The sequence below is a fragment of the Chlorocebus sabaeus genome, chromosome 22 (genome assembly GCF_047675955.1).
Source record: "Chlorocebus sabaeus isolate Y175 chromosome 22, mChlSab1.0.hap1, whole genome shotgun sequence".
In the NCBI taxonomy this organism is placed as follows: Eukaryota; Metazoa; Chordata; class Mammalia; order Primates; family Cercopithecidae; genus Chlorocebus; species Chlorocebus sabaeus.
Genome location: NC_132925.1, coordinates 53,466,892 through 53,755,249, shown reverse-complemented (window position 1 = coordinate 53,755,249; position 288,358 = coordinate 53,466,892). Strand labels below are relative to the sequence as shown.

At 47.1% G+C, this 288,358-nt stretch overlaps 2 protein-coding genes across 2 annotated transcripts; both read left to right on the top strand.

Moving 5' to 3' along the window:
- Nucleotides 1–57,497: 57,497 nt before the first annotated feature.
- On the top strand, nucleotides 57,498–180,485 carry SLC6A11 (solute carrier family 6 member 11). The gene is made up of 14 exons (XM_007985233.3): nucleotides 57,498–57,950; nucleotides 60,930–61,064; nucleotides 61,177–61,317; nucleotides 64,750–64,840; nucleotides 86,099–86,231; nucleotides 116,177–116,311; nucleotides 151,558–151,661; nucleotides 157,753–157,877; nucleotides 165,429–165,541; nucleotides 168,632–168,769; nucleotides 172,568–172,670; nucleotides 173,938–174,038; nucleotides 174,896–175,066; nucleotides 178,033–180,485. Exons 1-14 carry the CDS (start codon nucleotides 57,695–57,697, stop codon nucleotides 178,183–178,185), a joined length of 1,899 nt encoding a protein of 632 aa, XP_007983424.2. The 5' UTR covers nucleotides 57,498–57,694; the 3' UTR covers nucleotides 178,186–180,485.
- A 53,074-nt stretch (nucleotides 180,486–233,559) lies between these two features.
- SLC6A1 (solute carrier family 6 member 1) lies at nucleotides 233,560–278,834 on the top strand. The gene is made up of 16 exons (XM_007985234.3): nucleotides 233,560–233,781; nucleotides 256,507–256,568; nucleotides 257,642–257,971; nucleotides 258,366–258,497; nucleotides 259,121–259,221; nucleotides 260,736–260,845; nucleotides 262,808–262,940; nucleotides 265,909–266,043; nucleotides 266,233–266,336; nucleotides 266,688–266,812; nucleotides 268,129–268,241; nucleotides 268,614–268,745; nucleotides 270,789–270,891; nucleotides 273,277–273,377; nucleotides 274,164–274,331; nucleotides 276,450–278,834. The coding sequence occupies exons 3-16, from the start codon at nucleotides 257,734–257,736 to the stop codon at nucleotides 276,552–276,554; spliced, it is 1,800 nt and encodes a 599-aa protein (XP_007983425.1). The 5' UTR covers nucleotides 233,560–233,781; nucleotides 256,507–256,568; nucleotides 257,642–257,733; the 3' UTR covers nucleotides 276,555–278,834.
- Nucleotides 278,835–288,358: the final 9,524 nt, after the last annotated feature.

Here is a 288,358-nt window from a genome sequence, read left to right as displayed (position 1 = left end):
AGAGGTTTCAGACAAGCCATCCTTTTGGGTGAGAAAGTCCTGGGAATACTAGAAACAAAAGCTCTATAGAGGCAGAACTCATTCTGACCTTTGCCCATCATGAAGATTGTATTGTTGATCAAAAGATGCACTCTCCATATGCTGACCACTGGCTTGGCTATGTGACTTGCTCTGACTAATGAAATACAATAATAATGACGTTTATCCCTTCTGGGTTGAAGCTTTAAAAGCTGTTGCCTGACACCATTGAGTTCTCTGGTTTCCTTTCATCATGAGACCTCAACATCCCTGAAAGGGGCTACTCCCTTAACCCAGGTCCTGGGGTAAAGGAGACACAGAACAGAGTACAGCTAATCCCCCATGGACAAGTAACTTCAGCAAGAAAGAAATCTTTGTAGTTGCAAGCCACTGATATTTGGGGGCTCACTTGTTACCACAGCATAGCATAGCTTACACTGACCGATGCACTCATGGAAATGGTTCTGGTAACATGCTTGTTCTTGCCATAAAGCACTGCACATTTAGGCTGAGCATTCAGACCATCTCTATCATCTGAATCTTTCCTCTTGAGCACGTATTCCATTAAAGAAGGAAAATGTGTTTCAAGTTTCACCCTCATGATGACCCTTGTAGATGAAATCTCTCTTCTGCTTAGGCTGGCAGGGTCAATTGGAAGCTCTAAGTGCATTCTTTGCTCAAATAAGACAACAAAATGCCTTTCCTGGAGGAGATGCCTAACCTTTAAAAAGTATTATTTCAGAACTTAGATGTGCAGAAGGGAACGCTTTGGGGGACATGACTTTAAAACCAGTGAATGTTATTTTTGGTCTCTGCCCAATACACACAGGCTCTGGGTCACCCACCTGGAGGGGAAATGGCTCAGTCAAAATGTCAAGGCAATAACTTCCACAAGACCTTTTGGTTTGCTGCTCTGGGGACAATTAGGCAACAGAGAGTAATGTATATCCAGCCCCAAAAGAGATGTCCAGGAACAGCATGGAGTTCGGCCTCCCGCTGGTTCACCGAAGCCAGCTGGATTCCCTAAATCTGACCCCTGCTGAAAAACATCTCCCTCACTCAGCCTATCTACCATGGTGCCTGTGGTCTCGCATTGCTGCCTTATCCCTTGAAGTTTCCCGTAAAGCTCTGTGATGGTGCTTCGCCCAATGGAGGCCAAAAGTGAGCTGCTGACTTGTGAATACGAATGTGTGATTGGCGTAAGTTTTGAGGATCAAAAGTGTGATGTTATGGGATGCAGGTGAGCCAGAGGAAGCAGCACATGCTGTTCCTTCTGGGCCCAGGCAGGGATGAGGCTAAGAGGAAAATCGGCCCAACGCCACAGACCTGGTCAGGGCTCAGCAACAGGCAAACTGGGATTCAGCTGGTACACACTGGGGCACCTGAACCTGCAGTTGAATACGGAAATAGTTCCCCCATGTTGTAAATAGCTGCTGTCATTGAGGATTAAAGCTTTAGTTGGGGAGTCCCAGGTGCAGTGACAGGCAGTAGGAGGGTGCCAGCTACTCCCTGAGGTCCCATTCCCACCCTCCTTACACTCCCATCCATGCAGAAACCAAAAGACATGGAGCTACCTGGTCACCATACACCTTAAAAGTGATTTTTTTTTTTTTTTTTTTTTTTTGCCAGCTGAGAGAAAGGCCCATGGAAACAGAACCTAGCTGGTAGGTTACCAAAGTGAAAAAGAGGCACAGAGGGAGGTAGAGGCAAGAGGAACCCAGAGACAAAATTCTCCAGCTTCTTTATGTGCAGTGGAGCCACAGTGCACTCTGAAGAAGGCAGCATCAAGCTGCTATTGAGAGGTAGGGAGGAGTCTCTCGAATGATTGTATTCAGTGGGTTTCCATTGAGGACCAGAAATGAAGTCCTCAGGATGAAAAGTCTGAGTAAGAGGTAGGGAGGCTTCATAAAGGTCCTAAATACCTCAAGAGTGTCCATCATAAATAAAAAGCTCCTGAAAATCAATAAAAAGTCAGATATTCCAATAGACATCCAGGTAAAAGATTAGAACAGGCACTTTACAAAATGGCCAATAAGTATATGTAAGGAGGTTTGACCTCATTAACAATCAGGGAAAGGCAAATTAAAACCACTAACATAACATCAAGGTAAAGAAGCCAGATAGCAAACAAACACTACATACTGTAGGACTTATTCACACACAGTTAAAGAGCAGACTAGTAGAACTCAGGATAGTGGTTATGCTTGCTGTGGGCGGGGGGCTCATGACTGGGAGGGGACTTTGGGTCAACAGAAACTCTAAGATGCTGGTGCTAGAAGCTTTTTGACCTGGGTGCAAGTTTCATGGATGTCTCATGATTAGTTTGTGAAACCCATTGAGCTATCATTTAGGATCGTGCATTTTCCTATATGTCTGTTAAATTTCAGTAAGGATCAGTGGGGAGAATCTCTCAAGAAGATAATTCTATATTCATTCTCTCAATTTTCACACGTCTGGGGGCAGAAAAAGTACTGAGAGAAAGATCTTTCCTGAAAAATATTTACCTGACTACATTTCCACCCCTTTCCTCAACAGTGAAAGAACAGCCATGTCTGCTAGCTAACACATGCTGTTTATAAGATGTGTTTGATGTGCAGAATCTCCAAGTGAACAAGCCAGAGGCCTACCTCTGAGAATTGTTTGTGTGTCCCCTTCTAGGGGACAATTGTCTATCCAGCACCTGTGCATGCTGGGAACTTCCGCCTGTGTCATCCCAAATCAGGCTCCCAGGAAGCTGTGAGGGAGATTCGGTGAAGGAGAGTTGGCGGCCTGCACTTTATAGCCAAGGAAGCTGAGACTCAGAGAGGGATGGCAGCACTCACAAGACACCCAGCCATGTGCCAGGCTGGGAGGTGAGCCCCTGGGCATCTGGCTCCATGTCTGGCCTTCCTCTGTCGGGTCACAGCTGTCCGTTCTCATGGGAGCAATATTCTGAAAGTTGAAAGCAATGGAAATTCCAAACCAAGCACCATCATTTATTAATTGTACGCAGTTTTCCTTCCATCCATCTATTTCCTTTTAATTCAGGCAAACACACATCCACATGCTGCCTAAGCAGCCTGCGCCCAGGCCTGGGGACTGGGTGCCCCAGGGGCCCCAGGGTTCTGGGGGTGGGTCATGGGGAAAAGCTGACTCGGTCCATGTTTGGGCAGTTCGAGGATGGCTGTGGCTTTTTCCTGGACAGCAGGGACCTGATACCTGTCCAGGGGCCTGACGCAGCCTTCAAGACAAACTTACAGATGCCAAGCCCTGATAGTAACTAGAGGGAGGAACTTCTGTCCCACTGCAGAAAGTAGGGTGTGGGGGGTTTCTGACCCTGAGTGATGGAGGGACAGATGCCTGGGACTGGGCGTTGACTCCAGCCTCCCAGAGGTAGGGATGTTCAAGCCCATCTGCCTTTGGGTTGATGAAGCTCTTCCTTTCTCCCTCTCACCTCCTCCAGGTTCCTGGAGAGCCCACACCTCTCTCCTCTCCTGTCCTCAAGGAAAGGCCCAACCACCCTGATGTGTGACTTTGGCCAAGACCCCTTGTCCCTCCCAGCTTCAGTCTTCTCATCCAGAAAACAGGAAATCTGGACTCTGTAATGTCACAGTCCCTTTCGCCTTTCATATTCAGGAGTTTTCAGGCTTTGTTAAAAGCAAAATGCCCAGGCCCATCCCCTACAGATTCAGGATGTGATGCAGGCTCAGGTCAGGGCTGGGACTTCTGCAGGTTTCAACATCATCCCTGAGGAGCTGTCTGATACCAATTAAAGTGAACCCTCTACGACAATGTGTCCCAAACATGGCTGAGTCAGTCTCTTGAGAGCTCTTGCTGGAAATCAGCATTTTTGAACACCTCCCAGGAGATTCCAATGAGTACAGGTATGAAAAATGCTGGTCTCCAGAGAAGGCAATTTCTGCTGGCCCAAGCTCCCCCAGTTGGTACCCCAGTCTAGCTGCCTAACTGTGCCTCAGTTTCCTTATATATAATGTGGAAATCATGGGTTCCTTTAGCCTCTAATGGGCAGGCAGTAGACACAGCAGGTTCCTGGAGCTGTGTGGCAGAGTGCCTGATCCTGGGGCCCCACTGGGGAGAATTCCAGCCTCTGCATCTCCTGGACTGGGCAGGGTCAGGCCGTGGAGGGAGGCAAGCCCAGCCCCATCTCATAAATCACAGGCCAGGAAATGCAGGGCAGGCACCCCTGCCTCCATATATCCCACACATTAGATGCTTCACTGGTGTCCCACAAGCGAGCTTTGTGAAGCCAGGCTCAAGGAAGAGGGGTGGGCAGTTACCAGAAATGAAACCTCAGCCAGCTCCCTCCGGGGTCGTCCGGCCCCACAAGTCTCCTAGTGCAGGGGCTGGAAGCACGGCTGTTATTATTTTTTTTTCTTTTGGATGGGGAGCATTTGGCCCCAGGTTTGACGGCACATAAAAGGCCCTCAAAAAGGAGACAGAAATCTATTACCCGCCTGGCCAGAAATAGCCCCAGGGGAGGCTGGGCTGAAGCCAAGGCCAGAAGCTGTCCAGGGGACCTCACAGAGGCCTCTGCCAGGGGAGCAGGGGACAGCTTGTTGGCTCCCCCGTGGGGCTGTCGACTGCAGGGAAGGGCTGTGAGGGATGTTTTAGCCTCAGGAAATCTTGGGTTTCATTTCAGGCTCCCCAATAGCAGGGGTTCCTGTTGAGGAGTGACTCAGGGCATCTGGAAGCCGTGACTGGTCAGGGTTCAGGTAGGCAGGCTGCGTCCTGAACTGAGGGCACTCAGGTGAGGCTGGAACCCCAGGGCTGCACCCATCAGAGAGGGCGCCCTTGTGTCATTCATCTGCCCAGAGTGGGAGCCTCAGCCCCACTTAGACAAAGACTCCAACAGGCATCAGGAGACCCTGGACAGATTTCCCCCACTTTACCTGGCTCAGGAGAACGTCGAGGAAAGGGATACACCTGTGCACGATGGCTGAGCAGGGGACAGCAGACCAGTAAGGGCACTGGATAGAGGTGGAGGGGAGTTGATGTTAGTCACCAGCAGATGGGGCAGTGGAACATCAGGCAACAGGATAAGCTGCAAGTACACCCACATCAGTGCCTAGAGGAGGAGATGCTCCTGGGGTGTGCATTTGCTCAGCCTAATTAACAGTGACTGTGCCCATTTGTGAAACACTCACTCTGTGCCGGGCACTGTATTAAATGCTATCCATGCGTTGGGGAACAGTTCAACTTAATGGTTAAGAACACAGATTTATTGTCAGATCTAGTACTTCCTAGCTGTGTGACCTTGGGTATATAATTTCACCTCTCTGTGCTTGAGTTTCCCCAGCTATAAAATGTGGATAATGTCGCTGCTTTGAGGATTAAGTGAGACAGACAATTCATGTTAAGAACAGCACCTGGCACACAGTAAATGCTCATTACACGTAACTGCTATTTGTATGCTCCCTTTAGCTCTTCACAACATGGAGATATGATTAGGTATTGGCTAGGGTAATGCCAGCTGCTATAACAAATAAACCTCCACAATTCAGTAGCTTAATGAATATTTTTTGCTCAAATAATACAATGCTGGTACTTCTGGTTAACAGGCAGCTCTCCTCCATATGGTGAGTCAGGGACCCAGGCTTAGAACTCTGGAGTCCCCTGCATCTGGGGGGATGCTGGGAGAGATGGTGAAGAAGGTAAGTTGGTACCTCAACCACACTGGCCTGGAAGTGACAGGCCTCCCTTCCACTCATTTTGTTGGTGACAACTAAATGATAAATAGCAGTCAGTTCAGTGTAAGGAATGCTCAGAAATGTAGTCCCTGCCCACGCAGCCCCAATCTCACTTTGTGCTACAGAAGAGGGGGGACAAAGCATGGGGGATGGTTAGCCATCTCTGCCACATATCATTTACGTGTTAAGATGCTGAATCTCAGAGAAATTAACTCACCCAAGGCAGAGCAGCTTGCAAATGGCAGTGCTGAGGTACGAGCACATAGCTGTTTGCCTCCTACTCTTGATATCTTTCCACCAAACATGACTGCCTCAGTCCAGGGCATTTCATCTCTTTCTGCCTGTCTGAGGTCAGGTTCTTCAACTGATGGGAGGGGAAGAGTGAGGACCTGACTCTCAGGTTACAGCTGTACCAGTCTCATGGCCCGACAGATTCAAGGGCCTTAGTTGATGCTGGGAATGGCTGCTGCCACTGGGACAGATGGAGAGAAGGGTGGGACCCAGATGATGGGCCGTATTTAAGACCTCAGTGGGCAAGACCCCAGCTGGGAGTCAGGCCTCAGTCCTGAAGGTGGCCTGAGACACAAGTTGGAAAGGAAGTGTAGGGAGAGAGGGAGGCCCAGCTGCTGGGCTGAACCATGTGGCTGATCAGCAAGGGAGAGTCCTTGGGGGCGCTTGTCCCTGAGCTGGGGGCAGCCGGGAGATTCTGAGAATGATGTGTGTGGCTGTCCTGGTTTGGTGCTCTCTGAAATACACTTGCGACAAGCAGTCAAGCATGAACAGTTTATGTGGCAGGTGATCCTAGGAAATACCAGTTGACTGGGGCTGGGGAGGAGGAGGCAGGGGCAGGAAGGCTGTTATGGAGCACATGACCCTGTGGGTAGATGGAGCTTAGTCTTGCTGTGGACCTCTGAAAGACACTGTAGAACATCCCTCAAGGCCATCCCAGCAGGGGCTTTTACCCACCAGTTCTCTATAGGAAACCCACCAGCATGCAGAGGGAAAGTGGGGCGTCAGCAGCACCTGCCCACTGGGTGTTATTTTCCTGGGGCTCAGAATTGTCAGGCGTGACTGGATGTTGATGCCAATGCTGCTGGCATATTTCCTGGGTTGACTTAGAGATTGGGGTGCATGTTCAGGCAGCGAATGGCCAGGTATGAACCAGGTATGGGAAAGAAGGGGAGTAAGTGTATTCTCCTGAGGCAGGAACAAAGGCAGGGGGAGGGTGGCCCAGGAGCCGCAGCCATGCTTCCAGGGATTCCCCACCAGCAGAACGCGTCCATTCTCTCTGCTTCCCCTCTCTGTACTTGCTAAGTCCACATCCAGGCTGCCTCACTCGAGAGCACACAGCAGTTCTCCATTCTGCACATCAGGGCGGTCAAGCAGGTACCCATGTGAGCAGGGAAGCCGGGTGGCTGGGGGCTCCTTCTGAAGTAAGAAGGGCCCCGCATGTGGCCAGACCAGCTCCAGAGAGAAGGCCCTTTAAATCATACCTTTGAGGTATTTTCTCTCCTGTTTCAAAAGTTTCCGTGGAAAATTCAGGAATGAATGCCCCATTAAATACATTTAATGGTAATGAAGTATAATTTCCCTGCCAGAAATACAAAGGTGGCAGGTGGCTGGTGGGAACAGCAGCACCTTTCAGCCAATTCTTGAGCTCCCAGATTTGTGTCCAGAGAGGAATGGAGAGTTTGGAGGGGTGAGGAAGGATGCTGGGCACGGGTCGGTGACTTTGTCCTACAAGAACAGCACAAGGACACTCAGAAGCTCCTGGTGAGTGTAGGGTAACTGTTCCGCGGACAGGAAGTGCGGGCTGACACTAGCAGTCAGTACTGAAGCTCCTCGGCCTGGCTGTAGAGGGCTGAGTGGGGAAGAATGCCCCAACTGGGGCTGAAGGTTCAATGTTCAAGTTGGAGAGAGCCTGAGCTTTGCACCAGACAAGATTGGGGTTGAATCCCTGGTTCATTACTCACAAGTTCCTTGACCTTGACCAAGGAACCTCACTTCTTGAGCAGCAACTTCCTTATCTGTAAAATAGGAACTATGACTGTTGAATCTACCTTCTAGGGTGGAGCGGAATTAAATGGGAGAAGCCATAGAAAGCACCTGACACATAGCAGGCACTCGAGTGTCATTGATTAAGGAAGACAGACGGTTGTAATAAAATGGATAGAAACTCATGAGGTGCCTACTATGTGCAGACACTCCCAACTGTGCTACAGGCATTTGCTCATTTACTTAAGCAAGAAGCTGGGATCAGACAGAAGTGGAGACTGCACAGACTAAGCCGGCAATAGGGAGGGTCCCACGGATGGTCAGCCAGGGACAGTGGGAACACCGCTCCTGGAGTTGGCTGTGGCAGGCATCCATAGAGAGGGCACCTGATGTTCTGGGTGTGGCAGGAGAATGCAGGTTGCAACGACACTTGAAGTCTAGCAAGCAGTGGATGTGACCTAATTGGGATGCCATGTCTGTGACCTGCCTGCCACCACTCTGCAGCCTATGTCTCTGGCTGACATGACAAACCCATTGCAGAATATTCCCCCTGGGAATCTCTATGTCCTTCTCAATGAGAGTTGCCAAGTGAAGTTACATCAACTCGCCACCTTTGTTTTTAACAGATGAATCCACAGAGAAGGGGGTGCGTGTGAGAAACAGAGCCTTTCACCTGATATTGGGGTGCTGCTCTTGGACCCCAGCCTTAAAACAACTTCCCCTTCCCCCATAACATACACAACCCTGTGGGACAGGATGGACCCAGGAAAGGATTGGAAGCTGAGTCTCCAAGTTCAAGAGCTCCAGGACTGCAGCTGAGCAAAGGCTGGGGCTGGCAGAGGCCACTGACAGATGGAAGATGCGGGGCATGTGCAGGCTCTCCAATGGCCTCCACTTTCCTAAAATCCAGCCAGCCAACCCTGCTGCAAGAATGTCTCCAGAGAAGATATTTGTGGCAAGGAGCCCACATTTGGGTCTGGCCCCCAGGAACTCCCCCTGGGAAAAGTTGAGGGTGCAGAACCAAGATCGGAAACCACAAGTCTGACAGAAACCAGCTCCATCAGGCATATTGTGGCATTTCTCAGAGTCTCTCCTGTTCTCCAGCCTCCTCCAAGTGTGAATTGTTCATTTTATGTTTTCCCTGATTTCACCACTCAATTAACCCCACAGCAGGTGCCACCTCCTCCATGCCACCTTTAGCACAGTACAGGAATTACTAGAAACTTCTGCCCTGTGAGGACTGGCATTCCTTCTGTTTCATGTTCTGCTCCATCCGGGACACTACCCTCCCCTGCCAGTTTCTCCTGCTCACCCTCATTTCCATGTGTGTCACTTGTATTTCTTTGCTGTCACTCATCTGAGTTTTCTCAGCTCAGGGTTGTAAATTGTGACTTAAAATTCTTCTTCACCCTGTTTTATATGCATTTTGACTGATGACATGTGTGTTGATGCCTTCTTAGAGACTGATCATGAGTCAGACTGAGCATGTGCATGGATTTTAGGAAAGGATAAAGGAATTGTGTAGATCACAATGCTGAAGCCATTATTGAGATTGTTTTCAGTGTCTGAAACCCTTTTCAATGCCTCTGGCTTTCTGTTCCCCACAGGTACTCCTTTCCCCTTATTCCTGTTCATTACCTGCTCAGAATGATTTCCGCCTCTTCCTCCCACCTGGAATCAGATCCAGGCACTGGTGAGTGAGCTCGGGCATAGTGGGAGTCCCCAAAGCCACAAAGGGTGTGAAAGGCAGGTTGCAGCCAGGACAGATGCGGAGATTACAGGCCAAGGTCAAAGAACCGGGAATGTTAGCTGAGGTTGCAGGGTGACAGCGATAGGTAATCAGTTGCTAAGGCAAAACTGGGCTTGGCATTGAGAACCAAGAAAACTACATCTTGGGGTAAGGTCTGAAAGCAAAGTCTCCAGGGCCAAAGTCCTCACTGTGCATCTCTCTATACAGCCCAGTGCCACCAGGCAACTTTTCCGGGTGTTTTTGAGAGCACACCTCATTCCCAATAGCACCATTCACATGGCAAGTAGGTGTATCACCCTGCATTGCTCATTACTGTTGCATTTGTAGACACCTCATCTCGTAAGTGAGACTATAAGACTTGATGAGGGGATACAGGGTCTCTGTCTTCTTTTTAAGACCCCAGGCGCTCAGCACAGATGATTGTGGAAGTAGCAGTGATGTAACTCTGGCTGGCCTGGGTTTGGATAACAGGTCTGCTGCTTATGGTTGTGTCTAGAGGCAAGTCACCAAACCTCTCTGCATTATTCAGCTCAGGAATGAATAAGGTACAATGGAAAGGGCTGTTGTGAGGATTGAATGAGATTATATAGAAATCACAGGGTCCCTGGATGCACACAGTAACCATCCATTGTCTGTTCTCCTTTATCAATTAGTATATGTCTACTGATTGCTTTTCTTGAATGAACGACTTATTTATTTGCAAATGTTAGGGCACTAAAGCATAGGAAATGTTCTCATCCTTCAAGTCGCTTCTGCTATTTTGGGGTGAAAAGGAGATTCAGGAAGCAGGAGTTGAACGGCTGCAGCAAGTGTGGTGAATGAGAAATGCCATGACTTCCTAATTCCCATGATCATCTTGCCTTCTGTGTTAGTTTGCTGGGGCTGCCGTAACAAAACACCGTCAATCAGGGGTGGGCTTAAGCAATAGACATCAATAGACATTCATTTTGTCAGCGTTCTGGAGGCTGGATGTCTAAGGTCAAGGTGCTGGCAGGGCTGGTTTCCTCTGAGGCTTCTGTCCTGGGCTGTTTCTCTACATGGCCATACCCCAGTGTGGGCACCCCTGGTATCTCCTTCTGTTCCAGAGGGACACCAGTCAGATTGGATTAGGACCCACTCTAATGGCCTCCTTTTAACATAATCACCTATTTGAAGACCCTCTCGCCAAATCCAGTCCTATTCTGAGGTACGGGGGGTTAGGGCTTCAACATGGAATTTGCAGGGGATGCAATTCAGCCCATAGCACCTTCCCCTCTTGCTAACTATGCCACTGCACAGGGCTTCGTGCCCTCCTATGAGCTCAGTTCCTCGAGAGTCCCAGCACCCCTGAGCTCCAGCCACAGGGATCACCTTTTCCAGGCCCTGCTGAACTGGGCTGGCAGCAGGCCTACCTCATGAACAGCTCACTTATGCAGGCTCTGCTCTCTCTCCTGGGGGTCTCACCTGGGCCACTCACTCCCCATCCCACAGGGCCTCCCAGGAACTGCAGCCACCTTCTGAGCAACATGGCAGGCAGGCATCAGGAAATTGCCTGGCGTGGAGCTCTCCTCTGCTCTCGGCCCCTGCATTCCCCAGTCCAAGGTCCTGCTCCCGGGAGTGGAAGGAGGCAAATCTCAGCCCCTCCCTCCCACTCCCCATGGCTAGTGTGGGGTATGGCTCATGGATCCCAAACTCCTCCTGCAGGGGCACCTGAACTGGACTCCAAGTTCAACCTCTGGTGCCTTGTGCCGGGAAGGTTCTCCATATAAGAGAGTCTTTCTAAAGCACAAAGAAGATGGTGACACTCCCCCATGCAGCCCTCAGTGACTGTGGCCCGAGGACTCACCGGAGGTGACATGTGAGGCTCTACACCCTGGGGTCTACCTTCTTGCAGGCACATCTGCTGCCACACCCCAGCAAGCAAGCTGTCCGCGTGTCCCTCTCTGCTGTTTGCTCAAGCAGTCACCTCTCCCTGGATGCCCGTGGCCCTTCTTCCACCTGGCCAGCCCCTGCCAGCCCTGCCCTGTTCTCTGCTCCCCTAGTATGGGGGTCGGAGCTTTGGGAACTGACCTCCGTTTCCACCTCAGTACCATCACGCTGCAGCTAGGTGGTCTCAGCCACACCAGCAAACATACCAGGCATGCTATTAAAAAAAAAAAATCCCATTTTCAGAATACTGGGGTTAATTCAGACTCACATTAAATGTTTACCCTGTTTCTTATCCATCTTCACAGCCAGCAGAATGAAGTGCCTGGGATACCTGGCAAACCTTATCATCAAAGACAGATTCAGTGATATCCCCTGGACACATGGGTGGCCTAAGGCCCTGACTGCCACCTTGTGGCTGGAAAAAGGGGACACCCTGGGTGTGGGGAGCCTGAGGCCCTTGAGTCATTGGTGAATGCTCTGTATGACCCAGCAAGTGAGGTCGCCCTCTCTCCCCCATCTTCCTTTCTCTCTCACTTGAAAGCACTCTTCGGTGCTCACTCAACACAGTCCCTGTTGGTCATCTCACCCACCTCCTCGACCTCACACCTACCCAGGCCCCAATGACACCCAGATATATTTCTCTCTCTGGCCTCTCCCACACACTCCAACCCACACAGCCAACAGCTGCCTGGACACATCCACCTGGATGCCCCCTGGGCAATACCACTTCATATGTTCAACATCAAAGTCATCGTTTCCTCTGATGGCCAGTCAGCTCTTTCTCCTGGGCTCCACAGCTCAGGAATGCAGCCTGTATCCAGTCAACTAGGCCAGGGCTTGAGCACCTCATGAAGCTTTTCCTTCACTCACTGTGTCTGGCCAAACCTACCTGGCTTGCCGAGTGGTTCTGTCATCCAGCCCTCCTCGTCCTCCGAGGTCCATCCCTGATGTAGGCCACCCGCATCTGTCTTGAGGATGAAAGCACATCCTCATCACATCACAGTCTTCCACTTCACTGTCATCCAGTGATTCTTCCAGAACATACATATCTGCTCCGGGCATTCTCTTGCTTATGCGATTGCAAGCTGCACTTCATGAGAGCTGGGATCTCGATTATCATTTTTGTGAGTAATGGTCCTGGGGAGAGACAATGGCACACACACCAAGCTGAGGAACTGAGGAAAGTTTGGTAAAGGGACTACTTAAAAGGATGTGGGCAGAGTTTAAAGAGAGCAGCAAAGGTAGTGCAACACCCAGGATGAGTAACGGTGGGGATCCATTGCCAACCTAGCCTGGAGGGTCCTGAGAGGCAGCAGTTTCCTTGACCCCAAGAGAGTTGTTTGGAGAGGGCAGCCTGCCAGCAGCAGTGGTCAGGGGATTCATCTCCGCGGGCCCACAGGGGAGGGGCCTGGGGTGATAAATAGCCCATCACTCTCTCCCTTCGCCCTCTGGTCTCTTGCTGGTGCGACTAACTTGCCACCTCTAACAAGCAGCCAGAGGGCAGGGGGCCTGCTGATGTGGTCAGCCTCCCAGGTCAGAGGAGGGTTCCCAGAGGCTCTGAGGAACCAGTCGAAGATCCCAGTTCATCACTGTCTCTCTGGCACCCAGGGACCAACCAAGCAATGAATCAATAAAGGTTTCCAAATGCACGTGAGGATGATGCCAGACTTCTTGGCCTGGCATTTAAAGTCCTTCGTGAATCTTACCCTTTCACATGTCCTACACACAACTTTCTGCTAGGTGGGTACTTCTCCTTCTCTAAGGCACAGCTCAAGTGGCATCTCTTCTGGGAAGCCCTCCTTCACTCCCCTGAAAAATCAGCCATTCTGCTCCTACAGACCTCACTCACCCCTCACCTTTCCAATAATATGTATTGCTTTCTGTTCAGATCTCTTCACAGGTCTCTTTCCCAGCCACGATGAGCACCATCATATTTACCTCTCTGTCCCCAGCATCTGGCACATAGTAGGTACTTAATAAAACATTAGTAAGTTAATTGAAAATGTCAGGATATAATTGAGATACGATCATTCCTAATGCCTACAATGGAGGCAGTGAGTTTTCTGTGCATTGTCAAAGATGCTTAGTGGCTTTTTTTAACTTATGATTTTTAAAAAAATGATTGTGATATCTTACAGATTTGACATGGAAAGTTGATTTAATTTTTTTTAATGTATAATAAAAGGACCAAAGTAAAGGATCAAAGGTGCTTCCATTCAGACCCAAGCAAAGCCAAAACCAATGAAGCTGGCACAGAGGGAGAGCTCCCCCATTGACCCTGAGGTGTGCCAGCTTGCAATTCCTGCTTAGCCTCTCAAGCATCATAAACTAATGGAATTGAAAGCCACTACTTGGAAGCAGAGTTTACAGTCCACTTACCGATGAAGAGGCATTTTGCGGACACAGGCTATGAAGCCTGTTTTCATTTTGATGTTTTTAAAATCTAATTTCCATGCAAATAGGAAAGGATGTGTTTAAGAGTGTCGACTTTGGGATTTGTTTGAGTGTCAAACGGCATGACTAATATTTGGGAATTGAAAAGTGTCCAAGGACACTTAAGGAATTCCAGTACTACAAATGAAGCCAAATATGCTGTGATTAGAGCATTCACTGTCCCAAGAAAATAAATGAGCTGGCTCAGAAGACAAGCTACTTTGCACTGCCCATTGGCTTCTGAGTAATTCTGTTCCCAAGAATCTGCGATCATGGAAGAAGATCCATTGTTGCAACACTGGTTAAAAACTCATTTATTCAAGTGTTTTTAAAATGAAATTTTAAATATCCAGAGGGAAAAAAAATTGCCAACGTTTAGGCCCGAGGGGAAGGGCTGTACTAGTAGAGTTTTAACAGGTAGTTTGTTTTTGCATTGTTTGCAGTGAATAACACTGACAGTCTGAAATTTAAAAGCAGTAGTAAGAAGGGAAGTAATAATTTAGTTGTCTGGGATCATTCTTCTGCTTAAAAAGGAGAATAGTCATGCAAAACTGGTATGAGGAAATTGGATATGTTTTAAGGACATTTTAAGAAATCTTTTAAGGAACCAGGCATGGTGGCTCACGCCTGTGAGCTCAACACTTTGGGAGGCCAAGGTGGGGGAATCTCTTGAGCCCAGAAGTTCAAGACCAGCCTGGTCAACATGGGGAGACCGTATCTCTGTAATAAACTAAAACACAAAAAATTTAGCCAGGCATGGTGGTTCATACCTGTGGCAAGAGGATCACTTAAGCTCAGGAGTAGGAGGCTATAGTGAGCTATGATTACACCAGCTATGATCACGCCACTGTACTCCAGCCTGAGTGACAGAGTGAGACCCTGTCTCAAAGAAAAGTCTTGGAGTATGGCATACAAGAATGGAGCTTTGCCCTTCAGGTAGAAGATAATTCTTATATTTGAATAGTGTGGGGTGGAGGCGGGGGGCAGGGCGGTGGGCAGAAATGAGACAAGAGAGGTAGTTAGCACAGAAAATTCTCAAGTTGAAATAGTTTGAAAAGGGTAATTACCTCCTTCTATCTGAAAAGAGCAAATGAATAGTTAAAGGCTTTTAAGATAAATAACTTGAAATCCTCACAGAGAGAAATAAGAAGTTGAGCGGGGGACCCAGGAGGCCCAGAAAGCCACTGTTTCTTCCTAATGTCACACTAAGGACCAACTCTACATATGCAACATTAGAAACCAGTTGAAGTTTAATACAAGAGGATATCCAAATTGGATTTGTAATTTCCCTATTTTATTCTAAATTTGATATCAAGACTTTATAGTTTTAGAGTAGTTGAATAATATTTGCCATTATTCTGATAAAGAGTTGGACCTTTCTAAGAAAAAACAGACACACACACATGCACACACATACTATTTGATCTTAGTTACACACACTGGTTCTATTGCCCCAAATCTTCACGAATCACTGCCTCCCCTAGTGGTCATTTACATAATTGCAGGCTTGTGTCGTTTGCCCATTGGCAAAGGCCCCCAGGGAAATTTACTCTCAGTGAATTTCATTTTACAAAGATTCCTGGTGTCTTCTTTGTTCCAGGGCACCACTGACATGGAGGCATGAATACCAGGGGCTCTGAAGGTTCAAACTGTGACTTTCTTATCACATGCCTGGAAACTTCCATTTTGAAGTGGAGCCTCTGGTTCTGGAAAGTACATTTGCCTCTTTCCTTCCTTCCTTCCTTCCTTCCTTCCTTCCTTCCTTCCTTCCTTCCTTCCTTCCTTCCTTCCTTCCCTCCTTCCTTCCTTCCTTCCTTCTTTCTTTCTTTCTCTAGATTTAAATTTAATTTGCAATTTCTTTCTTCTTTCTTGATTTCTTGGTGCATACCACAAGAAGTACAGCTATGTAGCCCTTCTCTGTCCCCTTAAAGGGCCAAAGAACTATTGGTCCTTCCTTCCAGACAGGAAAAGCTGGTTGAACCCAAAAGGTCTGTGACTTGACATCTATTGATATGCATATCGGTTTAATTCTTACTCCTGCTCACAAATCTCCCAGAGTGCATTTCTGTCCCCGCTTCAGTCTGGTGTCCTGGCAACCGCCTCCAGGTGGCAACCACCTCCAGGGTTCTACTCTCTGACAGGAAATGCAGTAGGGATGGAGGGTGGCAGAAATGTTTCTTAATCACTTCCTCCAATGTTGGGGAACTCAGTTTTCTGACTCATGCACTATTTTAACAGCTTCCAGGAAATCCTCAGCCTGAATATTTGGAGTGATTGCAGGAAGTGATTTCTAGAAACATCGGAGGAAACATTGAGGAAAGAAGAGTGGACATGAGGAAGGGGAACGTGGAGAGAATAGGGAGAAGGAGGAAAGGAGAGAGGAAGGGAGAGAAGGAAGGGATGATGGGGAGGGAAAGAAAACATGGAGAGAGAAAGGAAGACAAGGTGAAACCACAGCAGGGAAAGAGAGTATTGTGGCCACCAGGTAAGAAGTCACCTATAGGCCCTAATACCTCAGTAGTGACCCAGGACCAATGAGTGGGTAAAATTACTACCCTGACATTTGCCCTGTTCCAGTCAAAGATGGCTCACTCAGTGACTCTGGGAACTTAGGATGGTCCCTGCTTCCTAAATGAGAGGATTGGGCAGGCTGCTGGGTAGAGTGCCCTCTGTTAGGAGGTGAGTTTAGCTGAGGGACTCATGGCTTGGCCTGTACTTGTTTCTGAACTGGACCTTGCTAGCATCACCCTCAGATCCTAGAGAATTATTTTCTGACTCATGCACTATTTTAACAGCATCCAGGAAATTCTTGGCTTATTTGGGGTGATTGGAGGAAGTGATTTCTAGATTGGTTCTTTACCGACCAAAAGAAGGTCAACTCTCCTGATACTCCTGATAGTGTAAACACATACAGCAGTTTTCCTTGGAAGTTAAGAGACTCCTGAGACTCCTAGCAACCTACATTTTCCATTTTATCTTAGCACAGAAGATAGGCTTAGCAAAAGAATGCCTCAGGCACTCTAAAATATACCCCCACCCTGCAGGAAACCAACAACCTTTAAGCATACACTTAACAACAAGAGAAATGTGGTCACACACTCCTGTAATATTTTCCCCCAAAATGTTGAGATGACTTTTCTGGATTTGCCCATTGGCCACATTCGTGTGTTGATAAGCTAGAGCAAGCTCTCTGGTTCAGGAAACTTAACGAGGAGCTGACATTCATACTATCATGCTGAAAGGGGAATGTTATGCCATTATCCCTTGAAAAACACAACTTGCTGAAACAGAAACAGAAAAAAATAGTGAATCTGAGCAGTCCTATATTCTTTTTTAAAAAAAGACAAATAACTCTTCCAATACTTTAAAAAATGCCAATCTTACATTGTCTTTTCCAGAAAACAAAGAGGGAACATTTCCTGCCTTTTTATTTTGAGACAAGCATACACCTGATAACCAAAACTGACAAAGATATTACCAGCAAAGACCATTATAGGACAATATTTATCTTGAATACAGATGCAAAATCAGAAACAAAATATTAGCAAATTTATATACAATGATACATATAAAAGGATAACATAGCATAACTGAGTGAGGTTTAATTTAAAAATGCAAGAGCCATTTAACATTCACATATCAATATATTTTACCATATTAACAGAAATAAACTCAAGAGATTTAGAAAAAAAAGCCTTTGAGAAAATTAACACCTATTCATGATAAAAATCTCTCAGCATTAGGAATAGAAAGGAACTTCTTTAAACAGATAATGCATATGTACAAGATATCCACGCCTAGTATGATGAAATGTTGCATTTAATGATGAAATATTGCTCTCTTTCCCCTGTGGTTGGGAATAATGTAAGGATGTTCATAACCTTGCTCCCAACCTCAGGGCCAAAGCAAATAATTAGAATAAATACATGAAATTGTCAAGGTCACTAGATGCAAAATCAATACAAAAAATTAATAAATGTAAAATAATTTAAATTATGTAAATCAGATTCTTAAATCACAGTGTAATTAAATTAGAAATCAATAGTGGAAAGAATATGGAAAATTCCAAAATATTAAAATACTAAGCAACAAAGTTCTAATTAAACTATGGGTCAAAGGAGAAATTACAAGGAAAATTAGAAAATATTTTGAATTGAATGAAAATAAAAACAACATATCAAAATATGTGAGTTTACAGTGCTTAAGTAAAATTTGATACTAACAAATTTATACTAATGTACTAATTTTATAATAAGTATAACATTTATACTTTAAAAAGAAGACAGGTTCTATGACCTGGCTTCTTAATAATCTAGAATAAGAACATAAATGTAAATTAAAAAAAAACAGAAAAAAAGTTGAAGCTAAAAAAAATCAATGAAACAGAAAACAGAAAAATAATAAATAATAAAGGCAATCAAAATCCCTTTTTAAGATCAACAAAAGTGATGAACCTCAAGCCAGATTAATCAAAACAATTAAAGAAAAGAAGAGATAAATTAATACAGAAATGAAAGAGGGGACATCACTATAGATCCTATTGATGGTAAAGTTATTAGAGGAATATTATATACAATCATATACCAATAAATTCAACAACTTAGATCAAGTGGAAAGTTTCTTGAAAGACACAAACTACCAAAGCTTATGGAAGAATAAATTTATATCCTAAACAGCCCTATGCCCATTAAATAACTTGAATTTGTAGTTAAAATCCTTCCCACAAAGAAAACTCCAGACCCAGGTGGCTTTACTGATATTTTCTATGAGGCATTTAAGAAAGATAATATCAGTTCTATACAAACTCTTCCAGAAAATTGAGAAGAAAGCATCACTTCCCAAAAAATTACATGAGGTCAGCATTAACTCAATAGCAAAACTGAAGACATTACAAAAAGGAAAAGAAGGAAGAGGAAGATGAGAAAAACTACAGATTAATATATTCATAAACATCATTATAAAAGTATAAAATTTGAATAAATCATAACTATCATATACAAAAAGATTATGACCAAGTAAAGTTTATTCCAAGAATGTAAGGTTGGTTTTACAACTAAAAATAAATTAATTCACTGTACTTAAAGACTAAAGGAGAACAAAAAAGAGTGCAAGCATCTAATCATCTCAGTAGATACAAAAAATAAGAAATAAAAAATTGACATAATTCAACAACCATTTATGGCAGAAACTATGAATAGAAACAAACTTGATAAAGATGTTCTATAAAAACCTAGCTAATATCATCATACTTAGTGGTGAAAGACTAATTTCCCCACTAAGATCAGAAGAGGGGCAAGGATGTGCAGTCCCTCTATTTCTATTCCACAATATCTGGAAGTTCTAGTCAGTACAAAAAGGCAATAAAAAGAAACATACAGTTTGAAAAGGAAGAAGTACAACTCTACTTATTTGCATGCCAACATTCTATCTTTGTAGAAAATCCTTAGGATTATACAAAAAAAGTACTGGAAATAACAAGTGAGTTTAAAAAGATTACAGGATACAAAGTTAACATACAAAATTAATTATACTTTTATATACCAGCAAGAAACAATTTGGAATTGAAAATTTTTTTAAAACTTAATAATAGCATCAAAAATCTGAAATACTTTGTGATAGATTTGAAAAAACTGATACACAAGTCTTGCACATCAAAAACTACAAAACACTGCTGAGACAAATTAAAGAACACCTAAGTAGATGGAGAAATACATAATATTCATGAATTGGAAAACTAAATATTGCTAAGATGCTAATTCTTCCCAAATTGTTCTAAAGATGTAATCAATCCCAGTCAAAATCCAAGAAGGATTTTTTGGAGAAATTTGACAAATTTATTATAAAAGTCATATGGAAATCAAAGGACCTAGAATACCCAAAGTAATTTTGAAAAAGAATAAAGTTGGATGACTTAGCCTATCTAATTTCAAGACTTATTATGACTCACACTGTAATCAAGGCAGTGTAGTATTGGCAAAAGGTACAACTTCAATGGAACAGAAGAAAAAAATCCAAATATAGACCCTCAGATATATGGTCAATTGATTTTCAATGAAGGTGCTAAGGAAGTTCAATGGGGGAAAGGATATCTTTTCAACACATGGTCCTTGAACAACTGAATATTCAAAAGTAAAAATTGAATTCAGGTTCTTACCATATCATTCTATGTATAGGCATTGACTAAAAATGGATAATAGACTTATATGTAAAGACTAAAACTATAAAACACTAGAAGAAACCATGAAAGAAAACCGTAGTGACCTTGGATTTGGCAAAGATTTCTTTAAAAGGACATAAAAGGCACACAGTACAAAGGGGAAAAAATAGGCTAATTGGGCTCTTTCAAAATTTAAAACCATTGCTCCTCAATGGATACTGTTAGAAAAATGAAAAGGCATGCCACCGACTGAGAAAAATGAAAAGGCATGCCACCGACTGAGAGAAAACTGCAAAATATACATCCAACAAAGGACTTGTATCTACAACCCAATTAGAGATGGCCAAGAGGTTTGAACTGACACTTCACCAAAGATATTCTGGTGGCAAATAAGTGTATGAAAAGGTGCTCGACATCATTAGTCATTGGGGAAATGCAATTTCACATCACCATGAGACAGATATCACTATGCAGCCAATAGAAGGACTAAAATTAAGACTGACCACTCCAAATGTTAGCAAGGATATGAGGCAACTGGAAATTTCACTCTGCTAGTGAGAGAGCAAAATAACATAGTCACTCTGGAAAACAGATTGCAGTTTCTCAAACTGTTAAACATACCTTTATGACCTAGTCATCTCATTCCTAGGTATTTTTCCCCAAGACAAGAGAAATGGAAGTAAATATCCACCAGAAGTCTTGTGCATGAATGTTCACAGCTGCTTTATTTTTAACAGCCCCAGTGTGGAAATAGTTAAAATATTCATCAGCACATGAATGGATAAGTGAACTGTGTTGTATCTGAACACTCAGCAACAACTTGATACATGAAGCAACATAAGGGATAGGAGTGTGGATAGCAAAGTGGCACAAGGAAACCTCTGGGGGTGACGCACGTCTACATTATCTTGATTGTGTGATGTTTCACAGTGTGTATGTTCCTCGAAATTCCCCAGCTGTATACTTCAGTCATGTGCAGTTTTTTTGTACCTCAGTTATACCTTAATCAAGCTGTAAAAATTAATTGTATTCAACTATATTTTTATATATTAAGCAACAAGCACTGGGAAAACGAAATTTTAAAAATATCATTTATAAGAGCACCAAAAATGTCAAATATGTGAAAATGAATCTAATAAAAGATGTGCAGTCCTTCTGCATTGAAAGTTAGATGACATGACTGAGAGAAATTAAAAAGAACATACTAAAATGGAAAGATATTCCATGTTAATGATAGGAAAACCCAATATTTTCAAGATATCAATTATCCTGTGAGTGATCCATAGATTCAACACAACTGCAGTCAAAACCCCCAATGGGTTGGAGGGGTGGAAATTGAGAAATTATTTTAAAAATGTATATGGAAATGCAAAAGATCTAGGATAGTTAGGATAATGTTAAAGAACAAGACAAAGTTTGGTGGACTTATGTTACTAGATTTCAAGACCTAGTAAAAAAACTACAGTAGTTAAGACAGTGTGGTATTGGCACAAGAATGAACAAATAGACTGATGGAACAGAAGGTCTTGAAGAGATCCACATGTATATGGTTACACAAGTTTCACTGCAATTAAGTCAAGAAAGGATGTTTTTTCAATACAGGCTGCTAGAGTAATTAGATATCCACATAGAAAAAAAATAATCTTGCCTCCTAGCTCATAACATACACAAAAGTAAATTCCAGATGGTTCATAATCTAAATATGAAAGGCAAAACAATGTAACTTTTAGAAGAAAACATAAGAGAAAATATATACACCCCTGAGTATGCAAAGATTTCTTAAACTGATAAAAAGCACAAAACTTGAAGAAAAAAATGATGAATCGTATTTCATTATAAGTAATTAAAATGTTGGAAAGGAAAGCCACATAGTGGGAGAAATATTTGTGTTACATATATCCAATGAGACTCATATTCACAATTTAATAAGAATTCCTACAAAAAGTAAATTTAAAAGGCAAACAGCCCAATGGAAAAAATGGACAGACAACCTGAACAAGCATTCCACAAAGGGTAATATCTAAATGGTCAATAGACATATGAAATTTGCAAAGTGTCATTACCCTCAGATACATATAAAAAAGGTAAATTAAAAACCCAAAACAATACTGTTACACACCCAGGAGAATGGCTAAAATGGAAAAGGCAGACAATACCAAGTGTTGACAAGAACAAGGAGCAAATGGAACTGTCCAACATTACTGTTAGGTGTTCACTATATAACCATAGTGAAAACTCTAGCAGAATTGACTAAAACTGAGCACATATATACCCCCCATGATTTAACATTTCTACTTCTTGGGTATACACCTAACAGGAATGTGTGCAAGTGTTCACTGAAAGACACATAGAAATATTCACAGTAGCACTTGCACTATCAGCCAAAACCAGAAACAATTCAAATGGCCATCAAACCATAGAATAAATAAATGGCAGTATCTGCACATTGTGGAAACAAACAAAACCATAACTACGTGGAGGAAGCTCAACCATGTGGTTATAATGTTGAAAAAAAGAGCCAGATACCAAAGAGAACATATGGTAGGATTCCATTTACATAAAGCTCATACCCAGGGAAGAGTAGTCTACAATGTTGAACTCAAGGTAGTAGCCACTCTCAGGAGCGGTAGTGACTGAGAGGGGATGTGAAGGGGGCTCCGTGTGCTGGCCCGGCTCCATGACTTAATCTGGGTTCTGGTTATGAAGGTGTGTTCACCCTGTGAAAATTCACCCAGCTGTACCATTGTGATTGCTACCCTTTTCTTATATATGTATGTCACACTTAAAAAAAAAAAAAAAAAAAAAAAGATTTGTTTGGCTTACTGTGGAAAGTGCTGTGATGGAAAGCAACTGGGTGCTGGAGAGAGAATCTGGCTGGGGTGGTCAGTCAGGGAGGGCTCTTTGGAGGAAGGGATGTTTGGCTGAGAGCTGGAGGGTGAGGTGGAGCCTGCTATGAGAAAAGCAGCGGGGAAGAGCTTCCAAGGCAGGGGGAACTGATGGACAAAGGCAGGAAGGTTAGGACATGAGTGAAGCTGTGATGTGCAGGAAGCTGGCTTGTGCCATCAATGAGAGCCAGTTCTGAGCATCTGGCCCCAACTCCATGTTCAGTGAGGTCACCATGGTGACTTGGAATATGCAAATGATGTGGGAAATCAACAAATTGTATCAATTTGGATTTTTTTTCCTCAGAAAATCGCCAGCTGTACAGCAACGACCATAGCTTGGCAGACCTGTCGTGATTGGTCATTTAACCATCTAAAATTCACTCTATTACATCCTTAGCTTTCTTCTCTATCCTGCTAGGAAAAAAAACAAAAAGAGTTTCGTTGGATGCAACCAAAGAGAACCTCTGGCTTCAGCTTGTCTGTTACTTACCCTTAGCTGCTAACTATTTTTCTTTTGTGTAAAACAAGAGTCGGCAAACTGCGGCCCTTGTGTCAAATTTGATCTGCAGCCTGCTTTTGTAAAGAGTTTTATTTGTTTTTCATATTTGTCTATGGTTGCTTTTGCATTACAACAGTGGAGCTGAGTTGCTGCCACAGAAATCTTACGTATGGCAAAGCCTAAAATATTTGCTATTGGCCCTTTAAGGAAATCATTTGCCGACCCCTGTAGCTTGGCAATAGTCATCCAATCCCATGCACCCTTGTGGCCAGTATTTCCTGCACCCGCGTCAAATACCCAGTGCAGTATGCTGCTAGTGCATTCCCTTCCACAGGTACACCCTACCAATCCCTGCTGGTTAAATGCTTAGCTTTTGGGCTATCTCTGCTCAACAGCCACCAGTGATGGGGACCTTCCCCCCAGCCAGAGGTGAGGGATCTATTTCCCAGAGGCCATCTCCTCACCTGCTCTCTCAGACCAGTCCCGGTGCCAACTGTTGAAGGTTGGGTTCCCCAAAAGTAGAGGCTGAGAAAGAGTTTGAGTGCAAGATGCTTATTAGGGGGTCAATACCTGTGGAAGGAAGAGGGAAAAGTCTTGAGGTTGTGATTTTTTTGGGGGAAAGAGGAGCTCTGGTCCAGTCCTGACTACCAGGGTAGCCTGCACCAGCCAAAATGGCTGGAGATCTATATACCCAGCTGGGAAGGGCATGACCTCAGTGAGGGGTTCTCCACAGCTGAAGCTGACCCCGAAGGAGCCAGTGCTAGAGGCTGCTTGCAGATAGCACTCTGCCATTGGCAGCAATGTGTCCCTAAAGGAGGGTCTGGACAGCATGCACCAAGGTCTGCCATAATCCCCACCATGCGTCCCTGATGTCCCCACTTTCTCCCCACTGTGGCACCCTTTTATCATTTCTTCACACCTTCCAAAGCACTACATCTGAAAAACTAACCACACTGATGAAAAGGGAGAGAACTTCTGTCTGTCGGCAGGCCAGTTGCCCTACAGAGGTGACCTCATGAGGGAAACCCGTTGACACTCCACTCTGCAGACAGGGAGACTGAGGCTCCCCAAGGGGAACTGAACTGCCCAGGGTCACACAGCTGGGGAGTGCAGGGCTGGTATTCAGATATAGTTTGCCTGGCATTGCAATTAACCTGCTGTTTTATGTTTTGTTTTGTTTTGTTTTTCCGCTCTAGGACACCACCTCTTATAAAGCAATTATTATGTATCATAACACTTTATCAATCAAAGACAAATAACGGGCCATCAGATCTTCTGGCCTGTGTGAGCTGGTCAGAGTCACTCTTGCACAGACATAGGGACTTGCTGAATTGCACGCTCACCAGGGGTCAGGTGCCGCACTGAGCAGTGTGGATAATCCCCACGGCAGCGCTTGAGGTAGGTGCTGCTATTATCTCATTTTACAGATGAGAAATTGAGGCTTAGGAGAGGTTGAGTAATCTGTTGAAAGCAAGACATAGGTCTATTTAATGACTGGACACAACTTCCTTCTTTCCTGGGTGGAAGAAAGTCTACCTCCAACAAAAGCAATTACTGTGTTTTTTCCCTTGTGTCCTCCTAAAGTGGGGATCTGCATAATCTTAAACTCTTGGAAATATGTAATGTAGCCCAAGCAGTCTCCATTGCCTTCACAGACCTGCAGGACCCTGGGCACACAGGATGAGACCTACTTGCCTATGGCAATGACAGGGCCTGGGAACAGAGTGCTGGAGCGGTGTCCAGGTATAAGGAGAGGTGTAGGGAAGAAAGCCAAGTGATCTGGGATTCTTTTCTCTCCACTGTTTTTGTTGTTTCATTTCTCCCTTGAAGATCCAGAATTACACAAGGAAGCATTTACTTCACTTAGTTTTGTTTTGTAACATGATGTTGTTAAACAGCATGGGCTCTGGAATCAGGCAGACCAGCATTCAAATCTGGATTCTGCTTCTTACTACCTGTGTGGCATCCACCAAATGGCTTCAACTCTCTGAGCCTCACTTTCCTCATCTGTCAGGTCTGACTTAGAACATCCCTATCTCCTGAGCTGTTGTGAGGGAATGTTGATAAATCTAAACACACAGCACAGCCTGCAGAAACCTCAACAAATGGCAGTTGAGCTCTGGTCTCTATGGGACCCCAGCTCTTTGGCCACTCAGGTTGATGCCTCTTGTTTTCAGCCCAAGATCATCCTCTCAGCACAGAAGCATCAGTTCATATGTGGCATCTCTTCTTCCCTCTTCAATTGCCAGAGAGTACTATCTCCCTGACCAAGGATGGATTCTTCCCATCACTTCTGAAGAACCACATAGTGAAGAAGTGAGGAGTTGGCCCTGGGAGTCAGGCTGGTTTCAGTTTCATTTGATCATTTCTTAGCTGGGTCACCCTGGACAAGTTTCTTAACCTCTCTGAGCTTCCAATGTCTCATCTGCACAATAGGTAAAATTGTACTCATGACATGGTACCATGGTGAAGGATCAATGGGCATGGCATGCAGAGGCTTCTTACATACTGACTGGTACACAGAAGGTGCTCAATAGATGCCTGTTCTGATCTCCTTCTGCTATTTTCACTTATTCTAAGCCAACACTTTCACAAGAGACTCCTAAGAGGTTGTATCCTAGCCCAGGCCTTTCTACAATCTCGGTATAGCTATTTAAAGAGACAAAAATCAGTCATAACTTTGTTCTTAATAACGACCACAATAATAAAATGGCTACAATTTTGCATATAAAATCAGTCCCAGTTCATGCCCACATGATGCATGTTGGGGAGAGTGGACATTCATCCACAATCACAATCTCTGGGAATGAGAGGTACATGTGACAGTGCACTTACTTCTCAGAAGGACCCTATAAGTTGGAGACTATTATTATACTCACATTTCAAATAAAGAAACTGAGACTTGGAGAAGTTATGCTTTTTTTCTCTGGGCCACCCAATTGGTAAGAGGCAGAACTAGGATTTGAGCCCATGTTCTTCTCATATTCTAGCTGTGAAACAAATGTGGGAGCAATAGATAGACTTCTCTTGTTAGGCAGAGGCTAGCCATTCAAAATTTTCCAGCAGGAGTCAGCTTCAGTTATTAAAATTGTTATTTGAAGTGTATCTGAGAAGGAGAGAGGGAGGACAGACCCCCAAAGAAGCCAGTGCTGTGATGTCTTGATTTATTCACAGTCACAGAGAAATCACTAGAAACAGATCACTCTTTGTGGCTATATAGCAAACCCAGAAAAGACTTTGATTGGTTCTTCTGGATCACTTGTTCATTCTTGCACCAATCATTGTGGCCAGAGGGCAGCCATAGCAATGAAAAGGAGGGCAGAGAAGACACCCCAAGTGACAGTTCCATCAAAACCAACCATTCCTCCTTGAGATGCCACAGTACTGGATGCTGTTCAGGGCATGGGCATGAAAGTTACTTCCTCAGGAGGCTGCTCCCAATCACTTTACCAAAAGTAGACCCCACCCCTGACCCTGTTTGCCTGTTTAATGTTCTCGATAAAACTCACTGCTCTGCTATTATCTTCTTTATTTCTCTTTCCTTGCTAGAATATAAATAAACTCCTTGAAAAGAGGGGCTTTGTCTGATTTCTTGATTACTCTGTTCCTGGTGTCTAGAACATTTATAAAGTTGCTCAATAAATATTTTTGAATAAAGAAATGAGTAGGTGCCAAGAAGACACCACAGGGAAAGGATAGTCTCTTCCACAAATGGTGCTGGGAAAATTGAACATCCATGTGCAGAAGAATGAAATTGGATTCTTACCCCATACACAAAAATTAAAATGAATTAAAGACTTAAACATAAGACTCGAAACACTGAATTCTGAAAAGAGAACATAGAGAAAAACCATGTTGACATTGGACTTGGCAATGATTTCTTGGATAGGCCACCAAAATCACAGAAAACAAAAGTAAAAATAGCAAGTAGGACTACATCAAACTAAAAATCTTCTGCACAGAAAAGGAAACTATCAACTAAATAAAAAGGCAGCTTATGGAATGGGAGAGAATATTTACAAGTCATATATCTGATACAGGATTACTATCCAAAATATATAGGGAACTACTATAATGTAACTGTAAAAACCTCTCAAATTTTACAATGATTTTACAATGGGCAATGGAACTGAATAGACATTTCTCAAGAGAAGACATACAAGTTGCCTATATATATATATGAAAAGGTGCTCAATATCACTAATCATCAAGGAAATGCAAATCAAGATCATGAGATATCACCTCACATCTGTTAGGATGGCTATTATTTTTTAAATAGCAGAAGATAACAAATGTTGTCAAAGATATGGAGAAAAGAGAACCTTTGTACACTGTTGGTGAGAAAGTAAATTGGTGCAGCCTCTATGGAAAAGGTGTAGGGGTTCCTAAAAAATTAAAAATAGTACTACTGTATGATCCAGCAATCCCACTCTTGGGTATATACCCAAAGAAACTGAAATCAGGACCTAGAGAGATATCTGGATTACATGTTGATTGCAGCATTATTCATGATAGCCAAGAAATGGAAGCAACCATTTTCATGATATTGATTCTTCCTATCTATGAACATGGTATGTTCTTCCATTTGTTTGTGTCCTCTTTTATTTCACTGAGCAGTGGTTTGTAGTTCTCCTTGAAGAGGTCCTTCAAATTCCTTGTAAGTTGGATTGCTAGGTATTTTATTCTCTTTGAAGCAATTGTGAATGGGAGTTCATTCATGATTTGGCTCTCTGTTTGTCTGTTATTGGTGTATAAGAATGCTTGTGAATTTTGCACATTGATTTTGTATCCTGAGACTTTGCTGAAGTTGCTTATCAGCTTAAGGAGATTTTGGGCTGAGACGATGGGGTTTTCTAAATATACAATCATGTCATCTGCAAACAGGGACAATTTGACTTCTTCTTTTCCTAATCGAATACCTTTTCTTTCTTTCTCTTGCCGGATTGCCCTCGCCAGAATTTTCAACACTATGTTGAATAGGAGTGGTGAGAGAAGGCATCCCTGTCTTGTGCCAGTTTTCAAAGGGAACGCTTCCAGTTTTTGCCCATTCAGTATAATATTGGCTGTGGGTTTGTCATAAATAGCTCTTATTATTTTGAGATACGTTCCATCAATACCGAATTTATTGAGAGTTTTAGCATGAAGGGCTGTTGAATTTTGTCAAAGGCCTTTTCTGCATCTATTGAGATAATCATGTGGTTTTTGTCTTTGATTCTGTTTATATGCTGGATTATGTTTATTGATTTGCATATGTTGAACCAGCCTTGCATTCCAGGGATGAAGCCCACTTGATCATGGTGGATAAGCTTTTTGATGTGCTGCTGGATTCGGTTTGCCAGTATTTTATTGAGGATTTTTGCATCAATGTCCATTAGGGATATTGGTCTAAAAGTCTCTTTTTTTATTGTGTCTCTGCCAGGCTGTGGTATCAGGATGATGTTGGCCTCATAAAATGAGTCAGGGAGGATTTCCTCTTTTTCTATTGATTGGAATAGTTTCAGAAGGAATGGTACCAGCTCCTCCTTGTACCTCTGGTAGAATTTGGCTGTGAATCCGTCTGGTCCTGGACTTTTTTTGGTTGGTAGGCTATTAATTATTGCCTCAATTTCAGAGCCTGCTATTGGTCTATTCAGGGATTCAACTTCTTCCTGGTTTAGTCTTGGGAAGGTGTATGTGTCCAGGAATTTATCCATTTCTTCTAGGTTTTCTAGTTTATTTGCATAGAGGTGTTTATAGTATTCTCTGATGGTAGTTTGTATTTCTGTGGGGTCGGTGGTGATATCCCCTTTATCATTTTTTATTGCATCTATTTGATTCTTCTCTCTTTTCTTCTTTATTAGTCTTGCTAGCAGTCTATCAATTTTGTTGATCTTTTCCAAAAACCAGCTCCTGGATTCATTGATTTTTTGAAGGGTTTTTTGTGTCTCTATCTCCTTCAGTTCTGTTCTGAATCAATATCATGAAAATGGCCATACTGCCCAAGGTAATTTATAGATTCAATGCCATCCCCATTAAGCTGCCAATGACTTTCTTCACAGAATTGAAAAAAAAACTGCTTTAAAGTTCATATGGAACCAAAAAAGAGCCTGCATTGCCAAGACAATCTTAAGCCAAAAGAACGAAACTGGAGGCATCACGCTACCTGACTTCAAACTATACTACAAGGCTATAGTAACCAAAACAGCATGGTACTGGTACCAAAACAGACATATGGACCAATGGAACAGAACAGAGCCCTCAGACATAATACCACACATCTACGGCCATCTGATCTTTGACAAACCTGACAAAAACAAGAAATGGGGAAAGGATTCCCTATTTAATAAATGGTGCTGGGAAAATTGGCTAGTCATAAGTAGAAAGCTGAAACTGGATCCTTTCCTTACTCCTAATATGAAAATTAATTCAAGATGGATTAGAGACTTAAATGTTAGACCTAATACCATAAAACCCTAGAAGAAAACCTAGGTAGTACCATTCAGGACAGGCATGGGCAAGGACTTCATGTCTAAAACACCAAAAGCAACGGCAACAAAAGCCAAAATTAACAAATGGGACCTAATTAAACTAAAGAGCTTCTGCACAGCAAAATAAACTACCATCAGAGTGAACAGGCAACCTACAGAATGGGAGAAAAATTTTTGCAATCTACTCATCTGACAAAGGGCTAATATTCAGAATCTTCAAAGAACTCAAACAAATTTACAAGAAAAAACCAAACAACCCCATCAAAAAGTGGGCAAAGGATATGAACAGACACTTCTCAAAAGAAAACATTTACACAGCCGACAGCCACATGAAAAAAATGCTCATCATCACTCACCATCAGAGAAATGCAAATCAAAACCACAATGAGATACCATCTCACACCAGTTAGAATGGCAATCATTAAAAAGTCAGGAAACAACAGGTGCTGGAGAGGATGTGGAGAAATAGAAACACTTTTACACTGTTGGTTGGACTGTAAACTAGTTCAACCATTGTGGAAAACAGTGTGGCGATTCCCTAAGGATCTAGAACTAGAAATACCATTTGACCCAGCCATCCCATTACTGGGTATATACCCAAAGGATTATAAATCATGCTGCTATAAAGACACATGCACACGTATGTTTATTGTGGCACTATTAACAATAACAAAGACTTGGAATCAACCCAAATGTCCATCAGTGACAGACTGGATTAAGAAAATGTGGCACATATACACCATGGAATACTATGCAGCCATAAAAAAGGACGAGTTCATGTCCTTTGTAGGGACATGGATGCAGCTGGAAACCATCATTCTCAGCCAACTATCACAAGAACAGAAAACCAAACACTGCATGTTCTCACTCATAGGTGGGAATTGAACAATGAGATCACTTGGACAGAGGAAGGGGAACATCACACACTGGGGCCTATTGTGGGGAGTGGGGAGGGGGGAGAGATAGCATTAGGAGATATACCTAATGTAAATGACGAGTTAATGGATGTAGCACACCAACATGGCACATGTATACATATGTAACAAACCTGCACATTGTGCACATGTACCCTAGAACTTAAAGTATATATATAAAAAAAGAAATGGAAGCAACCTCAGTGTTCATTGACAGATGAATGGATAAAGAAATGTGATATATACATACAACAGAATGTTTTTCAACTTTTGTTAGAGAAGAAAATCCTGTCATTCAAGAAAACGTTGATGAGCCTGGAGGACATTATGCTAAGTGGAATAAGCCAGATACTAAGCACAAATATTACACAATACCACGTATAGGAGGAATCTAAAACAGTCTCATAGAAACCCAGAGTAGAATGGTGGTTCCCTGAGGCTTGGGGGAAGGGGAAACAGGGAGATATCAGTCAAAGGGTACAATGTTTTGATTATACAATATGAATAAGTCCTAGAGATTTGTTGCGCATAGCACCTACAGTTAACAATACTGTAATCTATGCTTGGAATTTGCTAAAAGAGTAGATATTATGCTAAGTGTTCTTATAATCATCATCACAATAACAACAACAATCATAAAGAGGGCCCCAGGTAAAAAAAAATCCAGGAAATACCATTTGGGACATAGGCCCTGGCAAAGATTTTGTGATGAAGACTCCAAAAGCAATTGCAACAAAAATAAATTGGCAAGTAGGACCTACTTAAAGAGCTTCTGCACAGCAAAAGAAACTATCAACATAGTGAACAGCCAACCTACAGAATGTAAGAAAACATTTGCAAATTATGTACCTGACAAAGGTCTAATATCCATAATCTATAAGGAACTTAATTAAGCAAATTAACAAGCAAAAAACAAAGAACCCCCTTAAAAATAGGCAAAGGACATGAACGGACACTTCTCAAAAGAAGAAATATACATGGCCAAAAAGCATATGAAAAAATGCTCAACATCACTAATCTTTAGAGAAATGCAAATAAAAACTAATATGAGATACCATCTCACATCAGTCAGAATGGCTGTTATTAAAAAGTCAAAAAACAACAGATGCTGGTGAGGTTGTGGAGAAAAGAACACTTATACACTGCAGACGGGAATGTAAATTACTTCAGCCCCCGTGGAAAGCAATGTGAAGATTCTGCAAGTAACTTAAAGCCGAAGTACCATTCAACCCAGCTATCCCATTACTGGGTATACAGCTAAAGTAACATAAATTGTTCTATCAAAAAGACACATGCACTCATTTATCCACCATAGCACTATTCATACTAGCAAAGACATAGAATCAACCTAGATGCCCATTAATAGTGGACTGGATGAGGAAAATGCAGTACAAACATCCCATGGAATACTGCACAGCTATAAAAAAGAACAAAATAATGTCCTTTGCAGCATGAAGGATGCAGCTAGAGGTCATTATCCTAAGTGAATTAATGCAGGAACAGAAAACCACAAACCACATATTCTCACTTATAAGGAGGAGCTAAACACTGAGCAAACATGGACACAAAGAAAGGAACAATAGACACTGGGGCCCACCTGAGGGTGGGGGTTGGAAGGAGGGACAAGATAAAAAAACTAATGAGTGCTATGCTCATTACCTGGGTGATTAAATTATTTGTACACCAAACCCCAGTGACATGCAATTTACCCATGTAACAAAACTGCACATGTACCCCCTGAACCTAAAATAAAAGTTGGAAGAAAAAGAAAGGCAGGAGGAAACTTTAGGAGGTGGTGGGTGGGCTTATGGCACAGATTGTGGTGATGGTTTCACAAGTATATACTTCTCTCCAAACTCATTGAGGTGTATACATTAAATATGTACAGCTTTTTGTATGTCAGTCATACCTCAATAACATAGTTTAAAAAGAATGAGTGGGGCAAAATTTTCCAGAGGATCTGGAGGAAGATAAAAGGGAAAAGAAACATAGCTTCTGAGCAGACATATACCACTGCCCACAGCAGCTTGCTATGGAGTTCTTGGCAATCATTTTTTTAGAAAAAGCGATAAAACAATTATTTTTTTCAATCACAGAAAAAAGGATGTCGGTAGGAGGTCTGGGATCTTTGGCTTCTCACCTATCTCCTGGACTAGATAGGCACCTTCTTGACGGCAGAAACGGGGAACTTATTCTTCTATGTATGCTTAGCACTTATCAGAGCCTGGCACATAGTAAGTGCTGAAATCAGGGTTCTGGATGAATAAGCCCAGCTGTAATAGCTTAGTCTGGGTTTCTGAAATGTTAATGTGTATTTGAATCACCTGAACATCTTGTTAAAATGCAGACTCTGACTCATTAGGTCTGAAGGGAGACCAGAAATCCTGCATTTCTGACAAGCTCCCAGGTGATGCCAATGCTGCTGGTATGGACCACCCTTTGAGCAGCACATCTCAGTCTTCTGACAAGGAATCTCTGGGCGTCTCATTATGCAAAGAGAACGGGCTCTAGGAAAAAAAAGTGATAGGAGGGTCAAGAGACCTGGATTCTAGCTCCAGATCTCCCGCCTAGGAGCTGGGGAACTTGGGCAAATTTCCACACTCCTCTGAACAACAATTCCAGCTGCCAGGTTAGGATTCCCTGCCCTGCGCTGTCCTGCCCTGTCCTGCCCTGTCCTGCCCTGCCCTCTCACACAGTGTCTGAGCTGCTGCAGTGAAGACTGGGACTAAAAGGACAGCATTTAAGGCTGAACCAGACTCATCATCGCCCTGGATAAGCTTTGAGATCACATACATTAATATGCTTTGCAAGGATGTGAGGAAAAGTTAAGATCAACCAACATACCCTGCAGAAAAGAATGCCTGAACTCTCGCAGCTGCCACCCAGCAGGCTGATCTCAGATTTTATATTTAGCCCTACCTCATAAATTCTCTGCCATCCATATTCTGGTAGTCGTCATTTTTTCTAAGCCGGCTCTTTCTAACCAGATGGACCCCCTGTTTACTAAGGACCTTCTGATCTCTGACTCCCACCCCATCCTCTTCTTGAAGAAAACAAAATCAAAGCCCCTTTTATACCTTTGTCAATGCCTCACGAACAATAATAAAATAATAGCTCAACATTTATTAAGTACTAACTCTATACCAGTTCTACGATAAGATCCTTACCTAGACTGTATTAGGGTTTCCCAAATGGTAAACATTGATTATAGCATGTGATACAGACACATGTTGTTTTGATCATTATGTTATTTATAAGTCACCTTGTATTTATGGTAACTAGTACTGTCTTTCCACTTAGAGTAGCACTGTAAAGTCTAGTTTAAAATAAATATAGATAAAGTGAGTCAACACAAGAGGAAAGCAAATCAAAACCATAATGAGATACCACTTCATGCCAACTAGAATGGCTGCAAGAAAACATACCAACAAACAAAGAAAAACCCAGATACTAACAAATGTTGGCAAGGATGTGGAGAGGTTGGAATTCTCATCCACAGCTGGTGGGAATATAAAATGGTTCAGCTACTTTGGAAAAGAGACTGGCAGTTTCTCAAAAGGTTAAACAGAAAATTACTATGCAATCCAGCAATCCCACTTCTAACTATATACCCACAAAGAAAACGTATGCCCATGTCAAAATTTATACAGGGATCTTCCTAGAATTATTCATAATAGCCCCAAACTGAAAACAACCCAAATGTCCATTAACTAATGAATGGATTAATAAAACACTATGGAACATTATTCAGCATTGAAAGGAATGCAGTACTCATGAATGCTGCAACATGAATGAATCTTGAAAATATTTTGCTAAGTAAAAGAAGCCAGCCACAAAAGGTCACATATTTTATAATTCTATTCATATGAAGTGTCCTGAATAGGCAAATCCATGGAGACAGAAAGTAGATTAGTGGTTGTCTAGGGCTGACAGGAGGAGTTTTAGGTGGGGAGAATAAGGAGTGACTACTGAAGGGTGCAGGGTTTCTTTTGTGGGGGTTAACAAAAATTGGGATGCCTGTGTTGATGGTTTGCACAACTCTGTGAATATACTAAAACCACTGAGTTGTATGCTTTCAACGGGTAAATTGTATGATATGTGAAGTATGTATTAATAAAACCATTATAAAACATGTAAAGAACGTATTAGATAATACTATAGTTGGAAAGCTGATCACAATCTCAAAAGGCACAGTCTCCAGTGCCATAATCCCAAATGTTGAAATCCAGAAAGATCACAACCCAAAAATATAATTCTGGAAAAAGAATTTTACAAATTACTTTAAAGGTATTTATTTACATTTTTAAAAGGAGATTTGGGGCTGGGCACGATGGCTTATGCCTGTAATCCCAGCACTTTGGGAGTCCGAGGCGGGCGGATCAGGAGGTCAGGAGATTGAGACCATCCTGGCTAACACGGTGAAACCCCATCTCTACTAAAAAATACAAAAAATTAGCCAGGCATGGTGGCGGGCATCTATAATCCCAGCTACTCGGGAGGCTGAGGCAGGAGAGTCACTTGAACCCGGAGGTGGAAGTTGCAGTGAGCCGGGATCGCGCCACTGCACTCCAGCCTGGGAAACAGAGGGAGACTCCGTCCTAAAAAAAAAAAAAAAAAAAAAAAAAAAAAAAAAAAAGAGAGAAGGTTTATTTAAAAAAAAAAAAAAAGAGAGAGATTTATTTAAAAAAAAAAGAGGTTTATTAAAAAAAAAAAAACACATAAATCCACAGCAGAACTCCTCATAGGGCACTTTATATAATAAAAGAGGCAATCATAGATATATATTTTTGTGAAAACAGGGGCATAACTGTTATGAACAGGTGACCCTTATTCATAAAGGAATAGTATAAGTGTACATCACTATGGTTGGTAATTGCGTGCACCCAACTCTATAACTGCAGTCACCTGAAATACCATGATGGACAGTCTAAGCCTATTGGCGAGACTGGCCAAAAACATGGACTGGTCCGCACTGCTTTATCATAGCACCAACCGCCCAATAGTCAAGATCTTGACAAATTTTAACTTTCACAAATGTAGATGCACAAAAAGGACATGCTTTCACTTCCTGAGGGAGTTTTAATGTTTTTATGGATTTGCACAATGCTTACACACTAAATCAATGTTGTGACAATGAACTTTCAAGGAGTCACATTTGCAGAAAGAATGCATGCAGAGAATTACAACTCTCTAAAAGTCTTTACGTAATTTACACTTTCAGGATTGGAGATGATGTGAAGAAATACATAGCATAGTGATTGTAAAAAAACAATGCTGACAATTTAAAACAGTAAAAAAAAAAAACTAAAGAAAAAACAAAAAAGAAAAAGAAAATTTGACATATGAAAATGTGTATTACAGGGTTGGGTAGATTATGAGCAATCGTGCAGTTAGTCCATAAGAGCTGGCCAGCTTTCACGATCATTAACTCTATTTTGAAGTCATGTATCACAATGAATAGCTGTTTTTCTTTTTCTTTTAGGACATCTCTTTCCTTGGAGAATATATTCATATTCAATTTCTACCTGGCACTTCTCTTTTTAAAATGCTTCTATGATTCGATATACATGAACATGAGTATTCCCTATTCAGTTTTCCCCTCTTCTGTGCCATGATTCTAATCCTGTTTTGGGTACCCAGAAGTCCATTTCATGAGTACTTACACAGAACACAAATTTGGTGGAAAAAATATTGGTGATCAAATAGCAGCACCATTGCATAAGAGTCTTCTTATCCTACCATTTACATAATTATTTTTGAACCAGTCAGTAACTTTGCTTAGTTTCTTCAGACAAATGTAGCTTTAATTCATTAAAAGCTCCTGGAATGTCATCAGCTGGAAAGGAATGCCAATGCAGGAAAATAACACATTTTTAACCCAAAGTTTCCCTTGTATGGCATGGTCAGCCAAGCTACTCATCTGAATTTTCTGCCAAATGCATTGGGCTGAATGGAAAAAACAAACTTTATTGGTAACACCTTGAAACTCACTTTTAGAAACCTTAATCACACCTAATTCCAAATCTGTTACTATGGTTTGGAGATTGAAATTGGTTTTCTTCTCCATAAAGGAAATATCAAGGTAATAATTCTTCTTGACATAATGCAACTATTCTGTGATTGAGATTTTCAGAATTTTAGATGACAGGGATTTTAGACTTCAGGAAGTTCGATATTTAGGGATTTCAACGTACGGGATTATAGCTTCTGAGACTGTGTTTTCAGGATTATGATCCAAATCCCTACGGATGACACATGAATATTAAAAAAAATTGAAGAGGCTGGGCTCAGTGCTCACACCTGTAATCCCAGCACTTTGGGAGACTGAGGTGGGCGGATCACAAAGTCAGGAGATCGAGACCATCCTGGCTAACATGGTGAAGCCACGTCTCTACTAAAAAAACAAACAAACAAACAAAAAAAACCATAGCTGGACTTGGTGGTGAGCACCTATAGTCCCAGCAGTTTGGGAGGCTGAGGCAGGAGAATCGCTTGAACCCAGGAGGTGGAGGTTGCAGTGAGCTGAGATCATGCCACTGCACTCCAGCCTGGGCAACAGAGTGAGACTCCATCTCAAAAAAAAAAAAAAAATTGAAGAGATAGTTATGGTAAAGTTTAGGAAACACTAGATATAGATCAGTAGTCCTTCCAATAACCCTTTGAGATAAATGCTACTTTCTTTTCCTGTTATATAGGAAACTGGCTCCCAAGAGTTAAATTACTCATCCAAGGATATAGACTTCAAGGGAGTTTTGAACCCAGACAACTGACTCCAGAACCAGTGCTCCTACCTGACATGCTATACTGCTTCCAGTGTCCCCAACCCCCAAGTTCAGCCCTAGTCAAACTTTGTAGAATGATGCCCCTTGCCAGTCTCTCTGACTTGGATCTGACCTGTACCAGTGAGCATCACCTACTGCTTGACAGAGGCTGTAAGACGACACAGAAAATACTAGTGATAATTCCAGGCAGTGGGAAAGAACAAACTCATTGTACAGAGGGGGAAACTGAGGACGAGGTCATATAGATAGTCAGAGACACCACCAGGACTCCTTGGGAGAGCTCTATGGCCAAGATGGCCAGTTATTCACCAAATATCATCCCTTCCAAAAGAAGGGCTATCGCTGGGAAATACCTGCTCAGCCAGGGACGTCATTTTCCAGATGCCCTTACAACTACATGTGACCTCCGTGGTAGCCAGTCTTCAAGATGGTCCTCAATGACCCCTGCCCCCTGTGTGGCCTCCTCCCACAGTGAATATGACTGGCCTGTGTAACTAATAGCTATTACTACAGAAATGATGGTGTAGAATTTCCGAGGGTAGATCATAAAAGATATTGTAGCTTCTACCTTGCTCTCCTGGATCACTTACTTTGGGGAAAACCAGCTGCCACGTTCTGAGGATACTCATGCAGCTCTATGGAGTAGTCTATATGACAAAGAATTGAGGCCTTTTGCCAACAGTCATGTGAGTGAACCATCTGGGAAGCAGGTCATCTGGCTCCAGTCAATCCTTCTGAGTACTGCAACCTCATGAGAAGCCTTGAGCCAAAACTACCCAGCTAAGCTTCTCCTTAACTCTTGACCCACAGAAACCATAAAGGTAATAATACTTATGGCTTTGGGCGGAGCAAGATGGCCGAATAGGAACAGCTCCAGTCTCCAACTCCCAGCGCGAGCCACACAGAAGACCGGTGATTTCTGCATTTTCAACTGAGGTACTGGGTTCATCTCACTGGGGAGTGCCAGACGATCGGTGCTGGTCAGCTGCTGCAGCCCGACCAGCGAGAGCTGACGCAGGGCGAGGCATTGCCTCACCTGGAAAGCGCAAGGGGGAAGGGAATCCCTTTTCCTAGCCAGGGGAACTGAGACACACAACACCTGGAAAATCGGGTAACTCCCACCCCAAAACTGCGCTTTAAGCAAACAGGCACACCAGGAGATCATATCCCACACCTGGCCGGGAGTGTCCCACACCCACGGAGCCTCCCTCATTGCTAGCACAGCAGTCTGTGATCTACCGGCAAGGCAGCAGCGAGGCTGGGGGAGGGGCGCCCGCCATTGCTGAGGCTTAAGTAGGTAAACAAAGCTGCTGGGAAGCTCGAACTGGGTGGAGCTCACAGCAGCTCAAGGAAACCTGCCTGTCTCTGTAGACTCCACCTCTGGGGACAGGGCACAGTAAACAATAACAAATGCAGCAGCTCTGCAGACGCAAACGACTCTGTCTGACAGCTTTGAAGAGAGCAGTGGATCTCCCAACACAGAGGTTGAGATCTGAGAAGGGACAGACTCCCTGCTCAAGTGGGTCCCTGACCCCTGAGTAGCCTAACTGGGAGACATCCCCCACTAGGGGCAGTCTGACACCCCACACCTCACAGGGTGGAGTACACCCCTGAGAGGAAGCTTTCAAAGCAAGAATCAGACAGGTACACTCGCTGTTCAGAAATATTCTATCTTCTGCAGCCTCTGCTGCTGATACCCAGGCAAACAGGGTCTGGAGTGGACCTCAAGCAATCTCCTACAGCTACAACCTACAGCTGAGGATCCTGACTGTTAGAAGGAAAGCTATCAAACAGGAAGGACACCTACACCAAAACCCCATCAGTACATCACCATCATCAAAGACCAGAGGCAGATAAAACCACAAAGATGGGGAAAAAGCAGGGCAGAAAAGCTGGAAATTCAAAAAATAAGAGCGCATCTCCCCCGGCAAAGGAGCGCAGCTCATCGCCAGCAACGGATCAAAGCTGGACGGAGAATGACTTTGACGACATGAGAGAAGAAGGCTTCAGTCCATCAAATTTCTCAGAGCTAAAGGAGGAATTACGTACCCAGCACAAAGAAACTAAAAATCTTGAAAAAAAAGTGGAAGAATTAATGGCTAGAGTAATTAATGCAGAGAAGCTCACAAACGAAATGAAAGAGACGAAAACCATGGCACGAGAAATACGTGACAAATGCACAAGCTTCAGTAACTGACTCGATCAACTGGAAGAAAGAATGTCAGCGATGGAGGATCAAATGAATGAAATGAAGCGAGAAGAGAAACCAAAAGAAAAAAGAAGAAAAAGAAATGAACAAAGCCTACAAGAAGTATGGGATTATGTAAAAAGACCAAATCTACGTCTGATTGGGGTGCCTGAAAGTGAGGGGGAAAATGGAACCAAGTTGGAAAACACTCTTCAGGATATCATCCAGGAGAACTTCCCCAACCTAGTAGGGCAGGCCAACATTCAAATCCAGGAAATACAGAGAACGCCACAAAGATACTTCTCAAGAAGAGCAACTCCAAGACACATAATTGCCAGATTCACCAAAGTTGAAATGAAGGAAAAAATCTTAAGGGCAGCCAGAGAGAAAGGTCGGGTTACCCACAAAGGGAAGCCCATCAGACTAACAGCAGATCTCTCGGCAGAAACTCTTCAAGCCAGAAGAGAGTGGGGGCCAATATTCAACATTCTTAAAGAAAAGAATTTTAAACCCAGAATTTTATATCCAGCCAAACTAAGTTTCATAAGTGAAGGAGAAATAAAATCCTTTACAGATAAGCAAATGCTTAGAGATTTTGTCACCACTAGGCCTGCCTTACAAGAGACCCTGAAGGAAGCACTAAACATGGAAAGGAACAACCGGTACCAGCCATTGCAAAAACATGCCAAAATGTAAAGACCATCAAGGCTAGGAAGAAACTGCATCAACTAACGAGCAAAATAACCAGTTAATATCATAATGGCAGGATCAAGTTCACACATAACAATCTTAACCTTAAATGTAAATGGACTAAATGCTCCAATTAAAAGACACAGACTGGCAAACTGGATAAAGAGTCAAGATCCATCAGTCTGCTGTATTCAGGAGACCCATCTCACACGCAGAGACATACATAGGCTCAAAATAAAGGGATGGAGGAAGATTTACCAAGCAAATGGAGAACACAAAAAAGCGGGGGTTGCAATACTAGTCTCTGATAAAACAGACTTTAAACCATCAAAGATCAAAAGAGACAAAGAAGGCCATTACATAATGGTAAAGAGATCAATTCAACAGGAAGAGCTAACTATCCTAAATATATATGCACCCAATACAGGAGCACCCAGATTCATAAAGCAAGTCCTTAGAGACTTACAAAGAGACTTAGACTCCCATACAATAATAATGGGAGACTTCAACACTCCACTGTCAACATTAGACAGATCAACGAGACAGAAAGTTAACAAGGATATCCAGGAATTGAACTCATCTCTGCAGCAAGCAGACCTAATAGACATCTATAGAACTCTCCACCCCAAATCAACAGAATATACATTCTTCTCAGCACCACATCGTACTTACTCCAAAATTGACCACGTAATTGGAAGTAAAGCACTCCTCAGCAAATGTACAAGAACAGAAATTATAACAAACTGTCTCTCAGACCACAGTGCAATCAAATTAGAACTCAGGACTAAGAAACTCAATCAAAACCGCTCAACTACATGGAAACTGAACAACCTGCTCCTGAATGACTACTGGGTACATAACGAAATGAAGGCAGAAATAAAGATGTTCTTTGAAACCAATGAGAACAAAGATACAACATACCAGAATCTCTGGGACACATTTAAAGCAGTGTGTAGAGGGAAATTTATAATACTAAATGCTCACAAGAGAAATCTGGAAAGATCTAAAATTGACACCCTAACATCACAATTAAAAGAACTAGAGAAGCAAGAACAAACACATTCGAAAGCTAGCAGAAGGCAAGAAATAACTAAGATCAGAGCAGAACTGAAGGAGATAGAGACACAAAAAACCCTCCAAAAAATCAATGAATCCAGGAGTTGGTTTTTTGAAAAGATCAACAAAATTGACAGACCGCTAGCAAGACTAATAAAGAAGAAAAGAGAGAAGAATCAAATCGACGCAATTAAAAATGATAAAGGGGATATCACCACCGACCCCACAGAAATACAAACTACCATCAGAGAATACTATAAACACCTCTACGCAAATAAACTGGAAAATCTAGAAGAAATGGATAATTTCCTGGACACTTACACTCTTCCAAGACTAAACCAGGAAGAAGTTGAATCCCTGAATAGACCAATAGTAGGCTCTGAAATTGAGGCAATAATTAATAGCCTACCAACCAAAAAAAGTCCAGGACCAGATGGATTCACAGCTGAATTCTACCAGAGGTACAAGGAGGAGCTGGTACCATTCCTTCTGAAACTATTCCAATCAATAGAAAAAGAGGGAATCCTCCCTAACTCATTTTATGAGGCCAACATCATCCTGATACCAAAGCCTGGCAGAGACACAACAAAAAAAGAGAATTTTAGACCAATATCCCTGATGAACATCGATGCAAAAATCCTCAATAAAATACTGGCAAACCGGATCCAGCAGCACATCAAAAAGCTTATCCACCATGATCAAGTGGGCTTCATCCCTGGGATGCAAGGCTGGTTCAACATTTGCAAATCAATAAACATAATCCAGCATATAAACAGAACCAAAGACAAGAACCACATCATTATCTCAATAGATGCAGAAAAGGCTTTTGACAAAATTCAACAGCCCTTCATGCTAAAAACGCTCAATAAATTCGGTATTGATGGAACGTACCTCAAAATAATAAGAGCTATTTATGACAAACCCACAGCCAATATCATACTGAATGGGCAAAAACTGGAAAAATTCCCTTTGAAAACTGGCACAAGACAGGGATGCCCTCTCTCACCACTCCTATTCAACATAGTGTTGGAAGTTCTGGCTAGGGCAATCAGGCAAGAGAAAGAAATCAAGGGGATTCAGTTAGGAAAAGAAGAAGTCAAATTGTCCCTGTTTGCAGATGACGTGATTGTATATTTAGAAAACCCCATTGTCTCAGCCCAAAATCTCCTTAAGCTGATAAGCAACTTCAGCAAAGTCTCAGGATACAAAATTAATGTGCAAAAATCACAAGCATTCTTATACACCAGTGATAGTCAAACAGAGAGCCAAATCAGGAATGAACTTCCATTCACAATTGCTTCAAAGAGAATAAAATACCTAGGAATCCAACTTACAAGGGATGTAAAGGACCTCTTCAAGGAGAACTACAAACCACTGCTCAGTGAAATCAAAGAGGACACAAACAAATGGAAGAACATACCATGCTCATGGATAGGAAGAATCAATATCGTGAAAATGGCCATACTGCCCAAGGTAATTTATAGATTCAATGCCATCCCCATCAAGCTACCAATGAGTTTCTTCACAGAATTGGAAAAAACTGCTTTAAAGTTCATATGGAACCAAAAAAGAGCCCGCATCTCCAAGACAATCCTAAGTCAAAAGAACAAAGCTGGAGGCATCACGCTACCTGACTTCAAACTATACTACAAGGCTACAGTAACCAAAACAGCATGGTACTGGTACCAAAACAGAGATATAGACCAATGGAACAGAACAGAGTCCTCAGAAATAATACCACACATCTACAGCCATCTGATCTTTGACAAACCTGAGAGAAACAAGAAATGGGGAAAGGATTCCCTATTTAACAAATGGTGCTGGGAAAATTGGCTAGCCATAAGTAGAAAGCGGAAACTGGATCCTTTCCTTACTCCTTATACGAAAATTAATTCAAGATGGATTAGAGACTTAAATGTTAGACCTAATACCATAAAAATCCTAGAGGAAAACCTAGGTAGTACCATTCAGGACATAGGCATGGGCAAAGACTTCATGTCTAAAACACCAAAAGCAACGGCAGCAAAAGCCAAAATTGACAAATGGGATCTCATTAAACTAAAGAGCTTCTGCACAGCAAAAGAAACTACCATCAGAGTGAACAGGCAACCTACAGAATGGGAGAAAATTTTTGCAATCTACTCATCTGACAAAGGGCTAATATCCAGAACCTACAAAGAACTCAAACAAATTTACAAGAAAAAAACAAACAACCCCATCAAAAAGTGGGCAAAGGATATGAACAGATATTTCTCAAAAGAAGACATTCATACGGCCAACAGACACATGAAAAAATGCTCATCATCACTGGCCATCAGAGAAATGCAAATCAAAACCACAATGAGATACCATCTCACACCAGTTAGAATGGCGATCATTCAAAAGTCAGGAAACAACAGGTGCTGGAGAGGATGTGGAGAAATAGGAACACTTTTACACTGTTGGTGGGATTGTAAACTAGTTCAACCATTATGGAAAACAGTATGGCGATTCCTCAAGGATCTAGAACTAGATGTACCATATGACCCAGCCATCCCATTACTAGGTATATACCCAAAGGATTATAAATTATGCTGCTATAAAGACACATGCACACATATGTTTATTGCAGCACTATTCACAATAGCAAAGACTTGGAATCAACCCAAATGTCCATCAGTGACAGATTGGATTAAGAAAATGTGGCACATATACACTATGGAATACTATGCAGCCATAAAAAAGGATGAGTTTGTGTCCTTTGTAGGGACATGGATGCAGCTGGAAACCATCATTCTCAGCAAACTATCACAAGAACAGAAAACCAAACACCGCATGTTCTCACTCATAGGCGGGAACTGAACAATGAGATCACTTGGACTCAGGAAGGGGAACATCACACACCGGGGCCTATCATGGGGAGGGGGGAGTGGGGAGGGATTGCATTGGGAGTTATACCTGATGTAAATGACGAGTTGATGGGTGCAGCACACCATCATGGCACAAGTATACATATGTAGCAAACCTGCACGTTGTGCACATGTACCCTACAACTTGAAGTTTAATAATAATAAATAAATTAAAAAAAAAAAAAAGAGAGAGAAAAAGAAAAAAATAAAATAAAATAAAATAAAATAAAATAAAATAAAAAAGGAATTATTGACTTACAAACTTTTGTTCAACTAAGTGATTTTCTAGAGAAGGAACCTCCAGGATCAGGGTGGAAAGTTAAATGAGGACAAGGTTGCGCTAAGTGAGGGAAAGGAAAGAGCTTTCTGAGCTAAGCCAGTTCCGACGTGTAACTGGCAAACTCACTCGTGAGTATGAGGAGGATCATTCTTCATATCTACCGGTATATACCATGGGTCCATTCAAGAAAACCAGGGCAGAATTGACCACTGAGTATGTCTAGCCTAATTATAATCTATTGTTCATGCATTCACTAGGGATTGAAGGCCTTGAAAATTCTAGTGTGGTATTTAGGTACACTGTAAATATCTCTTGAATGAATAGATGAACCATAAGAAAATCTGTTTACTGGGAGACACAGAGTGGTATTTTCTATTTATTTTCTTCATTCATCATTTCACACTTTTTTTTTAATCATTTCTGTACCAGGGCTGTACTGGGCACAGATACAATAGTAAGGTACCATGAAAACTGCCTCCCACCCTGCCCCATCTCTTCCTAACATTAGGAAAGAACAATATTGGAAAACAAAACCCACTAGAGAATATATCATTACGAGTCGAAGTTAGTTTATCTTAAAGATTTGGGTGCTCAAAGTTACCATGAAGACATTAGAATGAGTGTACATGAATATTTGTATGTCTCTATAGGAGGGTATAACTGCATATATTTTCGGAAGAGATTTGACAGACCATAGTAGTGGAGAACAGATATAGAGGAGAGAAGAGTAGAGGTGGAGATCACTAGGTAGTCGTAGTGCAGGTGAGACATGATCTACTTTAAATGAGGACGGTGGCAGGGCAAAGTGAGATACTTTTCAGTTCAGAAACAGATTTAGGATGGAAATATCAATAGAACTAGATGACGTTTGGATTGGTAGGGGAATTTTGAGAAGGACTCCTAGATTTTTGCCTCACATGATGTTTACATTATGCCCTGAGGAAAAAAAAATAATATTGGAAGATGACAGTCTTCCCCCAAACAGAATTATGTTGCAAAAACAATAATGGGCTAATCATCCCTCTTCAAGGTTCTCAGTGAACACCAGCATTTTAGAAGTTCTGAGAAACTCAGTAGCATTTAATTTGTTCCCTTTTGGTTCACCAATCATTACCAAAACTTATTTCATCTTGCATCCCTTGCCCCCAGCACCAACCCTAGAACAAACATTAAAACACAGTTGATTTGGAGAACTAGACATGATTCATATTATGCCTTTAGTTAGAGGGAGAGTTTTATGTAGTAGGATGGAAGAGAAATTGTTAGGGACAATTAAATGATTCCTTCTACTTGATTCCACAAAATGAGTAAGACTTATTGATTATGCCTTAAATGTGTAGTATCCACATTGTACTTATGTTTACTTTATGACTAATTAAATGTAAAATAAAATTCACTGAATGAAAATTAAAAAAAAAATACTTATGGCTTTAACCACTAAGTTTGGGGATAATTTGTCATGTTGCAAGACATAACTAGTATACCCTATGACTAATTCTTGCCAATGGAATGTGACCTGACAGGTTATGTGCCACTGCCAAGCACATATAGTTAAGATCCAGTTTCTTCCCCCTCCCACAGAGATTTTTTTTTTTAACAGATATCTATACACTCAGGTCCATAGCAGCATTATTCATACTAGCCAAGAGGTGGAAGCAACGCAAGTGTCCATCAATGGATGAATGCAAAAACAAAGTGTGGTCTACACATACAACGGAATATTATTCAGCCTTAAGAAGGAGAGAAGTTCTGACACATGCTATGTACAGCATGGAAGAACATTGAAGACATTACACCAAGTGAAATAACCCAGTTGCAAAAGGACAAATACTATATGATTCCACTTATGTGAAGTACTTAGAATAGCCAAATTCATAGACATAAAGTAGGATGGTGGTTGCCAGGGGCTCAGCGGGAGGGAATGCAGAGTTAGTGTTTGATTGCTATGAGGTTTCAGCTTGGGATGATGAAAACATTCTGATGATGAATAGTGGTGATGGTTGCATGACAATGTGAATATACTTAATGCTACTGAACCGTACACTCGAACATAGTTAAAATGCCAAATTCTATGTTATGTATATTTTACCACAATAAAAAATGCATTGTATGCCGAAAAGGAGTTATTTCTTCTGCTGTCCCCTACACACTCAACTAAATTTCTGCAAGAGCTGGGGCTTGTGGGTTGAGTAACATCTTTTTCTAGCCAATATTTGCTGGGCAGTGTCCTGCTGTGAGCAAAAAGAGCAGGATCCCTGTATTTAGGATCTAGGTTCAGCAGCATGTGACAGGTATCCAAAGCAATAGTGGCTTAAGCCAGACAGAAATTCATTTCTCCTGCATACAGTCTGGAGATGGCAGTGTCAGGCTGGCTGCTGACTCCGTTCCATGCGGTTATTCAGGGAACCAGGCTCCTCTCTTGTACTCTGCCATCCCTAGGATGTTTCTCTCACCTATGTGGCTCAAGATAGTTTACTACCACATCCACTTTAAGCAGCAAAGAGAAGAAAGAAGGGAAGAAGAGGCATGTTTTCTGCCTTCAAGAAACAGTCATTTTGGTTCTCTGTACTAGAAGTGGAATGCAACTACCACTTGTCGTACTGTCTGTCCCTCACATCCTCCAATGGGAAGCCCCCACAGAGATCTTGGGAGTCCCATGTTGACTATGATAGAGCCCCAGCATGGGTAGAATCTGGATCCCTGCATCACTTCATGGAAGGCTGTCTGCCAAACATCTGCATAGGACTTTGCATAAGTAAGAATAAACCTCAAAGGTGTTAAAGTACTGAGATTTCAGAGTTTATCTGGTATAGCCACCAGCATTATTTTAACTAACACAGTCTTATGATTGAAGCTTGGGAAGCCAGATGACACTATAAGACTGAGACCAGGTTGGGCAATGAAAAGGTGGTTCTAGAGTCGGGAGACCCATGTGCAAGTCCCTTTGATCCCACTTACAAACTATGTGGGCTATTCAAACTCTTCTGGTCTTGGTTTGCTCAAATGTAAATTGGAGATAATGAGAATACAAACCACACTATTTGTTGTGCGGACTGAATGAGGGAATCTGCAAAAGAGACAGCTGAGAAAGATCTGCTTGGGGCAGTGACAGACACCTGTACCCTTGCCATTCTCCAAAGAGGAGAACAGATGGGCAGTTAGACTTGGGCACAGCACATCATAACTCACAGCTTGATGTGAAGCAAATGGCCACTGGGGGTGCCTAATCTCTAAGTTACGGCTGAATACCCAGACTCAGGCAGGAAGCCATCTGACTTGGATTTGGCAGTATCTCCAATTTGAGACCTAAAATAGCCCAGCCAAGAACTTACTTAGTTGGCTTTTGGGTACTTAAATTGGGTTTGCCACATGGGCCGATTTTTTTTCCCAGGTAGCCCAGGAATGAGAGTCAAGTCCTCCTGTCTTTAAATCTCAACTGGACAGTGCTGGCTTAGAAAAGCAGGCATGCTCACTGCTCGGGCTGCCACTCCAGGGAGTATGACAACCACACAGGTGTCAGGGTCAAAGCCACAGATACTTCAGAGGCTGCACAGAGAATGTAAGAGTGTGAAGATACCGGGGCTCACATAGCAGCAGGTGGTGGGTATTGTGAATCTTATGGCACATCAGGCAGGTCCACAGGCTCATTTCATCCCATAGCTGAACGAAAGGCTCAAATCTGAGTTTATTGCCTTCTGGTGCCCCAACTTTTCCAGATTAATCCCCATTAATTGAAATATAACATGAGTCACATAAGTAGTCTTCTTAGTTTGCTAGTGTTACTATAACGAAAATGCTACAGACTAGATGACTTAAACAACAGAAGTTTATTTTCCCACAGTTCTGGAGGCTGGATGTCCAAGATCAAAGTGTCAGCAGGGTTGGCTTCTTCAGATGCCTCTCTCCTTGGCTTGTGGGTGGCCATCTTCCCCTGTGTCTCCATGTGGCCTTCTCCTTGGACACGCACATCACTGTCTCTTCCCCTTCTCATGAGGACACTAGTCCTATTGGATGGAGTCCTCTATGAACCTTAATCACCTCTTTAAAAGTCTTATCTCCAAATACAGTCGCACTCTCAGGTACTAGGAGTTAGGGCTTCAACATAGGAATTTTAGGGGAATGCAATTCAGTCCATAATAGTAATTTAAAGTATTCTAGGAGCCACACTTTTAAAAATATGAAGAAAACAATGAGATTAATTTACTTATTTAACCCAATATATCCAAAATATCACCATTTCAATATGTAATCCTTAATAAATATTAATGAGACATTTTACATTCCTTTTAAAAATACTAAGTCTTCAAAATCTAGACTGTGTTTTATACAGCTCCATTAGGACCAGCCACATTTAAAAAACCTAGTAACCACATGTTCTAGGTACTTGATGCACTCAAGCCCACCAGGAACTGTCCCATATCTGGGCCTTTGCCTACACTGTTCCCTCTGCCTGGAATAGCCTTCTCTCCTTTCCCCACTCATACTTCAAGGGCTTAGCATTACATGTTACCTTGTCCCCAAAGTCTTATGCAATCCCCCAGAAGGAGGGTTTCCCTTTTTCCCTGTGTCCTCACAGGACCCCATACCCATCTCTGTTTGAGTGCCTGCCATACCAGCTTATTATCTTTTCAATGTTACTGAAAGGCCAAAACCATTTCTGAGCCACCAGCACATAGCACATTGCTTGGCACATGGTAGACACGCAATAGTCATTGCTGGTTTTAGGGGCAATTGGGGGCTTGCTCTGAGATGAAGGTATTAGATTACCAGGAAAATTTGTTTTAAAGTTCCCCCATTATTTTGTGTGTGTGTGTGTGTGTGTGTGTGTGTGAGAGAGAGAGAGAGAGAGAGAGAGAGAGAGAGAGAGAGAGATGGGTCATAGTAAAGAAAGTGGTAGAAAATATTGCTTAGGGTATTATTGTTTCCAGAGAGACTCTGAACCAAGGAGTTCGGATTTGAGGCTGTATGTAGCTTTAATAGTTGTTCCGTTCTTAGTTTATGATCTTCTCTAAGAAATGTTTGGGCCTTGATATACAGCTACAAGGCACTGTACATCTGAAGCTGATGGGCTTATAATCATCAAGAAATACATGATTAATTTCACAAGGGTGGCAGGGCAGTTTACCAGCTGAGTGACCTAAGGGCAGTTTTGACCTATAATATGGGTCTCAGGGTCCCCCTGTTGCACAACTCCAGGGCACTGCAGAGTGACCTTATGAATGGTGTCCCTGGAGCTGAGCATGCGCAGCCTGTGTGGCTGGATGCATTCATCCTGAAAGTCTACCTGTAGGTGAACATCTATGACAGACCACTGACTTTAGACATCTGAGCCAGGATCTCAGGAGATTAAACACAGGGAAACTCAGAACATAAGAAACTGTGTGCATTCACACACACAGATGCTGCCCACATCCAGAAGAACTGTAGCACAAAGGCCTAGTATAAACTCAGTGTTTTGGAAATTGGAAAGCATTCTCTCATAGAAACAGGGCCCACATAGGGGCTTTTCTCCCCAGGTTAGCATTCGGGACACAATGATTATCTTTAAAAACAAAATAGCTGGCTGGGCGCGGTGGCTCAAGCCTGTAATCCCAGCACTTTGGGAGGCCGAGACGGGTGGATCATGAGGGCAGGAGATCGAGACCATCCTGGCTAACACGGTGAAACCCTGTCTCTACTAAAAATACAAAAAACTAGCCGGGCGAGGTGGCGGGCACCTGTAGTCCCAGCTACTCGGGAGGCTGAGGCAGGAGAATGGCGTAAACCCAGGAGGCGGAGCTTGCAGTGAGCTGAGATCCAGCCACTGCACTCCAGCCTGGGCGACAGAGCGAGACTCCGTCTCAAAAAAAAAAAAAAAAGAATTAAAAACAAAATAAAAATGAGTCTCACAATATTGTCCAGGCTTGTCTCTAACTCCTGGGCTCAAGCAGTCCTCCCACCTTAGCCTCCCAAAGTGCTGGAATTACAGGCATGAGCCACTGCCATGCCCAGCCCAATGATTAAGTTTTAAGCTAACATTCTTGGGCTTTTCCCTTCAGATGAAAAAAAGGACACGAACTTCCTCCTTTGTCCCATCTATTTTCTACTTAAATCAATTATAGAAGACAAACTTCATGTGGGTGAACCTCTTCTGGCTAGAAGAGGTCTGAAGTGGGACCCACTAGGATGTAGAGTGTAAGTCAGAGAACTGGGTTTGAATTCTGGCTCCACTGTGTGATTTTGGACAAGTTGCTCAATCTGAGCTTCAGTTTCTTTATCTGTAAAGATATTCCCATCCCTATCCCATAATGCTGTGTAGCATAATAGAGACAGGGTACATGAGGGCCTAAGCACAGGCTGTGTGAAGTGTATCAGTCAGTTGTACTGTGTAACAATCTCGAAATGTCAGTGGCATATAACAATGAGCATTTATCTCTCATTCCTGTGATTGTAGGGTTGGCTGGGACAGCTCTGCTTTAGGCTATGGATCTGAAGTTTTGGCTAAGGTGTCTCTGCTCCATTATCTCCTTTTGGGGCCCAGTCTGGAGAGGCAGCAGCTAAGTGAAGTGTGTTCTTTCCACAGTAATGTAGGCAGATGAGGGGGCAAGCCCAACTATGCAAGTACATTTCAAACCTCTGCTTGGCCAAAGTGAATCATATGACTGAGCCCAAAGTCAAGGTCTGGAGAAGCAAAGTCTGTCAACCATGGGCCACAGCAGGAGTGAGGATGTAGCATATGATTATGAGGGAGTGAGAAGTTAGGACCAGTAATTCGTTACTACAAATAGAAATAGTATACACATAGAATTATCATCTGTTCATGTTCACTCATCCAAATATTTCAGTGGAACAAAATGGGTAGTTCTTATAGTATCTTCTTCTTTCAAAGAAATGTCTTAGGCATTGTGGCAGAAGATGAGTATATGGTATAAAAACGTAGGAGATTGCCGATGGGTAAGGGGAAGGACATGTTACCAGAAGAGGTCGCCCCATCCTTCCATCTTGATTCTGGCCCTAACAGTAAAAAGATCATGCCTCGAACCAGCACTGAGGCCATCAAAGGAAGAAATGTTTCTACAGTTACCTGGCCAGGGTAGCTCCTAAATCAGGTATATAAAGGTTGCAAAATGATGCTTCATCTTGGGCATTAATGTCATCAAGGAGCCCTGAGAGTTGAGAGGGTAGAGAAATCATTTTAGAATTCACCCAGAAGGTAAGCATTAACCCGGGCTTAAGAGGATGGGTTATATCTGATAAGCAGAGGGGAGCTTATCCCCTTTCAGAAAGGGGAAGGGCATGAGCAGAAGCCAATACTCGGTGGCGGAAAGCAGCAGACATTTATTATTGTAGCTTGTAAGTCATGAGGCTGGAGGTTGGCTGATGTGGGTTGGGTTTGCTCATACGTCTTTGAGTCTGGTGAGGCCTCTGCATTAGTCTGGGATTTCCTGGGGGCACCTCAGCTGGGGCCATTCTACTCTGTGTGTATCTAGTTTTCCTCTTGGACCCACAGACTGACCTGGGGACATCCTTCTTGTGGTCACGGCAGAAGTTGAAGAAGGCAAGGTTTGGGATTGACACATATCAGTGTGTCAATTCTGTCTCATTCTAGTGGCCAAAGCAAGTCATATGGCTGAACTTGTGTACTGCAGGGGATGCTACAAAGTTACATGGCAGATGGCATGCATACAGGGAAGGGTAAAGAATTGGGATCATACGTGCAAACTTACTAGAAAAAGTCTGGTTGTAGTAACAAGGTAAGGGTTTTACAGAACGTTGCAATTGAAGACTCATGATTCAGAAATCCCATCTCAGACTCCAGTGACTGGGAAGTCCCCTCATGGTATCCCTGCCTTAGGCTATGATAGTCCAGCTTCTATGTCTACCTCTCCTGTGCGGCTTACCACGCCTGGGGAAGATTATTCTGTCACTGAATGACTTGTAGGAAGTTCTTCCTGGCATCTAATTCCTTCCTGCTTCCTCCCCAATTCTAGTTCGCCATGTAGGCTTTTGGCTTGGCAGCCATCCACGCATCTGAAAACAATCCACTGACCCAGTGGTTCTGGTTTATCACACCCTAAGTGAGACAACCATGGGTGCATTGGCACAAAGCGGAGGGGGACTTTTACCCTCTCGATGGGCTGCTGTAGCTCTACTAACCCAGGAGATGTACTTGACATCTTCCCTTCCCTCACGCTCATATCCAGACCTAGTCAAGTCCTCTGAGTTTAGCCTTCAATGTCACTCTCCTCTCTCCAGTCTAAGCTGCCATCACCTCTTGCTTGGACCAGTGTGGTAGCTTCTTCACTGCCCCCCACCACCACCCCGCCCTATAATCTACTTTTCACGCTGTGTCAGAAGTCATCTTTTTACAATGTGAATGTGTTCTCATGGCACCCACTGCTAAAAATGCTTCACCTTCAAGCACATCTTGTTCCACACCATGCTCTCCAGCCTTGACCCTGGCAAACATCCTCCGGAACCCCAGACTCTCCTTGTTCAGTTCACTGTTTTTCTCCCTTCAGGCTCCCGCTCATCTGTCACCTTGCTCAGGGAGCTCTGCCTTATCTCCTTGCCAAGGCCAGATTGCTGGGTTACAAGCTCTCTAGCAACACAGCCTTTTCCCTTGCACATCGCTGAGCACCTCTAACTTTCATTTCTGTGATGGCTTGGTTAACATTTGCCTCCGCCACCATCCTGTAATGGGGCATGCACACTGGCTGGTGAGGATAGGGCTGATCTGTGGCACTTGCAAATTCCCACGGTGTAAATGCAACCACCTTGGAAGATTTCAAGATACCAACAATGGCGCCTTGCAAAATCCCTGAAAATGCAATAATCGGCTGTCATGAGCTAGTGTGAGCCAGCTCGAGCATACCATTGAGGTGAGGCTTATATCTGGTGTTGCTCCCTAGTGACCGATATTGCATCCGGAAAATAATTAAAGAGCCAAAGCAAGGCCGGGCATGGTGGATTACACCTGTAATTCTACCACTTTGGGAAGCTGAGGCGGGCAGATCACTTGAGGTCAGGAGTTTGAGACCAGCCTGGCCAACATGGTAAAATCCCACCTCTAATAAAAATACAAAAAAAAAAAAAAAAAAAAAAAAGAACCAAAGCATTTGGTGAATGAATGAATGAATGAGCAATGGTGAAGTTTCAATGAGCCTCAGGACAGCAACTGTTGTTTCCAGAAGATGGAAGACATTGAGTGCTTGCCCCAAGAAAGGAATAAGGGAGCCATGACATTTCTGTCCTCTGAAGACTGCTTATAACAAACATGTCTATCAGGCACAAATCCAAATGTTTTACAAATACTAACCCACTCAATCCTCATGACAACTAAAAGGTAGATACTATTACTACCCTGGTTTTACAGATAAGGAAACGGAAACTCAGAGACATGAAGTCATTTTCCAAGGTCATTTGGAGTTGGCTTTGAAACCACGCAGTGTCACTGCAGAACCAACATTCTTACCCACTGTGCTGTGTTGCATTAGGGCCAGCCCTGGGGATAAGATGTGTGTTCCATTTGTGTCCCAATCCCTGTATATCGACCCCACAATCAGTGTGTGCTTTTCAGCCCACTGTCCCTCAACAAAGAAATGAAGTGGCAAAGGTCTAGAGATGAGGTCCTGCAATGATGAAGCAGATGTGGACTCTTCTGGAGAAGGACAGAGTAAAAAGATCAAGGCTTTTCAAGGGCCATATAATAACCAAGGAGATGGACTTTAAATATTTACTTACTAAATTCAAATAGGAAATTGACCTGGCTAACTTTTACAAAGGGAACCATTCAAACCTGAGAGGTGAGTTTGCAACATTAGTATTTGTACAATGTTCTTCCCTGCGTGTGATCTCATTTTGCCTTGATGACCACCCTGGGACATGGGAATAATTGTGCTCATTTGAATAAAATGAGGACACCAGAGCTCAGAGAGATTGGGTGATGTACCCAACGCCACAAAACCATCCATCAGCAGAACTGGGCCTGGGTCCCAGACCAGATGATGGCCAGCCCCAGCCCTCTGTTGCTGGTTCAGTGTTACTTCCCAAGCAGGTCTGGTAGAATCACAGCTGCTCAGAGGAAGTCAATTCCTGGAGCTAATTATGCTGAGCGCCAGCACAAAGCGAAAATGTAATTAGTTTCAAAGGAGCTTTGTACAGATTCTGGAGTGACAGCCTAATATTGCAATAGTAAGATTCAGGAATATGTCTAACTTTTGATGTACTTGTTCATTTAACAAATTGACTCCTAGCTACTATGTGCCTACTCTGCATAAGGATCATTGGGGTTGAAGGTAAATTCCTTCCTTTATTCTATATATGGCATTGAGGATCATCCAAAAGAAAACAAAAATAATGATGTCTTAGTGTGGGATAAAAATGGCATTCAAAAATGGTAGAAGGAAAGGTGGGGACCATTTGATTGAGGGGGAATTTTGAATATTGGGGCCAGGAATTTGGTTTTGTCCTGTAGGAAAAGGAAGTCCAATGAAGGTTTTTTTGTTTGTTTTTGCAGTCAGGATCTTGTGCTGCACTCCAGATTGGAATGCAGTGACATGATCATGGCTCACTGCAGCTTCGAGCTCCTGGGGGAGTTCAAGCTTATGCCATCCTCCTGCCTCAGCCTCCTGAGTAATTGGGACTATAGGTGTGCACTACCACATCTGGCTACGTATTTTATTTTATTTTAATTTTAAAGATAGGGTCTTGCTATGTTGGCCCCCCATTAGGGCTTTTAAGCAAGGGAATGAACTAACCATCCTCCTCCTCCTCACAATACAAACAATAGCTACTGGCCAAGAGTGGTGGCTCACGCCTGTGATCCCAGCGCTTTGGGAGGCTGAGGCGGGCAGATCACCTGAGGTCAGGAGTTCAAGACCAGCCTGGCCAACATGGTGAAACCCTGTCTCTACTAAAAATACAAAAATTAGCTGGGTGTGGTGGTGGGCACCTGTAATCCCAGCTACTCGGGAGGCTGAGGCAGGAGAATTGCTTGAACCTGGGAGGTGGAGGTTGCAGTGAGCCAAGATTGTGCTATTGTACTCCAGCCTGGGTGACAGAGTGAGACTCCATCTTTTAAAAAATAGAGATAATAAATAACAATAATAGCTACTGTTCACAGAGCTCCTGCTGAAGCTTTTAACCCTCACACCCACCCTATGAGGTCAGAACGCATGTGAAGCCCACTTAACAAGTGAGAAGCGTGAGGCAAAGAGGTAACAGAGCACCTAAGGGGCAGAGCTTGGATGCGAAGCCACATCGATCTGAATTCAGTATACTCTCACCCTGAACACTGCAGCATCTTTGCTTTTAAACGTAACCTGGGCAGCACATGGGGACAGAGGTTTGGGAGGCACCCACATTTAGTTCAGTGGTTCAAGATATGAGAAAGGCTGAATTTAAGGAGGGAGAAAGGAGAACCAGAGAAGCAGGGAGAGAAACGGTAGCTGTGTCAGGCAATGCCAAGAAAACCACACCAGTGGGAATTTTAAGAAGCAAAGGAGGGAGCAACGGTGCAGAAAGTTACCTAGAGGCCAGGCAGGATGGGGATGGAAAAGGAACCGCAGAATTTGCCAAACTGAGAGGGCGTCCAGGACTTCACAGCATTTTCAGAGGAGTGGTGGGGGTGGGTGCCAGATTGCTGTGGGCTGAGGAATGCGTGGGAGGTGAAGACAGGGCTGGCAGCCTGTCAACTTACTCTTTCAAGAAATATGATAGTGGGGGGGAGGGGAAAGGGGAAGATGGTGGAAGGAAAGGCTTTCTGGGGAGATGGAGGTTGGGAGAGACCTGAGCAGTTGTGAGCCAGAACGAAAGGAGAAGCTGAAGGCAAGAGTTTGAAGCCTACAAGGCAGGGAGCCTTTCCCTAAGAGAGGTCCAGAGGGAGGTCCAAGGAACAGATGGAGAGCAGAGCTGGTGGGGACTCATGTGGCTGGACTTCTCCAGGCCTGTGCAATGGAAGAGGTGGAAGTATTCATCTCTATGGCCCCCAGCAGCTTTAATAGTCTTTCCTTCTTCCCCTTTTCCTCTTCCTTCCTTCCTCCCTTCCTCTCTAGCCACAAATATTTATTGAGCACATACTATGCACCAAGTCTTGTGCTAGGTTCTGTGGCTATTATAATGAACAAGACAGTGTATATCATCCTTACAACTGAGGAGACAAATATTATACAAGAAGATGGACAAATGTGTGTATGTCTACACATTGTATAATACTAACAATGGGCAATGTTCATTGGGCACTTCCAAGGTATCAAGACCTTTATAAGCATTTAATAACCTTTTACCTAAAAATCCATCCCCTACATTAAAACCTACAAGACCCTACTGGTATTACCTTTTGCAGATCAGGAAACTGAGGCACAGAGGGATCAGATGACTGACCAAAATCACACAACTTAGATTTACCTGTTTCTAGACACAAGCACTTAACTGCCACCCGGTCCTGATTATGTTGAGAGCTGCGGAAACCAGTATGAACAAGACCTGCAGGGTGTCTAGGGCTGGGAAGAAGCCACGAGTTCATTTACACCCTTTTCCTCAAGGTGTGGTCCCTGGACCAGACATAATGGCATCACTGGGGAGCTCGTCAGACACGCAGGCTCTTCAGCCTACTGTGATCTACTAGACCGTGATGTGTAGTTTAAACATGACCCGCAGGTGTCTGGTGTGTAAGTTCAAGTTGGAGAAGTCTGGTCTAGAGCCCATTCCTCTTATTAGAGACGGGAAACCGAGGCCCAAGCATTTGAAGGTTATGGACGGTGGTAGAACTTTGGGGTTTGGTGAATGGAGCCAGCCTAGGCCTAAATGGGCGCTTCCACTCTTGTCCCAGCAGGTCAGTGGGTAGGGCTGCGGGAAGGATGGGCGCTGCAGGGGCTCGGCGCGCGCGCGGTGCTCCCGGGCTCTCTGGCCCAGCCGGGCTAGGGTGGCGTGGGCGCCCTGCGGGCCGGGCCTCCGCGCCGCGCCGTGTCCCAGTCCCCGTCTCCGCGCTGGCCTGGCCTGGTCCCTCAGCTCCACCCCCTGCCTCCCCCTCCCGCCTGCTCGCGCCTCCTGAAAAGCCAGCCCGCCCGGGGCGGCGGCGCAGAGCCGGGCCGGCGCACGAGGCAGCCAGCGCGGCCATGACGGCGGAGAAGGCGCTGCCCCTGGGCAATGGGAAGGCTGCAGAGGAGGCGCGGGAGTCCGAGGCGCCGGGTAGCAGCGGCAGCAGCGGGGGCGCGGCGCCCGCGCGCGACCCGCGCGACAAGCGCGACAAGGCGGTCCACGAGCGCGGCCACTGGAACAACAAGGTGGAGTTCGTGCTGAGCGTGGCCGGGGAGATCATCGGGCTGGGCAACGTGTGGCGCTTCCCCTACCTGTGCTACAAGAATGGAGGAGGTGAGGTGATAGGGAGAAGGGGAGGTGGCGCCACCCGCCCGGTGGGGGCGGGGAACCAGGGGCTAGCGCGAGACCCCCTCCCGCGCCTGCGTGGAGCGGAACCCGAGCGGAGAACCTAGACTCCAGGCACCTGGCGCGTGAGCTCGCCCCGGAGCGCGGCCCACCTGTGCCAGTGCGCACGCGCACGTGTCAATTCGCACCTGAGGGTTCCACCGGCCAGCGCGGGGACTTGCCCGCGTTCTGTCCCCAGCGTGAGATGCAGACCGAGGCCAGGGAGCACTTGCTTTGGGTACGCGCCCTGATGTTTCAGGGACTTGGCCCCTTTGAGCCTCAGCTTTCCTAACTGGGAAAAAGGCCTGTGGAGAACGGACTCCTGATGATCAAAGTGGTCTCAGTTTTTGCGCGCTTACTGAAGTGCCGAGCACCTTTGATCTATATAATCTCATCTCATCCTCTCGGTCACTTTCGTAGGCAGGGGTCTACCCATTTTGCAGATGAGGACACTGAGGGTCAGAGAAGTCTCACTTGACCAAAAATAAAGATGGGATTCTGATGTCAAAGGCCTTGTTTTAAACTGGAACTGGACTCATCACAGGGAGAACTTTTAGGCGAGGCATTGCTCGATGGTTTCCTGCCTAGTCTTTCGTCTACTCTTAAGCCCATTTTTAGGGCCACTATTTGGGGCCCCTCTGGTGGAAGAATTGGCAACAAACAGTTTATTTTACGGGTTTGAGAGTCGCCCACGACAAACAGCAACACTGGTTTAATGCTGATGCTCTGCCGTAGAGATGTAGAAGGGCAGAGGGAAAGGATGGTGACGAGAGAGTCCTTTCTAGTGAGAGCCTCTCAAAGTCAGTTTGACATAAGATGCAGCAGCGAATCTGTAACTCTCCCAGCTCAGGGAAGGGGCTCCAGCCTTCAGGACCCCCTCCTGTCATATCAGCAGGACAGCTGGGCGGGTCCATGGCAAGGGATCTTATAAAACCTCCTTCGGTGGCACAGAATCTCCAAGGAAGAGCCTGTATCTGTATATTCCCTCTTCTCTTTCCTGTGCCCCTGCCCCTCCAGCAAATTCCCAAACCCCAGCGAAGGTGGCTCAGAAGTTGGCTGGCAGGGACCGCGTTGTCTGAGCAGAGCAGGACTTCCTGTGCGAGCAGCTGCCGGGAGAACGAGAAGGGTACTGCTTGGCCCAGGCCCTTTCTTTGGGGACATTCATCCTGAAGGCACAGGCTGCTCCAAGCCTGCTCTGCACTGGTAATGAAGTGGCCGCCGGTGTTGATGGCTTTGGCAAGGGAGAGAGAGGGAGTGGACTTGGAGACCCCCAACGTGCCCTGTGCTCTCGGCTCTGAATCCCGCCTCTCTTTGCACATTCAGCGTTTGTAAACTGCGTCCACTTGGAAACCTGTGGAAATCTAGGGTAGTCCCCAGGCACAAATTGTTTTAACATCTTTTTTTCATACAGGAAATGTTGTGCCCAAACAAAAAGCATTCCTAAAAGCAGAAAACAGGGTAAATTGGGTTAATTACAAATTCTGTCACAGATTTTTTTTTTTTCCTAAAAAAAAAAAGGGTTGTAGTGAGTAAAGTTTTTAAAAAGAGTCATTGTTGGTTTTTTTTTCTTTTTTTTTTTTTTTTCTTCTGACTTGCCAAGAGTTTCCATGAGATGCATAGATCTCCTGGTTTGATTGAGTTTATTATCCTAAGGATTTAGTAGCTTTGTGAATACACAGGTCAAAAGGCTTTCCGAAAGTGTCATACGTCATACGTTATACGTTAGATTCTAGAGGTTTCACAGGTAAATAACAGCATGTTAGGGGACCTGCTGCAGCTGATTTTAATCACTTAGATTTAGAGTCAGTAAACAGATCCTCTTATCTCCTTTTCCACACTTTTTGCTTTCTAATGTAGTTGGGATATCTGCTTCTCAACTGTTTACCTTTTAAAAAACATCCATTCTGCCCTCCTTATAGATCCCAACAATAGTTTAAAGTATTTATTTCCCAATATGAAACTTTAAATTAGCTGCTTGCCCAGAAAAGCTAAGACACTTTCAAACGCTGATAGATATGGTCCTGCTATCAGGATTGATCAAAATTGTTGCTATTAATCCTTGCAGTTAAGGAGACTTCATTTAGCAAAAAGCACTTTCAGTTAAAGCCTTCATTTGTGAGATCAGATGGTAGCAAATAGCATGTGTTTCCATGCTTTGTTATTAGACAGGAGGGACAGAATGAGGGATTTGGAAAAATCCCCATTCTGGGTGTAATAGTTCATGCTCACCTCAGTTATTTAATTTGCTTCACAGAAAGACCCAGGCAATGGGTATTGTGTTTCAAATAGGAACACTAATACTTAGGGTAGTCTCTTCCTGGACCAATTCAAAGCCAGCCTTTGCTAGATAGATTCTTTTTGCAGACTCCTTGCAAGTTGACACCACACCTGGGCCTCATGTGTAGGGGTACTTAATTCTTTGAGGCCTGATATTGTTCATTGTATAATTCCCTGAGAATGCTCTTTATGACAAAGATTGTTTGCAGGTCACTTCCAAAGTAAGAGGAAGGTGTGCCCCTCACTTGGTCTGTTGAGGTCACTTTAAAATGAAAAAGGGTGCAACATTCAGGGAAGGAATGAATTTGCCCCATGCTGGAGGATGAAATGTAATTTTTTTTTTTTAATGAGCCAGTGAAACAATTTCTTTTACATTATCATCTTAGCTGCATTACAATTCTATGAGGGAAGCAGTGCAGATGTTAAAAACTGAAGCTTCATTTTACAGATGGAGAAGTTGAGGCTTGGAGATGTGAGGTGGACTCACATAAACCTAGCCCTGTTTTCTGACTCTGGTCCTCATAATGGGAACTTGAACTCAAGTTCAAAGAACATCATGTCTGGCCTGTAGTAGGTGTTTATTAAAGAGTTCTTGCGCCAAGTATGAAACGGCAAGGACAGTTTTCATCTTATTCCTTTGCATCCTTACAGGGGCATTCCTGATTCCCTACGTGGTGTTTTTTATTTGCTGTGGAATTCCTGTTTTTTTCCTGGAGACAGCTCTGGGGCAGTTCACAAGTGAAGGTGGCATTACGTGTTGGAGGAAAGTTTGCCCTTTATTTGAAGGTATGTGTTGAGTTAATGAGAAAATAAAATTTTGCACAGGGAATGTAAACTGCAAAGGCAGATTGTTTTGAAAAGATAGACTCAAGTTGCTTCCTTTCTTTTGTCCCTTCAGGCATTGGCTATGCAACGCAGGTGATTGAGGCCCATCTGAATGTGTACTACATCATCATCCTGGCATGGGCCATTTTTTACCTGAGCAACTGCTTCACTACTGAGCTACCCTGGGCTACCTGTGGGCATGAGTGGAACACAGGTATGGCCCCACGGAGGTCTCTCTGCTGGTCCTGCTGGGTGACCTGGGATTGGGGTTTGTTCGTGCCCTCCAGGCCAGTCCTGGTCCCTGGCCTCTCATCAAGAGTCTAGTTTTCTAGGGTAGTCTTGCTGAAACAGGGGTCAGCTCTGCACCTGTTCTGGTATGTTCTGTGAGTTGCAGCCCTAAAGGCTGAGCTGAGCATTGGCCCAGAGACTGGCATGGTTAGGAGAATGGAGATGTTCTGTCTTCTGTCAAATGCAGAGACTGAACCCTTTGGAGGTAGCATGGGGGTGTGAGGAAGAGCACTAGACTTAGACTTAGGGGACTAGGGCTCCAATACCAGTCTTGCCTCTAATGTCAAGTTTTCCCCTGTAAAACTGGGGTTAGACCAGATCAAAGGCTGCAGACAGAGGACCTACAGGCCAACCAGGCTTTAGATCAGTGAATGGCAAACTTAAAAAATGGATTTGGTTGCCAAAATTTAAAAAGTTGGAAGACTTCACCTGAAAAATTCAGGTTTCCAGCCTATCTTAAAAACTTAAACAATCTGGTGACACCAGACCCACTTTCCTGCTTGATGGCAGTGGCTACGCCAAAAGGTGGCTATTGCCTTCAATGACAAATCTGTCATTGAGTTATCACAAACCCCACCCAGCTCACTTTATTCGTTTACTTTATCAATCCAACCCAGCTGACATTTGAATTTAACCTCCAACCCCACTCCTGCTGGAATGGATAATCTTTTAGATTATTTTTGATTCTGATATATTCTTTGTTTTTCCATATATCCTCCTATTAGCATTGAGTTTGATAATCCAAGGAAGGCAGTTCCCTGCCCAATCCCTGTCTAAGCTGGCCATACTCACAGAAGACATCGCTAATCAATTGTAGCACTCTTTCCTTCTCAGTCTAGTCTTGGCCTTAGAACCCTTCTCCAATAGTGCTCCAGACAGCTGCTGCCTTTTGACTGGAATTGGCACACACACTTTGACCTGTTCACCATCCATATGATAACCTGTGTTAGATTGTGTCTGGAAGTGGCCTGCCGTCCTGACGGCTGAGATCCAGTAAGATTGGGTAGGATGTTGGTGACCAGTAGAAGGAACCGCAGGTGGTAGACCTAGAGATGCTGCAGTGTGGCTTCTAGCCCTATGCGATGCCTGACTCTGCCCTACTCCCCCACTCGCCCAACCCCTGGCTGTTGCATTTTGTGGAGCTTTTGCTGTTTCTCTCTTTAGGGCCCTAGTTTTTAACCTTCCTTTGGCCAGGGAACTCATAGAAATGTTTATCAAACTAAAATTCAAGGACATTTTCTTGGAGGCCTGTGAGTCCTCTAGGATAATTTAATTGTGTGTACTTATTTTGAGGATACTCTAAAAATATGCACATGTTCTGGATGGTCTGAGCAAACACCTTATAACTGAGGACAGTCAGGATGTTCCAGTGGCTGACTATGCGTGTTTATAATTTAAGATGCATTCGTGGCGAATAGAATGATGGTGGCCAAGGGAAAAAGACCAGAAAGATTTAATTCATAAATAGAGCATTATTACTAAGCAAAGTCCAGTTGAGAATGCAACACGCCATAGGAATGAAGGTTTTGCAGAAGTGTAACCAGAGGAAAATGGTGTCATCAAATCTCAAATAGTGCACGGAGGAATAAACCACCTGAACTCAACAGATTCTGCTTCTTACGTGTCAGTTTCATTTTTCTGTTGGGAAAGCAATATAATTTTACCAAATGGCATTATCCTATGCATCTATTTTCTGTTATCACTTTAAATTGTGTTGGTTCTGTAGTTTGGTTGGTATTTAATTTATACTTTAATTTGGCTTTTATAATTGTATAAATACTATAATCACAAAGACTTTATAACTCATTGTTTATTTGTACGTGGTTAAATATTTTAATAAAAATAACTGGTCAACTTGGGTGTCCAAGAAATTTTTTTTTAATCCAGGAAGAAAAAAAGAATTGAGAAATCCTATTTTAGGCAATCCGATAAAAATCAAGGTCTCCTGTCTCCAGAAAAAGGCACAGGACACATTCAGAAATCTTGCTTATAATTTCAGGTTTCCAGGCTCCTCTCAAGCCTGACTGAGGACCCACAGACCACCTCCTTTCAGAACATAGTTAGCGCTTGCCAAGAGGATCAACAAGCAGGCAGACAATCTGGATTTTCCCCAGTGGACTGCAAACCTCTTTCTTCAAATGGTTTGCAATCCCCTTTCTCTAAAGGTGTGTGAACACTTGCAATGTGTGAAACATCACATATAGGAGGTGATTCCTGCCTGCAGAGATTACAGATGTGATTTGGAGCATTCATATGTATTTGAGATGGAAGACATGCAAGAGTGAAGCCAACCAGGCACCTGCTCTGTGCTGGCCATAGTGCGGGGTGCAGGGGCCTCTGAGGTGAATGGATACAGGAGGCCTTGCCCTTGGGGAGCTCACAGTCTGGTGCCCCAGGTGTCTCTAAACAGAGGGACATGGGTCCCATGGTGGTGGACTTTTCTGAGCAATACCCATGGCAAAGTAGATGGAGCCCTGGCTGGAGTTTATTTCAGTTCTATCCACAACTGGTCAGTGACTTTATATAGGAGGAAAAGGGTATAGGTGGGGGTCCCTTGACTATTTATGAACCTTAGATTCTTCTTCCTCAAAATAATGGGAGTTGGAGCAGGTGATTCCTTGGAGGGCCTTTGAATTCTTGCTTTCTTAGATTTCAGGGGAGGGAGGTTGGGGAAGCCCTCCTGGAGGGAGGGGTTAAGGCCCAGGGGCACTGGGCCTTGAAGGATGAATACTAGGTTGCTTTTACTTGAGATTAAATCTCCCTGGGACATCAAATTTCATGAAATGAGAAGAGGCATTCAGTAAATCCTTTCTGATTGACTGGATCGAGTGAGGGAATGATGAAGAAACCAGGGATTCTTGACATATGTTGGCTCATACCATTTCCTCCAGTCATCACATTTTGATGAGACAGCTGTGGCATTAGCCCCTTTTCACATAAAGTAAAACAGTCTCAGCTGCATTACTGCCCCAAGGTCACCATGGATGATCCATTCCTTTAGTCCTTCTATTCCACTAGAGCCCTTCAGCCAGACAACTAAATGCTACTGATGGGCCTCAGACAGGGAAGTGGAAAAAAGAAAAGATTTGGGAACAAGGGTAGAGGAGACAGTTTGATAGGGAGTGTTGGTTGGGAATGGGAGAGAGAAGGTCTCCTTCCCCATAAACTTTTCCTCCTGTTCTAATTAGTCCAAACCTCTTAACTGTTTGTAAAATATTGATTTTCTCCAATGCCCTTTGACGCATGTTTACTTGGAGCGGCTACATGAAAATGCCTAGTTGCACATCCTGAATGTTTTTCAGGATTCAGCTTTCATGGAGGTTAATTTTCTTCTATTTCTTGTCTGTTTCCACTGTAGAGAATTGTGTGGAGTTCCAGAAACTGAATGTGAGCAACTACAGCCATGTGTCTCTGCAGAATGCCACCTCCCCCGTCATGGAGTTTTGGGAGTAAGTGGAGAAGAACTTGTCTCCCTTGGCCTGTGGGGGCTCTGTCCTGGTTCTGCTCACTTGGTCTTGCCCGTATTCCTGGAAAAAGCCTGATCCTTCATTCCAGCCTGGCACTTCCTGGCTTCTGTGAGCATTCGACGGCTTCGGAAGCAAGAGTGCACATCTTCAGAGGTTTCCCAAAGGGGCAGCTGAGAGAAATGTTCTCTTGTTCTTTGATAACATGTCAGCGTGCATAGTTGCTTATTAGGGCAGGAAGTGCTTAGTGAAAGGATAGACAGTTTAAAAATTCATTTTGAGCAAAAGAAGAGATGCAGCCTGTTTGCAATAAGCTAAGTCAAGAGTGTATTTAGCCTGGAAAGCGTAAATCTCTAGGGGGGATGGATTAGCTTTCTTTCAGTAGCCGAATTGTCATATGGAAAGAAAGGAGATCAACTTTAATGGATAGAGATTATAAAGAAGCAGGTTTTAAATGTGCATAGGGAAGAGCTTGGTCTCACAGCATTGCATTGTCTGGAAGTACTTCAGAAGGTTGTGAGCACCCGTCCCTGGAAATTGACCAGTATAGGGTTGCCAATCATTGTTGAGGGTGTGTCTGAATCCACTGAAATTGTAAGTAGTACTTGTGTGGATGGGCATTTTCCCAGAAATTGGCCGAGTTTTATCAGAGTTCCAAAGGATCTGTGACCCTCACAGGTCTGCCGAGTGTGGCTGTGTACACTGCACACTGAATAACCCAAGGGGTCATAATTTGCAGTATGAAATATACATTCCAGAATTGTGTGGTGCCCGACCTGTATAACCATACGCAGTGGCCCTGACTTGCAAGTTTGTTATAAAGGTAGAAGGATCCCTTGCCCCAGGTATTGGAGAGAAGTTTCCTGTATGGGTCAAAGGCTGGACTAAATGCTTTCTGAAGCCTTGCAATCTAAAAAGTCCTGGCTTCATTGAAGAAACCTCCATTACTCTGATGATGATTAATAGTAGTGTATGTGTGTGTGGTGGGGCAGTGATTTATGAGTGATTTTTATTCTTTTCCCAGATACCATTCATCTCCTGCCCTCTCTAGAGGTCATTATGCTGAATTTAGATTTACCACTCTCATGTACATCTTTATAATGGCGTATATATATCCCAAATAGCACCTAGGTATTTCTTGCATATTTTTCAAATTTTATGTTACTAGTATCTATTACTTACATTTTCTATAACTTTATTTCTTTTCTCAATATTGGTTCTTAGATTTATCCATATTGGCACATGTAGCTTTGGTTCTTTCATTTTTCTACCAGAGTATTTCATTGTATGAATGGCCTATATTGTATTTATCCAGGTCCTCTGATGGGCATTTAGACTATTGCCCATTTCTCACTATTATTAAGTACACTGAGTAAAAATGTCTAGTCTGTTCTTCCTTGAGTGGAATTGCTGGGTTGTGGCATGCATGCGTTGTCAGTTTTATCATATTATGTAAAATTGCTTTCAAAAGAAATTAATCTAGGCCAGGCATGGAGGCTCACATCTGTAATCCCAGCACTTTGGGAGGCCTAGGTGGGCGGATTACCTGAGGTCAGGAGTTTGAGGCCAGCCTGGTCAACATGGTGAAACCCTGTCTTTGTTAAAAATACAAAAATTAGCTGGGTGTGGTGGTTCATGCCTGTAATCCCATCTACTCAGGAGGCTGAGGCAGGAGAATCGCTTGAATATGGAAGGTGAAGGTTGCAGTGAGCTGAGATCACGCCACTGCACTCTAGCCTGGGCGACAGAGCGAGACTCTGTCTCAAAAAAAAGAAAAAAAAAAAAAAAATTAATCTAATACACTCCAAACAAGGGTTTGTGAGAATTTCTATAGCTTCACATTTTGGACAGCACTTGGTCTGTTCAGTTTTTGTTTTGCCAGTGTAATGGGCATTAAATGATATCTTAATTCACATTTCTGTGATTACTTGTGAGGTTAAGCACCCTTTTATGTTTTGTTTTGTTGTCTGTTTTTTGCTATTTGATTTCTGTACCTGTGAACTTCAGGTTTATATTATTTTCTATTTGGATTGTTTGTCTTTTCTTACAGATAGAAATTGTTGATACATTCTAGATATTATCTTTTCCCAGTGTGTGGCTTTTCTTTGTTATTTACGGTATACCGAAGTTTCCATTTTACTGAAGTCGAATTTGTCAATTTTTCTTCTGGGTTTGCGCAGTTGGTGTCTTATTTAAGATATATTTCCCTACCCCAAAGTTGAAAAAATTTTCCATAGTTTCTTCTAAGAGTTTTACAGTTTGTTTTTTTTTTTCACATTTAGGAGTATAATCCATCTGGAATTTTATGTTTTTAATGTTGTTTTAGGTAGAAATCCAGGTTTTAATGTATAAATAACCTATTTTCCCAGCAGGAGTTACTGATCATTCATTCTTTTCTGATTTGTAGTGCCATCTTCTACACATAATTTCCTTTAATCACAAGTCTGTGTTTGGGCTCTCTGTTCTGTTTCATTGGTCTCTTTGTCTCTGTGCCCATACCACACCTATAGTTTTTTTGTAAGCCTTGAGCCTGTAAGGCAAGTCTCTCACTTGTTCTTTTCCAAAATTGTTTTAGTCTTCTAAATGAATGTCAGAATCAGTTTGTTGAATTAAACAAGAACAGCAATTTAAAAAAAAACTCTGTGAGAGTTTTGATTAAAAGTCTATTGAACTCATGGGTTAATTTGAGAAAATTTGACATCTTTATGATCCAACCTCTCTGTCTATGGACATGGTATAGCTAGTTCTCCATTTGTTTATATCTTTTAAAGTGCTTTATAGAGTAGTGCTACTTAAATGTGGTCTACAGAGTAGCAGTATTTTAATCACCTGGTTACCTACCCCAGGCCTACTGAATCATAGTCTCAAATCCATTAGATTTGTACTTGAAAGGAGACTTCTGTGCTGGGTGGGCCTTTGTGGTCTTTCCCAGTCTCATTGGGCTGAGGTTTCCTGGAAGAATGTCAGAGACTTGTATTGGACCTGCACATTTGGGGGTCTGCAGAACAGTTTCTGTGCTCCTTTAGAGAATTCACCCTGAAACTCCAGACTGGACAAGGTCTCTGTGTTAGTTACTGTTGTTTTTGCACCATTCATTTCCTTTGTAACATATATGGAAAACCTTAATTAAATCATTATTTGTATAACGTATTTGTTCGTTGTCTGTATTCCCCAATAGGCAGTCATGAAGCGGCACCTTGTCTGGTTATACTCATCATTGCCAGGCTATGGAAGGTCCTCTGTGAATATTTATAGACTAGATGGACGGATGAGGAAGGCAGACAGGCAGGCAATATGTCCTAGAAAATACTATATGAGAAGAGTCAAAGTGGGCTCTGGCAAGAACACATGCTGTCATTAAGCCTCTCACCCAACAGCATTGATTAATTCCAGGACCCCTTTGCAATATCCATATTATCCATTTATTTGGACACCAAGGGCAGGCAAGGGCAGTTTGTCTGCATCCTCATCAGTATGGACCATCCTGCCAGCTACTTGGTTACTCAAGATGAAAGTTCATTAGAAAATGAACCCATGGTTCTAGTTTTCTATTCAGATTGCATCTCTGTCTGTATCATCCATGCAGTGTTGAATCCTGTATCCTAAAAGTACTCAAATACTAGTGGGACACACACCTCTTCATACAATTATGCTTTTGTCAGACACCTCTAATTCTTCTTTACTCCTGAGCTGAGATTGGAATATAGAGATTGTGTGAGATGTTCATATCATCCTATGAAAAGCTTTTGAGCCACCTGAGTTTGAGAAGGGATGAAAGCTGTGTCATTCAGTGAGAATATCCAATTACCTTTGCTGAACCCAAATTCCCAAACTTATTTTCCTATGGACTAAATTAGAATCCCTTCTCTCTCTCTGACCCTGCCCCAGTGTACTCCACCCCCTGAATGCTCGCATTCCGCTAAATGCAGTCTGGGAAACATTTTGCTAGGAATAAATTCTTCCTTAAATTCAGCCAAAAGTTGATTTCTGGGGCTTTGACATAGCATACCTAATTCCTTTTATGTGTGACAGCACTCTTCAAGTATTGGATCAAGCTTCCTCAAAAACATTTCTTCATCTCTCTTTGTTGTTTCCTTGTGTGTCTGGTTTCATGGGATCCTGTTGTCCTTTTCATACTGCCTCCAACTCTAGGGACTTCAGTGAGGGCCACATTGTTCAAAGTAGACTGCCTAGGCTGTCTGTTATTATAGTTCATTCATTTGACAAACATCTGAGCTCCTGGTACACATAAGACACGGTGTCTTATTTAAGGGAAGCAAAGATGGAAGATGAGGTTCTAGTATCTGGAAGCAGAGGTGAGACAAGCCCACAGATTGCCTTAAAATCATTTACAGGGCACTACTTCTCTGCCTGCATCTGGCCATGGCTTTGCCTTGGCCATGGGCACCTGGCCTGCCCACCCCGCATCTTGAAGTGTCAATTCCCTTTTCAGATGTAATTAAATTTGCTGGCTTAGTCCACAAGAGAAGCTCAGGCCCTAGATCGGTCCTGGATTCTGACTCTTATGGGGGGTCCTACAGGGCCAGGGCTGCTTGTCTTCCTAATGTCAGGCTTCAAAATTAGGCCACCCTCGTTTCCCTTAGTAACCCATTATGCATCTGGCATCCGTGCATTTATCTAAATGTGTCTGCAGTTCTAAATTTTGAGCCTGTACCCTCTGGTGGGATTGAATGCAATTTAGTGCGTAACCAATATTGTGGCATCAGATGGACATTGATTCATCTTCACTTCCCTTTCTCAAGCCTCCAAGTCCTGTTAGTCCAGGGTTGGGGGAGCAACTCCATTCTTGCTATGTATACAACCAAAATTGTTTTTGCGCGGCGTCCATTCAGCAAGCACATGTTGAGCACATATTGTGTGCTGGGCCCAAATTAAGCTCTAAGGGTATTCAGTTCTATTTATTCAGAAGGATAAGGCCTTATTTTTCTGGTTTATCTTCACTGGAGGAGTTTTGTTTTTAGTGTTTATTTTTGAGTCACGTGGATGTTTTAACTGATTTTCTTTGGACATGAGATTTGGGATCAGAGGAACTAGAGTGACGGTTGGTTCTTTCTGTGGGACTGGGGTGACTCCCTGCCTCTTTCCCAGGCCTGTCTTCCCCTCTGCACATTACTCTCCTCCACACTGGCCTTCTTTCTGTCCTCCTTTCTGTATATTCAGATATATGGGCCTTGTCCCAGGGTCAGTCTCTTGGCTTTTGCTTTTCCTTTTGCTAGAAGATTTCTCATCAGATCCTGTATGTCTGGCTCCTTCTTACCATTGAGTCTTAATTCAAATGTCAATGTCGTATGGGGAGCCTTCCTTGACCATGCCCATGGAATCTGCACCCCAGTCCCTCTCAACCCCATCACGCTTTCTTAATGCCCTATCACTCTTTCTTAATAGTTCTTATATTATCTGAAATCCTTGTATATTTATTTGATTATTCTCTTTCTCCATCAGAATTTAAGTTCCATGCTGGCAAGGACGATATCTGTTTTGTTCATTATTGTCTTGCCAGCACATTCTAGGTGCTCAATAAATATTTGTTGAAATGAATGAATGGAAGAGTGAATAAATGAATGTTTCTTACCCCCTTGGATCTCAGTGTCCACATCTGTAAATTGGAAATGATGATAACACCTACCTGAACACCCACCTGCAAGGCTGAGATGAAGATTGAATGAATGAGACTTCTCCTGTAGGAAGCCCAGCCCATCTTAAGCTCTTTGGAAAGGTTTTAATATGTAAATAGATTTTTGCAATTGGTTCTCCCATATGTGAAATGGGGTTAACTCTGTTCCTTGCCTTACCAACCTCTCCAGGCTGCTGTGAGGATTAAATGAGAAAACACATTCTGAGAACTTTGATGGGTCATAAGTGGGGTGCCTGTGTTAGTTCTGGCTACTGGAGGCACAGGGTCCCTTCCAGCCCCATCTCTACAGGTACAGAGTCATGGTTGGGCCCAAGCTGCCAAGGCCTGTGCACAGTTGGTCTGTTTGCCTACAGTAGCCTTCCTGCCTCCTGATTCAGCATCAGAAGTGCCCTTCGGACCCTTTCCTAGGTCAGCACTGCATGCTGTGTGGCAACATCCTGTTCTGCTAGTTTGGATTACCTGGCCCCACCATACCCCCAACACATCACCCCATAGCTAAAGTGCAGATTTTAGTGGCAAGTTCTAGAGCCCAGTTTAAGCAGCTGCCCCTTCCACCTGTCAGGTATGTGACCCTGATTAACCTGTAGAGCCTCTGTCTGCTCCTCTGAAAACGGGATGACATATGGTAAACGTACCCACCCCGCTGTCAAGAGCATGGAATGAGATGATGCTTACAAAACTCCTAGCATGTGGTAAGTGCTAATAAATAGTAGCTGTTTTTACACAGGAGACTTTATCCAGATCTCTACAAGTCTGTGTGGATTCTTTTTAAGATTCTTTAGAGAAGGCTCATCAAGCAAGGCCTTGTTTTCCCCTCACAGTAGGCATGGTGAGCTTTCTCAGTGCATTTTTTCTTCACTTAATTGTTCTTTTGACATTTTTCTAATTGTTCTTTTGACATTTTTCTAAGTAAATACTGAGTGCTGGACATCTTATAAGTAGCCAGAAAGATGAGGAGGACACTGGCTCTCCCTGAAGAAGCACATAGCCTGGCAGGGGGAGCTGGGAAGTAGGGAAAAAAAAAAAAGAGTTTTTTAATTACGAGGTAACAGATATATCTGTAGGAGGCTTGCAGAGTGAGGCTGGGGAAACCTGGATACCTGGACTTTGGGGAAGGCTACATGGAGTTGGTGATACTTTAGCTGGGTTTTGCAGGATGAATAGAAGTTCATGTGGTTGGCTATGGAGTGAGTAAGTGACATAGCAGGTGGAGAAAATAAAAAAAGCAAGAGTGCAGAGATCTGAAGTTGTGTGTTGCAGCTTATGGATTTTACCCACAATGCTACTGCATTTAGATCCTAGGGGCTAAGGGTAGACTTTACTGAAGAGCAGGCAGGGGCCAGAGCATCTATGCACTTACAGGTCTTTATTGAGCACCTACTATATGTCAGGTCTCATTGCAGGTTCTGGAATGCAACATGAACAAAGCAAAAACTCATCCTTACGGATCTGAGAGCACCAACAACCAAATAAGCAGAAAATATTGGATTAAGCTGAGATCAGTTTCCTGAAGAAAAAGTCAGCAGGGTTAGAGGGCAGGAAGTGTCCGAGGGTCAGCGAGGGCTTCTCTGAGGAGGTGGCATGTCAGTCAGGGAACTGAGAGAAGTGAGGGAGCAAGCTGTGTGGAGGTCCCAGGAGCTACAGGACCGAGGGAGCAGCGGGGTGGTGACCCCATAGTGGGAGGCTGTTTGGGGAATGGCAAGGCAGTCAAAGAGCCTGGAGAAGAGCATGAAGGGCCTCTGTACACTTCTAAAGGGTTTGCAGTGATTCTGTGGGATGCCTGCAAATGTTCTATTCCTAGAGTTGTGTAATCAGGCCTGAGGATAAGGCAGCCTCCCCAGGCTGCAGGTGGAGGCCATGGATGTGGTCCAGGTGCAGGAACCTAAGGCTCCTTCCTGCGGAGGTGGAAGCTGGGTGGTGGTGCCCTGCACTGTTGGAAAAGACAGGGTAGAAGCAGTCTTACCATGCTTGTCCATAGAATACACTGAAGGGAGTAAGAGAATGGTCTCTCTGATATATTAATTCCTCCATAGCCTCCCACTTGCTGTGAGGTCTTCTGACCTCATGCGTCCTCAGTGAACTTGTTCTGATGCAGGCAGATGGGCAGCTCTTAATCTGCCTGAACTCTCAAGGCCCCATTTTTTTTTTTTTTCTAAACAACAGCAACAGAAGCCAATTTAGCAATAACCTGCAGCACTGGGGCTGCACATAAGTTTTGTCCCCAAATCCTACTTCTAAAGTTTATTCGTGATATGACCTCACTAGTTACATAGAACCTGAGCATGTCCTTAGCAGCACTGTATATGATAGTTAAAAAGGACATGTAAAATGTTCTTAAATATGATACCAATTAGATAAAATTATACAACTGCTAAAAAAGAATTAGGCAGAAAATGTGTTGACACAGAGAAGCTAACAGTAAGTGAAAAAGGTGAGTTGTAGAATGTTGTGTATGATATCGTATGTAATACATGTGTTGTATACGCCTTTATAACCATAAACCATGTCTGGAAGTATACATAAGAAACTATTAACAGATTACCCAGGAGTGGGACTTGGGGGCAAGTGAGGTTATAGAGAGAGACTTACTTTTTGCTTTGTACTTTTTTAACTAGAAACAAAATTAGGAACATGATTTCATAATTTAAAAAATAGGAGCCACAGGGTTAGTGAATAAGCTGTTATTTATCATAATGAACCCTCCTGTTTGTGTAACAAATCCCATTTACAGTAGTTTGTAGGCAGACATTGTGAAGAAACCAGTAGTTCGTTCTTTCTCCTATATGTGCCTACAGGCCCACAGAGATATCTAGCCCTGAAAAGTAAAATGAAGCTTGCTTTCTGAATGCTTCATCATTTACTGTTTCCTTCCAGTGAATGGAAGATTTTAACACAAAGGGAGTTTGTAGGCAGACGTTGAGAAGAAGCTAGTAGAAGCTTCCACCTTGTTAATCTTTATGTATTTATTTGTTTAGTTACCATTTGTCTTGATATTAGTTCATTTAATTTTTTAAATGAACTAATGCCTATAATGCAGGTAGAAGAAAAAAAATTCAATTTTACCATTAACTAAACATAATTTCGGAAACGCTGAGGGATTTCCCAGAACCCAAAACCAGCTTCTTGGCTCCTAGTGGCCCCAAGCAGCCCTGGTGCCCCAAACCCACCAACCAGCTGCCCCACAGAGGATCTCTTCTCTCAAGGAGAGGGCCGTTGTTACTCCTCCCCACACCAGGGAGGCGCTGGGGATCCTTGGTTAGGGTTCGGGGGAACAGGAAGAGGTCCCATTGAGGACACATACCAGACTTGTGCTGAGTGGGGGCTTGCACCACATGCAGTACTCTCAGGAGATTCACCAATTCACCAAAGCAAAGCCAGATCAACACTTTGTTGCCCTAACAGGGTGTTGTGACCTTCTTATTCTAATTGTTGAATATTTAACTGATGGTAAAAATGGTGATTATTGGCCGGGCGCAGTGGCTGATGCCTGTAATCCCAGCACTTTGGGAGGCCGAGGCAGGCAGATCACGAGGTCAGGAGATCGAGACCATCCTGGCTAACATGATGAAACCCCGTCTCTACTAAAAATACAAAATATTAGCCAGGTGTGGTGGTAGTGGGCGCCTGTAGTCCCAGCTACTCAGGAGGCTGAGGCAGGAGAATGGCGTGAACCTGGGAGGTGGAGCTTGCAGTGGGCTGAGATCGTGCCACTGCACTCCAGCCTGGGCAACAGAGCAAGACTCCATCTCACAAAAAAAAAAGGTGATTATTGTTGTAAGCAGTGAAAACACAATAGACATATAAATGGTATACGTTTGCATGTCAGATTAAATATAACCTATAAATGTGTCTCCCCTAGCCCTTTTCCCTAAGAGAGAACTCTGTTCACGATTGAGTCTCCTCCTGCCCATATTTCCCTGTACTCTTGGTACCACTCCTCTTACTCTCCTTTTTGCCCTGTCTGTCAAAGCATACAAGTTCCCAGGTTCAGAAATTTAATTCTCCTCTTCCGTCGGTTCCCTTTCATAGAAACAGGTTTTCCAGTGGACATTTGATTTCTTTAGTGCAAAAGTGATCTGTGTCCTTTTTTGTAGAAAATGTAGGAAGTAGGTTTAAGTAAAGGAAGAAAATACAGCATACAACAGGATTTGGGTTTCCAAGCTGCTGAAGTAGGGAGGGGCATGCCAAGTCTGCAATTCCACTCCCTTGTCCCAGCCAGACCCACCCTGGTGGCCATCCCTGAAGCAAGAGCCAGGACCCATATCTGCCAGGCACCAAGAAGCACTTCTCCACTGCCAATTAAGTTGTTGTTTTTTTGTTTTTTGTTTTTTTGTTTTCTTGAAACAGAGTTTCGCTCTTGTCGCCCAGCCTGGAGTGCAATGGTACGATCTCAGCTCACTGCAACCTCCACCTCCTGGGTTCAACCAATTCTCCCACCTCAACCTCCCACGTAGCTGGGGTTACAGGCACTCGCCACCACACCTAGCTATGTTTGTATTTTTAGTAGAGTTGGGGTTTCACCATGTTGGCCAGGCTGGTCTCAAACTCCTGACGTCAGATAATCCACCCACTTTGGCCTCCCAAAGTGCTGGGATTACAGGCATGAGGCACCAAGCCTGGCCCACTGCCAATTAAGTGTAAGGGGTGGAGGCCTGAGGGAGAACCCAAGGTCTATTTGCCTTAAACCATCAATGCCAGGGATGGCCTTTTGCCCAGAACACCTCCCCAGAAGGACCAATTAATGCTTCTAGTGATGACACCATCCGAATACTATACTGAAAGCCCTTCAGCCGAGGATCAAGGATCTGCTTGTATGCACAGTTGTTGAAACGCTATTTAAAAGTGCTGTGCTGTGGTGTGGTGTGGGGACCTAGAGACTTGGGCTTTGGTGCCAGAAAGCAAGAATTTGAATCCTGCTGCTTCCACTTGTTGCTTAAATCTCTCTGCAATTCACTGTCTTTGTCTGCAAAATGGGAATAATTGTTGTTATAGCACTACTAGTAGTAATTGGGCTTAATAAATACTGAATAGCTGTGGTCGCCTGTTATTATTAGTTCTTGATCATTACAGTAAACATATTTGTGTATAAAATTAGCCAGATGGGTATTTGTATTTTTCACACTAGATGTCTTACAGTATAGAACAGGAAGCAGCAACTTACTGAACTGCAAGAGTTTTTTTTGAGGTTCTTTCTACATCCTGATGGGTGCAGTAGAGAAAAGGAAGTCACATTTGGTTACTAAGCACCTACTGTATACCCTGGCCCTGCACAGGGCCCTCTAAGCACATGACCTCATTTAACCCATCCACCCAGGTTATAAATGATGTGGTATCAGTATCTGAGTTCTCATCTCACACGGGGGATTCTGAGGACGTGAGATACTAAGGGACCTGACCAAAATGCCTCTCATGGTGGGCCAGAGCCCGAGCTGGTCTGAAACCCAGCCACCTGCATCTCTCCGCCGTTCCAGGCTTCTTCCTGTGTGTGAAATATGGTCAGCTGCCTGCGTTATCCCAGGTGCAGAGTTGGACTGCTGTATGCTGCCTCTCTGCAGCCCCATGGACTCAGGCTCTGGAAAGAAGTTTTTTTTTTGTTTTGTTTTTTTGTTTTTTGTTTTTCAGCAGATGGGGAATATATTTGATAGGAAAAGGGAGGAAGGGATGAAGGAAGAAACTCATGAGGAATGGCTTAACAGAAGCCTTCAGCATCCAGCAGCAACAATGTAAGCCCCGTGGGTTGGGTACTTCCTGGGTGTCAGAGGGTTTCTTTAGGAAGTGGCTTTAGAGTCAGGACCCGTCCTGACTCTAATTTGCTGTGGTGATGAGTTGTCAACTGATGCTGGCCTCTAGTGTGTGACATGTGGCCCTCCAGCCAGTGGCACAAGGCACTGATGAGTGAATGATTTAATTCAGGGTCAGGAGCAGAATAACTTGACTAGGTTGTTTTTAATAAAACGATGAGGAAGTATATAAAACTCTCCACGGTCACACATGCACTCCCAAACACACACATCCCTTGCTTGTGCTTTGCACTCTTCTCACTAAGGGGCAGATGGAAGACATGCAGGATCGGGGAGAAGCACCAGAGCTGGGGCAACGTGACCTTTTCATTTAGGAATTGGGACCCTGAGCAGGTAATGCCGAAGCTCAAGTTTCCTCCTCTGTAGAATGGGTGTAAATAGACAGCACTTAAAAGTGCAGTTGGCATGAAGTGAGCTGTAGACAGTGTGACATTGCTGGTCAGCGGTAACTCCTCACAATCCAGTCCCCTTCCACAGACCTCCCATCCTCACTTTCATTTTAGAGCTGAGGTGGATGAAGTGACATTCCAAAAACAGGTGACCACCTGTGGTCTCCCAGTGGGATGCACCCAGACTGGGACCAGACATCCACTCCCCGCTCTGACCTCCTTGTGCAGGGCTGCTCCTGATGCTCTCATGCCTATCCTGGCCACCACCCATCCAGTGCACACAGTGGCTTCTTGCAATCCTTAATGCAGACCACTTCGGAGGGGCCAGGGCACAGGTGGGCCAGCTTTGAGCTTCTGGCTGCTCCTGAATGCAGATTTGCTTCCCCTTGGGCACGTGTGGGGAACCTGTGGGGCAGCCGTGACCTGGGTGGCATTTTTGAGCTCCTTGAGTCCTGGGAGGAGGAATAAGGGGCAGGAATCTGAGGACCCGGACCCCAGCCGTGGGGTGGGGGAGGCCCTTCCTGCCACGTAGGATCCACGTTCTGCAAGTGAGAATGGCTGCGTTATAACCCGTGGTGGATTCCTCACAGCTGCAGCAGCTCCTCCATCTCTCACCTTCCCCTTATGCACTCTGCCTCCTGACCTTCAGGACCTCTGCTCACTTCTCCCTGTAAGGCCTAAGTTTTGAGGCATTTCCCTGGGTTCCTGCTCCTCTGGAAAGTCCCCACTTCTAGATTCACTCTCCTCCCTGCACTCCCTCCTGCTGCCCTCAGTCTCGCCCTCCAGCCACAGAGGGGCAGCACAGGCATTAAACTTGGGATCAAGGAACAGGTTCAAGACCAGGCTCTGCTACCTACCGGTTTTGTGATCTTGGACAAGGTAGCTATTTCTGTGGAGCCTGAGTTTCCTCTGAACAATGGGTGTGCAAGATAACACACAAAAGTGCCTGACACGCCTTCCCAAGTGTGTGTTCTCCAGGATGTTAGGAAGTATTGCTTTGGAAAAGCAGAAACAGGGATGGGAGAGGGCAGCCCTTCCTTCTTAACTTTTTAGAAAGTTTATTGTAGTTTACATGCCATAAAATGCACTCCTCTTAAGTGTACAGTTTTGAGTAAATTTACCAAGTGTGAAGCCCTCACCACGATACAAGTTTAGAGTGTTTCTATCCCCCGAATAAGAGCTCTCTGCCCATTCACCATTAATCTCCATTCCCACTTCCAAGCAACACTCAGCTATTTTTTTTTTAATCTCTGTGAATTTGCCTTGTTCAGACATTGCATACAAATGGAACCATACAACTTGTGGTCTTTTGTGATTGGTTTCTTTCGTGTAGCATAACACTTTCAAGGTTTATCTATGTTGTAGCATGAATCAGTACTTCATTCCTTTTTGTAGCTATATAAAATACTGTTGCATGGAGAGACCATATTTTGTGTATCCATTTATCAGTTGATGAACATTTGGATTGTTTCTACCTTGGGCTATTACGAAAAATGCTGCCATGAACATTTGTGTACAAATTTTTGTTTGAACATATGTTTATTCTCTTGGGCTTATATCAGGAGTGAAATTGCTGGGTTTTGTGTTCAACTTTTTAAGAAAACGCCAAACTGCTTTCCAAAGTGGCTGAACTATTTTGCATTCCCACCAGTAATATATCAGGGTTCCATTTCTTCACATCTTCACCAACATTTGTTGTTGTCTGACTTTTTGATTATAGCTCTCCTAGTAGGTGTGAAGTGGTATATCTTGTGGTTTTAATTTTCATTTCAATGAGGAACACTTCTCAATAAATTTGAGAAACATTGAGTTAGATAAAGCTATGCAAATGTTGTTTCAGGACTTCTCAGAGCCTTTAATATTCTGCTAAGCAATGAACATCTCTAAGAAACTCTAGCGTGCAGTAGTTTCTCAAATGAGAGCCCAGCCTGACCTGGGAACTCAGGACATTGGAGGATTAGTGTTCTTTGGGAAGCATTAGCCTAGGACAGGGGTCAGCAAACTACTGGCCAAATCTCAGCTGCTGCCTGTTTTTGTAAATAAAGTTTTATTGGAAGAAAGCCACACCCATTCATTTACAAATGACCTGTGGTTGCTTTCACCCTGCAGGAATAGAGAATAGTTCGGACAGAGACTGTATGCCTTGCCCTTTACAGAAAAAGCTTGCTGAGCTCTGGCCTAGAAGTCCCTGGTACACAGTGAGGTGCTCATTTGCTTAGTGTGAATGGCAGAAGGGGCTGGTCCTGGGGTTGGGGTGGGGACCAAGGAAGCACTTGTGAGGCTTAGTGTTATTTGAGCTGGTGCTTGAAGGATGGTTAGAATATAGATAGCTGGGGAGAATTGGGAAGGATGTTCCCAGCTGAGGGAATCACGGGAGTGAATGCTGCAATGTGAGGAAGTGCAGGATGTTTGGGGACTGATGGAGTCTGGTGTGTGGACAAAGAGTAGGATTTTGCAGGGACAGAGGGAATTGGAGAGGTAGCTCCAGACCCCTTAGGCCTATGTCGGTCCCTGATTGCACTCCCTGGCTCCCCAGGGTCCTGGCTCCACTGACACCCATAATCACACACTTCCCCACCTTTCCCAAGACAGGGCAGTGATTCTGAGCTCTGCCTCTGACATTGAACCGATATGGCTTCAAGATCTGTCCCCACTTTCTGGGCATGTCACCTGCCTGAGCCACACTTTCCTTATCTGTAGAGTGGGAATAATAGCTGTCCTCACCTGAGAAGATGCAGAGAAGGTCAGATCAGATTTTACACATGGCATGACGAGCAGGTGCGAATTGCAAGCTGTAACTATCCTTGTTGATACCTTTATACCCCTAGACAGTAAGTTCCCTAAGGTGGAACAGCCTGCTTATTCATCACTGTAGCGTGGACTGAATGAGTGTGTGATGCAGAGGCCTGAAATTCCTGCAGAGGAGGCCTGGCTGAGTCCCTGGCTTGGTTTAGGGGCCCCTGCTGTGGACTCTGTCGGAGTCCCCCGTGAATGTGGAGAGTGCAGGGGACTGTACTTCTTTCTTCCTGGAGAAGTGAGAGCAGACTCCCCAAGGCAGCAGCCAGCTCCCCTGCGGGGGCCAGGAAAGCACATTTGTTTTGGTGATGGGCCTTTTTTGGTTTGTGTGTTTGTTGCTTTGGGAGACCAGCAGGGCTATTTATAGCTCAGCCCCTCAGCGCCAGCTTTTAGGGCGGTCTCCAGGGCCCTGGCAGCACTTTCCTCGGTGGCAGGTTAAAGAAAGGTGATCTGTTTGCCGGCTCCGTGCACAACATAAAGATGAGGCCACCCCAGGCTGGGCTGGGAGCTGTTCCCACGTGGCCCTCCTGGGTGCCAGGCTGGAGGGAGTTCTGCTCCAGCTCTGCTCTCTGGGCAAAGCAGCCCTTGTGCTGGGAGCCGGAAGCTTCAGGTGGGAGGCTGTTTCCTTCTCTCCAGACTCAGCAGCTGTGTGTATGTGAGCTGCCCAGAGGGAACAGACATGGGATTCCAGCCACTGTCCTTTGACCATCAGGCACAGGAGAAGCCCTGAGTGAGAGACACCCTCTCAACCTTGGGCTCACTTTCTGGTGTAGCCAGAAATTCTTGGCATCAGAAAAACTTGGTTTCAACTCTCAGTCTGGGGCAGGGCATGGTTGGCTCACACTTGTCATCCCAGTACTTTGGGAAGTCAGGATAGGAGGATCACTTGAGGTCAGGAGTTCAAGACAAGCCTGGCCAATATGGTGAAATCCTGTCTTTATTAAAAATACAAAAATTAGCCAGGCATGGTGGCAGGCATCTGTAGTCCTAGCTACTCAGGAGGCTGAGGCAGGAGAATCACTTGAACCCGGGTGGTGGACGTTGCAGTGAGCCAAGATTGTACCACTGCACTCCAGCCTGGGCTATAGAGTGAGACTCTGTCTCAAAAAAAAAAAAAAAAAAAAAAGACTCAATTTGGGCAAGTTGCTTCACCTCCCTGAGCTTCCTCATCCATGAAATGGATATAATCATGCCCCAGCAGTGGTGTTGCCATGAAGACTGAATGAAGCGAGATGGGGGAGGGTGTCAGGTGGTGCTGAGCACAGTACTCACCACTGCCATCTCCTCCCAGTTCCGCTCCTTCCTCCAAGTCTCTTAACAAGGAAGGATGTAGTTTGCTTTTGAGCCACCCTCTTAGCTTCCCCCACTCCTTCCCTCTTGTTGAGTAGAAAGGACATCTCCATGCCTGGCTGGCCTAACACCTCCACCTATGGATTTTCTGCCTTCCACCATCATAAGGGCCTTCACTTCTTCTCCTCCTCTCTTATCCCCTGTTCCCTCCTGTTTCTGAAATTTCTCCCTCCTTCCATATCTTTCTGGTGAACTAGCCCAGTTATACCAACCTGAAAGCAAAACAAATGTGGATCAAACAACCCTTGTACCCTGTGGCCCCTTTAGCTGCTGCCACCTCTTCCTAACTCATCGGAGCTAAACTTCCTGAAGGAGCCACGTGGCTCAGGGTCTCACCTCTCATCTGCCCCCGACCCAGTCTACTCTAAGATCAAACAGTGGCTCTCCGGGCCTCCCCACTCCTGGTCCCAAGTCCTGCAGGCATTGCCCTCTCACCAGGCTGGCCTGCAGCCTTTGCAGGTCAGCTACTTGCCTACTGGAGATGCCCCTTCCTCTGCCTTGAGGATACCCCCTCCTTGGGTTGCTCCCCTGACTTTCTGCCCACTCCTTCCCTGCTTCTCCAAGGGCTACTCCCTTCCTTTTGCTGCCTTAAGATGTTGGGGTTCTGGGGGCTTGGTTGTAGGCCCCATCTTCCCCCTTCTCCAGGTCTCCCGGGATACTCTGAAGGCTGAGGGCTCAGGTATGAATTCCCTGTCTGCATGTCGTTTCTGGGTGGCATTCAGAGACCCAGTAGCCTCTGGGCATTGCAGCAACCTGAGTGTCTTGCCAACAGCTCCACATCATCTTATCTAAAAGAATAATTGGCCATCATCTCTTCCTCTGTTCCAAGCACCACTTCACTCCTGCTCAGCCTAAAGACCCACCCTACCCATCCAAGGATCCGTGGCATGAACCTGGTGTCCGCCTAGCCCTGGCTCTTTCCTGCCGCTGGCTGCCCCAGGCAGTCACCTTGTTCCTCTGCTGCTCTCCAGCCACCCATTCCTCTCTAGGACTATTTCCTTCCCTATTGCTTGCTCAAACGGAGGCAGACTCCTCTGCCCCACCCTGACCGTTCATTCTTCCCATGGCAGCCACAGTGTTCTAAAACGCACATCTGATGGGGTCTCACCCTGTTGAACACTTCCCTAGGCTTCTGTCACCCACAGGAAGAAGCCCTGGCCCCTCAGCAAGGCTCACAGTCTAGCCCCTGCTCCCCCCGTGGCCGCCTCCTCACCCTACTTCTCACCCAGCCCAAGCTGCACTCACCTAGCCCACCGTACCCTTCTTTGGCCTTGTGTTCTTCCCAGCCTCCTGGATTTTGCCCTTGGGGGCCTTTCTCCTGCATATGCCCCCTCTTCTTTGCTAACTTTCCTCCTACCCTTCAGGACCGCCAAACCTCCACTCTGATACTGATCCCCACAAGGGTCTCCTGCTGTGCCTGGGAGCTTCCCCCACCTTTCTCTGTGCCCATCCTCTCCATGTGCTGCTGTTTCCTTATCTGCTTTTTCCACTAGACCACGGGCTCTTTAAAGACCCCCAGGCTTAGCTCCGTGTCTGGCACACCGATGATGCTTTCGTAAGTATTGTTTAAATAAATTACTGAATGCGTGAATGCCATGTTCCGTACACTCCTCTCTCGTAGTACACAAAGACATGTAAGACAGCCTTGGGGTGTGCATTTACTGTAGCTTTAATTTGTTAAGAAAGGAAAGTGGTGGGTGATGCTAGGGTTATGGAGGAATCAAAGCTGAAAGTGTGGGCTCTGGAGCCAAGATCCCGGGGCTCAAATCCAAGCTCTGTTTCTTGCTGAGGATGTGAGTTTGGGCAAGTTACTTCGCCTCTCTACACCTCAGGTTCGCTGTCTTTGAAATGGTGATGATAACTGTGCTCATCTCAAGGACTGTGGGGGAGGGTTAGATGCATTCATGCTTGAAAAGCCATTGAAGGTAGGTATCATTATTCCCATTTTACAGATGAGGAAGCTGAGACTCAGAGAGGTGATGCCGCTTCCCCGAGGTGGAGCAGCTGGTAAGGAGAGGGCTGGGATTTGAGCAGCTTCTGGGTGGAAAGCTCCAGATATACTACTCTACTATGGCCTGAAAAGGGTGCTTCGTGAAGAATCTGCTGTAGGGCCTGGCGCATAGTAGGTACACACTAAATATTACTCATGTAAACGGATCCCTCTGCAGAGACCCATCTAGGCTTTAGCATTTCCCGCTCCCTTAACAGTGTCGGGGGAGGTCTGTCTCTGGGTCCTTTTTGGCCAGGGTGTTGGCAGCAAACTCTTCCTTATTCAGACCTTTCTTCTGTCCCAGCGTTTCATGGGGGAGGGTCATTAAGAAAGCTTTTTCCCAGGAAGAGCTGTGCCTTCTCCAAGTCTCCGGAGTTGAGTGCCCCAGCCCCCATCCTCTCAAAGGCTGCCCTTGTGGGTTTCAAAACAACCCCACTGCCCTACAGGCTGAGAACCTGGCCCCTGAGCTCCCTCTCCTTTAGAAACCAAAGGTCCATTCCTAGTTGAAGTCAGCGTTGGTAAAACCTGAGGAAAATAGTTTGAGGATGTTTTCAAACAGTGTCTGGTAAAACAAAAGAGCAATTCATCCTCTGTAGCTTTTAGTAATCTGCTTCCCATTCTGGGAATTAGATTGTTCAATTAAGCGAGAGGGTGCCGGAGCAGGCTGCATGACTCAAAAGTTTGCAGCATCCACATTGTGGAAGAGAGGGGATCTGAGCCAGCTTGTGCCTGGCGGGCCTGCCCCGCTTTCTCCCTCTGTCCCCATGCGGGTTCCAGTTTTCAGGTCCCAGGTTCCGAAAACAACTACTTCAACAAGTAGGCATGTGTGTGTGTGCGTGTATATGTGTGTGTGTGTGTACATGCATGTGTGCGTGTGCATACGCGTGCATACACCCCGGTTCAGTAGGGACCTCGTGTGTTCCTCCAGTGACAAGCTCAGCATCTCGAGTGGGCTGGTGCAGAGTACACCTGGGCTGTTTCTGTCAGCAGCAGCCCCGATTCCTTCCAGCTCTGGGTTGTCCCTTGTAGTTCACCAGCTGATGGGGATTGGGGATGCTTTGGGTGGCCGTGTGTAAGGCAGGGTAAGCCCACACAGCTCTTAATCTGGGCAAAGGAGAGCCAGTAGGTACCTGAAATTCCTGCAGCATTTTGGGAGCCAGTGTGTTTCTCTGGGGAGAAAGTCCATCCCTTCGGTAACTTCTCAAGGGATCCATGACTTCCTCCCTCAAACCCCTCTCCTCCTCCCTCCAAAATAAATAAGTTTAAAAATGATTCGGGTGGCATTTGGAGATCACTTCTTCATTACCAAGAAACTCTACTTCTGTGGTGCTCAAGCCTTACTGTGTATGAGAACTCCTAGGGGAAATCACAAAGTGCAGCTCCCTGGGAGCCACTTTGCAAAGGTTGGGACCCAGTGGGTCTGGTGGGGGTGCAGAAAGGTTTGTATTTCTGGCAAACCTTTGGAATCACGGATCATGCCTAGGGATCATGCTCGGGGACATGCTACTCTGTTATACTCATAGATTCTCTTAAAGGCCTCATTTAATAAGGCCTGTAGTTTTAAAATGAATTAAAGCCAGAGACTGCTAAGACATAAGAAGCAAATAAAGTAACAATTGTTATTATAATTAAATGGCTGCCAACTGGGACCTTTTTTTGGTCCACCTTATTCTAGTAGAGAGCAAGGGCCGTATGATGCTTATCTTTTTTATCCTAGGGTCTGACATAGTGCCTGGCACCTAGTAGGTGCTCAGTAAATGTGTATTGTATTTCAGTGGATGTTCCCACTTCTCCTGGCTAAGGATATGAAAGCTGATTTCCTTTTGAGTAAATCTATGACTGCACACAGTCTGATTTTGTTTGGGGGCCTGCCTGATTTCTCTGGCGGGGCTGGGGCTGGAGGGAGCCTGTAGACCAGTGCTAATTGGTGTCATTGAGTAATTAATGCAGAATCAGGCCCTGAGCGGATTCCCAGGGAGACAGACACTGAGGGTGGCTTTCATGCTTGGTGGGATGGGAGCTCCTTTCTCAAAGGACGTTCCCAGAGTGCCGAGGCGACTGGCATGGTCTGGTGGGGGTTGGTTTGGCAGCCGGAATGGGATTCGTGGAGCAAGCTTGGAGAGGGGGTTTGTGTTGGTGCCATAGTTCTGCACAATATGGAGCGTGGCGAGTTTGACTTTAAAGGAACACAAACCCCAGGCATGGGCTCTGAGAGCCAGGCCTGCGTCAGCTCTGAAGAATTGATGGGTTCTGAGGGAAGTGAGCCTGGTGGCATTAGCTTAGCTCACCCAGAGTCCTCCCTGTCCTGTGGCCTGGGCCCTCTGGGAAGCCTCTACCCTTTGGCATGATAGTCAAGGCTCCCCCTGGTACCACCTCTGCTTACCTTTCCTGCTGTTTCCTTCTGATCCCTGCACCCCAGCTTGCTGTTCCCAAAGCACACCATCCTCTACTTCTGGTCATGCCATTCCTTCCACCTAAAACCATCTCCACTTCCTTCTTCTTCTGACCAAATTCCACTTACCTTTCACAATTTGGGTCACATATCACTTCTTTCAGGAAGCTCTCCCTGACCCGCTCTAGCAGTCAGGATATGTTGGGTTATGCTGCAGTAACAAATGTCCCCAAAGAGCTCAGCAGCTTCAAGCAACAAAGTTATTTCCTGCTCAGACTATGTCTCTGACACAGTAGCAGGTGGTCACTCAGGAACTCAGGTTTTTCAAGGCTCTGTCTTGACACATGCTTCTGTAATGACAGCAGAGTTAGGGAGAAGAGATGATGGAGAACCATACCCCCAGTCTCTGGAAGCTTCTATCTGCAATGGCACGTGTTTTATTGTTGGTCAAACAATGGTCAAAGCAAGTCCTATGGCCCCCCTCAAGTTTGTCAGGGCAGGATGTAGGGGCTCCCTTCAGGGAGGAATATAGGATGTTTATGGCTGGTAATATGATCTCCTGGGAACCCCAAGGTAGGCTGGATGCATCCTCCATCGGAGCCCTTTCCATGCTGTTCTTGTACTACATTTGCAGACTTGCCTATCTTTTCCCCCAGAGAGTGAATCCATGATCCAAGGTCCAGAGGGCTGCGTCTTGTTCCTCTCGGAGGCCCCATGTCCTCCCCAGAGGAGACATTTGGCCCATGGTGGACATGGGTGAATGAGCACATGGGCCAATCCCTGCTCCTCTGCAGCACTAGCTTTGCTGAAGATGGGCCAGCCCCAGCCCCAGCCCCAGCCCCAGTGACTCTCCACCCTACCTTCTGCAGGCGCCGGGTCTTGGCCATCTCCGATGGGATCGAGCACATCGGGAACCTTCGCTGGGAGCTGGCCTTGTGTCTCCTGGCAGCCTGGACCATCTGTTACTTCTGTATCTGGAAGGGGACCAAGTCTACAGGAAAGGTAAGAGGTCAATCTTCAAGCAGCTAATTGTGGCAGGGGAAAGCACGAGCTCACAGATGAGCCAGAGAATAATGGGGAGTTCATGTTGCAGAGGCTAGCACTTAAGTTGGGAGGTGGGAGGAACACTGGACCAGAGTGAGCTCTACCCACCCTCAGCACTTATTGGCCGCCCACCTTAGGACAGTTCAATTTTACCTTCTGAGCCTCAGTTTGCGCGTCTATGAAATAATAAAGCCTTGCCCTGTCTGTCTTATTGAGTTGAGAGTTATACAAGGTAAGGGGGTTAAAGTGCTTTGAAAATTGGGAAATGCTGAACTACTACAAGGATTCTTTGGTAATGAAGACAGGGGTTCTAGGTGTGCATGAGGGCAGGTGATGCTGGCTGCCTCCACTGACAGACCCCAAGATCTCAGGGGTGTATTCCTCCCTCACCTGGAGTCTGGAGGAAAGAGAAACTGCTTCATCTTGCAGCCTTGCTGTGTCACCTGCACCATGCAGTCTCCCGGGTTGCTGCCTCACCAGGGAAGAGAAACTGGAGGAGGCTAGCTTTTAACTGCCATGGTCTGGGAGTTACACGTGGCTCTTCCACTCACAGGCTGTTGGCCAGAACCTGAGACACGGTGTCACCTACCTGAGACACGGTGTCACCTACTGCACAGGGGCTGGGAAGCAGAGGGGACCACGGGGACATTTGGGGAGTGAAAATGCTGTGCACTGCAAGGATCAGTACAGAGGTTAGAAACTTGCAGCCAAATCCAACTCACTTCTGTGTTTACTTTAAAAAGGCGGGGAGGGGAAGAATTCGTTGACAACATTTAAAAATCAGGATATTTCATGTGGAAAAAAGAAATCTGATTCTGGCATCCCTTGGAAAGTAAGATTTGGCAACCCTGGACTTGCCTGCCCACACAGCGGCATCTGTTTGAATTGAGCAGCTGCCACCTCCTTCCAGGGAGCTCTGGTTGGCCACAGTCCCCACCATTCCCTATCGCCCCCAATCCTGTGGCTGAGTGTTGATGCCAATGGTTTCCTCATTTTGCTATTCATTTTTTTCTTACAAAAAAGGGGGAAATGAAGCATCTCTTATGCCTGGGTTGCACTGACCACATTCCTCCTTGCCTGCCTCCTTCCCATAGGCCATTGCTCATAAACTCTAAGTTCTTGGCTGGGGCTGCTGCTGGAGATAAAACCTCCAGGGAAACAGGAACTTAACAATTCTGGGCCCTTTTCCAAAAGATGTTCCCCTCAGCTCCCACAGTGGTGGGTAGGATGAAGAAGAAACTGCTAGAATGTTTGAGGTGGGTGGATCTGCAGGAAGGAAGCCAAGGTGCTCCGTGCTACGGGCTATCTGGAAGCTGAGGGTGCACTTAAAACAGTCACACAGATGCAGAGGGACCGCTGAAAGTAGAGCAGAGATTCTCATGTCCCTGCAGCCAAAGTGATTTTGCTTATATTTGCTTTTTGTAGTTTGTATCATGAAGAAAATAGGATTTTTCTTTTTCCAACTATAAAACTGTGTCATTATTGATCTACTTCTTCAGACTCCTCACACAGTCTCTCATCATCTTCCTTGCTGCCTCTTCCAGGAAAAAAGCTGGAGGGTATAAGAGCAAGGATTCAAACCCCAGGTCTGTCACTCTCTAGTCGTGACCTTGGGCATGTCGCTCAACTTCTCTGAGCCTCAGTTTCCTCTTCTGTAAGATGTGATTGATAAGTGAGCTTACCACCACATGGGGTGGTTGTGAGGATGAAATGCAAGGAGAGTTGAGTATGGCCCATGCTCAACAGAGAGAGTAACTAATAGTAAATGCTGACTAAGTGGCAATCTTTAAAAATCTCATTATAAAGATAATTCAAGTCGTTGTTTCTGAGTATTTACTATATACTTAGCATTATTCAGCAGGTTTCTAAAGATGAATAAAACACAGCCTCTACCCTACCCAGACAATATATGAAAGTGCTTCATGAACCGTGAAGAGAAGGGAGGAGGTATCATGGTTGGTATTATTACTAATTCTGCTATGGTTACCACCTCTTGGGAATTGACACAGAGACCTGTGGGGCTTGGCGGGGTGGCGGCTGTGCGTGGGTACAGGAAAGGTTGCCTGCACGAGGCTTGTGTATGGACATGGTTGGGCTGTTCCAGGACCTCGTATGGCCTTGAGCTGCAGGCCCCAGACTGTGGGCTACAGCAGTGCAGTTTCGCTTAGCCAGCAGGAGAAGACTCAGTCCCATAGTGGGGCCCTTCGCTGCTGACTGGGCAATTCAGTCTGAGCGCTGGAGAATTCTAATGCAAAGAACTGAGTTCGAGGAAGGGCCGACAGCTATGATCTCAGAGATTTCACAAGAGGTTTATGGGGAAGGCAAGGGAGTGAACACTTATCCACTGCTTTCCGCTCCCTGGCATCTTGCAAGAGCTACAGATCCTCACAGCCTGGTGAGCTGCTGCCTCTACCTTACCAGTGGAGAACCTGGGGCTAAGGGGGGGTGGGCAGCCTGGCCATCGTTGCATGGTGACCCTGCCTCAACACTGACCCCAGGCTACTCCCTCCTTGCCTCCCCCTGGACTCTCAATTAAGATGTAGAACATTGTGTTGTTTTGAGTGGTGTCCTTTCACACATCTTCCCTGAACCTCGTTTTTGTCATCTCTGGTAGGAGTGGTAGTGATGGCAGTATGATAATTATCAGTAGTAATGGTTAATATTTATGAGTGCTTCCTTTGTGCTTCTCATGCCTGCTCCATTTAGGCTTTGAACAGCCCCATGAGATGGGGGCTGTCGTTATCCCCATTTTACAGATGAGGAAACTGAGGCATGGAGGGATCAATAATTTGCTCAAGGACCCTCTGGTAGGAAGCAGAAGACTCGGATTAACTTCCAGCGTTGGGGACCATGCAGTGCGTGTCCTGGATATACTGTCATACCTGTCATCTGTGATGTGGGGACTATGGTGATTTTCTTATGGACTGGTTATGAAGAGGTATTTAATGAGATAGCACATAGTAGGTGCTCAATGATTATTGGCTGCAGCTCTTTCTAAATGGTGCTCTTAAGAGAAATGCTGAAACCAGATGAACCAAGTAAGTATTTTCCTGAAGACTGGGTTTCTCCTCCAGGTGTCCTGTGCCCAAGGCCAGCATTAGTATCCTGGATGAGATGCAGTTTGCTGGAGCTGTAAGAATCCTTAGAAATGGTTTGGTTCACCTCTGCCCTTATTTTATGGATGAAGAAACTGAGGCTCAGAGAGTGGAAGGGCTTGCCTGAGGTCACATAGTGAATAAGTGTCAGGCCAGGAGTGAGAGCCTGGTCCCCAGTTTCTCAGCTTGTTATGAATGATGAGGTTCCGTGGGGGCACATCTGGCAGTTTAGAGAAACCCCGAGTCCGTGAATTGATAGGTAGGCTTTTCGGGGGAGAATCTGGCACTTTTGTTCCTGTTTACGACTTGCTTCACTTTGGAGACGAGCCCAGCACCCAAAGGTTTTTTTGTGTTCTGTACAAAAACAGCTAAAAATAAAACATGGGGTCATTTGAAACTTCCCAAGTGGGCAGAGGTCACCCCTGCCCCTGGCCTGTGGGACCCTAGCCAGATCCTTTTTCACGAGGCTGTTCAAATAGGAAGAAACCCATCTCCCAGCTATTGTCCAGCTGCGACTAGCTTTGTGTTCCCTCTTCATCTCTTCCCTGAAGTTCCAGCTTGCTGCCCGTAGTCAAGCCTCAGCACAAATTTCCATTTATAATAAATGTTGGTTAATTCAAGAAAAAGTCCCCAGACCCCTCCTATCTCCAAGGGATATTAAAACAATATCCCCAACTTTAAGTCAATTCAGTGAGCATTTCACCTGCTCAGGGAGGCAGACAGTGTAGACCTGGCCTTTCAGCAGGTGGTTCTATAAGTGAGGATTTGGGATCAGGTCATGAATAAGTTGATCCCAAATGGGGCTATAACAACACCAGAGGTGAAGTCCTAGAAGCACTGGCATTAGTGTCTCCCTGCCAGGACAACATCCACACATGTTCTTCTCCACGAACCCCCTTGGGCACCTCCCAGTATGCCTCACAATCTTTTGACGTTAGGCATATGGGATTTCCCCCAACCTCGGGGTCCGATGAGCAATCTGTTCGCTCAGAAGCAGTTTTTTTAGTTCTTGCTCTAGACACTACTGGAAATTTCAGAAATCTCCTATTAAAAAAAAGCCTTTCTCAATTGTGTATTAAGTCCTGCGTAAACATAGGATTCTAAAGTGCTTGCTTTCTTCAGGAGAAAACTTCCAGACTGTATCTTCTGGATGATGCAAAGTTTCACTTTGGATAATTGGAGTGGGGATAATTGAAATTAAGTGACCAGAAAGTGGAGACGTCTTTGTGATTTTCCTATGTCTTTGTTTTTTTTATCAACTGAATCCATCTTGCCCATCCCTGTCACCAGCTCCTTTTCCTGGACTCCTGGGTCTGAAACCACTCAGGCATGTTGGATACCTCTCATCCAATTATTGACCAAGTCTATTTTTGTTTAAAAAGAAAAACACCAAAAACATCCTGTCCTCTCCATTTTTGTTTCCCACCCACATATTCAAGAAACATTGAACCTTCAGTAGTTCCCTAGTACCTCCAGAATGAAAATTGCCCTTCGAATTTCCCATTTGCACAAACATTGCAGACATGCAGAATGATAACAACTGAAATGCTTTATATTCTATGAAACTACAATTTCACATAAATTCAGAATTGTAAATTCTATCTTAGGCCAAAGCATGCACAGCAATATTAATGTTTTGTGGTATTTTTCTAGTATCTCTGTGCATATTTGTTGAAGCCAAAAAAAAAAAAAAAAAAGAAAAGAAAAGAAAAGAAAAAAAACCCTTTTCATTACTGTGTGTCCTTCTCTTGTGGTTTTGGTAAGCTTTAATCTAATCCAGGGATTGGCCAACTATGGTTTTAGGGCCAAATCCAGTCTGCTGCCTGCTTTTGTAAATAAAGTTTTAATGGAACACAGCCACATCCATTCACCCACATATTATCCCTGGATGTTTTTGTGTTTCTACGGAGGCAGCGTGGAGTAATTGCCGTAGTGTGGCCCATAAAACCTAATATATCTGTGACCCGGCCCTTTATAGAAAAAATTTATGGACTGATGGTCTAATTTATTAAAATAATTTATGCAAACAAATTCTCACTTAACAAGAAGCTAATATGTAAATTGCTATCACCCAAAGTGTGAGCTATTTCAAATATTAAAAAGCAACATGATGGTTTTCAGTGGAGAGCTTTTCTAAAGGATCCTTAAAAATTTCACTCCAGCCTTCCAGCCCCAAATGGGATATTTCCCATGTCCACATGTTCACTTGCTAGAGAGGTTGCTCATTCACTCGCTTATTCATTCACTCACCCAGCAAGTGTTTACTGTGTACCTGCTACACCAGGCACCAGGCTGGGGATTCTTTTCAATGGCCAGTGAACCAGACCATGGGGCTTACCATGGGGTAGAGAGATGAAGATAACCCAGCAACATAAGTACAGTGAGAGGGAGCATGGGGCTGGGAGAGGGAAGCATGAGGGCAGGTGTCCTCCTCAGAGAGGTCAGGGATGGCCTCTGTCTGTGATGAGAAGGATGGGACGGGGCCAGTGAGTGGCACATGTGAAGTCTCAAGTGGGAAGGACTTGGTGAACTTGTGAGGCAAAGCAAAGTCAGTGATTGAGAAAGATGGTGGCATGAGATCAGAAGGGAAGCGGTGGGGGTCAGGCATTGTTGAATTTTTTCTAAGTGCATTGGAGAACCACTGCAGGTTTTCCAGCAGGGATAACACAGTCTCTTTTCATCCCTGCAAGCTGGCTCTGGCTGCTTGTCGTGAATGGACTGGTGGGGAGTGGTGGGGCTGTGGCAGGGTGTGGCCCTGTTAGCATAGGACCAGGGAGGAGGTGGCAGGAGAATGGAGAGAGGTGGTCAGATCAGAGACACCTCTCGGGGTTTCACCCTTGTTCTTCAGGGCCTGGTTCCATATAAGATTTTGAGACCTTTCTGTCCTTTGCCTTTTGAACAGGCACGGCTGACCCGACCTTTGGCCCGGACACTGCCCTCTGCAGACAGCCACCTCCACCTAGCAGACAGTCGAGTGTCCCTCAACTCTGCCCCTATACCCTCCCCAGCTGGCTTCTGTTCCTTGCTCTCCCTACTGCCTGGTTCCTTCTTCTGTCCTTCTCTTGGTGGATGATTTATGGATTTTTCCCCCTCATTTCCTGGTCTCCAAGAGCAGTGGCTGGGAGGGGAGGGTACTGCAGAAACAATTCTGGTCCCTTCCCCGCCTCCTCCTATTGCCACTTTAAAGGAAGCTGCAGGATTAACTGGGATTTTAAGAAGAATCATGCCTTTTCACTGCTTTGGGGCTCTGTTTTTATTCTTTTCAAAGCTCTAGGACACCAAGGCAAGGAAAACACACACACACACACACACACACACACACAGACACACTCACACAGAAACAGCTGCAAAGAGCCTTGAATTGATTTTTTTCTTTCCCTTCCTTCATTCACCCACAAGTAGAGGAACTGGAGGTGGCACAGGACTCTTAAGCAGATCGTGTCGTCTGGAGGATGGTCATTGCAAGGCCGAGCCCTGAGTGGCGCCTTCTTCCCTCCAGGCCCTGCTCCAAAGCCTTAACTCATTCAGTGCTCACAACAACCCTATGCAGAAGGTGTGAGGATCGTCCCCATTTCACAGACGAGAAAACAAAGGTGCATGGTGTGTAAGCCTTAAGATCACAATGGGGGGATGCTGTCAGAGCCCATCATGGCTTACCATGGGGTGAGCCAGCAGGTCTTGAATCTGCAGATGGAGGCATTTCTCAGAGGGGCTGCAGGAGGCTCCTCCCCTCCCCCACTGCCACCAAGGTGGGCTGGAGCACCAGCGGGGAGAGCCATCAGGAGCTCCACATAGAAAATTTATTCTACAGGAGCACCCTATTAAGTGTCTAATGGCTCAATGAGGCATAAAGCATGAGTAGAGGGGGGCTGGGGAAATAAAAGGAAGGGATGTGTGAAAGAGCAGAGGACAGGCCCAGGAAAGGAACTGGGCAGCGCTGTCTTTGGGCCCTCAAGTGGCCTTTGTTGCAGTCTCAAGCGAGAGGAGAGCTGCCTTGGTGGCAGGACTCTCCCAGGGGCCGGGACTGATGTCTGCATTCAGAGAGGAAACTAGAGCGTTCATGAGATGCATGCAGAACGCCTGGGCGGCCAAACAGGAGAGCCCCTGCGACGGGGCCCTGAACCCAAGGACACCGAAGCTGCCATACCGTTGGGAGCACTTCTCACACCACTGTGGTTTAGGGAGAGCGGTAGATTGTGACATTAAGTCAAAAGAGTTCAGCATCTTGATTCAGCCCTTTCTCTGGCCTTGAATGACAGGGCTTCACCTTTAGCAGGAACCCTGGCAGCAAGGAAGCTTGGAAAGGAGGGAAGTTTTGCGACTTGGTAATACTGTCTTTATTAAAGCACAAAGGCCCCCCAAAGTCCCAGTGATTGCTGGGTGGGAGGGGGTCCTGTGGCTGGCGGCCTGGAGAAGGCCAGAAGTCCCAGTGGCAGGGGCAGGCAGTGGTGCTGCAGTTAACCCTTACCGAGCCCCTCCTGGTACCTGGTGCCTGTGCAGTCCTGTCCCTGTGCACATGGGTCTCCCTGGGAAACAGGAAGCCACCCTCCTGTTTGGCAGGCACCAAATATTCAAAGTGGCTTTGCTCTCAGTGCAGGATGAGGCACAGAGCTTTGGAAAACTAAGCCAGAAACGAGTGGGGAATTTGTTTTGTGTTTACTGAATATTAGCTCTGTGCTAGGTGCTATGGAGAATGGTAAAAGAATGATTAGCTCTCAAGAATTGGGGAAATAAGAGAAGATGAGGCACAGATGGTAGGGGGAGTGGAACGAGCAGGAGCTGGGAGTCGGGAGCCCTGCCCCACCACTTGCCAACTGTGTGAGTTAGTGTGGGCCAACCAGGGCTGTTTCACCTCTCTGGGCCTCAGTTTCCCCTTCTGTCAGGGTTAAAGCATGACGCATGCAGTGACAGTGGAGTGTTGTTACTTGTGAAAGAATGAGCCCAGGCTGGGATGATTGAGTCAGGTGAGCCTGGCAGCCAAGGTAGGCTGCAGTGAAGAAAGATACCCTGGGGCCAGCATGTCTGGGCAGCTCCAGGCAGGGGGACCTGTGAGCCGCCTTGGACAGATGTGGCAGGAACAGTGATGAGCTAAAGCTCAAAGGGGCATTTGAGGTAGCAGGGAGAGAGAACACGAGCCTGAGACTGGATGGCTAAGCCGCAGCTGGCATATTGCAAGGGCACCCCCACTTGCTGTTGCCTGCGGGCAATGACCCACTCGCCCCAGTGCAGTCAGGATTGATGTGGAGCTGGGTCCCCCTCCAGAGCACCTGCCAAGGCCACCCCTCCCCTCCATCCCTCTTACCACCCGTGTCAGTTGGCATCCAACCAGAGAAGCAGAACCAGTAGGAGATATAGAGGAAGAGCTCGAGTGGAGGAATTAGTAACTGTGGGGGCAGGCCATCGGGGGGGGTGTAGGCTGGGACTCTCCACGCAACTGAAGCTGCTGTTCACAGGCAGAACTTCTTCCTCATTGGGGAAGTCTCCGCTCTGCTCTGTAGGCCTTTCCTCTGAGTGACTGAGCCTACCCCGGTTATCCCACATAACCTCCTGGATGTAAAGTTACCTGACCGTGGATGTGAATCACATCTATGAAATATCTTCACGGCAACACCTTGATTCATGTTGGATGGATGACTGGGAACCATAGCCTTAGCCACCTTGCACATGGCAGAGCCAGCACAGTGCCTTCATGCAGGCATGCCCTGCCTCACACCTGGATGGTAGCACCAGTGGGCCACCCTACTGTGTACCCTGCTGGGGTCCTGGTTTTCTTGTGTACCATGGCCAGACGCAGCTTCCTTCCATATGGTTTTCATTGTGTAGCTCTCCCCTCAGAACCCGGCAGTAACTCCCTGTCACCTATGGCACTGACACTGATTTTCAAAAATTGTCCAAACAATACTTTTAACAAGCTATTTCTAAGCAAAATAATAGTCTCACTCATGTCTCTATTCCCAACACTTTGGGAGGCTGAGGCAGGCAGATCACCTGAGGTTAGGAGTTCAAGACCAGCCTGGCCAACATGGCGAAACCCCGTCTCTACTAAAAATACAAAAAATTAGCCAGGCGTGATGCTGCATGCCTGTAATCCCAGCTACTCGGGAGGCTGAGGCAGGAGAACTACTTGAACCTGTGAGGCGGAGGTTGCGGTGAGCCGAGATCGCGCCACAGCACTCCAGCCTAGGCAACAAGAGCGAAACTCCATCTCAAAAAAAAAAAAAAAGAAATAAAAAGAAAGAATAGTTCCCTCCAATCCCACCACTGTACATTCTCTCGTTGTTCATGTGTTGCCCTCTAATCCTTAGCATGTGTAATCAGAGCTAACACTGCGGGAGGCTTGGCCACAGGCAGGCGTTGTGCCAAGCAGCTTGCAGCATCCTCTCCGTTAATTTTCCCAGCAGCCTCCCAGGGTCTCATGCTGTTATCCCCCTCCTGCCTTTTATAAGGCAGAGAGAGGCTGAGGAAGCCACTCGAGGTCTCAGAGACAGTAAGTAATAGAGCCAAGATGCGGATGCACATCTGTCTGATTTGAGTCCTTGCCGTAATATCACTCCTGAGCCCAGCATTCAAGGTCCTTCTCTGTTTCAGTCCAGTCTCCCTACCTCCTGTAGTGTAGACTTAGTATATTTATAACTTTTCTGTATGTTTACACACACGTTTGACCCATTATAAAATAAGCTCCCAAAGGACAGACTGCCTGGTGCTGAACCAGGTGCCTAAATAAAAAATGGTGAATAGGTGAGTAGATGGATGGGTGCGTGAGTAGATGTGTGGATGGGTGCGTAGATGGATGGGTGCGTGAGTAGATGTGTGGATGGGTGCGTAGATGGATGGGTGAACTGGTGGGTAAGTGGATGGGTGGGTGAATAGATGGATGGGTGGGTGGGTGAGTGAGTAGGCGGGTAGGTAGATACGTGGGGAATGGGGAGATGGGTAGGGGCGCAGTGAATAGCTATGTAGATGGATAGACAGAGGGCTAATCAGCAAATTCAGTCCTCTAACTTTACTAATGAGGCTGTGATATGATTGAGAACACACAAGTGACAATTAGCTAAGTAAAATATCTCCCGTTGATACAAGCACCCTGTGGAGTAGATACTAATCACCCCATTTTGCAGATGTGAAAAACTGAGGCTCTAAAGGTTAAGTAATGGGCTGAAGTCAATTTTTAGTGGCAGAACTATGATAATGAATCCAGAGCAACTTTCTGCCTCTAGAATACTGCACAGACCTAGATTCTCCATCCCTTACTTCTTCATCTCTTTTGTTTCTGCCACACCCTGCTGTCTTCTGCTCCTGCAGGAAGCCTTCCCTGACTTCTCCTACCCTCATCCTTCTCGGCCATCTCCTCACTCCTGCCATAGCTCTTAGCAGCAGCAGCATCCAGCTGAGCATCCCTAAGTTTGCCTCTTGTGTCTCTGTCAAGCTTGTGGGTCCAGGGAGATTTCTTACTCCATGAGACAAATATTTACTAAGCCTGTCCTGTGTACCATGTCCTGTGCCAGGCACTGCAGATACCAACTCTAAACAAGATTACAGGCTGGAGTGCGAGTCAGACTAGTAAACAGACAGTTACAAAATCTCCCTGTGATAAAGATAAACATGACCCTGGGGAGCCAGTGGTGTTAAGCTGAGGTATGAAATGTGGATAGTTGTTAATTTCCCAGAAGCAGGAGAAGTAGGGGATTCTAGGGAAAAGAAACCATGTGTCCAATGACCAGAAAGCTTACCTCCTTCCCTTTTCCCTCTTTCCTCTCTTCGGTTTTCCTTCCTCTTTGCCTATGTTGATTGGGAACCCATTGCATGCCAGGGACTCTAAGAGCATGTATTTTTTTATTCCTAGTGTGAGCCACATGGGATGTGCTATGAGTGGTCACTTGTTGATTGATTCCATCAGCCAGCAAGTCTGTGATGCCTGTCATGTGCTAGCACCCGTTTGATTGATTGGGGTGAAAATGCTAGCATTTCCAGGCAGTCACTCAACCAATTGCTCTTCTCCCTCACCCCTAGCGGAGGCTAAGGGAAGAGCAGAGGGAAAACTTGTCTTGGGGAAGAGGAGTGACAATCGAGCAAGGATTGATAGAAATTGTGTGTGGTTCTGAGAGTGCAGCTCTAGGTGCAAGACACTTGTCTGAAAACCAGGAGCAAATGGAGGGAGACTGCAGGTTGAGAAGGAAGCAGGGAAATGATGGGAAGAGAGAATCCCGAAAGCAGTGGAGTCAGACAGACCCAGGTCCTTCCTGCTGAGCTGAGGCACATCGTTTGCAGAGCACTGCTGGACTTTGTCCTGGGTCCTCCACTTTCATGATTTAACTTAACCTTCACAACAGACTGTCAGGCAAGTGTTGGCAAATCCACTTTACAAATGAAGATATTGAGGCCCACAGAGGTAAGTGATGTGCACAGGGTTCCACAGCTGGTGGAGGAGTCAGGATTTAAACCCAGGTCTACCAAGGTGGACCCCAAAACCGGTACTTTTCTCCCTGGTACCCACAGAGTCCTCAACAAGCATTGGCCCTCCCTCCTTGCCTTGGCAAACATTCACCCACCCACCAGGACAAGCGCTTATGATGCGCCGGGTACCTGTGGTGGGCTGGGTAATTTGAAAATGAATGGGTGGAAGAGAGCAGAGCCCATGGGCTTCACCACCTCTGGAATCAGGCAGGCCCCGGTCTGAATGGTTGCTCTGCCTCCCTGGTGACCTTGGGCACAGGCCTTCTTTTCTTCTGAGCTGTTTACTCAGCTTTACCGAGGGCACTGAGAGCCCCCCACCTCACGGGTTGTTATGAGGCTCAAGTGAGGCGATGTGTGGAAGTGCTCCCCCATGCTCATATGCAGGGAACACCCCAATGTAAGTCTCATCATTATTGCTTGTAGTTTTTACAAATCCATGCTCCAACCTCAAAGTGCTCTCGATTTAGTGGGGGAAGTAAGACTGGATTCGCTCACCTGAAGATAATCAACATGATTCTGGAGTAAGTATTATCAAATCCTGGCACAGTCTGTGTTGGTACCGAGTTTGGATAAGGAGGTTATAGTGGCCCGGGGTGGTCTGAAAAGACCTCCTGGAAGAGGTGTGATTTCAGCATCACTTTGAGCAAGGGGAGGGGCTAGAACTAGACCTCACATTGGAGGAGGGCTGTGGAAAGGTAGAGCCAAGGATGGCTATAGGGGTTGGGAAGCCATAGGCTGGGCCAGACTTCAGAGTAGAGGAAGCACAATTATCAGAGGAAGGTCCCATGGGCAGCGGGGAGCCATTGATGTTCCTGAGTAGGGGGTGTATTTTGGGAAAGTGGACGTGGCACCAACAGGCTTCACATTGTGCTCTATGCTGGGTAGCAGCTGTCTTCCTTCCTGTTTGACAACCCCTGATGTGTAATGAACTAGAACCCCCAGTGAGAACATTGGAGCAGATGATAATTCACTCGGCTGAAGCCAGACAAGAGCCTTATCCTGAATCACAATTAAGTTGTGTCATAATTGTGATCGGCTCAGTGTATTGATCATAATAGTACCAACACCCAGGAAACAAATGCATACTTTATGCCAGCCTTGGTGCCAGGGCTTTTACAAGCCACTCACACACCCTGCACCCCTTGTTTATGACAAGGATTTTGTAACATGGCTTTTGTCACCCTGAAATGCAACTCATAAATAATCTGCACAGATACGTTCAAGAAAATTGATATGATGCCCTAGCTATATTATAAAGGAAAAGCAAAAAGAGAGCAAATTATAAATAAAACAGCATGTATTTCAATATGTAAATGCTCGAGCACACAAGAAAACATAATGAGGTAGTCAGGTGCTGGCACCAGCTTGTAAGAAATACATATGGATGTGAGACAAGAGAGCCGATGCACCACTGAATATTGTCCATACTTTTTCTCCATGTTTTACATCTTTAAATAAGAACTAGTCACATATGGTATTATAGAATCACCATGAATGCAATAGCTGAAATAGTGACTAATACAATGGTGGTTGTGTCCATCACTCACATTCCATGGACAGTGCAGCCATTAGTGACATGATTTTCTGAAATGATGAACAATGCTTAGTAAAGTACTGAGTTAAAGAGACAGCCTTTCCTCACTTTACATGGTAATTGCATTTCTGGAAAATTCAGTCTATATTAAAATGAGGTTAAAAAAAACTTTGAGGATATATGTAAAACAGAGTTAGCTTCTCACTCGAATAATTATAAACAGCTCCTCCCCACCCCACAGGAAGTGGCACATGCGGAAATCTTGAGAAGCAGGAGAGTTTTTTGCTGTGTGAGGATGGCCCCACACACTGTAGGATTCCCAGCATCTCTAGTTATTGGCCATCAAATGCATCACCTCCATCTTTATGATGACTCGAAATGCCTCTACATGTCTCCAGGTTGACCCTTAGAGGATGTACTGCTCTTGTTGTGACCACTAACTTACGTTATGTCGTTTAATCTTCACAATAATTCTTTGAAGTAGTTATTTTTGTTTCCACTTTGTAGGTGGGCACACTGAGACTTAGCGAGGTACAGTAACCTGCTCAAGGTCACAGAGCTGGGACTGGAACCCACTCTGTGTCTCTATCTCACTATGGCATTTAATACTGTGTTATTGTTTTACAGAGCTATGTGCCTTCAAATTAATGCAACATACACTTATTAAACACCTACTGGTTTTTAGGTATTCTAGTAAGTCAAGGAGACATAAAGGCAAATATCTGAGACTTGGTCCTGTGCAGCATGTGGGATTGTCCAGAGAGAGAGAGAGAGAACATGGCTCTGGAAAGGAATGGAACAAGTTCTTTATCCCCAGAATGGGCAGCCCTTGAGGGTGCATGAAGAGAAGCAGGCTGGATTGGTAGGTAGAGATCAGCTTATGAAGGGCTTGTAGACAAGCCTGGTAAGAAATGGAGAGCAATGCAGAGGCACCAGAAGGCTTAAAGCCAGGGGATGCTATGACCAAGCTTTATAAAAAGACCACCATAAAATGTGGCATGTGGAATGAATAGGAGGGGCTGAGACCAGAACACATGCCATTTAGTAGTTTGGGTAGGAGATAGTGACAACTTTGAGGTGGAGAGAAGAGGAAAGATTTGTGAAATACACAAGAGTATGAGTCAGCCCTCTGTGACCCAATGTAGAGGGTAAAGGAGACACAGCAACCCCAGATGAAGCCTGGCTTTCTGGCTTGAGTGCCCAGTGCTCAGTGGTGCTGGTAGGTGAAATGGAGAAATACGGTAGCAGGCAGAGTTTTGGCTGGAGTTGAGGGAGACCACTCTTTGGGGACCCATTAAGTCTGCAATGTCTGTGACTCTGCAGGTAGAGATGTTTGGGTAGCAGACAGGTATGTCTGAGCTCAGGTGGAGTGGAATCGTTAGCATATATGTTAGGATTTCTTTACCTGGAGTCTGTGGATGTTTCAACATGTCCATGAACCCCTTGGAATTGTATAAAAATTCTGAGATTGTGTGAAATGTACATTTTTCTAGGGTGAGGGTCTGTAGATACCATCGTATTTTTGAAGGGACCTGTGTCTTCCCAAAATGAGAAACCTCTAATATGCCATATTTTGTCTAATCTAAGTTACATCATTATTTTATGTACCAGAAGGTACATAATGCTTTCAATTAAGAACATTTACCAGAAGTAAAAACACTCCCAATTAATCTACTATCCATTGCTTTAACATTATTCCTGTGTGATACATGGAATAGTCATACCAGACTCTCTTTTGTTGCTTTGACATTTCTTCCAAAGGAATTGGCAGATTCTTCTTCTCAGGTGTGTTTTCTGGGGTATTTTTTGGCAATCAGTTTGTGTGTATTGTAGTAACAGAATGTAACATAGCTTCATTTACTTGGGGATATGTTCTTTTCTTGGATCCACAAAATAATTCATTGTTTCTTTGCAAGAAAATATGGAAGTGTGATCATTTCACAAATGATTTCTATTTTCTTTACAGTATCAAAATTTATCCCTGTTTCTGTGCCTTGCTGCAGAGACATAGTGTAATCTTTTTAAAAGACATTCTAAATCTCACACAGTAATTGACTAAATTAATTTAAAATATTTTATCCAACAAAGCCCTTAGCTCAGCTATAGTGATGACAATAGGAACAGCTATGTCCTTGGTCCCTTCCATTCTGGCAGTGGAAACTACATTGCAGCTGCCACTTGGGAGCCATCCTGATTTCAGAGATAATAAGGTGAACCATTTTTAAAACATTTATCTTAGAATTGATGGAATTGAAACTCTGGGAACAAGTGGGATAGCCAGGAAGAGAATGCAAGAGAGAAGAGCACAAGAGGGGAGAAGATGGGACTTGGGGAGCACCAACATGTAAGGGGCTGAGAGGAAGAGGAAGTTGAAGGGTTCCCTGAGAAGAAGGGAAAATCCAGGCTAATGAGGCTTCAAGGCGGGAGAAGGAGGGCAAGGGTTGTAAGACGTGTGCTGGGCTGGGCACGTCCATTGAAACTGGCCATAGTGGGTAACAGCACCTTCCATGGAGTGCTGGAACTTCTGGGAAGTGGAGTCAGACTATGCATTCCTCCCTGTCAAAAGGTTTATCCTTGAAGAGTGGGAAGCAGGGAGGCTGAAATCAAAGAAGACACATGGAGGTTGTAGCTTGGATGACACCATTATCTAAAAGGGGGACACAGAAGGAGGAACAGATTTGGGGGAGACGGTGATAATTTTGGTGTTGAGTATCCACATGCTCAACTTTGTAGGTCTTCATAGGAATTGTAGGTCTTCATAGGAAATCCAGGTAGACATATACATAAGAGAGTTGAAAATATGTGTCTTAAATTCAAGAGATACCACTGCATGAGGAGGATTAAACAGCATCAGTACATTGGTGGCTCCTAAACCCAGAGGAATAGGAAAGAAAACCCAGGAGAGTGGAGAATACGATCTGGGTGAGGCCCCACTTCTGGGAAACAGTTTGGAAATCTGTAGAGAGCAGCTTCCTTTGAGAGCTACCTGTGAGGCAAGACTTGCTCCTGTGCCTAGCACAGTAGCTGGCAGATAACAGATGCTAATTGAAGTTGATTGATTGATTGGTTATTTGATTAATTGATTGAAAGAATGCATGAAGAGGCCGGGCACAGTGGCTTAAACCTGTAATCTCAACATTTTGGGAGGCCAAGGTGGGAGGTTTGCTTGAGCCCAGGAGTTCAAGACCAGTCTGGGCAACATAGTGAGACCCCATGTCTACAAATAATTTAAAAAATTAGCTGGGCATGGTGGTGAACACCTGTAGTCCTAGCTACTTTGGAGGCTGAGGTGGGAGGATCACTTGAGCCCAGTAAGTCAAGGCTTCAGCAAGCAGTGACTGCACCACTGCACTCTAGCCTGGGCGATAAAGTGAGACTCTGTCTCAAAAATAAAAACAAATAAAAAAAGCACGAAGTAATGAATCTGTGAAAGAGACTTAAGAAAATCATGGAGAAAGGACGCAGAAAACTAGAAAAGTCCAATGAAGGAAAGTTTTAAAGCTGCAAAGATAGGAGACGAGCAAGCATGAAGAAGTCATTAGGTTGGACGATTGTAATAGTCCCTGGGGGGCCCTGGTGTCCTGTGGGATGGCTGCCAAGTAGAGAAGTGAAAGAAAGAGGATAGACTGTCTCCAAGTGAGGTGAGAACAAGAGGTGAGCATTGATTCTTCTTCCAAGAAGTGAAGCAGTTTTGAAAGGAGCATGTTGCAACCAGCATGGGTGAGCTGGGAGGGATCCATGTTGCTCAGGATCCCTGAGTAAGGACCCAGGAGAACCCAGAGTCCTTGGTCAATTGGATGGATGGGAGGAGAGTCTGCCTTTCAGAACAGGGGATGCTTGTAGGAACGAGGCAGCACCTTGCTCTTTCTGGCTCCAAATGCGGCCCCTGAATATCGGATCCCTCCTCTCTACAACTCCATCGCAAGTGTTTTTAAGGGAGTGAGAGGACATGGGGTGGTGCTTGTCGTCTGTCAGTGTCCCGCCACTGGTACATCCTTGCCTGGGGAACGTGTGCTTTCATGGTGACCTTGGTCGCCACGGTGACACCAGCCTTCTAGTCTAAGAGAGATGGACGGGATTTAAATCATTATTAGCCAAGGTTCCTCGTATGTTTTCCAGGCAGTAAATAATAGCTTCTAATACCAGTGTAAGCTTGGCTGGGCACTGTGTGGAATGTTTATGTTGCTTGGGCTTGTTTTCATTTTGGGTTTGTTTTCTTTTCGTGGTCTTTATGGTAAAGCTATGTAAAAATCAATAGCACTGACTCCCTAGCTAACCTTAATTCACCATGAAATAGGCTTAAACACTAGACTGCCTCGTCCAGTGAATTTTAGATATCCTGTGGACAGGGATTTAAATTGGGCTCAGCCTTCTTAATGAGCATGGTTGCTATTTAAGTATCTTGTCACCGTTGCATACAGGGCTCGTGTCTTTCCTTGGAGGTGATTTTTTCCAGCTTGAAGAACTCTGCCTGCTTTGTGTCCTGGGTTCTTCTTGCTTTAAGGACTTTCTTCATGTAGCACATTCCAGATCAGGACTCTGCAGCAATGGGAACATGCTCTTCCCCCTTCAGAGTTCAGCTCCAGGTGGAGCTCTCTGGCGCACCACTGCCACCCGAGCTGCTCACACCACTGTGCATGTGCCTGAGGCCCTCTGCTGTCATCCTGTGAACTGTCAGTCATATACATCTGTGCTAGGGTTAGCTCACACACCCTTGAGGGCAGGGACCCAGGTCATTCATCAGCATGCTCTCAGAATCCAGCACAGGGCCTGGCACACTGTGGGCTCCGTGGATGGATATGAATGGAATTCAACTGCGAGTGTTTTACTCTCAGATGGAGAGGCTGAAATGCGAACATGGACTGTTCACACCAGAGCCTATTGCAGACATATGGGGTTATGTCCTGTTATGTTCTGTTTGTTCTTACCATGTTATTGAGGTCTGAATTTATTCATTCATCAACTATTTACAGTCTATGTAGGTCTTCTCAGGAAGTGTTTCAGAGCCTGTAGAGATGAAAAAAGCCCTTGCCTTTGAGTAGATACCAAGTAAAGAGAGAGCCAGATCTGTGAACAGCTGCCCGTGTTACAAGGCAGAATGAAATAAGGGCTAAGTAGAAGGAGGAAGGAGAGCTACTGTCTCCTGAGGGCTGATGTGTCAGGTCACTGTACCTGGTGCTGTGTAGATATGGGCTCATTTAATCCTCACACCTACCAAAAGAGGTGGGAACTATGGTCTGTGATTCACAGATTAAGAGCCTGAGGCTTAAAGGGATTGAATTCATCTGCTTCATTGCTCTCCCCACTTTACAGAAGAGAATATCAAGACCTAGAAAGATAATAGCTTGCCAAAAGTCAGCCACATCCATACAGAGTGCCAGAGGCTGGATGTGAACTTTGATTTTCTGAAGCCAAGATGGCTCCCCATATCTGTATGCCACATTGCTCAGTGTGTTGTAGGCTGTGACAGGAGTGTTTTGTTCTGCCTGGATGGCCTCTTACTGAGTCCTGGAAGACATGGTCATTGAACTGGTCTCGAAGGTCAGCAAGATTTTCATAGGTGCTCACCTCCACTGTCCCACTCAGGTGAAGGGTGACACAAAAGCAAAGGTTTGCAGGCAGGGATGTGCAGGGTTTGTTCAGGGGACACAGGAGGACATGGTGTGAGATGAACATAGTTGGCTCATAGGGGAACTTGAACTCCCAAGGGGTCCATTCAGGGCTTCAGAGCTGAGTGGCTCTGAGTTTGAATCCTGCCTTTATCTAGCTTTGCAACCACAGGTCAAATGCTCAACTTCTGGGTGCTTCAGTGTTCATCTCTGTGAAATGGGAATGATATTTTCTGTCTTCTAGAATTGGGTAATGTAAGAATAAGGCACATCAAGCAAACGATAAATGTCAGTCCTATTATTATTAGCTGTCTTCTGATCTTCCATTTCTCCCAAGTGAAGCATTTTTTCCTCTTGAGCCCTCTGTGTCCAACTAAGATGTCTCTCATTACCAAATAAGAGAGTCTTGGACTCTCAAGGCTGGAATGAGCCATGGCTGTAGGTGATCTTTATGTTCCCAGCCATCGGTGAGAAGAAAGAGTGGCACTATTCCCTAAGCTCCTAGCTGTTTGGTTTCTTACCCCAGCCCCGATGATGCCTGACAGGAAAATGCCCCTCCCTTGTGACCTCTCAGGGTTGGGAGGGGCGTTTTCCTGTCAGTATCTGAGAAGTCTCAGCCACTTTCCCCTCACAACTGTGCATGAGCCCCCAGCAACCATGTGCCACTCAATGTAGAGCCCCCAAGCTCCTTCCTCACCAGGTTCCTGGTGCATCCGAAAGGTTGGAGATGTTCACTGACCTTGGCTACTCCTGAAAGCCTAGCATCCTTCTTTACAGGGCAGGCTTCCTCCCTGTTGTGTGTATCTGTGATGGTGCAGTTGGGTCCCCTGCTTCCCTTCAACTCAGCTTTGAGTGCCTTCTATCATTTTAAATTGGAGTATGATCTTATTTGGTTTCATCCAGATATAATTTTTTCCCTTCCTTCTAGGCACTCTCTGCACCCTGGCCCATCAGCTGCCACAGTTAGGACTTCAGAGAGGATTCTCATCTGTAGTGGCCACTCTGGCTGATTCCCTCTGTCCTTCATTCGAGTCTGGCTGCTGCAGCTCCTCCAAACAGCTGTGTATGCTTCTCCTCTGTCCTGAGGTCTTTCTTGTCTCTGGGTTCTATTCACTCAGATTTTGCCAGCCAATGGATTATCACCTCTTAACACCAGCCTTCCACTGCCACCCCTATCTATCAGGGAGAAGATCCATAAGGATTGTCAAGGGCCATTTCCCAGTGCCCTTCACTGCTGAGACAGAGCTCATTCCTGCCTCTTTGTCTGTAGTCTTGAACCCCCAGATATGTTGTTCTCTGCCAGCCAAGGCCACTCGCTCACTGGGTTGGACAGACATTGCTTATTGCACAGTGATGGTGAGTGAAGGCAGCCACAAGCTTTCTAATTATTGAGCAGTCTTCATGTCAGATGCTTTGCAGAGTGATCTCTAACCAATCCTCACGACATCATTTGAAATAGGCATTATCCTCATTTCACACAGAAGGAAGATGGAAGCTTAGGAAGGTCTCGTGGACCGCCAAGCCCATGCTTGTGCTTGGTGATGAGGCCCATGCCAAATCTGGCCATCCCATCAGGCCCGTTTTAAACTGTGGCAGAGAAAGATAAAACTGTGGTGGTCGGGCACGGTGGTTCACACCTGTAATCCCAGCACTTTGGGAGGCTGAGGTGGGAAGATCACAAGGTCAGGAGATCAAGACCATCCTAGCTAACACGGTGAAACCCCGTCTCTACTAACAATACAAAAAATTAGCTGGGCGTGGTAGCAAGCACCTGTAGTCCCAGCTACTCGGGAGGCTAAGGCAGGAAATCGCTTGAACCCAGGAGATGGAGGCTGCAGTGAGCCGAGATCTCACCATTGCTCTCCAGCCTGGTGACAGAGTGAGACTCTGTCTCAAAAACAACAACAACAACAACAACAACAGCAGCAACAACAACAAAACTGTGGCTTCCCAAGACACGGTGATATCTTTGGCAAAGCTGTTCTAACTGTTCTTTACACAGACAAAACTTTCTGAAGACTTCCTGTTTCCATTTATTGCTGTTCCTGGTTGACTCCAGGTATAGAAGGATGGTCACTCTTAAGGGTCCACCTTTAGCTCCTGGGTTGTCCTCAGAATCTTCTCTTCATGTCTGAGTAGAAGGAAACAGTGTGGATCATTTGGGCTAGTGCCTCCATTTGGTGAAAAACAACAAACTCAGGGCAGAAAGAGGACCCACCCAAGATCACAGAGGCAATTGGTGGTTAGATATTTAGCTTCCATCCTTATAATGGAGACCTCAGAGAACAGGAGCATAAATAGGATAGTTTATTTCTCTCTCACATAACAGCATGGGTGTGAGCTGCCTGGTTTCAGGGACCCAGACTCCTTCTGTTCTGTTGCTTTGCTTTCCTTAGGGTGTTACCTTCATTTACATGGCTTAAGATGGCCCAAGACTTTGTTTTCATTTCAGCCTATGGAAAGGGCAAGAAAGGAAGGATGGGATACAGCCCTTCCCTTTAAGAACATGACCTGGAAGCTGTACATGGCACCTTCATTTCTATCTTGTTGGCCAAAACATAGATGGCCATATCCATCTACAAAGGAAGCTGGGAGATGTCTTTATTCAGGGCAGCCATAGGTCCTTTCGAAAATGAGGGGTTTTGTTACTGCAGAAGAGGGAGAATAGAGTTATGGTCTTTGTGCCGTGGTGGGATGGGGACCGCCTGCTGGGCTGTTCCCAGCTCCAGTCCTGCCTCTCAATACCTTTCTTCTCTTCCTCCTCAACCCAGCCCAGCGATAGTGCCCTGAAATGTGGATCCCACATGGGTCAGTGTTTAGTTAGATTATTTTAGGCCCCACACACGGGCTAATTTTCACAGCTAATGATACACCACTTACACTTGTACAAAAAATTATAACTTTAGCTCTTCATGGAAATACCACTGCATTGTTAAAATACCATTACCCCCTTGAAGAAATGCCACTGTTTTCTTGTGAAAACATGACTCTACCTATTTAGAATTTGGTTGCTTAAAACAGAAAGTTTTCCCCTACATTTACTATTTCTGTTAGAATGTTCTAGAACAACACCTCCAACAGTGGTAAAAATTGTGAGGAGGCCAGATGTGTCCAGGGTGGCCTGCCTTCTTTAGATATGCATTCTCTTAGCATTTTATTCCCAAAGATAAATAGTGTCTTTGTGGGAGTTATGCCAGACTGTTAGTTGACTGCTCTAGTGTTCTTTCCTGGGAATGCAGGTAGTGGTCTCTAAAAAAACGAAGGGGAGAAATATCAGTTGATATTTAAAAGAGTGGTTGTCTAGGGATTGGATGTTCAGTGCCATGCTTTCCAGCCATATGGGATGGGCAGATGCACCTGAGAGACAGAGGCGAGACTGACTGGAAGTGGACGTGGGGGAGGGGCGGAACTGCACAGTGTCCCCCTGGCTGGGAGAGTGGGCGATGGATTATGAGTTGCTGCCAAATGTCAAGCAAACTGAACACTTGAGGTTAAAGACAGCCAGAGGAGACGACAAGATGGCAGCACATGTGTGGCAGAGTGCAGCATGTGTGCTGGAGAGAGCAGACTTCTGAATACTTCCAGCTCTGTGACCTAGAGCTCCCTAGGCTTGGAGAGATTTTTGTCTGCCTAGGCTCAGAGGAATTTTTGTCTGCAAAGTGTGGAAAGCACCTACTCAAGTTGTGTGAAAATTAGTTAGAGATACTGTATGAGATATTTCTGGCACCTGGTAGGTGTTCTGTTAATAGCAGCATTTTCCAAGGCTCTGGGTAGCAGGTTCACAGAAGGTTCAACCCAAATCCGTGTCAGGACCCTGGATAGCTCCAAGGAGTCCTGGCTGTGGACTCAAGTCATTTGTGGCTGACTGAGAGAGCAGGGAAGGACCTCAGACGGCATCCCTCTGGTCCTTTCCCACAAATCCAGAAAGAGCTCTTTCCGCTGGTAGTTCACAGGATGATTTCAGTGATAATCCATGAACCCAGACTGCAGAGCATCCAATTACGAAGTGAGACAGCTCTTCCCTTTTCATGTCCCTTAAGGTGAAAGGTACGCTGAGGTGCTGGTTTATCTTTAGCACCTCTCTAGAACTTGCTTTTACTGCTTTTGAACAAAGACAGAACACAGCTCAGACTCAGAGCCTTTGGCTAGAATTTAATCACATTTTATTTTCATCACATTTATTTTTGTAGTTACTTTCCATTTGCAGTAAGAGATCATAGTTTTCTGTTTATGGTGGTAATTCACAGTTTTCTCATTATGCATATTTGTTTAATATTAAAGAATGTACTAATTAATATTAGTAAAATTAAAAAATATTAAATAAATAATACAAAGGTGATATGTGTATATGGCCAAAAAAAAATACTGGGAAGATACTATGACTGATTGAAGTTTGGATTAGTCTATCCTTGCCCCTTTGTAGATGGTAAATGCCAGCCCAGAGAGGGTATGGAACTGGCTCCAGCTGCCCAGAACATTGGATCTTCTGATTTTGTGGTCCTAGGTTCTTGCCCCACACTACTCTGCTTTTTTGGATGCCTCTTGAACAAGACTTGGCTTTCCAATTGACTCCATTATCCTGGAAAACTTAGGGTGGGGTGGCCCTTCTACAATGTTTGTGGCATTCCAAATGATCAGACAATCTCCTTGCTCTGAAATAAATGGCCGTGTCCTGGAAGTAGGGGGAAAACCACCCCACAATCCCAGTATTGGGATGTAAATGAGCAATTAGCGTCAATTAAAACAGGATACAGTATAATTACCACCAATTGTGCTAACCTTTATATTCAGAAAGCCTTGACCTGTGAAAAGGGAATTAAACAATAGTGAAAACTCTTTCTTAACCAAGGGGTGTGTTTTGGGCAGTGATGCCTCCTTTCATGGACTGAGGGTTCTGACAGATTAGACCCTCCCTTCTCCACACCCACCCTTCTGGGCCTGGGCCACTACTGGCAGTGGCCAAGAACAGCCAGGCTTGATGATACCTTGTCAGAGACCTTATTAGACCCATCACCAAATGCTGCATAATTCAGCATAATGCCTGAACCCTGCTGTGGCCTCTTGCCTCTTCCAGACAAATTCTGGGGCCTCAGACATCTTGAAAGGGACACTTTGCATCTGAGCTGCCCTGCCCTCTGTATCTGACATGGTCTGTCTTTTAAAGCCAAATCCTTTGTGATGTCCTTGTTTATAAACATGCCTCTGAAAATCCTATTCAATTTTCTGAATCCTGTTTTATGTGGACCCAGCATCACATATGGATGCAGCACAAAGCAGTGTTCCTAATGACCTGCATTGTAACCTCAGAGTTCCAGATCTCAGCCTGCTTCTTTGTTCCTCTGTCCAACAAATATGTATTGAGCACACCTTATGTGCTATACACTGTTCTGGGTGCTGAGGATACAGCAAGGAAAACAAAAGACCAAACCCTTATATTGTAGAAATCTTAAACTTACAAGGCAAGAAAAATGCTGATGGAGAGCAATTTTAGGTGCTGGGAGGATGCAGAATGACAAGGGTGATGAATGTGGGATGGGGCTCAGGGAGGACAGGAGAATTCATCCTCTCAGCAACATCTGGGCAAACAGTATGGTTTATGAGGCTAAGAGGGTGGCTTCTATAGTGAGACAGACATTCTAAATGGACCACTCTGAGCCTTGGCTTCCAGACCTTTAAGATAGAGAGGACAATGAATTCTCAACTGGAGGGCAAGGCCCTGACTTGGAGGAATCCTCTGCCTGTGGGGACTCAGACACACACAGGACGAACGTCTTGGGTGGCCAAGGAGCTGGGGATGGACTCTGTGGACAAAGAGAGACTGAGAAAATGCAAGGAGGCCTAAGAGGCCTGGCACGTTCCCCAACAGCAGGGAACCTGGTAGTCTGGGGAAGGGTGGAGACTGGCCAAGTCACACGGCAAGCCCGGGCAGAGCCAGGACTGAACCAGCATTATCCAGCTCTAAACCCAACCCTTTCATCATATCCCACAACCTTGAATGCGAGGCTGAGGTTAGACTCAGGAACAGGGAAGACACATACAGGATTATTATTTTTGTAACTGCAGCTGCAGTATGGACAGTATGGGCTGTCAGTGACCAAGAAGAAAGGTGATGAATGGCACCAGCAGTGGGGGTGAAAAGTGGGTGTAACTTCAGAATGTAGTTGGATATCTAGTTGGCAAGACTTGATCACTGATCGAATGTGGGGGAAGCTGAGAAGAGAGGTGAAGCTAACTCTGAGCACACCTGAGTGACAACCTGGAGGTTCCTGGATATACGAGGGGGCAGACAATGCCCTCTGCTTATTTCTACATCCTTGGCTAGTTCCACATCTTCCCTGCCTGACCCAGCCTCTCCCATTCCTGCTTATCTTTGGAAAACCTGCTCCAGCCCATGTTCACAGACAGGAGAAGGCTGGATCCCTTCCCAGAGACACTGGAAGCACCTTCCCAACCTGTCTGCATAGCCTCCTTTGCTTGTGTGACTCTCATTGTATGGTGTCATGATCCCAGGAGTTTCATTCCTAGATGCTCATGTGCATAAATTCCTTCCTCAAGGACAAGACCTGGGTCTTACCATTCTGTTGACCTGCAGGAGAGTCTGAGAAAGCATAAATGAAACATGGACTAGACCAAGGGTAGCAGATAGATGGGTTTCATCCCAGCTGATTACGGCGGGCTGCCTGGAGTGCTGTGTAGAGGGCTCTGAGGCTGCATCCAAGCTTAGCTGCAAAGAATGCTGTGATCTATTAGTGGTGTCTGGCAAGGCACAAGAGGGAAGAGTGGCAGTATGTGTATCACTTATGTGCAGTCTCTGGATGACAAGAATCTGTGTGGTTTTGACAATACATAGTTGTTCTCAGGAAAAATGAAAGATGATGTCCAAGTGTCTGGTGTGGCCAAGGGTAGAAACAGATTAGAAGTAACTTTTAAAGAGTCACTTTTTAAAGTGGCTTTAAAAGAGCTATAGACACAGGCTATCCTCAGCATTGAATTTCAACCTTCATACCACTCTCCGCTTGTGTGCCTTACATAATGATGCCCCTAAACCACCTTTTGTACCCTGACTCGAGGTTCTCAAACCTCAGCTTACAAATGGTTTTTTCTGCGCTAATGCCTGCCAGCCAGTGGTTTCATTTTGGCAGCCTAACTCTTTGTCTGCACTGTGATCTTTGGGCAATTGATTTGAATATTTTATTTCCCTTGGTTTTATTTCCTTTGGTTTGTGGTTTTATAAAAGAAGTGTAAAAATGAAGGTGTGGATACCAGTGGAGGGAATGTAGTTCTCCTGAATATAATGTAGAAGCAGAGCATCGATTCAGAACTCTAAATGATGGAATTGCTTCAAAATTATCCTCAGCCACCTAATAAACCATGTCACTGTAGTAATTGAGAGGCAGTCTTCTGTACATGGTGCCTGGGCACAGTGAGGGTACATTTGGCCAGGTTGTAAGTGACCCTCTTAATGACACCCCGCTGGTTTAGTCCACCCAATATAGACTGGACATAGCATAACCAGCAAGTGTAGTCACATCAAAGTACTCCCACAGGTGAAGGACAAATTTTTATGATTTTTGAGTTGTTCTTATGTTTTACACGGTAATGTTATTTTCCTTAAATTTTGTGAGCATTGGGAATTAAGATAGCTGAGTTCCAAATATTATGTATCTGGAACAGGTCAGCTCTTGGACATTCTGGATAATTAATCTTCTACCACACAATACAGACAAAAGTGGAAACTACTAAATGAAAGCAATGGGTTTTTAGCCTCACCCTGGTGCTTGATAGACTTAAGCTGATTGGCTTCGGGAGGGGGTGGTAATTTTGAAGGAAATGAATCAAGAATGTATACGAAATGCCAAAGATCTATCATGGATGCTGCATGCAAAGCTAAGTGAAACTGGAGATTTTATAGCACTTTTAGCTCTCTGCAGAAACCATCAAGCCTTATTGATTACTGGCCTCTTATTTTTATTAATATTAATATTGATTTCTGCTCTTTTATAATATATTTGACCTGCACCTTTTCTGAATTATATTACATATGATAGCAAGAGATTGTGTTGATTATGTGACATGTCAATTGAGCTGATGGTTGATTTGGAAACAGGGATGCAGAAATTGGTGGTGCGGGGGCCATGAGTGGGCTGGGGAGGTTGCCATCATTGTAGAATAGAGACATTTTCTGAATAAAATAATCCAGCCTTTCAGGGTGTGTCCACAGGACCCACTGTCACCAACCTTTACTGGTTCTAATTTCCCATTTTTGAGGACTGTGTTTAAAATCTCTGCTGTGTCACTTACAAACTGAATGACTTGACTTTTCTGAGAGCATCGATTCAGAACTCTAAACAATGGAATTGCTTCAGAATTATCCTCAGCCACCTAATAAACCATGTCACTGTAGTAATTGAGGAGCAGTCTTCTGTACATGGTGCCTGGGCACAGTGAGGGTACATTTGGCCGGGTTATAAGTGACCCTCTTAATGACTCCCCACTGGTTTAGTCCAACCAATATAGACTGGACATAGCATAACCAGCAAGCGTAGCCACATCAAAATGTGAAAATAACACAGGGTTTGCATGGCTGTCATGAGTGTTGCAGGTTGTGTACATAGGTAGCCTGGTGGTTGAATGTGTGACCTTAGAGTCAGGCAGGACTTGCTGTGACCCCCATGTCTGGTTGCCATTCATTCACTGGGCAATCCTGGGCAAGTTATGAGTAGCTTCTCTGACCTTTGTTATGTGTAAAAAGATAAGGGATATGCCTACTCATTCTTGTTGAATGCCTCGTGTGTGGAAGTGCTAAGTAAATGCAGCCATTGTTATTACCACGTATAAAGGGCTGGGCATGGAGTGGGGATGTCTTGTTGCCTTCTTCCTTCCATCCCCATTTTCCAAGTCCTGAATTCCTCATCATCCTTTATGGGCTGACACCTCCTTGGAGAAGCCCTTCTGGACTGCTCTTGCAGTGAGGGGCTCACTCTGTCTGTGCTCTTCCATTCTTTTTGCTCCCCTGATGACATAAGGCATGACCTCCTGTCTATAAGTCTTTCTTTCCTACCAACTGGAAGTTGCTTGAAGCAGAAATTTCCCTCCTGTGATTCAGTCTTATTTTTACCTTCCAGGACCTAGCTCAGTGCTTGGTGCATGAGAGTGTTTTGGTGAGCAAGTGAGTAGGTGGATGAGCTGAGTGAGTAAAGGAATATATGAATGAACAAATGAGTGGAGGACTGAAGCACTGGTCAAAGAAACCCTGGGTTGAACGGGAGTGAGAGGCTGACTTAGAAAGCTGGAAGTCTCAGGGCATAGATTCTAATATCTGGGAAATGGGAGTCTCTGAACCAAAGCTTGCATGCATATCTGCATCTGAGCACATTTGGAGGGAAGGTCCTTAGATTCTCACAAGTGTCCCTGGACCCCAAATGTCAACAAGTTGCTGATCTGAACAGATGGAGAGGGCAGGCCCCACTGAGAGGACAGAACCAAGTGATTGGAGGAGTGAATGTGACAAAAGAGAGAAGTTAAAACTGGCAGGACACTGAGTCCTACAGGGACCTCAATTAAGGGGTGTGGCCGGCGCCACAGGCAGCCCCTGGGACAGGAACTCCTACAGTCCCTGCGGGCCTTGATGCCTCCTTCTAGGCAGCTCTTGTGCTAGGAAGCTCAGAGGAGGTTTGTGTCTTTGAGTGTCTTGATTCCTCTCCAGAATCCACTAGCTAAAAGGGTCTCTCGGGTTCATTGGGTCCAATCACCTGCCTCCAAACAGACTAAGCCCAAATGGTTCCAGGCAGGCCCTAGGTTTTTACTGACCCCAAAGTCTTCTGCCCTTTTCTTCCTTTCCCTCCCCTCTTCTCACCTTCATTATTTTATCCTGTTCTATCCTATCCCATCCTATCCTATCCTATCCTATCCTATCCTATCCTATCCTATCCTATCCTGTCCTGTCCTGTCCTATCCTATCCTATGCCATGCTATCCTAGCCTAGCCTAGCCTAGCCTATGCTATCCTATGCCATGCTATGCTATCCTATAATATGCTCTGCTCTGCTATGCTATGTTATCCTATTCTGTGCTATGTTATCCTATGCTACTCTATGCTGTCCTATGCTATGCTATGCTGCACTATCCTATGTTATGCTATGCTGTGCTATCCTATGCTATGCTATCCTGTTATGCTATGCCATCCTATGCTATGCTATGCTATGCTATGCTATGCTATGCTATGCTATGCTATGCTATGCTATCCTATGCTATGCCATCCTATCCTATCGTACATTAGTCTAGCCTATACTATCCTGTGCTATCCTAGTCTCTCTTTAGCTATGAATACTTAACTTTTAGTAAGAGCTGTGGCTTTTAAAATATGAGTATTGACCCAATAGTGAATTCTGAAGTGGATTTAGAACATCACGACCAGCTTATTAAAAAAAAGAATATGATACAAAATATTAGCATGTATCACACATGTGTTATTTTGTGAAACTTCCTTTTCAGCTCTACGTGTGGTGGATTGTGATGTATATTTCTTTCTGTGTTGTGGTCAAAAAAATTCAACAAGCATCACTCTCAAGCACGTCACAGGCACTCAGTAGATAGCACTGAAAGACCTCGCCTTTGGTGAGGTATGAGGCAGGAGGACAGACCATGGTAGGGGTCACTTCTTGTTGCTGCACCAGGAAGCCCTTCTTTCCTTTACCCCCTCTGTGGCCCACTCCTATCACCCCTGCTTCCTTTTCCTTTTTAATTTTATTTATTGTGGTAAGAACACTTAACATGAGATCTGCTCTCTTAACGTATTTGTAAGTATCCATTGCATTGTTGTTGACTGTAGGGGCAATGCTGTCCAGCAGGTCTCTGGAGCTGATGCATCTCACTACTGAAACTTTATACCTCTTCATTAGTAATGCCCCATTTCACCCCTCCCAGTTCCCCACAACTGCCATCCCACTCTTTGATTCTGTGAATTTGACTCTTTTAGGTACCTCACATGAGTGGAGTCATGCAGTATTTGTCCTTCTGTGACTGGCTTGTGCAGATGAATGGATCAAGCAAGTGTGGTCTGTACACAGGGGGGAATGCTAGTCAGCCTTGGGAGACAGGGTCCTGGTGCAACATGCGACAACACGGATGCACCCAGAGGACGTTATGCTGAGTGAAGTAAGCCCATTGCTCTCACCCTGTTCTTGATTCTCTCCTTTCCTCTTGTGCCCAGGTTGTATACGTGACCGCAACATTCCCCTACATCATGCTGCTGATCCTCCTGATACGAGGGGTCACGTTGCCCGGGGCCTCAGAGGGCATCAAGTTCTACTTGTACCCTGACCTCTCCCGGCTCTCCGACCCACAGGTAAGAGTCGCTTGCTCAATGTACAGCATCAACCACCACCACTGGGAAGCCTTCTGCAGAGCCCCTGCCACTGGCCACTGGGATTCAACAGCTGGTTGAACAGTGGAAAGCCTGTGAACTCTTTCCCAGAATAATTTTAAATGCATAAATTTAATACGTAGGAAATCAAATATTTTAAAATACCGTTACCGAAACATTTTAAACAGGCCAATTTGTGACATGGGGATAGATGTACATTTTAAAATGAGGACATTACATAGCCAGATCCAGCAGCAAGTCTGACGACTACTGTGACTTTAAAACAGCAATGAGCATAAGTGACGCTTCAAGATAGCTATACCATGATATGAAAACATCTGGAATTTCTATTGCTAACAGGACTGCAGTTTGTTGCCTGCATCTAAAATTGAAACAAATGCTACATTTCAGTTAGAAGTTAACTAAAAATTAAAAAAACAACAAAAAAAATTTCTACCCCAAATCACAGATCTCTGCAGTAGTGCCTCTCGGTGAGAGAAACTGGGTCTTTGTTCGTGATTGATTTTCTTTGTGGGAGTAGCTCATAGTAAAAAAAAGAGTTGGAGAAACTGGCTAAGCTATCAGTTGTCTTTGGTAAGGCATTTGTTGTTCTGAGTGGTGAGTAGTAATTGTGCCTAAGGTTCTCTAAGTGGGCACATGGTGGTGTGCCCTGGACTATATCCAGAACATCTCACAAGCCCGGTGGTTCTCAACCTCAACCACATGTCAGAAGCTCTTGGGGAGCTTTTGAAAACGTGAATTCCCAGAGCACAACCCAGACCAATTAAAATGAACTCTCTGGGTGCAGGTGTCAGTATCTTTTAAAGGCCTCTAGGTCATTCTAGTGTGTGAAGTAACTTAATCACAGACATTTGAGTGGGCGAGCAGGCACTAATTTTTCTATTAAAACACAGAACACATGGAATCAGTACAGTTTCCAAACAGGAAATGAGGCTTGCAGGAAATTTCAAGTCTGCGATCTGTGGCTTCCAGCCACCTCCTGTTAGGGGAGCTTGAGGGGGAAGCATTTGTTGGGGGGATGGTTAGTGCAGCTCAGAAGCCCCTCATCACGGTGGGCGGAGTGGGAGGTGAGCTCATTTTTGTCTCAGTTTGCCATGCCTTGCAGGGCCTTGAGGCTGAGGATACCGCTAGGCACCTGCATGGCATTCTGAATTGCAGGCAGAATCCCTGGGAAGAAGGAAATTAGCTTCAAATGTTGGCTTTGCCAGTTCCTGATCTCTGATGGCAAAGGCTCAGTTGAAGGAGCACTTTTGGAGAACATATTCTACAAACCACTGGTCGGTCTGTTTTTATGATGGCCATGAATTCTGCCTTGATCCAAGACAGATTTCCCCTTCTCTCCTCTGCTTATGGGCTTCTTTTTTCCTGGTAGTCATTCAAGAGCCACTGAGTGTCACCCAGAGTTTCCAAATCTGGCTGATCATCCGAATACCTCAGAACTGGTTAAAAATGCTGATTCCAGGCTCTACTCATGGAGATCCAGTTGCAGTGGGTCTGTGATGGCACCTGGGCATCCATATTACTAAGAACCCTCAGAGGCGATTCTTATAATCAAAAAAGTTTGGGAAAATCCAGGTGGCACCTAAAACTTCAGAGCCCTGCACACACACACACACACACACACACACACACACAGAGAGAGAGAGAGAGAGAGAGAAAGAGAGAGAGAGAGAGAGAGAGAGGGAGAACGAACACAGAAATGAGTCAGGCCAGGCCATTTTCTACCATCTCCTTCCTTTTAGGCCCTGGCCACCAGCCAGTATTAAGTAGTGGAGAGCACATTGGTCTGAGAGTTGGGACTTGGGTTCTCCTGGTTCTGCCATGGATCCTGAGTGACCGTGGACAAGTTCCTTCTCCCTTCCCTCTTTCTGGACCTCAGTTTCTCCACTGGTGACATGAAAGAGTTTTCAAAATGGATTTGGAGAGTCCCTGCTTTTCCATGAGCATAGGCTGGCAAACTCTGGCCTCCAGGCCACATCCAGCCCTCTGTCCATTTTTATAAATAATGTTTTATTGGAACACAGCCTGTTATTTGTTTACATATTATTGTCCATGGCTGTTCTAGCACTCAAAGGTAGAGTTGAGTAGTTGAGACAGAAACCCTGTGGACCTCTGTGTCGGGGAGTGGTCCCAAGATTACCTACATATTTGGTAATTTAGAAGGATTCACAGGACACAGAAGCAGTTATACTCATGGATGTGGTTTGTTTCCATCATCAGTAAGACAAAGACAGTCACCAGGCAGAATGTGGAGGAATCCATACGCAGGTTTCTCACTTTCCCTCCCTCCTGCCTGGAGCAGGTATGCAGACTGTGTTCCTTCCTCCAGCAAGGAAATGCGGCAGCATGCGTGCAGGGTTTCTGCCCAGAGAAGCCTTCCTACAATGCAGAGTCCAGGTTTTTAGTGAAGGTGTTTTATTGACTGCACAGGTACTCCCTGCCTCCATGATCAGCCACAACCCTCTGACTCCCAGACTGTCAGAGGAAACACAGGCGTTTACCAGAAATCACATTGCTGTACAAATGGTCGAAGCAGGCAGCCTTTATGGGATTCAGTGTTCCAGGCATACGAAACAACCATGTCACTTAGTACCACAGGGAGCATCCTAAAAGCCCAATTCCCAGACACCAGGCAAGAGCCAACACTACAAATGGGCCCAACTTTGGAGCGACATTGGGCCTGCTCTGTTGACTCTTTCCTACAGGCCTGCAAAATCTCAAGTGTTTGCTGCTTGGCTCTTTCTAGAAAATGTTTGCTGGCAGTGCACTGGAGTACCCTCAGGGGCGTGTGAGCAGGGGCTGATGGGCCCCACTCCACCTGACCCCCGACTCCGTCCTTATTGCTCTCCACCCCTGCTGCCACCAGCCTAGTCCGGGCCACCACCATCTCCCATGTGAAAACTGTAGCAGCCCCCTAACTGGTCATGCAGAAACGGCTCCTTGACCATCTAGGCCACTCCCCACCCAGCAACAGAGGGATCTTTTTGAGATGTAAATTCGATGGGCACCTCTTTTGCTTAAATCCCTCCTGGGATTCCCTGTGGTCTTTGGAACAAGATCCAAATGGTGGGGTCCCCACTGTCCTCTGTGAGCTGCCTCCTGGCTGCATCCCCTACCACTCTCCCCCTCTTTCAGCTCATTCCAGATATTGGCCTCCTCTCTGGGCCTCCAATAGACATGGCCTTTCTAACTCAGGGCCTTCACACATGCTGTTTCTCTGCTGGAAACACTCCTTCTTTCTTCCCCAGACCCGCCTTCCCCACCTTGGCTGAGCAACCATCCGCTCATCCTTTTTTTTTTTTTTTTTTGAGATGGGGTCTTGTTCTGTCATCTAAGCTAGAGTGCAATGGTGCGATCTCAGCTCACTGCAACCTCCACCTCCTAGATTCAAGCAATTCTCCTCCTCAGCCTCCCGAGTAGCTGGGATTACAGGTGTGCGCCACCACACCTGGCTAATTTTTGTATTTTTTTTTTTTTTTTTTTTTAGTAGAGGTGGGGTTTTGCCATGTTGGCCAGGCTGGTCTTGAACTCCTGAGCTCATGATCCACCCACCTTGGCCTCCCAAAGTGCTGGGATTACAGGTGTGATCCACAGTGTCCAGCCCACCCATCCTTTAGGACTTAGTTTAAACATCACTTTCTCAGGCAAGTCTTTTCTGACTGCCCAACCATGCACCACCCCCCAGCACCCCATACTTATTTTCCAAAGCACCTACATATCCTGTATATTTACAGTAAAATATTTGTGTGTATATATAATTGTGTGTGATCTTTATTTGTTCAATGTCCATTTATTGTTGAACAGATATTTTCCGAGTGCCTACTCTGTGTCAGAGATTATTGTAGGCATTGACAGTTTTCCACAGGGTGGCCACTGGCTGAGATGGCAGCTTGGGAGCAAGGTCTGTATCTGCCTTTCCTACCGTTGTATCTGCCTTTCCTGCCGTTGTATCTGCCTTTCCTACCGTTGTATCCTTAGTCCCTGATGAGCTCAATGCCTGGTACACAGTAGGTGTTCCTTACATGTTTGTTGAATGATAGGAATAAGGGCTATTTTCATTTTTCACGAGAAGGTTCTCTTTAACAAAAAGTCTAATGACCTCCAGATCACCAAATCTGCGAGCTGTAATGTTTTTTGATTCTCTATCAGTGATGGCTGGGAAGCATGCGTGTGTGTTTGTGTGTGTCCCAAAAGCAACTATGTCCCCAGAAAGCAACTGCTGATTTTCTGTGGCATAAATAAGGATAGCGACCCCAAGAGGGAAAGGAAAACAAAACCCCATGTATGTTGGTGATTTTTGGAAGCTGGGGTATGCTGCAGGAAGAAGCCCAATGTGGCCTGATTCCAACTGTCCCCATTTGTGAATACCCAGCCCATGGAGAGGCAGAATGGTTTCCATTCCTGTTCTCCTGCAGTGGTGATATGACCTTAAGTAAGGCCCCTAGCCTCTAGGGGGCCTTGTCCCCTCCTCCCTCAGTCACAGGTTGCACCTGCCTGCCCCAGCAGATGGCCTTGAAGGTGGAGTCATTTGATGGCCCAGTCATGGAGAAATATTTTTTCTTTTGAATTATGTATGTATGTTAATAGGCATTAGGAATAAAACCAGGACATAAACCATATCAAAACCATGACTTTATTGCTATTATTGCTAGAATGAAACTATATATATGATATGTATGATCTGATACACACACATATATACATACATACATATATATACAGGTTGAGTATCCCTAAACGCTCAAAAGTTTGAAACTTTCTGTGTGCCGACATGGCTCTCAAAGGAAATGCTTCAATGAGCACTGGAGCTCATTGGACATATATATGCCATGTATACGATTAAAAGTGAGGCTAATTTAAAGGCAAATGTTAAAAAATTATTAAAACAAACATGGACATGACGAATGTAGTGCAGGTGGAAGGTGGCTGGCCAACATCTGAGGCACGGTGCTGTGGGGTTAGAGAAACATCCTAAGCTAGTCTTAGGACTTCCATAGCCACATGGTCACCCTACAGACAACTGAGGCACAGCTCCCAAATTTAGAGAGAGTAGATTAGTAAGAGGGGTCGACTGGAAGTATTTTATCATGAAGTCAGTGAAAGTTTCAATCTTGTATCTCTTTGTAATGTTGCCCTCTTAGCAAGTCCAGATTATTTGTTTGTTTTCTGAAAATGATCCTTAGTTTTCCTATACTTCTAGAAATGATCCTGCACTTCAAATTGCACCAAGAAGAGAAGTTCCCAGATAGTGGAAGAAAAGTTCCCAGCCGTAGGCCTGGCTGTTGGGCTAGTCTGGGAGTATGGGCACCTTTGTTTCTTTGGGATAATCCAGCAGTTGTAGTATTTGGGCCTCTTGCAGCTATAAGAAATTAAAGGGGTGACTCTGTAGCCAGTAAAATCTCTCCTACAAGTGGAGAAATAGGAAATAGGAAGGAGAGATGATTAGGGGAGGAAGAGAAGCCTGCAGGAAGTCAGAGGGCTGGGCCTCAGGCTGAGCTCCAGGACACATTCAGGTCTCCAGCCTCTGAGCCCCATTGGTCCCCAGGGCTACTCCATCTAGTCCCTTGGAGGATGAGGATGAGCTCAGGTGGACTGAGGGCCGGGAGGGGGTGAAATGAGCACTTGGCGGGGAGTCCTTCCTAGTCTGTGGACTCCAGGAGGGCAGGAATTACAACAATCATGTGTCCTACTCATCTATCACCAGAGCCCAGCAACCCTTCCTTAATTTGTTCCACTGGTAGTTATTCCCCGCTGCCTGTGACAGGTACTCAGCATGTAGAATGAGTAAGAGCCTCCTTGTCCCCAGGGAGCACACAGTCTGATAGGAAAGGGTGGAGTCTCACCTCTTCTGGGGATCCCTCCCTAGAGGAAGAGGGAAGTGGGGTTGGATGAGACCAGAAGTTCTCCTCCATTCTTACAGTTTGTTGAGAAGGAGTAGCAAATTTTTGTTGGTAATAATCTGAGTACCAGAGCCTGTGAACGACTTATGCCTTTTATACATTAGAGTGGGCTTAAAGTGACTGCATTTAGGCTGGACACAGTGGCTCATCCCTGTAATCCCAGCACTTTTGGAGGCTGAGGCAGGTGGATCACTTGAAGTCAGGAGTTCGAGACCAGCCTGGCCAACATGGTGAAACCCCGTATCTACTAAAAATATAAAAATTAGCCAGATGTTATGGCACACGCCTATAATCCTAGCTACTCTGGAGGCTGAGGCAGGAGGATTGCTTGAACCTGGGAGGTGGAGATTGCAGGGAGCCAAGATAGTACCACGACACTCCAGCCTGAGGGACAGAGCGAGACTCCGTCTCAAAAATAAATAAATAAGTAAATGAAATAGAGTGGCTGCATTTGTACCGTCACTTTCCCTCTCTTGCCTTTCTAGGAAATTCCTGGGAAGGTCCAGTGGGAAGTCAGGAGGGCTGTTAGCTGGTGCACCTTGCGTTAGAACCCCAAAATTGCCTTGTCTCTTGTGGCTCCATGAAGGGCCAGCCTGCCATCATGCTCCAGTAATAACCATGGGGATGGCATGTTATCAGCAGAGCTTACTTCTCTGCAAACGTGTGTGGGGTTCATGAAGACTGGGCCTGGGCCAGGACAGGCGGGCATGTGCACCCAGTTTAGCCCTGTGGCCCCTCCATGATCCAGGATCTCCATTAATTCCAGACTGAGCCCCAGCTCCCCTTCCCTCAGGATTACAAGGGGCTCAGACATGCCTATTTGCTATGTCATTTACATTTCTAAAGGGGACACAGGGCATCCAACTGGTGCAAAGCTCCGGACTCCAGCTTCCAGCCTTATACAAGGACGTTCCCTAGGAGGGTGTTCCTGCCCCTCCACATGTGGGCAGCAGGGATTCTGCATGAAGGCTGATGAAGTGTTGAGCTGGGTGGCTGTGGCTGCCTTCACGGTGGCCCCTTCATCCTCCCTCCTGGCCAGTAAAGCCAGAAAGGGTGAGAAGAACTTAGCTGGGAAACCTGAGGGCTGAGATGGCACAGCAAGTCATTTCTGCTCCTTCTTTGGAGACTTGGGAGCCATTTTACTTTCCTGCTCTTTATGCAAAAGTGGGGAGAATACCTTCTCCACTGATCAAGAGAGAGAACTGTGAAAATTGCTTGAAAGTCTAACGGGGTGTGCACCCAACCAGTGCAGTCACAATGAAGGTCCCAACCACCTTATTTGAAATCGCACCACCACCCCCCGTGCTCCTGGCGCATCTCATCCGTCCTCCTGGCTTTCACTCATCACCATCGCAGACACCATTCATTTTGCATCACCGTTCTCCACCCACTAGGATGTACGCCCCATGTGGGTGGAGAATGTATCCGTTACCTGCCCTATTCAATCTCCAGACCTGGAACAGTCCCCGCAACACAGGAAGTGCTCATTTTTTGAATGAGTCGAAGGAAGGACCAAACAAACGAACAAAGGAAGGAAGGAAAGACAGAAGGAAGAACAATTTCTAGTACAGCCTGTGTTATTTTGTGTTATGGTTGCAGTTGTGGGTGTGCTCTTCAGAAAGAGGTATTCTTGGTGTAGTGGGATCTGGTGTGGAGGGGAGGAAATGGGAGTCACTCTGCTGCCACTGGCCAGAAGGTGACCAACAGCCTGCCCCTTGACCTCTCTGGGCTGCAGGTTCTCACCTGTGCATTGTGGGTGAGAATATCGGCTGCACAGGGAGGAGGCAGTGGGGCAAGTGTGCACACGAGGCCCAGAGCACCTCCACTTCTCCCTTTTGGCACCCAGCCCGGGGCCTGGGAGCCAGAAGGGCTCTGGAACGCCAGCGGCAGTCCTCATTTTTGCCTCCACCTCACCAGCTCTGGGCAGGATGAGTCAGGGCCCCACAGCCCAAGTGGGGTCTTTGAACTTGGAACCGAGGACCTTTATTGTGGATCCAGTAAATTAAGTTTCTCGTCAAGAACTGGAAGTGACACAGCAGCTTGCCGCTTTTGTCCCCCAGCAGTTTGCATTCCGTGGTCTGTTATAACTTTCTAAACATTTGTTTGTCTTCACGGTCAGCCCCGTGTTCTCTCTGAAGTGTGAAGTACTTCCACTCCATTTTTCTGCCCTCAAATTTTTACTTTCTGTCTTTTCAGTCTTTGGGGAGCTAAGGGGATCTTGCAAGAAATCATATTGTTCCTGCCCCAGATTCCCGCTCCTCTCACTCTTCATTGTGTTTCAAGTGTGTGTTTTCAGGGCAAGAACAGAAAGGCCTGTCACAGATCCAAATGGCGGGGTCTGCTTTCCCAGGGCACTGGTGCACCAGTTCCCCAGATCCACCTCCTCTGTGCAGGGAACTGGAGCCTGAGGCTAAGGCGTCCAAACTCTGGGGCTGGGATGAAAGATGCCCACACTGTGAGAGCACCTCAGAACACCAAATGTTCCCTGCCTCCCCACCCCACAAAAGGATGAATCAGGGAAAACAAGACCCCAGTTCAAGACCCTACCTGCTGAACCTCACAGCTGTTACCATGGAATTGCTGCCACCTGGTGGCAGTGTACTCTGATTCTAAGCAAGGACCCAAAGAAAATTGGGCCTTCTGGCTGCTGGACTTTCAAACCGAAATGTCTGTATTGCCGTCAACGTAGAGACATCATATACGGTTTTGAAAATATTGCAAACCTCACTGAGGTGGGAGCCACTCCTTGAGACTGAAAGTCCCCCAAGGTTTCCTTTCAGTGTGTTTGTTTCTGGGTTAGCTTCACTGTTGCTAATACCAACTACTAGAATGTAAAGTCAGATCATCACACATGGCTCTTATTTTCAAGGGAATGACAGTCTCTTGACACAGACACATGATTAAGCCAGTGACAACAGTGGTGCAGGGTGGTGCTGGGGTTGGAACTGACCTGACAGGTGCACTCCTTCCAGTCAGAGGGTAAATTCCTCCATAATTAGAGTTGCATTACTGATCTAACATCGCGCACATTTAAAGGTAGTGGATGTTTATTCTTTTCTTGTTTCATTCCTGGCTGTTTCAGCAGTGTCTTACGATCCACAGTCCTGGAGGTTGAAACACTGCTTGGGTACTCATAAAACTACTGATGCTAGTTATCGTTGATTGATTGCTGACTCTATGCCAGGTATTGTGCTTTAGAAACTTGTCTTTTAACTTATCCAATCAGCAAATAGTTGAAAATTATTATATTTTAGACATAGGAGCTAAATGCTATATATAAGTAAAATTCTCATGACCTATAAGATAGGACATTCTTTGAATGTATTTTCTTTTAATTATTTGAATGTATTTGTATTATATATTTATGGTAGCCACTTTAAAATCTTTTATACTACGTAGTTTAATTACCGGGTGACAACCTTAACCTTGTGTAGGCTCAACTCTGTTTTCTTAGTGCAGGTCTGTAGAAATCTGGACTGTTCCCAAGCCCCTCTAACTCAATAGGACTTGATAGGATTCCAAGCTCTGTCTCTCCTGTGAATCTCATCAGGACTTGGCTTTAGACTTAATTAGGATGAGTGTAAAGTAGTTCTGACTCTACAGCATGGGTCTCGACTGAGGAAGCTTTACCTCCCAGGAGACATTTGGTAATGTCTAGAGACATTTTTTGATTGTTACAATTGGGGGATGTTGCCAGCCCCACCTCTACTAAAAATACAAAAATTAGCCGGGTGTGATGGCATGCGCCTGTAGTCCTAGCTACTGGGGAGGCTGAGACTGGAGAATTGCTTGAACCAGGGAGGTGAAGGTTGCAGTGAGCCAAGATCGTGCCACTGCACTCCAGCCTGGGCAACAAAAGCAGGACTCCATCTCAAAAAAATAAATAAATAAATCCCTCCCTAGACCCTATGACCTAACAAAGCCCTTGTTTTATTCACAGGGCTGATGGCTGTCTGAAGTAATCTCATGCTTATTTGTTGATGTGTTCATTGTTAGTATCCCCATTTAGAAAGTGACCTCCATGTGAGCAAAGAATTTGTCTGTCTTATCCATTGTGAACTTCTCAGCACCTGGCACAGAGCCTGGTGTATGAGAGGCTCCCAATCAGCACTGGATGAATGTATGGATGGATGGACAGACGGATGGGTGGACAGATGGATGGATGGATGGATGGATGGATGGATGGATGGATGGAAGGAAGGATGCACAGATGGATGATAGATGGATGCATGGATAGATGGATGCATGAATGGGTAGATGGATGATAGATGGACAGATGGATAGATGAATGATAAATGGATAATGAATGGGCATATGGACAGATAGATGCATGGCTGGATGGTGAATGGATGGATGGTTAATGAATGGATGATGCATGATAGATGGATGTATGATGGAGGCTTGGATGGATGGATGGGTGGATGGATGGATGGTGGATGTCATATAGTGATTTAGATGAAGGAACATAGACAATCAGAGAAGAACAACATTATTTTCAGTCACATGTCCTGGAAAAGACTTTATGAAACAGTCTTTTTTTTTTCTTTTTTGAGATGGAGTCTCACTCTGTCACCCAGGCTGGAGTACAGTGGCTTGATCTCAGCTCACTGTAACCTCTGTCTCTCATGTTCAAGTGATTCTCCTGCCTCAGCCTCCTGAGCAACTGGGATTACAGCTGTGTGCCACCACATCTGGCTAATTTTTGTATTTTTAGTAGAGACAGGGTTTCACCATGTTGGCCAGGCTGGTCTCGAACTCCTGACCTCAAGTGATCTGCCCGTCTCAGGCTCCCAAAGTGCTGGGATTACAGGTGTGAGCTACCATGCCCTGCTGAAACAGACAGTCTTTGATTTGATCTCTGCAGGATTAGGAAGAAAAGTCTTTTCAGAAATAAGCAAAGATCAGAGGTGGAAAGTCTGCGTATATGCAGGATATATATGGTCCATAGTTCAATGTAGCTACAGGATAGATTTTGTGATAGGGAATCATAAGAAATAGGATGAAATCAGTAGGCTGAAGCCCCTTCGTTAAGAACCTTGACTGCTAAGCCAAAGAGTTCAGATTTCATTCATTGGTCTGGAGGGAGCTGTTGAATGTTTTTGAGCAAGAGATGATTGGCATGAAGAGAGCTGTAATTTCAGAAGATTACTCAGATAAGAGAGAGGCTCAGCAAAGCTCATCAACGAAGAGTATATGTTTTCAGAGCAGCATGTGAATGCCTGCTCTTCATTCTCCACTGTGTGACATTAGGCAGGAGGCTCATCCTTTCTGAGCCTCAGTATCCTCTCGTAAACTTCTAGAGGAGAGAGCCTTTTCCTTTACTCATCTCCTTCCTCCATGCAGATTTGGTAAGGTTAGGTGAAAAAGCGCATATTAGCTGTTCAGAAAGGGCAAGCAAATAGAATGAATTTGGATAATATAATGAGTTTGGAGGAAAAGGAGGCTGCCATCAAATGACTTTGAGTTTTGAGGAGTATGGCAAGGAAGAATCTAACTGAGGATGGAGAAGGCTTTGCAATGTCTTGGGGGTCTGAGAAGAAGCCTGGCAGCTGTGATGTTACAGCCTATGGGCAGTTGTGACTGGAGCTAGTGCCATCGTGTGAGTTTGTCTGGCTACCTCCAGAAGTTCAAGAGGATCAACACAGGAAGGAGAAGTGGAGTCACTTCAAAGAGATGTCAGCAAACATTCAAGGTGCACCTACTGTATGCAAGGCGCAGCCAAGCAGTGAGAGTACGGGATGAAATGGTGGTGTTTTCACCCTTGATAATTTTGCTGTCTCATAGAGGAGAGATGTTGTCATGGTAGGGGCTGGTGAGAACCTTGGAGAGTCATGAACTGAGCTGTGCCAGCACAAAAAAGGAACAACTGAGTGCCTGTTTTCAGGTATTCTCAAGCTGTTTTGTTAGAATTCCCACCTCATGTTTATTCATCCACCAAATATTTGTTGAGTACCTACTCTGTGCCAGGCATGATGCCAGGCTTTGCTTTTTAAATTAATCGGGAGAAATTTACCAAGTATCCATTCTTGCTAGACATTTCCTGGGCACTGTGGGAGTGGGGTGGAGGTTGGGTGGGGAGGATGAGTGAGGCACATTTCCTGTTTTCTCAGACAGGAGTTTTTAAGTGGGGGAGGGTCTTTAACCCCCCCTCCCCCAAAATTGCACATTAAATTTTGCAGATTAAGTATAGTTTTTTTAGATAAATAGATTGTTGTTAATTTTAGCTGTTTTAAGTTTACAGAAAAATGGAGCAGAAAGTACAGAAAGCTCCCATATACACCCCACACCTCCTTCCAACGCCTATTTCCCATATTAGGAGCATCTTGCATTTGGGTGGTACATTTGCTACAATCAAGGGGTCAATATTGATACATTATTATTAATTAAAGTCCATAGTTGACATTGGGGTTCTCTCTTGGTGTTGTACCTCCTATGGGTTTGGAGGTACCTCCAAACGTGCAATGTTGTACCTCCAGTGAATGTGTAATGACATACCCACCATTGCAGTATCACACCGAGTAGTTTTCCTGCCCTAGAAATCCCCTGTGCTCTGCCTGTTCAGCCCCCGCTGCCCCGAACTGATCTTTTCCCTACCTCCATAGTGTTGCCTTTGCCAGAATGTCATATAGTTGGAATCATACAGTATGTAGCCTTTTCAGAGGAGCTTCTGTCTCTAAAATCTTATTACTACTCAAAGTGTCTCCAGGCCAGTAGCACCAGCCTTATTTGGGAGCTTGTCAGACATACTGACTCTCTCAGGCCCCATCCCAAGTCTGCTCAATCAGAACCTGCATTTTAGCAACACCCCAGTGGTTTTTATGCACATGAAAATTTGAGGAGCACTGGTCTAAGAGAGTGCTCAAGGCAGGCTGAGGCCTGTCAGACAAACAAGTGAGGGCTTGTGGTCAGAGGAAGCAGAAGTTCTGGAGCCAAGTAGTCCAGACAAGAAGGAGTTCCTTCTTGGGGCTACCCACCTGCCCTCGCTCCCACTCCAGGGGAGAGGGAGAGAGAGGATCACCTCAGAGCTTCCCAAAAAGGGAATGGAATGGATCCCTTCAGTGATTTCCACTTTCTAGAACTACATTGTCCCATACAGTAGCCACAAACCACATCTGTCTATTTAAATAGAAATTAAATAAAATTTACAGCTCAGTTTCTCTGTTTCATTAGTCAAATTTCCCATGCTCAATGCCCACCTGTGACTAGTGGCCACCATATCAGACAGCACATAAACAGAACATGTCTATCATCATAGAACATTCTATTGAACAGTAGTGCTTTACAAGAAAAAAGGCCCAAGAAGCAGGAGGGTGTGTAGAAACTGGAGCTCCAATTGTGCCAGGTGCTGGAAATGGAGCAGTCACTCCTGGGCCCCTGAAGGCATGCTGACAGGCCTTGTGGGTTTCCTTCCTAAGAATGAAACAATAGAGTTCTAAGAATGCCCACTGAAGAGTCAGGACCAGAACCATGGCCACAATTATCTTTGGCAGAAAGGACTGCAACTGAAGTCCATCTGTGAAGTGCTGTGGGAGGCTGTGATAGCTGTGCATGCAGCACCACTGGGCTGGGAGGAAAGGGTCTATCCCTGAGTGCAGTGGAGAGATAGGAGGTGTGGTGCTGACTCAGTCAGTGTGGCTGTTAACTATCTTTGTCCTCTTTCTGAATAAGAAAAAATACTCTAGGACACAAATTCTGCTCCAGATCCCACACTCCCATCATCCCTGTGATATCTTGATTCTGCCTTATTACTTCTTAAGAGTTGATACTTGTATTTCACAACATGCTTTACTGATATGTTTGCTACCCATTGTTTTCATTCCTTTCTACAGGATTGCATATTCTTCTTGTTGGAGTTAATCCTTTAGTAGTTCTTTGAGCAAGGACCTGGAGTAACTAAGCTCTCTTAGTCTGTGTATTTCTGGAAAGACATTTATTTCACTTGAGTGGTAGTTTAGCTGGGTATGGAATTGTAGGATGGTAATTTTTAAGTTATATTTTGAACTTGGATGCCCATATTGCAAGAGCAGTGTGTAATCATACCCACATCTGGCACTTTCATGGTGAGCTGAGGGGTAGAGTTTCTAACTTCTGGTTCACTATGGGACAATCCTTTCTAGCTCCCAGCTCTTCTCAGTAAGCCTAATTAGCTTTTGGTCATACCCACAGCATGCAATCTTAACTCTACCATTGGGAAGGAGTGAAGCCTCAGCCTCTCGGACTTCTATTTTCTCAGATGTCCCTATGGGTTGCTAGATCTATTCCTCCTCCTCCTCAACTTTCAGTTTTGACTTCTCATTCTAGCATCTGGGAGAATTTTCTATCTTCCTTAAAATGGATTTAAAATGTTACAGATTTAAAAGCCTGTGATTTAAAATATTTCATAATTATCTGTTTTCTGTAACTCTCATAACAATATTAACCCTCAGCATTTACTTTTCTTTATCTGCTAGTCTTGAACACGATATATTGAATGTTCAAGTAGCCAATTAATATTAAGGGAGATACCCTTAGTCACTCATGCTTAATTCATTAGCTCAATTTTATTCATAAAGTCATGTGTCAGTGGTGGTGATGGCATATTTCATAATTTCCATGGTTTTACATTCTGACACTAAATTTGTTTCTTACACATAGAGGAAAATTATACTCGTGAAGGTATTTGGCAAAGAACTCCATGAAGCTCATTTATTTGCTACTTTAATAAGTTTGGGAGCCAGTATATAGGTCCATCATCTTCTTTTGTTGATGAGTACCTGAGTGCCAGGAGAGGACATGGCTCACCCAAGGCCACAGCTGGTGGAGAACTGGACCAGGACTGAGAACCTCCAGTTGAAACATTTGCCACTTTTCCACCCCTTTGAGTCTATTTGCTGATCTATGAAATGACGAAGTTAGACCAGACATGGAATCAGGTCCTGCCTCACTAATTTTGTGTCCTTGGGCAGGTCACATAACCTCTCTGGGCTTCCATATTAATAAACCCTACTATGTCTACCTCAAATGGCTGTGGAAAGCATCAAATAGGCAGATGTGTGTGAAATAGCTCTGAGCAACACAAGGGCTACAGAGAGGTGTATGCAGCTCTTGTTATTAAGTTGCTATGACTGGTTCTTGCAGCTCCTCCATAGTTGGGAAGAAGTGTGCTTTGCAGATGCAGTGTGTTCTGATGATTTCTGATCTAGCACTGCTTTGTAAGACAGCAGGAATTTCTTCTGTGAGCAGCAAGATGCCGGGTCTTTGATACCTCTTAGTTGGCTGGGATTGTGACACTTGATGTCCTTCTCTGAAAATTCATTGGTGTGTGAATCTCATGTTCCATTTCTCTCACTTCTCATATGCAAGCCAAGCGCTGGAAAGCCCTACAGGGTGAGTGCTGAGTCCTGCATAATATTCATACAGAGGCCAAACATAGCTCTGGCTCCTTGCTTAGGGTCTCAGTGACGTTCCAAACAGTAGAGGCCCAGTGGGTGCTGCTCAGCCTCCTATGCTGTATCCATCTCAGTCCTTCACGTCCCAGTGCTCACCCCAGGAGGCATTGTTGCATGGTAGGAAACTCCCAGGCTGAGAATCAGGAAACCTAGCTACACCACCGACCTTGAACCGTCACTGTACCTCCCGGTGCCAGAGTTCCGTCAGCCGTAAAATGAGAGTGTAGTAAAATCACTGTCTTCCACTTTTTTTTTTTTTTTTACTATCAATAATCCCTTTTATTTTCCCCCTTATGACCCACCAACACGGGCCATGTTGTGCTGACAGGAAGTTCCTATTAGCAGTTGTATGTGTCTGACTAATAAAAGCTGGCAAAGCCCAGAAATTATTCTTTAAAATGTACTTTGGGGGAGATAAAGCCCAGAGAGAAGGGATGATTTACCTGTGGTCATGAGAAGATTTTTATATCATAAATCACCTGGAAGGGGGAAATTGCACGTCTCCAAGGTTATAGATGATAGTGCATTAGGATTTCCCAAGGCTGTGGGAGTGCGTGGGGGAAACGGGTTGGGTGAATGTCATTGTAAGCAAGTGTATGATTAACTTTCCTGGGGGTTAATCCAAGCTACACTTGACCAACCCTTCCAGAACGTGAACATTTTATTCAACTCTACGTCTCCTATGATGGCTTGCAAACTGCCTAGCACATAGTAGCTGCTCATTAAGTGCATATTGTAGAATGTGTTTGTCATCTCAGAGTTAAGCTCCTGCCTGGGACAGTGGGTGCCATGATAATTGTTCTTCTTCTCCAGTCCTGTCACCTGTTTGGAGCTTTAAAGAAAATATTCCCTAAGAAAGACAGATGAGGAAAATAAATAACAGATGCAGACCTCTTCAGTGAATACCTCAGAGACAGAATATAAAATTAGTCCATAGGTTTGTGCAAGGTGAGGTTGGAGGAATGCAAACTTCTATCTTCTTATACTTGCTCCCCTTTCTCTCTTGACTCGTGAAAGACTTATACCTTGCCCAGAAGGGGAACAGCTGAAAATGAGGTTTAACAACTGCTCAGATGAATCTGTGAATCATAGATGGATAATATCAGGAGTTCAGAGGTGTTTTTAATCTTTGAGGGGATGTCAAGGAGGAGACAACTGATCCCAGAAAACTCAGTTTTTCTGATCTGAGACTGACGTTGGTTTTGGTTTCTGACATCACCTGGGCAGGGTAGGAGTTTCCTCAGTTTCCCCCCACTGATACAAGCATGAGTTACTGGGCACAAAGCATAGTCTTCTCACAAAAGGATTCCTGAGAAGTGTCGTGAACGCATCTCTTCCAGTGAGGCCGCCAGTTCCCACTGTGGGACGAGAGTATTCCTTCTGCTGTCTTGTGGGTTGGTTCTGCCTACACAGGGAACACCCACATGCCCACCCCCTGGACTCTACCATGGGTGTTTCACTATGACAGCTTCACCACAAATCTTTCTAGCCCCATCCATGCAATCTATTTTATTTTTTGATACACTTCAAAGTAAGTTGTAGACATCGGTACACTTCAGCCTTAAGCATGTTGGCATTGATGTCTGTAACTTACTTTATTTTTACCTAATCATTCTTGGCTTTGCGACTCAACCCAAAGCCCTGAAAAATTGCTGAGGGAAGCATGAGGAATGAAGACAGCCCCTTCCTCACAGTGACTTTGCCCCAAAGCCAAGGCCACTGTGTCCCACACATTATCCAGGAGGGCATGTTGTGGTGGCCTGCCATCTCCCGTTAGTCCACCGAGGTTAGCCGCCCCTCCTGGTTTCCTGCCTGACACAGCCCTGCATGTTTACCCATTCCCCCAGGCCCCTGGGTCCTGCTGCTCCCACTGGCCTATGTGAACCAGGATGCTCCATTAGTCAGATTCCCAAGGATCTGGAGCCATTTAAAGCTGTCACCTCTTCCATTCAGATGAGCATAGGAGAGGCCGTGTGAGCAGGTGGCAGTGCAACCCTGAAGGCTGGCAGGACCTGAGAGGTGGAAGGAGAATGGTATGTAAGCAGGGCAGGCAGGTCAGTGAGTGTCAAGCAGTGAAATTGGTTTGGACATTGGGCCTGCGGAGAACAGAGAGACAGGATAAGAGCGTTTGGCTCCAGGCTCATTTACACCACCTCTCCTCTTGGTGAAGATGATGGCAGTCTACTGGGAAGATGAAAGTGAGCTGCAGCTGGACACTGCACAGAAAGACAAACACCATGTGATCTCACTTATTCTGTGTGTAGAATCTAGAAAAGTCAAACTCACAGGAGCAGAGAGTAGATTGGTGGTTCCCAGGAGTTGGGTGGGCAGAGTTGGAGAGATTGGGTCAAAGGATGTAAGATGTCAATGCCACAGGTGGAGTGAGTTCAGGAGATCTATCGTACAACGTGGTGACATAGGCAATGACATGCAATACAATCAAGTGCACTTGAAAATCACTAAGAGAATAATATTAAGTGTTCTCACCACACAGAAAGTAAGCAAGGCAATGCATATGTTATTAAGCCTGATTTAGCCATTCCATAGTGTTTATGAATTTCAAAACATCATGTGTAAACCACAAATATATAGAATTTTTGTCAATTAAAAATTAAATAAAATAATTTGGAGCATATTTTTTAAAAAGTGAGGGCTTTGGGATCAGACAGATCTGGGATTGAGTCTTCCAGGCATCAGCTGAGTGATCTCCCAGGGCCTCGTGTTCTTCATCTGTGAAGTGGAGATGATAATAGTACCAGCCTATGGTGTTATTGTGAGAACTGAGGGAGAAAAACAGCCTAGAAGTGCCCAGTAAAGAGAGGGAGGCGGGTGAGGATTCCAAGGGCTGGTTTTCTGCTGCTGAGATAATGCAAGAGAATCTACTCACCTTTTTTAAAACTTAATTTTTTTAATTTGAGAGAGTGCATTTTATTGATTAAAAAAGAGAGTTGGTAATACTACTTTTTGTAGAAATATGAAGACAACATGAAGTTTGGACTAATGACTCTTGGGAACTTGGTACTTTTTTTTCCTAATTTTATTTTATTTAAGTTCCAGGACATATGTGCAGGACATATGCACCATGGAATATTATGCAGCCATAAAAAGGACTGAGATCATGTCCTTTGCAGGGACAAGAATGGAGCTGGAAGCCATTATCCTCAGCAAACTAACACAGGGACAGGAAACCAAACACCGCATGTTCTTGCTTATAAGTGGGAGCTGAACAATGAGAACACATAGACACAGGGAGGGAAACAACACACACCAGGGCATGTTGGGGAATAGAGGGAGGGAGAGCATCAGGATAAATAGCTAATGCGTATGGGGCTTACTACCTAGGTGATGGGTTGGTAGGTGCAGCAAACCACCATGGCACACATTTACCCATGTAAACTTTTTTAGGAGCAAAGGTCATCTTTGCATGTGCAGGTGATGCTCATATGGGCAGCTCGCGTGGCTTCTCAAAGGCCCATAATAAGAGGATGTCTCCTCCTTTCTCACTCCTAATGCTGCCCAAGGCGAATGCCTGCAGAGAGACTGAGAGGCCCCAAGGCCCGGTTCCTTGAGGTCTGTCCACTAGGCCTGGCAGAGGAGGCATTGACCCTGCAGTGAAGGTTGGGCAGGGCCAGCTGTTGTAGCATTTCTGGGACAGAACAGGTGGGCCTGGCCTCCTGCCCTTTGTAGAACATCCACACCAGGGTGGGGAGGAGACAATCAGGGCCTCTGAGGCCAGCTCCTCCCAGGACTAGAAAAGCTGGCTTTTCTTCTGTTACCCCAAGTGGGACCTACCCAGTCAGCCCCACACACACCTTCAAAGATGCTTTTTCAGGCCCAAATGAATGACCCCTCTCTAGCCACTTAGCATTTACTGTGAGCCAGGTACTCTGTGCACACTTTACAAACCTAGTCTCATTTTGTCTTCAGAACAACTCTGGCAGCTTGGAATGATGATTTTCCCCATTGTACCCACAAAGAAACTGAGGTTCAAAGAAGTGACCTCCTCCAGGTGGCCCAGCAGAGCTGGAACTCAACCAGATCTGTCTGATTTTGTGAGATTTTATACCTGCTCTCCTTTCTCTCTTGACCCGTGGAAAACTTCTACGTCACCCAGAAGGGAAACAGCTAAAAATAAGATTTAAGAACTGCTCAGATGAATCTGTCAATCACAGATGGATGATATCAGGGGCTTGCTCAACTTTCTTTTTCCTCATATGCTTTCTAGATTGCAAGGCCCTGAGCACGGGGTGGGGAGCTTCATTCTTGCTATAGTCTCCATGTGCTATACAGAGTGCTCAGGAAATGATGAGGGGCATAGACCCCTTAACATTAAGCTTCTTAGCAGCAGAAAGCCCCAAACACCTTTTGCCCTGACTTCCAATGCAATACATGTATTAGTCCATATTCACGTTGCTGATAAGCACATACCTGAGACTGGACAATTTACAAAAGAAAGAGGTTTATTGGTCTTACAGTTCCACATGGCTGGGGAAGCCTCACAGTTATGGCAGAAGAAGAAAGGCACATCTCACGTGGTGATGGCAAGACAGAGGTTGAGAGCCAAGTGAAAGGGGTTTCCCCTTATCAAACCATCAGATCTCGTGAGACTTATTCACTACCATGAGAACAAGTATGGGGGAAACTGCCCCCATGATTCAATTATCTCCCACCAGGTCCCTCCTATAAAACGTAGGAATTGTGGGAATACAATTCGAGATGAGATTTGAGTGGGGACACAGAGCCAAACCATAACATTCTGCCCCTGGCTCCTCCCAGACCTCATGTCTTCACATTTCAAAACCAATCATGCCTTCCCAACAGTCCCCCAAAGTCTTAACTCATTTCAGCATTAACTAAAAAGTCCACAGTCCAAAGTCTCATCTGAAACAAGGCAAGTCCCTTCTGCCTATGTGTCTGTAAAATCAAAAGCAAGTTAATTACTTCCTAGATACAATGGAGGTACAGGCATTAGGTAAATACAACTGTTCCAAATGAAAGGAGTTGGCCAAAACAAAGGGGCTACAGGGCCCATACAGGTCTGAAATTCAGCAGGGTGGTCAAATCTTAAAGCTCCAAAATGATCTCTTTTGAATCCATGTCTCATATCCAGGTCACGGTCACGCTGATCCAAGGGGTGAATTCCCATGGTCTTGGGCAGCTCCACCCCTGTGGTTTTGCAAGGTACAGCCTCCCTCCTGGCTGCTTTCACCGGCTGGTGTTGAGTGTCAGCGACTTTTCCAGGCACACGGTGCAAACTGTCAGTGTATCTACCATTCTGGGGTCTGCAGGACAGTGGCCCTTTTCTCACAGCTCCACTAGGTGGTGTCCCAGTAGGGACTCTGTGTGGAGGTTCGGACCCCACATTTCCCTTCTGCACTGCCTTAGCAGAGGTTCTCCATGAGCACCCTGCCCCGGTAGCAAACTTCTATCTGGACATCCAGGCGTTTCCATGCATCTTCTGAAATCTAGGCAGAGATTCCCAAACCCCAATTCTTGACTTCTGTGCACTCCCAGGCTCAAAACCATGTGGAAGCTGCCAAGGCTTGGGGCTTGCACCCTCTGAAGCCATGACCGGAGCTCTACATTGGCCCCTTTCAGCCATGACTGGAGTGGCTGGGATGCAGGGCACCACGTCCCCAGGCTGCAGATAGCATGAGACAGGAACTCTGGGACCAGCCCAGGACACCATTTTCTCCAAGGCCTGTGGGCCTGTGATGGGAGGGGCTGCTGTGAAGACTTCTGACATGCCCTGGAGACATTTTCCCCATTGTCTTGGGGATTAACATTTGGCTCGTCATTACTTAGGCAAATGTCTGCAGTCTGCTTGAATTTCTCCTCAGAAAATGGGTTTTTCTTTTCTTTTTTTTTTTTTATTATTATACTTTAAGTTCTAGGGTACATATGCCCAACGTGCAGGTTTGTTACATATGTATACTTGTGCCATGTTGGTGTGCTGCACCCATCAACTCGTCAGCACCCATCAACTCGTCATTTACATCAGGTTAACTCCCAATGCAATCCCTCCCCCCGCCCCCCTCCCCATCATAGGCCCCGGTGTGTGATGTTCCAAGTGATCTCATTGTTCAGTTCCCACCTATGAGTGAGAACATGCAGTAGGTTTTTCTTTTCTATCACATTGCTACAAATTTTCCAAACTTTTATGCTCTGCTTCCCTTATAAAACTGAATGCCTTCAATAGAACCCAAGTCACCTCTTAAATGCTTTGCTGCTTAGAAATTTCTTCCACCAGATACCCTAAATCATCTCTCTTAAGTTCAAAGTTCCGCAAATATCTAGGATAGTGGCAAAATGCTACCAGCCTCTTTGCTAAAACACAAGAGTCACGTTTGCTCCAGTTTCCAACAAGTTCCTCATCTCCATCTGAGACCACCTCAGCCTGGATTTCATTGTCCATGTCATGATCAGCATTTTTGTCAAAGCCATTCAACAAATCTCGAGGGAGTTCCACACTTTCCCACATTTTTCTGAGCCCTCTAAACTGTTCCAACCTTTGCCTGTTACCCATTTCCAAAGTTGCTTCCACATTTTTGGGTATCTTTTTAGCAGCACCCCACTCCCAATACCAATTTACTGTAGTAGTCCATGTTCACGTTGCTGATAAAGACATACCTGAGACTGGGCAATTTACAAAAGAAAGAGGTTTATTGGACTCACAGTTCCATGCAGCTGGGGAAGTCTCACAATCATGGCGGAAAATGAAAGGCATGTCTCACATGGTGGCAGCAAGAGAGAGAATGAGAGCCAAGCAAAACAGGTCTCCCTTTATCAAACCATCAGATCTCATGAGATGTATTCACTACCATGAGAACAGTATGGGGGAACCGCTCCCATGATTCAGTTATCTCCCACTGGGTCCCTCCCACAACATGTGGAAATTATGCAAGTACAACTCAAGATGAGATTTGGATGGGGACACAGTGACAAACCATATCAATGCAGAAATTTCCTCTCTGCGTCTCTGACTGTGCTTGGTTCCTTCTAGCCACAGGAGCGCATCCCAAGACTGGAGCTCTCAGCCAGGAAGGAGGCTCTTCCACTGTTGGCTGTGCCTGTTCCCACTCCTCAGCCACCACAGATATCCCCTGGGAGGCTCCTTGGGGCATAAATTTGAGTGTGTTCCCATTCACTGTCAGAATTCTGTTTCACACAGAATTGAGTGGTGTCTTTCTGTATCCTTGGTGTGGCTGCTACAAGCATTTTCCTACTTGAGAACTTTGAGTGGCTTCTGCCCAAAGGTACAGAGATGAATGAAACACCAGCTCTGTGAATTCCATGAGGCTCTAGAAGATCTATTCCATCTCCCCTCTCAGCCTCTTGCTTAGAAGCATTTCTGCTGGGCAGCTTCTGACAGATTTCTCCTTTCCTGCCCTGTAGGCCTTTGCTTGTAGCATTTGTTCCACTGGAATAGCCTGCCACTTTCTGTCAGCCTTCCAGGCCAGCGTTAAGTGCCAGAAATCCACTAGAAACACATATCTCCATGAGTATAGTGTCATTTTCCTCCTTCCTTTCTGTGTCCCTTGTGTTTCATGTGAAGTTTGTCCGTAGTATGGAGCAGGAGCTTAAACACAGGTGTTCCAGTGTCTTCCTGGGCTTTTAAAACTGCAAGGTTGAAACGCCCCATGGAAAATGGGCTCAGCTGACCCAAAACCATAACCCTGTTATAAAGCCTGGGATGGCTGGGCTGGACGATTCTGTCTTGCAGGTTTCTGCTCACTCACTATCTCTGACAGGTGGTGGATGTCTTTCCCCATAGCTACACTGAAGGCAGAAGAGTGCTGTGATTGATCAGTAATGTCTCCCCTGGGCAGAAATGAGGGTTGGATGTGCATGTCACATATTTGCCATCTCCTTTGCAATGTAGTTCCCTTATTTTACAAGTTGGAAAACTGGGGCTAGGAGAAAACAATGAACTTTAGGGAGAACACACAGGAACTTTAAGGGCAAGCTGCAATTGGAGCCAGGTGTCCTGTCCCTCTCAGTCCAGTATGTTCTCCACTTGGCCTGGTAGTTAGGACTCGGTGTGAGCTTTGAGCACTCCTTTCCTGTGTGCTGGAGACCCTAAGCAGCTGTGGGCACCCTGTAGACATTTCTTGAGTGCTTATCATGCGCCAGCAATGCGCAAAGGGTTGGGGATTCAGCAGTGAGAAAGAGCACCCTGCTCTCGGGAAGCTTCCATTCTAGTTGGGGGAGACCGACAATAAACAATGAATGCCACAATATGATCTCAGATATTCATCTATCTGCAGCCAGACACAGAAGTGACTACTTTCACCATTGCGGCTGTTTTCTTTTCTGTTCTCCTCCCAAGGACATCTTTTCTATTGCTTGAAGTTTAGCTCCCATCTGGGTCCTCCAGGGCATGGAGCACCCTGGCTTGGCATTTCATTTCTGGCTTTGAACAAGTTCCATGGTTATTAGCAAAGAAACGTGGTTCTAGGGGGAGATGATGAGGCTTCATCCTAACAGCTTGCTCAGCTGACACAAAAGAACCTGCCTGATCAGGCTGCCTGATTGGGAGCTGAAGTCTGGCTTGGGCTGGGAGCCCCTGGCCCAGTGCTGCCCATGGGATGTGGGTTCTGCAGCCCCACAATCATTGCCCGCTCTGACTTCCCCTGCCTCAGTGGCTTCTAGCCAGGACTAGGTAGGACTGCTGGCCTGGGGTCATTTAGAAACAAGTGGGGGTATAGTTTTGGCTGCTGGAATGACTGGGAGACCTCTAGCATTTGGAGAGTGGGGGCTGGTGGGTAGACATCCTACGGGGAGCAGGGCAGTCCTGCCCAGTGAATTGTCTTGTCCAAGATGCCAAGAGCCTCCTCCTTAAGCAACACTCCTTGGGGAAGAGCCTGGCCTAAACTGTCTTTCCCTGAGTCTGTGTGGACATCCTGGGAAGAGCTTGGGGCTGGGAATTGCCGTCTTCAGGCTTCAGGCCTTGCTCAGGCTCATCCTTCTCTAAGCCTCCCGCATTTAGCACTTTGGTAAAATGGGGCTCAAGCAACTGATGTGATAGATTAAGGGGAGGCCGACTGCCCATCTGCCCTCTGCACTCTCCATGCCTGGACATGGCTGTCCAGCCTCCTGGGCAAAAGCCCCGCCACAGTGACCCTCGTTCCCTGCTCTACACAAAGGGGCCACTGGGGTCAGCCTACACACCCAAACTCCCCCTGCACAGAACTGAAGGGCTCCTCACCACCCGCAGCGCAACCCTTTAGCCCAGTGACACTTTACTGGCAGGGCCCTGGTAGGCTGCAGGGCCGGCTGCCCAGGGAAGGGCTTGGCACCAGAGCGAGAGGCTGCAGAACATATTTCCAGTTGGGTTTACAGGCCAAGAGCCTCAGTCCCTTCCCACCACTGTTCCCACTGGCCCTGCCCGCCTGCCCAGCACATTAGCATTTAAATATCTCCAAAGTCGTCTCCACCAAAGCCCTCTCCCCCCATGGAATCCACCAGGGAGGGAGCATTTGAATCCCTCTCCGAGACTCCCCTTTCCTCATAATGGCCATACTGTATTCATCAGCTTCTGTATGTGGCATTAGCCGAAAGAAGGAGCAAGGGCGCCTAGCAACCCAGAGGAGGCTGAGAAAGAGGTGGGAAGGAAGTGATTTTCATGTAATCATTCACTTCTACAAAAGCTGTTGTCAGGTACACACTGGAAACACAGCTGTTTTATTATTCTCCTAACCTACTTTTAATCTTTTGAGAATCCTTACCAATATAAAAGGCAAAAAGAAAGAGCTTAATTCAGCCATTTTCTGCCGGGCCATATAAGTTATATTTTTGCCTCAAACTAAGGCTCTGCTTACAAAAGTTGTGTGTGCGTGTGTCTGTGTGTGTGTGAGTCTGTGGGTGTGTGTGTGTGTAGCTGTCTGTTTGAAGGAAAATGTCGAAGAAAGAAAAGGCTGTGGGTTGGAAGCCCCAGGAGGGCCACCAAGCTCTGTTCTGGCTTCTTGGATCCAAAAGCCCATACCGCATGTGCTGTTGGGTCTGGCGGTTTTCACGCATCTTCTTGGCCAGGCGCTGGAAGAGCAAGCAGCCTAGGAGGGATGAAGTGTTGGTTCTTCTCATCCATCCCTGTTGGACCCAAGCTGGTAGCCCTAAGAGGCATGTGTATCTGCTTTAGTGATGGACTGTTCAGCATTTGCGCTTCTCAGAAATCTGATTAGTTCACCTGATGGGAACGGAAGCTGGGATGTTGGAAAGGACGTGGGAGCTTGTTTGCATAGTATAATTGAGTATCGTCAGCCACCAAAAGAAACCAGATTAAGGGGATGGTACCAGGTACTCCACTATACACTTTACATTCATTATGTCTTTCTTTCACAGGCAAGGAAGTTGAGGTTCAAAGAGGTGAAGTAATTTGCCCAGGGTTGCTTAGCAGTAAGCGGAAGAGTAGAGCTCCAAGCTGGGTCTGCTGACCCCAAAGTTTTTGCCCTTTTCAGTAAGCCCCTGCAAGGCTTAAGGCATGCAGCCTGGCTAGAGCTCTCTTGTTTAACTTAGGCCCCTTTGGCTTGGTGTTTCAGTGCCTTCTCCCAACGTGGGCCAGGTTCCCAGGGCAATTAGAAGATTCGTTTGTTTGTAAGCCCAAAGTGACTCCTCACACTGGCCAGTGTGTACATTTCTCTAAAGTAAATGACAAGTGACTCCCTCTCCCTGGGTGTTAGTTTTTTCATCTATAAAAGGGAGCTAATAAATAACAATGGCACCCACCTTAACAGTGTGGATGAGGTGAGTTTAATACCTGTACAGCGCTTTCCATCTGGTATGTCATAGGTGCTAAGAAAAGTTAGTTGGTGTCATTGTGATCATCAGCATGACTATCATCATACACCCTCTTACTGGTGCTTTCATGGCAGGATGGGTTAATGCTGCATTTGTCAAAGACCTAAGGCATTACCACAGCGAACACCAGCCAATTCCAGGACATAGAGATGGATTTAATTGGTCGGCCTACTGATGCTGGCTTTGGTGACAAGCAGAGGCGTGCCCTTCTGCTCTGACCGGTGGCTCTCTTTGCAGATTTGAAATCACATTTCTAGGGTAGCTTTTTCTGAAAGCTGTGCTGCCATAGATGCTGTAAAAATCCCAGAGCAGCATTTGTACCTTCATGGGTAGGCGGGACCCTGGCCCCTACTGCCACTGAACTCACTACTACACTGAACTCATCTCCCATGCCCCTCCCCACAAGTTGCTCCTCTCTGCCAGATGTTGTTTGAGAGCTTATCTGCCTTTGCTTGCTCTCTGTCTCTCCTGCTAAAGTGTAAGCTCCTTAAGGGTAGGAGCTCTGTAACATTTAGTGACAGCTTCAGCCTCCATTCCTGGGACTCGTGCCTGGTACATGGTAGACACTAAATGCATGCTTATGGTGGGGGGAAGAGGGAATAGGCTTTTCGTTTCCCCCAGGTTTTTGAGTACTGGAATATCCTGAGAGGGAATAAATGTTGACTAAGCACCTGCTGCTCATGAGGGCTCCTGGCTGGGTTTCTGAATATTCTCCAGAGTATTTCTCAATGCTCTGTAAGAACCAGGACGGTGCTGGAGGTTTGTTTCATAAATGTTATTTCATGTTCTGTGTGTGAGCGAGACATGCTGCCCACATATGCATGATGACCGTCTCCCCAGTCTCCCCAGTTGGATAAGTCACTGGAAGAGGTAGGAAAAAGAAGTGAAGCTTTCTTCCCCAAACATCTAAGAAATTAGACATTCTACTTGCGTGATCAAGGTAGGAATGTGGAGAAAAGGTGAGCATGTTTCTAGCAACTCACCTGTGTCTACCCTGGGGATGACAACGCTCACCTCAGGGCAGTGTGTGGGATACACAGGTCATAGGACATACAGTCTTGTAAACTGTGAAGTGCTGTCCATGTGGACTGGGACAGCGTATGCTGAGTATCCGTCATGATGACTGTAGCTAAAGTGTGGGTCGGGAAGATTTGTCCTTGTCCATCCATCCTTTCTTGCTTCTCCCAGCAAATGTCATCAAGGAGCTACTCTGTGCAGCCCTGTGGCCCTAGCTGGGAAGGTGGGCTGCACGCTTATTCATTGTTCGCTGTACCTACCGTGCACCAGGGCTCATTGGAACCAGTTGCCTTGAAAGAGGTGAGGTTGCCCCAGAGCTGGAGGCGGGACCACCTCTCTTCTAAAGGGGCCCCACTCCCCTGTTCCCATGCAAATCTGTCCTCCAAACATCTGAATGTGGACCGCCCACAGCTGTGCTGCCAGAACGCCCCCCATTCATTGCTGCAGAACATGGGGAGTGATCCCTTTCTCCGCTGCTGACCCAGCTTCCTTAGGGTTTGTTTTGTTGAGACTGTTTTCCCTTCAAATTGTGTTGAGAAATAGGAAGCCCTTTCTCCGCTGAGCTGCTCCCTTTGTAGCGTCCTGGGAGATGCTGGTCAGTAGGCTCAGTTTCCTGGTCTTCCTTTCATTGAGGTGGGGTTGCCTTTGTTCTGTTTGACTTGACAGCTGCAGAGCGTTTAAATCCCAGCTGAGACTCCAGGCCTACTCAGCAGACCAGGAGGTCCTAGTTTTTCTCTGTAAAGTGTAGAGCCAGAACACACTGGGTTCAAACCCAACTCTCTCCCTTATAAACTGTTTGACTTTGCAGGAGCCTATTTCCACTTCTGAAAAAAATGGAGACAATAATACTTACCTAGTAAGATCATTAGGCAAATTATGAGATTGTGTACATGAGAGTCTGTAGTATGCAGTAGGTTTCAACAAACATTAACTCAAGTTTTTCACTTCTTAAGTCATTACCAAAGCGATGGAAGGGATGGTTCATGAATGTTCTGTTAGTTTATTTTACTAACTTTCTTTTCCCCTTTTGCCAAGTCATTCTAATGGCCACTATGATTTTGTTTGTTTGTGCTTGTGGGATTTTTAGTTGAAGAAAGTAGCTGTAGGTGAAAGACTTGAAATAATGCTTTGGCGGAGATAATGCTGTGTTCACCAGTCATTTGTTTTTCTCTTCCTGAGTAAATGGGAAGACTACATTCCCCAGACTTCCTTGTCTTTAGGTTGCAACCAAGTCACTTGGATGTGGCCAATAATGTGTATTTGGGAGTGACGGAAACCCTCAGGCCTAACCCCTAAAACTTTCCCAAGCAAACCTCCAGTTTCTCTGCCTCAGAGGCTGTGCTGGAAGCTTGTGTTAAGAGATGGTGGTATCATAAAGGAAAAACACTTAATATCACAAATCATTGGGTGGAAGACAGCCCCTTCACAGGGGTTGTGCTTTAATCTTTGTGTGGGTGAGAAATAAACTTTTATTGTGCTAAACTACTGAAATCTGGGGATTTATTGTTTAATACAACATAACCTAGCAGTAATTATCTTAACAAATACACCACCTCACTGATGAGTTAATTAGTTCCTTTCTAGACTGAGAGGCAAGGGTGACATTTGGAGCCATGTTGCATTTTCACAACCACAGGCATCTGTGTAAGAACACAAACATATATCAGTTATGCTTTCTGTAAAGGAGCCTAATGATGCAGACTCCGTGTGAAGGCATCCCATGGTTCTTCATGGGATGTTTTCAAGAAATCCAATCCCATACATTCTCAGGCTCTGCTATGCCCAAAGGAGCATGTGTCTCAGCAGAAAAGCTGATCTCAAAATTGGTTTTTCAAATGTGAAAAATAGAAGAGGCCAGGGAAGAAAATGTTAGATCTGGAGTCAGGGAGATGTTAAGTTGCTGCTAAAATCCTGATGATGTTCAAATCTATGTCTCTAGCTCAGACATCTATATGTAGCCCCAGACTTTCCATGTGTCTCTTGAACATCTCACTTGATGTCTCAAACTTCCCTTCTCCAAATTAATACCCATTTCTCCACTTTATACCTTCAACCACCCTTAAAAAAACCTGGATCACCCTCTAGTGTTGCACCCCCACCCATCATATTGCTCAGATCTGGGTATTCATCCAGCCAAGATCAATCTTGTATAACCTGCCCTCTAAAGATTTCATGAGAATTAAGAAGATAAGGTAGCAACAGAAAAAAAAAAATTGTTTTAACTTCCTAGGATCTTCCCATCCAAACAGAGAAACAAGAGTAGTAAAACAAAAACCCTATGGACAGCACCTTCAGCACAACTAGGTGACTCCATGAACCACAAAATGTGAATAGATGGGGCCAGATGCCAACAGCAATGACATCTGCATGATATCAGTTCTGCAGGATAAGATGAAGATGAACATAAAGGTAAAGGGAATTCTGACGATCCAGCACCAGGAAACCCAGAAAGCTCTAACACGTACTGGGAGAGGACTCTCTTTGGGGGTAGAAGCTTGGTGGACTTATCTGAGAACATCACCTCAAACGAGGAGGGAGCCTATGCAGTCTCTTACCCCTAGGTAAGTCGGGGAGGACTGCAACAAATTTGGGCAGAGGTCTGGGCCCTGTGAACACTACACACTAACCAGTTGAGGCCCCATTGTCATTAAGAAGAAATTACGGGAAGCAGAATCCAAATTGAGCAGGACAGAGACACTAGAGGAAGTGAAAGGAGAGATTTTAGATAGGAGTGGGAGAAAATAATAGAGAACAATAATTTCAGAAAGAACTATCTGTATGGTCATAGTTGTAAAGAGTTTTTGGCAATAAAAGAAGAAGGAAAGTTCAGATTGTGAGTCTGGAAAAATCTATCCTGGACCACTCTCATTCCTCTACACAAGAAAATCCTCTCCTAAGAGTACAGGAAAATCTATCTCACCTACACGTGAGCAACAGAAGAGGACTGTGATCAAAACTTATGCAAAGCTATGATAAAGAAAATAATTATGGGGAGGATATTGTCCCAAGGCATTGCACAAAGACAGACTTACAAAACAGTGGAACACTGAAACTTAATATTTCAAAACAAGCTAAAGGAAATTAATAAACCAATAGATACTATGGGACAAATAGCATAAATGAAATTGTTAGACAAAAAGACTATTTTAAAAAAGAGCTGACAGGAAGGACAACTTACAAAAGAAAAACTTTCAAAAAAAATAACTAGAATGAAGGAATAATAGTGAATACAGACCATGGATAATATGATAAAGTAAACAGAAGATGGAAAGGAGGAAAAATGTAAAAATAAAGTCAAAAATGAACAAAGACTCTTTAAAGAATGAAAGAAAAAGTGATAGGTATAGAAGGTGAGCAAAGAAGGTCCAACGTGCATACGAGTCCCCAAAGAAGAGACCCAAAGCAATGGAAGAGAATAAATACAACAATAATTTCGGGATCTTTTTTCTTCTGAAAGAGAAGACTTGAACTTGCATCTTGAAAAAATATACCATGAGCCTGAGAAAATCAACACAGATTAGTCACTGTTGGACTTTATTAAATTATAGAACAAAACCTGTTGGACATCCAGACCAAAAGAATAAGTGCTTTATAAGGGGAAGCAAGTTATATTGGCACCGGACTTTTCTACAGCAGCACTTTGTGCCAGAAAACAACTAAGCAATATATTCCAGATACTCAGGAAAAGAAAAAGAGAGCCAAGGATTTTATATACAGCCAAATTGCCTTTCAAGTATGAAAGTGACAGATCAACTATTCTAAACAGGCAAGAACTCAGCAAATATTATTTCCTATGAGCCTTTCCAGAGGAATTTACTAGAGAACAAGCTACAGATAACAAAATTGACTGAAAAGGCATTAACATAAGGGCTGGGGGTGATCATTAAATTCATAGTTACCTATCAAATTCACATTAAATAATGACTATAAGGAGCCTGGCATGGTGGTACATGCCTGTAGTCACAGCTACTCAGGAGGTGGAGGCAGAAGGATCATTTGAACCCAAGAGTTCAAGGCTGCCGTGAGCCATGATCACACCACTGCACTCCAACCTTGGCAACATAGCAAGATCCCATCTCAATCAATCAATCAATCATTCAATCAATCAGTAAAGGCTATTATGTGATGGTTGTATGTTCTGATAATCTAGACAGTATATGCAAAATTTGAAGATAATAGCATATATATGAAAAGTAGAAAAAGTTTACAGATTGACTTTTAAGTATTAACTGGAAGCAAATGGATATTTCTTCAAATCGGATGCCAGCAGGTAGGGAGTGAAGACAATTGGAGGCTGTAGCTAATTTCAGTATTCCTCACAGCAGAGAACCAACAGACTGTGTCAAAAAAGGGGAGGACTAAGGGTGTTGTGTAAAGGTGCTGGTTTAATGGTGAACATCAGACTAAAAATGACAGACTTTTCCCCATAGAGGTAGGGGAGCAAGATGGAAAAATCATTTGAGAACATACCCACCTTTCACATGAATCTTTAAGCCCAACATGCCCTCTTTCATCTCTTCTCCAATATTGAAAGGTGTGCCTCCTCCAGGCAGCCTTCTCTGATTGCCTTAGCACAAGTTTCTCTTTCCCCCTACCTGTCTTCTCCTAGCTACTGGGCACCTTGTTTTGTGAATGTTTTATCTCACCTGAGGACAGAGATGGAGTGCTATGTGAAATTGAGTGGTACATCTTTCAGAGTCTGGCACAGGGCTCTGCACAGTATACAGGTGAATGAACTCAGTGAATGCTGGTCCATCAGTAATTCAGGTTTGATTAGAGGATTTGGGCTCATATCCTCTGGGTTTTTCTAAGAGCTAAATGTTGCTATTAGCTTCAGTTTGAAGTGAGAACAATTCAATTCAACATGACTTAAATAAAAGAGGAATTTATAGGCCTCTGAAATGAAATGTTCTAGGATAGGTCTGATTTCAGGTCTGATCCAGGGACTCAAGTCATGTGCTAATATTGGTCTGCCTTTGCTCTAGACTCTGCTTTCCTGCGTGTTGGCTTTAATTCTCAGGTAGACTCTTCCTTCACGGCCAGTGATGCCCCCAGCAGTTACAAGCTTAACATCCCCAGGAAAAAAAAAAAAAAAAAAAAGTGTCCCATTGACTTGCCTTGCATCATATGCTTGTCTATGAACCAGTCACTGTGGCCAAGAGAAATCCTTGGATTGGCCAAGCCTGGGTCATGTGGCCAGCCCTGAATCTACCTCTGAGTGGAGAAGAGGTAGCTTTCCAAAGTAAAATTGAGGTACTGTTACCCAAAAAGGAAAGATGGATGCTAAGTAGGCAAAAACAGCAGATGTCCATTTTGGTGTTGATGGGTCCAAAGAGCAAATTGAAAAAACAAACAAACAAACAAAAAAACCTGCAAGTGACAATCATTGGTTTGGGGGACATATCTTTGGGGCTTGTGGGTCGAAAGCTTTCTTTGGTGTTGCCTAACTCACAGAGCATTTATTTACCATGTTAGGCAGAGGGCCCACTCCAATGAGTGATGGGATTCAGTAGGGATTGGGGAGCGGCTCTCCCACAAGTCTGAGGGCTTTGCTCACTCTGGCCTGCACACTCTGACCCAGGACAGTGAAGGAAGGGCACCCGGTTTGTGGCAGCATTAACAAGTGTGGTGGATTGAAGGCCCAGCGTCTGGTCAGGCACTGAGTAGCTCTGTGAGTTGCCACTGGGATTTGGCCTCCCATTTCATGGGTCAGCAGCTGCACTGCTTTTTGCTTCGCCATGTGGCTCACTGGCCTTTCTAAGCAGAACAGGCGATCCACTGAGGTAGTAAATGGGGAAACTGAGACAACGCAGGAGGAATTAAAAATACAACCATTTCTTCTCAAGTCTTATACACTTTTCTCCACTGGACCCTTCCTACCAACATTTCAGCATCCTTAGGCTTCTACCATTTCCAAAAACCTTCCCCAAATTGTATTTACCCTTTTACTACCAGCCTACCCCGACTCACAGCAAAATGTCTGGAGTTTGTTCTTGTATTTCCTCTTTCCAGTTTCTCCTACCCCATCTTGGCGCACTCTGGTCTGCTGGCACTACCTGCCTCTCCCTGCCCTTGCACTTCATGAAAAAGCTCTCCCTCAGTTCCTCACAGAGCTCCAAGACCCTAAACCCAGTGAACCTTTTGTTAGAAGAGAAAAAAATACACTTATTTCTCAGGTTCAGAGGCAGCATTATGATCTTCCATTTTAATAGGCAATTTGTTGAATGACTTAACACAGTTGAGCAGACCCACAATAGAATGACTTGTACCATGTAATCCAGTTCTGAAGAGGGAGAAGATACCGATACTTTGCCTGGAAAGGAAAGAGTTCTGGGGTCCACTGGGCATGAGTATTTTCTTTGAATCTTTAAAGTGCTACCACATGGAGGAGAGGGATGTGGTCTGGGTGCCCCCAGAACGAGGAACACAGGAAGAGAGCTCATCTTATCTTAAAAAATGTTCTAATAGTCAGAGGTCTCTGAAGAAGAAAGGGTCTGTGTCAGGAGATAGTGAGCTCCCTGTCACTGGTGGTAAGCAAGCAGAGACTATTCTGTCAGAAGTACTCAGAAGAGAGTTCTGTGTTGAGTGAGAGGTTACACCAGAGGCCTTCTGAGGCTGATTCCATGTTGGAAATTCTGGGACTGAATGGGCATACATCTCTAGAGGCAGACCTTCATGGACTTGCACCTGCCACTTCCCAGCTGTGTGGTTTGGGCACATTACTCAACCTCTCTGTTCCTCAGTCTCCTCAGCTGTAAAAGGGGGCCAATAATAGCACCTACCACATAGGGTTGCTGTGATTTTTTTTTATTTTATTTTTTTTAGTTTTTGAGACAAGAGTCTTGCTCTGTCACATAGGCTGGAGTGCAGTGGTGTGATCTAGGCTCACTGTAACCTTCGCCTCCCAGTTCAAGCAATTCTTGTGCCTCAGCCTCCCATGTAGCTGGGATTACAGGTGCCCGCCACAATGCCCGGCTAATTTTTGTATTTTTAGTAGAGACACGGTTTCACCATGTTGGCCAGGCTGCTGTCAAACTCCTGACCCCAGGTGATCCACTCGCCTCAGCCTCCCTAAGAGCTGGGATTATAGGCATGAGCCACCCACCGTGCCCTGCCGGGTTGCTGTGAATATTCAGTAATGCATGAAGGGCAGTAATGCATGGTGCCTGTACATTGAGAGGTCAGTATTTTCTGTTTTGTATTTTTAGTGCGAGCCCTGTTCTCTAGATGGCATTTGATACCTAAGCATGAGTCTCCTCAGCTGCATTGGGATTTGAGCTCTGGATTTTCCTTGGCAACTCCTAGGGGCTAGGCTCAAAGAGAGCCTGGGGAACGTGTTTGAGAAGCCACTGTCATTTCCGTTGTGCATGTCATGCTGTCCACAGCAGTTTTTATCAAAAGGGAGCTTGGGGACTAAGAAAGTAGTTATCTTGTGTACCACGTAGGAAGCCGAGATGGGGGAATCTGTTCTGAAAGGAAGAAGGACATGGTGGGCCTCCCTCAGTCCTCCTCTCCCTGCCACCTTTTATGCTGAGGTCAGCTATGCAAATGTATCATCCTGGACAGAATCTTATGACACTTTTCTCATGGTGGCCTTAATCACAAGGCATTCGTTTTACCTTAAACATGACTTACCTTGCAAGCAGGCACTAGATCCCAGGGGCTCGTGGTCCTTATTGCATGAATCCTTGCAAAGTCCTGATAGGGAAGTTTCTTCCCTACTTTGCTGATAAGGAAACTAAGCCTCAGAGAGGTTAAGTAAGTTGTCCAGGGTCACACAGCTGAGGCTGGGGTCCTAAGCATTCAAGTTCTTGCTATTCACTGAGCTATTATTCATAATGTCTGGCAAATTCCCGAATTAATTGAGGACATTTACACTTGATCATGTGGTCCCCAAGAATAGAACTCTTTTAAAGGGGATCCTGGGTAGGTTAGGAAGTTTAATTATCCATTGTGGAGTTTTTCTGAAGGGTAGAGTGTGGGTGGGGGATTTCAGAGACCAGGGCCACCCTCTCACCACACATCTGACTTCTGTTTATGCCATCATCTTTGTGCCTTCCTACAGGTCTGGGTAGATGCTGGAACGCAGATCTTTTTCTCCTATGCCATTTGCCTGGGCTGTCTGACCGCTCTGGGAAGTTATAACAATTATAACAACAACTGCTACAGGTGAGCATTTCCCTGGGCCCTGCCAGCTCTCCACCAAACCCTCAGAGCCCTCTAACCTGCCAGGCTAGTTTATGTTTGTCTGCCCACCTTGCAGGGCCCCAGGAGGAGACAGATAGGCTGTTTGTTGACCTCTCGCTACCCAAGGGTCAAAGAGTGGGCCACCAAGGAGCTAGGAGAATAATAAATGTAACCAGAGTCTCTCTCAGGCTGCAAAGCCAATCCCCCGCCACCACCAGCATCTCATTCAGGTCTCAGTGCCACCTCATATGGGTAAAGACATATCCCAGGGTGGATAAGTGACTTGCCTGAGTCACAGAGCTAGTACATACACCAAGGGCCTTGTTCTCCCACCTACTATTTAGAAACCTGCTTCCTGCCCCTTCATACTTGACTGTAGGGTCCTCTTCTGCCCCACCTGGGGCCAGTGCCCCACCTTGCCCCACAGCCTAACACGTCTCTTTGGCCTCCTGTAGATGGCTGCACCAGGGCTGGGAGGGAGTTCAGGTGAGAAGGTGAGCCCCAGGCTGTCTGACCCTTGGCTTCCTGGCCTCTTATGCCTGCAGCTTGAGTTTTACAGCAAGGCTGACACCCGTGGAGGGCAGAAGACCTGCCCAAGGTCACCCAGCAGTGTGTGGTGGAAGTGCTGGTCTAGGATGATGGTCAGTCTGTTGACGTTTCAGTCTACTGGGGTCTCTGCACCCCTGAACTCAGTGCCTGGTACACAATAGGCTAATATTTCCTGGTAGATGGACAGCACATCTCTTCCTTAGAGTCTAAGAGCTCCTTAAGCATGGAATGACAGTGCAAAAATCCCTTATCACAGAATAGTGGAGAAAGGAAGGTTTGTTTTTGTTGTTTAACAAATGGTTCTGACATAGGATAAGTATTTTGGGGAAGTCATCAAATTAGATTCTCATATATCATCTCATCTTTCCACCATAATAAATGTCAGATTGATTAAAGAGTTAAACATTTTTTGAAAGAAAACCATCCTGTAAGTAGGAATGAAATACTGATTTCAGAATGGGAAAAGATGTAGAAAGCATCAAAAATAATTAAAGAAATCACAAAAGAACTAACTAAGTGATAGATTGGTACACATAAATATGGAGAACTTCTAAATTTCTGGAAAGAAACACAGAAACTATTCAAAGTAGCCACCTCCATAAAGTGAGACTGGGAAGTCAGAGGTGGGGAGGTGGGCTTTTCCCACTTCTACCTTCTATACAGCTTAAATGGGTTTGTCTTGTTTAGTTTATTTTGTTTAACTCTGAGTACATATTGCTTTTATAATTTTTTAAAAAAATTGTTAATACAAATATCATCTACATTATTTTATTTCCAAATATGAGCATTTTCTGTAAGATTAACGAGCATCCCCACAATGTACGATACTCAAGGGGTTTATATCCACAACATATGAATAATACAAACAGATCTATAGGAAAAACACTAAAATACCAGTAGAAAAACAAGCAACACACTCTTTTTTTCTTTTTGAGACGGAGTCTCACTCTGTCACCCAGGCTGGACTGCAGTGGCATGATTTTGGCTCACTGCAAGCTCCACCTCCCGGGTTCACGCCATTCTCCTGACTCAGCCTCCCCAAGCATCTGGGACTACAGGTGCCCGCCACCACACCCAGCTAATTTTTTGTATTTTTCGTAGAGACGGGGTTTCACTGTGTTAGCCAGGATGGTCTGGATCTCCTGACCTTGTGATCCGCCCGCCTCGGCCTCCCAAAGTGCTGGGATTACAGGCGTGAGCCACGGCACCCGGCCAACATACTCGTAAAATATTGAGAGTGTTTTTCCCAAGTCCTGTTCAGCATAGGTGAGGGTAGGTGAGCAGGTTGTGCCATACGCCTGCTGGTGGGACAGGAACTTGGAATTAACCACCACATCACTGGGTCATCATGTGACTCGAGTGGCACCGCGCATTTGAAAGAACTTTTATCAGTGACAGCGTCCCTCCCACATTACCCCATCTTTGAGACAGGGAAAGTGAAGCTGGTGGAGGCGGTACCTTGCTAGACATGGCAGGGCCTGGACTCTGACTGGGGTCTCTGTGTCCATCCTGGCCTCCCCACTACATCCTTTCTGAGAGCTAGCTTAGTGGTCACATTATGAACTCACTTGTTAAATCGGCAGTGTTTGCTGTGTGTCTACTAAGTGCGAGGCGCTGGAGTCGGTGCCATGGGAGATGCAGACAGCAGTGGTGCAGCCTATAGAGTTTGTAATTTGGGGAAATCAAGACAATGAGAAAGTTAATGTGGGCAGGTCCAACGTGCTGAAAAGAGAAACTATTGTAGAATCCAGTGTGCCATCAGGCCGCCGTGAGTTCTGCTTCTTGGGTTTTTTGGATGAGAGGTATTTGGGTGACCGGACGATGACGAGATGCTAGAGACAGTCAGAGCAGGCTGTCCAGAAGAAGGCATCTAAGTTTTGTGGAGGATGTGAGCATGGGGGATGAGAAGTGAAGCACTTTGTCAGCCATGATGAAAGTGTTAATTATAGACAGGAAGAAAGAGGCACCCAGACAGGAAGAACAGCACATGCAGGCTTCCGGGCTGGGCCAAGTCTGACCCCCTTGGGATACCAGAGAGGGCTACTGTCTGTGTACAGTAACACCCCATCAGTGGCTTATGGTCAGCATGGGGACCTCTGTGCTGGAACCTTCAGAGATCACTTGGTCACTCTCCTCTCCAGCTAGGCCGTCAGCACCATGAGGACGTGGGCTACATGTTCTTGTTCTCTGCTGCATCCCTTGTACTTAGTTTAGTGCTGGCTTCTATGCAGGGAAGTCAGAACAAAATCACCCCATTACACAAGCAAGGAGACAGCGGCCTGTGGAGCTTGAGTCCCTTGCTCCTGTTTACATTGCCAGAGCTGGAGCGTGGCTTTTCACCTGAGTCTTCCTGGCTCCTGCACCCCTATTCCTCACTACCGGGGTGGCCAGCTGTTTCCCAACTGCTGGAGTTGAAGAGGATTTGGTCAAAAGTGCCTTGTCTCCAGCCTGTGTCTTGGGGCAGTGGCAGTTTCCTTCCCCAAGGAGTGTGTGGATGATGTGTGCTGTCAGCCGTGAGTCCCTTCTGCTTCTCCCTCCAGCAGGTAGGGTTTTATTCCATCTCTCCCATCAGTAGAAGAAAGCAAATCCCCTGGGTGGCAATGCAAAATCAGAAGGTTCATTTTATTTCCTTTTCCAAATTGTTCTGCAAGTGGGTCTTCTCAACTCCAATGGAGTAAATTAGTACCCTCTCTCCCGACAGCACAATAGCTTCTGGAGGTCTTAAAAGCCCAGTTCAGCGCCTGCCGACTTCAAAGAACTGTTACATAAGCCTTTTACCTTGATGTGGGAGCTGGGGAAGGAATTAGAGGGCTGGAAATGGAGCAAGCCAGGCAGGGAAAATCCTCACTTCCGAAGACACCACTAAGCTCTGTCTGCTTGAAGGGGTGGGTGTTCTGGGGACTGGAGGGGAGGAGGGACAGGTCATGTATGGGGCTGGAAGGGACCTCAGGTCTCTAAACAGCTTCTCTGTCTCTCCTTCTGTCTCTCCCGAATGTGAGAAAGTCACTCAACAGACGTGTGCAGGAAGATGGGACTTTTTTAACAAGGGACATTTGTTTTTCAACACCTGTGTGGATGCCCAGAGACAATTTTTTAAAGTCAGGATTTGTTCGTCATAATTTTTAGGGTGCATCATTTTTGTTTAGCTCCTAGCAAAAGCATGGGCTTTGATCTATTTGACTCATCTCCCCCAGCCTCAGGATTCAGTGAAACGTAGCCCAGGGCTGGCACACTGCAGGTCCTAAGAGCATCACGTGGGAGAATTTCAGAATGGAGAGGCTGTAGGCAAAAGCTTTCCTCCCTGGTGTCATCCAATGTCCACTGCTTGATAAGTCAGGGCCATTTTGCCTCAGACTTCAGGAAACAGGCACAAGGAGCAGATGTATCCCAACCTTAGGAATAACTCTGCCCTTACCTGGGCATAGCTGAATTTCTTTTTGAGCAGAGGTAAATCAGACTTGCAGATAAAGTCCCCAGTTATACCAGCCCAGCCAGCATTCACAGTGCCAGAAGAGTTATTTAAAGGGACGTGTATCAGTCATCCATGGCCACAATACTGCTGTGTAACAAACAGCCCCAGCACACAAGGGCTGACCACAGCGAGTGATTGCTTGTATTGCTCACAAGTCTGCTTGTCAGCTGGGGAGACTCTCCTGCAGGCTATGGATTGAAAGACCCTGGGTTTGGCTCCAAAGTCCAAGCCAGACTCAAGTCAGCTCCACGTGGGTACATTCTGGGGTCCAGGCCAAAGGGATAGCAGCTCCCCTGGGGAAGTTCTCATGGAAAATCACAGAAATGATATAAGACAAATCCAATCATGCAGGCATATCTCAAGCCTCTGTTTATGTCACATCTGCTAACATCCTGTTGTCCAAAGCAAGTCATGTGACTAAGCCCAAAGTCAGTGAAGGCAGCAAAATACACTTCACTCCAAGGAAGAAGATTATGAGAGTGACTCCTTGCGGAAAAATGATTTGATCTAGTGTAAGGCCAAGAAATTCTGTTATCCAAGCACCTTGTATAGCCAGTGAGATCAGGTTCGAAGAAAAAATATTGCAGGGAGAATTGGAACCCAAGGCTCTCGACCGCCAGTTCAATGCTGTCTCTACTCTGCCCTTGATTCCTAGGGTCATTGCAAGGCAACAGGGTGTTACAACCACCAACAATGTTAATGTAAGCTTTGGTTGCATTATAAAAAGTACGATGTCAGGAGAAGAGGAGGTGAGAGTCCTGCTGTGTTGTCGAGACTAGTTCTGGATGTGACCATTGAGGAGGGACTGGATAAGCTGGAGTGTATTACAGATTTCAAGCAAAATAAGGAATTGGTAAGGGAACTGGAATGTTTAACGGAGAACAAAAAACTCAAGGGGCTATAGGGCCATTATCTTCAGATCTGCCAAGCCTGAAGGAACTCCAGGCTGTTTTGGAGGGTAAAGCTAACTTTATCAGAGAGAACAAGCATGGGTGAATACAATATGAGAAAGTTATTAGCACTCTAAGCAGTAACAAGGGGAAAGTACCACTGGAAAAAATGGCCAGCTCCTCATTCCTGGGTGTGCAAGCAGAGGTTAGCCGGCCACCCGCAGGGATGCTATGGAGGCTAGTCATGCCTCTGGCAGGAGGTTGAACAAGGTCACCTGGCAGCTCCTCCCCCATAAAATGGGGTATTAACATGGATTGTATGCCTAAGTCTCAGTCCAGGCACTGCAGTGGTTGAGATTCTAAGGGCTAACTTCCTGACTTGGTGATTTTAGGATGCCAGGCCTGAGGCAGGACCAGCCGGGACTCAAGGGTACCGTCTTCATCTTGACAAAGTTCCATTGTTTCTAGTCTGATTTCTCCTGGGCCATGGCTTTATGCTGGTGCTTCTTAGCTGGTGAGTCCCCTCTCCCAAGAGCAGGGGACAGTCACTGCTCTGATAAACCTCTCCATGCAAGGGTTCAACCTGGAAGGGGCTGCTCCCTCGCGGCAGCAGAGCAGAGACAGACTGAGGTCTGGCAGACGCTGCTCCAGTGAACAGCTTGGCCAGGATGAATGTCACCATAAAGCCTCTCCCCCGGAGGCTGCTGGAGCTTCAGGTGCAAGGCCCATGGTTGCTCCCCTGGCTGAGAAGCCCCCATTTCTCCCGTGGAGGCTTCTCCTGCCCTCTTTGCTTTGAGCTCCCAGGAATACTTTCCCAGGCTTTCTCTCCTACCAGGGACTTGGAGGAGTATCGGTGTGTTTCGGAGTATTTTCTCATTGGCTCTGCATTTTCCCATGTGCCAGCCTCCCTTCCCACGCTGACTCCATGCTTCTGATTCCTGACCTACCTTATCTTCTAGAAATTCAGGAGAAGCTGTGTGACCACGAGCCAGCCACCTAACCTCTCTGAACCATGAGTGCTCCATCAGAAAAATGGAGCTGCCTGTGCCCACACTTCTCTGCCTGCCCCACAGGACAGCCATGGTGCTCGGGTGGAGAACGTTTGAGCTATGCACCGGTTCCGCCCGCTCTGACCCTAGTGCCTCTCGCTGCTTCCCCACAGGGACTGCATCATGCTCTGTTGCCTGAACAGTGGCACCAGCTTCGTGGCTGGATTTGCCATCTTCTCAGTCCTGGGTTTTATGGCGTACGAGCAGGGGGTACCCATTGCTGAGGTGGCAGAGTCAGGTAAGTTCGCCAAAGGAGGGGATGGAAAAGGCGGCGAGGGAGGCCGGGAGTGATGGTCATCATGGAAATGCCATCTTCCTCTTTGGCTCACACATCTGGATTCAGACCTCAGAAAGGGGCCCCACCATTCATCCACAATCCAGGACCCTGGGAATTACCGAGGAGGAAAACCTCGACACCTCCTCCCTCCCAAATCCAAGGCATCCCCAAGTTTTGTAGATGCTGTCACCCACTTCATTCATTTCTCCCAAGCTCCACTGTCTCCCCACTAGCCCGGGCCACCATCACTGCTCACCTGGATGGCTCAGAAACCTTTCACTGGACTCTGCCTCTGCTATTGTCACTTCACTTCGTGCTCTATCCTGCAGAGGGATTTCTTTTTTTTTTTTCAAAATGCGAATCTGAACATGTCTTCTCTGATGAAAAGCCTTGCTTGGCTTCTCATAGTGCTGGACTCAGCATGGCCACAAGGCCCTGTGTTGTCTGGCTCCTGTGGCCTCACCAGCCTCACCACCCCCCATTCCCCCATGCTCACTCTGCCCCACCACAGTGGTCTGCTTCACTTCTGCAAGTGAACTCTCTCCTCCTCCCTCAGGGCCTTTGCGCATGCTTCCCCTTTGCTTGGAGAGCACCTCTCCCTCCCTCTCTTTCCCTGTTCTAGACACAGAATCACCATGAGTGTGACAGCCTTGAGTAGAGATTGACATGTGTGTGTAGCAAACCCACCACAAGCAGAGTTATGATCGTTTGGGTGGTTGTGCAAAATGGTGAGAAACTGTTTCCTTGATTTACATGGTATTTGAATTTCCAGAGAATTAAGTGCACATGAAAAAGTACAGTTTGTGTTTACATGACAAACGGCGTCTAACCTCAGATAAGTATAAATAGGTTTTTCACCTACAAGCATGTCCAGTGGGACTTTTTTTTTAAGGGCAGCACAGGGCATCTGGCCTCCCTGGCCTCCGTCTACTCAAGGCCAGTCCTGCCCCCACTCATGTGACAACTGACCCACCTCCCTCTCGAGCCCCGGTCCAGGTTGTGGCTGTTTAGGTTTGGCCTGTGCAGTTAGGGAAGCACCTCTCTGACCCACCAAGACCGGCAGGCCACGGGGTGTGGATGTCAAAGGAGGCAGCTGATCAGCAAGCTCTGCTCCATGGCTGCTCAGAGTCCACCTTGCTCTTGGTCATGTTTATCAGAGATGCAGGTGCCCCTGCTGAAATCAGGGGTACAAGCTAGACCAGAGGATGTGAGTACGATCAAAGCTCTCAATCGCTGGGCACCTACTCATTGGACAGGAACTGTTACACACATCATCTCATAGGATGCTCAGCTCAGCCCTCTGAAGTGGCATTTTTGCTACCCCCATTTTACAGATGAGAAAACTGAGGCTCAGGGACGTGAGGTCACTTAACTAAGAACATGCAGGCTGGAAGCAAGAGAGCTGGAACTTAATCCAGGCTATCTGGCTATCAAACTCATGTACTTCCCACTCCATCCCACTATGGCCGGGTCACCTAGCCCTTCACAAAACACCTCTGCCTCTTCCTCACGTTCAACCACAGGCAGCCCTGTGAGGAGGGATCATTGCCTTCTCAACAATAGCATTGCTTACCTTGAGAATCCGTGTCCTCCTCTGTAAAGTGCACACCCTGAAACTCCCTTGTAGTGTTGCGTGAGACAGAGTAGCCATAGCACTGTTGTTGTTCATTTTATCATTGCTTCCGTTTTGGAGGGGAGTCCAAGAGAGGAGTAATACGAAGAAAAAAAGCCAACTAAAATTAAATTTTGGACTTTTTCTTATTCAAACTGAAAGAATACTCGTTGTGGAAAAATAGAGAAACATTAACAGAAGAAAAAAATTCAAATCCAATGCAACACCTTGGGGTTATCCTGCTAGGATTTTTCTTACATATGTAGCTGTAAGCGTGATGATCAAAACTGGATGATATTATCCTTGGCATTATGTAGGCTGAGTTCTTCCATTTATAATAAAGCATGAGGAGCTTGGCCCTCAGTAAAAATAGATTGTTATCATGAGTTGTGTGGTATTCCATTGAATTGATGCACTAGAATTGACTTTCTCTGTCTCACTTGTCAGGCTGTAAGACAGTTGTTTTTCATATACTACCTCATGAAATGCTCCTGGCACCTCTGCAACATAGGTTTCACCAGGGCCTCCACTCGTGGCTGTGCAGACTATGCCCTGCACAACTCCAGCAGGCACTATTCACACAGCAGTCCTAGCTTTTACAGTGCCTGTTACAGACGAGGACCTTGTAGCTCAGAAAGATGAAGTGGTTCATCCAAGAGTATATAGTCCATAAGCAGTGCAGCCTGGATCTGGTCTCTTCTGCCTCGCTTTCTTGTGTTGCTGTTGGCATCAAGCAGGAAAGCCTGCTCTGTGCCCCTGATTGGGGGTGTGGATCACACGAAGACCCTCTTTAGGAGTCTGCCAGTTGGAGCAAATGCAAGTTACAGCTGAATATGTAGTCACCTCACCTTTCTCAGAAGGACCTGGACTCACTTTCTGAGGCATGATTTTTGGAAAATACTTAATTAGATGCCAGAACACTCAGTGGGATGTCCCAGAACACCTTGGAGACTGAGCCAGGGAGACAGAATGTACTTCTTGCAGGGCTCAGATTTTGTTCTGTTCTAAGCCTAGTGCCTGAGATTTGCTGACCTTCCCTGCATGTCCTGCAGTCTGTCTCTCTGATGCTGTTGCACTCAGGATGCTGTCTCCTCGGGGAGAGTTTTACACAGCTTACAGTTGGGTCTTGCTTCTTTATCTAGCCTAATAATCTCTTAACTGGAGTATGTGGTCCATTTGTATTTTGCAATGATTGATATGGTTAGGTCCAGAGGTCTGTTTTAGGACAGAAAATGTCAGAATAATAATCAGAAGTGGAAAGTGTCACATGTGTGGTAGAAGTGCAAAGTGATATGTTATTAACTTGAATAAGTTATGATGCATAGTCTTGGTCCAATTGCATAGAGAAAAATAATAAGAGGTAGAGCTAAAAAAACTAATAGATGGAACAAAATTGAAAATTAAAAATATTTATTAACCCAGAAGAATGCAGGAAAGTGCCACAGAGTAAAACTAAACAAAATAAGCAAACAAAAACAGAAAACCAAAAAGAAAACAAATACAAAATAATAGACTTAAATCTAACCATATTAATACTTATATTAAATTTAAATGGACCAGATACACCAATTAAAAGGCAGAGATTATCAGATCAGATTTTTTTTTAAAAAAGACCCAACTATAAAACGTCTAAAAGAGACACACTTTAAAGACACAGATAAAGTATAAAAGAATGGGTAAAGATATACCATTCAAACAATAAACATAAGAAAACTGGCTTGACTATATTAGTGTTGGACAGAGTAAACTTCAAGTCAAAAAGTATTAGCAGAGATAAAGAGGAACACCTCATATTGATAAAAGGGGCAATTCATTGAGAAGACATAGCAATCTAGTGAGTTTGTACCTGAAAGCAGAGATTTGTTATATAGGGAGCTAAAAATGATAGAACTAGAGGGGAAAATAGACAAATCCACAAGCATAGTTGGAGATTTTAATACCCCTCTCTAATGATAGAACAATTATATGAAATGTCAATAAAGACACAGAGATCTGAACAATACTATCAACCACAATGACTTCACTAATATTTATCAAACAGTGCACTCAGTACTTACAGAGCACAATTCTTTTCCAGTGGACATGGAACATTCACCAAGATAGACCATATACTGTGCCACAAAACAAGCATCAGTGTATCTCAAGAAATTGAAATCCATTAATATAATGCACCATGTTAATAGATCTAACAAAAAAACATAAGATTAGCTTCATCAATGCTTTAAAAACCTGTAACAAAATTTAACACCCATTTGCAATATAAAATAATCAAGAAAATAGAAAGTGAGGAGTACTTTTTGAAATGATGTGTGTGTGTAAAAGTTTTTAAAAAGCAGATATCTATAGTATCCTACCCATTATGTGAAAAAAGAAGGGGAGATGAGAAAATATGTCTACTCATTTGTGCAAAAGAAATACAGAAAGGATTAACTAGAAACAAACAAGAATGGTTACCTTCAGGGATGGTCGGAAAAGGGGTGGAAAGATGGGAGGAATGGGAATGAGGGAGGAAGAATGAGAAGGAAGCAGTGCTTCTTTGAATAGATCTTTTTTTTAATTAGCACTGAGTCTTGGTAATGTTTCACATACCACTCAAAATAAACCATCATTTTTTTTGTAGTGGAACCCCAAATTGAATACAAACAGTAACAAATGAACTTAACTATACTACAAACGAAAAATGTCACCATGCTGAAGGGAATGGGGAAGGAAAAACTAACCTATGTAACTTTGAGAAACAGCATCTTGACTGGATATTGTAAGGCTAAAGACAAAAATAACTGTATTGTGCTCCAATTAGTATAGGGGTAGCAATTCTGCAGCTGTTATAAGTGTGTGTATTAGGATTGAACAAATAGGTAAATATTTTATAGATGGATTTTTCACTGAGAAAGAAGTTATAAATAAGGAAAGGACAGATGCTAGAATGTCTTTTATTGGAATTGGAAGTATCAGTATATTAAAACTCATGGTTTTCATCTGTGTACAGATAGCTATAGAAATATTCATGTGTATATGCATGGATAAATATACATATATTTCCTATCTTTGTGTGCTGAGAGAGCTTACAAGCAATAATACTCCATAGTTATGAGTACACCTAGGGCTCAGATCTTGGTTTCTAAACACTATTCTTCAATTTTAAAAAAAACAAAAACAAAAAAACACAGGGCTCCTTGGCAAAGCAGTTGATTTCAGGGCTAGGGCAAGACAAGGTGAAGCCAGAACATTTTTGTGATGCCAAAAAATAAGGAAGTGCTCAGAAAAAAAGGATGGAGGCATGTCAAAAAGCCATGGAAATCAACTTGAAGGAACTCCCAATGGTCAAAACTGAAATAACTTGAACAGTAAAATAAATAATGATAGTATTGGATTGTAACCCATAGAATAAACTACCCAGGAGTCCATACTGACATATATAAATAATTGAATAAATAAATGGTGTGAAAGGACACTATTCCTTGGAGAAGAATTATAATTAATAAATATAGAAGGAATAAGGGAAATACCAAATCATCATTAGGCAAACACCATTGTAATCACGGTTGCAGGCAAGACCCACCAATGGATGCTAAAATCAGTAGGTAAAAGTTAGAGTAGAAACAGGATATTTTCATAATCTCAAAATATTTCCCTCCAAGAGAGTTAACAATTACAAAGAGAAAAAGAGTAACATTACAGTGGAGAAACCTAGCAGACAACAGTTTAACCTTAACCTTAAGTGATCAAAGTAAACATCACCAGTAATAATATTGATTGACATGTACCCCCTGATATAATACACCAGAAAGGACATAACATCTCTGCTGTGGTTTTCTAGCCAAAAGATGTACAGCCTCAGCATAAGTCATGAGCAAATATCAGACCAACCCACATCAAGAGACATTCTGCAAAATGACAACCAGAACTCATCAAAAATGTTGAGTTTAGAAAAGACCAAAAAAAAGACTAGGGGACTACCAAAGACTGGAGAAGACTAAAGAGATACAACCACTAAACGCAATCTGGAGTTCTGAATTAAATGTTGGAACAGAAAAAAGGGGGCAAAAGGAGAAAAACTGGCAGAATATGAATAAGATCTGTGGCTTAATGGTATTATACCAATATTAATTTACCAGTTATTAAGTATTGAATGTGTTCCCCTAAAATCAGAAACAAAGCAAGGATGTATGCTATCTCTGCCTCTATACCGTATAGCAATGAAGTTCCTAGAGAGTGCAATAAGGCAAGAACAATAAAAATAATTAAAGGGAAGAATAAAAATTTTCTTGATAAATATACTGACCGAGCCAAAAATCCTAAGGAACCTACTAAAAAAGTAATAAGTGAATTCAGTGAGGTCAAAGGACAAAATAAATAAAATCTATTGTACTTCTTTACATGCTAGCAGGAAACAACTGGAAAGTTTTTACTTCTGCTCTTCACAAGACACCGTTAAGAAAATGAAAAGGCAAGCCACAGACTGGGAGAAAATATTTGTAATAACTCCTCTGATCAAGGATTTACATCCTAAACATATAAAGAACTCTCACAATCAAATAAAAAGGAAACAACCTAATGAAAAAAGTGGACAAAAAAAGCCATCACTTCACAAAAGAAGACATATGAACAGACAATAAACATGTGAAGATACTCAACGTCATTAGCTCGTCATTAGCTATCAGGGAAATGCAAATGAAAACTATGATATAACATCTCTCTCCCACTGTAATGACACATCTTAAAAGACTGACAATATCAAGTGTTGGCAAGGATGTGGAGCCACTGGAAATTGAGAACATTGCTGGTAGTACTATAAAATGGCACAGTTACTTTGCAAATCAGTTTGGAATTTCTTAGAACGTTAAACACGTGATTGCCATATGACCCAGCAATTCCATTTCTAGGTAGAATAGGCAAAACTAATCCGAGGATGAAAAAAAAGACTGAATTGATGGTTGCCCAAAGTGAAGATGAGGAACGGAGGCGAAGAGGCAGCAGAGGGGCCCAAGGGGCCAATGGCAGTATTCTATAGCTTGATTGCCATGGCTTGATTGTCATGGTGGTTATCTGGGTATATACACTTTTTTAAACTATTAAACTAGTGTGTAAATTATACCTTAATGAAGCTTCTCTTTAAAGTAAAAACTCATCAGAGTTCATGTCTATTAAGCATTTACCTGCTTCAGTGCTTTCCATTTATTGTGTCATCTCACTGAATTAGCAAAACTACTTTTTTTAGGTAGGACTTTATTATCCCCATTTTTCAACTAAGAAAACAGATTTGAGCCCAGGACACCCGGCTACAGAGCCTGTGCTCTTGACCACTGTACCACAGGGCTTGACTCTCAGGTATCTGTCTGCTGACATTGATAAAGTTCATCCCGAGGACACGTTAACCCAGCCCTCTATGTGGAGCAACTAAAACAAGGGAGTGTGGACCTGGAAATGAGAGTGGAAGCCAAAGGAAGAGGCTGCCAGGGTGGAAGAGCATTTCTCCAGCCTGGACCCAACCTACTACAACCACTGGGTGCCTGGTCCTTGCCTCCCCCTGGGCGGACGGAGTCAGAATCACTGGGTGGGCCTGAGAATCTGCATTTTAACAAGAAACTGCACCTTGCCCCTTGAGAACAGTAGAGACATGTCCAGCAGAGGAAGGTCCATGGATCAGCCCAACCTAGGCTTGAATCCTTACCCTTCCAAGGCTCTTGTTTACCTCTTTCTGCCTCAACTTGTTCATTTGCAAAAGGGGCATCAGAATAGCACCAACCGCCTGGGGTGGCTGGGAAACAAGTGATTTGAGTGAGAGGCAGGCACAGTGCCTGTCGCAGAGGAGGCTCTCAGTAAATGCTGGATTAAACTAGCAATGGTATGAGGGATGGGGCTCCACCCAGTGACTTTCTCTCTCTCCCTCACTGCAGGCCCTGGCCTGGCCTTTATTGCGTACCCCAAGGCGGTCACCATGATGCCTCTCTCCCCGCTGTGGGCCACCTTGTTCTTCATGATGCTCATCTTCCTAGGCCTGGACAGCCAGGTAAGGGGCCATGGGGAGGGGGAGCCCAGGAGGGAGGGGAACCTGGGCCAGGAGGCCAGACGCCACCCTTAAGAGTGGCTCCCCAGGCCCAACCACTCCCACCTGGCCCTGGCATCAGGGCCCTGCCCACCATCCCCCATTCCACCCTCCTCTTCCCTCCCAGCAACCTTTGCACCCCCCATCCACCAGGTGGGCTCCACGCTTACCCACAAATGTCTGTTCCAGCCCCTCTAAGCCTCCCCAAATACTGTTTTTCTTACTGGAATTCCCAACTCTCAATTCATGTTTAGAAGAATTTGCTAAATACTTCCCTTCTGCTCAACCACTCCTGCCAACAGCACTGCCTGGCACAGCAGAAGAGAATCTCAGAGAGAGTCCCACAGCAGGCATGTCCCCGTCCCAACCCAGTCACTGAGGACACGGACACATACAAAAGCACCTCCTCTTCCTTCCTCCGTCTCTGTCCTGGATGTCACCACCAGCTCTGCCCCGCCACCACCTGCCTGCCTCTGTGCTTGGCCCTCCCTAGAGGCCCCTTGCTGACCTCCCTCTGCTTGGCAGCCTCCTTCCCTGGCAAAGGGGATGGACCTGGAGCTAGTAACTCACCCATGCACTCCGTTTCCCTTTGTTGTCACACAGCAGCAGGCGCTCGCTTCCCACACTGAGCACACTCCAGCCTCCCATCCCAGGTCCCCGGCCTCTTTCCCAGACTCTTCCTCCATCAGTCCCTGAAACCCACCCTTTGCCTGCTACTCCGCGTAGCAGTTTTCCCTAGGAGCCCTGGAGAACTTCCCCCAGCCACAGCCTCCCTGCCTACGAGACTGGGTCTTGGCCAGCCAGCGCTGTGCTGTGCAGGCGGCTCTGCAGGCAAAGCAGTCAGACACCCTGGGCCCCCAGGTGAAGTGGGGAGACACACCCAGCCCAGCCTGTGGGAGTGCTGCCCTCACACATGACCTTGTGCCAGTTGAGTCACTTGGCACCCAAACCCCACAGCCAGTGTGTCTGTCAAGCCAGTCGAGTCCAATTTCTTCCCCTGAACAGTTTCCCAGAAGCTGCTGAGCCAAATCACCGGGTGTTTCTGCTGATAATCTTCCCTTATTGTTGCTGTTGCAGGCAGAGGCCTTGGAGGGATGGACAGCTTATGCGTGACAGGCCAGGCCTGCCTAGCAGAGGGAGGCGGGGGCTGGGGCCTCGGCTCGGGAGTCCCTGGGCTGAGCTAAGCCAGCACTTGGGCCTGGGGGCCCGAGGTCTGGCACAAAAAGTGACGGCCACTCTGCCTACCCCCATGCGTGCTGCCCTTGCTGTGTGCCTTGGATACATCATTGTCACCATAACCACATGGGCTGCGGGGGGGTCCTTTCATTGCCTCCATTTTATAGAAGAAGAAACTGAGGTTCAGAGATACTGAGTGACTTGCTGGGACGTGCACGCGGGCCTGTCTGCCTCTTGGCCTACACAGTGCAGGTGTCTCCTCAGTTTCAATCCTGGATAAACAACCTCCCTAGCATCCCATCCTCTTCCCTAGGACCTGGAGAAAGGATAGACAGAGCCAGCCCTTGCTGCTGAGGCGGAGCAGCTGCGAGGCCGCAGCCTGGGCTTGAGTCCCAGCCCCATGACTTGCGAGCTGTGTGCCTTGGGCTAGTCACCTTGCCACTCTGTGCCTCATTCCCTTTGTCTGCACAAGGAGTGTTGAAACACCTTTTCTGAGGAGGCAGAGGTAAATCAGAAAGGATTTGGAGCCAACAAATGGCTCCATGGAAGGGGTGCTTCCCAACAAGGTGGCTGGCAAAAGAACCCTTGACTACTCCTCCCTCCCTCAAGGCAGGGCAGTGGGGTGGGTAAAGCCCAGCTCTGGAGCAAGATCGCCTCGTTCGAATCCGGCGTTGCCACTTACTGCCTGCGTGACCTTGGGTAAATTGTGTACTCCCTCCTCTGTGCTTCTGTGTCTTCATTTACAAAAGGGGGATAATAATAGTACAGACCATGTAGAGACCCATAAATTAATGTATGCTAACTGCCTAGAACAGAGTCTGGCACGTCGCAGGTATGATGTGTTTGCTATTATCATTACTGTTATTATTATTAATGTGGCAAACATTTCCTGAGCCTTTCCCTCCTCTGTGCCAGGGGCCCTGAGCTAGACACAGGAAATAGATAGATGACAATGATGTGGCCCCTGCCCTCCAGGATCCCACCTGCTTGTAAGGAGACAGATATAAGCAGGCAACGGCCCCCAGGGTGAGGGGTGTACTCAGGACACAGAGGAGAGGGTTGGACTGTCCTGAGTGGGGGACAAGAGTGATCAGGAAAAGGTTCATGCAGATCTGCCCCCAGTGCCGTGAGAACCAGGTAAGGGGGCGGTTGGTATCTTAGGATATTCAGGCTGGCTGTTAATGGGTGGGTAGGAACTGGGCAGATACCGTGTACCTGGTCCTGTGCTCAGCACGCAAGATACAGATACTTAGTGGCTCAAACTCAGTCATTGATGCCTGCACTGTTTGGCTGGGGCCCAAAGACACCCAGCAGAGACAAAGAGCTGGAAGTTGGCTCACCTCTGATTGCCCTCCACCCAACAGAGGGGCCTCATCTGCCAGAAACAAAGAGCAGGGAAGCATCCCAACCCGGGAGACCACAGAGACAGACCAGAGCCTGCCGTCAGCAGAGCATGTAACTCCCACTACAGGCACAGAAACCCCAGCCTTGCCTCAAGGGCAGGGACTGGTCTCATTTAAGTTGTCGACCCCAGCACAGAGCCCAGCACATAGGCATGTGACAGGCAGCATGCGGGAGAAGGAGTACTAGATTTGGAATCTGGAGACCCCAGCTCAAGTCCTGACTGCCACATCCTTGCTGAATAATCTTGGGCAGGTCACTCCCCACCTCTGAGCCTCAGCATCCTCATCTGTTAAATGGGCATGACTGGAGCTCCGCTAGTTCTGGGATTACTGTTATCCTCAGGCCCCTTGTCTGCATCAGTGGGTATGGGAATGAAGGAAGCCTAGGGTTCAGGCCTGCTGCGCTTGCTCAGAGCCTGGGCCCCCAGGAGCAGCTGTTTCCTTGAGTTTCACACCATCGTATCTCCCCATCCAGTTTGTGTGTGTGGAAAGCCTGGTGACTGCCGTGGTGGACATGTACCCCAAAGTCTTCCGGAGGGGTTACCGGCGGGAGCTGCTCATCCTAGCCTTGTCTGTTATCTCCTATTTTCTGGGCCTCGTGATGTTAACGGAGGTGAGTGGCATGGTTTGTGCTGCACGGGGTGAAGTGGGTGTGTGACGTCAACTCCCAGCTCTGAAAGTGACCAGCTCTGTGACCCGGGTCAGGTCTAGTGCCCTCTGCCACTCGGTTTATGCTTCCTCCTAGCGGGTCATGGTGAGGATCTAATGGAAGTTCTCATCAAGCCCTCAGCACAGTGTCTTCATGTGCAAGTGCTCAGCTAAAGGCCGCTGCTGTTATTCACAGAGGGGAGTCACACTCACCAGGGGAACGCTGGGTTGATCTGTCATGGTGAGCACATGGACGCCTGGGCCATCCCTCTGAATAACTTCCGGGTGAAGCGACAGTGTCAGCTATTAGCCCTGTAACAGTTACCTATGAGTGGTCTCGCATTCAGAGCAGGCTTTTCTGGGCATCTCTGATGATACTGGCACCTTCGGGCACTGTGTGCTCCAGCCTGGGACTTCTGTGTGTAGCCCTCTTCTCATTGTCCCTGCTGGGCCTGCAGGTTAGGAGAGGTTCTCCATGACCTCCAAATTAAGACCATCTGATAAAACCGTATTTCTCTCCCCCAACTCCCATAGCCATTCTGTCAAATAAATACCTTCTTATGTATCTTGGGAAGGTAACATTAGGTATTTTTCTCCCCATATGCACAAAATTAATTAATTTAAAAAGAAAAAAAAGAACTGTTGCCTAGAAACAAGAAGAGTTTTTGTAAGAAACATGGAAAGAAATGAGGGAACTGAGAATTAGTAAAAGCAGCTGATGTAATATTGAGGTCAGGCTAGAAAGCATTTGGGTTCATGCCACCTTGTTGCGTCTACTCATCCCCCCCACTTCCCAACTCATATGCTGCCTCTTCCTGGAAGCCTCCTTAGCGTCCCTTCCCTCATTCATGCCCCCATCCCCTAGCACTTTGTTTGCAGCTCAGTTCAGTCTCCTCCTCCCCATTACCGTGATCTATGGTCCACCTGTTCACCTGTTTCCCCCACCAGACCTCAGGGGCCGTGAGAACAGGAGCCAGCCCTCATTTGGCTTCATGCCCTCAGAGCCAATTCGGCGCCTGGCACGGGGTGGGTACTCAGTGCACAGTGGTTGGCATCATTACCTCGCCCAGTCATTGTCATATTAATGAGAGTGATAATCAGTGTTGGAGCAAATAAATGGTATGGCGCTTCCCAGTTTCCACCTCACCTCTCTCCACTCAGAGAAACCCGGCAGTGCAGTAAGCAGGGCCTCATTAAGCACTGATTAATTAGAGTCTCTCGTCACAGTCTTGTCACATACAAATTGGGGGGTTAGCCTGATGCGTTAAAGAGGCTAACGGACAGAATTCCAAGAGGAGCAGATGTTGGCACAGGCATCAGCTACTTGGAGAAGGCAGGTGGTGGAGGGTGCTTCTTGAACTGCCTGCCCCAGGTGCCCCCAGCTCACTGAGTCTCTGATACCCAACCTCTGACTGAGGCCTCACATCTGCCCAAGGGGTGCTTCATGGCCCCTGGAGGCCATCAGGGAGCCAGTGCTGCAGTCACCCAAGACTGTTAGTCAGCAGGCGCCTGGGCCTCCCACGCCAACCGTCCGCCTCCTCGGAGGACTATCTGTGATCAATTGCACTGGAGAAGTTCAATTGCCAAATGGGCCGTGCCGCCTTGGCCTTCATGGTAATTGCTGGAAGGAACTTTCCCTCACTTACACACATTTAAAGCTCAGCTCTAAGAAAAATAGGCCACAAACGTCTTCTTCCACCAAGGCAGTGTGATGAGTGGTTGAGAGTATGGGCTTTGCAGCCAGATGACCTGGGTTCAATCCTCAGCCCTTGACTAGCTGGCTGGATGACCTGCAGCAGGTGTTGTCACTGCTCCGTGCCTCAGTTTCCCCATGTGAACAGTGGAGATAACACTAGTGCCTGCCTTGTAATTGCACTGTGAAGGACCAACTGGATTAAGACACAGGAAGCGGTTAAACACAGCCTGCTGCTTGCTGAATGCTGCATTGAGGTTTCTTTGTTCCTTTGTAAAGTATGATGTTCATGCGAGGGGAGCAACTTGAGGTGGGGGCAGGTCTTAGGTATTAACTCAGAAAGCCAAGCCCCACACTCCACAGAGAGGTGCCTCAGACCTGCTCCTGACCCCCACAGACCAGAATATTCACTGTAGTTGTCACAGATGGGAGAACCCAGGCCAGACAGGGCCCACTCAGAGATCCATTTTGTTTTGCCCTTACTGTGTTTTTTAAAAACACGAAGTTGCCAACAATTATAACAGAAAAATTTCCCATAAAAATCTGTATTTCTGGTGTCTTCCAGAAAATCTGCAGATCTGGCCTCACAGCTGCATTCCCCAGCAACAGCCCTCCAGAGGTGTGTAGCTAGATGGGGCCCGTACTCTCCGGTTAGCCACGGTCCCCACCACTCCCTGGTACCACAGCCAGCCCCCTTTTCTCAGTCGTATCATCTGTCTGGCCTTGTGGGCATTGAGATATTTCTCCCTGTCTAGTTGAAGACATGAACGAGTCCCATGGTGTGTGGTCTGTGAGTGACAGGAGGAAGCAGGCCCAGGGCACCCTGGGAGCACAGAGGGGAAGCAGAACTCCAAGGAAGTCCCCATGGAAGACACACGGGAGGCTCTCCAGGTTTCATTCCAGCCCCTTAAGGCACTGTCCTGGTATTCACACGATCCCACCCCACCTGATCCTTCCTAGCTCTTTGACACTTTTATTTCCCCTGAGATTGACTGCATCCCCTAAGGACCCTCACTGTATTGTAAAGATTTTATTTAGAGATCCCCGCTGTCCCTACATCTGCAGCTGGTGTCCTCTCCCCTCTCCTCCCTCCTAGAAAACCTTCCCAGATTACCTTGGTCAGCTGAGCTCATACATTCTAGGTCATCATTAAACTCAGTCGTCACGGATTTGTATGCTACAGAGCTGGCCTGTGGTCATTTCTTCATCCTATGAAGATGGACCACATACCGCCTGCATGCCAAGCCCTGGGCCAGAAACTGGGACCCAACCCTGGACAAAGCCAGCTGGACCCCCACCCATGGAGATCACACTCCACAGGATTTGACTTACATTTATCACCCCCTACTGTACACCAGCCCCGCTCCCCTCCTTTTTTAGTTCAGTCCACAAAACATGCTATGAAGGCCCAAAGAAAGAATGAGGCCATCAGAAAGGGCTTCCTGAAAGAGGTGGCATTTGATCTGAGCTTTGAAGGAACTTAGCAGGTGAAAGGGAATAGCATGTGTAGAGGCACGAAGGTGAGGCTGTCCCTTGGTCTGTCCAGGAGGGGCTGTGGGAAGGGAGATGAGGCCAATGAGGAGGGCAGCAGCCGTGACTGGCAGGCTGAAAGGAGCCAGAGGGTCACTTTAAACTGCCACGTGTTTGGTTGGATTTGCACGTTTCAGAGAAAGGTTCCTCTGAAAGCTGGCATGCAGACGGATTGGAGAGGGTGAGGCCGGAGGCAGGGAGGCCAGTCAGGAGGCTGTTACAGCCATCCAGGTAGGGGTGCTGAGCCTCCCCCATCTCGATTTTCTATGTAGTCTCTGGCCCTTGGGGAGCTGGGAAGTGAGGGGCTGAGATAAGACAAACCATCTGCAGTCCCAGCAGCCCTCAAAGGACAGGAAATTAGGGGGCACCCAGATGGGAGGGTACAATTTTCAAACTGGGGAGACTAGGGAGAAACTGATTCCTGGCAGTGGTAGCCACAGAGCAGAGAGAGGGACCTTCCTGAGGCCAGCTGGCTGACCCTGCTCTCCCGTGTGTCCATTCACCTCCCATCCATCTGTGTGTCTGTCCCCCGACCTATAGGGTGGCATGTACATCTTCCAGCTCTTTGACTCCTATGCTGCCAGTGGGATGTGCCTTCTCTTCGTGGCCATCTTTGAGTGCATCTGCATCGGCTGGGTGTATGGTGAGTAGCAGCCAAGCCCGTCCACACCCCAGCTGCTCACCGGGTGCCCAGGATCCTGGTGCTTGGACTCTGGTGGGCTCTGGTTCTCTGTGGCTTATCTTGGTCTATACTGGCCTCTTCTTTCTCTTCAGGGATTCCTTGGCCCTTTCCCACTGTTGGGAGGCCTCCTGCTTTCACACCCTGCAGCACGGGAAGGGGTTCAGGGCTCGCACTATGATATTGGGCCAGTTCTTCTGCCCTTGAGACTCAGTTTTCCCCTTTGTAAAATAACAGTAGTCATCAACATGTCTCCAAGTAGGAGAAAGTGTAGTCGAGCAGCAGCCTGCATGGTGCGTGGCCTTCCATAGACAACCACCTCAGGTCCTCCTGCTCCCCAGGCCCAACAAGTGGGTGAGGGTTGCTGGGCTCAGTGATGGTCACTCCTGCCATGAGTGTGGCTTGGGAATGGATGCCTCTGCAGGCCTCTGCTCTGTAGCAGCCCTGCCAGGCCCCTGCCTTCGAAATCATTATCCCCTTTTCAGGCTGCCTTGCAAAGCTGCACCCATGGGCACAGGCTCTGGGCTTGGCCAGGGAGCAGCCTCATTGCAATCCCAGTGCTGCCGTGTGACCAGGAGCACACCACTTCCCTTCTCACAGCATCCCCGGCCGGGCGCGGTGGCTCACACCTGTAGTCCCAGCACTTTGGGAGGCCGAGGTGGGCGGATCATGGGGTCAGGAGATGGAGACCATCCTGGCTAACACGGTGAAACCCCGTCTCTACTAAAAATACAAAAAATTAGCCAGGCGTAGTGGCGGGCACTTGTAGTCCCAGCTACTCGGGAGGCTGAGGCAGGAGAATGGTGTGAACCCGGGAGGTGGAGCTGGCAGTGAGCCGAGATCGAGCCACCGCACTCCAGCCTGGGCGACAGAGTGAGACTCCGTCTCAAAAAAAAAAAAAAAAAAAAAGAAAGAAAGAAATCCTCATCCCCACCCCTGATTGCCTTGCCTCCAAAGGGATCACCTTCCACTTTTCTCCCAGAAACTCATCATTTCCAGGGCCTGAGGCCAGGAGAGCTGTCTCCAGTAGTGGGCCAGCATCCCTCCTGCTGCTTTTTATTCTGAAACCTCACACATGTAACATCCTGGTCGTTATTTAAGCAATACAAAGGTTCCTGCAGCAGTTTTTCTGTCTCAGGCTGGAGAACGCAAACACTCCTAGCCATTCCTCTGACTCATGTACAAAACTTCTCTGGGGTGTGTATGTGCCCGTCTGATTTATTCCGGACAGGAAGCAACCGGTTCTATGATAACATTGAAGACATGATTGGCTACCGGCCACCGTCGCTCATTAAGTGGTGCTGGAAGATCGTGACCCCTGGGATCTGTGCGGTAAGGGCCCCGCCAGGAGCCACCTCCAGTCATCTACCCACCCACCTTACCCCCAACCCACGTTTCCACTCCACAGCCCCCAGCCTGGCCGAAGCTGGACCTGAGGAGGTTGATGTCCCCTGGTTCAGGCTGCCTTGCAAAGCCGCACCCATGGGCACAGGCTCTGGGCTTGGCCAGGGAGCAGCCTCATTGGGATCCCAGTGCTGCCGTGTGACCAGGAGCACATCGCTTCCCTTCTCAGGACCTCAGGTTCTGCATAGGCAAATCAGGCACTGGATCCGCCTCGGAGGGCTGAGGACTATGTGGGGAACAAAGACCTGTCCCCGTCTTCTTGTTAACCATGAAGGCAGCAGAGCTGAGGGTGACACTGGGGCTCATGCTCTGCCCAAGACCGGACCACAGCAGAGCCTTTCTGAGCAGACATTTAATTTAAAAACACCCAATCACTCATCCATTTATTGGCACTGGAAGTAACTCAGCATCTTCACAGACCGTGGTAGTTCTGAGAAGCAACTTTGAAACCAGTCTCAAGGAGTAACTAGGAAAAATAAAGATTCCTAACTGGGCAGAGGCTGGGGAAGAGGCTCCTGGCGGTGGGGAGAGGTTCTCACAGCCCAGCGAGGTCCCAGAACCCAGGGCCGAGTTCCCTGAGCATCTGTTGCCTGTGGGATGGGGCTCCAGCCTGCTGTGCCTCAAGCTCACTGTGGTCCTGGCAGGGCCTTACCTTTCACGGCTGTGAAATGGGGCCAGCCTCCTCCCCTGCCAGCCTCCTGCTGGTCTGCCTAGGCCCGAGACCCCTCATGGCCTAGCAGGGCTGAGGGCCCATCCCCCAGGCACCTGCCCCCATCTCTCTGCAGGGGATCTTCATCTTCTTCTTGGTCAAGTACAAGCCACTCAAGTACAACAACGTCTACACCTACCCAGCCTGGGGCTATGGCATTGGCTGGCTCATGGCCCTGTCCTCCATGCTCTGCATCCCGCTCTGGATCTGCATCAAGGTGTGGAAGACAGAGGGGACACTGCCCGAGGTGAGACTGCCCCAGGAGGGCTGGTGCATGTGGGCAGGGTTCGCACCTTGGGTCCCAGTTTCCTCATCTGCATGGTGCGTGATGACAGCATGCGCCCATCTGCCTCAGGGGGCGCTGTGGCAAACTCCTCTCTGGCCAATACTTATCAGCATGGTTGTGCCCAAGGTGTCTCTGTGAGGTCTTTTGGCTGAGCCAGTTTCTAGGAGCCAAGCCTCTGTATTCCTGTCTGTAAAATGGGATAACTGCAGTACCTAACTTACAGAGGCTGTGAGAACTCAGTGAGTTCATATAGGAAAAGCCCTGGGACCCGGACCTGGACCAGAAGGTAACAAGTGTTAGCACTGACTATTCTGTGAATCCCAGTCATTCTGACGTGTCACCCTGCCACGCTGTCTGCCTGCTGTATCTCCTGCCATCCTCAGAGCAAACTGGGGCGATAGGCATCATTTTCTGCAGTTAGCAGGTAGAGGAAACAGGTTCAGAGAAATCAGGTCACTTGCCTGAGGTCACACAGCCAACAGTTAGCAGATCACATTGTTAAAGACAATTTCATCAAAGTAGATTTTAGATATCCTAAAATTAACCCATTTCAGCTATACAGTTAAAACATTTTTAGTAATGTTCCACAATGTGCAGTCGTTGTCGTGAAACCGTTTTAGAATACTTTCGTCATCCTAATAAGAGTCCTCACGCCCATTCACCATTAACCCTTGTTCCACCCCCAGACAACCACAGATCTACTCTGTCTCTGTGGATTTGCCTACCCTGGATGTTTCCTGTCACTGGAGTCCTACAGTGTGTGGTCCTTTGTCAGCAACTGAATCGTGACGGAGCCCATCTTACTCCAGAGCGGCACTCCCTATTCACTCTCCTTCCCTACCGCTGGCAGCGGTTTGAGGGGGTTTCTGCTTATTTAGTATACAGCACAGGGTGTTTGTTGTGTGCCAGACGCTGTTCTAAGCAGTTTACAAATACTAAGTCATTTAATCCGCATAGCAGTCCTGGGGGGTGGAGATTCTTTTTGTCTCCATGGATGAGGAAACTGAAGTACTGAGAAGTGAAGCAACCTGCCCAAGGGCACACACCTTCTGAAGGATACAGCAGAGACTCTGGCATGTGTGATCCTGTCCCCTGAGTTTTGCTGCCTCACCTTCTTCTGCTGGACCAGTTGCACTCTACTGTGCGGCCCTGTCTCTGCCTCAAGGCCACACCCCAGGGACTGCAGGAGTTGAACTTGGCCACCCGGGAGGCGATGGGGAGTGGGGGTATGCAGAGCCAGAATGCAAGCTCCAGCTCAGAGTCAGCTACACCCAGCCCACCTGCCTGCCCACCGAGGGGCCCGGGCTCCAGAAATAGCCATGCATCCAGCCAGAAGGAGCAAGCCACTAAGGAAGGTCTCTTTCTCAAGCTTGCTCATGCCCCAGAGCAAATCAGGCTCCTTGGCGCCTGTAGGTCAAGGGCAGTTGGTTAATTCTAATCTCAGGCCAAACATGTCCAGAGGGGAGCTGACCTGGGGCCTTAAAACCTTGACCACTGGAAGGCTGCTGCCCAAACTTCCAGATGGTCTTTTGGTGTTCAGAAATGCCTGGTGTTGCCTGCTAAATCCTCCAGAGATCATCTCAGGCCTGGTGTGTGGGGGAAAGCAGGGGAGGGAGCAGTCTTTCCTAAGCCTCCTCCATCTCCCTGAGCTCACACACCTGCCAGCGTGGACAGCAGGGTCTATTAAAGAGGGAATTCTTTGGAGGTGTCAGACCCAGTTTCCAGGTTTTCCTCACCAAGAGTCCTTGTGCCAGGTAGTCCCCCACCCTGAGCCTCAGTTCCCACAGAGCTGCTGCTGGGGGACGGGAAGGATCTAGAGGGGAAAATGAGGATAGAGGTGCCTCAGAGATGTGCTCTGAGGATGCATCCTACTGAATGGAAGGTAACATGGTGGCCACTCAACTAATCTGATCTTTATACTAACCCCAGAAGGCAGGTACCATTATTATCCCCCTTTACAGATGGGGAAACTGAGGGACAGGGGGTTAAGCTTCTTGCCTTTGTTGAATGGTAAAGCCAGAACACAAACCCAAGTGCCTGGCTTTGGAACCCATGCTATAGCCCCAGATCTGTGCCAGAATCTGGGGCACAGTGTGCCCCAGCAGGCACAGCAGGATCTGAAAGAGAAGACAGAGCCTTGATCCTGAGAAACCAGCCACCCAAAAGGCTTTGCAGCCTTCCTTGGGAAAGGGTTTATGCCCAGAAAGCACCCCCCAAATCCTAGCCTGGAGTCTTCTCCCAGGAGACCTGGGGAGTGCAGATGAAGCTGAGGGATAGGGGCCTGAGGCAGGGCCACATCTGGTCTGAGGGGCAGGGCCGTGAGACAGGAGTCTGCATCTATCAGAGTTAGCCAGCTGGTGCTGGCTGCTTTGCAAGGCGGCCTGAGGCTGTGAGCCTTGGGCTTTGTGTTAATGCTTCTACCTTTGAGCACAGCTGGAGGAGCACCCAACACACACTACAGCTTCCCCACATGATGGCACCCCTTCCATGGGAAATGCACCCAGGTATCCAGCAATTGTCCTGTAAACAGCCCTGGAGATGCATTCCCACCCAGTGATTCACACCCCAGCTTCTCACTGTCCCCCAAGGGCAGGCACGAGGCAGGGACCCTGATGACAGCTCTGAGTCCCAGCCACCTTTCCTAGCCAGGTGTGAGGCTAAGTACTTTCCATAGCCTCTCCTTACTCTTGACCTAATGCCAGGAGTAGGGACCTTTGCGGTCCCCATTTTCCAGAGGAGGAAACTGAGACCCAGGGAGGTTGTTCATCATCGAGGACGGAGCCATAAGAGGCCAAGCTGGGGCCCAGGCCTTGGTCTGAGAATTCTCCAGCACCCAGGTGTCCTCCGTGTACTTGGGAGAGGCCAAGGCAGACCCTGGACCCTGGCAGCTAATCACTCAGATCTTTCCCTCCTCTCCAACCATCCAGAAACTTCAGAAGTTGACGACCCCCAGCACAGATCTGAAAATGCGGGGCAAGCTTGGAGTGAGCCCACGGCTGGTGACAGTTAATGACTGTGATGCCAAACTCAAGAGCGACGGGACCATCGCAGCCATCACAGAGAAGGAGACGCACTTCTGAGCGGCTCTTCTTCCTTTCTTCCCCCCATGTGTGTAAATGAATTCCTGAACCCTATGCTTCACCTAATGGTAGGGGCTTGCTTGTTTTGCACAGGATTTATTAACAAGTTAATTTTAAGGTGGCCACTGTACACTGCTCTAAAGTCATATCCCCTCCCCGCCCCCAGTCATCATGGAAGTAACCGCTACAAAGAGATAACACTGTACAGTGACTGCCAGATCTTCTGTCCTAGGGCAGTTTTAATCAATGTTTTCTAGGGATTAGGAAAAAGTGTATAATATTGTAAAACTTTTTTTACTGGGGTCGTGGGCCAGGTGGGGTGGGGAGTGATGGCTGTCCTCCTCTGTCAGCCTTTTAATGACTGTTCTGTGTCCCATGTTTGTCTCTGACCATCCACAGCCGCCCCTCCTCCATACCCCAGGGAGAAATTTTCCTTCAAACTTTCCCTTTCCAAGGGACACTGGGTTTGCAGACAGCAAGGCTATGTGGCAGAGAAGAAAAGGTTCAGCAGACTCAGGACTCCTAGGCTGGAGACTCCCCTCTGCCCTGATCCCATGAAGTGACCTTGGGCACTCCCTTTCCCTCCCTGGGCCTCAGTTTCCCCATCTCCCAAATGGGAGGAGGAGCCGGATTGGGTTATCTCTTAGGGATACTCTTTGTGTGCCTTGCTGGCTTGCAGACCTGCCATGGACCTTGGCTTCCTCTGAAGACTTGCAGGCAATAATCTCTGCCCTCCCAGTTGTACCTCCTCCCCACCTGCTTATTTAAAATCAAGCTTATCGTAGAAATGGTGTGGTGTTGATGTGTGTTTTCCCTAAAACTCTAATTTCATCTCATCTGTGGGTAGCCCTGCTCTCTGGACACCAGTGGGTCCTCAGCCCCCATGGCGGGGGCTCCTCTGTCTGGCCTGCCATTTTTTCCTGGCCTGCTGCTCTTAGCCCCGGCTCTGCCTCTCCACCCTTGGCAGGGCTGGCTGGAGTTGCCTTGGGGACGGATTTTCTGGGTTGGGAAGCAGCCATCTATTCTTGCAGCCACGCCAGCCAGGGTCTATGTCTTAGGACCTTCCTCCGGCCTGCCATGAGAAGGAGCCACAGTGGGGCCTGGTTTCCTCCTAAGGCCCTTCTCTATCCCAGGCCACCTCTTCTCCCTCCTCTTGTCCCCTAACGACTGCCTACCACCATCCTCCCTCTCAGTTCTCTCCCATCCTTGCCCCTGGTTCAGGAGCCATTCTACCTGCTTCTGTGGCCAGGTGCAGTCACCTGTTCCCTGCCACCTTCCCTCCCTTCTTTGGCAGAGAGAAGTCTCAGCTCTCACTGGAGGGAAGACCTGGGCATCCCGCTGGCTCCTCCCTCCATGGGACCTGGAGTCTGGCACTGCTCCCCAGCCAGCCTGGCTGCAGAACTCTCTGGCTGATACCTTTCTTCTTTTTTAATTGGACTTCATATCAAGCCTCTGCCTTGGTTTCTGAGCTATATGAGGGTGGGGAAGGCACACTCTTTCTTTTTTCTGTAGGTTCCCAATACTATTTGGTGAAAATGTGGGCTTTCTCTAAACCAAGGCTTTAGTTTCCTGTAAGGGTCCTCTGTGTTTGATTCACCCAAAAGTCTGCAAACCCCCAGCGTCTCTGCTCTGGCCAGCCCCGATCTGAAGCCTGTGTCTGCTAAGAGAGATGCCCAGTGCCCCACTGGGCAGGACAGGAAGCCTAGCCTGGGCCCCCTCTGCACACAGCTCAGGCCTGCCCAACTTCTTATGGACAAGCTACCATCCCACTCTCGTCTCCCTGAGCTGTCTGGTTCTGCGGACCCAGGAAGGGCCAGGCTGGGGCCCTGCTTCTGTTTATCCTCGGCTGCTGTCTTCCCAGTAGGCCCCGGGCAACGAGACTTCCCACTGCTGCTGCTACAGGTTCTCTACACCAACTCTCATGGATGCACAGATCCCTGTGGTCCGCCTTTGCCGACACACACATATCGTACATGTGGCTGTTAACACTTGACTCACTTAACACTACTCATGGGGCAGGGCGGAGGGTGGATTGTTGTTTTTTGTTTTTTGTAATTTCCTACTAGTATTTGGGTAACTTTGGGGGCGGGGAGGGCAATGTTGGGGCAGGGGAACATGTCATTGTGATGACTTTTTTGATATTCATTAGAAACAATACATCCTTTCTGAGATATTTACAATATTATTAAAAAATGAAAAAGGTTGTACTGTTTTGCATAATGAACATTTTTATTGGGCATTCAAAGGGTACAAGATTGTCTGCTTACTCATTTTTAAAAATTAAAGAAATGAACAATCAATGTGGCTATTCCTAGCAAGGTGGTATTCGTTGGGTTTTTTGTCCTGTTTTTATTCCCTCCATGATATGCCTGCAAAACCCTCCTGGATCCATGTGGAAGTTGCAGTCTCAACTCAGCACTACAGATTAGAAACAAAGGCAGTGGTGTTTTAGGGGCCCAGACTTCTTTATGTTCATGTATTTACCATTTGCCTAGTATGTGCTAGATGCTTTACAGAAGTTGTCTTTTTAATCCTTACAACAACTCTGTAAAATAGGTACTTCTCCACTTTATTTATGTCTTGCTTTATTTATTACTTCCCCTATTTTACAGATAGCCATCTATTCTTGTAGCCACCCCAGCCAGGATCTATGTTTTAAGACAGCTCCCATGAGAAGGAGCCACAGTGGGACCTGGTTTTCTCCTAAGGCCCTTCTCTCCCCAGCCACCTCTTCTCCCTCCTCCTTACAGTTAGGGGATTTTGAGACACAGAAAAGTCAAGCAATTTGCCCACAGTCACACAGCTAGTAAACATCAGGACCAGAAAGAGAACTCAGGTGTGTCTAACCCAAAGGCCCTTTCTCCTGACCACAGTGCCTTATTGTTTCTCATGCTGTGAGGCCTAAAGAAAGCAACAGCTCCCTCACAGTGGTGAAAATAGCTGCCACAAAACTTATGCTTGTGTCCTAGTAGGCAGACACTCATGTTTGAGGCATGCAAGGCAGAACACAGAGAGATGAGAATTTGGAGTATGCAGCCCTGGGTTAGGCTCCAGGATCTGCCCTTGCCAGCCTCAGTTTTCTCATCTCTAAAATGGGGATAATAGCTCCTATTTCAAATGCAGGGTGATTATGAAGATCCCATGAGCTCTGTATGTGAATGATAAGGTTCTGAATTCACACTAGTTATTATTCTGAATAAATAATGCCTAAGCTCAAAAAGTGTTTGTAGTATTGCCTAGAACTTAGACTAAAGTCTCTAAATTTGTGTCTGAGATTTCTAAATGGCCACTCGAGACCACAGGCTTGTTTTGTCCTGCCAGCTCATGACAGTAAGATCATCTTATGCAGTGTCTACTCATCCCTGTCTGGTCAACCTTTTTGCTTGAAATCCCTGATCTCAAGTCTACCTGACTCTGTCTTGGCCTTTCATCCTCTCTGAGGTGGTAATATCTGCTCATAGGAAAGCATCCCACAGAGTTCTGGAATTCAGAAAGTCTCTGTGATCCACAGCCGGGGTCCCTAAGTAATTCCTGCCCTCACAGAGCCACAGGGATTGCTGCAGTCACCCGTTCCCTGCCGTCTTCCCTCCTCATGTGTGAAAGTGTCTTGCATTAAGCAACTGTCATATGCAAGAGGAGGCTGGGTTACAGAAAGATGAGTCTCACTCATTCCCAGGAAATTTCATTTGCAGACTCTTGAACCTATAGAATTAATAGCATGAAGAATTAATTGACGCACTAGACCCCTCCAGGCTGCAGTGTGTGCTAGTGACCCTTGCTGGCCAAGTGGGACTCTGCAGGCTGGCTCTACTAGACACTGCAAATAACCAGAGAAGGGGAAGGGAGCTTTGGAAGTGAAGTCCAGGCTACCTCAGGCCTAACAGCATTTCCCATGGAGTGGGGAGCGGATCAGGCACCAAAGAGCAGACATATTCTGCTGAAAGCGGCCAACTTTGGAAAATTGAGTCCTTTCATGCATTCAGCAGCCCTTTACTGAGCAGCCACCATATTCTTTGTGTGGACCTAGGACTAGTGTTATTATGACAAGGGAAACAGCCCCTTCCCTTGAGTGTTCCTACTGTTAGGAGGAGAGGTGTCCATACCCTTCTGGACAGGGGTAAGTTCACAGGGAGATGCTGTTCTGATTCTGACCTCCTATTCCTAGCCGTCTTCCAGCCAGTTAAGAGTTCTTCAGTGTGGCATTGAGCAAGTCTGCCCACTCCTTGGACCTCGGTTAGCCACTGGTAGAATGGCAAAGAAATGAGACCCAGAGCGGGAATGTGATTTGCCCAAGATTCCCCTAGAACTCTGTATTCCCATCTCATAATCAGTCCCCTGCACCATCTCAAGCTGTTAAAAAGCAAATGAGCTTGGGGCCCTCATTACCCATTAGGGATAAAAGTCAGCCTTTGTTGCCAACTCTGGCCACTTCTCTCTCATTTTTAAATAATGCCCACTTTGTGAGGGATACTGGAAAGAGTAACGCATGCAGCATTCTCTGAGTGTCCAGGGTGGCTCAAGTGTCAGAGCCACTTCACAGGAAACCACATGGCAGGATGTGCCATGGACCGAGTGCTGGAGGAGTACTGCAGGCAGGAATAAGAACTGTTTATGGAGCACCTGCTGTGTTCCAGAGTCATGTCTGCATTACCTCATCACAGCCTCACAACAAATCTAAGAAGTAAGTGTCATTAATCCCATTTTTCATATGAGGAAACTAGAGTTCAAAACTGTAAATAATTTGCTCTAAGAGATACAAATTATACCTCCTGGCAAGTGGAGGAGCTGGGCTTGGATCCAGGTTTGCTGGATCTAAATAAAGCCCATGTACCCAGCCACTTAACCAAGGATGTGGGACTTGAGTTGCACCTTGGGGGATGGTAAGATTTAGGCAGAGAAGGACATTTGAGATGAGGGAACATCCCGAGTGATGACAGAGGCTTTGGGAGAGCAGGGAACCAGTATACTCCCCATTCACTGCAGCCTCCACTTTTGGGCTCAGGTAATACTCCCACCTCAGCCTCCTGAGTAGCTGGGACATGCCCAATTAATTTTTTTTTTCTTTTTTTGCAGAGACAGGGTTTCACCCCAGTCTACTTTCTATAACCCTTCATGTATCTTCACCAATCTCTCTGGCACAGTAAGATCAGCTAACACCATGCTTATCATGGAATGGCACCTGATGCAGGTCCCTCCACAGGACAGAAGCTTGGATTAACAAGTGCCCAGCTTGCCCCAGAGTGGGGAGCCATAGGAAAAGGAATACATAGGCATTGAAGACCTACTCAGTGCTGGAGACCATACCAGACCCTTTCCTATGCATTACCTTGCCCTCAACCGCCTTGTAAGTTGGCATGGTGTTCACATTCTATCAGGAATGAGGAAACAGGTTCAGAGAGGTAGATTCAGCTACCCAAGGTCACAGAGATGGAAAGTGGTAGAACTGGGGTAACAGCCCAGGTGTGTCTGGCGCCAAGGCCCGTGCACTTTCTACCGACCACCTGTAGTAGTCAGGCTTCTCTAGAGAAACTTCTCTAAAAATTAGATATAAATATATACAAAGAGACTTATGATAAAGGATTTGCTCATGCGATTATGGAGGCTGAGAAGTCCCATGATCTGCCATCAGCAACATGGAGACACAGGAAAGTTAACAGTGTAGTTCCAGTCCAAACCCAAAGGTTTGAGAGCCAAGAGCACTGATGTGCAATGGCAGAAGAAGATGGATGTCCCAGCTGAAGCAGAGAAAAATTTTCCCTTCACCTTTTTGTTGTACTTGGGTCCTCACAGGATTGGATGATGACTGTCTGCCTTGGTGAGGGCAGGTCTTGTTTACTAGGTCTACTGATTCAACTGCTAATTTCTTCTGGAAACACCCTCACAGACATGCCAGGCACAATGTGTACCAGCTATCTGGACACTCCTTGACTCAGTCAAGGTGACACATGAAATTGACCATCACAGCACCGTTGGGAACCACTAAATGTCACCACAGTCATCAGCATTGAGAGGTTAATGAAGGCCATGGAGAGGCTACAGATGGTGGTGGAGGCCATGTGGGGAAAGTCTGAAGGTCTTCAGGGGCCTTGCAATGCCTTTGGTGACACTAGGGACCTCTGGAAACCCTCACCGTTTCCCAGAAATGATAGAAGGCCATGGGAGTTCACTGATAAAGACAAGGGGATGTTAAAGCCAGTGAGAGGCATTGGAAGTGCCTGGGATCCCCCGGAGACCTGAAAGGGATGTTGCAAGGGGAGGGGGCCTGGAGACCTAGTAGAATTATGTGGAGCCATTTGGGAGTTACAAGAGACTGAGAGTGACAGGAGTATATGGGAGTCACAATGGCTACTGGAAAAAAAAAAAAAAAAGAGGCTCACTGGGGAGCATTAAGAGATGCTGAGAGCCATTAAGAGTTATAAAAAATATCACAGCCCTTGGTCATTACTGGGGGATATTTCAGTCATCCAGAGTCCTAGGGAGTACTTGGGATGACCTTGGGGGGGCCCTGCCTGGAGGAGCAATATGCAGGACGTAGCTTTGAGGAAAGGGGAGGAGGGTAGTTTGGAAATGCTCTTACAGGGGGGCACAGAGACTGGGAGCCGGAGCCAACATGAATAAAGGGGTCAGATGCCTGACCGGCAGAGATGGAAAAGCCAGGTCAGAACTCTGCAGACCACGAGAGGCAGCCGGCAGGTACATGATGGGACAAGGATTTTTTTACCTTGACCTTCCTAGGCTTGTACAGGTCTGAGTTTTCTGGAGATTCCCAACCTGGGTGTGTCAGATCCCCCATCTGGGTCTAGCTGACACTTGGCTTTTCTTATTCTCCTGGGAATTTTCTCTGCCTTTCTTTTCAAAGCCAACCATTCCTGGGGTGACAAGGCTCTTATAGCCCAGGCTGAGCAGGGGCTCAGCCCCCACCAGAGGTGAAGGATTTAGGGGAAACCTAACAGAGGAATCTGGGCCTGAGCTGTGGGAGCCCCTGGTCAGATGATGGAGAGAGGGGACAGAGGACAGTGTAGAGTGAAGGCAAGTGTCCTTTATTGAGCACCTACCATGCACCTAGGATGAGGTGGGTGTTTTTCATAATCCTCACAACGACCACTGGAACTGTGATTTGTTCTCATTTTACAGATGTGCACACAGGCTTGAGAGGTAAATGGAGGAACTTGCCCAACATCACACAGGCTGTGCCGGAATTCAAACCAGGTGGATCAAACCCAGAATTCTTGGCTTTTTCCCTCTATACCAGGCAACTATTGGCTTGGCCCAGGTCTCTAGCAGGGAAGAATGAGTCCTGAGCCTTCCTGCCCTTACCCACTCTCCCCGACCCCTTTCCCTCCATCCCAGTCCTGGGCTGGTGGCTGGCAGATCCAGGCTCTGTTAGCAGTAAGTCAACCACCAGATGGCGCTGCTGCTAAACCCAAGCCCCCTCCCTGTGGTCCAGGCTCAGGCCAGTGAGGTCAGAACTGGAGCTGGGACCCCACAGTTGAGACTAGAGGGTCCAGAGGTCTCACTCTGGGTGCCCAGATGAGGGACAGAAAGGTTTCCCTTGTCAAACGCACACAATTCATCCTTCTCACCCTGCCCCATCCCTAGCTCATGTTTGCAGCACTACCCCAACAGCCAGAAGTGAGAGTTCTTAACTCTCTCACTCCTTTGCTGTGTGACCTTGGGCAAATGACTTTGCTTCTCTGACTTCAACGTCCTCTTCTGTCCAAGTGGACAGAATAAGCCACTCAGGGGTGCTGAGAGAATGAGATGAGATGATGGTGTGTGCCAAGCGTCTGGCACACAGGGAGAACGTGACTCTCCCAGTGAGCCTCCTTCCTCGGCGCCACGGTCAGAAAGGCCCCAGCCAGTGTCAGGAGACCTGCACCCTAGCTCTGAATTCGCTATGTGCCTTCACAAAGACACACTGCCTCTCCAAGTCTCGGCTTCCTCATCTGTAAAGTGGCACTGATCACAGGCGCTTTCTCTTTGGTTATTCGGAGAATGAAATGAGAACATGGCTAGATGGTATTTATTTTATAAAGCCCCACGTGATCAGGAAAGGTGATTATTGAAAATATCGGCCGGGTGCGGTGGCTCAAGCCTGTAATCCCAGCACTTTGGGAGGCCGAGACGGGCAGATCATGAGGTCAGGAGATCGAGACCATCCTGGCGAACACGGTGAAACCCCGTCTCTACTAAAAAATACAAAAAACTAGCCGGGCGAGGTGGCGGGTGCCTGTAGTCCCAACTACTCGGGAGGCTGAGGCAGGAGAACAGCGTAAACCCGGGAGGCGGAGCTTGCAGTGAGCTGAGATCCGGCCACTGCACTCCAGCCTGGACAACAGAGCGAGACTCCATCTCAAAAAAAAAAAAAAAAGAAAAAGAAAAAGAAAATGTCTACAGCAGCTTTCAGGGTGTGGGGTTGGGTGAATGTGTAAACGGTGGTGAGGTGGGAGAGGTGACCGGGCACATGGGACAGGCTGCTGGTTTTGCTCTGCTTACCTAGCAATGACACAGGCCGCTTGGACCACACCCTACTTGGTATCTTCCCGGCCATGCCGCAAGACCCTATCTTGCTCCATCTATCCTGGAAGCTTGCCCCAACCCATTTAAACACAAAAATGTATGAGTGCCTGCACGGAACAAAGATGAGAGGCAGAACACGGAAATGCCGAATGTGATTATCTCTGAATGATAAGGTTTGGGCTGATTTTTATTTTTCTCCTTTTTCTTTTATTTTTTTCTGTATCATCCAATTTTTTTTTAACAAAGAACATCTATTGCTTTTATATTCCAAAAACCAGAATCAATAAAGCTATTTTTAAAACCTCTTTCCTTGCCATCAAGAGGTTGGTTACAAATGAAGGTTCCAGAGAAAGAAACGATGATTCTCCTGTGGCTGGAAGACATGGCCAGAGGGAGACACGAGGGGAGAGGAGGTGTCACCACGTAAGCTGCCTTCAGTCCTGTCTGCAGCCTCCCCTGGGAAGCCAAGGAAGAGGCAGATGCAGCAGGACCCCTCCTCCGGGCCACAGAGCTCCCCGTAACATTTATGGGCTGGCATTCCAGAGGCCTTGATCTTGCCGCTTGTCTCTGGGAGCTCATCATGGTTGTTAAAAGAGGAAGGGAGCAAACAAGCAGGGAAGCCATGCTTGGTTGAGGGCTGACTATGTTCCAAGTGCTGCTGCTTCTATTAACTCATCAGACCTCCCTCCCCACACTCACCTGTTGAGGAAGCTGGGATTATCAGCCCCGTTTACAGATGAGAAAACTGCGATATGAACTTCCATATCTGACTGCCTTCTGGATCTCTCCTCTTGAACATCCATTCAGCATCTCAAACTCAATTTTCCCAACTGAATTCACCTCCTCCAGCTTCTACCCCTGCCCAACCTATTCCTTCCTATCTCAATAAGCGACACCACTGTCCAACCACGTCCTTTATTCAGCAAATACTGATGGAGCACCCACTATGGCCCTGCCCTTGAGGAACTTGCACTCTCCCCAGAGGAGACAAGACCATGGACATTTTGGAAAGTAAAATTATGCAGTGTTGCAGATGATAAATTATCTGGCTAAAAATAAAGCAGGGAAGAGGTATAAGAAGGGTCAGAGTAGGGAGATTGGAATTTTAAACAGGCTGGTCAGGGAAGGCCTCATGGGGAAGGTGAAGGAGGGAGGCAGTAGCTGTCCCAGGAGGAGCATTCAGGCAGAGGGAGCAGCGTGTGCAAAGGCCCTGGGGTGGGTGCTCATCTGTAGCTAAGAGGCCAGGGTTGCTGAGGCAAAGTGAGCAAAGGAGGACTAGTGGAAGGGGAGGCCAGAGAGGTGGTGGGCAGATCACAGAGGGCCCCAAGGCCCGTGCGGATGTGCGATGAGGAGGAGTGAGGGCTCTCAGCAGGAAAGGGACCTGTTTTAACAAGGCGCCTCGGGCTGCTGGCAGGGGCTTGGGTGGAAGCATGGAGACCAGAGAGGAGGCTGTTGTCCTCCAGGAAAGAGATGGTGGTGGCTGTACCAGACAGAAGGGGAGACGGGATCTGATTCTGGGTATATTTAGAAGGTAAACCAACAGGGTTTCCTGGTGGATTGAGAGAGAGAGGAGTTGAGGATGACTGAGGTTTGGGGCCAGCTTGTCAAGCGAGAAAACCTCCTCATTCCCTGCATTCAATCCACCTGTGAGTCTCATTGGCGCTTCCTCTTTAAACCTCTCAAGTCCACTCACTGCCTCCGCCCCAGCCACTGCTTTGACCTCCCACCATCCCCTGGGCTGCTGCTACCTCCTCCTGGCCCACTTGCCCTGCCTTCTCCTCCAAGGTGCCTTCCCCTCAACCCCTGTGATGGGGCAGTTCATGCCCATTAGCACTCATGGCAGACCTGAGCCAGAGCCCACCACTGTCAGGGAACTTCCCTTCTGCCTGAGAGTTACCCCTCCAAAAGGAAATCGGGGGGGCCAACAGATAGAGGATGGTACTGGTTCACCAAAAACCCACCATGTCCACCCCAAGGGCCAGCAGCATGACAACCAGGCATTGTTCAGCGAGGAGAGGAAGGAGGCCCCAGGACTGGCAAAGGCTGGGCCTTTGAAGAAGTTCATAGCTCAGCGTGGGCTCTGGCATCTCAAAAGGTGTGGGTCTGAATCATGGCTCTCTCTCTTATACCATCTGGGTGACCTTGAGCAAGTCTCTTCACCTCTCTGAGCCTCCCTTTGCTCATCTGCAAATTGGAACCAATAATCTCCGAGCCTCAAGATTCTTGCAAGACCTAGGAGTTCCATTAGGGTGTTGGCTTACATTAACCTAAAACAATGCCTCCCGGGGCCCGATGGGCCCCCATGAAAGCAATGGACACAGCTTTGGAGCCAGCCAGACGAGAGTCCCATCCCAGCTCAGCTGAGTGACCTTGGGCAAACCTCTTCCTCTCTGAGCCTCCATCTCCTCCCCCTGCAAAACAGAGACCCCCTCTCACCAAAGCAGCAGGTGTACATGCACCCAGCACACAGTAGGTACTCAGCCACCATGCTAGAGAGTTTGGACTTCACCCTGGAGGCAGCTGGACCCATTGCTCCCATGCCCCCCTTCCTGGGCCAGGGCAGCTGCAGGCCTGATGGGGTGTTTTTATCTCCAAGCCGCAGTGGGCTCCGCAGAGCTCGGCAGAGTCCCTGGGCGCATGGACAAAGAGCTGTTGTTCCCTCGGATCTAAAATTGCCTCCCTCTGATTGCCGCTATACAAACCCAGGCGGCTGCTCGCTTCCCCCATCCAGTTGGGTCTATTTCAAGAACACGCTGATTAGCGCTGATTGCGCCTTGATTGTGGCGGGCGCCTTGCCCAGCCCCCTCCCCATGTGCGGAATACATGCTCCTGCTCCCCCACCACGGCTCCTGCTGTCACCCAGGGGCCACCAGACCAGGAGACCAGGCGAGTGGTGCAACACACATGAGCTAGGGTCCTCTTTCTTCCTTTGGGCAGATGACCTTCCCTCTCTCTGGTCTCTACTTCCTTCTCTGCAAAATCCTTCTGGGCTCAGAAGGGTATGGAATAAAATAGTACGTGGAGGAATGTAGCTTTCATGGTGGGCATTTAGACACTGTGACGGGTCAGTGGCCAGGGGAAGTGGCTCTTCAAAACACCCCATCACACACACATTTGGACACATATGCACACACACACAGACACACAGACACACACACAAACACAGATGCCATTCATGCCGCTGGCTGCACTTGAGGCCGCCCTTGATGGGGCGGGATGGAGCTTTAATAATTACACTTTGCTGCACTGGGCATCTGACGCTTGCCTTGGGCACATCATCCATGCAAACTCCACAACCATCTTTTCAGCACATATTTTGTGCCCATTTTGCAGATGAGGACCCTGAGGTTAATGGAGGTGATCTGACTTGCCTCGCATCTCGCAAGGAGGGAATGGTGACGTCAGGATTTGATCCAAGCTCCTTGTGAGGCAGAAGCCAGCATTCTCACCACCTCATAGCCCGCACGGGGTTTGCACCCGTTTGAATGGAAACTACGAGTGGGAACAGCTTATAAGACAACTTATGCTGTTTATTTTTACTGTATTCGTCCTGTGTGATCCTGGAAAAGTCTCTTCTCCTGATGGGGCCTGTTCTTCCTCTGTAAAATAGGGTGCCCCTGGTCATGAACTGATTCTTGGACTTTCCTGGAAGCACATTTTAAAAATGCAGATTCTCAACTCTGTCCTTAGAGATCTGGAATCAGTCGGCCTGGGATGGGCCCAGGAATCAGTATTTTAAGATACTCTCCAGGTAACAGCGGGCACCAGAGGAACAGTGGTTTGGGGAAAGTCTACACCCTGGCAAGTTAAGCCTCCTCCCTGGCAAGATAGCGAGTTAAGCCATCTTGTTGCCCAAGCCAGAAACTCACCATCAATCAATCCTGTCCCAGACTCCCTCGCTCAACTGCAATCATTGCAAGATCTACCTGTTCACTCTCAAAGGGGCCTCTCTGCACCCCTGCTGTCCCCTCAGCCCAAGCCCCATCACCCCCACACCTAGACCACTTCAGGGGCCTCCTTCCAGGACTCCCTGTGACCACAGTGCCCACCCCTACTCTCCACTTCAGTCCCTTTTCTACACAGCAGATAGAATGATCTTGAAATGCAAATCTGAACACCAGCCCTGACCGTTCCCAGCTTAAACCATCAATGGCTCCCTATTGCTGCAAATATTAAGATTAAACCCTACATAGTGGCCTACAAGGCTCTGCAGAGACTGGCCCCTGTCCCTCTCCAGCCTCATTTTACACCACTAACTTCCTGGTCTTCTCTCAGACTCCAGATTTTAATCCACTCTGCACCTGTCCACCAGAGGGCCTCTAGCCTTGCCGTGTTTTCTTCTTGGATAGAGCATCTTGTCTCCCTTCTCCTAGTTAACTCTGACCCATTCATTAGACTGAGCTCAGCCCTCACTTCCTGCAACTATCCTGAGAGGAACTGTGGACTTGCCTGGGTCCTTGGTCCTTGGAATCCCAGGCAGCCTGGGTCCTTGGAATCCCAGGCAGCCTAAGCCAAGGCCTGTTGGCAACAGTGGGAGCTCCAGAGCTCTGGCTCAGGGACTGGAATTCTCATTGGATTTTCCACTTAGCCCCCAGGTCCTGGGCAGTGCTAGGAAGTGGCATAATCTGAAGGCCTCTGACTCCCGGTTTGGAGGTCCTTGCAGCCTCAGGGGCTTCTGAGGGGCACGCATCAGTTCCCTCCCCTCTGCCGTCTACTCCTGGGAGAGCCCTTCTCTCTCAGGCATCTCCCACCCCTTTCCCATTCCCTTCTTCTGTCTCACTGCCTCTTTTCCTCTTCAACGCCTCTGCTCCTCTCTCACCTGTCCCTCTCCCCTCCTCTCTCTCCTCCCCATCCCTACTCCCTCAGGCTCCTTCCTTTTCTCTCCACACTCCTGCCACCTCGACTTCCTCCTCTCCTCTTTAGGCACCCCTCCCTGTCTGCTACTTCCATGCTGCTTATCTCCTCACCTCAAACTCTCTCTTTCTCTCTCACACCCCACTTTGTGCACCATACTGAGGAGGCCTGCAAGCACCCTACAGCCCTAGGGGATGTGGCTCCAATGTTCCATCCTGAGGAAGAAGAAGAGGAGGGGGACGTGGCTTTCAGAAGTCCCTCCCTGCTGTCCTGCAGCAGAGCAGAGCACCTGGGGAGTGGGGAGGAGGCCTGGGCTGTGGTGAGAGGAGGCTCAGAACAAAACAGGGACCTAGGGGAGGCCTCATTAGGTGCAAGTTCAAGAGCACAGGCTCTGGAGTCACACAGGCCTGGGTTCAAATCCTGGCTCTGCCACTTCCTGGCTGTGTGACTCAGGGCAAGTCACTTGACCTCTCTGGGCCTCAATTTCCCCATCTGTAAAATGAGAATGAAGCTAGTTCCTGCCTCCTAGGGTTGTTATGAAAATCCAGGGAGCTCATGCAAAGCGCTTGACACCAGGCCAGACATACAGGGGGCGATCAGTATCTTGAATAGGGAGTCAGGGACTGGCCTTGGCCCCACACTTCACATCTGGGGAATGGGCTGGGCATCTGAGCCATGCATTTCTAAGTGAACCCTCAGAGGAAGGAGAGGGCACCAGGGTTAAGACTCCCAAGGCACCTCCACAGCTGCAGTCCAAGTGAGGACTGGGATGACTTGCTGCCATATTCTTCCAATGCCCAGAAAGGTGAGGCCACAGGCCCTAAATCTCAAAGCACGCTCAGCAAGGTCAGCACTTGAACTCAGCGGCATGGCTCCTCCAAACCTGTCTCCCTCCATCACCTGGAATTGGGTCCCAACTCTGGAGATCCTCCTGAGGTTGGCACAGATAGGCTCTTCAGGGCCCATGTGTGGGATGTGGGAGACAGGCAGGATGTTTGCCCAGACTCTGGAATTCTGCAGACCCCCGCCCCTACCCCCTGTTGCTAGGCAACAGCTGCTCATTGCTAAGGGTACCTGCAGAGGTGGAGCAGAGGGAGGTGGAAGCAGCTGGCTCTGTCCTTCACGAAGAGTCCGTCACACAGAGTCCCAAGTCAGGCGCAGTGAGGATCAGAACCTCTGAGATGAGCAGGGACTTGCCCAAGGTCACTAGAGATGTGGGCTAACACATCCTACTGCCAAATGCCAGAGCTGGCAGGACCTGCAGAAAGCTGGATAACACGGGGCACATGTATTACCCTTGAGTCCTGAGCCCGGGACAGACGTCACTAAGCACCGACCATTCTCCTTCCCACCCAGCCCAGCCCTAGCCTCAGAATTCTCAGCACAGCAGTCAGGCAGCTGCTGCAGCAATGGACCAGTGCTGGCATGCAAGACAGACCTATTTATCATTTCTTATCTACCTCAACACTGTCATTTCACAGATGGATGAACTGAGGCCCAGAGATAAGATGCAGTAGAATGAAGTGCGCGTGGGGCCTGAGAGTCAAATGACCTCCAGGTCTTAGCTCTGTGCTGTCTTGCTGTGTGACTGCGAGCAAGCCCCTCTACCTCTCTGAACCTCAGACTACGTGTATAGAATGGGTCTGAGGAGAGCAAGCCCTCCCTGTGAAAATCAAATGGGGGAGTGGGTGCAAGCACTCCCTGGGTGCCAGGCACAGAGTGGCACTCGGGCATCTTTCCACCCTTCACTCCTTTCTTGTCTCTCATCCAGGGCCTGGCAGCAGGCAGGCTAACACGCAGGCCTTCTCCGCCCCCAGCACACCTCCCTCAGTTCCAGCTTCTCCAGCTGCTCCATTTCTGGGCAGATGTTTGCCCCACAAATGGTTTTAACTGTGGGGGAGGTGAGGGAAGGGGTCAGATTTGGAGCTCACTGACTCTGAGCTTAGTGGGAGGAGGATGGAAAAGGTGGTCACCCATGGGGCTGAGACAGGTATCTACTGGAGGGGGGATGGTTGCCTGGAAACCACCACAGTGTGCACAAGTGTCTCGCTGGCTGTGGGGAGGTTTGGAGTCAGCAGTCTTCTCTCCCCCTCCCTTCTCTTTCTCTCCCATTCCCCTGGTTCAGCCCCCACAGCCAGCTCTGCTTCCATCATGGCTGCTAGGGGAGAACTCAGCAAGGCTACCCCAACACACACTCTTAAGTGAGCTCAATCACCCCCACGACATGGGGAGAGTCACTGACCCCCAAGTCAGGCACTTACCATGGGATCTCACGGGATCTCCTGGTCTCAGCTTCTCTAATCCTGTGCAGGACACGCCAGGCACTGGCCCATGATGAACCCCACTCACCCCAGGCCCTGCGAGCTCCCCTTCCCTAGCTGCTCTCAGCACAGCATGGAAGGTCTGAACCCCTCCCTCAGGACTCACCCAGTCTCCACATCCAGACAGGGTCTCCGCTTAAGTGTCTCTGTTCACCCTGATACATAGTAGATGCTTTTAGCAAGTGTGCGTGGCTGGCAGTCAGGGAGCATTGCTGTGTAAATGCATCAGTGAATGAATGAAAATGAATGAATGAATGAATGAATGAATGAATGAACACTGCTCTGGGCCATGAATTGTAAACTGTGTTGTTCCCCTGCAAGGAAGTGTAGTAGTTCAAGCTTTAAATTGAGAGTCAGGAGACAGGATTCTGCGCCTAGGTCAGCCCCTAACTGACTGTCCAAGCTTAAGCTGTCCCTCCTCTCCCCAGGCCTCAGTTTCCTCATCTGTCAAATAAGAAGGTTAGCATATTTATTTATTTTTTTTTTTTTTTGAGAGGGAGTCTTGCTCTGTCGCCCAGGCTGGAGTGCAGTGGCCGGATCTCAGCTCACTGCAAGCTCCGCCTCCCGGGTTCACGCCATTCTCCTGCCTCAGCCTCCCGAGGAGCTGGGACTACAGGCGCCCGCCACCACGCCCGGCTAGTTTTTTGTATTTTTTAGTAGAGACGGGGTTTCACCGTTAGCCAGGACGGTCTCGATCTCCTGACCTCGTGATCCACCTGTCTCGGCCTCCCAAAGTGCTGGGATTACAGGCTTGAGCCACCGCGCCCGGCCTGAAGGTTAGCATAAATGCTCAGGTTCTGCCATTAGGAGTGCCTATGGATTTGGTTTTTATTCTCCACGGTCTTCCCACCCCACCGTGGATGCAGCTGGTTTAGGAGCAGCTTACGTGGGTGAGAGGAGAGAGGAAGTCTCCCCTCCCCAGTGAGTCTACACTTGGGACATCCTTTGCTAGAGACAGGCCCTTTGCCTGGATCAGGAAGGCCATTGTGCTGTTTACTATCCAATGGACTGGGAGGTGAGTGTTGAGGGGGCTGTGCAGACAAAGGTGTTGGGGGAGCTTCCTGTAAAGATCCTCTAAACGAGGAGGTGAGATTTGAAATGAGAAGCTCCAGGGGAAATGTGCACACGTGTGGACACACAATGCACACCCTTCATGCATGCACACATGTAAACATACATGCACACACCACACGCAAACATGTGCATGCATACTCGGGCACATGCTACATATACGCACACATAAACACACATACACACACTACACACATGCATTGTGTGCACATACACATGCTGCATGCATGCACACATATAGACGGACCACACACATGCACACGTACACACACATGCACCCACACGCGCGCACCACACTGCATACACACACACATGCTGATTTTCCCTGTAGAGCTATTTAGTTTTTTCTCCCCCGGAGATGTTTCCATTGTCTTCTTGATCTTTTCATCTCAAATGTGATCATTCCAGACCCAGCCAAGGAACACAGACAGTTTCAATGTTGAGCAGTAACCACCAGGGCTCCAGGAGGGATGAGTGACAGTGGAGGGGCCTTGGCAGCTGAGGGCAGGGGAGCAAGCACCAACTGCCCACCAGTGGTCAGCGCCACATGGCCCAGGTCTTGGCACGCTTATCCAAACTGCAAGGAGGGGCCAAAGGCCTTACTAGGGGAGCAAATGCCCCCTGACTCCAGGCCTTAGGCAGCCTTCTCTGCCCAGCCACTCTGGCTGCTCTGCTTTTCATTGTTCCTCTTTGGACGAAGGACTTCATCACAGCCTTTGTGTGTCTGTTTTGATGGGTTTGAGGACTCGCCAGAACCGTTGTTTGCCAGATCTCTCTATATTTTGTCAAAGTCATCTTTTCACTCTGATGTGTCTGTTCCTTTTTCTCTTCCATTTTCAAAGGATCCAGAAGCGGCAGTGGGCCAGGGGCAGGAGCAAAGATCCCTAATTAGCAGCACAGGTTTGAGATCATTCACTAATCATTCATTGATTCACTAAACAAAATCTTATTGAACAGTGTCCTGAGCTAGCCACCATACTGGACACTTGTTTCTTGCCTCATGGAGCAACAGAGGAAATACATCCAACAGTAAATAAATGATGACAATGATGTGTGCTCAGAAGGATCCCTGGGCCTGGGAAGCCTAAGGCTGGGCACAGCTGCTCCTGATGGGATAATGGGCAGAGGCCACCCTGAGAGAGACGCTGTGGGGAGAAGGAGCCAGCTGGGCGGCGTGCAGAGAGCAGCATCTGGGAGAGAGGAAACCGTGAGTGGAAATTCCTCGGCAGGACACAGCAACAGGCTGAAGTGCAGAAAGGAGGCCAGCGTGACAGGAGGGTCTCGAGTCAGGGAGAGGCACGACAGAGCTCAGACAGTTGGGCAGGGCTAGTGATGGGTCAAGGCGCGGAGGCATGGAGGAGGACAGAACCAGTTTCTGCCTTGGGCACTGCAGGCCATTCCTGCACTTTGCTGAGGGCCTACTACGTGCCAGAGCCAGACACTTGGCCATGCATCTCCTCTTCCCAGGGAGGCCATTCCAGGGAACCCATAACCATAGCCCAGCCCAGGACTGAGTGAGTCCTCTGGCCAGATGGGGCCTCAGCCATCGTTCAAAACAGCAGCTGCAAAAACATCTCCTCGCTGCCTTCGCCTGACCCACAGCCTCTCCCAGCAGAGAGCCCACGGCAGACTCTCAACAGAGGTTCAAACCTGCTGGGATTGACTGTGGAGAGCGTAAAGGAGGTCTGGCGCCCACAGAACAAATTCCCTCACGTTCCAGGCATTTCTGCCATTGTGTTCCCTGATGCTGGGAATTTAACCCAGGCAAGGACAGAAGGACACCTGGTCCCAGTTACTAGGACTCCACAGCCTGAATTTACCTTCTACATTCACATTCGTTCCTCCTTAAAATGGGGCTGCTGCCAGGACTCCTGCCCAGGCCTGGCCTCCCCCAAGCCTGGCTTTGTGGCCTGTGTTACACTAGAATAGGCATCACAGCTTATCCCACCAGAAACTTCCAAAAAATCCAGACTCCCACGCCCATCCCTTACTTGCCAGTTCCAAATCTCCCAGAGAGTTCTGTATTTTTAACAGGCTTCCTTGTGACCAGGAACCACAAGCAAGCCTCAGCAGAGAACAGAAGAAAAACCTGGGGCTCTGGAAGTAGAAAGCCCCAGGCTTAAATCTTAGTAGACTCACTGTGTGATCCTAGGCAACTTGCTTAACCTCTCTGAGCCTCCCTCTCCTCATCTTTCAGGGGAGGTTGAATATACACTGATCCCTCCATCCATTGCAAGGAATCTTTACAAGGTATGCCAAGTTCCCAGCACATAGTGAGTGCTTAATCAATGGCAGGCATTTTCACAGTTGTCTTTGAGGCACACCCATCTTGTGGATGTGTAGACAGAAAACACGGGCTCATAATGGCTCCCCAGATAATTTCCAGGGCCAGTGAGGCACTCCTTGTCCTTGCTCAGATGAGCATGCTGGAATCTCTCAGGCAGGTCTCTCTGACCGCGACTGAGGGTGTCAGGCACATGCTCTGCCCAGCAGATGCAGAAGCAAGAGGGAAAGATCCTCCCAGTGTCCCTGGCTCCCGTGTGGGTGGGGGACAAGCTGACTCCCCAAGTCTGACAGGAAGGGGAGGAGGGACCTGAAAAAGGCTTACAGAGAGGAAACAAGCCCCAAAGTGGGTCAGCACTGCCCTGGACACTAACCCATTTCCAGTCCCTCCTGCCCACAGGCCCGCTGGCCATGGGACTGTCATCTTGCATTCTCTCCCATCCTGCTCGGGCCTTTGACCCTGTTTTCTACCTCTTGTCAGCCTAGGGAGGAGTACAGACCATGGGGGCTTCAGGGAGGGCCTTCTGGTTTGTGCTGGATGTTCTAGGAGAATTTCCCACCCACCGTCCTGACTTTATTTGCAGTGGGGCTGATGTGGGGATGGGGGAGCAACGTGGTGTTCAAAACAGTACAGGCTTTAGGACCACCAGATGAGTTCCAAACCCAGCTTCCCCAGTTCCAGCCTTCATGGTCTTGTGCTGTTGGCTCTGTTTCTTCCAAGCCTGTTTCCTGACCCATAAAACGGTTCAATGAGATGGTGCCTACACAAATCCTAACTTGGGGCTTGAGGAGAGGAACACCCTGTAAACAGTAGCAACGATGCCTATTATTCTAGTGTAACAGAGGCCACAAGCTAGGCTTGGGACAGGGCCAGACCTGGGCAGGAATCCTGGCTCTGCCCTCCTGGCTGTGTGATTTGGGACAGGACTCTCCCTTATCTCCAGCACTTTCTTCATCTGTAAGATGGAGATGCTCACCTCCTAGGCTTATGTGAGGATACGTGCATCGATGTTTGAAACAGAGCCTCGGCAGAACAAGCTGTCACCAGTGCAAACCATTCACAGTGATAATTGGGAACGATGTGTGAACTTACTCACCACATGTTTATTGAGCATCTCTCTACGTGTGCGACCCTCAATCCAGCAGGGAGGCAGACGCACGAGCTCCAGACTCACCAACAAGGAGACTGACGATCCCAGCACAGGTTGTCACCCCACTCCATGATCCAGGACCATGTGTGGAGGACACCTGGCTTAGTCTAAGCTCTTTGCTCACCAGAGGGGTCTCCGGGAGGGTGCTGGACCCCAAGCCAACCAGCTGGGGAGGGAGGCCAGGGGACCCAGCACACCACGCAGCCTCACCCACAGCATCTACCCACTTGATAAGCCTTGGCCACTGCCCAAGTGGGCTGAGGGGAGCTGGCCTTGAGCTCTAGGGAGCGGGGCATTCAGAAGCAATCAGTGGCACTTGTGGCTTGGCGAGCTTCCCAGCTCTTTGTGACCTAGCAGTTCTCCTTCCACAGCTGCTGGAAACTGAGCCATGGAGGCCACTTGATCGGGGCAGCTATTGCTCAAGAGTTCCTGTGCCCACATCTCCAGGATGTGAGCACCTTTTCCCATCAGCCACAGATGGGTGGCCAGAAGCAGAGGGACAGAGACAGGAGGGGCCTGCAGAGAGTGGCCCCAGGGCAGGCCTGAGGGGTCGGAAGGAACACCTACAGGTCCTGAGGGCTGGGGAGCCCATTCTCCCACAAGTGCCAGGGACTTACTCTTCCCAATAACCCTCCCCAGGAAGTGACCTGAGCCAGTGGCTGGCCATGTGCTACTGAGGTAGAAATGTCCCAGGACTCCTCCTGGGGGTGGGCAACTTAGAATTTGGGATCTCGTAAGAGAGGAAGCAGAGCCTCAGGCTCTGGAGCCAGGTTTGTATCCAATCATTGCCACTTACTCGCTGGGTCTCAGTTTTCTCATCTGTAAAATTCAAACAATAATAATAGTACTGACCTTCCCAGGTTGTAGGAAGGTTTAAATGAGTTCATACAAATAAAGTGACTAGAGCAGGGCTTGGCACATATTGGGGACTTACTGAGTATTAGCTGCTATTGTAGTTTCCCCCCTTATCTACACTTTCACGTTTTGCAGTTTCTGTTACCTTCAGTCAACTGCAGCTTGAAAACATTATATACGATAAGAAATTTTGAGAGAGAGAGAGAGACACTCTCACGACTTTGACTACAGCACATTGTTACAATTGTCCTATTTTATTGTTATCATTGTTCATCTCTTACTGTACCTAACTGGTAAATTAAGCTTCATCATAGGTCTGTATGGATAGGAAAAATCATAACATGTATAGAGTTTGGTACTATCCTTGGCTTCAGGCATCCACGGGGGATCTTGGAAAGTATCCCCCACAAATAAAGGGAGACTGCTGTGTTACTATTCAAAGTGAACAATCCTGCCAGGGGCAGGGAGCTCAGGTGAGCTGAATTATCCAGCAGTTACCTAACGAAAGCAGATGGAAATGCAGGTGTGTTTTGCTGCTGGAATGCACTTGACACCTCTGCTCCTGACCCCTCTGACCTCACCACAGCTGTCTGTACAGGCTCTTCCTTTGCACTCACAGGTTATGCTCAAGGACATGCCAGAGTCTTTGCCTATATGCGGTTGGTGGGGGTGGGGGGGTGGGGGGCACCCACAGAGCTCACTGGGGCCCCATGCACGTGCAGCTCAGAAGTCCAGAGAAGTTAGCACCCAGTTCTTGCACCCCCTGACAAATGGAGAATAGGAGCTGATGGGCAATTGTGGGAGGCTTTCCGTATGCTCCTCAAACATCTCGGCAGATTCACATCCCTGTTGCCACCATGGCAGCCTGGACTGCACGGCCTTGTATTGGCTTCTCTCTCCCTGCCTCACTCTTCCGGCTCCCTCTCTCCTATTCTCAGGTGTCACCTCTCACATGAACTACCTCAAGCCAGTCCTTGCCTGAGATTCTGATGTCAGGGGAACCGGTGTCTTGTGTAGGAGCCTGGGTCCTAGCGCTGGCTCTGCCATGTACACACAGTGTGGCCCTGCACAGGCCAACGCCATCCTTTGGGTCTTGGTTCTTTTGTCGGCCCCATGAGTAGGTTGGATCTTTGTGACCGTGACCTGTGGCATGGATGACACAGGTATTGGGGAAGTCTGGATGCTCCCTAGTGGCCTCACCCTCCCTGCCAGCCTCAGGGCCTCTTCTTCCCCCAACTTCAGTCCAAATCCCTTCCTTATCCTCCAGGTTCCTCCCACCACTTGCCTTCTGTCTGCTCCAGAGCAGTATGTGATGATGCAGGGGCCAGGGGCCAGGGTCTGTCCACACACAGTTTCACACATGCATGCTCATGCCCCGTGCACATGCAAGAGCATGTATCTGAATGTGTGGGCCCACGTGTGCATGTGCATGAGTTTTGCTCAACCTCCAGACCATGGCCCAGCAAGGCCTATGGGCGCTCAGACAATCCAGCCACAACTACGATTAAGTAGGGGATCCAAGGTGCCTTCTGCCTGAGTGAGAGGCCTGTAGATCACCTTTCTGCACTGTAGGCCTAGCCAGTCACTCCCAGGGAAAGCAGGTGGGGGCATGAGGAGACAGAGATGTTCTCAAGGGGATGGACTAAGTAGGAGAGAGGGAAGAAAGGACCTCAGTTACTGGTACCAAGTGCTCACAGATGTCATCTCCTCTTGTCCCCGCAACCAGGAGATAGGGATTAAGACCCCACTCTATAGATGGGGTAGTGGAGTGTGGCAGGGGAGGAGGGTTTATGTAGACTCTGAAGTTCAAATCCTGGATCCATTACTCACAGGCTTTGGGAAGGGGCCTTGAGATCTCTAAGTTTCAGTATCCTAGTCTGTAAAATGGGCCAAGGATTTCTCCTTCTCAGGATTTTACTGGGTGTTGGGGGAAAATGAGTACAAAATGCTTTTATAAAGCCCAGCATCCGGCACAGAGAAAGTCTCTCTAAATGAGGACTATGATTATAGCTAAGATGACATGAAGTGGGAGCCAGAGACTATGGACCCAGACTCCCACCTTCCCCCGTTACTGTCCCTTTGGTGGTGCTGGTCAGTCCCTTGTCCTTGATGCAAGGTGGAAGGTGAGTTCCTGCGGGCCTCCCCTTTGCCCTGCCACAGGTGCACCCACTGCTCATAAGCAGAACATTAGGGAAGGCAGCTCTGGGTGGGTGCCTGAGCCCCTCCCACCCTCAGAGACAAAAATAAAGTAACTGTCAGAAGCATTATGGAACTGTCAAAGGTAAATGAAGTCATTCCCGTGAATTATTAATAAATCACGAGCCTACCTAGTCAATGACAGTATAAAAAAGAAAAAATGTTTATCAAAAAATTTTAAAAAATTAGGGTGGACAAAGTGGCTCATACCTGTAATCTCAACACTTTGGGAGGCTGAGGTGGGAGGATTGCCTGAAGCTTGAGACTAGCCTGGGCAACATAATCAGGCCCCGTCTCTACAAAAAATAACTTTCAACAAATGAGCCAGGCATGGTGGTGTGCACCTGTAGTCCCAGCTACTCAGGAGGCTGGGGTGGGAGGATCACTTGAGCCCAGGAATTTGAGGTTGCAGTGCAGTGGCTGTGATCACACCACTACCCTCCAGCCTGGGTGACAGAGTAAGACCTTCTCTCTTAAATAAAAAAGAGAGATTTTTAAAAAATTCTAAATCAAAAGGAAAAAAGACATGCTGCGGGCTGTGGGAATAGTTTGCCATGAGTTTGCAGAACCCAGGAGCCAAGCATTAGGAGAAGCCATGGGCCCTGGGCACAGAATGTTTCGGAGCCGTGGAAAGCGATGTCCACGTGGGAAGAGGGGCCCATCAGCGTCACTGAGGCACTTGGTACACATGGCGCACTAGATGAACAGGGAGAATTGCCCCTGACATCGCTTCCTGTCCCCATGGCTCATTGAATCCCAGAGCAGCAGCCTCAGCTGTCTGGATCTTCACCCATCCTGCTCCAACCTAATTGCCTTTGCCTAGACCACAGTCAGAGCTGGGGACTTTGCCAGCTGTGGCCTCACCTCCCCAGACTCCAGCTCACTGTGGAAACTACAGAGCCCAGTGACCCATCACTTCCACTGCAAGAAAGGCTGGGGATGCAGTCTGACAATCATTGTCTTTCTCCGAGCAATTCAAGGTAACTATCAGCACCATGATGCTGGCAGCTGTGACTGCTAATGGAGCTAGAAACTGTCAAACTGAAGGTAATAATTGTCTCCTTTAAAAAAAAAGGAAAAAAAAACTAGTTAATTAGCATAATCAGGGAATATATGGGCCAATATTCCTCACCTAATGTGGGAGATGAATATGAACTATGGGGCCTTCGGGGTTTCCAGTGGAGAGAGCAACTCCAGCCAGGAAGTTGGGGGCCACCAGCACAGAAGGAAGAGGAGAAGAGGGTAGGAAATGCCTGTGTATTTGGAGGTATTATTGTATGAGTGCTTCTGGAGACGTTATTTTATGTAAAATGCACGCCTGTCTTCAAGGCAGTGATGTTCATCTTGGCATTGCTCCAATCTATCCCTTTGATGTGTACTTACTGAGCACCTGCTGGGAAGGCAGCCAGGATTTGTTCTCGGCAAAAAAAAAAAAAAAAAAAAAAATGAAGTTCACGAAGCATACTCCCATCTTCTAAGCTGCTTATCCACCTTCCCACCCCCAAAAGGGTCTGTTCTCTGGGTTGTCAAGGTAAGACGAGAGCTCATCCGAAGCCATACATGACTGGTAAGGATACCTAGGGGGCCCTGGGAATTGAAAAAGAATCTCTCAAAGTCATCTCTCAAATCATGGCAGGCACTGACTGCCTAATATTTGTACCCTTCTGATGGGTGTGTTCAGAGGGACTGGGGAGAGGCATGAACTAATCAGAGTAAAGCAACCCTTCTCTAGACTCACTGTGTGCTGGGAGTTTACCACAACTATACAGACATTTGTTTAGTTCTCCTCATGAGACTGTTAGGTGGCTACCATTATCCCCATTTTATAGAGGAAGAAACAGAGGCAGAAAAATGTTTAAATAACTTATTCAACATCAACCTGATAGTGAGTCCCAGAGCCAGGATTTGAATGTAGGAAGCCTAAATCCAGAGATCATGCTCTTAAGTCTCAGTCTAATACAGGAGAGTTAAGCTTGACAAAGCCAAGCCTCCATAAGAGAGGGCAGGAAGTAGAAGAGAAGCATCACATACTGAGCACCTAGCACATGGAAGGCAATGAGCTGAGGACCCTCAAGAGCTAGTCCCTATCGCCAAGGCACTAGCAGCACAAGCCAGGAGTGGCCGACACATCTACAGTGCAGGGCCCCTGGGCAGTCACTCCATGTGCTCTGGGTCTGAATTCTGGTTCTCCACTTACTAGGTAAGTGCCCCTGGCAAGGGACTAAATTTGCGTTCCCCTGGAAGCTGCCCCTGAAACAAGGATTCAAGCCTAAAAAGTTCATTTGGGAGGTAAACCCAGGACATATTGATAATGAAGTGGGAAAATTTATTAATATTATCTATTGTATAACAAATTATCCCAAAATTTAGCAGCTTAAAACAACCGAGACTTATTACCTAATGGTTTCTGAGGGTCAGGAATCTGTGAGTGGCTTAGCTGGGTGGTTCTGACTCAGGGACCCTCACAGGGTTGCAGTCAAGGAGTCAGCCAGGGCTCCAGTCATCCGAAGGCTTAACCGAGGCTAGAGGATCCACTGCCAAACTCTATCAGGTCATTACTCAGGGACGCAGGCTTCAGTTCCTCACTACATGGGCCTCTCCATCTGGCTTCCCATGACAGGAAAGCAGGATTTTCTCCAGAGTGAGTGATCTGAGAGATAGAGAAATCAGACAGAGACAGAGAGAGAGAAATCAAGACTGAAGCTATAATGTCTTTTATAGCCTAATCTCAGAAGTGACATATCATCACTTTTGTCATATTCTACTGGCTACACAGAGCAACACTAATACAGTGTGGGAGGGGCTGCAAGGATATGGATACCAGGTGGAGTTCACAGAGAGTAAGATGGGGGAAGCCATAGAGGTCAATAGTGGATGTGATATCAAGCCAGGTCCCACTGTGGGCACCGAGAGGCTAATCCCACAGGGGAACGCTGGGAGAAAGTGTAGAACATGTCTCAGAGTTATCTCCAACAAACAGGTGAGGATGCTGGGGGCATTTTCCCATCCAATCCTCATTCATCATTGGTTGAAGGTTGCCTCTATGGGCCCTAACACCAGCATCTTCAGCTGTGACTTCCTCTCTCTCGACCTAAGTTTCCTGGTCTGTAAGTGGGGATGGCATCAACACTTTCATGATACAGTAATTGTGCAGTGGTTATGCCTGGCACACAGTAAGTGTTCAATAAAGCTGCTGGTGGTGTGGTGATGTGGCTATGATGGTCATTCTGATGGCTGGTTGGGATGAAATGAGATGATGTCAACACCACTCTTGGTAAATCCCTACTTGCTGATTCTCATTCCTGTGTTCTTTCCAGCTCAGCACATCACTTCTCAAGCTCCAGATAATAACACTGCAGGACTCATTGCTCTGATGTTCATATGAGCCCAGAAACAGACTGGGAATGGGAGCAGATTATGTCAAAAGTTCCCGCCAACTTCTGCATCCATGAGATGTGTAGGGCCCTGGGAGCAATGTATCAGAACCTTGGACAGTTTCCAAAGGCGTGGGCCTGGCCCTGGTTGCTCCCCTCCTTCTTAGCAAGGATTCCACAGTACTTAGATGTCTTGAGGCCCTCCTGCATATTAGTAAAGTGATTTGTCTGAGGCTCCATAGCTAGAAAGGGGCAGAGCCAGGACTCATAACGGTCTTTGAGAAGTGCCTTACCTCTCTATTCCTCAGTTTGTAACACGGAAACAAGGCAGGCTCCATGAGTATGTGACTTAGTTTATGCACACTATGCTCTTCAATCGCTGTCTTGAAATTCTTAGCAATTTTTAAACAAGGGGGCCAGTATTTTCATTTTGCACTGAACCCCTCAAATCACATAACCAGTCCTGCAAGAGAAGAATAATACACCTCCGTCTCCCGAAGATGCTGTTTCTCCTTTTTGGCCTGCTCTCCACTCTTCTCCACCCACCGTATGGTGCATGAAGCAGGCTTATAAGGGCTACACCAACAGGTTCCTTTGTCTTCTGATGTGTATAGCTGGGTTCAGCTGATAGGAGGCCCTGGCAGGGGACAGGAGAGCAGGAGGAGTGGGTGCTTGGATCCGAAGGCTGCTCACTCCCCAGGGGAATGTCTTCCCCCTGCTCCTTCCCTGTTGGGTCACAGAAACTGGGGCACATCTCTGCCCCTGCATGGAAGCAACAGCTCCATCCTTGCATGGAAACCTGTGTGGAAGCCACAGCTGTGTCAGGCAGCCCTCTCCTAGAACTACGACCACTCTTGCAATGATCCAAACATCTCCTTCCCTTGGTCCATTTAAATCCATGGTTGCTGACCTCAGACACCTCATCATCCCCTCATTAAATCCTTCTCAATTTCCCCGTGTGTGCATCTTCTATTTCCCACTAGGACCCTGCCTAATGCACTCTCTTGTGGAGTTAATGGGAAGATTAAATAAAATCCCACATGTAGCACACTCAGCACAGTCCCTGGTACATGGTCAGTACTGGGCAGAGGTTCACTGTTACTACTGGTTACCTAGCTCCAAAGGCCCAAAGTTCTGAACCATTATCCTACACTGCCACACTCCTCCCAACACACACATGTGCAAGCACACATGCACACACACGTGCCCCACTCTATGACAAACAGGTAGTTTGGTGGAGTGCAAACAACCAAAGGCCTGTATCTAGGGAGTGAAGCTTGGAACCTAAATTGTCCCTAAAGACCTCTTGTTTCCATCCCATGGGCTCTGGGCCACTCTCTGACTTTCATTGGAAATTTCTCTCTCAGGCTTGGTTCTCTGCACCCTTGATTCTCTTCTGGGAACACAGGCTCTGCATAACAAGGCAGAAGCCAGGACTTGGTTTCTCTCCCTACTTGGATGAGCAAATCACATCACAGTTCTATTACCCTTTCAAGTAGGTAATTACAGAACCTTGCAAGACCAGGAGGTATAAAAGGACCTCCATGATGTGGCCAAGATGGTACCAACACCACCAACCAAGGGTGCAAACAGTGATTGATGATGCCACGGCCCAGAGGAGTGCTAAGGACCCTAGGAGGATGGGCTCAGTTCCCTTCCCCAGGGCTCCAGTCCAATAGACTCCTAGACTCCTGAGGCTTGGAGCTACCACAGCCCTTGGGGTGGCCGTGTTGTCCTAGGGCCGTGTCTGTCCTGCTCCCCGATGCAACCTTGGACCCTGGCAGATGGGGTGGAGGCTCATAAAAGTATGATGAATAAATGAACGAATGAACACTTGAGTCCATAAGCTAGTTCAGGAGCCAGTGGAGCTCTTCCTGTATCTCAGGCCCAATGTATTTCAAAGTCCCTCCCCGCACCATATATGGCCTGAGAATCTATAGAAGAATCCCCCTGCTATTCCCACACACAAGACACTTTCCTCTTAGTAGTCTTTTGATTCAGCCAAATAAACACTCGCCAGGCCTATGACAGTTCTAGTTGGAAGGAAGAAAATGCTCCACTATTTTCATTAATTCCTCCTCTCCCATGTGGTCCAGGTAGAATTTTGTAGGACAACCGCAAGGACATTTTTAAGAAAACCACAGAGAGAGCTGTTGACTGGAGAAGCTTGGCTGAGCTGGTGGGGAAGGGATGGTGCATGTTCCCCATGAAGTGCTCCCCCAAGAGTCCACCTGTCTTCGGTGTTGGATTCCCCCAGAAACAGACCTTGAGACAAGTGAGCAGTTAATTTTGGAGGAAGCACTAGTGGGGCAGGGAGGAGGAGAAGGAAAGGAAGCAAATAGTCTATTTCAGAACAGGTCACAACCAGCAGCAATGGGGTCTTAATCCCTCCTGCACAGACCACACCTTGGGGCCATCCCACAGAAGGGCAGCAAGCTGGGTACTCATCCTCCCACTTCTGTCCCTCTCCCTCACTGGTCAAGGGCTGCCACCAGGGCTGAGAAGCTCCCGCATGTCCAGCCTCCCCTGCACAGTCAAGAGAAACCCCTTGGGTGGAGGGCTGAAGGGCATTGCAGGGGGAGCTACCCACACCACCATCATCTGATACGCACCATTAATCAATTAATCCCCCATCAGCAGGTTGGAGCCTCCCATGATGCATGTGTGCTTAGGGTGTGCCTAGGGGTCTGCCCTTCATAGCCCCGGCAACAGAGCTGTGAGATTGTGAGAACTGCTGCCTGCATTTTACAGATGAGGAAACGGAGGCATAGAGGTGACTTAACTTTCCCAAGGTCTCATCACTAATAGGCAAATAAAATAAATAAAAATTCCTGCCCTAATATAGCTTCAATTCTAGGGGAAGAAGACAAACAATAAACAAAATTGATAAACAAAATGTGTGGGGTCTTAAAACGCAATAAATGCTGTGGAGAAGGGGCAGGGGACAGGGAATACTGGGGTGGGGAGAGATAGAGAATTCAACAGAATAGAGAATTCAAAAAAGACTTCCCAGGCTGGGCGCGGTGGCTCACGCCTGTAATCCCAACACTTTGGGAGGCCGAGGCGGGCGGATCACAAGGTCAGGAGATCGAGACCACGGTGAAACCTCGTCTCTACTAAAAATACAAAAAATTAGCTGGGCACGGTGGTGGGCGCCTGTAGTCCCAGCTACTCAGGAGGCTGAGGCAGGAGAATAGCGTGAACCCCGGAGGCGGAGCTTGCAGTGAGCCGAGATGGCGCCACTGCACTCCAGCCAGTGGGACAGAGCGAGACTCTGTCTCAAAAAAAAAAAAAAAAAAAGTTCCCAGAGATGACAGCATTGAAGCCAAGACTCGAAGGAGGTGAGAGGAGAAGGGATCCATGTGGCTATCTGAGGTCACCGAGTCCCAGGTAGAGGGAACAGCAAGTACGAAATGCTGAAGCAAGAGTCTTCCCAGGGCTAGGCATGGTGGCCTACGCCTATAATCCTAGCACTTTGGGAGGCCAAGACTGGCAGATTGCTTGAGACCAGCCTGCCCAACATGGTGAAATTGCATCTCTACTAAAAATAGCAAAATTAGCCGGGTGTGGTAGTGCACACCTGTGATCCCAAGGAGCTACTAAGGAGGCTGAGACACAAGAATTGCTTGAACCCAGGAGATGGAGGTTGCAGTGAGCTGAGATCATGCCACCACACTCCATCCTGGGCAACAGAGCAAGAATCTGTCTCAAAAAAAAAAAAGAGTCTGCCCCCAGGGTGTCCAGAACAGGAGGACTGTGTGGCTGAGACTAGGAGCTGGTCATCTCAGGGGATGGGAGCTGGGTCATACAGGTCACTGCAGGGACTCTGATTTCTACTCTGAGTGAGGTGGCTTCGGAGCAGAGGAGCAAAGTGGTCTGACTTGCATTGAACAGAGTCACTCTGACTACCAGGTTGAGAGGAAAATAAAGTAATATGTGAATGAATGAATGAATGAATGAGCAAGTGAATGAAAGAATCAATGAGTGTCCTTGTACCTTCTCACAGATGAGTCTGAGCCACTTACTTTAATGGGGAGACAAGGGGCAAGAGTTTAAAGGGAAGCTGGTGAAGCCCACACTGCAAAGAGTGGAATTCAAGCCCCGGAGACAGCAGCTGGGCCTGGCGGGAGATGCTGGTCTTGGCTGTGTCTGCAGCTGCCCCTCCACCCCTGTGTTCCCACCCTGCCAGCACGCCCCAGGGAGCAGCTGTGATCACAGACATGAAAGCAAGCCCTGTGCAGAAGATGATCAGAAGCCTTGTGACAACAGTTGTCCCTCAGAGTGCTGCTTTCAAGAGGCCTCGGGCCATCCCGGGGAGTCCTTCTCATCGTCCTCCAGCCCCTGGGCTGCAGAGCCCAGGCCATGACACTCTTACTCAAAAACAGCACACAGTTTCTGAAATAATAACACAGAGATGAAGGCTCCCCTGCTCTGGAGTGGGGGAGACTCACAGCTGCCTATGAAGACACCTTAGGGGTACTGGTCAAAAATGTGGCTGACAGACGCTGAAACTTACCCCCCATCAGAGCATTTTGAATCCAACATTTTTTTCTCTCTCCTCCTCCTCCTCCTCTCTCTCTCTCTCTCTCTGCCTTTGTGTCGTAAATCGGGAAGTTAGAGAGGAAGGAAGATAGGAGGTGAAAGGGAGAAAAATGAAGGAAGGGAAGGGAAAAAAAGAAAAGAAATGGCCCTTGTACGAACATCAACTGTGGGCAGGACATATTACTGAATACTTTCTAGTCTATTCATTAGTTCATTTAATTCATACAACAGCCCTATGAAGTAATTCCCATCAATAGTCCTATTTTGCAGACGTGGAAAATGACGCTCAAAAAGGTTGAGTCACCTGCCCAAAGACACAGAGTGGAGAAGGGATGGAGCTGGGGCTGTGTGTTCTAATGCTGATTCTGCCTACATGCAACCTTCTGATGGGGGACATGTTCTGTGCTCCATTTCTTGGCAGAGTCAAGACTGGACACCCTGAGAGAGCTGCATCCCAGGCTCTGCGCCTGGGAGAGTGATGGAGCCTGGTGAGGGAAAGACACCAGGTGAAGGAGCCAGGGCTCTTCCTGTTTTCAGCCCCCTGAGCTCCCCTCTGGTTCAGCCATCTGGCATCATACAGTTCCATGTGCCCTGGTTTCTCCACTCACCCACCACCCGTGAGCTGGGCCACGCTATGGAACCCAAGAGGACTCAGACCTCAGCCCTGCCCACATGGGGCTTCTAGGCCAGGAGGCACACATAACTGAAATCCAGGGTGAATGTTTTCAACTATTCCCAGAAGACATCCCTTCAATCTTCCACAGGGATTTGACTAATTCCATTTATTTCCCACCATTCCCTGCACACCGCTCCACGACATGCTATGTGCCTGACTCTGGAGCCACAATGGTGCATAAGACAAGGTACCTGCCCTCAGGAGCTCTCAGCCAGGCTACCAGGGGAGGCACATGTGTACACCAACAGATCCAGAACAAGATTATAAGTGCCTCAGAGGCAATATTTTCAGAGTTGAGCGGAAACTCAGAAAGAGTTCACTGTAGAAGGTAGAGTAGACATTAGAGCTGGGTTTTTGAAGCATAATTAGGAGTTTTCTCAAACCAAGAAGACAGGCCTGGGCATTCCAGGTGGAGGGAAGAGCTTGGGCAAAGGCCCAGGGTTCCAAAAGGACATGGTGCATCCCTGGAACTTCCAGGAGGCCACGGAGGAAGGAGGCAGAGTGTGCCCACGTCTCTTCTTTTTTCTTCCTATGCAGTCTCTAAAAATCCCCTCTACTGTTGGAGCAATTCCACTCCACCCTCGATGTGCATCCCTCAAGTGGTAACTAGTCCAGCATTCCCACTGGAGATCTTACCCCTAGTCTCCACAAAAAAGTATACAGGCATTCATCCAAATAAAACAGGTCTCTCCCTTGGGGGACGTCTGCTGCTGATAGCATATGATTTTCCTCACATTGTTACTCAAAAGATCGGAGAGATTATTTCCTTCCATTGGAGGGCAGGAGTAAGGAGAGAGGCTGCCATTCCAGCGAGGAGGCCGAGTGACTTGACAGTGCTATGGGAGTGGATTGGGGAGCAAGGAAAAGTGATGGGTGGGATGGAGAGAGAGGCTGGATCCAGATGGAGGAGGCCAAGGGACGAGGTTGGGCTGCTAGACATCCTGATGGAGTAGGGGGTGCCATCGGCAGTTTGGCCAGCCTAGGCCCCGGATGGCACAACCAATGGCACCCCAGCCTGGCTTGGGGTGAGCACAGAGTTGGCGTTTGGAGCTGTCAGAAGTGATTAATTCATCAAAAACCCAGCACACTGGAAAACTGGCTGTGACTCAATGGCTCATTAATACTCAGACTCTGATCAGCCCGCAGATGCTAATTAAAGCCACTCCGAATAAAGGGCGGTCTCCTGAGAGCTCCAGCATGAACCTTTCCCTCACTGCCCTTGGCAGGGCACCCTCAGAGCCGGGGGGGAGGTGAGCATAGTGGGTGGGCTCTAGGCCGCCAGTGAGGGCAGACTCATTCTTGGTAGCTCTTGAGTGACAGAGCCCAGTGGCATTTGGAGAGGATCTGTTCCTCTGCCATTTTGCAGATGGAGAAACTGAGGCTCAGGGAGGAGCAGGGGCTTTCTCAAGGTCACTTAACAAGAATGTAACCAAGCCTGGGCTCAAATGAGGCCTGAGCCCTTCCTATTCTGTTCCTCTTGACACTGTGCAGGCTGAAGGAAGGACAGGAAGGTGAACACAGTGTAGCCACAGCCCTCAGGTTGATTACATGTCAATGGGAGGTCATTTTTGGGAGGGTTTCAATCTCACCTTGTTCAACTCCACACCCCGGCCCCCAGCCTAGAACCTGGTACAGAGAAGGTGCTTAACAAAATGCTGAACAAATTTATGCATGAGTGGACTATAACTTATGCCAGAATGTGATAATCAGATACAAAGGTGCTTTAATCAGATACAAAGTGCTCTGTGAGTTTGGAAGAAGAAGAAATCAACGAATGCTTCCTGGAAGAAGAAGCATCAAGTAAAGAGGCACAGACTGACCCTGCCTGAGCCTGCTCTGAGTATCTTCTCATTTCATCCTCACAACAGCCCAACCATGATTATAGCAATGATTATATCCATTTTACAGATGAGGAAACTGAGGTCCAGTCAAGTGAAGTCCTTTCCCCCAAGGTCCCACAGCCAGAAAGTAAAGCAGTTGGGACTTGGATCCAGGTCTTCCTGGCATCAAAGCCCATCCCTCACCAGTGCCTGGAAGCTCAGCTATAGAAGCCCTGCCAGAGATGAGTCTTCCCAAACTTCCCCAGGACGTGGCGGGATGCCTACATCCCTCCATCCCAAGATCATGCCTGCCCACTCCTGTCATAGGGTCTAGTCAGGTGTGTCTATGGAGGGGATCAGGATGGTATCACCACATCCACATCCAGCACGAGTTTTGCAGCCTGGGAGCCACCCACCAATATCTGTTGAGGGTACTTTAACCCAAACACCTTCGTGGAGGGCTGCTGGGGGATTCCATGAACCAGACTCACAAACTGAACACTGGGCATGCAGTGAGTGCCCTCCAGGAGGAGCAAAGGTTGCATTTGGGCTGTTCATTGTTATTCGCATTTGACCAGCCTCCCTTCCTGGATTCAAAGTCATTCTTGTCTCCAGAGAGGGGCAGACCAAGGACAGTCACGGGTCATACAGCCACGGGAGGCGCAAAACCAAGTTTTCCAACTCCTGACTCCCCAGGAAAGCCTCCTTGTTTTCAGAAAACTGCCCACTCAGCCAAGGTTGAGGTCTGCGTCCTTTGACAACATAAAAGCCCCTTCTGATGAAATGATTCAACTGCATTTCCACCAGGGAGTCAACATCTGCTTCCCACCTCATGCTGTTCCCACCCCTCCCTGGTCCCGATCAGAGGCTGGAGGCACTGCGCACGTCACACTCACCTGGAGCATGCTAGGGAAAGTGCGTGAGCCCAGGGGAGTGTGTGTGTGTGTGCCCAGTGTGTGTGTGAGAGTGTGAGGGTGTGTGTGAGCTCAGGGGAATGTGGTTGTGTGTACTTAGTGTGAGCCTGTGTGAGTCCAGCAGGAGTGTGTGTGTGAGCCCAGGGGAAGCATGTGTGTGTGTGCACATGCCCAGTGTGAGTGTACATGAGCGTGTGGATGTGTGTAAAGGATGTGAGACCAATGTGAGTCTGTGGGTGGTGCGTGTGAACCCAGCAGGAGTTGGGGGGTGTAGTTTCAGTCGGCTACGACTGGTGATGCTGCAGTGACAAACGGCCCCCAGTCTCAAGAGCTCACAGTGGCACAGATTTACTTCTCAGCATCTACCAGTTAATTTGCAGGTCACCTATGGCTCTGCTCTCTTTCAGCTGCATCCCAGGACCTAGAGGAAATGGGCAGCATCTGGCTGGAATATTGCGGGTCACTGTGGCAGAGGGAAAAGAGCATGAAGGAGCCATGAGCTGGTTTTCAAGGCTCCTGCCCAGAAGCGACACCTCGCTTTTCCACCCTATTCTATGGCCAGAGTGGACACACAGCCGAGCCTGACTACAACAGGATGGGAAGTGGAACCCTCTCTTGGGGAAGGCCAGGAAATACCTGTGAACAAGGACACACCCTACACCCCTGTGATTCCATGAGGAAAAGCACATGGCTTCCTTGACTTCTCCCTTGCACGTGGGTCCAAGTGAAAAAGAGCCAGCGTGCAAATCTGCCCTTTGGGATGTCTTGCTTCTGGGTGCGAACACATAGAGGCTTTGTGTTTCACACAAAAATGCATGATCACTGTGTGCAAAAGCCTGTGGCCTAATGGGCAGGTGCCAGAGCACGTGTGATGGGAAGAATGTGGGAAGGGAGTGCATGTGTGTATCCTCATCCTCATCGCAGCACTGTCTGAACCCGTCTGTATACACACCGAACGCCCCCCACATTCACACCCTAGCATACGCTCCCTTCCACAGGGAAGAGGCTCTCGCAGATGGGAGGTGAGATGCTCAATTTCCCAGCTGATGATTTAGCAGGTTCATTCACCCCTCATTTGTGGCCATCTGTCACCTTCCACAAGGTAGCTGTCTCCACCTGGCCTGCACACTGTGGCTGCAAAGGAATGGTGGCAGGATGAAAATGCACAGCTTCTGCTCTTAGCTACCAACTCTGAAGATGGGGTCCCCCTCCCAGTTTCAGGACTGTACTTCTAAGTGCTGCCCTGAGGGTTACGAGCCCCATAGGAGACAGGTCAGCCCTAAGCCTCCCCAGAAGATACATCTCTTAATGCCTCAGACTCCCCCGAATCTCCAGCAACTTTTCTCTCCTCCTAGTCTGTCCCCATCTTCCTTAAACGGGTCTACCAGTGGGAAAAAGTCATCTCCTAATAATCACTGAGAGAATCGCCACTCTTTGGGTGCTGGTCCTCGTGCCAGCACTTGACACGTCTCATTGACCTGTCGGGAAACCCAGCAGACAGGGACTTCTATTGTTCCCATTTGACAGATGAAGAAACTGAGACTCAGAGAGGTGCCCAACCTCACACAGCCCACTTACAGCTAAATGGGGGCTTGTATCAAGGCCTCCCTGTTCAGCCTTTTTCAGTGGGTCCAGGCTGCTCAGGTCACCTCCTCCAGGAAGCTAGCCAGACCAACGGCCTGGAGGGACAGTGGCAGGACAGGAGCCCTAGATGTGGATGCTGAGGGAGGGAGAGCAGGCAGTCCAGGTCATTGTATCTTCTCTGGCAACACTCACTCCTCACCCAGGGAGAGACCCTCCCTCAGATAGACCTCCGTTTGGCCCTGACTCCCGCCTCTAACACATCCTTGAAACCAGCCTTCTGAGCTGTGAGTGATTTTGTCAAGTCACATCTCAACCACCACCTGCCCTGGTGCCCCATCCCCCTTGGGATGAGACTCAGCCTCACACATGCCCTATGAGGCCTGTACACCTCTCCAGCTCTGGCACCCCATGCTCCCTCCTCTGTTCCTTCCTCACACCTCACACCCGCTGCACTCCTTACTCCCTGGTCCCCTACCAGGAGCCCTTTCCTTCTCCTCCCGGCTTTCCCTGTCGAACTCCTGACCAACTCAGCAAAGTCTTCCTACAACAGGGACCCCATAGTTCCCTACCCCACCCAACGGTGGAACAGCACCCCTCACTCCACAAGGCAACTGCATCTCCACTGCTGAATTCCAAGTTCCCTGTTAACTACTGCATCCCCAGCTAATCACTTAACAAAGATCCTTGATCTCCCCCACCCCAGACCAGGAACTTACTATTCTAGAGGCCAGCGATACAAGTAAATGAAAATGGAAGGCAGGATGGAGAGTGACTTAGGCTGGGCAGCAGCTGTCGGAAAGGTTGTCAGGGAAGGCTGGCAGTGACAAGCGTGCAGAGACCGGAACGATGAAGGGAGCCATCCCATCCGTGCAAAGCTCTGAGAGGAAGACATGGCTGGCAGATGGAGGAATGGGCTTGGCATATTCAGGGCACACTCATGTGACTGGATTTTAGGCAGCTGGGGGAGGACAGGGTTTCAGCAAGGGAGCAAAGGGTTTCAAGAACGTTTTTATTCCATCTTTGAATACTCCAGGCCACCTCCTCCAGGGAGCCTTCTCTGATTGCCCATCCTTCATGTATCTGACCTCTCCCAGCCCTGACCCCTAAGGTAGGTTCCCAAACACGTTTTGGCCCCCTTAAGATGAAGGAGTCTCAGAGCATGGAAAAAGCATTTTACAACACGGCCTTCCTCTGGTCCCAGGCTCCATGGCCAGGAGAGCATCTGTGGGGTTTGGATAGGGTCCCAAATGGGACAGTTGTCCTCTGTGTCAGCTCCAGCTCCAGTTAGCAGGTCCCTCAGGGAGGCAGGCCAGACTGGCTGGAATGTGAGGCTTGGTTATTTATGGATTTCAATTTCCCCACTCCTGCACCTCCTGGGTGTATCACAGGGAGGCTGCAGAAAAGAATTTTGCCTCAGACTAGCAGAGGGATCCAATTGCCACGTGAATCAAACACCCCTAGGGGACCCATGGACATTTAGGGGTAGCGTCTGAGAGATAAAAAGAGACTGCACAAAGGGCTCTAGGCTGGGAGCCAGAAAACCAGGTTTCTAGTCCTGGCTCTGCCTCAATTTTAGGGAAGCCTTTCTCTGGGCCCCAATTTCCACCTTAATAAAGAAAGACATTAATCTAGGTCAGGGATCAATGAGGTTTTTTGGTAAGATGCCATACAGTAAATATTTAGGCTTTGGGGGCCTTATGGTCTCTGACACAACTACTTAATTCTGCTCTACAGCCGTAGACAGTATGTGAGCAAATGGGCATGGCCGTGTTCCAGTAAAACCTTACTACAAACAGGTGGTAGGCAGAATTTGGCCTATGGGCTATGGATTGGTTTCCTGTGACCTAGGTGACCCTTCTGATAGGTTACAAGCAACAAAATCCCAATGCCAACTGCTGTAAGCTAAACATTACCTAGGTCAGAAGGACTTACCATGTCACATAACAGTCCCAGGGAGACATCAGGCATGGCTGGATCCAGGGACTCAAATGATAGCATTAGGACTCATTAAACACTCTTTTATGGGGGAAACATGGCTGTCAGCAGCAAGAGTTCTAGGATTAATTCTGATTGGACCAGCTTGGGTCATGTGCTTCTCCCTGAACCAATCACTGTGGTGGAAGAGATGACGTGCTCCTGATTGGCCAGGCTTGGGTCATGTGCCCATCACTAGAGCTGGAGGTGAGTCCAGCCCCACCTAAACTACATGACCTGGACTGGGTGAAGGGGTGGCACTCCTGAGGAAATTTGGGGTGCTGTTGCTGAAAGAAAGGGCAGTGTACAGGGCTGCACTTGCATATAGTGAACCTTCATGTAAATTAGAACAGCACCCCTCTGGGTGGACGTAGCCCCACGCTTTGGCTTGGTCAGTGGAGCACAGACTGGATTTCAGCCCATATTCCCCCCACCCCGGGGTCAGACACCTGTGTGGGGAATGACATGCGCTCATGGTGTATGGGATGGCCCTAGAAGTAGATGCCACCAGATGTCCATGTGGCCCTTCCAGGTGGACAGTCAGGGATTCCTTGTATGGAGTTTGTCCTCAAAGTTTTTTGTCACAATGTCATTGTTTCTCTCTGGATAATAGTAGCCACCTCCTGGATGCCTCTGAGTCCCCAGTCACTCTTCCCATCCAACCCACACCACACACCATCACCAGGTTAATTTTCCCAAAGCTTCCAAGTCAATCCCCTGCTCAAAAAACCTACTTAGCTTCCCATTGGCACCAGAACAAGGTCCTCATACCTCAGTCTCATGCTCAAGGTATCCAGTGGTCCTTCCTTAGTTTCTTTTCTCAGGCTCATCTCTTCCACTTTTTTATGCTCTACTGAGTCCAAGACTTGAGTTGGCCCCATCATTCATTAACCATATGACCTTGAACAAATCCCTGTCCCTCTCTAGGCCCTCAACCTCCTCATCTGTGAATTTGGGGATAACCATTGATGTATCTTGAGACATATGAGTCATTTTTACACTATAAAATATTATACAAACACCAAGTGTTACTATTATATCTCCTCCCCTTGTAACAGAAGCCCTCATAACAGTCATAATTCACATTTCACTAGACTGTAGGCCCTAGATAGACCTGAAAATTTCACCCAAATATGTCTGGGAAGCCCCAAGAGACATCTCCTAGGTGCTCACCAACCAGCCTGGCAACAGCAGTTTCCTGTGCAGCCGCCACGCTCTCTCTCTCCAGCATCCACATTTGCAGTCCCTGCTCATGCCTGGGGTCAAGGTGATGTCCCCAGCTGTCTCTCAAGATGTTGGATTGATGCTATAGCCAAGCATACCTGGAGACAAGAAAGGGCTCCTCTCTTTCACACCTGTGGGGCTGGGTAGAGTCCCCCGGGCCCAGAGCCTCATGCAGACCCCTGTGGAAGAGACCTCTTCAGCTTCCACCATAGCCCCTTCCTCTAACAGCCCAGCCCAGGAGTTCCTGGCCTGCCATGGTGCAAAGAGAACTCAGGAGGTCTGTGAACTTGCATAGGGAAAACATTACAGCTTTATTCTCATCCATTTCTTTACAGTAGGAATAAAGATAGCAAGCCACAATGGTGTTAGCCGTACCTATGACTCTGCAGCCAGCAGCAATCACTTATGTTTTCCTATCACCTTGCAGTTGTTACAGCAGTCTTTTCAATATTGTTTACATTCATCACGACTTTGAAATCACAGTAGTGACTAGATCCAATGTTAGATCTTGCTCAATGCATTGATGGAATCGTATATATTTGTATGTGTCACAATTTTGATTTTTAAAGTATTTTGATAACCATGTTCCTTTGTCATCCAGTATATTGTATTTTATGCATTTAAATGAATTATTTTCAGAAAGGGCTATATACCAGCATGCTAAAATGGCCCATGGCATAAAAAAACGTCGTTAGATGTCAGGATTCTTACCATCCCAGGCTCTCCTTTGCCTTCTCCTCTTTTCTTCTTCTTCTTCCTCCTCTTCCAAATGCATGCAAATAAGGGATGCACACTTCATTAAACAGCCCTAAACCTGTCAGAACCGCAGCTGCAAGCAGAAGCCAAGTTCATGCCTGGCTCTCTCCCGTCTCCTGTGCCAGCCCCCAGCCCACGCCCTCCCGATCCTAGTGCTTTTGAAAGTGAAAAGCAGGTAGCTACTGTGCCAGTGATAAACAGCCTCTCCCCCACCTCCCCTCAGCCTGCGCCCTCTTCCTCTCTCTGCTCACCAGGGCTCCAGCATCACATTCCCATGTGCCTGGAGACAGAGTGTGGTTCTGTAAACAGGGCTGTGGGCTATACCACACTCCCTCCCTCAAAGCACTGACCTTCTCCTGGCTGCTGAAGAAAAGGGACTTGTGCATGTGGCCCCCTGGGAACTGAGTCTGACCTAGAAATCATGATGACCGGCAGGCTCACCCCAAAAGAATGAGAGGCATTTATTTCTCTTCTGTTCTCTGAAGAGGAAGAGCTCAGTTGTGTGTTCTGAAGATTGCAGGCTTCCCCATTGTGTCTGAGATGGAAGGAATCTACCGCAAGGAAAGCAGACCCCAAACCTGCCAGAGAAATGGAGCAGCCGTGTCCAGGCAGACCTGGTTGCAAGCGTGACTGCCTCTCTGTGAGATGGAGTATGCAATCTCCTGGAGAGACGTCACCCATCTCGGTCCCCGTTAGCAGCTGAGATTGTATTAAAAGAGGTGTATCGGCCAGGCACGGTGTCGCATGCCTGTAATCCCAGCACTCTGGGAGGCCGAGGTAGATGGATTACCTAAAGTCAGGAGTTCGAGACCAGCCTGGCCAACATGGTGAAACCCTGTCTCTACTAAAAAAAAAAAAAAATACAAAAAATTAGCTGGGCGTGGTGGTGCACGCCTGTAATCCCAGCTACTCGGGAGGCTGAGGCAGAAGTTGCAGTGAATCTGGGAGGCAGAATCTGGGAGATTCTTGAATCTGGGAGGCAGAGGTTGCAGTGAGCTGAGATCACGCTATGGCACTCCAGGCTGGGCAACAAGAGCAAAACTCCATCTCAAAAAAAAACAAAAACAAAAAAAGGTGTATCTCCAAGGGATCTTGTTTTGTAAAAAGAACACAGTGAAAACTGATGGGGCCTGGGGAAGAAAGGATAAAGGGAAGGGGAAGGAGAGAAGTTCTGTAAACAAGAGTCCCCTGCAACCCAGTCTGCAATGGCGAAGAATTGAAAATGCCTGAATAACCATCATTGGGGAAGTGCATACAGCCCCTCTAGGCCGCACTTCAGAATACTCACAGCAGTTCAAAGAGAAAAAATGAAGAAAATCTGTTTATTGCATGGCAAAGTGCAAAGATCACCGAAACTATTGAGTAAGAAAAACAAGTGGTCCAATGATAGCATAGTATAATACCATTTTTATAACGTCAACACACAACACAAAAAACCCACCAGCATATGTTTTCTAGGTACATATAGATGAAATCAAGTGGAAAGAACCAAGCCTGGAAGGATGTGTTGTGAACAGTTCACGGTGGTTCTATCTGGGGAGGGAGGAAGAGTGAGTGATGATTACGTGTGATGATCAAAAAGAACCGTCTTAAATGTTGTAATAGTTTACAAGGAGTAAACTCCTGAAATGCTTGCATGATTTTTATTATTATTATTATTATTTTTTTGAGACAGAGTCTCACTCTGTTGCCCAGGCTAGAGTGCAGTAGTGTGATCTCAGCTCACTGCAACTTCCACCTCCTGGGTTCAAGTGATTCTCATGCCTCAGCCACCTGAGTAGCTGAAGTTACAGGCATGCACCACCACACCTGGCTAATTAGTAGAGACAGGGTTTTGCCATGTTGACCAGGCTGGTCTCAAATTCCTGGCCTCAAGCGGTCCACCTGCCTCAGTCTCCCAAATTACAAGGATTACAGACGTGAGCCACTACAACCAGTCTAACTTTTTCTTTCTTTTTCTTTTTTTTTTTTTAAAGACAGAGCCTCACTCTGTTGCCCAGGCTGGAGTACAGTGGCGTAATCCCAGCTCACCGCAGCCTCAAACTCCTGGACTCAAACGATCAAACGATCCTCTCCCCCCAGCCTCCTGAGTAGCTAGGACTACATGTGTGCGCCACAACACCCAGCTAATTCTTTTAAAACATTTTGTAGAGATGGGGTGGGGTCTTACTACTTTGTCCAGGCTGGTCTCAAAGTCCTAAACTCAACCAATGCCCCTACCTTGCTTGGATTACAGGCATGAGCCACCATGTCTGGACTGTAATTAATATTTTTAAAGAGGGAAAATGAAAGAGAACAAAATAAGAAAAGAAAGGAGAGAGAGTGGGGAGAAGAGCGAATGAAAGTTAAAATTGGAAGTAGACAGAGGAGGGGAGGGGGAAGGGACGAAGGGGGTGGGAAGGAAACAGGTGCAGAAACACCTTGTGGTCCTCTCTTCTCCCGCCTGCCAATCTCTCCCCAGTTCCCATCAGCCTGGGGCAGACAAGCAGAAATCCAAGGGCTCTGCAGGTTTCTCTCCCATTACGATTTCAATTCCTGTCCTTGTGCCCGCCTGCCCCCAGCCCTGGCCTCCTGTGGAGCGCTTCATTCCCCTTATCAGAGCGGACCAGAAAGGACCTCAGTGCTGGCCCTGTGCCTGGCCCACTGATTGCCATTTGTTTCTGAAGGAGCATTTGACGGTGGGCTTTCCCTCTCCCAGAACTATTCTAGGAATGTCAATAGCTTCCGTTTGGGATAAAAAGGCTGAATCCATTTTTTTCTCCTAAATAATGATATTGTGATTAGCTGCCATTCTCATGGCAAATAATGAGAGCAGAGCGAGCATTTGCTGCTTCTGGATTTCCTAAGATAGAGATGTGTGGATGCCATGAGCCTTAATGGGACAGCCACTCCATGCTAGGTCTTGAGTGCACAAACTCCTTCCGCCTCTCAACGCCTCTCTTGAGTATTAACGGCTGTGCCCATGCAAGAAAGGAAGAGACTGAGGCCCGGCTAGGAAGTCCTACAGGAACTGGGGCCTTCTGACTCCAAGGCCAGGATTCTTACCTCTGGATTCCACTACCCGCTACTCTTGGAAGGTGAAAATCCCAGAAAATGAATAAGATCTCAGGGTAATGCTCACTGGCACAGCCCTATGAGGCATAAGCTACCTTTGCAGTGCCCACCCCTTTCCCACTGAAGGAGATGCAGTGTGCCACTCTTATCTCTAGACTTTACCTTTCCCAGCTGGTCTGGCCGATCTCCCACCACCATTGCCTGCACCTCTGTGCCTGGGGGCTTTTCTACAACCCCAGAAGGCTGTTGTACCCAAGTGGTCGCTAGTCCAGAAGACTGGGAAACTAACACTCTGAGAAGCAGCCCTCAACTGACGGCTGGCAGGAGTTGGTGTACAAATACTCCAGCTCCCTCTCTCCTTGAGTAGGATAATTCTGAAGTGCGTGTGCTACACTGTTTCCTAGAGTTTCTTCCAGGCACTTAAACTCTGGTTGCCCACCCTGGTAACTGGCTCAATCATACACCCTGTATTGGCTGCCTTCCCTTCCCAATCTCACTTCCCTACCCAGGTTCCCTGCATCTCCCAAATAAACTGCCTGCACTCAAGTCCTCATGTCAGGGTATGCTTCTAGGAAAGACCAAACAATCACCTCCTTCAGAAGCTGAGATCCAGACACACTCTAACAGAAGCTTGGTCATCAACAGTATGTCTTCTAGAAGGAACTTTCTAAGAGTCAGATCCAATCACATCCTTCTTCAGGACTCCTACACCAAGTTCAAACTCTTTCAAGTGGTATTTGGACATATAGGTTTTGCCTGTTCAGCAGCCATTTTCCCTGACCTAGTTACAACCCTCAACTTGGCATGGGGGTAGGAAATTACTTCTCCAAATTCAGTCCTAACAGGACACAGGACAGTATCATGGTCAAGACTATAGTTAAGAGTGTGTGGATCTGAATCCTGGCTGGGCGACCTAGGGCAAGTTCACTTCAACTTCACTTCACTGAGCCTCTAGTCTTTATATGATGGGCAACAAGGATGGGACCTCCCACATGGGGTCTTGTGTGGATTCAATAAGTTTATACACACAAAAGGTTGAGTATAATAGCTGGCAGTACCTGGCATGTGATTCAGGTGGGTTAATTCCACCCCAGATTCCGTGGAAATGGGATGGATATGACTCAAGCTTAGCCAGAAAAACACAAATACCTCTGGCCACAGCGACTGGCTCAGGAAGGAGTCTGTGGGCCAAGTTAGCCCCATGAGAACCAGCCTTAGGAATTTGCCGGAAAGGCTGGGAATGAAAGAGTCTTTCCTCTTGAGAGGATAAGGGTGTTTGTCTAGAACTGCTGACAGCCATGCTGTCAACACGTGGGGAGAATGAAGCCAACTCTCAGGGAAGCAGAGCTGAGAAATGGAGGCGGGGGGCGGGGATGGATCCAGCCATGCTGACAAGATATACTCCTGGCATTTTAGCTGTGCAAGTCGATAAATTTCATTTGGTGTTTCAGGTGGTTTGAGCTCAGATTCCATCTCCTGCAAGCAAAGGAATTTAGGATGGAGTCACGCTCTAGATCTGAATTGAATGAGTCAGATGGCCCTTTGACATCCTAAGGCCAGTGACTTCTAGGTTTTATCTTTAGCCAAATAAACATTGTATCAAAATAATCAGTAGCTCTTTGACATCCTAAGGCCAGTGACCTCTAGGTTTTATCTTTAGCCAACCAAAAATTGTATCAAAATAATTAGTAGAAGTCCAGCTTATAAAAGTGCAACTGTACTGGTTGAATTCAAGATAGAGACCCTTGAGCCTCTCAGATCATGCCCCTCAATGTAGTGTGCACGGTTGAGCCAGCTACCAGGGTGGGCAATAGGAGTTTAATTGCATGGGGGAAACTCTATTTACACAAGGAAATATCACTCACATGTAACTGCCTCCCAGAGACACGTCCACAGGAAGATCCAGGGATCACTGGGGTCCCAGGATTGGGACCACTGTCCTGTACCACCCCTGTAACAATCCAGCTGAGCAAACAGAAAATCTAAGAGGGAAAGTGACTTGCTCAAAATCACATGTTAGAGTGACAGCTGGAATCCAGATGAGCCCCTGACTCCACTCTCTGCACCTCCCCTGACCGTATTTTTTAAGTTTCCATGACTCACATGCCACGTCAAAAAGGTTTCTTTTTTTTTTTTTTTTTTAAACATTCATGCCACTCTCTAGGAATTTTGCCAGGACTGCACGTACTCAGATTGTCATTGACTTAATATCTTTCTTTAAATAAATCCCTACTTTTAAACTACAATAAACTTATTTAAAAGGAAACATTCCACCACTGCCACTACAAATAGAAAGCCAGTATTCCTTGCCAAAGTAGAAATTGTTAAAATAAATGCAACAAAAGTAACAAACAAAGAGCAATGTTATTAAATTCTAGCCAGACTCAGTTTCAGGAAGGAAGCTGAGGCCAGCTCTGTCTTTATTGAAAAAGGAGATTAGCAAGGATTGGAGAGGTGTTAAATTCATGGCAGCACCACAGTGAGACTTTCTTCTTCATGTGAACAGAAGGATTAGGTGTGAATTGAAGAGGAGGTCACTTTCCACGATTGTGAGTCTGTGTCATCTAATGCCAGGTCCAGGTCTCACCCGGAATCCTCTCCTGGCCCTCTAGTGGTAGAATCTGACACTAGGGAAAATTCTGCCATAGGCCAGGGCTTCTGCAACTTAAATGTGCAAGTGAGTTTCCTGGGGTTTTGTTAAATGCAGATTCTAATTAAACAGATTGGAGATGAAGGGCCGAGGTTCTGCATAATAATAAGTTCCCAGGTGAGGCCAATGCAGCTGATGGTCCATGGATTACACTTTGAGGACAGTCTAGACCAGGGGTCAGCAAACTATGAATTATCAGCCAAGTCTGCAGTCCCACAACCTGTTTTTGTGACTAAAGTCTCTAAAGTCTTAGAGCACTGCCATGCTCACTTGCTTATGTGTTATCTTATGGACTACACAGCAGAGTTGAATAGTTGCAACACAGACCTTATGGCCTGCAAACTCTAAAATATTTACTACCTGGTCTTCTTCCAAGGAAGTTTGTTGACCCCCTGGTCTAGACAGCAGACCCTGAGGCCTTTATAGGTCCCGGACTGTCAAAGTCATAGGGAAAGGGGCCTGGTGACATGTCCAACTGTCATCTTGGCCACCCACTCCTCAGCAAAGGCAGACACTAAAAACTCTTTTTTTTTTTTTTTTTTTTTTAATGTAAGTAAAGCTGCCTGTGTAGAATGCAGTATCATTCTAAACAAGGGTAGGAAAGGGTAAACATTTTAATGGGTTAAGGATCAGGGCTGTTAGATGAGGAGTTAAATTGCCTTTGAACCCTCTGAGTCAAAGGATTGTAGGCCCTCCCTTAGCACCATGGACGTGGAGCCAGAGCCCTGCTCATGTCACCTTCACCCTCAGAGCCCCTTCTTGTTGAAAGAGGCAGGTCTGGCTTCTTAGTAATGGAGACGCAGAGCTCTTAAATGGGCTGCTGGCATATCTACCAAAGTTCAACACACACCTCCCCAGGACCTGCAATCCCACTCCTAGATATTAGAAAGACAATTCTGCAAGTGAGTCTTGGCCTAAAAATGCATGACTTTTTATCATGAAATCAGTAAATAGGAAAGAAGAACCACTGAACAGAAGTACATTCACATGTGCACCTGAGGGCATGCATAAAAATGTTCTCAGCAGCACTATTTAGAGTACCCTGGAGCAGGAAACAATCCAATGTCCATCAGCTGGAGAATGGATAAATACATTGCAGCATATCCATAGAAGGGAATACTATACAGCCCTGAAAATAACAAACAATCACTACATCCAATAGCATGGATGAATCTCACAGACATAATGCGGAATGAAAGAAGCCAGGCACATGAGAGTATGACTCTATTTGTGTGAAGTTCAAGAACAGGCAAAACTAACTTATGGTAATGGAAGTCATAATAGTGGCTACCTCTTGGGGTGATATATTGACTGGGAATCTCTGGGAAGGTAAAAGTGTTCTACAGCTTGCTCCAGCAGTAGGTACATAGATGTGTGTACGCATAAAATGTCACTGAACTATACACTCAGAATTAGAGCTCTTTCTGCACTTTATTGTATGTTATACCCCAATTTGAAAAAAATTTTCACAGGCTGCTGGCCAGCCCAGAAGATAAGGTGTGTTGGCTGCTGTGGGTCCCTCCAGCCCCATGGAGAGACAAGAAGCAAGTTGATGAGATCCAGTGGCTGGTGGCTTTTGTCACCACCAGTTGTGGGCACAGTGGGATCAGGGAGGCACCCAAGGGCCTGGCAGCAGGGAAGTTATTCTCCCACCTTCTTCTTAGAAGCACATTCCTCACAGTTTATCTCAAGAGCTGCTTCCAAGGCGATACCATTTTTAAAAGCCACCAAAAGCCCTCTCCTAGGACTGCTTTTGTATAAACTGCCACATTTGGCTGGGCACAGGGCACTTGGTATGCATCACTCTATTGAACCCAGGCAACCAGCCCTAGAAGCAGTGACACAAGCAGGGATGTTGAGGAACTTGCCATAGGCCACACAGCTGTGAGGGCATGCTGTGATTTTTAACTATTTCCCTCCTTCCCTCCCTCCCTCCCTTCCTTCTTCTTTTTTCTTTTCTTTTCTTTCCTTTTCTTTTCCTATTCTTTCTTTCTTTCTTTATCTTGGTAGACATGGGCCTTCACTATGTTGGCCAGGCTAGTCTCAAACTCCTTGCCTCAAGTGATCCTTCTACCTCAGCCTTCCGAAGTGGTGAGATTACAGGCATGAACCACTGTGCCCAGCCACCCTGTCTTAATTACTCTAACAGTCATACTTGCATCTGCACCACACGTCAGTGCTCTATAGATAAGACCAAGAAAAAATCCTTACAGAAGTGTGACACTTTATACATATGAAGGCACTTTCTACATAGTAAGAAAATGGTTGGAAGCCCAAGCTAAACTGCTTGGTTTCAAATCTCAGCTCTAGCACTTCCAGGTACGCTTTTGGGCAAGTGATTTAACCTCTCTGTGCCTGTTTCCTCACCTGTAAAATGGGGCTCTTGATAGTACCTATCTCATAGGCTTGGCGGAGGATTGCTGTACAGCCACTTGAATATTCTCTGGCACAGTAGACTCTCAGTAATGTTAGCTATTTGCATGTTAGTCAATACAAGCCAGCATTTACTGAGCCTTCTCCACTACTGCAGCTGACCTCATTCAGATTTCAGGGCCATACCGGGAGCCTCTAGCTCACTCCCATTTCAGACTGTGTAAAAGAAGTTTGAAGAAATGAGTCCCTTTCCCAAACAGAGGCCCCAAGAGAGTAAGCAACTCACCAGGGTTTAAACTGGGTCTTACTGGCTGTGTGACCTTGGACAAGTGGTTTCACCCTCTGAGTCTTATTTTTTTTTTTAATATATTATATACTTTAAGTTCTATATACTCTAAGTTCACAACATGCACATTTGTTACATATGTATACATGTGCTGTGTTGGTTTGCTGCACCCATTAGCCTGTTGTGGAGTCTTAGTCTATAAAATGGGAATAACATCACCTATTTTATGGGGTCTTTTGGAGGAGGATTGCAATGGTTCATGTGAATGGCTCCAGCACTGAGAGAACTTCCATAAATACTTACATAGTTACTTGTTGTTTTAAAGACATGACTTGCCCATGGGCGCATACCTCCTGGATAACTCTCTGGGATGTGAATTCAGTCTTCCCTCCCCAATGCCCACATTCTTTCCACAGCATGGACTGCCTCTTTGTGCCTCCCTTCCAGGCCTGTCTTTCCTCCAGCCCAACCACCTCGCTACCCTCCAGATAAGCCTTGGGTTTCCAGATAGATACGCATCAGCGTCCTCAGTGTGCAGCACACAAGATCCAGTCTGGATTAGTTGTCAGACACCCACAGGTGACCAGTGACATTACAATCCTTGCCAACTGGGCAGGGTTCTTATTCCCAGGAGGCTGGCACTGCCCAGGGAAGAAAAAATAAGGGTTTTTGAACTCTGAGCCTTGCTCCTTACATCCTGTCCATTGAGAGGCGGACGCGCAGGCCCTCAAAAATTTATACTTGAGTGAGACACAAACGCATGGTTTTCCTTAGTGCCTTCATCTATTCAATAGATATCTATTGCATGTTCCCAGCCGGGGGTGATGGCTCATGCCTGTAATCCCAGCACTTTGGGAGGCCGAGGCATCTCCTGAGGTCAGGAGTTCAAGACCAACCTGGCCAACATGGCAAAACCCCATCTCTACTAAAAATACAAAAATTAGCTGGGCATGGTGGTGCGAGCCTGAAATCCCAGCTACTCAGGAGGCTGAGACAGGAGAATTCCTTGAACCCAGGAGGCGGAGGTTGCCATGAGCCGAGATCATGTCACTGCACTCCAGCCTCAGTGACAGATTGAGACTCTGTCTCAAAAAAGAAAAAAAAAAAGATATTTATTGCACGGGCCAGAGGTGTCCCAGTGGCACCCAAGCTGAAACCTGCAGAGTAAGAAAGAATTTACCAGGAGAAGAGAGAGGATGAGGGAACGGTGTTTCCAGCACAGGGAATAGCATATATGAAGGCCCAGAGGTGGAAGCCTTCTGAGGGGCACTGAAAGTAGCCTCATTTGGCTGGATGCAGGCAATGAGTGTGGAAGGGAATTCAAGAGTCCCAGGGACTCTGCAAGAGGATGTAAGGGTCACAGTCAACAAGTATTGAGCCCTGTTGTGTGCAGTAGTCCAAGGGGCAACAGTCCCTGCCTCCACCAAAGGGAGAGTGGTAAGAGGCTGAAGGAAGGCAGTAGTAAGGTCTGTGTGGGAGTTTCAGTGGAGAAGAAATCATATGTAGTTGGGAAAAAATCAGTCAAGATTCTTGGAGGTGGTAGCATTTGAGATTGGCCTTGAACCTCAACTAGAATCTTGTCAACTGGGGAGGTAGGGCATGGCGATTCCTTGCAATTCACAGCAGAATAATTAATATATGCTGAGCATTTACCACATACCAGGGCGTTAGCTGGCTTTCTCCAAGCAACCTTCTGAGGTAGAGACTACAATCATTCACACTTTACAGAGAGAAAACTGAGGCCCAGAAAGGGGAGGTCACATGTCCAAGGTCTGTCTAGCTCAAAGCCAGCATAACACCTGTAGTACAATGTGCTGTGGAGAAATGTTTATGAAGCCATCTCCTGGGGGGCAGGCTCATCTCCATGGCTGCTCCTGGCCTGTCTTTTCACAGGTTGCCCATTTGGAGGCATCCGCCTGTTGAGTGTTTAAGTATTGATCTCAGCATGGTATGACGGGCACAAATATTTAAACATTTAGCAGTGAGGCCTCGCTGCCCAAGATCTGGCCCAGCGTGACTCGGGGACAGAATAACAAAATGAACCTACGTCCTACTATCTCCTGTGAGGTGTATTGTGGTTTCTCAAGTGAATCCGCACATTAATGCAGGGACTCCTTTTGCTAATGGGGGAATTTCTGGCATGGAGGGGGATGTGGTTAAGGTGATAACATTTCTTCTGAAAACAAAAAAAGCAAAGGCCCGCTTCCCTATAGGAGGTATTTTCTTAGGTTGAAGGGGGGCTTCTCAGTGTTACTATAATTTTGGAAAGCCTGGAAGATGGGATTCTTTGTTGTCATGGAGACAGAGTCTGCTATGAGCAGCGGATGGGGTCCTGGACAGGGGTCCTGGACAACGGGCAGGAGAGTAAAGCAGGTTGGCGACAAGTCTGGGGGCCCTGATCCCAGATTGGGTCTCTTCCCGGAGCATCACCTGTGACCTGATGAGAGGCTCTCTGGGGCAGCAGAAAAGCCCCCTGGCAGGATTCATGAGCTTACAGGCCCAGAGCCCTGGCTCTGGAGGAGGCCGGGCCTGAACTGGGATCCAGCCTCTGCTCCTCTCCTACTGTGTGTCTCTGGGCCAGTGATTCGTCCTCTCGGCACCTGTTTCCCCATATGTCAATCATTACCATGCAGCGAGTGCTCAAAAATGTAGCTAGTAGGCATGGTTTTCGTGGCTTTGTCAGCAGATAGCCAAGTACCCTCAGGCAAGTCAGTACCTCTCTCTGGGCCTCAGTTTACCTGCAAAAGCATTCAACTAGCTAATGCCTAAGGACCATTTCTAGCCTAATGGCCTGTGAGTCTATGACTCAATGAACTCTCCCAAGTCAAGAAAGAGACAGGACTATGATAATGGCATTCACAATCATCATTTCCACCATCTATTGGGTGCCTACTGTGTGCTGGGAACCCTGCTGGGCACCAGGTCCTGCTCACCTCACACCTACAGTGCAGCCTCCTGACAATCTTCTCACTTCCGGTCTTCTCCCTTTTAATCCATCCTGCATACCTGGCCAGTTTCAGCTTTCTTAAACCCTGCCTGCTCCTTTGCTCCAGAACACTCAGTGGCTCCCCAGTGCCCCTCAAGGTCAAGACCCAACTCCTTAATGTGGCAAGTGAGCCTTCCATGCTCAAGCCCTTCCCTTTCTCATGGACTCTCCGACAGACTGTGTTGTCTCTTTGTCTAGTCCTCGCCATTCCTCGTACTCAGTAGGTGCTCAATAAATATTTGTCAAGTGAATGAACGCATGGATAAAATGTTTCTCTAAATTAGGCTACTCAAACTTGAGTCCTTTGCAAAGCAGCCACAAGAGTTTTGCAAAAATTGCATGCCATGTCTATTTTTATTTACTTAAATATTTTCCTTTTTTAGATTAAATAAATGTATCTCAAAAGGAAACTTTACATCATGCTATAACTAGAAGGCCAATATTACTTGCCAGAAATAGGTCTCCATTAAAATAAATACAAGGACAAATGAGCAAAGCATTCAATTCTAACTAGATACTGTTGTCTACCAAAGCTGGCGGCCTCTCAGTTAAAATGGGATTAGTCAGTGCTTTGGAGAGGTGTTAAAGACTAAACTAGCACCAACCTGAGACTTACCCATTGACAGAAATCACAAGGATGTAACAAGGGGATGAATAGGGAAGAGCTGTTTCACTCTAAGTTATTCCATTCCACTGAAAATTATCCTACCTACCAGCGTGGTAGGATACCACCTAAGAAGGTAGGCTGAACTGGGATCCAGGCTCTGCTCCTCTCCTACTGTGTGTCTCTGGGCCAGTGATTCGTCCTCTCTGCACCTGCTTCCCCATATGTCAATCATTACCATGCAGCGAGTGCTCAAACATGTAGCTAGTAGGCATGGTTTTCATGGCTTTGTCAGCAGATAGCCAAGTACCCTCAGGCAAGTCAGTGCCTCTCTCTGGGCCTCCGTTTACCTGCAAAAGCATTCAACTAGCTAATATCTAAGGACCATTTCTAGCCCAACGGCCTGTGAGTCTATGACTCAACAAACTCTCCCAAGTCCAGGCCCCCTGTCCAGGACCCCATCTGCTGCTCATAGCAGACTCTGTCTCCATGACAACAAAGAATCCCATCTTCCAGGTTTTCCAAAATTATAGTAACACTGAGAAGCCCCCCTTCAACCTAAGAAGGTGGTGGCAGCCTACACTTTGGAAACCCTGTTCTGCAGAGCCCACAGCTCCAGCTCAGGAGGTATGCATATGAGTTCTCTGAAAGACTTTAACTCAGGTTTTTTGAAAGAGCATTGGAGGTCCTGCATGCAACTACCTCACCTTCACAATATAGTGTCCCTATCTGAAGTCTCACTGCACCAGAGACAGCTCTCAGAGCTCGACTGTGATAAGAGTTCACTGGACACCATCTTCCTGGTGGAATAATGAGCTTCCCATCCCTGCAGAGATGCAGACATATGCTGGACAGTCATGGGTGTAGGGCAGGGGCAGAGAATGTCAGCGGGGGCAGGGAATGTCGTGGAGATAATTCAAGCGTCCGATGGTCAACCTATGAAATTGATCTGATAGCTAGAGTTTGCTTTCATAGGTAAGTAAAACAAATCTAGAGGGACAAAAAGAGAGGGGAATTCATTCTGGTCAGCAACGTAGAAAAAACAGAGAGAGAATTGTGAATGGGGTTACCCAGAAAACATGAAGGACAAAAGGGGGATGGGAATGGCTATTATTATTCTTTTGTATAATGCTTCATAATTCTCAATCCAACACTGGATTCATGAAGGCTATTTTGGTTTTAAGCAACATAAACTGAATTCAAACTTGTGTAGTATAGGAAAAACGACTTAATGATATAAATAGCTGACACTGCCTTCAGGTATGGCTGGATCCAGGGACTTGATATACATCAGGACTCACTCCGCTCTCTGTCTCCTTCTGCTTTCCTCTATGTTGGCTTCATTTTAGGTAGGGTCTGCTCAAGTTCTACAAAGATGGCTGCCAACAGCTCTATGCTTAGGAGCTTTGGTGGAGATTGAGTTTCTGTTTGACAATAGTTTTCACAAAGTCCCAGGCAGAGTTCTCGTTGGCCCAGCATATGTCACAAGTCCCCTCATTGAGGTCAGAGTGCCCTGGTTGTCTGATTGTCAGAGTGCCCTCTGATTGTCTGTGCCCTGGGTCACAAGTCTGTCTGCAGGAGGAGGGAACCCCACCCAACCATATGAATATGAGTGAAGGAGGGGAAGTTTCCCAAATGAAAATTGAGGTTCTGTCACCCAAAGAAGTTGAAATGAGTGTCAGGCAAGCAAAAGTAACCTTCATTTTTGCTACCCTTGTATCTCCACTCAAGGCTATGCTCCACATCTCCATCCAGACAGCTCCTATTCATCCTCCTATTCATTCTCAGTTCAAATGGCACTTCCTTGAAGAAACTTTCCTAAACCATCCCACACTGGACTGGAATCCCCTGCATGTGTGCTCTTGGCAGAGCTTGTCATTCTGGGCTTGTGTGGTTATTTGATGAAAGCCTGTCTCCCATACTGGACTGGCATCACCTTGAAAGCTGTGGCCTGTCTTTCCCATCGCTCTGTCCCTGGAGCCTAGGACAGTGCCTGGCACACAGGAGGAGCTCAGTAAATACTTATTTGAAGTACCAATGGAGGTCCACAGCAAATATGACCTGGTGATCAGTGGTGGGAGGCGAATGGGTCAAGAAAGACATCAAGATTCCCTGCTCATGAGTGAGAGTGTGGGGAGACAGAAGTCAAGGTGACCTTGGTGAGCACTGCCTTGGGGGACTCAAGGATGGATGAAAGCGGGAGGAGGCGAGGTTACATGGGGTAGAGGACTGGAGATCCATCAGCAAAAGCCATCCCTGGGGACACAGAGAGGAGGGGAAGAGTAGGTCAGGGCTGAAGAGAAGGAATCTTTTCTCTGAGTTCCTGGGGAGCCCAGAGGGAAGGGTTGATGTGGCCCCATTCCCAGGAGCCTTTATAAAAGAGAGTGGGGAGGTCAGGGCTTTGCAAGGACAAGGGAAGGAGTCCCTATGTGCTGGATTGGGATTGGTTGGAAAAGGGATTTCTCTGGGAGAATCCCTCAAACCTCAAGAACTGGGAGGAGAAGGGTGTCTGGGGCTTCTGCCACCATCCCTGTTTCCCTTTTGAGTAAACTGTTTCCACATCTGTCCATCCACACACAGAGTTACTTGTGTCTCCATGACCAACCGCTGGCAGTGGACAAGGTGTCCTTCCCACCCCCGCTCTTACACACACTCCCACCTGGTACCCAGAGCCTGGTCACCCCAGGCCAGGCCTGTGATTCCAGGTGTAACAGGCAGGAGACGCTGCCCTAGGACGAGAGCAGGGAGGGGGCAGGGGCCCACCCCCACCCACAGCGACCCACAGAGGGCGAAAAGAGGACGACGGCAGAGAGAAACAGAAAGGACAGGCCAACAGAAGCAGTCCTGCAAGGCTGGAAAGAGAAAAGTCAGGAGGGGAGTGCTTGCTGTGAAGGACAGGGAGACAGAGACCAAGGCGGACAAGCAGACAAGCTGATGACCCAGGATGAGGCCGGGAAGAGCCATCCAAGGAAGGAGAAGGAAGGAGAGAGACTGGAGCGGGACGGCGGGGCAAGCGAGGGAAGGAGGGGGTGGGGAGAGGGAGGGAGGAAGAGAGAGGGGAGAAGGAGGGAGAAGAGAGCGGGAGAATGCGAGAGAAAAGAAGGGAGAGGGGAGGCGTAGAAGGGGAGAGGAGGTGAAGTGAAAAGGAGAGAGGCTGCTGGCGGTGAAGCTGCAAGAGGCAGCTGCGGAGGGAGCGCGCGGCGCGGGCCGGGAGAGCGCTGGGCGGGGGCGGGCGGTGCGGGCAGGGCCCTCCCCGAGCTGGGCGGACTCCGGGAGCCGCGGGCCCCGCCCTCTCCCTCCATCCCTCCGGTCTCGCTCCCCACTCCTCTCCCTTCCCCGCGTCCCTCCGCCCGCCCTCGGAAGACCGAGACAGCGGAGAGGTTGCGGGTGAGCTGCGCTGTGCCCAGGAGCGGAAGAGTCGGGAGCGCAGCGCAGCCCGAGCCCGAGCGGCCCCGCGTCCCGAGCGCACCGGAGCGGCCAAGCCGCCCCGCGCAGCGCCAGTCCCGGGCAGTGCAGCCCCGGCCGCAGGTAGGAACGGGCGGCTGGCGTCGGGGCGCGGGGCGCTGAGCCTAGGATAACGGCGCAGGACCGGCTAGAGTCCCGAGCCGCCGCCGCGAGCCGGGTCGGGTGGGGGGCGGACACCTCGAGATTCAAGCCCCGGCGCGGCACTGTCCCTGGAGCCTCATGAAGGAGCAGGGGCGCCGCTCGGACCCCGACGTGCGCCCGGGCCATCCATCCCCTGAGACACGCGGGAGGCAGGAGAGCTCCAACAGAGGCGAGAATTGCATGCCCCTTCCCTCCTGCGGTGCCCCTCTGCCCCCGCAAGTTGGCGCTGGATTCTGCTGGAGCCGTCGAAGCTCCCTATTCATTCCCCAGGGGATGGAGGGGACGCGGAGTGAATGACACGAACAGCGTTAGGGGGCCGTGCGCCACTTTCCCAATCCTGGGGTCAGCTGAGCCGAGTTAGAGCTTTGCCCCTCATTTGTTATCTGCGGCTACGGCGGGATCGGGTGCGACTTGAGGATGGGACATCTCTGGGACAGCCCAAGCTCTCAGAAACGTTGGCTTAAAAGCACACCTGGGCTTGGGCTGAGTGCGCTGGAGCTAAGCCTAGTGCACCGGAGCTCGCGTCGCGCCACCCCAGCCCCGACTTTCTCCAAGAGATATGGGGTACGGGAGGTCCCTTAGAGGGCTGGAGTACTGTGCCTCTTTGCTGCTTTGGGAACCGCGCTCCCCTTCTTGCTTTTGCTTTCTGCGTTTACTCCCGGGACGACACTGCTCACCACGGTAGCCTCGGGCAGTGTCCGTTGGGTCCTGAGCACACGTCCCCACGGGTGGCACCCACAGATGTCCTGTTCTAGGCTTGGCTCGGTCTTCAGACAAGAAACTCAGACCGGGCAGTCCCCTATTGAGGCTCTGAACTAATATCCTCCCAAAATAGACATGAACCTCAAGGAGAAAATTGGAATTTTTAAAAGCCAAATGATAACACCACGTTCCTCCCCAATGTGGGGCTGGAGGCTCATTCCCTTTCCCAGGAAGCTCAGCCTTATCCCCATGAAGAGCTGGCGGGGGGTCGAGGAGAGGGAATAAAATGGCTCCTGAGCTTTTGTGACACCCCAAAAATCAGAGACCGTGTCAGACTGAGTGGCATTGGGGGTTTACCTTTGTTTTTCTGTGACACACAAGGTGGGTGTTTGGCAAGGGAGTAGGGGATGTTGGGTCCTGGATAGTGCCTCGATTCTGTGTCTTTGGGAACTTTGGGGGAAGTGTCCTCCTAAGGGAGCCTAAAAAGGCTACTACCCCTGTCCCCCAAATTCCAAAACAAAAGAGGTCAGTGAAAGCTACTCGCATCTTGCATGTTATCGCTTTATCTTTGGAGCACATTAGGAAGGACTGACCCAGCTCCAGATCACGGTCTGGCTGGAGCAGGCACAGACCCTCTCCAAGGCAGAGAAGGGGAAAAAGAACTTGCCCTTAGAAGTGGGAGTCCCTGCGGGAGTGGGACGGACCTTTTCCCAGAGCAGCCCTGGCAAAATGGCTGAGCCTCCCTCGGGCCTCAGAAATAAATCGTCAGGCAGGCAGCAAACAAAGAAAGAGCTCTGTCTCCAGCCAAGCACTGGCTCAGTGGCCAGTCCTTGGAGGACAAACAGTGAGTCCCAGGCAGAGAGACACAGCCCGGTCTGTCTGGCAGAGCATCTGGAAAGTGGGGTTCCCCTAGGAACACACAGGAGAGAGGCAGCCACTCTGGAAGTAAAATCAGGGACCCTCTGTACTGATGTGGGACACTTTATTTCAGGTCTGGAGGCTTGAAGAGAAGTGAGTCTCCAGGAACTTAGAGGGAGCTGGGAAGGATGTCTAGAGACCAAGGAGTAGTAGCTTAGAGGGTAAAAATGAGGCAAAATCAAGTCCATCAAAGCCGAAAGATGCACAGTGGCCACGTCTCTCCTGCCTGCCATGGATTTTACATGCCTGGTGACCCCAGAGCAGCAAAGACTATACATTTTTTTACACGTGGCCCAGCACACAGCAGGACCTCAATAAATCTCTTAAAATAAAGCCTGCATGTATGGAAGGTGATGCTATCACTGGCATGGACCTACCTGCAATCTCTACCTGTCTTGTTGAGCCAGGAAGGCTATAAAATGTGGCCCCTTGGCCCATAGCCGGGAATGAATGAGCCCCAGATGAGGGTTTGCTTTGAGCTGAGGCACTGCCATTTCTGGCCGGGTGACCTTGGGTACGTTCTTGTTCCTGTTGGAAGGAAGGAATGGACTACCCAAAGCTTCCAATGTGCCAGGGGTGATTCCTACAAGAACCGTGTGAAGCAGGCACTATTCTAATCCCCACTTCAGAGGCGATGAAACTGGATGCAGAGAGGGGAAGTGACTTGCCCAAGGTCACATAGCCAGGAGGAGGAAAGGCAGGGATCATAACCCTACTGTTCTAATTTGCAGGCCAACTTTGTCCTATTGTGGGTCTCTGAGCCTCGGTTTTTCTATCTGTAAAGTGAAGTGATGGGGTGGTAGTTCCTGTGGGCCTGCCATTGGAGCAGTGGCTGGTCCTCTACCTTGGTGGCATGTGACATGCTGAGAGCACCATGAAATAAAACACCAATATCAGGCCACTTCTTGCCATCACACAAAGACACCGTTCCTTGGCTTGGCTGTGAGCTCAGCAGCTGAGATTGAGTTCCACGCCACTTGGAATTTGGAGATGTTTTTTCCACCCTCTTGCTTGTCAGTGGTTCACAGGCAGGGTGTTGTTAATGACAGTCGATTCAGCCTTGCCGCCACCTTTAGCCGCCTGCATCCTGAAGTCCATCTCCTTTGTCCTTAGGAGCCCATCCCTGTTGCCTAGTCCAAAATGCACCCACCTTCCGCTTGACCACCAGCCCCGCCCCAGCAGCCCCTCTCCTCAGCCACAGCCCCAGTGCCAAACCCACTTAGAGCCACTTCATCGCCTCTCTGCCCAAATGGAAACTAAAATGCGAGCGTCAGCAGGCCTGTCTCTGCCTGTGTCGGAACTACCCCTTCAATTCAACCGCACAGTGTCGCCTGAGCTTCTCTGTGTCTGGAGAATGCTGGGCAGGGTATAGCCCCGCTGGATGACAGCAACCTCAAATTGACCTCAGTTGCCAAAAGCATTGGGCACTGCCCCCACAAGGTGAAAAGATCATCATGTGTCCACTGCTCTGTGGCTTGGAGTGCCTCGATGCTGGCTTCTCAAACAGGCCCTGCTCAGGTGGCTCTTTTTGCCAACTTTGCCCCGTTTTCTGAAGGGCACTGGGAGATGGAGGGGAAGAGGTTGGTGCTTGAAAAAGAAAAAGTTGGGAGGCCAAATGTGCACCCCAAAATAGGACTTCCCAGGAAATGGGTCTCAGTGAGCGTATGAACATCCAGCATCTTCATCTACTCCATGCTCACCCAAGACCTCTGGGGTCAGGGGAAGGGGCTATGGAGTCAGTGGGAAGTGGGCCAGTAGCAGAGAGGAGAGTTGCCTGGCATAGGCAGTAGGTGTGAATGCAAGCTGTGATATTTCAGTGGAGACCTGGAATTCAGTCATAAACAGAAAAGGAAGAAAACACTAAATACTGTTCCAATGCAATTGTATCAAAAACAGTAATAACTGTCAGTTACTGCATGTTGGCAATATGCCAGGGACTGTGCTGTGTGCCTTACTTATATCATTGCGTTAATTTTCACAAAGCCCTGTGAGATACATAGCATAATGATCCCTATAAGGGTGAGGAAACTGAGGAGGGGCTAAGGCACTTGCTGCAGGATCACTGGGCTAGTAAATAGCCTTAAAGCCCAAACCCAGTCACAGCATGCTTAAATCCCTGCCACTGAAAAGCCCCTGACACTGCTTACTTGGCAATGACCATGAGCACCCCCTACCGCCTCCACCCCAGTTAAGGAGCTGCACAGTTTACAAAGCACTTCTTCATCCATTCCATCTGTGGAGCTTTGCCACAGCTCTGGGAGGCTGGGTGGCATAACTTCTGCATGATAACTGGGGAAGCTGACTTGCAGAGAGATGAATTTATGCCCAAGGTCCCTCAGCGGCTAGGTTGCAGAACTGGGGTTCAAATTGAGATGTCCAGCCTGTTACAACATATTTGGGACCTAGATTTTAAATTCATTTGCAGCTAGTACTGATGTCGTGCACTCAGCCACCTTTCCCTAACTCTCGGGTGTCTCCCAATTTTGTCCCCACCATCTTACTGCTCGGGAAGCTATTGAGAGTGCCCTGACAAAGCCATCAGCTGCGTTTACCGTGATCTGACGTGACACAAAAGTGGCATCCAATTCCATGCAAGCTGCCTGCAGCGAATGGCCTTCTATTTTTACATTTCTCACAAATTGGAAATTACAAGGAGGCCAGGTCTTGCAGAGAGATTGGCTGTGGCGCTCTGAAAGCAGGGGATGTACAACTAGGTGGAACGGGCCACTTTAGGATGCCAGGGGCCCTGTTGGCTGTGAAAGGAGTCCCCTGGCTACTGGGGCTGGATGGGATCCTGGCACACAGACCAGGCTTCAGGATGCAGGAGTTAGTGACTGCCTTGGACAGTGACCTGCAGCTCTGCCCACCTGTCGGTGGCCTGGTGTCTGCAAGATCTGTGTCTCACGCCAGCTCCTGAGATAACTGAGCCCTGGCCAGAGGGACATTCAAGGTCAAAGATGCCCTGAAACATAGACAGCAGGTTGCTTTCATGAATGTGTTGTTTGATAAGGAGGTTCTGTGCAGGGAGAGGGCAGCAGCCACAGGGAGGTGAGCAAAGACATTTGGTATCAGTGTTGCGGTTTGCTGCAACTTAGCACTGATCACGATACTCCCGGTCATCAGAACTGCACGTTATACTTTGCTAAAAATGCTCTTGCAGCTGCTCTTTCTTTTGATCATATATGAAGTATTCTAGGGGAAGAAAATATGGTCCTTGAGATCCTGGAGAAGAATCCTTTCTCTAATAAAGAGTGACTTTTATTTTAAGCTAGTTTTCTCATAAAGCCCAAATCAGAATGACCTTGACCCAAATGAGGCTCCTTTGCACACACGTGCTTACATGCATATGTTAACACTTATGTAGAATTTCAGTTTTCACAGTGTTTTCTCAGTTGAAGCTTGTGACAGCCCTGGGAGTTTCAACTGAAGGTAATTTTATTGTTGTTATTAGTACCATTATTATCCTCATCCAAAAGATGAAACTGAGGCTCAGTGAGCCCTGACTCCTCATCTCTGTCCCCTAGTTTCCCAGCTGATGGAAATCACCTTTACTAGGCTGAAATCCAGGTTCACCAGGTAGCCCCTTGAGAAGTAGTCCAGATGAGACCAGTTCTGGTAGGAGGTAGAGCACAGAGTACTCAAAGATCGAGACTTACAGGAGAGCTTGGGAAGGTACAGCTGTGAGGTTTGGGAGAAAAGGGCCATGGCATCTTGTTCTAACTTTACCTGAGCTCTGGCCAGAGATTAACATCTCCTTGGTTATGCCCAGAGTTTGGATCCAAAGAGTGATCATTTGGCTGGGGGCTCCCAGCAGTAGCCAGACCTGGAGGGAGAGGAAGGGATGGTTGCTCTCAGACACCTACCTGCACACAAGAATGCTTTTCTCAGTGAATTGGGGGAGAAATGAACACCAGGGGCCCCCATGAGATTTCATAGAAGGATCTAAAGGTCTTCATAGCCAGGAAGGTTGTGGGGAGTGTTTGTATGTGAGCTTCAGCTCAGACCCACTGGAGGAGCAGCTTATGTGCTTCTGAGCCATGCCCAGGCAAGAGGGCAGGGATGGGGTGGGAATATGGGATGGAAACCACTGTACCCTGGCCATGACCCACTCCCCTCTGCCTTTGGACTGTCGCCATGCTGGAGACTGAGAAATATCACGAGTTCTAGGAGCTTCCCTATGAGGTGCCGGGGGAGGCAAGAGACCTGAGGGTTTGACAGTTCCCTGGCTGGATGGTGGGGAGAGAACTTGTCCAGTTTGACCCTGACAATGAGTTCAGAGGGCCTGCTGGGCACTGGTCCCTGAACCAAGGCCGATGCTGGATGATAGGTGCTACTCTCCCCTTCTGCCAGAGGGGACCCTGAGCCCAAGGGTGGTGGAGTCACTCACCACAGGGTGCACAGACCAAGACTGGACCCAGGTCTTGGTGATGCCAACCTCACGCTGCTTCTGAAAAGCACCTGAGACAAGATAACTGTGGGGGAGCCAGGGGCTTTTTCTCTGTATTCGCCATTTCTGGCTGTGCCATACAAGGGCTGAGAAAAAGTGAAAGCAATGCAAAATAGAAGTGGCCAAAAGCAAAACCCACCAGCTTCCTGGGCACTGTCTGAGCTGCCAGCCTGCAATCCAGGCTTCACTGCCGCCTGAGCTGACTAAGCCCCTTCCTGCCCAAGTCAGATGTTTCCAGAGCTTAAGATCAAGGACCCACCTATGATTTTAAAAAAAATAAAAAGTAGGCCTGGGGAAAGGGAAGAAGTCATCTTACTGAAGAGTATTTTTTTAAAGGTGGAATTTAAATGCACTCATGTATTACATATGCATTTTTAGCAGGTTGGTTCAGCATAATGACACAGAATGATCTGATATGTACATCTGTCAGTCTTGGGCTCTGCCTGTGACCTAGGCACTGAGCCAGTACTTCACAAGCCTCGTTCCAGGATCCTCAATAAGGAAACTGAGGCTCAGGGAGCTCAAGAAGTTGCCCAAGGTCATATCACTGACACGGGGCAGAGTTGGGAATCAGATCCAAGGCTGCAGGGCTCCGAGGCCTGGGCTTGCAGACCTGAGAAAGAAGAGGGAGAGCTGCCTCCTGCTGGGCCTCAAGCCTGTAGGGGACCGTGGGCAGGTTCTTTCCCCTCTCTTGGCTTTGCATGCTCAGTTCATACAGCCAAGGGGTTTGGACCATTGGATAGGACGATCGGCTGCTCCCTGCGCCAGGCGCCAGTTCTCCAGGCAAGGGGAGGGAAGTTGCACGCCCCACTTCCTCCTCTCCTCCTCCATTTCCTCCATAATAGCCTCCCCGAGACTAATGACTGAGGAAGATAAGAGCCCTTTCTCCAAATGGCAGTGAATGCCACTAATGACAGAGCAGATGCAGCACTGTTAATTATTCCACGGGTATTAAATGAAAACGCCAGCCCTGGAGGAGTTAAATAGCGCCACTGATCTGGCAACGGCTGTACTTAAAAGTGGTGCCATCAGCCTGGGCCAGAGCAGAACAGCCTCCTCCCCAAACTTGGAGCTAGACAGGAATCACAAAGGAAGGGTCCCCTCATTGGTCATAGACCCCCTTCAGCTCAGGGTCTGAAGCAGCTCCTTGGAGACATAGATCAGTGGCTGCTTTGGGAGATTTTCTTAAAGGCCCCTGGGGGGCCTAGACTAGTTACCCTCAGGAGCAGATGTGGACAAACAATTGGACCGAATAAAACTCTGAGCACCTACTGTGTGCCAGGTCCTATTTTGGATTGTAGAAAGAAACCGGGTGCTCTTGCTGCCCTTTGAAGATCTGCTTGCAGTGAAAACCATAGATCCCTTAAGAGCAGGAATGCTCTGTCTTTTGGAGTCTGTGGTCCCGTAGTCAAGAACACAGAGTGGGTACCTCTTTATTACTTTGATTATCTGCTGGTTCCTTTAATGAGAACCAGAGGCCACACAGATTGCGGCCAGGGCAAGATCGGTGGGCAGGGGACTGGGCCAGGGTCAGGCTGTCTTCTCCAGGTACAAGCAACGTGACCTTCCTGCACAGCTTAGCCCCAGGTTCTGAAATGAGGCATGATGTGGATGAAGAGCTGGGTTTTCCGCTTGCTGAGGCACCACAGGCAACTCCTTTGCAGTCTCTGAGCCTCAGTTTGCACATCTGCAAAATGGGGAAGATAAGGGCTATGATGGCTGCCGGCAAAACCACCATCTCCTAACCAACCCTGGCCCTGAATCTGGAGGATCACAGACACCTCATAAACATTTGAAGAGTAACATTCTGGAGGCAATTCAGCAGAGAGAGTGTAGTCACCAAAGGCGGCATCTGGTTCTTCCTGTGGGTCTCACTCAAATCTCACTCCAACCCCCAACTCATTTCCAGCAGCTCAGGTCACTTGTTCCCAGCTTCCTGAACCTGGAAAGCCATTTCTCAGGTCTTTCTAGGCTAGAGAACATTACAAAATCCACGTATTTCAGACACACCTGTGTTATAGATGGGTAAACTGAGGCCTAGAGAGGAAGAGTCCTAGGTCTTGCAGATGCTAGGACCCAGAGCTTCTAACCCCTAACGCAGTGCTCTTTCCCTTCCACCAAGCCAGCCCAGCTCCTCCGTTAAGAAATTATTAAATAGAGTTGGTGGAAGGACTCTGGTTGCCGTGACAACGGAGCCTGTGTCCTCGGGAGATAATGGCGTTGCACAAGGCAGAGTGATGTGTGTTGAATGCTGATTCGGGAGCTGCTAGAGTGAGAGTGAGCACAAGAGGAGAGTGGAGGGGACCGTGTCTAGAACTCAAGCTTCCCCAAGAAGGAGGTGCGGGACTGGTCGGGGTGGGGCAACTTGCCTCCTCTACTTCCATCCTTCCTATAGCCTTGTCAGAATGGGATACTTCCCTGCACTTTGTGGAGGTGCAGAGTCAGGTGAGGAGAGGTGAAGTGACTCACCCCAGGTCACAACCAGGAAAGAGCTAGAGCTGGGATTACACCTCCAACCAACACGAGGGCCTAGGCTATCAGAAGGCCTGGAAGGAGGCTGCCCTGCGGGGCCAGGGGATGGTTGACAGAGACCTTTCTAAAGTCTTAAGTGCTTGTGGAGGTCCTGATGGGCCAGGAATGACAATTCCAGCCCAAGAGGAGGAGAAAACAGAACGTCAGGGTAGCTAAAAGCATCAGCTTTGGAGCCAAAGTCACATCTCTCCCTGCCACTTCCTAAATTGTATAATCCTGGGCGAGTCACTTCCTCTCTGGACCTCAGTGCCCTCATCTGCAAAATGGGGATAATACCAGCACCTACCTCGTAGGATTGTGGTGAGACTGCATATCATGAGGCAGATAAAGCATCAAGCCCCAATCCTGGCCATAGCTCAATCACCAGCAGCTGTTGTTATGAACCAAAGGGGAGAGGTTAGGAAAAGGGTCCGCTCCCAACCATGTATCGGCTTGTAATTTGTGGTGTTGGAAGAGTGAAACTGGCTAATACAGTACAAGCATGATACATAACAGGGTTCTTCATTCCAGGCTAGTAAATATCACTAGAACAAATGAACAGCTCCATCACCAAAAATATACATAAATATTTTGCATTTGAAGAGTGTGAATGGTGTACCTCACTGCAAACGTACTGTCCTTAAAAACCTCTATGCACACCTCACTGGGGGAATTTGTATTTGCTCTATGCCAGCTATCTAAATGACCCCATGCTGCAAACGCTTTTGGAAAATAAACACTCTCACCCACACACCTAGTTTCTCTTCTAGAAGCACAGCTGGTGCAGTATACTTACCTCCCTAATCAGGGATTGGAGAACATGGGGTTAATACCCTGTGAAACCCCAAAGTGCATCATTTGCATGCTGGCAAAGATGCAGGCTGGCAGACAACCCCATTCCATTTTGGAAGCGGAAAGAGGGTGCTGGACTCAGGCATTTGGCTGTTTCAAAAGCGCTGGTGAGAGCTGGGATCCTGATGATTTAGATGCAAGCAACCATTTTGTTTGTTTCCGCAAACCTGTTTGAGCAAATCCACCCCCAGAGATAGCAACCTGTTTCTGGGTCCTCTGAGAGAGAGGGTCATTTGTTCGCTGCTGTTTCTGGGACTGGATGCCAAGCTATGAGGCAATGAGCTGAAGACCTTGGATCTTGACACCCCTATTCCAGGCAGGCAGGAGAGGGGTCAGGGAGACTGATTCAGTGGACAAATAAAGACAGTTGACATTTAACCAGGATTTTAACGGGTGTGCCAAATTGCAGGATACATACACGTACCACTTTGGGAATCGCGTTTAATAAACAATTTGCTCTAAGAATTTGATTTGATCAGCATCTCCCAGTGACTCCCACCATTCCTTTATATTGATTGCGTATAGGTTAAGATAACACTGGACCGGGCGCAGTGGCTCACGCTTGTAATCCTACCACTTTGGGAGGCGGAGGCGGGTGGATCATGAGGTCAGGAGATCGAGACCATCCTGGCTAACACGGTGAAACCCCGTCACTACTAAAAATACAAAATACTTAGCCAGGCGTGGTGGCGGGCACCTGTAGTCTCAGCTACTCAGGAGGCTGAGGCAGGAGAATGGCATGAACCCGGGAGGTGGAGCTTGCAGTGAGCAGAGATGGCGCCACTGCACTCCAGCCTGGGCGACAGAGCGAGACTCTGTCTCAAAAAAAAAAAAAAGATAATACTGGCCTTCCTTCCACCCAGAACTTTTTTCCATCACTAACTAAAAATATAAATGAAAGCCCTGATCAGGTGGTTTATTATAATATCTGCCAGATATCAAGCATTTACTGTGTCCCAGATGCTGTACTAACTACATATTTTCCCATTTAATCCTCATAGCAGCCCTAGAAGTAAGTGTTATCACCTCTGTTTTAGACAGAGAGGGTAGGTGACTAACCTACAGTCACACAGCATTGAACTGGAGCTGAAACTCAAAACGAGGTGTCCTTGCCCCTAGGGAAGGACAAATTTTCTTTAAGTCCCGCGAACAATGAGCATACTTATGAAGAGCTCCTGCTTGGGATATCATAGACTGATCAGAAGTTTGTCAGGAGCCATGATAGGGGCAGGCAGAAGAGGGCATTGCTTATTGTTCATGGGACTTAAAGAAAATTTGTTCAATAAAAATCTGATTTTTAGCCGGACACGGTGGCACATGCCTGTAGTCCCAGCTAGCTGGGGGCCTGAGGTGGGATGATTGCTTGAGCCTGAGAGGCAGAGGTTACAGTGAGCTGAGATCATGCCACTGCACTCCAGCCTAGGTGACAGAGTAAGTCCCTGTCTCCGAAAATAAATAAATAAATAAATAAATAATCTGATTTTACCAAATGGGTAGACTGTTCTTGTTACATAGGAGTTTTCACTTTACAAAAACAAGGGGCTCTATACCATAAAATTCCTTTCCACAGCTAAGTGAGTGAGTCAAGAACAGATGCACTGGTGAACGTGAGCATTCAAGTCTTTTAAAAATAAAATTAGCCTTTATATTGTGGGAAAATATTTTAGACCCTGGAATCTGACCCTTAACTGACTCTGAAAATACACGCCTCCCTCATTCTTGCAGAATATTCTAAAGCAGAGTCTCTCTGCAGTTTTTAAAATCCAACTGAGCTTTTATTAAGAGAACAATAGGATTTGTTGTTTCCTAAATATAAAATTATAACACCAAACATGCTTTTTCAAACTTCACCACCCCCAAGAGTTCGACATATCCCCTAGGGAAGGGGACATTAACCCTCATCCGTCTTCCACTGCTCAGAGAAAGAGCTCTACTGAGTGACTACGATTGCACCGTGTATATAAGGACTGCAAATTCAGGGGCCATTGAGGGCCAGACAGGTCACAGAAATGCATAAAGAGGTCAGGGATAGGATGATAGTAATGGTGGGACTTGTAGTAAACTAGAAAACACATCACCCCTGCCCTTCTCCAAAGCATGCAAGTTCAAGTTCTAAAATTCAAATCCAATACCACTCAACCAAACATATTTGTGGGATCCATTCGGCCCAAAACCACCACGTTGAGATCCCTGGTGGTTCTTCTTGTGACCTTGTGTGATCTTGATCCAGACAATTTCTCTCTGGGGCTCAGTCTGATTGTCTCTAGAAGGGGCTGATAGAGCCTGCAGAGCCGTTGAGAGAGAGAGAGGAATGCAGTCCCAGGTGTGGACGCTTGATAAAGAGCCATGGCGCTGTCTGCAGCCACTGTCTTGGATGTGCCTTCTGCGACGCTAAGCCAGCTCTCCGTTTGGGCTGTGCTCCTGCACGTGACTTATTTAGTTCATCGTTTAGTTCAGGCAGCCCTTGCAGTGTTATGTTTCCTTTTCCCCAAATCTGAGTTCTTAAAGGGCCTTTACCTTAATGCCCGTCGGAGCCTTCCAAGCACATCTTGAACAGAAATGAACAGCTATTTTAACCCCATGGGCTTCTTACAAGTGTGTTTTAAAAGGCAAAGAGTGATGTAAAAGAATGGCAAAAGGTCATCATGCCGCTCTTATTTCCTGGTCTGAGTTCATCCTTTCTGGCCGATTGAGCACGGGGCTTTTACAGAGGCATCCCCTGGAACTGAAGTCCTCCAGAAAGTCCCACACCCATCAGAGCTAGAAGGAAGAAAGGAGCCTGGAACAGGCGGTGAGGGTGCAGAGGGAGGGCACCCGGACCTGTTCCACAGGGGCTTGCCCTCATACCCAGCACAGGGTTGGGGGCTCCAGCTAGTGTGGGGAGGCAGCTGCCCTGCGTGGAAGGTTGAGACTAATGGGCCCCCAGCAAACACAGAACCAACTGAAGGAAGTCAGTGGAAGAGGCCCTGCAGCCTGGGTTCAAAAATCCCGGCTCCTCCGCCACTTTTGACCTTGGCCTCCGCCAACCTCAGGCTTCTCTTGGCTGAAAGGTAGGCTACCTCCCTCCCTCCTTGGGTTCAGTGAGCTGACACAGTAGAGCCTTGGACAGCTTACAAGCAGTGAATGGCACATCTGTTTTCTCTTCCGTCCTTCTTTCCTTCTGCCCTTGTTTTTCCTCTTTCCCCTTTCTGATCCCTTCCTGTGTGCCTCCTTTCCTCCTCCTGTTTTCCTCCTCATCACTCTGCTCCTTTACCCCAGCCTCCTCCTTGTCTGTTTCTTTCCTCCTCTCCTTCCACTCCCTTTTCTCCTTTCCCCCTCCTTCCCACCCTCCTCTCTCTCCATCCCTCTCCGCTTTTTTAAATCCACCCAGGGGATGCCTCCAAGTTCCCGTATCTGATCCCAGGGTGCGATGTTCCTTGCCCTGCAGCAGGTATCTCTGTGGGCACCCACTGGCCCCAGCATGCGCTCCAGGGCCAGCCCAGGGGCTGGCGTCCGGGGCTTTCCTTACAGGAAGCAATCAAGAGGGTTTCCAGCATTAAACCACTCAGGAAGCAAGGCCAGTTTCTGCCCGAGAGCATGCCTCACTGGCCCCACAAGAAGAACCAGGCCTAAGGCGTAGTGGTGTGCTGGAGCCTGATCACGGATGGCGCACACCCAATCCTGTGACCTCGTATTCGTACTTTGCACGGGTCACGGTGGGAGTGTTTACACCACAGAAATCAGCAGGTGCTGCACACTGAGTCTTCTGTTTTGTTTCCTAAGAGCCCGTTGTTAAAACTTACCAGCACACCACTGCTCTGTAGACCTGCCGCCTTCTCCGAAGCAAACGTTCCTGTGCTGAGGCCTTGTAAGAACAATGTCTGCTGCCATAGAGGGCAGAACCCAGAAGAGCGCACGCATATCTAGCACTGTTTAAGCTGCCTGCTGTCGGGGAAGCAGAGCAGGTGGAAGATCTGAGCCCTGTTCTTGCAGAGGTGACGGTGCAGCTGGGAAGCTAAGACAGAAGAATCTGTAATTAGTCAGGAGAGAAGCCATGTTGTATAGGGTGACCAGGCCTTCCTCCTCGCCCCCACTATGGTCCTGGCTCAGGCACTGTCTCTCATCCTTCCACCAGTCCTGTTACAGCAACCTCCACCCATGCTCCCTCTCCTCTCTTCCTCCCCACACAGCTGCTGGGGGATCTTGCCAAGTCACCATCACATCAAATCTCCCCACCTTCCATGGTTCAGGTGGCAGCCCTGGTGACCACTCCATGCCCACAGTGGAGAGGGATAGTTAAGAACATGGGCTTTGGAATCAAACTGCAGTGTCTGGGAGCTGAGAAGTTGTTTGACTGTCTGAACTTCGGCTTCCTCATCTGTACAGTGTGCAGTACAGAAAGGCAGGAAATACATTAAGCACTCCCTCAGCCTTCGGTGTGATCATCATTCTCATTACAGAGTAAAATGTGCCCTCTTTTCCTGCATCAGAGTTCTTTACTACTACTGGCGGCTTCCTGGCCACGTTTCCCTAAATCACCCCAGATTCTGGCCCCCAAGCCAGCCTCCTCACTGTCTTCAAATATGTTCTGTATTTTGGCTTTGTTCTGTCTGCCTGGAATGGACCAGGAGCAGTTAGGGTTGCGGTTAAGAGCAAGCAGTCCGGTCCTGCTCCTCTAGCTATGATTATTTTAAAAATATCCCCACTTCTGCTCCATTTTCCACCAAACCCAATGCTACCCCTCCCAGTTGCCTGCCTGAACCCAGACCCCAGGGCAGGACGCCACCTCTCCTTCTCTGTGTGCTGTGGAAGAACTTACACCGTGGATGTGGATTGTCCATGGCCCATCTCCCAGCTGTCCCAAGAGCACAGTGGCAGCAGGACTCAGACTCCAACTTGCATCTTTGTCCCTCAGCACCCAGCATGAGGCCCGGCTCCCTGGAGGTGCGCAGTAGATGCGGATTGGATTGAAAATTGCCTTGACAAAATGAGGTGCTCAGTTGGGCACTATAGATAATTAGGGGCTGGAACAGACGTTAGTAAACCACTGATGGTGTGAGCGAGACAAGCAGGATTGGATCAGAGTGAGGTGGAGCTGGAAATTGGAGTCTGACTCTCCTGCTTGCGCACAGAAGAAAGCTGAGGCACAGAGAGGGGAAGGGACTGGCATAGGGTCACACAGCTAGTAAGTTTAGGGTGAGATTTCAAACCTGTGTCTACTGGACTTCAGGGTGTCAAGCCCTTCCTCCTCAGGTCAGCTCCTCGCGGCAGCTGCAAGACACAGGCCATGTCTGCAGTTAGAGGACAGCTGGGGTCTCCAAGAGGGCAGTGCTGCCCCTAGAGGCTGGCTGCCTCCTGGGGACTCTGATTAGAACCTCCAGCCCCACGGCTCAGCCAGAATCCCACGTGACCTCCCAGAGACTCCCTGGATACCTGTAGGGTTTGTCCAGCACAACCATAGGAGCCATTTTAGAGCCAGAACTCAGAGGCTTTTATGCTGGCAGCCTCTCTTGAGTTTCTTAAAAAGAACAGCAGGCCTTGTCCTTGTGGAGGTTTGTCCTGGAGGGAGGTGGCTGCTGGGGATAGGCCATACTTGTACACCCCAAATGGAGGGCTTGGGGGGTTCCACAGGTACCCCATTAGAGACAGCAGAGTGGTTAAGAGCTTGGACACAGGAGCCCGGCTGCCTGGGTCAAGGCTTGGAGCCCCTAGCTCCTAACTGGGAGACCTTTGGCAAGTCACTTTAACTTCTCTGTACCTCAGTTTACCCATCAATAAAATGGGGGCTAACAGCAATTTAATAGACAAAAAGTATTTAGAGTGGCCCCTGGCACATTAGTGTGTCCAGCTCACTTCCTCCCTTGAGCTCTTCTTTTTCTTTCACCCCTTGTTAATGAAAAGTTGAGGAATTTTTCTTTTCTGCAAGCGGCTGCAGAAGCAGGAGAACCATACTCCTGGAATCTGTTTCACCATTGGATGGGTCTGTCATATTCCAGTAGTTGCAACGTTGAATTTGTTCTCGCCTGGGTTGTCGGGGTGGGGATGCCTTCTGGCCTTCTTCCACATTGTGGTTTCAGAGGTGTCCTAGAAAACCTGACTTCTAGGCTCTCAGAGGCTGAGAGCAGAGGGGAAGGGCTAGAGCCTCCATTTATTCATCTGTCCTAGCACAGTGAGGCTAGGCAAGCTCATCTCCATGCAGTCACATTTCTTTCCCTCTGGCATCCAGCAGGCATGCTTGGGCAGGTCAGGTCATGAGGCCCAATAGGTCTAATGGCTTCAAGGAATTTCACACAGGCCAGTGCCTGGGAGGCACTTCCTAGACAAGCAAATAGCACCAGACTATAAGTCAGAGGGCCTGGGTCAAGTCCTGTGTGACTTTGGGTAGGTCATTTGACCTCTCTGGGCCTTAGTGCCATCATCTGCAAAATGGGACAAACGATCATTTTAGCTTCAGTGTATTTAGCACCTCCTGAACTGAGCACAGTGCTAGAAAATTCAAATCCAGTCATCACAGAGTGGGAAGTGGTCACTATTGACCTCCTTTATTGATGAAGAAACAAAAACTCTTTTTTTTTTTTTGAGACGAAGTCTCACTCTGTCGCCCAGGCTGCAGTGCAGTGGCGCAATCTCAGCTCACTGCAAGCTCCGCCTCCCAGGTTCACGCCATTCTCCTGCCTCAGCCTCCCGAGTAGCTGGGACTACACGAGTCCGCCACCACGCCCGGCTAATTTTTTGTATTTTTTAGTAGAGACAGGGTTTCACCGTGTTAGCCAGGATGGTCTCAATCTCCTGACCTCATGATCTACCCGCCTTGGCCTCCCAAAGTGCTAGGATTACAGGCATGAGCCACCGCGCCCGGCCAGAACAAAAACTTTGAGAAAATAAGTAGCTTACTTGAAAGTCACAGTGGGATGTTGTAAAGAGTAGGCATGCAATAAATACTACTGACAAAGACACCTGCTTCTGCAAATTCCCTCTCAGGTACGTTGAGGCAACTGAGGGATTTATACCAAGGCATGAAACTGCTTTCCTTCGTCTCTTGAGTAAGAGTATGTGGCTGGCTGGGAGCTGGGTGGGAGTCTGTAATGTTCAGGCCACTCTCATGCTGTGTGACCTTGGGCCAACCACCAGTCCTCGGTGAGTTTTTTTCTTCATCTATAGAATGCCATGGTAGACCAGGTGCACCGGTTTGGCATGGAGCAAGTCTGGACCAGGAAGGAGGCCAGTTGTGTCTTGGCCCTAAGCACCACTGTGCATGGGGCTGAGGATCCAAGAATGGAGGCCTCCCATTTAGGCCCCAAGCTGTCCCAACCAGCTCATTTCTCCTGTAGCCTGCATCCCACCACAGGCCTGGCTGGCCTCTGAGGTCTTGTTAAAATGCTGGGCCTTGGAGACCCTCTCTGGCGGCTCCCTTTCCATCAGGGCACATTCTCCAGGGAGCTTTCCCTGATCTCCAGGACAGTGCGTGGCAAGTGCTGCCCACAGCACCGGCTGTCCTGCACAATTCCAACCTCCGTCTAACCTTCTGTACCTGATCATCCAGTATTAATTGGTCTTCACATTTGTATAACATTTTTCAATTACAAAGCACTTTTGCGGCCATTCATCTCTTTGAGCGGCAGCCTAAGCTGCTATTTATTGACACTTCCTGTGTGCCAGGCCCTTGGCTGGCCTCTTTCCATGCATTATCATGCAATTCTCAGAGCAATTCTGTGAAATCCACATTTACAGATGAGAAAATCAGGACTCAAGCAAGCCAGATATCTAGCCCTATTGCACAGAGATTTGAACGAAGTCCCATGAAATAATCTGGGTCATCCCTAACTTAACAACTTCTGAAGCTGTCGTATGTGCCTAAATCATGGGACCTGGTTAAAAATCAGCTTCTCATTCCATAGGTCTTGAGTGGGGCCCAAGATTCTGCATTTCTGACAGGCTCTCAGGTGATGCTGATGCTGTCTCTTGAAGAACCGCACTTTGAGAAGCAAGGCCCTGAAATCACTGGGCAATTTGAGACCCCAGGCTGGCAAGGCTGTTTCCTTATCTGTCAGATGGGTGAAGTAGCCCTGGCTTACATAGTTGGAATGACTCCTGGATGACATAGTGCCTGCAAAATGCCTGGCACACAATAGGCGCTCAATAAATGCTAGCTCTTCTCCTTCGATAGGAGCTGGCATGAGTCTGGGTACACAACAGATGCTCAATAAAGCCTTGTCCAATGGATTGAGCCTAGCATTTTTCCCAAAGGCAGAGAATAAACTGTATTATGTTTCCCCTTGGAATGAAGCCAAACTCAATATTAATTTCTTTCTTGAACCACGGAGTTTCAAAAAGAAATAAAGGCAAACTAGATTGATTGCAGTCGAAGCGAGCCTCTGTAATTTCTGTAATTACAGAACGAGAGCAAAGCAAAGCAAGCACAGCCTCATGGAGGGAGTGGTGTGGGGTAGGGGGAGGGGAAGAGCAGGTCCTACTTCTAGACCCACTGCTCCCCCCCCCTTGCTTCCCTGGCTTTTCAGGGCTCCCCACTCACTCCATGGTGGGGCCATGGCCTGGGACAATGGCAGCCCTGAGACTCCAGCCCTGACCTCTTGGTCTCTGCCTAGGTCCCCACTCCATGCAGCCGCCTGTCCCTCTGATGCAGTGGGACAGAGGGAGATTGTCCAAGGCGGCTTCCACACACTCCCCTCCCCCTTGCCTGCCATCTGGTCCAGGGCTGGGCTGCTCACAGCCAATCATCCAGCAAGGCCCACGGCCCAAGGGCGCCACATCCAGAATAGATTGTGGGTGCCAGTGCCACTTCCCCAACTTCTGCCGGTCCAGTGACCCCCATGCAAGCCGCTGTCATCTCTCTGGACAGGCAGCCTCTGATCATGTCTCCCTGCTTCCCCCTTGCCCCTATGCAGCCTCTTCTGGGCAACCAGAGGGAGACTCTTCCCCCACCACTGCAACCCCCCACTTCCTCCCATCCCACTTAGAATGAAACCTGAATTCTTGCTGTGGCCTCTGACACGTGTGTGACCTGGCCCCTGCCCAACACCTCCTCCTGAATCCGTTTCCTCTCACACTGCTCACACTGGACTCCAGCCACTTTGGCCACCTTGGTGTCTTTCAAAGGTGCCAGGCTCATTCCTGCCTCAGGGCTTTTGCACTTGCTGCTCCCTCTGTTTGAAATACTGTATCCCAGAAAGTCCCATTTCTGGCTCCTAATTCAGACTGAATTTTTTTTTCTCAGGCCAAATAAAACAAGCCCAAGGGCCAGTTTTGACCCATTTTGCCACTTCTGATGTAGGGCTTCCAAACTGTACATGTTTTCTTTCCCTAACAAAGCATCTTGTCATTCAGAGATTGGCAGAGGAATTCTTTGTGCTTGGTTTGGCCCCATTTTTATAAATGGCTTTAACACTTGGTCATAGAGCATACACTGAGGAAGGATGGGATATCCTGGGAACATTTCTCCATCTTCCTGCCTGGAGTATCTTTCACTAATTCCATCCTTCCCAGAGGCCCCATGAGCGAGTCATCTTCTGGTTTACTAATCTGATCCCATTATCAGCCCTGCCCCATCCCTGCAGCTAGTCCCTAAGTTCCTTAGCCCAGTGTCCAAGACCCTTCACATACTGACCTTCCTAGTTTCACACTTTGTACTTTAGTACACGTGTTTCCCTCCACTTGGAACACCTTTTCTCTCTTTTTAAACCTGATGAATACTTATTCAACCTTCAAAGCCCTGCTCAAGTGACCCCTCGTCTAGGATACGTTCTCTGGCTGTATTAACGCGTTTCTTCTAGGCCTACCGTGTCTTGTTCTTACACCTCTTGCAGCACTATCACAGGGTATTATGATCAGCTATAGGCAGAAATATTTCTCCTTCTAGGCCATGACCTTGACAAGGGCAAGTGTCTTGTCTTACTAAATTCTCACACCCTGAGTATCCACCCCAGCTCCACGCACATAGGAGGCCTCACTAAGTATTTACATAAATGAATCTTTCTGCTGGAACCTGTTAGTTCACTGATTCAGATTCTGGCAACCAGGGTGTAGTTCAGAATATAAAATGCTTGAAGAGACGGCTGCATTGTCGTTTTAGCACACAGCATGTGCTCAGTACATACTTGCAGAATGAATGTGTTAGTGAGCGAGTACAGAGGACCTGACCTGTCGTCACTGGTGGTCTCACATTAGTAGTGCCCTGTGAACATGGCTTTGGTGGAATTAAGTTAATCATGGTATAGTATGCACCTGAAGGAACGTGGAGCCGGATTCTGGGTCTCCGGAATGTTGTTACCTGATGAAGAAGAACGGGAAGACGCTGGAAGAAGGCTTTGGAAAAATGCCCAGATCATGAGAAGGTGAGAGGTGTTTCTTCTGCCTGCTCCACCAGCCGGTAGAGGAGGCTGATCACAGACTGGCACTCAGGACAAGGTGGAAGAAACGTGTGGTCTTGCCACTACAGACCCACAGAGCTGTCCTCCAACATGATCCCAGAGAGCCACAAAATACAGGGGTGTGTCTCAGGAAAGGAAAAGTAACAACTTGTAAAAAGGTTGGTTTTGCTTCAGAGAAATGTTCTAGAAAGACAGCCAAGTTACCCTGCCGTGAACTCACACACACCTGCGCTTTCTGCATGTTATTTTTCATAGGAGAGGGAAGTGCCAGGAATTAAAACTGCCGAAGCACTGTTCCCCAGGTGTGCGGGGTGAGGCACGCTTCTTGGGACCACTCCATTTAAGCATTGGGTCCCAGGCGCGTTCACTAGCAGGAGGCTCTTTATCAATTCCCTCCCATGGACTAGATGTTTGGGATTATTTTTACTACCAGACTTTATTACAGAATAATTATTTTTTGTATTAACAAACACATGTACCACTCCCAGCTTCTGACTGGCCCAAGGTGCTGAGCTAGACTTCTTTGCTTTGGTACAAAGAGAGCCCAACGCCAAGAGACTTGACATTTCTGTTAGCTGGTATTCCCCAGGGGGACTAAAAGGATGATTTCCATTGGAGTTTTTAAAATGCTGAAGACACTGAAAGACCTGAATAGTAAACCCTTAATAAACGTTAGTCGGTATTATTATTGTTGTTGTTGTAGCCTTCTGGGAAGTTGTGAATGCCAGATTAAGAACAATGGATCCATACTCAGATGGCGGCGATTGCAGTGATAACAATGACTGAGATTTCCTAAACCCTAACTATATGCCAGGCATAGTTGTACACGCTTAATACACATGATCTCATTTAATCATCACCATAACCCTCTGAAGGAGGTATTATTATCCTCCCATGTTATAGATGAGGGTCAGAGAGGTGAAGTAACTCACCCAGCATTAGCAGGTGTTGGAGGGAGCCAAGGTCTGTCTGACTTAGCACTAGGGTGGCTTTGCCGCTGTGTAAGTAAAGAGCCTTCTCAGTCCTAAATCCTCAAAGAAGTTTGAGTTGTATCAATTCATGGCTTTACTTCGTTTATCTTCATATGTGCCACATCTTCTAAAAGGAAAACTCCAAATATAGTCATGTGGCTCTTCCTAGGGAAGTTATAGGCATTTAGCTGAATCTGAATACATATCCCCATATTCCAGAAATTGGAAATCACATGTATGTCTTCTTTATGGTGGGGTCTTCAGAGCAGCCACCATCTCTGATTGCTCAGGGCTTGGCATGAGGAGGTGCTCAATATAGTCATGGAGAAGAACTCGTGGACTGAACTTCCTGGTGAACCAGAAGGATGGTGCAGAGATTTAAGATTGCAACAGGAACCCCCAAGCCAATGTAAGCAAAACATCTGTTTCATGACTATGGGAATATTTTGTAAAATCCAAGTACCAGCCTGAAGAAAGCCTGGAACTGCAAACTAGGAGCTTCAAGACACTCTATCTTTTGATCTCTAGTTCTCTCCTTCCTCAGCAGACCAACTCTCACTCTGAGTACAAGATGGGCAGAGGATGGCTGCCCCAGAGTTCCCAAGTCACTGGCAAAACTGCCCCTCTTCCTGGGTCCCATGCCAAATTTCCAGGGAAGGAATTTGATTGGCTAGCCTGGGTCAGGTGGTCAGTCTTGATCCAAGGTAATTGGATCATTTTGAACAAATATGGCAGCTGGAGCCCACAAGAGTAGACCATGGGACAGGCAAGGGCATCATTGTTAGGACAGTTAATGACTGAGGCTGCTCTCTCCTGCCTATCCCGAGACTCCCTGGTAGACCACAGAATCGGCCGCCTCTTACTTCCTGCCATTCTCGAGGAGGGGAGGCAGGCACCCTACTGAGTCCAGAGCTCTCTCTGACATTGCCATGCCCAGGCCAGGAACTAGATGGGCATCCAAGACCAGCCTGTGTGAGCAGGCCATCCCTGAGAACGAGGAGCAGGGGTGGCAGGAAAGTTTGGATGATCTGAAGATGGCCTGGTTCTCCGTGAACTCTGGGAGGAGATGATGGTGTTTGGTAATGGGGACTGCATGTGAAGGGCTGGAGGGCCAGTCCACAGCAGACTGGGCCCCCACTGGGCAAAGCTGCGGGGTGGAGGTCACGGGGGAGGGCCAGGTTCACACCGCACCTTGCTTTGGCACAGCTCCCGCCTCTGAGGGTCCGCAGACTGGTGCTTCACATTTTCTGGTTGTTCCGAGGGTTCCATAAGTTTATTTTGTGTGATATTATTAATTTAAATCACTTTTGTAGAACATTATAGAAATAAAAAAAAGCACAAAGAAGAAAACAAAAGTCACTCATAAACTAAGCATTGTAGTCATCTTTGGATATATCCTTTTTTAAAATAAATTTGGGGGGAGGCGGCAAAAATTGGATAATTCGAAATAAACTCTCTGGAAACCTGCCTTTCTCACCCCAAAACAAGGTGCTCTTTCTCGTGTTCTTACGTGGCCTTTTTGTAACATTTCCACGAGTTTGGATGGAGGATGGAGAAAAGTCTCAGCAGCCCCTCTGTTGGTTTCTCTTCTCCTCTGATAAATTTATGGAATGTCTTCTCCACGCTGCCCTCATCCCACCCCCACAGCTGTCCCGAGGGCAGCAGGCCCCACTCCTGCATGTTCCCAGCACCCCGAGGGCCAGTGCCATGCTGCATGGACTCGCTGCGGCCACCCTGGCTGGGGATGCTCTGCGGGACACACGCACAGCCCGGACGACCTGGCAGGCTTCCTGCACCCCCGCTGCCCTCTGTAGGAGCTGCCTGCCTGGCCCACCGCTGCTTCGCCATCCCTCCTCTCCTTCCCTTCTCTGTTTTGCAGGCTCTCATCCAGAGTGGCAGAAGGAGCCCTTCTGGAGCTGACCCACCCCCGACGACCATCAGGTAACATCAACAGCCACAGTAACAACATCCATGAGTGGAGTTCTCCCTCTTAACCAGGCTGACGAAAAGCACTCTTGCAGCGATTACGGCTGAGTTTTGATGCAACTCTATAAGCCAGAGGGGATTGCCCCCATTTTATACATGAGGAAACTGAGCACAAACAAGATCAGTACTTAATAGTATTGAGTGGTAGTACTGAGCAGTAGTACTCAGCTGGTGGAAGGCAGACTGGAAATTTGAACTCAGGACTGGTCTCAGCCCAGTTTCCTCCACTGTACTGTACCCCATGCTGCCCCTGGAAATAAAAAGGTAAGAAGGCTTCAGGGTGTCAGTAGAATATCTTGCGGTGACTGAAGGCTGAAAGAGGTCCTCTAAACCAGTGGTCCTTAGCTGAGGGCCAGGGCTGGGCTGCCAGTATAAGAATCTCCTTTAGCAGAGTTTGTTAAAAGTATAAACTCAGGACTTCCTGCAACCCAGTGAGAGATGTACCAGTGTCTTCCTCATTTTAAAAGATAGGGGCACACAGAGGTTGAGTGTACTTAAAGTCATACAGCTCAAAAGTGATAAAAGTGGACTGTGATCAGAGGTTGTAACTCCTAGGCTCTGTTGTCTTCACTGGGACCCTCCATAGTGGGGCCACCTTTCTCCCCATTCAACCACAGGTTGAACTTCTTTCTTGCTCGCCCTGGCCATGGCTAGTATGGCTGCAGAGTGGGACAAGGCTCCCAATTGCATCCTTGAAGGCAAAGTTAAAGATTCTATGATTAAATACTTAATATTTCATGTTGGAAGTTTGGTGGCCTCAGATTTCTCCTCTGAGCAGGACATACAACAGAGGGTTGGACACAGATGGCCGGAGTTGAAGCTAGGCCAGGAACCATCGCTGTGTCTTTGGAAATAAAAGTCACCTTCCTTCCTCCAGGAGCGAGGGTGGGTGAGAGGAAGAGCTTATAGAGAGCCTTTTCAAGCCCCTAGTTTGTTCATGGGTTATTTTGTTTTTGTCATTTAAGGGTGAGGCAACTCCAAGGTCATACTCTCTTTCTGTGCCTGTCACCCTACCCCTGTCCTCCTAGGGTGCCCTTGAGCCGCAAAACTGCTGTCCACGTGGACCGGGGCTGACATCGCACGTCCATCTGCCAGGACCCCTGCGTCCAAATTCCGAGACATGGCGACCAACGGCAGCAAGGTGGCTGATGGGCAGATCTCCACCGAGGTCAGCGAGGCCCCTGTGGCCAATGACAAGCCCAAAACCTTGGTGGTCAAGGTGCAGAAGAAGGCAGCAGACCTCCCCGACCGGGACACGTGGAAGGGCCGCTTCGACTTCCTCATGTCCTGTGTGGGCTATGCCATCGGCCTGGGCAACGTCTGGAGGTTCCCCTATCTCTGCGGGAAAAATGGTGGGGGTAGGTGCTGGCCTGGAGACCTCCTGGCTGGGTCTGGACCCTGCAAAAAGGATCCTGCTTAGGCATTTTTCTGGGGCAACTGTAGGAGAAAAGCCCCCCTAAAGACTCCAGAGGGAGCACCAGGCCCCATTTCTTGTTTCTTATCCCTTTATCAAAAGATTCCTGAAGGACGATTGTCCTCTGTTAATGATACCAAGAAGTTCATCTACTCACCTGCAAAAAATGGGATGTATTTCACATAAGGCTGTCCTTGGGCCTGCAGTTGGCTGTGGGTCCTACTTTTGAGGCAGGTATAGAGAAATCCTGGATGGGGACCCAGAACCACGGCACTCCCTCTACAAGGGCAGGTCTTGAAAGTCTTGGGGCCACGAGCTCTGTCTTCTTTCCCCTGCAGGAGCCTTCCTGATCCCCTACTTCCTGACGCTCATCTTTGCGGGGGTCCCACTCTTCCTGCTGGAGTGCTCCCTGGGCCAGTACACCTCCATCGGGGGGCTGGGGGTATGGAAGCTGGCTCCTATGTTCAAGGGTAAGTCTGCAGAGCAGAGCCCTGGGTGGTGGTGCCCCTGCCCACACACACCCCTGCCCCTCTGGAGAGAGGGAGCTGTCTACCCAGACCAGGGTTGACATCACATATCCGTCCATCAGGTGCATGTCTGAGCAGAATGAGGGCTGTTGCAAGGGGCCAGGTGGCAGATGACAGTGCTGGTCAGAAACTAGGGAGGTGGAGGTGGAGAAGCCCAATCCAGAATCTCCCGCACATCAGCCTGTTCTGTCCTGTTAGCCCATTCATTTCCCCTGCGAGAGCTGGGTGTGACTTGCTTTGCCTTGTGCTCAGTGCCTGACAGGCACCCAGGTAGATACATGGTGAGTCATGCTTACTGACTGAGGGCCTGGGCCCCACCTCGTCTGGCAAGCTGAGACCCCAGCCCTGCCTGCCACCAGTCTGCACTGGGCCCCAGACATGAGTCCTGGCCCCTTGGCTTGCCAGATGTACATGACCTTCAGCAAGTCACTGCCTCTCTCTTAACCTCAGTGTCCTCAGTAATGCCTCTCTCTGAGATCGATAAGATTGTAGAGGACATGGAACATGCCAGGACAGTTCATGTTAAGTCTGTATTAAATGGATGTGTGTCTGTATTCTGCTCCCAGGCGTGGGCCTTGCGGCTGCTGTGCTGTCATTCTGGCTGAATATCTACTACATCGTCATCATCTCCTGGGCCATCTACTACCTGTACAATTCCTTCACCACGGTGAGTGGTCCCTTTGGCCACCCCCTCCAGCAGGAGCCACACCCAGAGCCCACCCTCCGCCTGCCGTGGCCACCACTCTGCTGACAAGGTCATTCCTCCAGGAGTGGGGAACTCGGTTTGTCTTTTGTGGGCCTTGGTCTCCCCACAACAGCCATAGCCTCATGAATTTAGCATCTCCTGTGAGCCAGACACTCCTTGTAGGCTCACATCCAATCCTCATGACACCCCTCTAAAGTGTGTATTGTTAGTCCATTTTATATGGACACAGACAGCCTGGGTTCAAATCCTGACTCTACTATATACCAGCTGTGCAACTTCAGAAAAGAGACTTAACCTCTCTGAGTCTCAGTGCCCTCATTTACAAAATGGAAATAAAATTAGAATCTGCCCTAGTTCCTCAAAAAGTTAAACATAGAATTACCACATGATCCAGCAATTCTGCTTCTGAGTAGATACCTAAAGAATGAAAAGCAGGCTCTCAAAGAGATATTTGTACACTCCTATTCACAGCAGCACTATTTACAGTAGCCAAAAGGTAGAAGCAAGCCAAGTGTTCATTGATAAATGAATTGGTAAGCAAAATGTGGTCTGTACATACAATGGAATGTAATTCAGCCTTTAAAAGGAAGGAAATTCTGGCACGTGCTTCAACATGGATGAACCTTGAGGATATGATGTCAAGTGAAATAAGCCAGTCACAAAAATACAATACTGTAGGATCTTGCTGATATGGGTTCCCTAGAGCAGTCAAATTTATAGAGACAGAAAGTAGAATGATGGTTGCCAGGGGCTGTGAGTAGGGGGATGAGGAGCTGTTGTTTAGTGGGTGGAGCTGCAGTTTTGCAAAACGAGAAAAGTTCTGGAGCTGGACGCTGACAATGTTAGGCACCACATTTCTCACGATGTATTCCCATTGTTAAGTGACACATGACTATATTTGCAGAGGTGTGGCGGGGCTAAGGGAGCTACATTATGGGTATACTTCATGCTTCTAAACTGTACACTCACCAACAGTTAAGATGGTAAATGTTACGTATAATTTTATCACAATTAAAAAATGAAAGAAAACAAAGTGAAACCCACCTCATAGGGTTCTCGTGAGGATTAAGGAGCAGATATGTGTAAGGAACTTAGAATCGCGCCTGGCCGAGACCAAGCCCTGTAAGTGTTTGCTGCTGTCGTCGCAGTGAGAGTTAGATGGGCAAGATCTCTTGCCCAAGGTCACATGGTGGGGAAGTAGCCCCAGCTGCAGCTTGGAAGGCTGTTTTCATAGTGAACGGGTTGAGGTTCAAATCTTAGCCCTGGCACTTAGTAGCTGTGTATTCTCAAGCAAGTCACTGTCCCTCTCTGATCTGTCAAATGGGGATCATAATGCTACTTACCTCCCAGAGCTGCTGGGAAAGGGAGGTGTGAGGAGGCTTGGGGACCATGAGGGTGGGCAGGGTGCACTGGGACCTCTCATGCCAGCCCCTGGGAGCCCAGTGGGATGTGTCCTCATGACTGTGTCCTTGCAGACACTGCCGTGGAAACAGTGCGACAACCCCTGGAACACGGACCGCTGCTTCTCCAACTACAGCATGGTCAACACCACCAACATGACCAGCGCTGTGGTAGAGTTCTGGGAGTGAGTATGGGGCCGTCAGGGGATGGCAGGGACGGGGAATGTCAGCCAGGGGCTACGGTCATGCGTCACGTGACATTTTGGTCATCAGCGGACCACATATACAATGATGGTCCCATAAGATTATAATACCATATTTTGCTTTACCTTTTCTACATCTAGACATGTCTAGTACAGAAATACATTGTGTTACAGTTGCCTACAATATTCAGTACAGTCATGTGCTGTATAGGTTTGTGGCCTAGGAGCAATAGGCCACACCATATGGTGTAGGAGTATAGCAGGCTACACCATCTAGGTTTGTGTAAGTACACGCTATGATATGCACACAACAACAAAATTGCTTAACAACACATTTCTCAGAACATATCCCCGTTGTTAAGTGACACATGACTATACTTGCCGAGCTGTGGCAGGGCAAGGGCTAAGGCAGCCACAAGGGATGCCGAAAGCCTTTTCTCCCCAGAAAGAGTTGAACCATAGATGGAGCCATAAGACACACAAACTCTGACCTTTGATAGCGAAATCCAGCTACCCACAAAGCCACGGTCTAGCAGGGACAATACATTCCCCAACATCTCTGCCTCTAATCTCCTGCCAGCGCCTCCTGGTGATCGAACTCAGCTAGAAGCCAGAGGGCAGGGGACCAGATAATGTAGCCACAGTAGTCAGCATCCTGGGGCCTGGCACAGAGTGGTCAAGGGGGAGAGTGGATCAGAGAGGCAAATGGAGGGGAATAACCAGCACAGCCAATTAGAATCACGTGGAGAGGTCGACCATATCCTGATTCATCCTGAAAACCGGCCCGATCTACTTACGAACCTAGAGTCACTCGGAATAAACACGCACACACACTCTGGCCATAGTGAAGGCCATACTGATTGTATCTTCAGGGGAGTACCTTGTAGAGATGTGTGTTGGGGGGCATGATGTGACACAGTGAGGTGCTGGGGCCCAAATCTCTCTGGCATGAAGGAAGCATCCATGCTGGACAGCTCTGAAGGATCCAGGAGCAGTCTAGAAGGTCCCAGAGTACCTTGGATAAGCTCCCAGGAGGAACTGTTCTCAGGCAGTGTCAGAATCAGTGTTGCCTGATCTCTTCATGGTGCAATGTCCGTGGTTACACTGTTTCCTTACAAATAAAAATCAAATTCTGCTCCGGTGGGTTCTGCTTTCCGGCAGCTCCCACATGCCGCTCTCAGGCACGTTCGAACTTTTCATTCAATCATTTATTCAGTAAACACTTCTTGAGCTCCTACTATGTGCCAACTGATGATAGGCACGGACATGCAGACAGGCAATGGCACCACCAGGTGGCCAATGCAGAGAGGACAGAAGCACAGGCGGCTGGGCTGCGGGGACCTCAGGGAGGCCCCTGGACCAGCCCAGATGGGGAGTGGCATCTAGAGGAGAAAACTGCAGGGCAGGCAGGTGCTGGAGAGGAACAGTGTGAAGGCTGGGAGGCAGATGAGGTCAGGCTAGGCACCGGCAAGCAGGCTGCAGCGAGTGCTGAGAGGAGAGAGAGATGCAAGGGCCTTGAAAGCCTGGCCAGGGAGTTTGGGCTTCATTCTGAGAACAAGCGGGTGCTATTCATTGCAGTAAGCAAAGGAGTGACATGATCAGACTTGCAATTTAGAAGGCTCTCTGGGGCTGGAGAGGGGACAGAGGAACACTGAAGGCAGCGTCCCACTAGGAGGCCACCGGGCCATCCAGATGAGCAGTAGTGGTGGCTGACTAAGGCCCTGGGAGGTCCTGTTCTCTTTGATCTCTTGACCAAACAGCACTTTCTACCGATCAGTATAATGGGCCTCGCAGTCCCCAGCTACCTCTTGAATCACGGTGATGATGGTGTCAGCACAGTTCCAGGGCGGGGATATCGTCTGTGGCCATGCCCTGGGCACCCCTTGATCACTCCAGCTCCCACCAGCTCTGTGTGACTTTCTCCTCCCTCCACTGTTTGACTAGGCGCAACATGCATCAGATGACAGATGGGCTGGATAAGCCAGGTCAGATCCGCTGGCCACTGGCCATCACGCTGGCCATCGCCTGGATCCTTGTGTATTTCTGTATCTGGAAGGGTGTCGGCTGGACTGGAAAGGTAAGGGATATATGTGCACAGTGGGGACAGGAGGGCACTGGATAGAGGAACAGGTCTACAAAGGAAGCTCTGCCCACGACTCCCAGGAGTCCCATCTAACCCTGAGTTAAGAAGGTCCCTTCATCACTCTGTGTGTCAGTTTCTTTTACTGTAAAATGGGAATAATAACATTACCTTACCTTCTAGGGTGGTTATGAGGATGAAAGGAAATCGTGCAGCACAGTGGGAAGCTCACAGCAACTCCCATGGGATTCCACTGGGCTCAACAGAGTCAACTCAAAACAAGAGGGCAAATGTTGCTCCTGGACTGTTGAACAAACTTTCCCAGAGCATCTGCTCTGCACCAAGCCTTGTGCTAGGCGCAGAAGCTCCAGAGATGACAACTTCACATCCTGACCCTTGAGGAACAACAGAGATGAATAGGTTAATGGTTAAAGACTCAGGCTCTGTGTTAAGCAGTCCATGATTTCAGATCCCAACCTCACCATTTACTAGCTGTGAGCTCAGGCAAGTCATTTTGCCTCACAGATAAGTATAATCATGAGCCCCGTTTTACAGAGAAGGAAACTGAGTTCCTTCTCGGCTCATGATTATACTTATCTGTTGGTTTATTATGATAATCAGATGAGATGGTGATTTTGTCAAGCACTCAGCACCTAGCAAGGGGGGTTGTTATTGCTCTTGTTTTTATTATCAGCAAGTGCAGAGCAAACGCCAAGCTGGGATGTCCAGCCCAGGGACACCTGGGAGGTGGAAAACTGGCCTTACTCCACCTCTTTTCCCTTTCAAGCCCTACCCCAGGAGCTTGGGGACAGAATAGAGCAGAGTCTCTCACTGGCCTTGACCTGAAGGGAACCCAGAGGGCAAGTGTGTTGTCTCAGATCTTATGGCAAGTCAAGGGCAGAGAAGAGATTTGTACTGAATAAGCCGGGAGGCAGGAAGGTCAGAACTACCCAAGAAGTGGATGCAAGGTTCTAGAAGCAGTAGCAGAAACGAACCAAGCAGAACCTTAACAAATTCCACACTTGGCAGAGCTGATGAAAAGCGGCCCTAGTTCCATCTGGTGGGAACTTCTGGACCCACTGGGTTCTCAAATCCAAGGCTGGTGTAAAAATCTCTCTGATCCATTCCTAGGACTAAGGACGCCAGAGGAGGGCACAAGTGTCTCCCAGTCTAACTTTTGGGGCAGAAAAGTATAGGGCTTATGGGCTTTGGAAGGGTTTGAATCTCAGTCCCTGAGCTTCTAGCTGTGTGCACTTGAGCAAGCCATTCACTTCTCTGAGCCTCAGTCTCCTCATCTGTTCAATGGTCACAACAACAGTACCTTACAGGGTTGTCACAAAGACCGAGGGAGATGAGTAGAATGCTTAGCATATGCCTTACATATAGTATTAATTATAATCATTTTGGAGTGGTAATTAGAGTTCCTGCTACATTAAGAGACTGGCCACTTCTTGGGGACAGAGAGTAGGGCCCCCTCACTGCATATATTGAGGATGTCAACCAATCCATCCACAAGCATTTATTGAATACCTACTATGTGCCTGGCTTCACGCTGAACACAGAAGGCAGGGGAAGTACGAGACCGAGGCGACATATAATAAGCCTGCAGTGTGTCCTCATGTGACTGACCTTTCTGAGCAGTGGGTGTGACCGTGCCTGTTTCCAGACAAGAGAAAGTGAAGCTAAGAGAAAATACGACATTGGCCCTAAGTTACACAACTCGTGGGTGACACAGATGCGTTTGAATTCCCTTTTCCTAGCTCCAAGTACAATGGGTTTTCTCTTGGATTGTGGCTGCCTTCCTTAATCTTGCAGAATCTCAGGGTCAAGTCATGGAGGTGAAGCTAAGCTGGTGAATTGTCCATGCTGACCGGGAAACAGGCTCACATTAGACTCTGAGATACAAAGGTCATCGAACTTGAACATTGCTCTTCCACACTAGTGAGCAAAGAAATGCAATTTTAGATAATCATGATCAATTTGACAAAAAATAATTGTTTAAATGATGATACCCAGTGCTCGTCTTGTGACAGGAAGACACTCTCTGTAATACCAGGTGAAGTTCCATTTCTTGAAGGCAACAAGGTAATATGGATCAAAAGCCTGTGATGACTTTATTCCTTTTACTCAGTAACTCCACCTCTAGAAATTTTTCCCAAGAATGGTATAATAATTTTGTAGCTGAAGATACAGGGGTATTTAATGTGGTATTATTTAGAGTCACATAAAATTGGATGTAACCTAAACGTGTAACAGTGGGGAAACTTTAAAAGAGAATGGTAGGACCTTCTGAGGGACTGTTTTGTGTAATTAAAATGTCAAATTGTTCATAAGGCAATAAAACAATGTTTAGTAAACAAAATGAGAAACAAACCTGTATGTATTGTGTTTTGTTTTTTAATTCTAAACATGTTACACGGAAAGGCAAGTACCTAATTTGAACCTCATTTTATAAGAAAATGTGATTACATCTGCAAAGGAGAGTTTCAGAAGAGCATTAAAGTAGGAACATCCATGCATTTATGTGTTCGCCAGACAATTACTGAGTGTCTACTATATACGGTGGACTGTTCTAGGTATGGGGATGTGAACAACGCAAGCCTTGACCCCCCACATAACTTACATTCTAGGTGCTGGTGAAGGGAACTTTCATTTTATGTGTGTGTGTGCATATGTAATTAAAAAGTTTTCCTGTCACCATATGCATTACTTGGATAATTTAGAAGTCAAAAAATAAGATGAAACAGGGGAAGGGGAAAACCCAATGTGAGCTGGTTGGCTCAGACTCCAAGGAGGAGCTTCAGAAAACTGGCCAAGGAGAGCAAGGATCTGGGAAGGCTTCCTGGAGGTGGAAGAACTGGAATCAATCCCAGAGCCACAACAGATATGGATGTAGGGGAAATTGGGGAGGAGGAAGCAAGGGTGTACAGGAGGAGGCGTCACCTGTCACCCACTTTCCTCCCAGGTGGTCTACTTCTCAGCCACATACCCCTACATCATGCTGATCATCCTGTTCTTCCGCGGAGTGACGCTGCCCGGAGCCAAGGAGGGCATCCTCTTCTACATCACACCCAACTTCCGCAAGCTGTCCGACTCTGAGGTGAGTGCTCCTCCCAGCCTGGATTCTGAGCCACCACTTAGCAGCTTTGAGACAAGCTTTTACATCTTTCTGACCCTCACTGTAGACCGGGTTTGTTGCCAGGGAGAGCCGGTGGGCGTATAGAAAAGGCCCTGGTGAGCTGTGGCTATGGTGATTACTATTGACAGTCTTTGATAATTCTGCCTACAGGTGTGGCTGGATGCGGCGACCCAGATCTTCTTCTCATACGGGCTGGGCCTGGGGTCCCTGATCGCTCTTGGGAGCTACAACTCTTTCCACAACAACGTCTACAGGTTGGAGAGGACAGCTGTGGGAGCCCCTTCATTCCTGGCCTAGCCCCTCGAGTCCACACCCCACACTCATGTGTTAGGGCCCTCTTTGGCCACTCTCAGCTTAACCTCTCCCTGAGCCAGTCCTTTGTGTCACTCCTTCTGGAGACACAGACTTTCCTGTTGTCCCCTTTTCCTGACCCCGATCCTCTGGCTCTGCCCTCCCCTAGCTTGCTCTTAGGGCCTGTGCTTCTGGGGCCCAAAGTGTAGCCCCGTTCCCAGCTCCCTCCTCCGGGCCACCCCTTCATAACCACAGCCAGCAGCTACACTGTTTGCCAGTCCCACCCTCCTGACCCCACCCCTCCCTCTCTCCAGGGACTCCATCATTGTCTGCTGCATCAATTCATGCACCAGCATGTTCGCAGGATTCGTCATCTTCTCCATTGTGGGCTTCATGGCCCATGTCACCAAGAGGTCCATTGCTGACGTGGCGGCCTCAGGTCAGTGCAACACTGTGTGGGGCCGGGCTCCTGGCGTGGGGGCACTAACCACGCTGGCCTTTGCCATCATCACCATTAACACCACCACTGTGGCTCACTGGCCTTGAGTACTTCCTATGTACCAGGCAATGCACTGAGCATTTTACATGGACTGTACCCGTGATTCTTCTCAACACTTTGCGATACATGCTACTGTTAACCCATTTCATAGATGAGAAACTGAGACTCACTTCCTAAGGGCATGAAGCTGGAAAGTGGCAGATCTGGAGTTGGAGCCCAGGTCTGGCTGACTCCCAAGCCTGGGCTCTTAGTCTCTTGGCTATACTGGCACATCCAGCACAAACCTGGACATTTTGGGGAGAAGATCCACTCTTGCCTTGGGGGTATAAACTTTGGCTCAATTCAGATATGTTAATCACCATACTACAAAGACCCCCAAATCCATGCTTTTGTCTCAGCTCCAAAGATGTTCTCACCAAGTAGGCCATGCCAAGTCTGCTCACCACACAGTCATCAATGCCACAGAGCCCAAGGAAAACCCCAGACAGCCCTTCTCTGCACAGCCAGGCAAGCAGTCAATGGGAGGAACTCGCTGTGTGCAGGGCAGAGGCCCCTGAGGCTCATGGAGGCCACACAACTGGTCCCTTGAAGAAGTGGGCTGGTCCCGTGAAAGGAGCATTCTCTGCTCCGGTTCTAATCTCCCCTTCAACGGCAACCGCCATCTCATTTCTCTGCAACTCCCCAGCCATTCCACCACCCCCATCCAGAGCCAGACCCAAGGAGGTTACAATCTCTTTCCTTCTCATTCCAAGATTTCCTGATCTCTTTAGACACCTGCACCAAATACTCAAATGCAGCACATGCCAAACAAGGCTCCAAAGCTTCTCCTCCGCTATACTCCCCATCACAGAAGGGTCTCACCATCCAGTGCCCAGGGTGGAGACCTCAGCATCATCCTGGATTCTTCCCTCACCCTGCAAGCCAGCCGATACCAGGACCTGCCCCTCCGCCCCCCACATCTCTATCTGGTTGCCTCTCTGCACCTGCACTATCCCCACCACTGGCCAGGCCATGCTCTCCCCCCTCCAGATGATGGCCACAGCTCCTCACTGGTCCTCTTGTCTCTGGGCACAATTACTATGGCCCCTCATCCCCCACCCTCTTTCTGCATCTGGAAAAAGGGGCTGAAAACACTCACTTGAAAGGTTACTCTGAAGATGAAATGAAATAAGGCTTAGAAAATGGGCAATGTGCTGGAAAGGCTGTAGGTGCTGAGTATCTTTTATTTTTCTTGTCTTTTGCCCTTCTCTGTTCAGGCCCTGGGCTGGCATTCCTGGCATACCCAGAGGCGGTGACCCAGCTGCCTATCTCCCCACTCTGGGCCATCCTCTTCTTCTCCATGCTGCTGATGCTGGGCATTGACAGCCAGGTGAGGGCACCCTCTGCAACCCAGGAGCTTCTCCATCCCCAGACTCCTCAGTCCCCGAGTAAGCAGGGAGAGGAAGCCACTCTTAGGCTGCCAAGATGACGACCAGAAATTCCAGGTCCCTAGAATGTTCCACTGCATGAAACTTCAGGGAACAGCTCAGCCACCTTCTCCATTTTCCAGAAGGGGAAACTGCTGCCCAGAGGGAAGGGACTCTCCTGAGGTCACAAAGTGAGTCACAGGCAGAATCAGGCTGAACCCTGGGCTCTGCTGGCTCAGTGCTGCTGGGCCTCCCGTCCTTCCTTAGAAGGTCAGGCTTTGGGTGGATTGGGGCTGGGACTGCTGTAGGTGGCTGACCTCTGTTCCCACCTGAAGTTCTGCACTGTGGAGGGCTTCATCACAGCCCTGGTGGATGAGTACCCCAGGCTCCTCCGCAACCGCAGAGAGCTCTTCATTGCTGCCGTCTGCATCATCTCCTACCTGATCGGCCTCTCTAACATCACTCAGGTAAGCTCAGTAAGCACCTGGCACTTCCCCAGCACTGCCCAGGGCCACACCCAGGGCCTCCTTTCCCCTCCTCTGTTGTATCCCACCTTTCCTGCCTTCATTGAGCATCATCTCTGTGCCAAGCTCTGGGCACATAACAGTGAGTCAGATGGGGTCCCTGCCCTCCAGGGGCTCCCAGGCTGGTGGGAAACACAAACATAGAGCTAGGACATACAGGACAGAGCTAGAGAATGAAGCACCTAACCGGACTGGGGGCACCAGGGACTGCTTCCTGGAGAAGAGGATGTAGGAATTGAGCTTTGAAAGGCCCACAGAAGGCCGGGCGTGGTGGCTCATGCCTGTAATCCCAACACTTTGGGAGGCCGAGGCGGGCGGATCACCTGAGGTCAGGAGTTTGAGACCAGCTTGGCCAATGTAGTGAAAACCCATCTCTACTAAAAATAAATAAATAAATAATACAAAAATTAGTCAGGCTTTGGGGCAGGTGCTTGTAACCCCAGCTACTCAGGAGGCTGAGGTAGGAGAATCACTTGAACCCGAGAGGCAGAGGTTGCAGTGAGCTGAGATCACACCATTGCACTCCAGCCTGGGCAACAAGAGCGAAAAACTCTGTCTCAAAATAAAAGAAAGAAAGAAGAAAGAAAAGAAAGAGAGAAAAGAGAGAGAGAGAAAGCAAGCAAGCAAGAAAGAAAAAGAAAGAAAGACAGAAAGAAAGGAAGAAAAAAGAAAAGAAAGAAAAAATAGAAAGAAAGAGAAAGAAAGAAAGAAAGAAAGAAAGAAAGAAAGAAAGAAAGAAAGAAAGAAAGAAAGAAAGAAAGAAAGAGAGAAAGGAAGAAAAAGAAAGAGAGAAAGAAAGAAAAGGAAGAAACAAGAAAGTTCCACAGAAATTAGCCAGAAAGTCAAATTGGAGATGGACCTTTGAAGTTGACACTGCCCAAAGCTTTCTTTCGTTCCCATTTTTCTTTTGTATTGACATGAATGAGAAATGCTTGCATAGCTGGTAAATTGTACAATAAATATAAATGACTCTAGCAACATGAGTTTAGCGCTGCGGGTCTGATTTTTATAATCCACAAATCACCCCCCAGATCAAAATGTAGTTCTGCTCCAGAGTTAGTATTCATTCATCCCTTCATTCATAGTTGTGAAACACCTGCTATGGGCCTGGCATGACCCTGGAAATTTGGCAGTTAATGTGACAGATACTACCGTGTCTGCCGTCTTGGAGCTTACGTTTTGGTGGATAAGACTGACAGACAAATTAGATGATTTCGGAGAGTGTCAAGTGCCCTGGAGAAAAGAGGATAGCAGAATAGAGAATGACCAGTGGGACAGGAGGGGCGCTCCCTCAGACAAAGTAGTCAAGGGAGGTCTCTCTTTCCAAGAAAGCGACAGTTGGGCTGAGACTTAAATGATAAGAAAGAGCCAATCAGACGAAGATCTGGGGAAAGAGAGCAGAATAGGTGCAAAAGCCCTGAGGCATTTGAGGGACAGGGCGGGTGGCGGGGGAAGCCAGTGTGGCAGAGGCAGAGGGAGTGAGGCAATGGATGGGAGACGAAGAACCAGCCCATGCGGACCTTGCAGGCCAAGACATTTGGATTGGATGGGATGGGATGGGATGGGATGAGATTGGATGGCATAGGATTGGATTAGATCTCTCTCTCTCTCTCTGCTTATTTATGTGTTATATTATTGTCTCCTTTAAGTCATGAAAGGTTTTAAGCAGGGGAGAGACATGACTGATTTACACTGTAAAAAGATGGCACTGGTGACCAACTCCTCTTTCTGCCCTCCAACCTTACCAGAAATTGGCATTTTCCTCTACCACCTGGACATTTCCTTCCCAATCCCCAGACCGTCAATGTCCACAACCTCTCATGGTCACAAAGCCCTCAGTGCTTCATCTAATCTACCCTGAAGACTTCTTGCTGCAGTGCAGCCTAATCCCAGCCCCATCAGCCTCCAGAGTCCATGTCATCTGTGAACTGGATGCAATGGGCACCAGGGGCAATGCACCTGTTCCCACCTCTTTTCCTCTTGCAGGGGGGCATTTACGTCTTCAAACTCTTTGATTACTACTCTGCCAGTGGCATGAGCCTGCTGTTCCTCGTGTTCTTTGAATGTGTCTCTATTTCCTGGTTTTATGGTGAGTATCAGCCCCTCCTCCCTTATTCATTCGCTCATTCATCTATTCATTCCTTTCTTCAGTCATCATTCAACAAGTGCAATTTGAACCCCAGGTCTTCTCCCTACATTTATGTATTTATTTATTCTTCATATTACAATTAAATGAGGTTAGTCCAGGAGTCCCCCATGTTTAGAAGATATAAGAGCAGTTAAATGAATTCATTTAAAATAGGTGCCAACATTTCTTCATAAATTTTGGAATAAAAAGGGTTTTTGGAGATTTTATCCAGAAAAGGGAAACCAAAACTATTTTTTAAAGTTTTAAAGTTATATATTTAACAAAAGCTAGGCTGTAATTAAAAGTGTGCACTATCTTAAAACAAATAACAAAAGAAACATTGATTTTATTTATTTTGTGGCCTAAGTTTCTCGAGCCAACTGCATGACAGTAAAAAATGAAGACATCCTTTCCTGCACCTTTGATCGTCTCATCAGAGCAAATGTTTAAAGAAACATGATATTTTGTGTCCCCTTTGCAATATCTACCACCTCATCCCTCTTGTCATTGTCCCTTCTTTTTTATGTTTGTTCTATATGTATAAATTTAAGGGATATGGGTGCAATTTTGTTACCTGGATATCTTGTGTAGTAGTGAAGTCTGGGCTTTTAGTGTACCCATCACCACATAATGTACATTATTTTTATTTTTATTTTTATTTTTATTTTTATTTATTTTATTTTTTTGACAGAGTCTTGCTCTGTCACCAGACTGGAGTGCAGTGACGCAAACTCAGCTCACTGCAACCTCCGCCTGCCTGGTTCAAGCAATTCCCCTACCTCAGCCTCCCCAAGTATCTGGGACTACAGGCGCCCACCACCATGCCCAGCTAATTTTTTGTATTTTTAGTAGAGATGGGGTTTCACTGTGTTAGCCAGGATGGTCTCGATCTCCTGACCTCATGATCTGCCCACCTCGGCCTCCCAAAGTGCCAGAATTGCAGGCATGAGCCACCACACCCAGCTGTACATTCTACCCACTAAGTAATTTCTCATCATCTACCCTAGCTCCCATTCTCCCACTCTTCTGAGTCTCCAGTGTCTGTTATTCCACCTGTACCCAGTGTTTAGCTCCCACCTTTAAGTGAGAACATGCAGTATTTGACATTCTGTTTCTGAGTTGTTTTGCTTAAGATGTTGGCCTCCAGTTCCACCCACATTGCTGCAAAAGGCATGACTTCATTCTATTTTATGGCTGAATAGTATTCCATTGTGTATGTATACCATACTTCCTTTATCCAGCCATCCACTGATGGACACTTAGGTTGATTCCATATCTTTGCTATTGTGAATAAACACAAGTACAGTTATCTTTTTGATATAATAATTTCTTTTCCTTTGGGTAGATAGACAGTAGTGGGATTGCTAGATCAAATGGTCGTTCTATTTCTGGTTCTTTGAGAAATCTCTGTACTGGTTTACATAGAGGTTGCACTAATTTACACTCCCAAGAACACCTTCTCTGTCTAACTGTTCTAATATGGTCAGATCCTCACTGGTCAGTGACTCTGCTTGTAATTTGAGCAGTGCCCAAAGCCACTCTGGTGAACTTCAAGACACCAGTTTGGGGTTTGGGGTTTTTCTTTTTCATGAGATTTGCAGTACTTCTTTGCAATTGATTGCCAATTTCTTTTTCTTTTATTTATTTTATTTTATTTTATTTTTGAGATGAAGTCTCGCTCTTGTCTCCCAGGCTGGAGTGTAATGGCACAATCTTGGCTCACTGCAACCTCCGCCTCCTAGGTTCAAGCGATTCTTCTGCCTCAGCCTCCCGAGTAGCTGGGATTACAGGCGCCTGCCACCACACCTGGCTAATTTTGTATTTTTTAGTAGAGACGGAGTTTCACCATGTTGGCCAGGCTGGTCTCAAACTCCTGACTTCAGGTGATCCTCCCGCCTCAGCCTCCCAAAGTGCTGGGATTACAGGCGTGAACCACCGTGTCTGGCAGACTGCCAGTTTCTTATAGCATCTGACCATCAGGGAAAAACAGCCCCTGCCCAGGAAAGCCTTTGAAGGAATGGCTGGGATAGATGTTGAGTGGGAGGGACATTGAGAGTGGCAAGGGTTGGGGGGGATCATCTTGTCAGCCTCCTTTTTTTGGTAGATATCTTCACATTAAAGTGACTTGCTCACCTACACAACCCACTTGCTGTGAGAATTGGGCTATTGAAAAATACCTGGTAACGAGGACCCCCAGAGCATTACCCCCATGGTACAGACAAGGAAACTGAGACTCAGAGAGGTTAAGTGACTTGCCCATGGTCACACTGTGAGAAGGTGGTAGAACCAGGCTTTGACTCTGAAGCACCCACAGCTCATCCATCCCTTCTGCTCCCAATGTCACAGGTGTCAACCGATTCTATGACAATATCCAAGAGATGGTTGGATCCAGGCCCTGCATCTGGTGGAAACTCTGCTGGTCTTTCTTCACACCAATCATTGTGGCGGTAAGAACAAGGCCTGAGTAGCCCTATTAGGATGAGGCTAGACCAAGCCCTGGGAGGACTCAGGTCCAGGGAGAAACCTCTAGAGGCAGAGGCAGGTGGAAGAGGCCCCCAGAAACCCTGTTCCTTAATAATACTTCTCTCTACCATTTGTTGGGCATCTATTCTGCACCCTGTATGGTACAAGACACATTATATCATCCTCCACAAACCTCAGAAAAGAGTATTATTGTCTCACTTTACTGCTGCAGGATCTGGGGCTCACCTAACCAGTATCACCCAGCTAGTCAGCACTGGGATTCGAACCAAGACCAAGCTCTTGGCACTTGGAGACTCTCCTTCTCAGGGGCCCTCATCCCCACAAGCAGGAGCTGAAGCAGGGGCAGGCCTGGAAGGGGCCACCCGAGGTTCTTGAGGTGGGGGCAGAGCCACTGCATATGTTGTGTACCACATAAGGGGACCCTGCCAACCGCACACTGGGAGCTGATACCTCACCCTTGCTCTGCTTTTGAAGCTGGGGAACTTGGAGGAAGGGATTCCCTTTTCTAATTAGTCTCCCTAGAGGAGTTGCCTTTTCCTGCTGATCTTCCCTGAGAGGGTGTCTTTTTCTATTATGCACAAAGGCACCTTAAGTGCTAGCAGTGGCGCTGAGTGCAGGACTCCTAAGACCTTGGGCCTCTGTAAGGGTCAGCCTCGTGGTAAGGGTGGAGGGCAGTCAGCCTGCTGGCTTCAGGGTGGTCCATCCTGGGTGATTGACTCCTCCCCTCCCCTCCCCTCCCCCTTTTCCAGGGCGTGTTCATTTTCAGTGCTGTGCAGATGACGCCTCTCACCATGGGAAACTATGTTTTCCCCAAGTGGGGCCAGGGTGTGGGCTGGCTGATGGCTCTGTCTTCCATGGTCCTCATCCCCGGGTACATGGCCTACATGTTCCTCACCTTAAAGGGCTCCCTGAAGCAGGTAAGCCCTTCCCCACCCTTCAAATTGCCAGAGCCCTTCTCCCACTGTGCCAGGCACAGCCCCACCCCTTGTGGAGCTCACAGTCCAGCTGGGGAGACAGACAAGTTAATAGCCAATGACAGTAGAGTATCAGAGACACTGAGATTAGGGAAAGCCAAGGGGGTCGGAGCAAACAGCCCTCCCTTAGCCCAACCTGGGTTAAGGAGGATTAAAGAAGGCTTCCCAGAAGAGGGGATAACAAAGAAGAGGCCTGGGGATAAACCAAACTTAAAAGTAGAAGCAGAAAGAATGTTTCTAGAAGAGGGAGGGGAGGAGAGGTTGGAAAGCTTGTACTAAGGTCCAGGAGTATAAACTGCATTGGGTGAAATGAAGGGAGATCAGTGTGGCTGGAGGGTAAAGTGGAAAGGGGTGTGAGGAGAGGGCGTGACAAGAGATGAGGCTGGGATGTAAGCAGGTCCAGCCAGATCATGTAGGGCTTTGAAAACCAGGACAAGAACTTTGGACTTTATCCTGGCGGTAATGGGGTGTCATGAAGGGCTTGGAACAGATGGAGGGTGGGATCACATTTGCTCAGGGCTCACTCTAGATCTCATTTGTAGGATTGATATAGAGAACATGTGGTCTTACCTGCAAGGAAAGACGAAGCACAAAAGACCTGCTGCCCGCAGCAGGGGCCTCACCATCACGTAGGGTTCTCTGTCCATGCCCGCACTTTGTTAAATTGCACTGAATTCTTAAGGGAAGCAAAGAAGTGCTGGAGGTGCCACACAAAGAGACATTGATGAGGTGTGTGCAGGTTGAAAAGATGCCACTGGGAGAAGTGGAGAGTCAGAGCGTGAGGGCCGCCCCAGAAGGCCCTGGATGAGTGGCTGTCCACTGTAGTTCCCTGGGAAATGCACCTGCCAGACCCAGGGGAAGCGCTCTCAGGTCCGAGGCACGGGGAAGCTGGGCTGCAGGTTATGTGCCGCGGTGGAGTTACTGGGTCATCCTCCTCCAACCTCAGATGAAGAAACTGAGGAACCACAGGGGTTGAGTAAGCAGGTTCCCAGTTCGGGAAGCTGTGAGCAGAGCCAGGGCTTTCAGCCCTTTCTTCCCAATGCAGTTCCAAAGCTTTCCTTTTCCCATGATCCACTGAAGAGCCTCAAATAGCAGCTGGGTCTTAGTGTGGCAAGAGGTTAAGGGGATGCCCTTGCAGAAAAGAGCACAGCTTGTTCAAAGGCCCAGCGGTAGGAAGGGCCAAGACATACCTGAGGCCAGGGTGTGAGCTGACAGGGCAGGATGGCGAAGGCAGTGGGAGATCCGTCCACTCAGCATACATGGATGGAACCCTGATGATGTGCCAGATACTACTGTCAGTGCAGGGGACACAGCCATCAACAAGATAAGCAGTAATTGCACCCACCTGGAGCTCCCATTCTGGTAGAGGAAGATAAGCAACTAACAAAATAAAAGCATGTGAGGTGGGGAGGAGCAATACAGAGAAAAATCAAGTAGGTAGGGGGTTTAGGGAGTGCCAGGTGAGGCCTCACTGAGAAGGCGAAACATTTGAGCCAAGACCTAGGGAGGCGGAGAGCGAGCTGCCCTGTCTGAGAGGAAGGCTGTGCCAGAGAGAGGGCAGGGCCTGTGCAAACACCCTGGGGCGGGAGCATGCCTGCTGTGTTTGCGGGGCGTCGGGGAGTCCCATGCAGATGGGGTGGATGCGTGAGGAAGAGGAGAGGACCCTGAGGACTGGGAGGTGGCAGGAGCCAGGTCAGGTAGGGCCTTGGAGGACTTTGGCGCTGCCTCTTGGGGAAATGGGAGCCTTCAGTGGGTCCTGAGGAGTACAGGGGCGTGATCTGAGTCCGGTTTTCACAGAACTCTCCCGCTGGTGAGAGGACAGAATGAAGGCGAGAGTGGAAGCTGAGGGCTGACTGGGAGTTTTTGCAGTAACCCAAGTGAGAGCGACTGTGGCAGGGGTGCAGGATGTGGGGGTGTGGCTGGAGTTTGGGTGTAGTTTGGAGGCAGAGCAGACAGGATGCACTTGAAGAGAGGGCAGGAGAGGGAAGCGGCGGGTTCCCTGTCATCCCAGCCTGGGGTTTTCCCCAGAGAGCCTCATGCCTTCCTCCCCGGTACCCACAGCGCATCCAAGTCATGGTCCAACCCAGCGAAGACATCGTTCGCCCAGAGAATGGTCCCGAGCAGCCCCAGGCCGGCAGCTCCACCAGCAAGGAGGCCTACATCTAGGGTGGGGGCCGCTCGCCGACCCGACACTCTCACCCCCCGACCTGGCTGAGTGCGACCCCCACTTGATGTCTGAGGATACCTTCCATCTCAACCTACCTCGAGTGGCGAGTCCGACACCATCACCACGCAGAAAGGGGAGGTGGGAGGACAGTTAGACCCCTAGGTGGGCCCTGCCGTGGGCAAGGATACCCGGTGGCTTCCGGCACCTGGCAGGCTGGTGACCTTTTTAATCCAGGCTCCATCAGCGTCCCACGATCGGCCTTGGTAACCGCCGCGGTAGATCATTTTTATTCCGCCAGGGAGCGTGATGCAGCGAGGCCACATGTGCTCCTGGCTTTTAAACCTGTTCCTGACTGTTCTCTTACTGCCGAAACCCATGACTGTTATCTCGGACTTTGCAGGAGTTACTTTCCCTCTGAACGCTGCTCCATGCACAGGAAAAGGGCATTTTGTACAATGGGGACTTCCCGGGAACGCTTGCTCTTAAGTACCAGAAGTCAGCGGAGCTCTGGCTTTCGTGTTTTGGTTTTCTCCTTCCCAAGGCAGCTGGACAAAACAAAACAAAACAAAACAAAACCCAGGGGCGTCCGTCGATATTCCCAGGGCCGCTTCTCCTGCAGTCTGTGGAGTGTCCTTGTCCCCGCGGCCCGAATGAATGAGCGTTCTGCAGCCCGATGTCCCTGTCCCCTCCCCGCCGGGCCATTCTGATTGGACCTGGCCCAGTGCAATCCATCCAGACAAGCCCTGCTTGCTGGAAAACTGCCACAAGCACAATTGATCTCTTTTTATCGCCATTCCAGGGGCCTCAGGTCCTACTGGGGAAACTTCCTATACTGGAGCTCCGGTTTCTCTTAAGCTGCCCAATTTCACACAGTACAAAACAGTTGTAGGGGAAATCAAGGTGAAGGATCTGTCCGACAGTCAAGACGGATCCACAGTTATCTTTCGGTCTCCTTCTTAAACTACCACCCTCACTGCCACCCACCCCAAGCTGCTGCCAGCTCACCTTCCTTGAAATTCCTCAGCGGGAGTCTCCTCACTGCCACTAAAACCCACCCAGCCCACTAACTGAGGAGCTAGTGTTAATCCAGAGGATCCCCCGCAATGTGCTTCCGAGATTCAAAATGCTTCATTGGAAAGTATGATTTGTTCCTTTCTGGAACTGGGCTCCGTGGTGGCGGCGGCACTTCAAGCGAAGACAGTTTCTTGCAAGCTCCAGTAGCTCCGCGTGTCTCATTTGCCAGGAAGATGGGTTCCCACGTAGCAAATCATACATCGTGCCCCGTAGCTCCTTAGCTAGTTAGCTCACAAGCCGTGTTTTATGACTAATCCTTAATAACTATGGTAAATAACTGTGACTGTGGGGTTTTTAATCTCTTGTCATTCTCATCTGAAAGTGACCAGCATACCAGTTCTTGCAATAAGATATTACCCTCAGAATATTAAGCACATTATTGTAGAGAAAAAAAAATATGTGTACACATATGAACGCACAACATACACATTCATCCTCACGTGTGGCACGTAGGTCTCATTTGATATTGTGTAGGAAATCTGAAGCCTTTTCCTGAGGTCATCTGTAAATTAGTCTCATTGCCAAGGCATCCCCAGTGCCAGCTGGTGAATCCATGATCAGAATGCATACGTATTATTAAATGATAGGGTTTAGAATGACAGGAACCCATCACTGTGTCTCATGGTTCTACTTCTCCATCTGTGTGTGAATTCCTTTAGACTAAGGGCAGGAAGACTTCCAACTTTCTTTGTTCTTCAGTGTGAAACTGAGACCAAGTCTCTCTGAGACAAATGCAGTGTATTTAATGTTTGTAAGCAATTCTAAGTGAGATGTTTGGCAAGAAATCCCCTAACTGATTTCCATCCAAACCTATCTTATAGAGCACAATATTAAGTGTCGTACAATTACTGTGAGAACTGTGAATATGTGTAACTTTTTTTAGTATTTGCCCGGGGCGGGGGAAATATTGTATTATCGTATATGCTTTTTTTGCAATAAGGATTTATTCTCAGAACACCAAGTAAATCTATCTCTATATAAAAAATATATGTAATATATACATATTCAAAGTATATACAGAGCCTGTTTTAAAAAATACAGTATTATTTAGTAAAATTATCTGTTCTATGGACCAAATGTAAAATATTTATAAATGAAGATGCATTTTAAATGTCTATAAATGGTGTCATAACTAGAGCACGGGCGTTATGTAAGTTTCTAAGAATTTAGAGGATAAATAATAAAGGTTCTATGATATACAACATCAGACCTTCAATTCTTTGGGGTGGGGGCACAATACCCTCTTTCATCAGAACAACAACACATATACACAGAACTATTTTTCCCTAGCAGAGAGAGACTGGGGCTCAAAACTCAACAAAACAGAACCGGACTTCCCCAGAGTCTTCAGAGTCATAGAAAATGATTGTGCGCTCCACGAGGGAGGTGCTTTCGCTGTGCATGGGGTCAACTAAATAAAGATCTAAAACTGCAGGAGAACAGGAGCACATGTAGTGAACAACGGCACTCATTCATTCACTCACTGATTCCTTCCTCAACATTTTTATCTTTCTAAAGTGTATTTAGAAAAATGTGAATTCTACAGATGAATTGTAAGAATAGTTCCGCAGACACATCTGCGCTTCACCCAGATTTGCCAGTTGTTAACACGTCGCCACATTTATCTTCACTAACTCTCTGTCAGTCAAGGCTCAGCCTGGGAAGTGGAACCACTGGATATGATGGAATCAGGGCTTTATTACAGGAACGGACCTTAGACCACTCACTGTAGGGCAGTTGGAAAATAAGAGTCTGAGGTTTCTCTACCTGCTCTGTTCTTCCCCGGCTGTCCTCACCACTGGTTCCTTCCTTTCCTTCAGGTCTCTGCTCAATTATCACCTCCTCACAGAGGCCCTCCCTGACCACCCTAGCCAAAATAACATGCTCCTTCATCTCTCTCTGCCCCCCACCCTGCTTTATTTTTATTATTCTCAGCATTTGCATGCTTACTAATTTAATCTCCATCTCTCCCCACTATTAAGGAAGCTCTTGGAGCAGGCACAGTGGCTCACACCTGTAATCCTAGCACACTTTGGGAGGCCGAGGTGGGTAGATCACTTGAGGTCAGGAGTTCAAGACCAGCTTGGCCAACAGGGCAAAACCCCATCTCTACTAAATATACAAAAATTAGCTGGGCATGGTGGTGGGTGCCTGTAATCCTAGCTACTTGGGGGCTGAAGCAGGAGAATCGAGTAAACTCAAGAGGCAGAGGTCGCAGTGAGCCGAGATCGTGCCACTGCACTCCAGCCTGGGTGACAGAGAAGACTCTGTCTCAAAAAAATAAATAAATAAAAATAAAGGAAGCTCTGGGAAGATGGGGACTTTTGTTAATTCACTACTGTGTCCTAGAGGCCCAGAACAGTGCCTGACACACAGTAGAAGCTCAGCAAATACATGAATGAATGAATGAACGAATGAATGAATGAATGAATGAATGAATGAATGGATGGATGGCTGGATGGCAGAATGGATGGATGGGCAAGGAATGGCGATGGAACAGCCATCGCGGGCACTGGCTTTGGGGTCAGACAGCTCTCCATGTGAGTTCCGGCTCTGCCGTTCACTCTCTCAGCAACTCTGAACACGTTGCTTAAATCTCTTTGTGCCCCAGTTTCCTCACAAAATTGTTGTTAAAGTGAAATGAGTTAAAACAAGGAAAGAACATAGCATGGTGCCTAGCCCAAACTGAGCACTTAAAAAAAAATAGTGATGTTATTACAGCAATGGTTCCTAAAATGTTCCCTTAGAAGAACCTCTTTAATCGGGGTCTATCCCCCACCCACAGCCCCATGTTTTGAAGGATTTTGTCTACCAAACTGTCGCTTAATCATTAAGCTGTTTCCCCCCTTTTTATTAATCAGATGTGGCTGCTAATTAGAGCTCCTGATTAGCATGAGGTAACCAGGGTGACAGCACTAAGCTGATATCATTCCAGGCAAAAGCAAAGAAATGTGGCATTTGGGGTCCTCAGCTTACCCGGATGGTTTGTAATTATGTGATTTCCTCTGGGCTCTATAATATGGGAAAAAAAAAAAAAAAAAAAAGGTTCTGGATATCCCATTGACTTTTCCAGGGACCCTCACAGGTTCAGGACTTCAGGTAGGGTCTATGTCTTACAAAATGTTTGACTGCAGACTTTGTATTTCTCTTTCTTTAAAACAAGAGGTTACTTTGAGGAGTAAACATTTTCCGGGCTAGGTGACCACGACCTTTGATCCAGCCAATACAGATCATGAAAATGGCTCACAGTTTTGAAGCTCAAGTTTTGTACACATCTCTATTTCTTTCTAATAAACTCCCAGCAGTGAAATCGCTGAGTTAAGCAGTCTGTGCATTTTTAAGATTGTTCATACCTGGTGCCAAACTGTCCTCAGGGAAAGTGGTGACCATATTTTATTCCCCTCAGAAGTATATAGTAGTGACAATTTCCCCAGACCTTTTCCAAAATTAGGTCTTATTATTTTTTTAAAATCTTTTTCAATTTCACAGCTAAAGATATCTTAATAGTTGAGCCTATATTTCTTTGAATTTTACTGATGCTGGACTTTTTTTCATTTCCTTTCTGGCCTTTTGTATTTATTTTGTGAATTTATAGCTCATAAGCATCTTGTTGTTCTTTAGAGATGGGCTCTCGCTCTGTCGCCCAGGTCGGAGTGCAGTGGCACAATCACAGCTCACTGCAGCCTCGAATTCCTGGGCTCAAGCCGTCCTCCTGCCTTGGCCTCCCCAGTAGCTGGGACCACAGGCATGAGACACCACGTCCAGCTAATTTTTTAATTTTTCTTTTGTAGAGACGGAGTCTCACTGTGTTGACCAGGCTGATTTCAAACTTCTGGCCTCAAGCCATCCTCCCTCCTTCGCCTCCCAAAGTGCTGGGATTATAGGCATGGGCAACTGTGCCCAGCCAGCATCCTGTTTTTGTATGTGTCTTATTTGTTTGGAAGACTTATTTTTAATATATTGAGAATATTAACACTATCTTATGTATGTTAAAAATAAATCACAGGATGTATATGGATAGATATATGTGTATGTATACGTACATGTATATGCATATGTACATGTGTATGTATATCTATATGTATAGATATATGCATATGCACATGTATGTGTGTAGATTGATATAGATAGATAGATAGATAGATAGATAGATAGATAGATAGATAATCTCTTCTCCCAAAGAAGTCTTTGTGTTTTCCATTCCTGGCTTCTCTACTTCCAAACCTTTTAGAGTTTGAGCCAAAGGCTGGGAAAATGTTTTTGGCCATCCCCTTTTCCAACCCTGTGTTGGTGTAGCCCCTCTCTTGGGTGGAAATATGAGAGTAATTGCATCTTCCACTGAGGGCTGAGGATTCATGGCTTAGTAAGTGTCAGGTGTTTATTTAACAGGGCCTGGTACATAGGAAACAGTCAGATCGGGCCATTCTGATGACTTTCTGTGACCACACAATAGCATCAGCTGCTTACTCTTCTCTCTGTCCTCACAAACCATCCCTTTTATGATCCTCGTGGAGCCTTCCCTGGGACACCTTAAAGGCTCACTGAGCCACTGTCAGGGGCAGCTCAGAGAAGGCAGGTGTTGAAGTAGTGGCAGTCATGGCAATAGTGATAATGATAACAACTATTCATTCAGGCTCTACTAAGTCTGAGGCTCTGTACCAACCACCCCACAAGATTTTTCTCACTTCTCTCTTGGGACCACCCCATGGGGTGTGGGTGACCCCTCATGTCAGTGCTCCAGCCATAACACTCAAGTGCCTTTTCCATCTTCATTTTTGTGCACACTGGCTCCCACCGTGCCTGCACTCTGACATCCAGCACTTCTGTCTGTGTCAGACATGATAATTATTTTTATAATAGGAAATACATAATAAACTATATTTTTAAATACACAAAGTCATGGCTAGGCACAGTGGCACATGTCTGTAATCACAGCACTTTGGGAGGCCAAAGCAGGAGGGCTGTTAAGACCAGGAGCTCAAGACCAGCCTAGGCAACATAGCAAGGACCCATCATTACAGAAAAAATTTAAAAAGTTAGCCAGCCATGATAGTACATGCCTGTAGTGCTAGCTATTCAGGAAGCTGAGGCAGGAGGATAGCTTGAACCCAGGAGTTCAAGGTTGCATTGAGCTGTGATTGCACCATTGCATGCCAGCCTGGGCAACAGAAGGAGACCCTATCTCTAAAAAAAGAAAACAAAACAAAACATACAAAGTCACATGGGCTTATCAATATGGAGGAGGACAATTTACTGACAAGGCATCTCATTATAATGCACGTACGATTAAGGACTTTATTTTGCTTTTGGAGGAAAATTTTCTTTTAACAAAAAATGCTAATGGGACATGGGAGAGGAGACCCACCATGACAGACAACTCTAACAATATCCTAACATAGGCAAAGGAGAAATCAAGGGTTCCAGTGATGTGTTTACTGATGTTTCACCTGATACTGTCAAAGAGAATGTTGTGGTGGTTTACTCGAGGTTGGTGTCAGTTCAGGTCCACCAGGAAACAGATGCCAAGACAAATGTAGCAGCAAAAGGGACCTGTGGGTAAACACCTTAAAATTTTTTATTCATGTATAATAATTGCATATATTTATATGGTATGTGTGATATTCTGATACACACATACAATGTATAATGATCAAATCAGGGCATTTCGGATGTCGATCGCCTCAAATGTTTATCATTTATTTGTGTTGGGAACATTTCAGACCTTTTCTTCTAGCTATTGGGGTAAGCACCCTTAAATGACACAGGGGACAAAGGGCAGGGCCAGGCAGGAAGACATTTGATCACATTGATGACTGGACAGCAGGAGAAGGAAGGAGGCATGAGTGGGAAGAGTCATAGACCACAGTGCAGCACTGGGACAGTCTCAGCCAGCCCGCCAGGGTGCCCCAGTGCAAAGGCTGTCCTTTGAAGAGTTCCACATTGAAGAAATGCCCAGGCCCTATTAACTCCACTACACAGTCAGTGCTGCCAGGGAGAGTGTAAACTTGGCTCAACACTGTGGGACATCCCAAAGGCACTGCAACTGGGGCCACTAGCCTACTGTACTCCCCGCAGTAGTTCTCCAAATTACAGGAATGCAGACGCAAGGAAAAGATATCCTTATTTCCTGAATGCCTTCTGTGTACCTGGCACTTTCTCATGGAATACTGTTTACTCCTCATCACAAACCTAAAGAACACTGCAGGTAATTATTGGCATTTTGATATGGTGTGCATGTTCATCTCCTCCAAATCTCATGTTGAAATGTGATCCCAAATGTTGGAGGTGGGGCCTAGTGGGAGGTGTTTGGGTCGTGGGGGCAGATGTTTCATGAATGGCTTGGTGCCCTCCCCACAGTAATGAGTTTGCACAAGAGCTGGTTGTTTAAAAGAGCCTGGCATCTCCCTCACTCCCTCTCTCATGACACACTCACTCCCCTTCCCTTCCACCATGAGTAAAAGCTTCCTGAGGCCTCATCAGAAGCTGAGAAGATGCTGGCACTATGCTTCCTGTACAGCCTGCAGAACTGTGAGCCAAATAAACCTCTTTTCTTTATAAATTACCCAGTCTCAAATATTCCTTGATAGCAGCACAGAAAGGACTAACCCACATTTATAGATGAATATCCTCAGGCTCAGAGAGGGAAAGCAACTTTTTCTCCCAAAGCCACACAGCTCAAAGTCATGGGACTGGACACCTGAGCCCAGATCCTTCCACTATAGCATAGTGGCCTCCATGGTCACAAACATGGCACAAGGTATAAGGCAAAGATCTAAGACCAGGCAGAGTTAAGGCAAGAGACGGATCAGGAAAAGCCCATGGCATCAATATGGGGGGCTTCTGCCCCTTTCCTGCTGGAGTCTTGCCACAGCCCAAAGGGGTTCTTCTTGCCCACTGCAAGAAAAAGCCAGAACATTGAGACAGCAGTGTTGCAGTAGAGAAAGGGTTTAATTATCACAAGGTAACTAAACAGAAGGATGGGAGATGTTTTTCAAATCTATCTCCCCAAAAATTCAGAAGCTAGCGTTTTTAAGGGCAATTGGGCAGGCAGAGGGCTGGGAAACTGAAACAATTGATTGGCTGGGGACAGAAATCACAGGGGTCTCTAAACTGTCTTTGAGCAGCTGAGTCAGTTCCTGGGAGGCGATTTCAGATCCTGTGGCATCTCTTGATCTCCTGGAATGCTAAATCCGAAAAATATCTCAAATACCAGTCCTTTACGTTTCACAATAGTGAAGTTATCTATAGGAGCAGTTGGGGAAGTTACAAATATTGCAACCTCCGGTTATGTGACTCTGGGGCAGTAAGCAACTTATAGAAAAGCAAACTAAACAAGCAATAGATGGTTATAGTTCAATCTATTCTTTAGCAAAGTTGTAGGCCTCTAGCATAATTCTAACCTTGTTACCTCTTGTTAGTCTTTACAAATACGATTGCAATTTTCAAACAAAGAAGGGAACAGCTCCAGGAAGGGGCTACTATGGCCTCCGCACAAGAATGAGCAAAAGCAAACTAGCCTGGTAGAAGCAAGATGAAGGCAGGTATGTTCGATTTCCCTTACTACTACAATTTTTGCAAAGGTGATTTTAGTTTCAGAAATTAGCCCCACATCTTCTGCCAGCCGCTCTGGAGGCAAGGGCCTGCACTGACCTCCTGGGCCTGCAGGGGGCTTCAGGGTAAAATACACAGACTGAATACACAGGACCATGCCAGGAAGCACCAACCCAGAAGCCCAGTACATAAACCCTTAGCTGCATTTTGGAAGAAGAAAGCTTTAACCCAGCAGTGCACATAAGAATCGGAGAGAGTGCTGGGCAGAAAGTTGATCCCCAGACCCCATCCCAGACACTCTGAAGCAGGAAGTCTAGGCTGATGCCCAGAAATTACATTCTAATAAGCGCCTCAAGCCTTTCTAGGGGAGAAAGTCAGCCACACATCACATCAAGAAATACTGTTAAAAGCAATCCTGGAACCAAAATTGAGGAACAGTATACAAAGCAACAGGCCTATGCTCTTGAAAAATGTCAAGGTCATAAGAGACAAAAACCAAAGAATTGTTCAGATTAAAGACATGACAACTGAATGCAATTTTATCCGGAAACGGATCCCGGACCAGAGATAATATCTTTTCTCTTGCTGTAAAGGACATTAGTGAAATAATAGATGAAACTTGAATAAGATATGTAGATGAGATAATAATATTGTATGGATGATAATTATATGATTTTGATCAATACACTGTGGTTATGTAAGAGAATGTCCTTTATTTAGGAAATGCATGCTGAAGTATTCAGGCTAAAGAGGAAACTTGTCTACAACTTATTCTTAAATGACTCAGAAAAAAAAATAATATGGTATAGGCTGGGCGCGGTGGCTCATGCCTGTAATCCCAGCACTTTAGGAGGCCGAGGTGGGCGGATCACCTGAGGTCAGGAGTTCAAGACCAGCCTGACCAACATGGTGAAATTCCATCTCTACTAAAAATATAAAAATTAGCTGGGTATGGTGGTGGGTGCCTGTAATCCCAGCTTCTCGAGAGGCTGAGGCAGGAGAATTGCTTAAACCTGGGAGGTAGAGGTTGCAGTGAGCTGAGATTGTGCCACTGCACTCCAGCCTGGGCAACAGAGTGAGACTCTCTCTGAAAATAATAATAATAATAATACACTATATACATATGCAATATGTGTGTGGAGAGAGAGCATAAGAGAGAATGATAAAGCCAGCAAATGTGGAAAATAACATTTGGGGAATCTGGGTGAAGAGTATACAGAAACTATACGAGTTTTGTAACTTCTACTTATTTATTTAGAGATGGAGTCTTGTTCTTTTGCCCAGGCTGGAGTGCAGTAGTGCAATCTCAGCTCACTGCAAACTTCATCCCCTGGGTTCAAGCAATTCTCCTGCCTCAGCCTCCCAAGTAGCTGGAACTACAGACATGCACCACCACACTTGGCTAATTTTTGTATTTTTAGTAGAGATGGAGTTTCACTATGTTGTCCATGCTGGTCTCAAACTCCTGACCTCAAGTAATCCACCAACCTCAGCCTCCCAAAGTGCTGTGATTACAGGCATGAGCCACTGTGCCCGACTGAATTTTACAACTTCTAAGTCTGGAATTATTTTAAACAAACACAAACACTCTAGGAAGAAGCTGGGTGTCACCTTCATTTGATGAGAAAGGTATAGAGTTTGGAACAGGTTCCTACGGTGGGGAGGGGGATGGTGGAAGGATGAGCAGGCTCTAGTTTGCACCAGGACCTGTCCCCACTCACACACTCCCATCCCTGTCATTGCCCCTCTTCTCCTGGTAAACTTCTCCTCAGGTCCCAGCTGAGAAGTCACCTCCCGGGAGCCTGCCCAGGATGTGCTGAGCACCCTCCTGTGCTCCAAGGCTCCTTGGCACTGTGCTCCTCCCACCCCAGCCTATTAGCCTCTCGGGGGCTGAAAGTTGTTGGGGGAGACTGTGTCTCAATTGGTCTTTGTGTCCCCAGGCCTGGCACAAAATTTGCACATTCCAATGATTAAAAGAGATCCACTTTTATTAATAGTTTCCTATTCCTGAGAGCCAACATTTTGCAATACACACCAGCTAAGTGCTGCCTAACCTCTGTGTCATTAATACCTATGAAAACCCATAAGGCAGGTCTAATTACTCCCACTTAATGACGCTTATAGAAATGAAATGACTTGCTTTAAAAAACATTGAATGAATACATGCATGCGTGCATGAAAGAAAAAGGTGCAGAGTACTCTGTGACCCTAGAGAAGCCAAAGGTGTGTGTATTAGGGGGTAAGAGGGGAACCTCAGGAGACAAGCTCCAGTACCTAAGGAACTGGACATTCTCATGGTCGGGACTGTCCAACAATAGAACCAGCTGCCTTGGTAGTGAGTGGGCACCCTGTCCTTGGAGGTGTACAAGCAGAGGGCCCCACCTTAACAGGAGTAAGAGGATGGTGGCTGGATGCCTGGGAGGGGCTGACTTCATGATTCTGCTGGCAGCAGGTGGTTTCTGAGTTGGTCCAATGGGAGAAGAGACCTGGGACACCAGGTAAGACCCACATTGGCTCTCTTTTCACCCCCACCTCATGTAGCCGAGTCCTGGTCCATTGAAACATTCACTTTAAATTGGCCCTTGCACTTAAATAATTTTCAAGCTGTTTTGCAACAAAACCATGGCCTCATTAGACTTTAAAGAAGGAGGTGACCCCCAAACAGACTAATAGTGGTCATGTGGGCTAGCCCCACATGGGGCTTGACGCCAACTGGGACATTCAGAATCTCACCTCCTCAGCCGCAGCCAGACCCCGGCTCCACAGCCTGTGATGTGGGGCCCTGACCTGGGCTTCTCCCCTGTCCTGCCCCATATATCTCAAAGCAGGCCTCTTCTTTCCAGCTCCCTCTGCCAGACCACTGCTAGGGTTCACCTGGCAGCCACAAGGCCAGCTTCCACTCAGTGCTGCAACCCATGGCCAGAGAGCTCTTCCTAAAGCATAGCCAGGCGGGGTGACTCCCCTGCCGAAAACCCTCCAACTGTCTCCTACCATGCTGAGAACCAAGTGCAACTTTCTCTCCATACCCTGCAAGGCCCTGTCTGATGTGGCCTTCCACCTTTAGCCCCATCTAGCTGCCCATGCACACTCATCTGGCTGCTCTCCTCTCTGAAAATTCCATAGGAATTTTAAGACCAGCTTACCAATTTGTGCAACAACAACAAAAAAAGAAAGAAAG

Excerpts from the sequence above, each read along its gene's own strand:
- SLC6A11 (XM_007985233.3), top strand. The coding sequence starts at position 57,695 with ATGACGGCGGAGAAGGCGCTGCCCCTGGGCAATGGGAAGGCTGCAGAG. Across the intron at positions 64,841-86,098 it reads CCCGTCATGGAGTTTTGGGA|GCGCCGGGTCTTGGCCATCT; the intron begins GTAAGTGGAGAA and ends TACCTTCTGCAG. Across the intron at positions 174,039-174,895 it reads TGACCCCTGGGATCTGTGCG|GGGATCTTCATCTTCTTCTT; the intron begins GTAAGGGCCCCG and ends ATCTCTCTGCAG.
- SLC6A1 (XM_007985234.3), top strand. The coding sequence starts at position 257,734 with ATGGCGACCAACGGCAGCAAGGTGGCTGATGGGCAGATCTCCACCGAG. Across the intron at positions 260,846-262,807 it reads GCTGTGGTAGAGTTCTGGGA|GCGCAACATGCATCAGATGA; the intron begins GTGAGTATGGGG and ends CTGTTTGACTAG. Across the intron at positions 268,242-268,613 it reads TGCTGGGCATTGACAGCCAG|TTCTGCACTGTGGAGGGCTT; the intron begins GTGAGGGCACCC and ends TCCCACCTGAAG.